The sequence below is a fragment of the Trichosurus vulpecula genome, chromosome 1, assembly GCF_011100635.1.
Source record: "Trichosurus vulpecula isolate mTriVul1 chromosome 1, mTriVul1.pri, whole genome shotgun sequence".
Taxonomy (NCBI): domain Eukaryota; kingdom Metazoa; phylum Chordata; class Mammalia; order Diprotodontia; family Phalangeridae; genus Trichosurus; species Trichosurus vulpecula.
The window spans coordinates 267,528,409-267,816,766 of record NC_050573.1 but is presented as its reverse complement, the minus strand read 5'-3'; the positions used below and the strand labels follow the sequence as shown (position 1 = coordinate 267,816,766).

General features: G+C 37.9%; 5 protein-coding genes across 6 annotated transcripts in view; 2 read left to right on the top strand and 3 right to left on the bottom strand.

Moving 5' to 3' along the window:
• Positions 1–8,178, bottom strand: part of MRPL15 (mitochondrial ribosomal protein L15) — a 12,892-nt gene extending 4,714 nt beyond the window's left edge. Inside the window, exons 1-4 of the mRNA XM_036739524.1 lie at positions 7,942–8,178; positions 6,683–6,837; positions 5,727–5,892; positions 1,184–1,307 (exon numbers count right to left, since the gene is read on the bottom strand). Of these exons, the coding sequence (XP_036595419.1) occupies positions 1,184–1,307; positions 5,727–5,892; positions 6,683–6,837; positions 7,942–8,061 (565 nt within the window). The 5' untranslated portion in view covers positions 8,062–8,178. The remainder of the gene's footprint in view (positions 1–1,183; positions 1,308–5,726; positions 5,893–6,682; positions 6,838–7,941) is intronic.
• A 22,773-nt stretch (positions 8,179–30,951) lies between these two features.
• LYPLA1 (lysophospholipase 1) lies at positions 30,952–76,530 on the top strand. The gene is made up of 9 exons (XM_036765557.1): positions 30,952–31,325; positions 32,344–32,375; positions 49,067–49,132; positions 52,132–52,179; positions 60,620–60,690; positions 66,670–66,743; positions 70,995–71,096; positions 73,739–73,915; positions 74,450–76,530. The coding sequence occupies exons 1-9, from the start codon at positions 31,257–31,259 to the stop codon at positions 74,501–74,503; spliced, it is 693 nt and encodes a 230-aa protein (XP_036621452.1). The 5' UTR covers positions 30,952–31,256; the 3' UTR covers positions 74,504–76,530.
• Positions 76,531–84,019: 7,489 nt separating this feature from the next.
• On the top strand, positions 84,020–118,823 carry TCEA1 (transcription elongation factor A1). The gene is made up of 10 exons (XM_036736420.1): positions 84,020–84,357; positions 92,193–92,255; positions 96,278–96,383; positions 98,656–98,743; positions 102,965–103,110; positions 105,152–105,208; positions 110,173–110,327; positions 111,362–111,508; positions 113,526–113,597; positions 117,343–118,823. The coding sequence occupies exons 1-10, from the start codon at positions 84,295–84,297 to the stop codon at positions 117,349–117,351; spliced, it is 906 nt and encodes a 301-aa protein (XP_036592315.1). The 5' UTR covers positions 84,020–84,294; the 3' UTR covers positions 117,352–118,823.
• A 17,154-nt stretch (positions 118,824–135,977) lies between these two features.
• Positions 135,978–277,271, bottom strand: RGS20 (regulator of G protein signaling 20). Of its 2 annotated transcripts, XM_036738981.1 has the most exons (6): positions 277,152–277,271; positions 223,546–223,905; positions 162,808–162,956; positions 148,940–149,026; positions 141,057–141,291; positions 135,978–136,177 (listed from the first exon to the last, which is right to left on the bottom strand). In XM_036738981.1, the coding sequence occupies exons 1-6, from the start codon at positions 277,269–277,271 to the stop codon at positions 135,989–135,991; spliced, it is 1,140 nt and encodes a 379-aa protein (XP_036594876.1). In that variant the 3' UTR covers positions 135,978–135,988. The 2 variants fall into 2 exon arrangements, with proteins under 2 accessions (XP_036594876.1, XP_036594882.1); XM_036738987.1 differs by lacking the exons at positions 223,546–223,905; positions 277,152–277,271 and adding an exon at positions 221,518–221,622.
• LOC118831603 (glyceraldehyde-3-phosphate dehydrogenase-like) lies at positions 234,272–234,661 on the bottom strand. The gene has a single exon (XM_036738996.1). It carries the CDS (start codon positions 234,587–234,589, stop codon positions 234,272–234,274), a length of 318 nt encoding a protein of 105 aa, XP_036594891.1. The 5' UTR covers positions 234,590–234,661.
• Positions 277,272–288,358: the final 11,087 nt, after the last annotated feature.

Below are 288,358 nucleotides of genomic sequence, written 5' to 3'. Positions count from 1 at the left end.
AGTGCACAGCAAAGAACAAAAGAAAACTTACGGAGAAGTAAAGAAAAGATGGACAGCTCTGAACATAATGTGTCATATTTATTACACAGGCTTTCTTGAAATGTAAATTTATTGTTGTATATTTTGAATCCTTGTGCACATGGCAATGCTTTTTTTCTTATTTTGTAATTAAGTTTATAATTTTTCTTTTCTTATTGTGTATTTAAGTTTTAACATTTAAAATTTTAAAACAAACAAAAAGAGGAGGTCTTATTTTTATATGACTTGAGTCTCATTTACAGTCACCATTAACCTAGGACAAGCCACAGGATTGAAAATGGAAAGGACTTCTAATGTCAACAAGTTCAAACCCTTCACTTTTCAGGTAAGGAAAATGAAGCCAAGAGATGTTAAGTGATTTGCTCAAGATCACCAATAAGAAGAGGTAGAGCTGAAAATGTTATATGACTTCAGTTATACCCTGAAAAGTCTAGGGTAATAAATGCTGCAATAAGGAAATAAGAAGCTGGAAAAGCTGTAGGTTAATTATGAAACAACATACAAAAGCCTTAATTAATCTCCTCAGTAATCTCTAGTTTAGCAGTCTAACTGGAAAAATTGTGGAGACATAAGGATTTTTATAATAATCTAAATAAACTGTTCAACTTAAAACAAGGGGACTGGAAAATGATGGCAAACAACTTGATACCTAGAAAAGAGCTACCTAGGGCAGGTTGGTGGCGCCACAGAGCACTGGGCCTGGAGTCAGGAAGACTCCTGTGTAAAATGATCTGGAGAAGGAAATGGCAAACCAGTCCAATATTTGTGCCAAGAAAACCCCAATGGGCTCACAAAGAGTCAGACACAACTGAAGCAACTGAACAAGCAAGGAGACAACTATAAAAATCAAACACAGGGTTTGGAACATCTAGCTCCCTATTTTAGGCCTTATCTAATTTGCCCAATTGTTAGTGCTCCCTTTTCCCTGAAATTACTTTGTACATATTTTATATTGACTTACCCATGCCCACGTTATTTCCCCACAGAATATAGTAAGCTGTTATTCCCATGTTACAAATGCAAGTAAACCAGCAGCAGCCTCTTATGTTCGGGATTTAAAGAGACATGTGACACATGGCACTGGGCATCTATTACGCCTATCTATTATGAAAGGAAGAGGAGGAAAACAACAGACGAAACTTACCCAGGCTTCTTGGATCATAAAATGCTGTAGTAATAACACCACCATTTCTTTCAATTGCAGCTATGGCTAACTCTGAAGCCATCTGAACTTCAATATTAATTTTAGCCTTAAAGGTATCAGCACCCTGTTGGGAGTTAAAACAACATAAATTATTACAGATAATCATAAAATATTTGGACCTGGGGTGTGGGGGTGGGAATTGACTACAGAACACTTACTTTTTTCTGCTTAAGTGCAATTTATTCCTAAAACCGCTTCAATTTTAAAAAGGAAATTCATACTAGCAATTCCCATTCCAGACAATTTAAACTAATTTTCCTGTAAATCTAGTAATTCAGTATTTATTAAGCACTTGCTTTATACAGAGGTTACAAATCAAGAAAGGCTTTCAGGAAAGAATCTTAGATGAACCTAGAAGGAAGAGAAGTATTTGATCCCAGCATCAATAAGGAGCGCTTGGAGTTTAAATAGGAGAATGGCAGGGTCAAATTCTCCCTTCAGGAAAATCACTTTGGCAGGTATTAGAAAGAGAAGACTTGAGGTAGGAAATCAATTTAGAGGCCACTGCAATAGTCCAGCCCAGAGGAGATAAGGGTCTGAACTAGCGTGGTGAAGAGAAAGAAGCAGACAGATTCAACTGAATGGATATGTGCAGTGAGGGAAAGTGAAGAGTAGAGGATGACACTAAGGTTATGAACTTGGATGACTAGAAGGATGGTTGTTTTACCAAGTGTAATAGAGAAATTTAGAAAAAGAGGGGTTTGGGAACCAGAGGTGGGTATACTGAGGGGAAGAGGATTTTCCCAATGGTACTTTCAAAGCTGCTGCCGTGGGCACCCTGGTTGGGGTTAGATTCTAACTGCACTAAAGGTGTGACTCCTGGCAAAGGGAAGTGGAGGTAAGGAGGAGTCTGGGAGCTCGCACAGAGAAGAAGGAACTAGAAGGATAAGAGGAGGCATGGTTGTTCTGGAGACAAATCCTATGACAGGCTATCAAGGGGAGAATAGATTGCGGTGCATCTTCCTACTTTCCAATTTGTTGATCACACATCTCTAGGGGCCCAACCCTGTGACCACTTTGTAGACCTATTAGTAGAGAGGGTAGTTTGGAAAGGGGAGAAACCGTGATCAAGGAGAACAATTAGAGGACTATTATAATGGACTAGATAAGACGTGATGAGGGACTGAACTATGGTAACGAGAAAGAAAGGTAAAAGATGAGAAATGTGGGATAAACTGTGCGAACAGGAGAGATACTGTGTAAATAGGATAGTTGGTACTTGGCAAACGACTGGATGAGGGAGAAGATGACACCAAGGTTTTCAGCTGGGTGACCAGAAATAAGGTGGTGTCCTTAAGAGAAAAATAAGGTGGAACCAAGGATCACTATCACTTCTCATTCTTTATCTACATCTAGGGCTATACCACCTGCTTTCCGCCAATTTCAATCTGACCTATCCTCTTATCAAGAGGCATTTTATCAGGAGGTGAGTAGTAACCTTTCTTCATTTTGTCAAATGTTGGAGGTACAGAATCAGCAGCTCCGGATGACAGAGAGGTTCCAGTATGAATAGCCAGAAGATAACAGGATTTAATTTAAAGAAAAAGGAGAATATGCCATTCCAAATTCAACAGTAATGTCACTGACCAAAGTCCAGTCTAGGCCCTACATTTTACAGATGAGGAAACTGAGAGCCAGAGGGTAAGTGTCTAGCCCACTAGCATATAAGCAGTAAGTGGCAGATGATTTAAACCTGGGTTGTGTCACCAAATCAAGCTGTCTTTCAACTACAGTATGACTATACTATGAAAGGCCTTAAGTATGGGTAAGAGCATTTAATCGTTCCCAAACTAATACATTAAAATAACTCCTGAGGGGGGAAGTCTTTAAAATTAATAAGATACAGAAAGAGAATTAATCTTATTCCTCTTGAGGAGAGATTTTAAAATTAAGAGGTTTTTTTCTTATTGTCTTTGACACTCTCTAATTCTGGTGTTTATACATCCCTGGAAATCATTTTTCCAAAGGAACCTGAAAATACTTTTACTTTAACATGAATACACAGTTCCCTCTAGTGGACACTATTTGCCATTCATTGGTTAGGTAAACCTGGTAAGTGGGAATGTGAAGGTGGATAAAAGATAAATTACAGGGTGACCATTAGCTTTATGAAGGATTTAACAGTGTACTTTCTTAAGCAGAAAACTTCAGTAGTAAAATTAAAATAGGACGACTTCACTAAAATTGGATCTACATATTTTTCATAAACATTTTTTTCGACCTAGTTACACCTACATGACGTTTGCGTTTGAAAAGAAAATAAATAAGGGTGAATAACCTATATTAGATAAGTGGTCAAAGGATACGAACACAATTTACACTAATAGAAAATGACCATTAGATCACATCAATTTACAATAATAGAAAATGATCACTGGATCACATCTGAGACTTTATAGATAAGTCCCTGGTAGAAATTAGATGGCTTGACTAGATCTTTCTATCAAGTCCCAGAACCTATCTCTAAGCCTCTCAACCTCCTAAAATGCAATTTGCACACAAAGAAATAGCAAATATTGCAAGCCAAAAAAAAAAAAAGTGCAGCTTTTCTGGCAATTAAATGGCATCATTACATATCAAGGACCCTGTGACTAGCAAATATGGGTATGACCTCCCTTCCTTTAGATCATAACCGCTTTTTACCTTAGTTGTTGTGGTATCATCCTCAGCCTTGGACACTCATCATCAGAAGATGAGTTTCTCTGAACTTAGCTGGGCTAGTTTTGAGGGAAGACAAATAGTCCAAAAGCTACAAGGTCAGATACTTAAAGACTTTCCAGTTTAACAGAAGCTACCAGGAGTATAACCTTGGAGGACCCCAAGTCACTTCCACACCACTATCAAGTATCAGAGTAGGATGTTGGTGGAAAAGAATGCCTCCGTTTAATACAACTATTAAAAACCAAAGTTGAAAGAGATGTTAGGAAAATCATACGCTGCTAGTGGCACTGGAAAATGGGGTCATGGCTCTGTTTGGAGTAAAGAGCTAGGTTCAAATCCTACCTTGGATATTTACTAGCCATGTGACACTGGACAAGTCACTTACCCTGTCTGGGCCTCAGTTTCCTCATCTCTAAAATAAAAGGGTTGAACTTGACAACCTCAAAGGGAACTAGCTCCGATTAATCCTATGAACTATAAAATTATCTATACTCTTTGGCCCAGCAATTCCCCCATGAGGAATATACCCGTAAGGAAATAACCCAAAAAGGAAAAAAAATTATAAAAAACATTTAGTTTCACCACTCAGAGCAGAAAAAACTGAAAACTAAAATGCCCACGAAACTGTTTATAGAAAAAGATTACTTAGCTGTTTAAAAAAAAGTCAAGTATGTGGACTACGGTGTCATGTGCAAAGGGGAATTTAAAATAACCACAGACTCTGAGAACTGGAAGGGGCCTCAGAAACCAGTTAATGTTCAGTGAAAAAAGCAGAACATGGACCTTTATGTAAGCACTAACTAAACAAAGTAAAAATACATGTACTTACATAAACAAAGATCCTAGGAGGATTTGGTGACTGATTTAAAGTGATTAGAATTTTAGATTTTTTAAAGAACTGTAACTCAGAAGATACTGCTCATTAGTTCTTTTGGGTACAAAGTTGCTTAAGTTCATGATAAAATTGTGTGTACAGAGATAGATATATACATAAATACATTTCTATATGTATGCACATTTAAAAAATGTAGCAGGGCAGTAGGAAAATGTGGGTTCACATCCTACCTTTGCTTTTCCATAGCTGTCCTCCTGTCTAGAATGTTCTTCTTTCCCCCGCTTTGCTGCCTATATTCCCCTGCATAAGGCTTTTCCCAGTCCTGCCCACTACCCCTCCCACCCTGCCACTAACAATAATAACAACAATAACAGCTAACATTTCTATGGCACCTACTCTGTGCCAGGCACTGTGCTAAGCTTTTTACAATTAGGATCTCATTTGATCTTCACACTAATCCCTTGAGGAATACCTCCCATTTACACTGTATGTATCTTGTGTGTCAATAGAACACGAGCTCCTAGAAGGCAAGTATAGATTTCTGGTTTTCTTTGTTATCCCCAGCACTTGGCACAGTGCCTAGCACATGGGAATTTCTCCATAAATGCTTACTGACCGACTGACATTCTGACCACGTGGTCCTGAAAAATTACTTAATCTCTCAGGGTCCCAGGCAATTCTCTAAGACTAAGTTGCAGAATGTTTTAGATCTGCATTGGTTAAGGAAACTTTCTCACCAGGAACTGAGGATACCAATTAAAGCATTGGTCCTAGTTAAAATATACATACAAAAAGTAGTATATGCAGAATGCTAACCACCAAGGGACACAATAATGCTTTCTCATATATACATATGTACCTTGAGGGTAGGGACTTCCATTTTTTTGTCTCTGCATCCTCAGCTTTAGGTACAGTGCAGGCCCTTAATAAACATGGGTTGAACTGAAGAGAACTTCTATAGCAAGATAAGACACATTTCATACATACCTCTTCCACCAGCTGTACACCATAATCCCTTTTAAGTGGCTGAATTGTCACACCTCTTCCATTGACCAGTTGGGTTAAATCAATAGGTTGGGTAGGATCTACTCGTCCTAAATCGATCAAGTACTGTAGTCTATTGAGACTCAAAGGATGGTACTGACGCCTAAAGCTAAAAAAGCAAGAGGTTGAAAATGGTGAAGTTATATTGGCTATACTGGCAAAAGCAGTACTTTGCTTCCCCTAAGGCAGTACTTTAAAGGTAAACCACTATCTGCCTACTTCTCCCTTGCCATGCCCACTCCTAATCAAACAAATAACTGTCATGCGCTGATACCTTATTTACAGACTGATTTAGGTATTTTAGGGGCAGCTAAGTGGATAGAGTGCTGGACCTGGAGTCAGGAGGACCTGAGTTCAAATCCAGCCATAGAAATTTACTAGCTGTGTGATCCTGTGCAATTCACTTAACTCTGTTTGCCTCAGTTCCTCATTTGTTAAATAAGCTGGAGAAGAAAATGGCAAACCACTCCAGTATCTCTGCCCAAAAAAAACCCAAATGGGGTCACAGAGAGTTGAACACAACTGAACAACAAACAACTTAGATATTTTAACTAAACTTTTAATACTGCATTATAAGTTTCTATAATGTAATAAAATTAGTAGTTTGCTAGAGAAAGATGGCTCATTTCATATGCAAAAATTATCATCTGGAATCTTAACTCTATTAATTTACATTTAAGAAGAAAAGATTTAGGTAAAACTTCCTAGTTGCTTTGGCTGAATAATCAAATCAACGAAGGCCAAAGTAATGAGCTCTCACTGTAGTACAAAAGCTGGCCCATGAAAACAGTAGCACGTTTACCATTCTTTTGTAACACCATGGAAATTTTAAATGACTCTAAATTATATCATGTTGATTCATGAGTCATCTCAATTTAAATAAACTAAGCAAACCTTACCTGTGTCCTTCATTAAATCCATACTTTGGGATGCGAAGATAAAATGGGGTCTGACCTCCCTCAAACCCTAGCCGAGGCCTGGTTCCTCTCTGCCTTTCTCCTTTGTGTCCTCGTCCACATTTTCTGCCCCTTCTCCGGCCTCTTCTTTGTCGATCCTAGAAAGCAAGTGTCAATTTGGTAATAAACATTTTCTAAAAATGTTTATTTTCATCATGTTTACGTTTTTATTTTCTTGGACCATAAGTTGCAGAGGTGCACACCTGCACTAATTTTCTTCCATTTTGTCACTCCCAGTTCCCACTCACAAAAATCCAACACTCAAAATTGACTAAACTTCTACAATCAAGCTATTAAATTTGGACTGTTCAAAAGCAAGGCTCAAGCATGAAAGACAATTGAGAACGTGAACTGAAAACTAAAAATGAAGCAAGCTCTTAGGCTAAACATAAAACCTGTGCTAAAACAGAGCAAAGTAAATACTTCAATATGCTATTAATATAACATGACTACATTTCCTATTATCCTGCTTTATAATAAGTCCCACAGCATTGACGTTTTTGTTTTTAAACTTGTATTTAAGAATATAACTGCTTTAAGTCCTGTTATTTTGGGGTTTTGTAAACTACTTGTCACTGATACTTTGTAAATTACCAGGTAGCATTTTTGTGTCAAACTATAAAGGGTATTTACATGGATGAAACAAGGTTGGTCTCAATGCAATTCTTGGTGACAAGCCGGTTCAACGTAAGAAAAAGCAGAGCGACCAAGAGCCAGTCAGCAAGGTCCACTTCTGTCATCCTAGACACAAGACCTAACCTCTCAGTGCCCCCAGGCAGCTAAGTCTATAAAATGCAGAAGCTGCTGAACCTACCCGCACAGGTAGTTTTTACCCTCAATCTAATTAGAGGTCCGAAACAAAAATAAGTTACTAATTGCACAAGTCTTAGTGAAGCAAGGTAAAGGGAGAGAAGCTTTGATGGCACTGCTTATCTTCGAAACAATTCTGAGCATGAAAGCAAAAGTTTGTGCTAGTCTGCTGCGGGCGGGCCATTTATCTGACCTGTGCAAAAGCATAATGGGGGGCGGGGAGGGGGTGGAGGTACCCTGTCATGCTTAACACAAGAACTTTAGCAGATGCCATGGAAGGGGGGCAGGAGTTGAACCCTAATTCCCTCCCTTCTCCCAGCCACCCCCGGAGATGGGGAGGGGAAGAGAGAGGACGCATGGATTATTTCGGTTTTTCACCTACTGCCATTTACCGGTTTTTTGGAGCCAGGGCTGGGCTTCAGGTTGGCCAGGCTGACACGCGGCAGAGAGCGCAGAAGGTCCAGGGCCTTGGCTCCGCCGCCACCGGCGCCGCTGCACACCGGCCCCGCCATGGCAGCTCACCTGCCGGTGGCCAAGCGCCTCCAAGGGCAAGCTTGAGCAGGAGCGGGCGTCCAGTCCCCACGTGAGGGGAGCACGCCCCGCCGCTTTACGGCCGAGGCCCCGCCTCTGTCGCAAAACGAATCCCGCAGAATCACGAGGCTGCGGCGGCGCCTCTGGCAGCTCAGTACGCAAGCGGTCTAGGACGAGAGTGGTTGCGTTGTCTTACGCGCGGCATCCGGGACTTTAGGAGTCTGAGAGGTGACGAGACCTAGGCTCTTTTGTGCAAGCCCTCTTCACCTCATGCCTGGGCCACTATAATGGCCTGCTGCTGGGTCTGCTTACTTAAGGGCTCTTCCTCCAGTCCATCTTCCATTAAGTGGTTTTGCTAAAGCGCAGGTTATATCATGTTACCCTCATACTCAGTGAAGTCCTGCGCCCTGGCATCCAAAATCCTTCGTAACTTAGCTTCCCCTCACACCTTTACAGACTTCCTACATCTTACTCCCTGACAGGTATTCTTCAGTCCAGTGACACTGGCCTCCAGGCTGTTCCATGAACAAGACACCCCCTCGGCTCCCGCCATTATCTCTGGTTGCCCCCCATACCTGGAACGCTCTCCCACCTCTGTTCCGATTACCACCTCCCTTGCTTCTTCTAAGTCCCAAATAAAATCTCTTCTTTTACTGGCAACCTTCCCAATCCCTCTTGATATCAGGGCTTTGTCTCTCTTAATTATTCAGTTGTTTAAAATTTTTTTTGTCTTGTAGACAGCTTGTTTTGCATGTATTTGTTTGCATGTTACCTTTTCTCATTCGACTGTAAGCTCCTTGAGAGCATGGACTGTCTGGCCTCATTTGTATACCCAGGGCTAAGCACAGTGCCTGAAACATAGTAGAGGCTTAATAAATGTTTATTGAATTGAATTTATTGAACTCGAGCCTTTTGATCTTAATTCATTTCTAGCGACCAAGTAGCCCCGTGATACATGGTCCTCTCATTTCTCTCACGGAGCGGACAGATATCAAGGGCCCTAGGGGGATAAATGAAACTCTCTGTCTCTCAGTCCACAGACCTTTTTCCTCTTTACCTCTGTAAAGACAACCACTCCTCTTATGCAAATACTGCGTTTATTTAATCGCTTCTGAACCTGTTGCAAATTGCCCAGTGTCTTCTTTAGATTTTAAGTCTCCTAATAAGGCAAAGTAACTTTCTGTTTCAATTCTCCAATCATAGGATCTAATGCAGAAAGGGACCTTGGAGATCATCTATCTAGTACAACCCCCCTCCATTTCAGAATGAGGAAATTGAAGCTCTCATTGAAGAGACTGTGATTTGACCTAGGTTGGTCAGGTAGAACTGGAATTTTAACGCTGGTCCTTAGTTTTGTAAAATATTTGAGAGGTGAGCAGTGGGTATGGAGCCAACTTCCAAGCCAAGAAGTCATGGATTTAAGTCTACTTCTGAAACACCTTGGCTTTCAACCCTGTGCTTCACCTTTCACTTAGTTCCTTAACTCCTCAGTTCTCTCATAAGATGATAAATTACAGGGAGGACACCAATCTTAATTGGTCAATGAAAATTTCTCACTTGGGATTTCCCATACCAGTGGAATCACAGCCCAGTTCCTATTCTGTACATTTGGTTTTTGTTGTTCCTCCTTCCTTTCAAAAAGAAACAATGACACCAAAGGGTGATATCTTGACTTGTATGTGAATTGAATGTGAGGCAGAGTTGCACAGACACCTTCATGGCCCTTGGAACAAATTGTTCTCATCTGTCCATTGCACTGGGCATATGCTTGGGGTAGATATCCCCTTAATTCACTGATGGTTTTGAGGTCTGTCCAGGTGTTCACGGAGACTAGTACCTCTGGTTTGAGGGCTTGCTCATCCAACTTTGCTGTCCACCTCTCACCCAACTCTCACCTGTGGCTCCAAGAAGTGTCACCCCGGGTAAAACCATTTCGGCAGAAGGAATAAACCAAGACCCTATAAAATTACTATGAAGTTAGGCACTATATACTATGTGGAAACACAAAAGAGACAGTCTTTACTTCTGTAATTAAGTAGCTCTAAACCGAATAGTGTTCACAGATTTCTTGGGAGCTATTATGCTTTTCTTAAGAGAAAATGGGAGGAACTGACCAGAATGTATGCCCTTGGCTTACAGAGAAAGGTTTGTTTTTTTTTTAATCATAAAAATCTTTTTTTAGAGAAATATTGAACTTTCTGGTGGGCTTCTTAGCGGTGTGGTTTTTGAAGAGGTGGGGTGGATCATGGGCAAGATATACAATGAGCTAACTGGATGTTATAGAAACTTAAATCCAGGTAATATAAAATTGCTTTTTTACTTCAGTCCATCTAATAATGTGGGGTTTTGTTGTTGGAAGTAGAGACTATCTGTTGCACATTCACTCATTCAGTACCTATTATTTAGTGCCTACTAGATGTAAAATATTATGCTAGGCACCAGCAGAGATACTAAGATTATTAAGACATAATCCCTGCCCTTACAGAGTTTAAAATCTAGTGGGAGTAATATGAAATATATGTAAATCGACTGTTAAATTATAATGCTAAAAATAATATAGGTATATAAGAAAAGAACAAAGAGGGAGCATGATATATTGACTAAGAGAGCTGGCCTCTGAATCAGAAATTCCTGGGTTCAAGTCCTGGCCCTGATACATATTGCTTTTACGACCCAGAGCAAATCACAACTTTTCAGTGCCCCCCAGGCAACTCTCAAAGACCTGCATAGAAGGTACTGCCCTACCTTGGTAGGGGATTCCTCATGTCCTTTTTGGGAATTTCTTATAACAATGAAATCACAAGTCTATTCCTATCCCATCCCAAGAAAGTTACAAAGTTGTTTACTAGGAAGAGTTCAAAGAAAGAAAGACCATTTTCAATGGCAGAAGCAGGAAAAGTTTTAGAGTGACAGTATTGGTCTCAAAGGACAGTATTTCTTTTATTATTCTGAATTTAAACACACAAAAAAAGAGAAAAGGGGGCATCTCCATATACACAGCAGAATTTTTTGAAAGATTCTATATGAAATCACGAATCTTCATTTTAAAATTGCTTGCTTTTTTAAAAAAAGCATATAGTGAATTCTTTGTGTTACTTTCAAAACTATCCTGTTTGTCCATGCTTCCTTCTGTACTTCCTTCTGTTCTTTTCTCTGCACTTAAAAAATTTTACAATGCCTGCCCCACCCCCCATTTTTGGAGTCAATATTGCTAACATGCCCTCCTCAGCTTACTCCCCTCCTGCTCAATTTGCCAAGAGAAAAAAGGGGTTGCTTTGGTAACAAACAACCCTAGTCATAGTAGTGGCCATGTCTAAAAAGGTATGTCTCAGTACCTTGTTTCTGACACCTCTCTGTCAAGAAGTGGGTGACATCTTTCATTATAGGTCCTCTGGAGACAAACTAGGGCTATTGCATTTTAAAGTAGCTTTCCTTTACAATGTCATGTATAAATTATTCTCATCATTCTGCACACTTCATTCTGCTCCAATCATGATGATACCAAGGATTCTCAGAAATCTCTTTTGTCATTGCTTACAGTACAATAATATTCCATTACACTCATGTACCACAATTTCTTGAACCATTCCCCAACTAAGAGAGTCTAAGGAATTCCTTTAGATTCTACTTCTTTTATTCCTCACCCCCCTCCCTTTTTAATCCCTCCATCCTGAAAAAAACAGTTTGCTTTCTTGTGATTCCTTGGTATTATCCACCCTCTTAACTGAAGCTCCCCCCCCCATCCACTTAATTTCCTCTTGAGTTTGATGAATTTCGACACCAAACTGTGTATACACCTTCAACCATCTTTTGTCAGTTTCAGCCAAATTGTGTTTATCTGATGCTCTTCCCTCCCTCCATGTTTGTATATTCTTCCCATATATCCCAATTATGAGAAGTAGCAAGTTCAACCTGCGTTACTCCTTTTACCTGTCTTTTCTTTCCCCTCTTCAAATGCTCAGAACAGAACCAATCCCCTCCCACTTTTCTTTTAATTCCCTCAATACCTTTCAAAGAAAAGTTTCCAAAAGGATAGATGTTCTTTTTTCCCTGTTAGAATGTTAGCTCTACATTATCATATACCTCCTTCTGGTTGCTCGGATAAATTTACCTTTTCAGGTTTCTCTAGATTCTTGTTTTTGTATTTCAAAGTTCCTACTCAGCTCTGGAGTTTTCACCAGGAATGCTTGAAAGTCTCCTCTTCGTTAAGCATTTTTTTTCTTCCCCTGTAAGGCTTGCACAACTGTATATTATCTTGGTTGTAAGCCTATATTTTTGCCTTTTAGGAGGTAGTATTCCAAGATCTCCTGTGTTCTATAGTAGAAGTTACCAGGTCTCACGTGATCCTGTCTTGCACTCTCTCATACCTAATCTGTTACCAAAGACTGTCAATTTCACCTTTGCAACATCGTTTGAATATGCCCCCTTGAGAGAAGGGAATAGCTCTGACACTACCACCACTCTGATATAAGTCCTTGTCACCTCACATCTGGATTATTGCAATAGTCTCCTGGTGGGTCTACCTGTCTCTTTCTACTCCAATACTCCATTCAGCCACCAAAATGATTTTCCTAAAACCCAGGTCTGACCATGTCACACTCCCTTCTCATCCTCCTCAAGAAACTCCAGTAGCTCTAGATTGCCTCCAGGATCAAATATAAAACCCTCTGTTTGATATTATTTCATATTCCATCTCCCTCTTAATTTTCTGGTCTTCTTACACCTTATCCTCCACCAAATATGTTTCAATCCAGTGACACTGGCCTCCTGGCTATTACTTGACATGCTCTCAGAAGGCATTTTCTCTGTCCTCCTTGCCTGGAACACTTTCCCTCCTCCCCTCTGATTACTGACCTCCTTGGCTTCCTTTAAGTCCCAATTAAAATCCCATCTTCCACAGGAAGCCTTTCCCAAGCTCTCTTAATTCTAGTGCTTCCCCTCTCTTATTTCCTACTTATCCTGTATATAGCTTGTTTGTACATACGTGTTTGCTTGTTGTCTATTCATTAGATTCTGAAGTCCTTGAAGGCAGGGGCTGTCTTTTGTCTCTTTTTGCATACCCAATGCTCAGCATAGTGCCTGGTATACAGTGTTTTTTACTGTCTAACTATACAAGGTTTTCATTTGGGTAGGGTATAGAGATGAATAAGTAACAGAGAAGCAGAAAAGAAAAAAATCAACAAAATATTGAAAAAATACACAAAAAAAAATAAAAAACAAGTTCGGAAAGGGACAAAAGTGACAATTTTATTACTATCCTACTAAGTTTAATAATGCTTTTAAAATACAAACTGTACCTAACAGAATAAAAAATAGTTAGCTTTTAAAGCCTTATACAACCTAGTACCAACTTACCTTTCCAGCCTCATTAGATACTGTTTCTCCTCACGCACACTGGGATCCAGCAAAGCTGGTATTTTTCTCTTCCTTATAGAGGATGCCCCATTTTCCATCTCCTGTTTTTTTTGCACTGACCATCCCTCATGCCTAGAATGCACTCCCTCCTTACCTCAGTTTGAGGGTCCTTTTATTCCTTTAATCTGTAGCTCAGGCACCATCTTCTGGAAGAAGCCTTTCCTTACCCTTCCCCACCTCCGAGCTGCCAGTGCCCTCAATTCCAACACCTTTATTAACTTTATATTTATTCAGTATGTATCTGTGTGTTGTGTGTATTGTTGTCTCCCCATTTGAATGTAGGCTTCTTGCAAGTAGATATCATTTTAATCTTTGTTCTTGTCCCATCAGTGTGTGGCATGGAGCCTGGAATGTGGTAGGTGCTTAATGAATCCTTGTTGATTGATTGGTTGAAGAAAGATAAAGAATTTGGAAGGTGCAAATGAGAACAAAGTGCATCCTAGGTAAGAGAACAATTTATGTGAATACTGAAAGGTAAGAGAGAACATGCAGAGTTTGGGTAACAGTGTGTCAAGCATTCTAGGCTTGAATGATAGTTTATATGATTCTTGAAAAGTAGGAGATGACTGCAGAATTTAGGAAATAGTGCAGTAAGTTCAGAAAGACCCAATAAACTAATTTGGCTAGAACACAGAGTGAGTGAAGGAGAATAATGTGAAATAAGTTTGGGAAGGAAAATTGGGGTCAGATTGTAGAGGGCCTTAAATGACAAGTTTAGAAGTTTTATTTCATCCTAGGGAGCCATTAAAGGTTTTTGAGCAGAGGAACAAGTGTTTTAGGAAGATTATTTTGGCAGCTGTGTGAAGAATGGATTTGAGAGAAGCAGTGATAATAGATAGGAAAGGACACATGTGAAAGACATACTAGAAATACAATCAAGAGGACTTGGAAAATGAATGGATATAAAGAGGAACGCAGGGTGAAGAATCCAAGATAACACTAAGGTTTGGCATATGGAAGCCTGGATGAATGGTAGTGCTATTGGCAGCATGGTAGAACAAACATCTACTAGAGTCTCAGCCTTGGAGACTACAGTCTAATTTTCCCTAAAAGGTAAAAATAAAACCATCTCAAGACTTAACTAAACCAGGGGAACTAAAGTTTAAACCATTGATGTATCAACAGATACAAAATCCCAGCCCACCAAGAATTGGGTACTCAACATACACTTTTCATGAGGCATGACCCAACATGGAAGATATGAAGAGCTATACCTAATTGAATCAATGCTGTATCCTTGCTGAATATCCTTTCCATGATATTGTTCAGTGAATTTCCTTTTGTTAAATGTTAGATGATCTTTAAGTTGTTCATCCTTCATTTTCTAAGAAGACCAATGACATCATGGGCAATGTCTTGGCTTGTTCGTAAATTGGATTTAAGTGAGGCAGAGTTGTCAGTCTCATTCTCTCTTCCAGAGTCATCAAAGTCCAGTGGCAAGACAAAATTCAAAATAACTGGCAATGGCTTAGGATGAAGTGGATGATCTTGGCATCTTCAATGTCTGACCAAGCTCTAAGTGTTCCACAGTGTCTTCTTCAGCCCCCTTCATGGCTATTGGAACATGGCTGTTCTAATCCGCCCATTCTACTGGGGGATGTCTTAACATTCTTGAGGCAGATATCCCCCTGACTCACTAGATTTGAGGCCCCTCGGTTACCCTCAATCTGGTTTAGCCCATCAGCAGAGCCAGTTTTACGGGGGTGGGGCCACTGTGCATGCTCCAGATTCTTGGAGCCACAGGTGAGAGTTGGGTGATGAATGGACACCAAAGGTGGATGAAAAGGGCTCAGCAAGCCCTCATACCAGAGGTGCTAGTCCTCTCTGAACACTCCATATACATTATCTATAAATATTCCATCAGAGGTAACTGGTGGTACAGTGGATAGAGCACTGGGTCTGGAGTCAGAAAGACCTGAGTTCCAATCTAGCCTCAGACACTTACTAACTATATGACCCTGGGCAAGTCACTTGTTTCAGTTTCTTCAACTATAAAATGGAGATAACAATAGCACTTACCTCCTGGAGTTGCGAGCATCAATTGAGATAATATTGGTAAATGTACCAGGTCAATGTACAAAAAAAGGTAAAAAAGAGAGGAAAGGTATAGATCAGTGGTAGGCTGCATAATCAGGGACCTGGTGAGGAAGGGACCCACCATTGGGTCATACCCTTTCCGCCACCTTCAATAATTGGCATTGTTCTGGAAGTGAAGTGCAATGTAAAAAGGGAATCCATGGGGCAAACTCTGCAAGTCAGTGGCAGAAAGTGCTTAGAATGGATACCTTAGAAGTTTTGATTACATGCATAATACAGAGAAAAGAGAAGTGATCAGAGGATCTAGAGTAAACATCAAGAGAAGACAGAAGGGGCAGCTAGGTGGTGCAACGGATAGGGCACTAGCTCTGGAGTCAGGAGAACCTGAGTTCAAATCTGGCCTCAGACATTTACTAGCTGTGTGACCCTGGGCAAGTCACTTAACACCATTTGCCTTCCTGCCCCCTTCCTCCAAAAAAGAGAAGACGGAGAGTGACAGAAATCCTTTTTGGAAAGGGAAACAACAAAAAATCAATTTAAAAACTAAGGAACAGGACTAGCTGAAGCGGGGGAGAGGAAGAGGGAATCTCTTTGAGAAGAAAAAAGAGGGGAAAAATATATAACCAGATAAAAGCAGGAAAGAAAAATTAAGTAATAAACAAAACCCTAAACAGAAAGGGGTATCAAAGGAGAAGAGGGGATCAGAAGTGAGTGGAAGACAGCCAGTGGAAATAAGGCCACCTTAAAAAACGCTGAAGTAAAGTAACTGAGGAAACCTAACACTGTGTTTACAGGAGAAGAGGGAACTTAAAACTGAAAAGCTTCTGCACAGATAATATTAGTACATCTAAGATAAGAGAAGCAGTCAAATGGGAAAAAAATCTTTGTATCAAGTTTCTCTGATAAAGGTTTGGTATCCAAGATATATAAACAATTAATAAACATACATAAGACTAATAGCAATTTCCCATAGAAAAATGGTCAAAGGATATGAACAGTTCTCAAAAGAACTGCAAAATAATCACTGCCACATGGGAAAAAATGCTCCAAATCATAATGATAAAAAAAATGCAGATCCAAACCCCTCAACTCATACCCTGCAAACTGGCAAAAAAAATGACCCTCAAAATGCCAACAATCAATCTTGCACAGGTTGTGGAAAGATAGGCGAACACACATTATCAGTGGAGCTGTGAAATGATAGGGTCATTTTGGAAAGCAATTTGGAATTATGTAAATAAAGGCACTAAAATGCTCATATGCTTTGAACTAGAGACTCCATTACTGAGCTTATACCTTAAGGAAGCCATTGATAAGAAAAAGTTCCCATATACTCCAAAATATTTATAGCAGCACTTTTTGTGATATCTAAGAATTGGAAACAAATTAGATGCCGGTCAAATGGGGAATGGCTAAACAGACTGTGGTACATGAATGTAATGGAATATTACTGTTCTGTAAGAAATTATGTGTATGATGAATAGATGGAAGAATGGAAAGATCTACATGAACAAAAGCAGAGTGAAGTAAGCAGAGCCAAAAAAAGATATACACAGTAACTGCAACAATGTAAATGGAAAGAACAGTGATATGCCAACAAAAAATCAAAAGTAAATGTAACAAAATTATTACTATTAAATGTAACAAGTGGAACTCAATTGAAAACATATGAGAAGACATCCCCAACCCACCCCTTCAAGGAAGTGGGAAGTATTACACATCGCATAAGTTTTCAAACTTTTTCAATGTATTTAAGTTATATAAACTTATTTTTTTTCCTTTGCAAAAAAATACTATTTATCATATGTAAATCGCTCTCTCGGAGAGAGAGAGAGGGAGAGGAATACATGGGATACAATGCAAGAAACAGAAAATATAAAAACAATTTAAAAAATAAAATAAACATACATCCAAACAAAAAAAAATCAAGTAACAGCTTATTGTGCCTCTAGTCAGAGATCCTCTAAGAGTGGGCTCTCTACCCTAAGCTAGAAAGGAAGCAAATACCCAAAGCCTTCCCTGTTTTCATTCTCTAACTAGAACAATGTATACACTGGGAAATAGACATTTCTGGGTTGATCATAGGTGTTTTATGTGTAGTGAAACAGAATCAGAATAAAAGTATAGTTAGAACATAACTAGGGAACAGTGTAAATAGACTTCTGATGAGAAAAAACAAACAGATTGTGTTTAGAAGAGGATTTAGAGAGATAAGACTTTTGCAGAGCTCTGTCAGTTCTCACAGAATGAGGAGCATGCCCCAGCATACACAGTCAGCAATCCATGTAAAAAGGGGAAGGCTGAGCTGGACTTAGACCAGCCTTTACCCTTAGTCTACAATCCTGGTCAGCCCAATTGTTTTCTTGCTCTTCTGTCACTACCGACTTCAGCAACAGCTTCTCTCTGTTGTCTCTCACCCCAAACTTCTTCAAGCTTCCTATAGGGATATACACAATTCAGTCCCAATTTTCATGACATTAAGTTGTTCCATATATTTCCTGGAATAGGAAAAGAAGCAAATACTGTGAGCCCCAAAATTCCCAGTGAAGGTTTAAAGTGCTTTAGTTTGGCTGGGGCAAGGAATATTATAACTCCACTTCGTATCAAGCCTAGGGAGTGGTTTTCCCAAGGGACGGCCTAGTGAGGCTCTGTGCTCTCCTATAAAGCTGTATTGGAAAGATGTTACTCCTGATTGATCCAAAGGCCTTTTAGCTGACACTGCTGCATGCTAGCACAGGTGGCATACATTTCAGTGAAGGACGTGGAGAGAGGTATTTCAGAGTGGCTAGTGTGAACTTCTGAATGGTGGACTGGAGATTTACCTGGAGCTGCTAACATGTACGGAATACAGCTTCCAAAATGTCCTTTGACTCCTTGGAGCCTACAGCCTAAGAGACTGCAAAGAATGGAATTCCTCCTCCTTTCCTCTCCTTCCCCTCAATAAGATTATTTTTCCCCTGGCTGAGTCCAAGTTTTATATCCTCACAAGTCCAAAAGCTCATTTGCTGCATTCTATTATTTTCCCTAATCTGTACCACTTCTCCAATTTCTGATTACCCTTTACTTTAATGAAGAGGTTTACCAGCTATCAGTGACTGTTTCTTTATGTAACCAGCATTTAGTTCAAGGGAGTCAAACTGGTGAGAACAAGCAACTGTTACCCTCCCACTGAGAGTGATCTGGAAAAGTGGTTTTTAGTCTGAACCCCTATCGTGCCTTTACTCTACAGATATTTGATGTGTGACAGAAATCTGTAATTCCTACCCGGAAAAGCCCTTTTGGAAATAGGAGAGTGATGGAAAGATTCTTCAGCTACAACAGTCCCGAGTCCTGCCTGCTCCTCCCCTGCTAGGCTGCTTGCTTACGATGCCTCCTCAGCCTTCCTCTTGCTCCTCACAAAGGTGAAATCACAATCTTCCTTGGAGATGAGGTGGGCCAGATCAGACATATCTATCAATGCCACACATGGGTCAGCTGTGTATTTGTACTATATGGCCCAACCACATATGTTATAATATAATAAGACCAGAAAGGGACAGGCAGGTTGGAACCATGTTATGAGGGGCTTTAAATGCCAGAGATTTCTAGCAGATCATTGGAACTGCAGGACTGGAAGGTAGGAGAATGGGCAGGGCTGGAAATGTAGATTTAGGAGTCACCTCTGTAGCATGTGACATTGTTGTTAAATAATTCATAATAAGTTATCATAACAATTGTATTTGTCATTAATTACTACCTGGATGTCTATTATATGTTGAGCAAACAAAATTATTTATGTTCGTCTAAATAAGGGTACTATTAGTAGTTACAATGCAAATCCTAAGGGTGTGTGGCATATGACAATGTTTAACTCCAGAGTAATTTGGCACAGTGAATAGAGTACCTGGCCAAAAGCCAGGAAGATACATCTTCTTAAGTTCAAATCTGGTCTCAAACATTTACTAGCTGTGTGACTCTCGGCAAGTCTCTTAACCTTGTTTGCCTCAGCTTCCTCATCTGTAAAATGAACTGGAGAAAGGAATGACAAACTACTCCAGGATCTCTGCCAAGAAAACACCAGATGGGGTTACGAAGAGTCAGACATGACTGAAACAAATGAGCCACAACAACATTATTGTTATTACATAATATCTATTGTGTCCACCATATTTATGCTGCTGTGTCTTAAGCATCATAAAAATCAAATGAAACAGACTTGGATTTACTTTTATTCTTACTCTATGACTTCTGAGAAAAAATAATAACAACAGCAATTCAACCTGTTGACCCTCTTTTGGATGAAAGCATCAATGGAATTATGAAATTAGTACAAAGAAGGGATGATACTCTGGGAGAACTGAGAGATATGGAGGAATTAGGGATTGTAGAGAAGATGAAGGATAGATTTTTTTTTTAGTTTAGGAGTGAAGCAAAAGGAGAGAAAGAAGGCCAGGAAATTGTGATATGAGAGATGAATTTTAGAGTTCAAAATCAGGGAGGTGTCATAATTATGGATGACAATGAGACTTAAGGTGTGATTTCCTGTGGATGACTGAGATAGAATGACTCTGTCATGAGTTTGGAGGAGCTTAGTTAAATGAGTCCAGGGTGTTTGAAAGAACATTAACATGTGTAACGAAGTACCTAAATATGAGTTCAGGCATTGGATTCGACAGAAATATTCTGAGTTGGTTACTAAACTCCTTGATAAACAAGAGAGCCTATGACCTAGAGGCTGGTAGAACAAAGAAAAAGGAATTATGCTGTAATATATAATGAATAATATTATAATAATAATTATTATATAATTATATATGAACCTGAAAAGAGGAGAGGATATTGAGTAATGGTGGTATGGAGGGGTCTAGAGTAGTGGAGTAAAGAGTTTGCCAACTCTTTTTCCTGGTCTCTGGTACATGAGAAAAGGGAAAATTAGCATTGGAGAGAAGGTAGCCAATGACACAATATATTGACATTAAAATTTTTTTCTATTATAGGCTTAACAGAATCATTGAATTTGAAAGCTTTTCCAATAGTCAGTTAATTGGTACAAATTATTAAGAATCTACTTTGTGCCTGGCATGGTGCCAAGTGCAGGGTACACAAAGAAAGGCAAAAGGCAATCCCTGTTCTCAAGCATATCACTGTGTAATGGGGGAGATAACATGTAGACAACTACGTGCAAACAGAATATATACAGGATAAATAGTCAACAGAGGGAAGGCACTAGAATTAAGGGGGATTACAAAAGGCTTCCTATAGAAGGTAGGATTTTAGCTGGAACTTGAAGGAAGCCAGAGAAGTCAGGAAGCAGAAATGGAGAGAATTCCAGGCTTGGGGTGAAATGCTAGTGAAAATGCCTGAAATCTGGAGATGAAATGTCTTATATGAGGAACAGCAAGGAGGCCAGTGTTACTGGGTCACTATGTTGGGGGATGTGGCATGGAGTGGAGGTGGGGAAGGGAGAGGAGAGGCAAAGAACCATAAGGTGTAAGACCCTGAATGGGGGCCAGGTCATGAAGGGCTTTGAATACCAAAAATAAGATTTAATATTTGATCTAGGAGTTCATTGACTGGGGCTTGGGGTGTGTGTGACCTTGTGAGAGCTTTGCTTTAGGAAGATCACTTTAACAACTTTGAGTTGAGGATGGGCTCTAGAGAGACTTGTGATAGGCAAACTAACCAGCAGGCTACTACAAAAGACCAGGAATGAGGTAATGAGGACCTGTACTGGAGTGATGGCAGTGTCAGAGTAGAGAAGAAGCCATTGCAAAAGTGAAATCTACAGGTTTTGGCAACAGGTTGATAAGGGGGACGAGAGGAATGAAGAGTTAAAAATGGCACCTACACTGTGAGCATAGGGAATTGGATAGTGGTACCTTCAACAGGAATAGGGAAATTTGGAAGATTTCTATCTGGGACAAATAGTAGAGATAGGCAATGCTCTGGATCCAGGGTTAAAAAGGAGGATGGTAGCAGGCTGGATAGCTTTCAGGAAAATGCAAAGCTCTTTTACTGACTCCAAGCTTCCCATGAAAGAAAAGGCCCATCATTTTAGTACTAACATTTTACTGGTGTGCTATTTGGTCACAAAATATGGAATACCACACTGCCTTTGAAGAACTAAAGATAAGGCTGACACAGAGGGCAACAGAAGTTCATAGTGGCTGTGAGTAGGTTGTATGTCATACATAACCAACAGGGAACTCTGAAGAACAGGAGTAAATTATATCATCAAAGAATTGTATGACAAGAAAAGAATGAAGAGCTGGTCAAATGATGAGAGCCAGGTAGGACAGGTGCACAGTCAATATGGCAGATTGGTGCTCTCATGAGGTTAGAAGAGATTAAGGAAGGGTGGTACACTGGGTTGGGTGGATGTTTGGGGTGAACTTTTGGGAAAACAGAATAGGAATTTCAAAGGGTGGGTAAGCATGAATGGATTGCTCTATCTAATGTTGGAGGGAGTGCCCCAATAGATCAGATGAATGAATTTAAGAAAACATTTACAAAGTGATTACTATGTGCATAGTACTGCACTAAGCACCTGGGATAAAACATAGGAAAGTAAGACTGTTCCTGCTATCAAGGAGCTCACATTCTAATGGGGGATACAACACATAAAGACAGTTTTAGCTGCAAGTCAGATGAAAAGGTTCTGTGATCCATAGGATGCAAGGACAAGGTAGATGCCAATTCCTTTTCTTTAATGTGATAGCCACCGATAATATTCATATCAGTTTCTACTCTTGAACTATCTGACAATGTCAAGGGCTTTGGTGATAAGAACTTTCTTTTCTCTGTTTTTGGTAGTTGTAGTCCTAGAACCCTCTAAAGCAGTTGCCAGGCCACATTTCCACAGGTGTTGCTTCCTGGGAGAATAGCTGTGGGGGCTACACTGGAATTAGGATCAGTGGTCCTGCCACCGAAGGAGTTGCCAACCCTTGGAGATCTCGGGCTTTATTGACAGTGAGTAGTCTTTGGTCAGCAGTTTGGAATGGTGGTATTAAACAAGTTGGGCCCTTCTTCATAGTGATTGCTCCCTTCAATTAAATCTATGGGGACCAAGCTGGAGACAGCTAGTGGAGAGAGTTGTTACTCCCAGGGCCCTTGGAGTCAGGGTCCCAGGCTATCTCCATCTGGGATCTGAGAATAGGTGGTGGGAAAAGTATTGGTGGTTGGACTTGCTTGGACCATGCTACCTCCTGTGGCTCCCTCAGGATACCTTGCTGTTTCAGTTTATCTGGCTTGCCTCCCTCATAAATGGCAGTTTGCTGGCAGCTGATGGGGGTAATGGGTCCCTTTTCTACACTAGAGTAGTTTCCCTGGATCAGAGATCCATTTGATTAGAAACAAGTCATTAACTCATTTTGTGATTTTTGGGAAAGTTCCCCTCTCCTGGCTCAAACATAAAACCATGTGATATTAATGTAAAATACTAAATGTTCTATTTACAAATCTATAAGGTGGGTCCATATAATATTTTGCAAATTTCCAATTCATCATTTTTTGTTTCTCTTATGAACTTCTCTATTATGAACTTGACAGCAAGTAGGAAATATAAAGTAGAGATAGAATATTTTATATGAAACTGAATCTATTTTATAGTTTTAAAAATAGGACATAGAATTGAATGTTGTAGTACCAACATTGCTTTTGTGTCTCCTTATCAACTTCCTTCTATTATTTTCTGTGTATTTTTAAAGCATCTCACTGACACTCTTAATTCTTTTATTTTTGCATCACTATCACTATCTCTCACCCCCCAAATAAAAAATCTCCCTAATAACAAGTAGAGTCAAGCAAAACAAATTTGTGTTGTACTGTTTATACTGGACAATGTATAATTTATTTTGCACTTTGGCTTTTTATGTCTCTGCCAGTAAGTGAGAAGTGTGGTCCATCACCAGTCTTTTGCTCATTGTCATCTTGTACTTAATGTGTTAATACTTTCTATAGAACTTTGTATTTGTGGCGCACTCTGACTGGAGGACTAGAAGGTGTAGCAAAAAACTTCTCTCAAAGCCCCCCTTTATAGTAAAGGCTCAGAATTTCCAGCCAATTCATTTCTTGGTTTCAACTCCATGGGCCAGGTACCCTTTAGCACCCATCCCTCCTCCCTTTTCAGCTTCCTTTTGTGTATTGTCTTTCTCCCATTAGATTGCAAGCTCCTTGAAGGAAAGACTGTCCTTTTTCTTATTTGTATCCCTAGCACTTAGCATAATGCTTGGCACATAGAAAGTACTTAATATTTATTGAATATTTACTATAACTGTTTATTGAATACCTATAATGTGGCCAAGACTGTGCTAGGTGCTTTATGTGATTTTAAAAAGTATAAACAATAGTTTCCATTCTCAAGAAGCTTATTGTCTAGGTGAAGGACAAGACATAAAATAATGAGAAAAAAGTGTTAAAAATCATGGTACTGGTTATAAATTTTAACAGGTTTAAGAGGAAGAGATTGCTGGAGATAGTGAAATCAGGGAATTCTTAGATGCAGAACTTGAGAAGGTCACTGAAGGTTGGGTAAGAGGACTTGACAAGAGGAGGGAAGAGTGCATTTCAGACAGGGCATATATAATATGAGCAAAGTCAGGGAAGAAAGAATGAACGTAAATGGGGAATTCCAAAGATATTGCTTTCAATGGAGTCAGGGAACACTGATGGAAAACAGTAGTGTAAAGAAGTAAAGGGTGGGTGGGATAGGTGATACACATGTAGCATGACTGTGGGTCAGAGTCCAGGCCTGTCTCAGGCTGGTTCAATGGCTTATGTTTAGGATTACAATGAAATGAGATCTTTGTAGATCATCTAACAGTTAACAAAAGAAAGTTTACTTATCCGTGGAAAGGAAATTCAGCAAAGATTTATTATTGATTTGGGTAGGTGCAGGTAATCTGCCTCTCTATTTGCCATCATGATAAATCGGTATTAAGCGAGGATCTCCTGACTTCTCAGGTGCTGGTTTTTGTACCCAGGACACCAGGAAGTCTTATTGCACTGGACCATTTAAATCCTAGGGATAAGTTCAAACATTTTAAAGCAAAATTAGCCTGGTTCACATGGGGTAGGGCCTTAGGAAAGCCAGCCTATGTGGCAGAGCCTTGGAGAAAACTAGCTCTGCCTGTATAGTAGACACTCCTAGTAGCTACTGTTCCTATCACACTGTGTGCTACAAAGCAGAGAGTGGCCTATTGGAAAAAGGCATGAAGACGGGCAGCTCCAGTTCCACAGAGAACTACTACCATCCAGGAGGCTGGCCTTTCCTGGGGTTGGCTGTCTCTAGGGCTTATGTCTATTAGTCTATGCATATGATATTAGTATGTCTATCTTGAATGTAACACTTCCAAATGGAATAAGAATACGTTCCTCCTCCCCCTTACACCTCAGCCTACTGGAGCAGGGATGAGGCTCTAATCTATTTAAAGGGACCAAAACCTTTCCTCAAATCTCTACCTGAATCAGTATTAATTACATTAGAGACATATTTGGCAGTCGACAGATTTTGTTTATAATTGGACACAGGATAGATATGACAAAGTGAATTGGAGGGGGGAACCTGATTAGAAGGTCAATTGCACAAATATGCTAGGGCCAATTTGGCTACAGCAAGAAATCCGACCTTCATCTCTTCTTCTGTCTCTCTTTCTCCTCTAATCAAGTAGGAAGTAGGATGGGATACAATGGTAAGCACAGTTCCAAGTACCTATTCTCTGGCTACATGCTACTAGAGCCATAGAAGGGGGTAGGAAAACTGGCATCTAGAACTCTGATACAGCTTGACCCTGCCAGATGCACTTCTCCCCACATGGCACAAGATGAAGAATAAACTCTTCCAGCTTTCTCTTCCCTAAAGCTTCCAAAACCAAGTTTTAAAAAAAAAATCAAATCTAAGCTGGTGAACTCTAGGGAAGCACCTATAATCCAGTTCCAGGGTTTGGTATCTTTATAGAAATACTATTGGAGCAAGGAACCTGGAAAGCTAGGGTTAGCATAGGAAATAAGATTAGATAGCCAAGATGAAGCCAGATAGTGGGAAAGCCTTTAAGGCAAAAGAATTTGTTTTTAATGTAGAAGGCAATAATAAGTACTTTTTAGATGATGAGGACCATATTATTACCACGCAGTGTCTTAAATTCAACATGAGCCTAGGGCCATTAATCTGCCAAATAAAGATGGGACTGCTGGACTTCATTTTGTCTACAATGCAGGCACACAGTGGAGCCCTATTTTAGTTCTACTTAGTACCTTTGTGACATTGCACAAATGAATCTTTTTGGGCCTCAGTTTCATTTATAAAATAAGGGAATTGGACCAGATGGACTTCATGGTCTCTTCTAGATTTAAGTCTGCGATATTGTACATGTAAAATATAGCTATCCCAAGGAACTCCCTTCATTCTAACCAGACATATTAGGAGAGATTAGGTAAGCTAAAGAGATGTTGAACACTAGCATCCTTTGAGTCATGCTGCTCCACTCCCCACTAATAGGGGTTAATCATTGCTTGGTTAACTATATGTATCACATAGAAATTCTTACAACAAACTGCATTGTAATTAGCAGGCTTTCAGCAGATGATTTTTGATGAAGATGATGACATGTAACAGATAGAATTACAAAGTAATAGTGATAAAGAAAAATAAATTTCTCATTGTCCATACTGAATCTTTTCAATTCTAAAGATCATAGGAACAAAGATTTAGATCTAGAAGGAATCTTACAGGTTTAATCCGTGTGATCTCAAGGCCCCTAGTTCTCCACCCCTGGCTGTGATCCATTCTCTCATTTTACAGATGAAGAAACACAGAGAGGTAATGTCACTTGTCCAAAACAAAACAATGAGTGGAAGGACAGGGACACAAAACAAGGGCCTCTGTCAATCAACAGGCATTTATTGAGTGCTAACTGTATGTCAAAATTTGCCATAAGCTCTGGGAAAACAAACGCTGAAAATGAAAACAGTCCCTACTCTTGACAAACTTACATTTGATTGCAGGGAGATAATATATATAATACAAGAGAAATGCCAAGTAATTTGGGGGGGCAGGGAAGGGATTCTGTAGCAATTAAAGGTATCAGGAAAGGCTTCACATAGGAGGTAGAGTTTTAAATCAGCTTTAAAGAAAAGTAGAGATTCTATGAGACAGAGATGAGGAGGGAGGACATTCTGGGCAGAAACCCAGGTAATTTGGCTCCAAATATTCTTTAAAAGCCTCTATATTAATTAGCATTTATTGAAAAAGAATCACTAACAGGAGGGAGGAAAAAAGCATTATGTTCTGAAACATTTTGAATGGTTAGATGAATGAAGGTGCAGTTAAATTAACTCCTAAGAATTTATATGGCATTTATATACTTTGTATTTTGTGTCTCTGTGTATGCTTTACCAATCCATTATCAAGGAAATGTTGAGAGAACTTAGAGAACTTAGAAAGGAATGTTGAATTTCAACTTGGATTCTGGTACAACTTTAATAAACTTGTCTTCCTTTCTTCTTGAAGTATCAGCTCCTGGAAGAGGTGTCCAAACCTATTTACTAGGTACACCTGATCTACCCTGCGGAAACTGGATAAATACTTGTTTAATGACCTTCTTCCATTACTTCCTGAGTATTCTTAATTAAGGGCACTTAGATGGTTATCCCATAAGGAGTAGAAAACATCTGGGTTAGTGTCAGTCAATAAACATTTATTAAATGCCTACTATGTGCCAGGCACTGTGTTAAGTGCTGGGATACAAAAAAAAAGACAAAAGACAGGTCTTGCCCACTAAGAGCTCACAATCTAATGGGGAGACAACAAGCAAACAACTATGTACAGAGAGGTAAGACACTAGATTTAAGAGGGATTAGGAAAGGCTTCTTGTAGAAGGTGGGATTTTAGCCCAGACTTGAAGGAAGCCAGGGAAACCAGGAGGTGGAAATGAGCAGCAGGAAAAGCATTCCAGACATGAGGGACAGTCAGTAAAAATCCTTGGGAGTCTGGAGATGGAGTATCTTGAGGCATATGGCAAAGAAGCCATTGTCATCTGGTCACTGGACAGCAGAGTATGTTGGGAGGACGGGATGTAAGATGTACAAAGACTAGATGGGGTGTGTGTGTGTGTGTGTGTGTGTGTGTGTGTGTGTGTGTGTGTTTATGAAGGGCTTTGAAACAGAAGATTTTATTTTTTATCTTGGTGGTGATAGGGAGCCATTGGACTTTATTGAGGGGGCAGAGGTGGTGACATGGTCAGACTGTGATTTAGGAAGATCACTTTGACAGCTCTAAGCTGGGCATGATACCTAGACTGGGAGTGGAAGATGGACTGGAATAGGGAGATTTGTGGCAGGCAGACCATCGGTAGGCTTTTGCAACAGACAAGGCATAAAGTGAGGGCCTGCACCAAGGTGGTGGCATTGTCAGAGGAGAGAAGAAGCATATTTGAAAGATGTTATGAGGGTAAAATTGAGAAGCCTTGGCAATAGATTGGATAAAAAGGGGTGAGAATGAACATGACATCTAGGTTGCGAATCTGGGGGACTGGAAATTGAGTAGCAATAATACAACAGTAATAAGGAAGTTGGGAAGGGGGTAGGTCTTGGGGAGGAAAGATAATGAGTTTAGTTTTTGGAAATGTTGAGTTTAAGATGTCTACAGGACTTCCAGTTTGAGGTGTCAAATAGACAGATAAAGATACAAGACTAGAGGTCAGCAGGGAGGTTATGACTAGATAGGTAGATTTGAGAAATACCAGCATAGAGATGATAATTGAGTCCATGAGAGTCGATGAGATCACCACATGAAATAGAACAGAGGGAGAGGAAAAGAGGGCCCATGACAGAGCTCTGTGGAACACCAATCAATGATTAGTAGACATTACCTGGATGAAGATTTAGCAAAGGAAACTGAGAAGGAACAATCAGATAGTTGGGAAAACCAGGAGAGAATGGTGTCCCAAAAACCTAGAGAGAAGGGAATATGAAGTAGAAGAGTTGATAATGTAAAGTACTGCAGAGAAGTTGAGAAGGATGAGGATTAAGAAAAGGTAATTTGATTTGGCAAGTAAGAAATCATTGGTAACTGTGGAGAGAGTAGTTTCGGTTGAATGGTAAGGTCTGAAGGTCTAATTGTAGAGAGTTAAGAAGAGAGTAAAATGAGAGACAGGGGAGGCACCTATTGTAGATCCTTCTTAAGGAGTTTAGCCACAAAAGGGAGGAAAGAAATGGGATGATAACTAGTAGAAATGGATGGATCAAGTGAGTTTTTTTGTTGTTTTTTGAGGATGGGAGAAACATGGGCATGATTGTAGGCAGTAGGGAAGCAACTAGTAGACAGGAAGAGAATGAAGATTAGTGGGAGTTAGGATGACAGGGAAATCTGCTGGAGGAGATGGGAAGAAATTGCAAGTAGAGAGTTTTGTCCTGGAAAATAGAGGGGCCACCTTATCATGTGAGATGGAGGTGAAGGACAGCATAGTAACAGAGGACATCTGAGTAATGTGAGAAAAGGAGGAGGGGAGAAGACGGACCTCTTGGCAAATGCCTTCAATTTTTTTTTTCAATAAAATATGAGGCAAAATTCCCAGCTAAGAGGGCGGGGGAAAGGAAGCCATGGGCAGGTTTGAGGAAAGATGAAAAGGCTGGGAAGATCTCCTTGGTGCGACAGTGAGTTGATTGTTTTTGTTTTTGTTTTTTTTTCACTTGTGTCCAACTCTTCATGACTCCTTTTTGGGGATTTCTTGGCAAAGATACTAGGATAGTTTAGCCATTTCCTTCTCCAGCTCATTTTACAGATGAAGAAACTGAGGCAAACAGGGTTAAGTGACTTGCCCCAGGGTCACACAGCTAGTTTCTGAAGCTGGATTTGAACTCAGGTCTTCCTGACTCTGGGCACAATGCTCTACTTAACCATCTAGCTGCTTAATTAGGGAGGTGTAAAATGATTGCCTTGCAGCAGGGAGGACTCAGTTGAGGTTATACAAAAAAAATCTGTAGTGTATTCAATCAGAATGTTTGTATGATTCTCTCTACCTTCATTTAGCAGCATGTGTGTAGGAACAATGGCAGATAGTGGGAATAATCCAAGGTTATCTTCTCAAGGCATGAGGTGATATGATAAGAAGGCAAGGGAACCAGAAGAGAATAAAGTAGAGCTGAATTGAATAATGTAGGGCTCAAGCTGGGGAAAGGAGGAGAGTGTAGTTAATGCAGGCATAAAGTCCTGGGAGAGAATTTCCAGGTGAAGGTAAAAGGGGAATGTGAACAGACTGTGATCAGAAAAAAGAATTTCAGAATTCATGAATGAAAGTGGTTTATTTGTGGGTGATGGCAAGATCAAGGGTATGAATTGTGCGTTCTTGAGGTGAAGTGGAGGAGTAGGACATGGGAAATGTTTGAGAGAAGCTCAGTAATACATTGAAATGCCCTAGTATTAGGGCAGGAGTTGAGGAGGAGAGAAAGATTTGAAAGATTGTAGTCTGGTACTGAATTCATTGAGGAAGATGGGGGAATCCTAGAGATAGAAAACAGCTACCAGAATTTTTATTAGGTGGTAGATATGAACTGACTGAATGTCTAAGGAGAAGAGGTACGGACTGATGGCGGTAGGGGAAGAATCTGCAAGTGGCAAGGAGCAGCAAATATTCCAACCGCCCACCTGGACTGTGAGTGTGGGTAGAGAAGAAATGAGTGTAAGTGAGGTCAGGGAGCTTGTGTCATCAGGAGAGGGCCAGAGAGAGCTAGAGGATAGAAGGAGTGAGAAAGGAAAAGATTTAAGATGAAAGGAAGTTTTTAGGTGTGATTTCAGTTGCCAGTTCTTTCTAAAATCATATCTCAAAACTATCATATATCTCAAAACACCAAAACAAAGGATGCAGCTGCTGATCGGGCCTGGCCCTTGAGCATAGGTACATCTCTTGGCCCAGGTTGGAGAATCAACCCAGGCCTATACCTGTCAGACTCTTCTCCTTCCCCTCAAGGATGTCTCCCCTGAAGTTCCGGGGTCCCTGGTCCCAGCAAAGTGAATGGTTGCAAGGTGTTCCTCCCCCCCCCCACCTCCGCGGCATTCAGCTTCCTGGCCTACAGGAGGCCCTCAGCGTCAACTGGTTTCCATGGAGGCAGGGTGGGAGTTAGGAGGGGATACCCTAACACGGCGGGAGGGGGTGAAATAGAGACGTGCCCCCAGCACCCACACGGATGCGTGTTATACCTAGCAAGGGCAACACCTTCCCCGCCAGTCCGGCTTTCGGAATTCGTACCTCCGCTCGGCCAGTCCCCTGTCAATGTGCTCTCCCATGGAGCATGCGCGCGGGTCTTGGGCGCCCTTGTTACTCAGGCCATAGGGGAAGGTGAGGGGCGGGAGGGGGGCCCCGAGGAAATCGCGGCGCGGACAGGGTGCACGCGCGCGCGCAGTCGTCTGCCACTGGACCCCGTCGTCCTCAACCAATCCGAGGACTAGAAGGAAGGGGGAGCTATTGTGACATGAGGGGTGGGGTCGTCCGACAGAGGGGAATGAAGGCGAGGGGCGGGGTGTAGGAGGGGTGGGAAATGGGCGTCCCCTCGCTACCTCGGAGCCCACGCCATGGACCTGCCGGAAGGGGGGCCGCTGCCGCCGCCGCCGGCGCCGCGCGCTCTCGAGCCTGGGCGCGCGCGCCTGGTCGAGGGAGGGTCCGGGAAACGATCCTCGCATGCCCTCTGTAACGAGGCCGCCCTCCCCCGCTCCCTTCCGGTTCCGAAGCTGGTTGTCTGTTGAGCCCGGTGTATGTGCGGTAACAACATGTCGGCGCCGCTCCCTGCCATAGTGCCCGCAGCCAGGAAGGCAAGCGCCGCGGTGAGTGTCTGGGGGCCGGAGGGGAGCGCGGCGGCGAGGGCTTAGGGTACTCCCCGGCCCCTCCTCGGGGTCTCATCCCTTCCTGGTCTGGATGGACCCTTGTCCCCGGGGCGCCCCGGCCGCCGGGCTAGTCCCCCGGGGTGAGGATGCCCCCGGCCCCGGGTGTCTTCTGCATTGCGGAGGCGGGCGGGACTCGGGGACAGCCCCCACCCCGGCTTTGCTGACCCCCACTTCGCTGCTTGTATCGGGCTCTCTGGGGAGAGGGTGGGGGGGGTGCGTTATTCTTATTTAATTGCACTCCCGTGACTTCTTCAAGTGGACTCTGGAGCGCAGTTTATCCCCAGAACGAAGTCGTGTCTCCCCACCCCCCCCACGCCCCGCAGCGATTTCACTGAAGTTCCCCAATAGCGGCCGCCCCCCCCCCCCCAATTGTTCGAGGCCAGGGATAAATCAGCTCTCATTCCAGCTCTTGTCCTCAAAAAATCAAGAGGAATCTGGAAAGGAAATGCTTCTCGTGAGATGGAGTGCTGGTTTGGGGAATGCTCTATTCCTGAGAGTTTAAAACGCAAGTTGAAAGCCCATTAAGGAATGTGTGGAGGAAAATTCTGCAGTTAGATGCGGAGATCTTTATGACCCTGAAAACTGTGCTTAATATTTTATGAATGTACCTAGTTCAACATAAAACCCAGAGATTTTTCTCTGTAGAATAGGTTATTTTGTACTTAAGTGGGTTTTTTTTGTGGGAAAATTTATCGCACTTTACAAACATAAATTAATTAATTCTCAGTACTCCAGGGAGCGAAGTAGAAAGGAAGTATTAGGGCCATTTTAGATGAGGCCCATGGAGCTTAATTAATTTGTTAAAGATCATACAGTAATTTTTCAGGGGAGCTGGGAATAGGATTTGAAAGTCCTAATTTTATGCCATAATCTAAAAACAACAAAACTATGTGTTGTAATGATTTCCTGTGGTTTATTTAGGTGTTGCTTAATTTTAATTTTTGCTGTTTTGTTCTAGGTTATTTTTCTTCATGGATTAGGAGATACGGGGTAGGTACTAAGGAGCAGTAGTAATGAAACTGTAGCTTGCAAACTAGCTTGTTACTTTTTAAATGTATAGAAAACAGTCGTTATTCAGTGATTATGACATTGTATACAGTTTGTTGTTAGATATTTTAAAATAGTAAAATACTATATAAGCCTTTATTTGAGGTAGCTGGTGGTAGAGTGGGGAGAGTGTGGGACCTGAAATCAGGAAGACTTGAGTTTAAATCTGGCCTCAGACTATTCCTCGCTATGTGACCCTAGGCCAGTCACTTAACCTCTGTTTGCCTGAGTTTCCTGACTCCTAAGATGGGGATAATAATGGCACCTATCTGGGTTATTGTGAGGATAACATGGGATAATGCTTGTAAAGCTCTTAGCATGCAGTGCCTGTCACATAGAAGGTACTTAATAAATGCTTTTCCTTCTCTTTGTTAGCCATCATTCAATTCAACAAACATTCATTAAATCCTTGAGTCAAGCACATAGAAGCCATTCAGGCTCTTGTTCAGACTCTGCTCTCCAGAAGTTAATAATTTAGTGACTACAAGGAAAAAGTGCACAAAATAAGCAATGGAGAGGGGCATGGAAGTTCAGGCCAAAAGTTCTATGAGAAATTTGAGTAGGGAGAGATGCCTTGAAAGAAAGCATTGGGAATTGTAGGAAGGGACATTAAAAGAGACTGTGGTGGTGTCATGCCCTTCTCAGGCATGAGAATTGGTGCTTAGGAGAAAAAAAGAATAGAAACTAGTCTGGGTAGGCTGGAATGTAGATTATATAAAGGGGGGATGAGATAAGGCTGGAACCAGATTGAGGAACGTTTTAAATGCCAGAATCAGGAGTTTGTTCAAAGGGCAAATGGGAAGCTACTCAACATTTTTGAATAGAGAAGTGGCATGATGTTGGTACAATTAACAAGGTTACCCAGAATTTGAATGTGGATGTTGGATTAGTGAAAGGATAGACTAGAGGCAAGCAGACCAACTAGGAGGCTGATAAAAATTTAGGAGAAAGTTGAGAGCATTAAGCACAGAGGTTGCATTATGCATGAGAAGGGCTGAATATGAGAATTTGTACAGGTGGAAAGCAATGGATTTGGCAACTAATTGAATTTGTAGAGTGAGAGAGCCAGCGTTACCAGACTAAGCATGGTAGTGCCATTAACAGAAATGGGGGAGAGGAGAAAGTTTAGGGGAGCAGATGTAAGATCAGTTTTAGGTGCCAGTGGGGGAAATCCATGTGGAAATATATAGCAGCTAGTTGGAAATGTGGTATTCAAGCTCAGGGAAGAGATTGGGATTTGAGTCATCTGTCCCAGAGGTGGTGATTAAAGCTAGGGCAGTAGAGTAATTCATGAAGAAGGAAAGAGTAAAGATAGTCAAGTTGAGGCCTAGGATAGAAACTTAGTGGTACATCCACATTTGAAGGGCAGGTTAAGGAGTAGTCTGAAGAAGAGAACTTTCAGATTATAGTGTCGTGGAAGCCAAGGAAAGAGAGAATTAAAAAGGAGAGGGGTGGTTTACTGCAGAAAAATTAAGAGGTTAAGAAGGAAAGGCTCCTGGATTTAATGATAAAAGAGGATATTAATGACTTTGGAGAGAACTGTTTGAGTAGACTGATTGGGGCAAAAGACAGGTTGGATCATTTACTCTTCAACATCATGTTTCTCTTTTTAACTTTTTTTTGTGTGTGATTCTCAGACTTTGAAAACTTCTCCTTATAGGAAAGACATTGGTGTGTTGGAAATCGTGTTTAGAAGTCAGTTCTTATCCTGCCAAGATGAATTTTTGAGCAGATAAGGATGAAGTTAGTTTACAGTAATGGGATGCATTGAGGAAGTTAGGCAGTGGTAGATTTGAAGAGAAGGTAACATTAGAGGCAGCATATAACCTATGAAAGATCCTAGAGATTTTAGAAATAACATTCTGATATCTTGAAACCATGAAAGCTTGTTTTAAAGAGTAAGAGACAAACTCCAAATGTTAGAATGCTTAACAATATTGAAACATATGTAATTTCAGAGGCAGGATGGACCAGAAATCATTTACTTACATATGTAGTACAACCCCTTATTTTACAAATCAGAAAAACAACTATGAGAGATTGTGACTTGAGGCCCACACAACCCTTCAAGAGTCTTGACTAACTCCACTTTTGCTATCTTTTGTTTTGGACTTTCTGTTGTCGCTTAATTTATAATAGTAATACTAGGATTTAGTGTGAATATAGCCCTTCCAGGTCTGCAGAGCACTAGATATGTTATCTTATTAGATCCTCACAACAGCACAACAGCTCTGTGAGGTGTGTGCTCTTATTAGTCCCATTTCCATTTTATAGTTGAGGCAACAGACAGAGAGAGGTTAAGTAATGTGCCCAGGATCACACAGCTAGTAAGTGTTTGGTTGATTAAGTAGCAAAATTGCAGTCACAGAGCAAAACCAAAGAGAAAAAAGATGAATAAATTTAGAAACAAAACAGCTCTTTAATCCTAATATCTAAAATAAAAGGATTGAACTTTGTCACCTTTAAGGACCTTTCCAGGTTGAAAAACTCTGAGGTTCCAAATATTCTGATATGGGTACAAGAGAAAGGATTTACATAACCTTTACATTGTCCTTTGCTTAGCTTTAGTAAAAGGCAGCTGGATTTCTCCCAGTAGCCAGGCAGTGTTGTGAAAGTGACAGGCTGCTTTTGCCAAAGAGGACCTGCATTGAAAAACTAGTCTAACTGAACTTACTTGTGTAGTCAAAACCATGCCAGTTTTAAAGTTGGAGCACATTTGAAATGAAAGGATAGGATTTGGCAACTCATATGATTTGTTGGATAAAAGAGGAATGTCAAAGATGATTCCAAGGTTATAATCCTGGCTGAAGATGGTGGTGCTATTAACAGAACTGGGGGAAGGTAGCTCACAAATTCATAATTAGAATTTCCAGATGTTATGAACTGCTTTGAGCCACTTTAACACCAATTATGGTCAGTGAACTGGAGACGGAAGGGACACGTTTAGTAAGGCAGATTCTGTCTTTGGGTAAAGCCAGTATGTTACAGCATCATGTGTCGGCTAGTGTCCTGCAACTGCCATTCTTTGTTATTACTAGAGCAAAGGCCAGAGCAGAGGAAAGTGGATTTAGCCAAATGCTGAAAGGGAAATACTGACCTGTTAGTTGATTTTTTAACCCTTTCACTAGTTCTGTAGCCTAAGCACAAGTAATTTTGGAAGAGGCATCAGACACTCGGATTAGAAGAGCCTAGGCTAGGCAATTTTGTAAGCTTAAAACAAAATATTCATACTGTCTTTTAATAAATTATGACTTCATTTATTAGGCTAAATGTACTCTTGATTAATATCTAGTATAAGATTTTTGTGGAAGTTTTTGGTTTAAAATTTTAAATATATATAGTATATCTTTTATTATTAATCAGATCTTTAAAATGAGGCATAATTTTACAATAAAATTAACCTCATGTAGGTTTCTATATAGCAGGTTACTTATACATGTAAAATGAGGATAATGATAGCACCTACTATAATATTTGTAAAGTGCTTCGCAAACCTTAAAGTGCTATATAAATGCTATTATTATTATGAGGCCTGGAGACACTTTCAGAAGGTAAAGCTTATCTATTGAATCAGTTATGATTTTCGGTCATGATTTGTGCTAATACTTCTTTCCATTGGAATGCGTTACTGAGAGCTTACTGTAAATCTCACAAAAATCAGCATCATCACAGTCAGTTGCTAATAAAGTCAACTTTGTTTCCAGAAGTCATAGAGACCCGGCTTAGTTGATATAATACTAAATAAAAATAATAAATAATAACTGGTACTCATATAGCTATAGCCTTTTAAGGTTTGCAAATAGCTTTACGAATATCATCTCATATTTTTCTCATAACAATCTTGGGAGATAGGTGCTTTTATCCCCATTTTTTACGGATGAGGAAACTAAGGCAGGTTAAGTGACTTGGCCAGGGTCACACAGTATGTGTCTGAGTTGGTATTTGGACTTGGGTCTTCCTGACTCCAGGTCAATCGTTCTATCCACTATGCTGCCTAATATACACATATAATTAATGCTACACCAGTTCTCATTTTGGTTATTTTGGAAAAAAAATACCCTCTAAGCTAAATCTCAATACTGTGCCAGATGCACAATTTCTATTTTCAGGAGTTATGCAGTATGTTACAAATGGTGAAGTTATTGGTTATGTTGGGTCAAAAGGATAAAGCAAAGTATTCCGAGGGGAAAGAGGCAGCAGATAGTTTAATATTTAAGTACAATACTATCTCAGTTAACTGAGATGTTTGAGAAATAATTACAGCTAATTGAAATTCTGATTCATTTGGGGCAAAGTAGAAAAAAACCTTTTAATTTCAACCCATTTTGTTGCAAATACTTCTACAAAGTATTAGTATAGTTACTTTATTAGTTACTTTAATGCTAGAAAGTATTAGTTACATTGTAGTTAACATAAATGACCCTGTGGTGCTTCAAGCTCATTATTTTGAAGATCAGTACTTGTGTAAAGCTATAGATGAAAAAAGAAACATTAGGAGTTTTTACTAGATCTCTGCTGACACTCCTGAGGGAGGTTGACTAAATACCTAATGTGAACTTGTTTTCTTAATGTTCTTTTCCCTAAAAAGGGAGTAAAATAAAAATTTTAGATGCCAAGAGAATTTGGGGTTTGGATTTTAGTTAGTTGGGGTTTCAGTGCTTTAAACATCCTGCATTTCTATGTTATGCAGTCACTAAGAGACATGGGTGAACTTTGCTTTGCCTGTAGTCACACTGATTTTTTTTTAGACATTCAGAATGAGAAGCTGAGTAGCTTTTCATTAAATCTTTTAGACGGCTCATGCTTAAATTCAGAGCATATAGTTAATATTAACTAGCTGGTACTTCGTACAAGTAGTATAGTACTCTATTGTGGAAGGAGGACTGGATTTGTACTCTTGAGAACCTGGGTTTGAATGCCTGTCTCTTATTATTTCTATGACCTTGGGTAAATTGCTTCATCTCTCTAAGCCTCAGTTTCCTCATCTGCAAAATGAGTTTGGATTTGATGATCTATTAAGACTCCTAACTCTAAATCTTAATATTATAACGTGATTTTTTTTTTAGTGACTAGAGCTTATTTGCTCTAGAGATTTGCTTGTACGTAATATTTGGGCTACTGTTATATAACATTTTTGTGTTATGAGACTGGTGTGCTTCATTTTGATAATAATTTGCATTTATGTCATGCAGAACAATTCTTAAGTTGACTTAAAATTGTTTCCACATTTTATCTATATATATGAGAACAGGGCTATAAAGTTAAAACGCTCATAAAAATTGTTAGAGTTGTTGATCACACATAAAAAAAATTTAACTGTTTATAATTGTTAAATGCTTTTTTATTTTAGATTAATGATTTGGAACCTTTAATTTTTTAAGTAATATTTTACTTTTTCCCAATTACATTTAAAAACCATTTTAACCTTTTTTTAATTTTTTTTTTTTTGGAGGGGGAAGGCAGGGCAAATTGGGGTTAAGTGACTCGCCCAAGGTCACACAGCTACTAAGTGTGTCAAGTGTCTGAGGCTGGATCTGAACTCAGGTCCTCCTGACTCCAGGGCCAGTACTCCACTCGCTTCGCCACCTAGCTGCTCCCCACATTTAAAAAAAAAATTTGACTTCCAAATTCTCTTTTTTCCTCTTTCTCTCTCTCTTCCCCTTCCTTGAGATGGTAATTTGATGTAGGTTATACATGTACAGTCATGCAAAACATTTCCATGAAATATGAAAAATGTGGAATAAAATACAGACCATAAAAATTCACAACAAAATAAAGTGAAAAATAGTATATTTCTATCTGCATTCAGACTCCATCAGTTCTTGCTCTGGAGGGGGAGAGCATTTTTCATCATGAGACCTTCAAGATTGTCTTAGATCATTGTATTGCTGAGAATAACTAAGTCATTCATAGTTGATCATCATACTGTATTGCTGTTATCATGTACAATGTTCTGGTTCTGCTCACTTCACATTGCATTGCTTCTTTATATCTTTCCAGGTTTTTCTAAAAGTATCCTGCCCATCATTCCATATAGCATTGTATTTGTTACACTCATATACCACAACTTCTTCAGCAATTCCCTGATTGATGGGCATCTTCTCAATTTCCAATTCTTTGCCACTACAGAAAGAGCTGCTATGAATATTTTTGTACAAATAGGCCCTTTTCCTTTGTTTTTTAATCTCTTTGGAATACAGACCTAGTAGTGGTATCATTATATCAAAGGGTATGCACAGTTTTATAGCCCTTTCAGCATAATTCAAAATTGCTCTCCAGATTGATTGGATTAGTTCACAACTCCACCAACAGTGCATTAGTGACCCAATTTCCCCATATCACTTCAAACATTTATCATTTTCCTTTTCTATAATATTATATATAATATTATGTAACATATGATATTATATAATATAATATCCTTATCTATAATATTAGTCAATTTGAGGTGTTAACTCAGAGCATGGCAACCCTTCAAAATTAATGGTAATTTTGTTTTAGGCACTTGATTTTGAAATAAGAAGTATTTACTAACTAAAGATATGTAGATGGTTCATTACTGTAAAGTATAAGTCTTGTGAGTTCATTTGAGGTTTTAAGCTAGATTTAAGCTGCCCATGCTTAAAGATAAGATTGGTTTGAGATAGAATGGCAGAGGATGGGAAAGGAATAAGTATTTTTATATAGTACCTACTATGTGCCAGGCACTGTGCTAAGCACTTTTTGCAAATTTTATCTCATTTGATCTTCACAACAACCTTCAAAGTAGTTACTGTTGTTATCCCCATTTTACATTTGAGGAAACTGAGGCAAACAGATTAATTTGCTCAGGATTACGCAGCTAGTAAGTGTCTGTGGACACATTTCAACTCACGTCTTCCTGACTCCAGGCCTGGAATCTATCCAGTGTTACCACCAGCTGCCTCTGCAAGAATATGCTAGTATGCCTTTATTCAGTGCTAGCTGACATTTGGGTAGGTAGAGGTTATTTTCCTTATATTAAAAATTGTACATACAGTGGAAAAGAAAGCTTGAAAAATAAATTGAAAAAAAATATATATATATAGGTTTATTTTCAATTGAAATGCTTAAGCTTGAATAGTATATTCTAATAATAATTGCAGCTAGCATTTGTTTTGCACTTTAAAGATTACAAAGTTCTTTCCATATGGTGGCTGATGTGATCTTCACAACAACACTGTGAGGTGGTCACTGTTATTATCAGCTCCAATTTGTAGATGAGAAAACTGAATCTGAGAGAGGTTAACACTGGTCTGTTTCAACAGTTCGGCTAGCAGCTACTATGGCTGTATAAAACCAACAACAACCAGCACACAGATGGCTACAAGCCCAGGTTCTTTTGATCTGCTTTACTAAGGAAAGCAACATTAAGGGGTTAACAATCTTACTTTATTTAATCCAACATGCAAATGTCATTCAGTCAGCTCAGGGGGAAAAGCCAGCACCCTGAACTTCAGAGCAAATACAAACAAATTACAAACATACATTTATGAACAGACCAAATACAATTCATAGTTACCAAGGAACCATCAACATCTGAGTTCAGCTGGGAGCTTGACAAGGCTGCCTCAAAGTCACTCCTGCTGCGGCTGAGAGCTCCGAGAAAACTGAAAGCCAACCCCTGGTTTTATATATCTTGTTCAGGGTCAAAGGTGAGTCACACATGCGACTCACCCATGTGACCTAAAAATCATCACAAAAATGTGACTTAAACCCACGTGGTCTAAAAGCCTCTGATGTCACAAACATGTCACTCAAACCCATGTAAACTAGACTTTCCCTTGAGGCAAGGAGGTCATCAAAGACCCCTAATTTAATCAAGGAAACAAAGGCCAAACTCTTCAAGGGCGCTTGGTTGAATAAGTGCTAAGAGCCCATCTTGATTCCCAATACACATTCACACAGTAAATGTCTGAGAAAAGTTTTGAACTCATTTCCTGATTCCAAGTCCAGCACTTTCTGCACTGTGGCACGTAGCTGCCTCATAATTTTAGAACATTTAAAAAAAAGCCAAAATTTCTTTCTTCATATCCTTAGAGCAGACAGTTTAGAAGATCATACTGCCTTTCTGGAAAAGCTAGTGTTTCTGGTGGCTCTGCTCATCTGTAAAATAAGTGAATTAGAATCTTAGGAGTTTGAAGGAATTTCAGAGCCTACCTAGCCCTGCCTGAAAAAGTATTTCCTCCAGTGTATTTTGTAAGTGGTTATCTGGTCTTTGAAGACCTCCAGTAAGGGCAAACTTGGGACAACCTATTTTATTTTTGGATAGTTTTGTTAGGACCTCTTTCTTTACCTCAAGTCAAGATTAGTCTCTTTGCAACTTATAAACCATTCTTCCTGGTTCTACCTTCCAGGGTCAAGCAGAATAAGTCTTACCTGTCTTCCATGTGACCATCCATCAAATGCTTGAAGACATCTATTATGTTTCCCTATTTCCTTTTCTCCAGGCTAAACATCCCATTTCTTATGCCTCTTCTCATGTTAAGGCTTTTTGTTTGTGTGTTTTTGTTTTTCAGCCTATCAATTTTTTCCTAAAATGTGGTACCCATATAATGTCATTTCCCTTCTAATGCTCAAATTCTTTAAGTTTATTAATTTCACGTTGGATAAAATTTGGAGCAAGATAAAAATTCTGACTTGAAACTTCTACTACTTTATAATTCTCTTTGGAGTACCAAAGCTGCTACTTTGACTTAAGTTTAAAATCTTTCTGCTGTAGAACTGTGAGCTTATATGAAAAAAAGAACAATGTACTTTTATGGAAGAAAAGCTGTGAAAGGGAAACACATGGTTCATAGTTAAAAATGGCAACAGTGGTTAAAATAAATTGAGCAGGATCAGATAAGGATAGGAGGTCAGAAAGCAGAAGTAAAAGATATAAATGGGTTTTGGTTCTGTTTATATTAGTGATATATTGGATTGTGAAGAAGTCAGCTTCTTAACCATGTCAAATGAGATTAAGTATTTGAATTAACTAGTAATTGCAGGAAAAAAGAACTTTATATTTAGAGATAAAAGGGAAAAAGAGGTATGCTCATCAACCAATTTTTTTTTTACATTGTACCTTTTCTCTCAGTCCGTTTTCTCCTTTGAGAATTAGCACAGTGCTAATAGTTCATTGTAATCTTTGTTGAACTTTTTCTAGTGAAATGATTATCTCAGCTCATGGAGAAATTTAATTTCTGTCATTTCTTACTATTATTAGGTGATTTTTTTCCAAGAAACTTTTTCCTTTATTGAAAGTTAACTGAATTGAAATTATTGAAGAAATTATTGAAAATAACTGAAATGCTTAAAGTAGTGTAAACTTGAAAGTGCTACTATACTGTGAGATATTTTATGACACTAACCTTTTTATGTCACAGAGGTTGTCTTTCAAATAGTACTACTGCAAAAAAATGAAGTTTATAGGTAAAATAGAACATATGATAATTTGTATGTAAACTAAGAGAATTTTTGACATTGGTTCTTCAGTTTACCCCCAAAGACTTTATCGACATTGTAACCACTGTTGGAGAGACAGAGACAGGGAAAGAGAAAGAAGGAAGGAGCTAGGGAGAGAAGGGTGGGGAAGGAAGGCTTCAGTAGCTTCACTTTTTATTTTTCTCTCCCTACCTTGAGGGGAGGGGAGGAAAAAAAAAACCTAAGCCCTTATAACCCAGTAGCCCATTATCTGTGTCAACAGAAAGTCACAACTTCACAAGAAACATATATGAAAAACTGAATTTATTACAAGAAGAGTTCACAATCCAAACAGATGCCAGCATATTTATGAGATTTCAACAAAAAAGGGAGGAGAAAGAGCAATCACCTCCTAGACGGGAGTGGCATGGCTAGAGGAAAAGAGCAGTAGGGTGCGAGAAAAGGATTAGTTCCCTCCCAAAGGGGAGGAGAAATTATGAATAAGTAAAGTGGCAAAAGCAGCATTCTTTTTCCCTTGGAAACTGCTGGACTATGAAGATATGATGGTCTCCTTATCTATAAGGGTCCCAGCTACACAGTTTCTCAGTCTGGTGCAGACTTGATTCCCAAGAACACACAGCTTTGATGCAGACAACAAATTATGTCAACTCAGGGGATTAGTTAGCAATTCAGGGAGCCCCTTAACAGCCATGACTACAAATGTGTCCTCTCCATATTTGGTTTATTAGTTCTTTGTCAGGAGGTGGCATGGCTCCTCTGGAATTAAGGTTGCACATTGTGCATTGATCACAGTTCTTTCAGAATTGTTCAGTTTTATAACGTTGTCTGGTTCTGCCCATTTCATTCACTATGCATCAGTTCATATAAGTTTTTCCAGATACCTCAGAAAACCATCCCTTTTATTGTTTCTCATGGCATAGTTGTATCCTTTATATTCATATGCTATATTCATTTTTTGTTCAGCTGTTCCCCAGTAGTTTGGCACCCTCTTAAATTTCAAGTTCAAATTTCAAGTTCTTTAAATCCTTTTCACTTTTTTTGAAAAATCTGTCAAAGGGGTATTGGTCTAGTAGTGTTATCACTGGGTTAAAGGATCTGCACAAGTTAGCAACTTTTTGGTCAAAGTTTCAAATTGCTTTCCAAGGCTAGTAATACTAATTCATAGCTCCAACAGTGCATTAATATTCCTCTTTTCCACGGTGCCTCCAACATTTTTTATTTTCTTTTTTTTTGTCAACTTTGTCATTCTGGTGGTAAGGTCGAACTTCAGAATTGCTTTAATTTGCATTTCTTTAATTACTAGTAATTTGGAGCACTTTTAAAATTGGCTGTTGATAGGTTAAATTTCTCCCTCTGAAAACTGCTATTAAATGTCCTTGTGACCATTTATTAATTGGGGTCATGTACCATGGATATATTCAACCATTTCCCCATTGATTGGCACCCTCCTGATTTCTAGTTCTTTTATTTTCTTTTTTCTTTTATCTCCCTCTTTGGGATTAGCTAAAAGGTGAATCTAATGAGATTTTATTATCATTAGTGATAACTAAAGATGGTGACAATAAAGCACATATTTACTTTGTGGAAGGTTGCGTATATATATGGGGGATTGAGCAGAGATGAGTATCTACTGAGGTGAAAGATGAGACTGAAGTAAATGTATTAGTGATGTTAAAAGGATAAGGGATGACTTTAGGAAGTCAGTATTTTTTTTAAATGGTGAAGCTCTAAGATAACCTTGAGATCCAGACTGTATAAGCAAAAGAATGAATTTGGGACCATAACCTTACACGGTATGCCAAGAGACATGTCAATTTGTTAGCCTCAGTGACTTGGAGTGTTATATATCCTGGCAGTTAGAAAATATATTAGTGGAGAATGGCTTTTCTTCTTGGAAACAGGAGATCGTTGGGTTTTAGCTTTGCCTAAATATAGCTTCGACTTTTGAGAAAATATGTTTTTGCTGTCTTTTTGTTCATTTAGTCAGCAGGTGTTAATGGAATACCTGCTGTGTACCTTATATGGTGATTTTAATGAGACTTTTAAGGAGCTTTTAAAATGCTATTCAAATTTACTTATAGACCAGAAGTTTGACCATGATATAGTGTATTTGCCACTTTCATTGGTTCCTACAAATTTTTACATAACATATTCAGTAAAATTGATGACTGTATTATATTTCAGAGAACGAAGTCACGTCAACAAACATTTATTAAGTGCCTGGAATGTGTCAGACATTGTGCTAAGGCTGTAGGGGTAGAAAGGCAAAAACTTTGGGGAGTCCTCAGTGTAATAGACAATAGACAAATCACAAAGTTTCAGAGTAAAAACAGCTCAATGTTGTGCAGTTCAACCCATAATTGAAGAAGGATCCTTTGTGTAGCTCACCTGCATAGCACCTATTCACCTTTGCTGGAGAGCGTCCCATGAGGAGAAATTGGTCTCCCAGGACAGCCCATTCAACTTTCTTTTTTTTTTTTTTTTTAATTTAAATTTATTTATTTGACATATTTAGTTTTCAGCATTGATTTTCACAATAGTTTGAATTACAAATTTTCTCCCCATTTCTACCCTCCCCCCCCACTCCAAGATGGTGTATATTCTGGTTGCCCTGTTCCCCAGTCAGCCCTCCCCTCTATTACCCCCCTCCCCTCTCATCCCCTTTTCCCTTCCTTTCTTGTAGGGCAAGATAAATTTCTACGCCCCATTGCCTGTGTATCTTATTTTTTAATTGCATGCAAAAACATTTTTTTGTTTGTTTTTGAACATCTGATTTTAAAACTTTGAGTTCCAAATTCTCTCCCCTCTTCCCTTCCCACCCACCCTCCCTAAGAAGTCGAGCAATTCAACCTAGGCCACATGTGTATCATTATGTATAACCCTTCCATAATACTCATGTTGTGAAAGACTAACTACATTTTGCTCCTTCCCAACCCATCCCGCTTTATTGAATTTTCTCCCTTGACCCTGTCCCCTTTCCAAAGTGTTTGTTTTTGATTACCTTCACCCCCATCTGCCCTCCCCTCCATCATCCCCCCCCCTTTTATTTTTTTTTTCTTCCTCCCTCTTCTTTCCTGTGGGGTAAGATACCCAACTGAGTATGTATGGTATTCCCCCTCAGGCCAAATCTGATGAGAGCAAGGTTCACTCATTCCCCCCTCACCTGCCCTCTCCCCTCCTCCCACAGAACTGCTTCCTCTTGCCACCTTTATGTGAGATAATCCACCCCATTCTATCTCTCCCTATCTCCCTCTCTCAGTATGATGCTCTCTCATCCCTTAATTTCATTTTATTTCTTTTAGATATCTTCCCTTCATCTTCAACTCACCCTGTGTCACACATATATATATACACATAGATATATACATACATACACATTCACTTATATATATATATACATAAACATATATATATATGCATATTCCCTTCAGCTACCCTAATACTGAGGTCTCATGAATCATCCATGTCCTCTTTCCATGTAGGAATGTAAACAAAACAGTTCAACTTTAGTGAGTCCCTTGCAATTTCTGTTTCTTGATTCCCTTTTCATGCTTCTCTTGATTCTTATGTTTGAAAGTCAAATTTTCTATTCAGTTCTGGTCTTTTCACTGAGAAAGCTTGAAAGTCCTCTATTTTATTGAAAGTCCATATTTTGCCTTGGAGCATGATACTCAGTTTTGCTGGGTAGGTGATTCTAGGTTTTAATCCTAGCTCCATTGACCTCCGGAATATCGCATTCCAAGCCCTTCGATCTCTTAATGTAGAAGCTGCCAGATCTTGGGTTATTCTGATTGGGTTTCCACAATACTCAAATTGTTTCTTTCTGGCTGCTTGCAGTATTTTCTCCTTGATCTGGGAGCTCTGGAATTTGGCGACAATATTCCTAGGAGATTTCTTTTTGGGATCTATTTGAGGAGGCGATCGATGGATTCTTTCAATTTCTATTTTGCCCCGTGGCTCTAGAATATCAGGGCCGTTCTCCTTCATAATTTCTTGAAAGATGATATCTAGGCTCTTTTTTTGATCATGGCTTTCAGGTAGTCCAATAATTTTTAAATTATCTCTCCTGGATCTATTTTCCAGGTCAGTGGTTTTTCCAAGGAGATATTTCACATTGTCTTCCATTTTTTTCATTCCTTTGGTTCTGTTTTATAATAACCTGCTTTCTCATAAAGTCACTAGCTTCCACTTGCTCCATTCTAATTTTTAAAGTAGTATTTTCTTCAGTGGTCTTTTGGACCTCCTTTTCCATTTGGCTAATTCTGCCTTTCAAGGCATTCTTCTCCTCATTGGCTTTTTGGAGCTCTTTTGCCATTTGAGTTAGTCTGTTTTTTAAGGTGTTGTTTTCTTCAGTGTATTTTTCAGTATTTTTTTGGGTCTCCTTTAGCAAGTCATTGACTTGTTTTTCATGGTTTTCTCGCATCCTTCTCATTTCTCTTGCCAATTTTTCCTCTACTTCTCTAACTTGCTTTTCCAAATCCTTTTTGAGCTCTTCCATGGCCTGGGACCAGTTCATGTTTTTCTTGGAGGTTTCTGTTGTAGGCTCTTTGACGTTATTAATTTCTTCTGTCTGTATGTTTTGGTCTTCTTTGTCAGCAAAGAAAGAATGCAGAGTCTGAGACTGAATCTCGGTGCGTTTTCGCTGCCTGGCCATAATCCCAGCCAACTAACTTGACCTTTGAGTTTTTCAGTGGGGTATGACTGCTTGTAGACTACAGAGTTCTATGTTCCACGTTTGGGGGGGATGTGCCAGCTCTGCCGCACCAGCACTGCTCCTTCCCCAAGGACCCCCAACCCGAACTGGGCTCAGATCTTCGGCAGGCTGTGCATCCCTGCTCTGATCCGCCACTTAATTCCTCCCACCAGGTGGGCCTGGAGCCGGAAGCAGCAGCAGCCGTAGCTGCCCCACCTCCGCTGCCCCCGGGGCTGGAAGCCAAACCGCGAACTCCTTCCACTCCCGCAGCTTTTCCCACTAACCTTCTCAGCAGTCTTTGGTGTTTGTGGGTTGAGAAGTCTCGTAACTGCCGCAGCTCACTGAATCAGGGCGCTAGGGCCCCCTCCGCCCGGCTTCTGGTCTGGATTGTCCAAGTCGCTCAGGCTGGGCTCTGCTCCACTCCGTTCCCAGCTCCCAGCTCCGTGCGGGATAGACCTCACCCAGAGACCATCCAGGCTGTCCTGGGCTGGAGCCCTGCTTCCCTCTGCTGTTCTGTGGGTTCTGCCATTCTAGAATTGGTTCAGAGCCATTTTTTTATAGGTTTTTGGAGGGGCTCGGCAGGGAGCTCAGGCTGGTCCCTGCTTTCCAGCCGCCATCTTGCCCATTCAACTTTCTGATGACTTTGAATAGTTAGGAACTTTTTCTTGCCATCAAGCTTGAGTGTTTCTCTTTGCAACTTCTCTTTATTCTTCTGGGCACAAATAGAGATCAAGCTTCATTCCTTTTCCACATGATAACTTTCAAATACAATCAGGACAGCCCTCATAGTTTTCCCTAAGTCCTAAGTCTTTTCTCTTTCAGGCTTAGTATCCAAAAATCAAAGACCAGGCTGTGAAAAGGCTTGCAACTATATACGCCATTCAAAAAACTTTTCCTAATATGTTAACCATTCAGAATCATCATGGAGTGACGAGTTCATCTAGATAGCTGAGGGTTTTTTGCCCTTTAAAAAACTAGGGTTTTCTTAACCTTTTTTGTTCTATGGATCCTTTTGGCAGTCTGGTAAAACCTATGGATCTGTAATTGGAATAATTTTTTTTTAAATTTCATAAGTGAAGGAAATACTATCTAAGTTTCAGATAAAAGTTTGTTAGAAGAAAGATTTTTTTTTTCCAATCAAATTCTTGGACACCCCCCCCCCCCGAAATTTATCCATGTATTATTCAGGTTAAGAATCACTACTTAAATATACACAGTTTCTGCAGGAGAGGTAAAGAGTAAAAGATGTTCCTTTAAAAACAAAGGAGGAGGACAGTTTAATTCTTATTTTCTGAATGAGTTATGAAATAGAATTTTAAGTGAATTGTACTCGTTTTCTCTTGATATAGGACATCACGTGAGGGGAAACATTTATAGTGAGAGAATATTGATTTGGGAATCTTGTTTCTGACTTTTGCAAGTTAAGCTCTTTAAGCCTCATTTTTTCTCATTTTTAAAATGAGATTAGTAATATTTTTTTAATCTACCATGCTAGGTGACTGAGAATCAGTTAAGAAAATGTCCCTCTCTTGCAACCTTCAGTTGCCTCCTGCTGCCTCTAGCTTTAAATATTAACCCTTATGCCTGGCTCTCCACAATCTGGTTCCAACCAAATCATCTTTCATATTACTTCTTTTTATGAACTCTACCTCTGAGCCAAACTGTAATAACTATTCTCCAAGACAACATTGACCCACTTATCTCCATGCATTTGCGCAAGATTATCTTCTGTGCTTGGAAATACTTGGTCTTCATTTTGCATTTAATATTCTTCTGTGTCACTAATTTTACGAAGCCTACCCAATCTCTCCTATCACTAATGATATTTTTTCCTAAAGTTACCTTGCATTGTACTTCTCTATGTACTTGTATTTTCTAGTTTAAATGTAAACTCGCCGAAGACAGTTGTCTTGTTTTTCTTTGTATTCCTAATAGAATGTATGTGAATATATTTTAGAAAATAGTAAAGCTGTAAACATGTAATTGGATGCTGTAATCCTCTTACAGTGCTCTATGGAAAAAAAAAACACACACCTGATAGTGTGTAATCCTTATGCTGACAGGCAGTGTGATGAAGGAATTAAGAGATGATCTCAGAGTCAGGAAGACTTTGGTTCAAGTGTCTTCCCTGACTGATGCATTGATCTGTGTGACTGAGCAAGTCATTTAACCTCTCAGTGCCCCAAGCAACTTTATGACTAAAAACAGCACTACAGTTGGTGAACTGTATTGGTAGAGAGAATTTCCTCAATGGGAATGCCACATACCAATACAATTATAGGTCTGGAACAAAAAGATCTTTGTATCTATAATTCTTATGATAGTTAACTTGTCAAAGCTGAAAGTGTTTTTTTTGGTTGTTTTTTGAAAGTTTTTTTAAGAGTAAACACTTGTTCTTAAGACTTTTAAAAAATGTTCTATTACCAACTTGACATTTAACATAAAACATTATTTATCAAATGGCATTATTCACATAATTTTAAATTTCCTTCATCAGGCATGGATGGGCAGAAGCTTTTGCAGGTATCAGAAGTTCACACATCAAATATATTTGTCCACATGCGTAAGTATTTTAAGCTTTTTTTTTTCATAATCCTAGGAAAGGTTGGAATGTTTTGACCAGAAAAAACAAAACAAAACAAAACAAAAACTTAGAGCCTGTTCTTTATCCTTACCCTGAGACTTTAAATGTATCTTGCTGCCAGAAGCATAGGTTGAGCTGTGATAAAAGTGCTACTTTTCCAAAAATGTATTTTGAAGACAATATTTTAATTCTCTTTTAAGGATATTAAACACAACACTATAATACTTTATTTGTATCTTTATATAGTTCTGTTATTATACAAGGGAATGTTTTTTGAAAAGTGAAATGATACTGCTTTTTTTTAACAGAAAATGGAAAAACCATCATTAGATTGGAAAATTATGTTAAAAAAATTAGGATGCAATAACCACTTGAAAGGGTTCATTACAATCTCTTAAATTGTACACTTCCTGATGGCAGGGACCATGTATGAATTATCTTTAGATCTTTAAGGAGTGAATATACGGAAGTCCAAAGATATCCACAATTTGTCTTGTCTTGATTTACAAGTCAGTTTTTTTTTTTTACAACAAAGTATCTCAAAAAAAACTTATGTCAAGCTCACCTACATATTTAAGGTAATACAATCAAAAAGTTTATATAGTCCCTTCGTGTTTCATTGTAATGAGATTTAAACTGTATAGAAAACCTGATTATCTGACTATTTGGAAGAAAGGCAAATTTGAAATTCTAAATTCTAAATTGAGAGAGGGTAGCATGGTGTAGTAGAAAGAGCACCAGGTGTAGGGACAGGACCTGGATTCAAGTTCTGTCTTTGTCATTTATTCCCCTTGTGACCTTGAACAGTCATTTCACCTAAGTTTTGGCTTCTTTTTCTATAGAATGAGGTGAAGGAGTTGGAGTAACTTAAGATTCCTTCCAGCTCTTCTTCTATGCTTCTATTAATTTTTGTAATTTTTATTTCATTGGAGTGTGTATAGTGATTATAAAGATTAACACATTGATGCTTAGTCTTAGTAGAAGTCCTTAGAGAAGACTTATAGAAAACAAAGAAGAATGATTCGCAGCTAGCATATCCTTGTTAGTTGCTTAAAAATTTATTCTCAACCATGTTAAATATGTTCCCTATAATAATTTATATTTTTATTTTATTAAATAAGCTCTGTATAAATTCAGCTCATCTTTCATCTGAATTATCTCAGATTTAGCATTTATGGAGATGGAATTAATCAACTTTTACTATGTTTTGTATATATTTGAAAGATATTTGTTGAGTGAAGGATGCTTTGTTCACTCATTGGTTTCTGTGGTAATCCTAGTTCTTAGAGATATCTAAAAATAAACATTCTCTCACATTTCAGTTTTACTCACAAAAATCCCTTCCCCTTTACAAGACATTTTATTAATAATATTCAGTGATAGTGCTTGTGCAGTTTTGAGTCTTTTTGCTATAAGTGTATTTTAAAACCAAGATTCTTAACTTTGTGTCATGGACCTCATTGACAGTCTGATGAAACTTATGCCTTAAGAATAATATTGTTAGATGCATAAAATAACGTTCTTGAGATCACATATGTGGTAGATCCCCTGAAATCTATCCATGGAACCCTAGGTTAAGAACCCTTGCCACAGAGCAGGCCTGCAAAGCTTTCGGCCCCGCCTGCTTACAGCCCTCACTTGGGGCATACCAGAAGATTTCTGGCGGCTTGAAAAAAAATGTAGAGGAAAACATCCCTTTACTGTAGAGGAAATCCTTTGGCGTGTGCCTGGGCCTCAAGTTGTGCAGGCCTGCCATAGAGCAACACCTGTGAAGACCTGACTTAGATCCATTGAGTGGGTTTGCACAGTGTGGTTAAATGAACAAATGGAAAAAAAAATTTATTAGATACTAAATAAATGTTATGAACTTTGCAGTGGGTAGTGATCTTAGTCTTGTATCCTTAGTATCTTACCTCTTTTGTAATCACATACTCTGCCACGAATGAGGCTAGAATCTTTTTGTTCAGTAATGGCTACAATAAGTTGATGTTCTGTTGTGTTGAAGAACTTTTCTATGCTTTTTTGAATTAATGTTTTCTTATTCCATACTAATAGATATTGATACTGTTCACAAATGAAATTTTTCAGGTTCATTTTTTTTTCATTTTATTTTTCAATTAAATATTTATTTTCTCTCCTACCTTCATTTAAAACAACAAACAAACCCTTGTAAAAAATAAGCCTACTCAAGCAAAAGAAATTTCCACATCCATGCACCAAAATACGTATCTCATTTGTCAGCTTGAATTCATCTCAAAAGGGGGCTAGTTTAGTTTATCATCAGCCCCCTGGGATCATAGCTGTTTTGTTGGAATAATCAGAGTTTATCTTTACACTATTGTCATTATTTAATAAATTGTTTTCCTCATTCTGCTCATTTCACTCTTCATTAGTTCATACACACCTTCCCAGATTTCTACAGAGTTCGTTTTTTTTAAGCTGTGCATTATTGTTACTAGTATACAAATAGGCTTCCCCAAAAAAGTATTATTTGAAAAGAGAGGCTGGGTGTGGTGCTGTATGCCTGCAATCCCAGCCACTGGGAAGGGTGAGGCTGGTTATCTCTGAGCTGTAGTGGCCTTTGATTATTGGGTGTTCACAATTAGTTTCAGCATCAGTGGTGGTGATCATTGGTTAGGGAGGGGACCAGGTTTCCTATGGAGAGGAGAACCACCCCAGGTTGCAAGCTCCTGTGATGATCAATAGTAGGATCAGGCCTGTGAATAGCCCCCTTACATTCCAACCTGGTAGAGCTGAAGAGACCCTGTTTTTAAGAGAAAAAAGAAAAAAGAGCCTCCAAAGTAACAGGAAATGCAAAATGTAAATGAATAATTACAGCTCTTTATTGTATAGAATAGACCTCAAGTAATTCATTGTAGTTGATGAAATTAATAATATTTCATGCTTTGGTACATTGAAATTTTTGTTTTAATGTGTTTTTTTTTCCTTTTTCTTCCCTTTCCTCCCCCCCATTAAAGACCAGTTATGCCTGTTACCCTAAATATGAGCATGGCTATGCCTTCTTGGTAAGTATATTATTTAGTAATAAATTTGGCTTATTAGTTAATTACTATGACATAGTGGATAGAAAACTTGAAGACCTGAGTTCAGATCCCAGCCCTTACAACCTACGTCCTGTGTGACTCTGGGCAAGTACCCTGACCTCTCAGTGCTCCAAGGAACTCTAAGGCTCTAAGTTGCAGAGAAAATGCCAATTTGCCTTGATAGAGGAAGTTCCTCAGGAGGAGTTCCCCCCTGGTTATTGTTGTTTAGTTGTTCAGTCATTTCCAACTCTTTGTGATCCTGTGGACTATACATAGCACTACAAGCCCTTCTATCCTTCACTGTAACCCAAATTTTGTCCAGGTTCATCTTCATTGTTTCCATGACAGTATCCATTTCATTCTCTGCCATCTTCTTCTCCTTTTGCTTTCAGTCTTTCCCAAAATAGGGTCTTTTCCAGTCAGTTCTATCTTCTCATCATGTGGCCAAAGTATTTAAGCTTCAGCTTTAGTATTTCACCTTCCAGTGAACAGCCGGAATTAATTTCTTTAAGTATTGATTGATTTGATCTCCTTGCTGTCCAAGGAACTCTCCGAAGTCTTCTCTAGCACCACAATTCCAAAGAGGTCAATTCTGTTGCTCTTAACTTTCCTTACAGTTCAACCCTCACAGCCATATGTTGCTACTGGGAAAACCATAGCTTTGACTATATGGACCTATACAGCATGTCTCTTTTTAGTATGCTGTCCAGATTGGCCATAGCTTTCCTTCCAAGGAGCAAGCGTCTTTTTTTTTTTATTTTTCTTTTTTTTTTAAATTTCTTTATTTATTTTTAGTTTACCACACACGGTTCTACATAGTTTTGAGCTCCAGATTTTCTCCCCTCCCTCCCCCCTCCCTCCCCCCTCCCTCCCCAAGACGGCATGGAATCTCATATAACTGTCATGTATAACTTCGCATTGAATTAATTTATGCACTAGTCAAGTCGTGGAGAAGAATTTTGACCAATGGAATGAATCATGAGAAACAAGAAACAGAACCAAAAAAAAAAACCCAAAAACAAAAACAAAAAAGAAGCAAAAAAGGTGAGCATGTAGTGCGCCTTGATCTATATTCAAACTTCGCAGTTCTTTCTCTGGATGAAGATAGCATTCTCCATCGTGAGTCCCCTGGAGTTATCCTTGCCCCTTAGGTTGCTGAGAAAAGCGCAGTATGTCAGGGTTGGTCCTCACGGAATCCATATATCTGTGGCTGTGCACAACGTTCTCCTGGCTCTGCTCCGCTCACTCAGCATTATGTCGTGTAGGTTTTTCCAGGTTGTTATGAAGTCTGCATCATCCCCATTTCTTATGGCACAATAGTATTCCATCACCTTCATATACCACAGCTTGTTCAGCCATTCCCCAATTGATGGGCATCCCTTTGATTTCCAATTCTTAGCTACCACAAAAAGAGCTGCTATAAATATTTTTGTACATATGGGTCCTTTTCCCGCTTGTGTGATTTCTTTGGGATACAACCCTAGAAGTGGTATTGCTAGGTCAAAGGGTATGAACATTTCTATAGCCCTTTGGGCATAGTTCCAAACTGCTCTCCAAAATGTCTGGATCAGCTCACAACTCCACCAGCAATGCAACAATGTTCCAATTTCCCCACATCCTTTCCAGCATTTATCATTTTCCTGTTTTGTTATTTTAGCCAATCTGACAGGAGAGATGTGGTATCTAAGAGTTGTTTTGATTTGCATTTCTCTAATCAGTAGTGATCCAGAGCATTTTTTCATATGCCTATAGATAGCTTTAATTTCTTCCTCTGAAAACTGCCTGTTCATATCCTTTGACCATTTCTCAATTGGGGAATGGCTTGTGTTCCTATATATTTGGCTCAGCTCCCTGTATATTTTAGAGATGAGGCCTTTATCAGAGATACTAGTTGCAAAGATTTTCTCCCAATTTTCTGCTTCCCTCCTAATTCTTGTTGCATTGGCTTTTTTTGTACAAAAACATTTCAATTTGACATAATCAAAATTATCCATTTTGCATTTTGTAATGCTCTCTATCTCTTGTTGGGTCATGAATTCTTTACTTTTCCACAAATCTGATAAGTAAACTATTCCTGAGCAAGCGTCTTTTAATTTCATGGCTGCAGTTGCTATCTGCACAGTGATCTTTGATCCCAAGAATATAAAATCTGACACTGCTTCTGTTTCTTCTCCCTCTGTTTGCCAGAAAGTTATGGGACTGGTTGCCAAGATCTTAGTTTTTTGGATGTTAATCTTCAAGCCAGCTTTTACACTCTCATCTTTTTACCCTCATCTAGAGGCTTCTTAATTCCTCTTCACTTTCTGCCATCCAAGAGGTATCAGCTGCATATCTGAGATTCTTAATAGTTCTCCCTACGTTATAGATAAAATTACAAGGCTAGGCAAAAAGAAAGTGTAGGGAGTGTTCTGCCAGAAGAATTGGTGGATAGATTTGTTTTGTGTAGTTATCTATTTTTAATTTTTCAGTTTTTTAATAAAAGTTGCAAAATTTCATGCTTTAGACTTAGGCAGTGTCAAAAAAGCTCCAGAAGTAGTTGAGAATAGGTAAGTTCAGTGTCATGGAAATTGCTTTAATTACAAGTTACTACATAGATTGAATGCTTGTAAGAAATAGTGTTGGAAGTTTGTGTTAAGTGTTGTTCTGTATGAGTGTATTTAAAGAGGAAATTGTTGACCACTTGCTAATAATTAACAAGTTAAGCTTGGAAGAAGGAATGAGGTTGGCGAGGTTTAAAAGTATATTTTCCTGAGATCACACATCTGTGACCTAGAAGAAGAATGAACAGACCTAGGAACGGGTATTTTGTGTAGTGACTTGGGAGAAAAGAGGAAGCTACTCAACCTAGAACCATGGCCACCAAGCACTATTGCAGTGACCATCAGTTTAGTTTATGTTTCTGTTCTGCCTGTGGTAGTCACTGATTTATTTTTCAAATTCAAGTGGATTATCTTGCTGGGGAATGACAATAAAATTGAAAGAGACTTTATGAATTATCTATAAAGGAAGACTATAAAGGGCTTGAGAAATACCTCTGTGTGTTCTGACATATCAAAGAGGAAGCATTCTTTGACAGAATGGAAGAAAAAATTCACAAGAGACCAGAAATGAAAAGTTTCTAAGGGAGTAGGAATACTTCCTTGTCAAGAGGTGGGGTAATCAAAGTGAAACAAGGAGAAAACCTCTTAGACCAGTGGAGCTAGATAGGAGATATCCTTATATCTTTCAGTATTCATGTTTCAATACAGTTAAAATACGAATCCTCCCATGGCCGTATATTACCAAAGAGAATTTGCAGTCATCAGAAGTTGGAAGGAATCATCTTTGTGGATGATCATTCCTTTACCGAAAGGGACAGATCAAATGTAGACTTGATGTACAAATCAAATTTGCTGTCTGTGGAATGTGCATCCAATAGGTAATTGCTTCCTCCTGCCAAGATCACCATCTTATTCTTATTCGTATGGAATGAATTAAGTCAAAAGAATGTATCTCTGGAGAAGTTGTAGGTAGCAAACTGCAGCAGAAGTAACGATTTCATCTTTTCCAGTTGGAGGTTGTGACTTCAGTAAGATAGATGGTAGAAGGACTTTTTGTTCTTCAACAATGACAGGCACTTCCAAACAGAACCTGCTGCAAGTTAACTCCTGCTCCCTCCCCACAATTAGTTTATCGATTGTTAACAGAAATTAGGAAAGTGTACTCTGTGATACTAACATCATTTCATTTGCATAGAGGCCATTTGTTGCTTCTCCATGTTAATTTTTTGTTTTGTTTTGTAGTTGTCCCTGTCTCTATTCTTTTGGTTCTGCTTTTGTTATTGTGTATAATTTCTTTTTTAAAATTTTTTTAAAATTTAAACTTTTTTTGTGTATTATTTTTTATAAGTCTTCTCATGTTTCTCTGAATTGTTTATATTAATAATTTCCTATAGTGTATTAGCATTCTGTTATGTTTGTATGTCATTATTTGTTTAGTCACTCTCCAATCATTGTGTACATATTTTGTTTCCTACTTTTTGTTATAACAAATAATGCTGATTTTTATACGTATGAGTCTTTTCTTGTCAGTAGCCTATATGGGTTCCAGAAGTGGAATTTGTTGGCAAAAGAATAGTGCACTAACTTAACTTTCATACTTCTAAATTGATTTTTAGAGCTATTGAACCAATTCACTGCTTCACCAGAAGTGGATAAGCATGCTTATCTTTGCATAGCCCCATAACAGCGAGTTTGCCCAGCCTTTATAGCTAGCCTCTTTTCTAGCCTTTTGCTTCTGAGGTGAATTTCTCAAGGGCTAATTTCCACTCATCTGATTGATAGTGATTTCGAACATTTTTCAAGTGGTTATCAAGAGTTTGACTTAAAATTGATTTTATCCTTTGACCACTTGCCTAATGGTAAATGGCTTTCATTTATGTGTGTATGTGTGTGCGCGCGCGTGTGTATACACATACATATGTTTGCATGAGTTTTTTGTATATTTAGATGTCAGACATATTTTTTTGTTCTTTAATCTCTCTTTTCTTCCGATTTTAGTTTGATTTGTTGTGTAGAAGCTTTTTAACATTTTACTTATATGCCCTTTTGACCAAGCAGTTGGAGATAGAAGTCTCAAGGTCAGGACAGAAATCCCTAGTACATTTTGACACAAGGGTGAAAGGAGCTGGGTCTGTGTTTGAAAGGTCAGTCTCCTCTTCCCTCATCTTCAAGGAGCGGGGAGAGCTGAAGCATCATGTGCTGTAAGAGTTGAGCAAGGTCACTTTGGGGAGAACATGAAATTCTGCACCATTGTACTGGGATATTTCTGCTGATTACTACAGTGCCACTGAGATAAAGTGTGTATACACAGCTAAAAAAAATGTAGGGAAACTAATAAAATATTGTGGGGAACTGTTGTTTGCCCCATCCACAAGCTCCACATCCAAGTAGTTTCAGTTGCTGTAGAGATTTAGGAGAGAATCATGCTATGATGTTTTATTATGTTATTAGGACTGATAAGGCTGAGTATAAGACAGAATGAGGCAAAATGCTGTACCTATTGAATTGTGCAACTAGAAGACCCCACTGAATTCTACACTCTCATCCCCTGCTGATACTATCTTCTCTCTACCCTCTCATTTTGATTCTAGGGAGAGATGATGAATCTCTCTTACCAGTTCTTATTGGTTAGTTGTCTATTTTTCTATTTCCTTTAATGAAACCAGTTTTTGGTAGGGCTGTTTTGTTATTGGTATGCTCATTCCCAAATACCCATATGTACATGTCCTTTGGAGATTAAATGCTGCTGAGATGATACTGAACAAATGGGAAATAGGGAGAGACAGAGATGGGTGTGTGTGTGTGTGTGTGTGTGTGAATGAATTTTTCATGATAGTTTGGAGCACTCCAAAGCATGAAGACTTGAAACTAGATAGAAAAGAGCTTTTATTGATTCATACCTTATAACTCCCTCAAAGTAGAGAAGGACCAAGTGAATTCAGACCAAAAGAAACTCAGACACAACTGAGTGTTTTAATAGGAATACCTGTGGGGGAAATATTAGAGTTAGCTCTGATGGAGGTCTGTTGTTTAGGCACTGTTGATCTCTTTTCTTCTTCAATTTATTGAGTGTCTACTATGTGCTGGGCACTGGAGATAGGCTAAAACAGCCTCTGCCCTCAAAGAGCTGACTATCTGGAAATGAGAGACAACATATACATACATAAAGATAATTTGGGGGGAAGGGGAAGGGGAAAGTAGATATTAGCAACTAGGAAGATTTCACATAGAAAGTGGTGCTTGCTGACCCTTGAAAGAGAGTTTTAAGAGACAGAGGTGAGGAGGGTGTGCATGCCATGTATGCCAGGCATGGGGATAACCATTGCAAAATCATGGAGATGAAAGAGTAAGAAGGCTAGTTTGGCTACATTCTAGTGTGCATTAAGGAGAATAATATATAAGACTAGAAAGTTAGATTTAGGGCTAGGTTGTGAAATGTCAAAGAGGAGGAGCTACTGGAGTTGGAATTGGGGAGTTGAGATAGTTAGACCTGTTCTTTGGGAAAATTTCTTTGGCAACTGTGAAGAGAGAATTGGGGAACAAAGACCAATACTAAGTCTATTGTACTAGTCCAGGCTATAGATGATTAGGGCCTGCACTGATGCAGTTGTCATCTAAGAGGAAATAAAGGGTGTTGATGTGAGAGATGTAGATTTAGAAACATTAAGATTAAGCAGCTGTTGATTGGATATGTTGGATAAGTGTGGGTTAGAGCATGACGTCATACTTAGAAACCTGTGTAACTGGAAGGATCGTAGTGCTCATTACTTTTCCTCTATACATGATTGTGGAATATGTAACCTTTCGCCTCCTTTACTGACTCCAAGCTTCCCATGAAAGCAAAGGCTCATTTAAAAAAATCATAACATTCTACCACTATTGCTATATCACAGTGGGATGGGATTACAACTGCCTCTAAAGAAGGAGTGTCATACAGAGGGCAGCATAGAGGTACATGGTAGGTATGGGTAGTATGCAACATAGAAGCATTGAGGAACTCTACATAAGAATAAGAGAAACCCATCAAGGAATTGTACCATAGGAAGTGAAGATGGGCTGATCAAATGGCAAGAAAAAGGGATGACCACTGGGCAGCCAGAGGGTGCCCTTACAAATTGAAGAAAGCCTCCAACATATAGGGTATTCCACAGCCCCAAGTTGTGAACTTTTGGGAAGATGTGAACAGGAATCACACAGGTGGACAGGAATGAAAGGATATATCAGTGGAAGGAACTATTTCATAGATGATATCACACATCCATGACAAAGATGAGAGGTATAATTTGGATAGTATAATTTTTTTCCTATATGGTAGGAATCAGCCAGGAGGTTAATTATGCCCAATTATTTAGGTCATACTATATCTCTTTGTGTAGCTTGTTTGGTCTTTTAGGGTTTATTTTGATATTTGATACTTCCTTTATAGCACTTTTGCAATAAAATGTCTCTTACCCATACATTAAAATCATCTCAGATCCCCGAAAGATAGAATAACATAAATAACACTGTTGAACAACTGTCTAATATTAGACATCAAGTGAGGTATAAAACCAGGAGATGCATGCTTGTCAAACCACTTAAACTTACTTTCCTGAGTTTAAGCAACTCTCTAAGACTCTTTAAGTTGCAGAGGTACTTATATTAGTAGTGGGAGTTTTCTCATCTGCATGACCCCTACGCCAGTGAAATCACTTCTATCCCTGTTGTAGTATAGCTGCCTTTCTGTCCTACTGTTAAATAATTGTGGAGCAATGGATATTCTTATTCTTATGGTCTTTTACAAATGATGGTATTTTTAAATTTTAAATAGATTTCTTTTGATGAATTTTTTTGGGCCTACATTTTTTTAATCCTAAATGAAGTGTTAATATTTTGTTGAAGACTTTTGTGTCTAGTGACAGACTTAGTATCCTATACGTACATACTTCCAGGGTATTTTTGTTGAAAATATAAGAGAGGAAACAAGCTTTTACAAATGATATGCTATAGTAGACCATCTTACAGTTCAATGAAATGAACAGGGAATACAAAGTCCTGTTCTGAATATAATTTGGCTTTTTTATAAAAAGCATTTTATCTGCTGACACAGAATTCATGTTTAAAAGCTCTTCTCCAACAGTGTTTCCCATGTTTGTCAGTTATACAAGATTGCTTAAAAGATGTTAAAATAGAAAGAAATTTCGTGATTCTCTTTTATTAATATGAAGTGAGAAGTGTTGCCTGACTAGAAGAGACTGTTACATAATAATAATTTTTCCTCTAAAATTGTTCTTATCAGTTAATTTTACTTTTTCCTTTCAGTTAAAAGTTTCTAGACTTAAAATCCCATTCATGTTAATTTGTTTAGTTTTTTTTAATGATGAAATACTTTATTAAAGGAAATTAAAGGAAATAAAGTAACATCGAATTCCCATATCACTTTTCAGAGTGAGCACACATGGGATTAGATTGTTCAGAAAACTACAGAGGTTGCTAGAGAGTCCCTTTCATTGGGATAGATAGGCAGTCAGCAAAGACTGTGTATTTTGGAGTAGTTTAAAGAACTTTGAATTAGAGAGTTTGAACAGGCCCTGGAGTCTAGCCCTTGCTCTGCCACCAGCTGGCAGTGTTACCTTGAAAAAATTGCTTAATCTATTAAGGACATTTTACTCATCTGCAAAACAAGGTGGTTGAACTAAATGAGGATGTTTTAAAGTCACTTCAGGCTCCAAAGATGTGTATTTTTCTCATTATTACGGGGTATCTTTAGTATCTAAGATGTAGATCATGTCCCTACTTTGTCACTTTCAGTCTGCGCTAAGTTTGGTATAGCATATTCATGAATATAGAATTCCTAAAATTTAATACATCTATAGTTATTAATGTTAAATACTATTTTTTAGGTTTGATATTATTGGACTCTCTCCTGATTCACAGGAGGATGAACATGGAATAAAACAAGCTGCAGAAAATAGTAAGTTCATAAATGTATTATTTAAAATATAAACACATACTAAATGTGCTAGGCTGTGGGAATACAAATATAAAATTGAAATAATCCTGTTTTTAAGGAGGTCACATCCTATTAGATAGATACAATATGTCTACAGAAAAATAAATGCATAAATAAATACAGATGTTTGTGTAGAAAAAAACCCAGTGATTTTTTAGGTGTCTTTAACAATTGAGTGAATCAGGAAAACCCTCTAGAACAAAGTTTCTTAACCTTTTTTGTGTCATGGAATTCTGAGCCCTTTTGGCTATCTGGTAAAGCCTGTGGACTCCTCAGAATACTGGTTTTAAATCAATGAAATAAAATACAAAAGATTACAAAGGGAATATTAAAGTATATAGTTATAGAAATATGCTTTTAAAAAAGTGTACAGGCTCCAGGTTAAGATTCCTTTCCTTTAGAAAGAGTTAGCCCTGGATTTTGAGATAAGTCTTAAATTAAGTAGTTGAGTTCACAGTAACAAAAATTATATGAGTTAATTGGGCTTAAAAAGGGAATGATACTTGTCCCATTTGATGCATGCTTTATGTTCAAATTTACCTGTATTGTATTTCCAACAACACCTCTAATCTTGGAGGGTCTGAATATTAGTACAGCATGCTTTTGTTAAAGGCAAATGATTGTCAGGTTAGGTAGAGTAGAAACAAGCAAAAAACAAGAAGAAATAAACGCTTTTTTAAAGATAAAACAATGGCGCCTCCTGAGATTTTTAAAAATGGCCTAAAGAATCCTTTAAATCAGTGAATCTTGAGAGGATATTGGATATTCTGGCATGTTAACTTGCAACACTATTAAAAAAATTAATCAGAAACTTATCTTGAAGCCAAAAACCTAAAGTTGGAAATATGCCTCTAAAAAATAATAGCATATAATATCATTAAATTGTTGAATAAGGGAATGGAGGCAAGATGGCAGCTGGAAAGCAGGGACTTGCGTGAGCTCCCCACCAGGTCCCTCCAAAAACCTGTAAAAAATGGCTCTGATTCAGTCTCAGACTTTGGGATCTTTCTTTGGTGACAAAGAAGACCAAAACATACAGCCAGAAAAAGTCAACGAGCCTACATCAGAAGTCTCCAAGAAAAACATGAACTGGTCTCAGGCCATGGAAGAACTCAAAAAGGAGTTGGAAAAGCAAGTTGGAGAAGTAGAGGAAAAATTGGGATGAGAAATGTGAATGATGCAAGAAAACCATGAAAAACAAGTCAATGACTTGCTAAAGGAGACCCAAAAAAATACTGAAAAAAATATTGAAGAAAACAACACATTAAAAAATAGACCAACTCAAATGGCAAAAGAGCTCCAAAAAGCCAATGAGGAGAAGAATGTCTTGAAAGGCAGAATTAGCCAAATGGAAAAGGAGGTCCAAAGACCACTGAAGAAAATACTACCTTAAAAATGAGATTGGAGCAAGTGGAAGCTAGTGACTTTATGAGAAATCAAGCTATTATAAAACAGAACCAAAGGAATGAAAAAGTGGAAGACAGTGTGAAATATCTCCTTGGAAAAACCACTGACCTGGAAAATAGATCCAGGAGAGATAATTTAAAAATAATTGGACTACCTGAAAGCCATGATCAAAAAAAGAGCCTAGATATCATCTTTCAAAAAATTATCAAGGAGAACTACCCTGATATTCTAGAGCCAGTGGCTAAAATAGAAATTGAAAGAATCCACAGATTGCCTCCTCAAATAGATCCCCAAAAGAAAACTAGGAACATTGTCGCCAAATTCCAGATCTCCCAGGTCAAGGAGAAAAATTGTTTCCTTCTGGCTGCTTGCAGTGTTGAGTATTGTGGAAAAACAATCAGGATAACACAGGATCTAGCAGCTTCCACATTAAGGGATCAAAGGGCTTGGAATATGATATTCTGGAGGTCAATGGAGCTAGGATTAAAACCAAGAATCACCTACCCAGCAAAACTGAGTATCATGCTCCAAGGCAAAATATGGATTTTCAATAAAATAGATGAATTTCAAGCTTTCTCAGTGAAAAGACCAGAGATGAATAGAAAATTTGACTTTCAAACATAAGAATCAAGAGAAGCATGAAAAGGTAAACCAGAAAGAGAAATCATAAGGGACATACTAAGTTGAACTGTTTTGTTTACATTCCTACGTGGAAAGATGATGTATATGATTCGTGAGACCTCAGTATCATAGTAGCTGAAAGGAGTATGCATATATATATATATATGTATATATGTGTGTATGCATATATATATGTGTATATATGTGTGTATGCATATATATACATATGTGTGTCTATGTATGTATATATGTAGGTGTGTATGTGTGTGTGTATATATATATATATATATATATATATATAGACAGAGGGCACAGGGTGAATTGAATATGAAGGGATATCTAAAAAAATAAAATCAAATTAAGGGATGAGAGAGGAATATATTGAGAAAGGGAGAAAAGGAGAGAGAGAATGGGGTAAATTATCTTGCATAAAAGTGGCAAGAAAAAGCATTTCTGTAGGAAGGAAAGAGGGGGCAGGTGAGGAGGAACGAGTAAATCTTGCTCTCATCGGATTTGACCTGAGGAGGGAGTACCATACACACTCATTTGGGTATCTTACCCCACAGGAAAGAAGGAGGAAGAAGATAAAAAAGGGGGGATGATAGAAGGGAGGGCAGACAGGCGGAGGAGGTAATCAAAAACAAACACTTTTGAAAAGGGACAGGGTCAAGGGAGAAAATTCAATAAACGGGGATGGGTTAGGAAGGAGCAAAACATAGTTAATCTTTCACAACATGAGTATTGTGGAAGGGTTTTACATAATGATACGCATGTAGCCTATGTTGAATTGCTTGCCTTCTTAGGGAGGGTGGGTGGGGACGGGAGAGAATTTGGAACTCAAAGTTTTAAAAACAGACGTTCAAAAACAACAACAAAAAAGTTTTTGCATGCAACTAGGAAATAAGATACACAGGCAGTGGGGCATAGAAATTTATCTTGCCCTACAAGAGAAGAAGGGAAAGGGGGATGGGAGGGGAGTGGGTGCCAGATGGGAGGGCTGACGGGAACGGGGCAACCAGAATATACGCCATCTTGGAGTGGGGGGGAAGGTAGAAATGGGGAGAAAATTTATAATTCAAACTCTTGTGAAAATCAATGCTGAAAACTAAATATATTAAATAAATATGTATATAAAAAATAAATTTTGAATAAGATTACATGCCAAAATTATTCATTTCAAAATATTGATGATATATTTGCTGGGCCTTTGGGGGACATCAAGACTTGATCAAAAGGAGACTCTATAATAGGCTGACCCTGTGAAATCAAAAGGAAAATTTATTTCTCTGAGTGTAAGTTGATTTTCATTTTAAATTTTGCAATTGATATTTATTGCATTGAGAGGCCATAAGATAAGCTTCTGTGATTAAGATGTTTTCTCAGATCTGAGTGTTTTTAGTCAGATCTTCAAAATTAATTGAAATAATAGTACTTGAGAATGTAGAAAGGTCTATCAGATACTAGATATGGATCCACATAGTATAGTGGATGAAGGGGTGGCCTTAGATTCATGAAGACATGGGTTCTAATAGTACCTCATGCACATAGGCTGTGTGATCATAGGTAAGTCATTTAACCTCTCATTGTCTCCAGTTAACTCTCTGAGACCAGAAGTTGTAAAACAATTTTGGTATGATAGAAGTAGTTTCATACACTGATAAAATCACAGATCTGCACCTCCCTTCATCCTGTCAGAAAGATAGGTAGCATATTTCGTAGGACAGATTATCCCATGTTTAATGCTAAAGTGCAGAGACTGGAATTCTTTTCTGAATCTTTTCTAGACCGTATGTTAAACTCATTTTGAACTCTGGCTGTGGCAGTCATCTCGAATCTTTTCACTTAGGTAGTAGGATTGTCAAAATGATATACTCCCATCCAATAATTCATCCCTGATTCTCCTCTCAGAGTATTTTTGATAGAAGGAGGGCAGAAGGGATGTCCTATAGTCCTCTTTCTGATACTGTAGGAAAAACAAATTTAAATCCTTGGCTGGCTGGATGCTGTCCTGTCCTTGACAGCCCACCCAAACCCCAGTCAGAAAGCGAAGCCATCACAAGTTACTTTGAGGATAGGAATTTGTCACAGTGCTTTGCACACACACAAATATTTGTTAAGTTGATTTTACTTGAACCTCCTGCTTGGTGCTTCCCTACCACCAGGGCCTGCTCTCCCCACAGTCAGCTACCTTTTGCCAATCCTGGCCCAGTGATAGAGTGCTACTTGGCCCTAATTATTGTGCTCGTGATTCTTGCTATTATATTACATATAAGAATTAAAATAAGTATCAAAAAATGAAGAAACTTTAGGGTGCATTAGCCTACATACAGGTGTGGGGAACCTGCAGCCTTGAGGCCACATGTGGTGCTATAGGGCCTAAAGTGGGGCCCTTTGACTGAATCCAAACTTCACAAAACAAATCCTTTTATTATGGCTCCTTGAGGGCATGGACTATTAAAAAAAAAAAAAAACAACAGTTTACCTTGACAAAGACCTCAAGTTTGCTTGTAGAAGTGGGAATTAGAAGGGACATCATTACTCAGAATGTTCCTTTATATATCAATCCCATTGGAACAAATTTAATTTTTGAAATACATTACAGCAGAACTGACTGCATACATTTTCCTACTTAATCTTTCTCCCTTTGCCAGCCCCTTACCTCTTCACCCCTACCACCTTCCTCTTCCTTTCTTCCTACCTCCTGACCAGTGGGAGTTGGGTACCATTGTGTCTAAAAGGCAATTGGTGATGGTTCTAGTGGTGTCCAGAAAGTTCAGAGTAATTGAAGAGGTACTGGAAAGGTTGGGATTTAGGGAAATTAAAATAAAGAGGACTATAGGACATCCCTTCTGCCCTCCTTCTATCAAAAATACTCTGAGAGGAGAATCAGGGATGAATTATTGGATGGGAGTATATTCCAGGTTTAGAAAGGGAGACCACAAATTGTGAGGGAAGGGGCTGCTAGGTCATTTGACTGATGCGGGTATTCCAAGGTAACCCTCACAGCAAGGGTTGGCTAGTGTTGAAAACAAACAAACAAAAACTTAACAGAAACAAAAAAGCCCATGCTTGAATTTTATGTAAATCTCTTTATTGCTATAGGAAGACTTATTGCTTTCTTAGTATGTTTAATAAAATAAGTATCAGCATACCATAAAACATAAGAGGTAACTAGCACCTGAGAAGTTATCAGCATGAAAATGACTTTGCAAATATTCCCTGAGGTGAGGGGAGGGAGGAAAATTTAGAACTCAAAGTCTTATAAAAAATGAATGTTAAAAACTATTTTTTCATGTAATTGGAAAAAAAAGAAAATACTTTATAAAAAAGGGGAGGGAGGGAAAGAATCAACGTGTATCAGTCCTAAAGAACTAAGTGAAAATTTTGTTCATTTTTATGTAACTTTAAAATACTAGTAATTTTATCGTTAGGGGTCCTAAGTACAGCTTATTAGTCTTTTTGTTTGTTTTTGCTCTGTTTCAAAAATAAATCACCTTGTAGTTCTATTAGTTAGTCTTTCTAAACAATTAGCATGGCATTTGTATGACAAACATGTACCAGATCTTACCCTCCAAAGTATAAGTTATCTTCAACAATCCTGCTTATCTCCATAACATAAACAGATCTCAGAGTAGGACTTAAGCAGTATAAGATGTTCCCCTATTTTAAATTATATAATATTTGGCAGTTGGCCACAATTTAGATTTTGCCTTTAAAATATTTTGTTTTTAAAAAAATTTGAAATAATTATTAGCTCTCAAATTACTATTTGTAGTGGGCTCTGAAGGCAACAATACAATGTGTATTTGGGGGGGAAAACCCTATTTATATTTTGCCAAAGCCTGTTTATCAGCCTTAAATTATATTAGAACTAAATTTGGAGATTTTGCTAATTAATGCTTTTATTTACAGTTAAGGCTTTAATAGATCAAGAAGTGAAGAATGGAATTCCATCTCATAGGATTGTTTTGGGAGGATTTTCTCAGGTAAGATACAAATTGGGAAGGGCCTTTACCTTCCCATGAGAACCTGTGGTTCCAACTCTTGTTGAGTCCATTTCTTCATCCTTATCAGGGAATGTTACAGTATCTTAGTTGACAGTCTTTGTTTTAATTATCATTTGGACTTTGAATAAACTGGGAAGCATTAATTTTCTATTGATCCCCTTTGTGTTTTTTACACTATAGTTTTTTCCTAATACAAAAATTTAAAAGCTTTGAAATTAATATGCTAGGAATAAAGGGATAAGATTCTTGTTAGTGACTGCTCTGAGGTAGGTCATCTTTGTAACCTTTTCTTAGTTGGCTCCTAGTTGTGTTTCTTTTTTAGGGAATGTGGAAGGGAAAACTAAGCCTGTTACTTAAATTTTTTAAAATGTTGTATAAACTTTGTTTTTCATCCCTATCACTTCTTAACACCTGTGCCTCCCACCATAGAACCCCTCTTTCCATTGAAAATAAAAATAGTTAAAACCAAACAATATTGCTGTCAAATAAATAATTATCAGTACCTATTGTTGACTTTCTTTTTTAAAAAAATTCTCATTAATATCTTTTGTTTTTATATAACCTACATTAATCACTATGTTCCTCTCCTAAAGAGCCAACCTTCCATGTGAAGAATGAAAAAAGAGAAAGGCAAAACAAAGTTCAGGAAAATATACATGTTCTATGATGTTAACTGATGTTATTTGCAGTGTTCATTTTCATGGTCCACCACCTCTACAAAGATGCAGGAGAAAGTGTCTTATAGCTTTCTTTTGGGATGACTGGTGATCATAATTTTATTGCCTTCACTTTTGATTATTTTCCCATTTGTATTGTTAGTGTTGTACATATAATTTTCCTGGTTCTGCTTATTTCATTTTGCATCAATTCATGTAAGCTTTTCTGTGTTTCTCCTTATTCGTTGTCAAATCAGCAAGCATTTATTAAATACTTACCTTGTGCCAGGTGCTGTTCTTAGTGCTAGGGATACAAATATAAGCAGAAAGAATGATAGTCCTTTCCCTCAAGGAGCTTACATTCTGGTGGGGAAAAGACAACAGATTAAAATAAGCTGACAAGCAAGGTGGGGTGGAAAGATACCCATGATGTCCTGAGAGTGACAGTTAGTTGGTTGAGGCTCTTCCTTAAAGTAGAGATTCCTGGAGGAACCCACCAGTAGGAGATAATTGCCAAAGAGCTGCAGTGAGAAGGTACAAACAGTGAAGCATGGATGGTTAGGGTGCTTTAGGTTAGGGTTTTGAGAGGAACTCACCAATGGGAAAAGGGTACTGCAGGGGTGGAGGAAGAAGATAGCAGAATCTGCTATAGGGGATATGGAAAGGAAGGCAGTCTTCAAAGTCTGAAAAATGAAGGATGACTGATTAGGCTCCAATCTCAAAATGGAGGTTTTTGAAAGAACTCCCCAGTAGGATCATTTTCTTTGTATAATTCCAAGTTGGTTTCCATAATTTTTGGTCCAGTTTATAGCTCAACTAACAGTGTATTAGTGTGGCTGTTTTAAGACAATAACTCCCAGCATTCAATATTCCACTCTTTTGTCATCTTTTTTTCCCATTTTTTTTGTAAATAGTATTTTCTTTTTTTCCAATTACATGTAAAGATAGTTTTCAACATTCTTTTTTTATAAGATTTTGAGGTCTAAATTTTCCTTCCTCCCCTCATCTCTCCCCCAGATGGCAAGGAGCCTTTTATAGGTTATACATGTGCAGTCATGTTAAACATTTTTCCACAGTCATGTTGTGAGAGAAGAAACAGATTTTGTTATCTTTTCTAATTTGCTAGGTGTGAAGTAAAACCTCAGAGTAGTTTTGATTTGCATTTCTCTTATTAGTGATTTAGAGTATTCTTTCATGGTTATTAATAGTTTGTAGTTCTTTTGAAAACTATTTATATCTTTTAACTTTCTCTTGGAGAATTGCTTTTGATCTCATATATTTCTTGTAGTTACCTTTATAGTTTAGATATCAGACTCTCATTGGAGATTTGATATAAAGATATTTATCTCGGTTGATAGTGCTTCCTTATTCTAGTTGCTTTAGTCTTGCCTCAAATGCTTGTTTTATGATCCTGGGTAATATATGCATGCATCATAAGTTATATAGGTAGTGTTTTGCTTAAGGGCAGCTAGGTGGCGCAGTGGCTAGAGTGCCTGGCCTGGAGTCAGGAAGACTTATCTTTCTGAGTTCAAATCTGGCCTCAGACACTTAATAGCTGTGTGACCTGAATAAGTCACTAAACCCTGTTTGCCTCTGTTTCCTTATCTATAAAATGAGCTGGATAAGGAAATGTCAAACCACTCCAATATCTTTGCCAAGAAAACCCAAATGGGGTCAGCAAGAGTTGGACATGACTGAAAAACAATGGAGCGGAGAGAATACAGGGGCATCTTCCTCTCAGTATGTTCTAAGATTTCATTAGCCTTTTCACCTCCATTTCACAATGCTGATTTATCCTTCCCATCTTTGTACTTTCTGCAAATTGGGTCAGTATGCATTCCATGCTTTTATTGAAGTTATTGCTAAAAACATCAAACTGCTTAGGGCTAAACATAAATCCCTGTGGCCTTCTGTTAGAATTGACATCAGACTACTATTAATATGCTTTCAGTGTCAATTCAGCTAGTTTCATATCACCTAATTATACTATTTGTCTAGCCTACACGTCTAAAAAGCATGAGAAATTTTGTGAAATGTTTTGCTAAAACATAGGTAAACTATATTAACAGCATTCTCCTGCTCTACCAGAAAGGAAATGGGATTAACCAACCAAGACCTTCTTTGATGATAGCATTTCAGTTCTCTGTGATGACTATTTCCTTTTCTACATTGACTATCCTTAACTATCCTTCTGATAATCTGGAAATTAACCAGGAATAAATGTCAAATTCACTGCATTGTAGATTGTGATTTCTATTCTCTTGTTTTGAGAAAATTTGGGTAACATTTACCCTTCATTCTTGTAATCACTTGTGTATTCTCCATGGTATTTCAGAGATCACAGTGGCTCAGGAATCACATCTATCAGTAGTTTCAGTATATGGCAATATAAGTCATTTTGGTTCTTACTCTTTCTCCACTTTTCTTGCATATCAGCTCCCTATTAGTCATTTTTGTTCTGTCCTTTCCAATCCAAAGAAAACAAAAGGAGTCACATTAAGTCTAGGTCACTTTCCTGTTGATGAACTACAGCTTGTTAGTGTCTCAAAATAGAACTAATTCTCATATTCTAATCCAGTACTACAGGTATGATCTGACTATGACATTCTGCTATCAAACTTTAATCTTATTCATTCCAGATTTTATCATTTTTCATTCTGTTAAAATGGTTTAAGATTACATTAGTTTTTTTTGGATAACTGAATGAAGAAAGTAGTGATTAGTCCTTTTAAAAATGATAGTTTCTTTTTACAGAATTTTCTTTTGTAAAACATAACTTAGAGTTAAAATTTCATTGTGTTTGTATCTGAAGCCAACTTCTAATTTGCAAGAGATTAGCTAAATTTAGTATGAGCATACATGTGTGTATATGTATGTGTGTATATATATGTTGAGACTGTAGCAATTTAATGGTAAGACTAGTATGAATTATTGAATATTTGGAAAGAAATATTTTTCTCTTTCAGTACAGCATATAATATAACCAAGTACAAATGGGTAATGTTTGTTAGAACTTATAGACTTTTATTATGTAATTCCATGTCATAAATATATAAGAATTAATTGTTAGAGCCAGACATTGAAGACAGCCTTGAATGAATCTTTTAATTTCTTGAGTCCTCAGTTTCAAAAATTACACATATCTTTTAAACTACATTCCTTATTCCATGAGTAAGTGGAAATTTTCAGATGAGGAAGTGATTTTCAGCTTTTGTGCAATGAGAATCATATATGCTATTTCTAAATCTATAGGTTCAGAATTAGTAATGTTTGAGTTTGTGAGAGTTTAGTGTATTTGAATTCTTTAATCACAGGTACTTTGCAGGTGAAGAATATCATTATAATATGAAATATTAATTTATTAAATAGTATTTTGTTACTTTATGAAAGAACCATTGCGTTATTTAGAAATATAGTAGTATGTGCACTGCTACACTTGCAGTTTTGATTATGTTGATGAAATCAGTTATTTGGCATTTTATAGGGAGAGACACAGCTAGAAAATTCCTTTTAAGCTCATAGTCAGCAGAACTTCTGTTCAGCTTGCAGTAATTTTACATCTCCTTTTGTATAGGGAGGAGCTTTGTCTTTGTATACTGCTCTTACATCACAGCAGAAATTGGCTGGTGTTATAGCCCTCAGCTGTTGGCTTCCACTTCGATCTTCATTTCCACAGGTAAGATATGTTTAATAAATGTAACTGACAATGTGAAATTATCACATATGTAATGCTAGTAAGACAGTCATTAGTATCCTTAAGGATTTTTCTCTAATTTTGCATGTTATTACTAGTATTTAAGTGTACATTGTGATAGAACACCATATTTGAGTGCTGGGATTATCTATAGTATGTCATCTTACTGGAATAAAAGCACATTCCATGTCCTGAAGAAACTTGGTTTTTTTTTATCTTAAAAATAAAAATTAATAATCATCAACAAAATTAAAATATATAACCAAGAATAAACAATAGCCATACTTGAAAGGTAAACTCAGAATCACAGAATTTGAGAATTACAAGGGACCCTAGTTACCATCTAGTCTAGGAGCTAGCAAACTCTGGTTCATGGGCCAAATCGTTCTACTACTTGTTTTTGTTGGTCAGAGAGCTAAGTGTTATTTACATTTTTTAATAAAATGAAGCTTTACTCAAAATTTTAAATATAATAAAATATAATATAAAAATAATTTATTATAAATATAATAAAAAAATAAATATAATACAAACTTTTAAAGTGTAAAAAACCATTTTTCATTCGCAGTCTATATTAGTGGGCCATAGTTTGCTGATCCCTGATTGAGTCAAACTCATATCTAAAAGAATTTCTACTATAATATGCCTGCCAAATGCTCATCAAGCCACAGCTTGAAGACAAGTCCTCCAATGAGAGGAAATTCACCATCTCTTGAGATATAGACCATTTCACCAAGGTCATGATCTTCCTTCCCTCTAACTTTTATCCATTAAGTGTTTAGAGAGCTATTGAAGAATTTTGAGTAGATGAACAAATTGACCAGATCTCTGTATAAGTAAGATCGATTGGGCAGCGATGTGTGAAAGATAAATTAGATAGAAGTGGGGAAAAATTGGAAGCTGAAAGAGTGATTGGGAAGATAATAGGAGTCCTATGGTGGTCAAGATTATATGGAGAACAAGAGATAACAGAGGCTTATCTTGACTAACTAAAATTCTTAGTGTTTTTCTATTTTTCCTGTATTTTAAAGCCTTAATTACTTGATTCCTGACAGAATAACTTGTGTCATTATTTGCTTTTCTTCCAAATTCAGTTGTTGGTTTTAAAATCATTTTCTGTAAATATTTTATTTAAGCATTTTTGTACTTTGACTCCCACTGACTTTCCCCTTCTTAGCCCTATTACAATTTTCTCATGTTAAAAATCAGTATAGTTAAACAAATCAGCACTTCGGCCATTTAAAAAAATGTATACGTTATTTTTCACGTCTAATGCACCAGTGCTCTGATGAGAGGTGGGAGGTGTGCTTCACCATTAGTCTTTTGAAGTCATGATTGGTCACAACATTGATAAATTTTCTGGTTTTCTTTTTCCTTTTTAAGAAATAAAAATTTGTATTAATATTTTGACTTCAATGATTTTTCATGCATCCCTTCCCTTACCCCCCTCAGACTGCTGTCCTTTAAAGCAGAGACTAAAGAAGAGAATAAAAAAACAGTTCTGCAATACTAGCCAACCCATCGAAATCATTTGACATCTCTATGTGTAAGGAAGGAAAAGAGATACTTTCTCATATATCTTCTTTGGGGCCAAACTTCATTCTTAATTTTGAGATGTTCAGCTCCAGTTGTTTTGTTAATGTTCTTTCCATTTACATTGCTACAGTTATTTATATTTATATACATACACACACATATGTATACATATACACACACATGGCTATACACACACACACATACTTTTTTTCTGGTTCTGTTTACTTTGTATCAGCTCATAGAATTCTTCCCATCCTTCTCTGTGTTCATCATATTCATTGTTTCTTATATTTCAATGTTCCATTATATTTACGTACCACAACTTGTTTAGCCATTCTCTAGCTGATGAGCCTCTACTTTGTTTCCAGTTCTTTGCCTTTACAAAAAATAATGCTATAAATATATTGGTATATAGGGAACCTTTATTTTTTAACCATTGACCTCCTTTATATATGTGACTAGCAATTGCTTCTTTGGGTGAGGGAGTATGGACATTTTAGCATCTTTCTTAGAATAATTCCAAATTGGTTTCTGGAGTGGTTGGATCAGTTTGCAACTCCAGCAGGGCTTAAATGTGTTTACTTTCCATAGCCCTTCCAATATTGACTCTTCCTATCCATTGTCATCCATTGCAAATTGCTACGGTTGAGATAAAACTCTTATACCGGTGATTTGAAACATTCTTTCATATGGTTGTTAAAAATTTATACTACTTTTGAGAACTGTTTGTTCATAGCCTTTGCTCTGTTAGGGTTTTTTTTTTTAAGCACCTTTTAAATTTGTTTAGAGCTCCTAAAGAGGAGAGTAGCCATTGGGATGAGAATATAAGAAAACGGTTTTAAGAACAAAAATAGCACAGATATGATCTATGTGGACATTAGCTGGTTCTTAGACTTTAGGCATGATAAGTGTGTTAAGTAATATACCCATTCCATTTCTTTGGCTTATAGTCCATAAAATGCTTAATACTTTTATTTTTATACACACACACACACACACACACGTACATATATGTCTTAAAGTTATCTGGCATGCCATATACATTTGAACGTTTAATAAATCAAATAACTTTTTTTGTCTTCTTCCAGGGTCCCATCAATGGGGTTAATAAAGATATTTCTATTCTCCAGTGTCACGGAGACTGTGACCCTTTGGTTCCCCATATGTTTGGTTCTCTAACTGTTGAAAAACTAAAAACGTTGGTAAATCCATCTAATGTAAGCTTCCGTACCTATGAAGGCATGATGCATAGTTCGTGTAATCAGGTAAATGTTGGTTTTACTGGTCTATAACCATATTTTTTTTTTCTGAGGTGATCATTTTAAAGAAGACAAGGATAATTGGCTTCCAGCACTTGTTTTTATGTGACTTTTGTAGACTTGGGAAGGCTTTCAATGAATTAAATCAAAAGTTACCATGGGTTTATTCTTCATTAATATATTCTTCTGTATATTATGAAAAACATACATCTTTCACTAATATCCTATTCAGTTGCCTATTGAATATTGATAGCATAAGTTCTGGCAGTTCTTACTAAGCAGGAAGGGGCTTCAGGTATGGTAGAAAAATATAAAATGATGTCCAAATAAATGGAAATAAAAGAATTTGAATAGAGTTTGTGGGGAACCTTCATTTCTATAGTGTGGGACTAAGAAAACTAGAGATTCATTGTAACCACTTATATAGTATGATTTTTTTTTCAAGACTACTAGTGATATTTCATGTGTACTCATTAGTTGGAATTTTTTTTCTGAAATTTAATTACTTGTTTGTTTAAGAAACCATTTTATTCTCAACAGGAAATGTTGGATGTCAAGCACTTCGTTGATAGACTCCTACCTCCAGTTGACTGACATCATGTAAGAGGCCTTCTATAGAAGTACACCAGCATCATTGTAGTCGAATAAACCTTTTCACATGCCCAGTCCTGAAACTTTACTTCTACTGTTGCAGTGTTACTACAATTTGAAAATACATGCCAATGATACAGATGAAATAATGTCTCTTCTTGGAAAAATTATGGTCTTTCAAGTTTCTATACATATATTTGTATGATATATGTTATAAAATATACAAGTATTATAATAAATGAGGCAGCTGGGTTTTCTCCAAATGTAATTCAGCATACTAAGATAAAATACTGCAATCAGACTCTTTTGATTAAATCATTAAAAAAAAGTGTTAGTATGCTTAATGAAAATTTGTTCAGGTATAAATGAGCAGTTAAAATATAATCACTTTACGCGTGCTGTGACTTAGTATAAGGATTTGCTCCAAAATCACTTAGTCACCATGCATCTTCTGTATTTTTATATATGTATTCATATATATGTGTGTAATCCATAATAGGAATGAGGTGGTATTACATTATCCCTGAGAATATGGGATAATGCTTTTAATTGTCAATGTGTAAGTAATATTGTGTTGTTCCATCTTAATGGTCCTTACATTTAGGGACCAGGCTCTGTTACCTTTTTCCAAATTATCATTTCTGTCTCATTATTCTTCTCTGATCATGAAACTCATTCTTCCTTTATTATCCCTCCTAGCAGGCCAAATATTTTCTTCATACCATGGCTATCTGGTGTTAATATTTTGCTTTGAATTGATACCCTGAATCAGACATATGGTATATAAAATACATTTATTCGATAGGAAGAAAGTACATTGTTTTTAACTTTCAAAATTGCTTATTTCTTAAATTGTATATTAATGCAAGCTAAGAATTATTTAGTTCAACAAAATTTACATATTGGTTAATGAGTAATTTCAAGATTTTATTTTGCTGTAATCAGCTGGAAAATATATATTATTGTTCTACATCAAGTAATTTAAATGCTTCCTGATTTTGATCCTAAAGGATTTCCTTTACTCCATAGATTTGAGACTGTAATAGAGTGGAAATAGTTTGTTTTCCTTTGTGAAAGGTAATGGTTTGCCTTGTTAGAGCAAGTTTCTTACATATCTGAGGAGTGCACCTTTAAGATAACTCAATAGAAAAAAATTACTAAGAACCTTTTATTCATACCTACATGTTCTAGAACATTTAATCATCAGGTTTCGATTCTGAAAATTCTTTGATGACCTTCAAGTTGGTGATAACTCTCAAATTTATTATGATCATGAATAGATGTTTAATTTCAGTTATTTTTCTGTCATGAATATAGGAATGCTTGAGTTTCAGTAGATTAATGGATTTGGATTTGAGGTTACTTGTTTTATAGATATATTCTAAACCAAGCACTGTGGAAAATTCATTAGCTATCACCAGAATTTGCTTTTTTTTTTTTTTTGGTCAATTGAGCAATGTGAGATTCTGACTTTTTCAAATGCCTTTTTAGAATTAATTTTTGTGCAAACATAAAAAAGTTGATTTTTATACAGACAAAAGTCTCTGATCACTCGGAAAATTATCGAGAGGCAAATGAACCAATAGGGTTGTGTAACTAGTCAGAACCCTATAACTAAGCATTCTGTTATTAGAATACTTTAAGACATAGAAAAGTATGCTTGGGGTTTTAGAACTGTTAGTAATTGTTCTATTGTATTACTATGTTATCAATGCATCTTTATTAAATAGGTGCTAATTGACACATAATGGAAATAATTTAGTAATGTACTGTATGGAATGTTATGAAACCATAAGTTTAAGGTCTGGGCATAAAAATTTAAAACAATCATTTACTGAATCACTTTTCTTTATTTTGAAGAACATAAACTGTTTTAGTTGATATGAAAATTAACGAGATGTTACTACTTTATTTATGGTAAGAAATCTCTTAAATTCCGTTGAAATGTTTTGCTGTAGATGGGAAGATGTACATCTTTTTCACAGTTTCTATCAATGTGAAATAAAGTTTAAAGCTGACATTTTTGTGAATGCTTTTACAAGTATTTTCCTTTCACTGCCTTTTAACATTTGTGTCCACATTTTGATGGGTCCCTGACAAAGAGAGAGGGAAAATAATGTAACAATCATGAGGGATTATTATTATTATTATTATTGTATTTGGGTTTTTTTCCCTGTTTTTGGCAATGGATGAGAATGGGCCCAGGCAACAGAATTCATATCCCTTACCCATAGTCCTTTGTTTATTGTTTTGTTTGCCCTTTTTCTTTAGGAACAACAGCAAAATAGTTTAATTTTGTTTGCATTCCCTGGAGTTTTTAGATGTTTTTTTAAGTATTAGGAGTTTTTTAGTCCTTGTTTATTCCTTTACAGTCTTTCACTGATAACCCTTACATCATTAACATAGTAGATTTTCCACAAACACCTTCCTTTATCTTCGGTCTTTAGTTTGGTATTATTATTTAATCTTATATTTGGGTACTTAGCTGAATAATTTATAATTGATCAGTTAGCACCTACTGCAGGGACTGCTTCCAGAAAAATCATGATACTTATATAGCCTCTACTTGAGTACTTACAGTAATGGAAACCTTGCTATTTCATTTCTTTGGATAGTTCTGATTGATAGTTTTTTTTGGTGTTGATTTGTAATCTGTCTCCCTCTGCTTTCCATTTATTCATCATTACTATATCCTCTGGAGCAAGCACAGAAGATATATCTTCCCTTCTCCAAATGCTAACCGTTAAAATATTTGAATATCATTCTCCCTTAATTTTTTTCTCTTGTAGGTTTAACATACTTTGTTCCTTCACATTTTCATATCATATAAGGGATATGGTTATAGTTACCAAAGCCCCTCATTAGCTGGACTATTCTCCAGCAGAAGCATTCTAGTTTGTTAAAGGCCCTCTTGAAATCATATACAAAATTGAAGCTGTTCTCCAGATTTATCTGATTCACACTTAGTACAATGGTACCATTATTTTGTGTTATTTGCATATCAGGTTGCTTTTATTGAGAGGCATTGTAATGCAGTGGATAGAATTGGCCTGGAATGAGGAAGGTGTAAATCCAGATTTCACCTCTGCCACATATAGGCTGTGTGGCCTGGGGTAAGTCACTTAATTTCTCAGTGATGTAGGCTATTCTCTATGACTATTGTCTTGCAGAGTTGCAGAGAAGAGTGCCAAAATCTTAATTGGTAGAAGTTTACTTACCTGGGAGTTTGCTATCCCATTGAAATCACAGATCCTCTATCATTCTGCTAACCCCATATAGAACTTGTGATCAGATAAAAATCTCATGTTACCAAGTTTGTTGTAGAATTGATTTTGTGAACTAAAACAAGGTTTTAACAATTATCATTAATATTTCCTTGTTAGTTTGGGCCTATCATTACAGTATAAGAGAATTTTGAATCTTATTTTTTGCTTTCTGTTATATTAGCTATCCTCCCAGATTTGTGCCATCAGATTTGATATCCATGCCTTTTATATCTTCATCCAAGTGTTTGATCAGAATTTTGTGCCAGGAACAGGACTAGGAAAAAAGCCACTAGAGATCTCATTCAGGGGTTGTCATTGATCTACTGACAAAACACTATATAATTGTTTAGTTTTCTGTGAATTCCATTTCATCTAACCCACATTTTATCATCCTATCCATAAGGATTTCTGAAAAAATGTCAAATTCTTTACTTGAAATCAATATATGTGTGTGTGTGTGTGTGTGTGTGTATGTGTGTATATATGTATATATATTGCATTTTATTCTTGTATCTGGTGATATTTTTTAAAAATTTGGTTCATCTGTCATAATTTATTTTTATTTTGGTTCCTAGTAAGTCCTGTATATTTGCTAATATTCACAAGACAAATGTTTAATAATTCAACTTAGAATTTTACCAGGGTCCATGTATTTGTTTTCATACTTTGTCCGTAATGGGGAAACCAAAAATGACACATGATATAGTGGATAGGGCTGGCCTTGGAAATAGGAAGATTTGCATTTTATTTTCACCTCTGATATTAAACTGGCTTACTGGCCACTCTCAGTGCAGGTAACTTTCTAAGAATGTAAGTTGAATAATTGGTAGTGGATATTCCACAGCAGAGTTGCTCCTAAAAGCAAAGAAATCATAGATCCATTCCTTATTCCTATATATGTTTTGTCAGAGCATTAAAATTTTTTTCCATTTGCTAAGTCGTGTGTCTTCTCTCTACAAAAATATTTTATATCTTTTAAGTCCACAATGAAAAATTCTAATGTATTTTCTTTCTTTTTAACATATACTTTGTTCACTATATGTTTCAACAAAGTTGTCTGCGAAGGTAAATTATGTTTTATTAACTTTATAACATTGCAGATAAGATGCTAACTTTTTTTGTTCTCAGAACATATAGTATTGTATTTGTATACTTTTTTCCCGTTTCTATTTCCTTTTTCCAGCATTTTTTAAAAATTTGATTTTTTTTCTTTTCCCCATAATTTCCTGAAAAGTTTTCATGAATGCTAGGAATATTGATAAGAGTAGTTGAAGTACAAACTGGTTCTGTATGTTCAAACTAAAAAGTAAACGTATATATACACATACACTTTTAACACCTTCATTCCTTTTTAGAACTCTTTAGAGTTTCTGTGGCTTTTTTTAAGGTAGGAAAAATGCAAAGGAGGATAAATTATACTTCTGGCTATATATCTGTCTTGGAAGTGTCAAAGATTCAGTCTAGCATATGGAATCATTTCCCCCAAATCAGTCCTTTCCCCATGTTTCTTTTTTTAATTTTGAATAATTTATTTTTTTCCAATTACATGTAAAAATTTTTTAACATTTTTAAATTTTGAGTTCTAAATTCTTTTCCTCCCTCTTCCCAAGACAGCAAGCAATTCGATACAGATTATACATGTGAAATCATGCAGAATATTTCTATAATGGCCATGTTGTGAAAGAAAACAGAGGCCAAAAAAAGTGAAAAATGTTATGCTTCAATAATCTGCATTCAGACTCTGTCAGATCTTTCTCTGGAGGTGAATAGCACTTTTCACCCTAAGACCTTTGGAACTGTCTTGGATCATTGTACTGCTGGGGATAGCTAAGTCATTCACAGTTGATCATTGTACAAAATTGCTGTTATGTACGCTTCTGATTCTGCTCACTTCATTTTACATCAGTTCATATGTCTTCCCAAGTTTTTTTGAAAGCATCCAAACCGTCATTTCTTATAGCACAACAGTATTTCATCACAATCACATATCACAACTTATTCAGCCATTCAGTGATTGATAGACTTCCCCTCGAATTCCAATTCTTTGTCAACACAAAAAGAGCTGCTATTTTTGTACAAATTGGTCATTTTCCCTCCTTTTCCCCAATCTTTTTGGGATACAGACCTAGTAGTGGTATTGCTGGATCAAAGAAAGGGTATGCACAGATTTATAACTCTTTGGGTATAATTGTAAATTGCTCTCCAGAATGGTTTGATCAGTTCACAATTCTACCAACAGGGCATTAATGTCCCAATTTTCCCACATCTACTCCAACACTTACCATTTTTTCTTTTCTGTCATGTTAATCAATCCGATAGGTGTGAGGTGGTATCTTGGTTGTTTTAATTTGCATTTCTCTAATAGTGATTTAGAGTGTTATTTCATATGACTATAGATAGCTTTGATTTCTTTTCTGAAAATTACATGTTAATGTTATTTGACCATTTATCAACTGGAGAATGATTCAGATTCTTATAAATTTGACTCAGTTCTCTATACACCAGAGAAATGAAGCCTTTATCAGAGACACCTGTTGTAAAATTTTCCCCACCAGATTTCTGCTTTCCTTGTAATCTTGGCTGCATTGGTTGTGTTTGTGCAACCCCTTTTTAATTTAGTCAAAATTATCCATTTTACATCTCAATGCTTTCTTCCTCTTGTTTGGTCATAAATTCTTCCCTTACCCATATATCTAACTGATAAAAAGTATTCCATTCCCCCCCCCCCAATTTGCTCATGATATCACTCTATGTCTAAATCATGTATCCATTTTGACCTTATCTTGGTATATGGTGTTAAATGTTGGTCTGTACCTAGTTTCTGCCATACTTTTCTAGTTTTCCCAGCAGTTTTTGTCAATAGTGAATTCTCATCCTAAAACCTTGCATCTTTGGGTTTTATTAAACACTAGATCACTATGGTCATTTACTCTTGTGTACCTAATCAATTCCACGGATCCACTGTATTCCTTAGCCTGTAACAGTTTGTTTTGATGATTGCTGCTATGGGCAGGCTACCTTCCTTCATTTTTTTTTCAATAATTCTTCTCCCCATGTTTTATCATAAAATATTTGTGAGGAGGAAAGAGGGTTGGAGAGTTATGTTAGTGCTACTGAGTTCATAGCCAAACTTTTTTTTTTAAATCAGCCATTTATAGATTCTTGCAGCTTTTTGCAAAGAGATATTTACTGAGATCAGTCAGGAGAGACAAAGGTGATGGTATAAACATGGCTGTGAAGCAGAACACTGGATTTGGAGCCAGAAGACTTGCATTTCCATCTTCACTCCCCTATCTGTATGGACCGATCTTTTCATTTCTCTGGATCCAAGTCTCCTCAACCGTAAAATATGCATCACTATGTGACCAGCCCTTCCAGCTTAAAAATCTTTTCTTCCCAATTCTTGTTTTTAGCAATGTTCTCCTAGGAATCCCAGGCAAACATGATGGGTGGGGGGAGTGGAAGGAGAAGGTGGTGGCAACCAGCTCAGAGATATAATGATGTGAGGCTTGAAGATATGTTGATTCTGATTTGCTAGTTGGGTGCCCCTACCTATTTAAGGCTTAATCAAATATCTTTTGATCAAATGTGTTAAGAAAATTAGGCACAAAATAGAAAAGTGAAAACATCTTTTTGTTAGCCACGATAATGTACAGTTGGAAGAAAAACAGTGCCAGGTTAACAATACAACTCTGGAAAGTCATTTGACTTTTTGAGTAACATACAACTCTAACCCAATTTTTTTTAGCCCTTTATTAAAGGAGTTGAATTTTAGAAATGAAAGCTTGATGTACATTCAACAGAGGAGAAAGAGACATGGGGCCAAATGCTCAAGACAATGAATTGGGAAGCTTATTTTTTGAAACCTAGCAAGCAGAGAAGAAAATGTATTGAAGTTTTTCTTGGTACACATGGGTGAGATTTTGTCAAAATTTGTCAATTGGTTTTTCTACAAATTAGCTATGTTAGTTTTTGGCCCAACCTATTTCCCTGTCAACAAAACAAGAAAATTGGATTAGAAGATCTCTAAGGGCCCTTCCAGCTCTAAAAATAATGTGAAATTGGATCAAGTTAAAATTAAAGGGTAGGTGAAGGCAGTTAAAATTTAATTGATAAAATTAATAACATTTCTAAATACTTCCCTGCGGTTAGGGGTACATATACTTTAATTCCATTAAATTGTGAGGCAACATGATAACACCATTACACACTTTTTAATCTCAACTATGTTTCTGTGCAGAATTAAAGGACCAGATTGATGTTTTGAATCTTTTGTTAATGTATCTTTTATTGATGAAGTCTTTTTATCCAAACTAGCATTAATCCAAGCTAGGTAAGTACTATAGGAGAGGTACAGTGTTGTTATGGGTTTTGAGGATGAATTGAGAATTCACATTTAATTGTGTTGGATCAAGAAAGGTCCATGAAAGAGGTGGTGGTTGAATTGGGCCTTTGAGAATGGGTCACATTTTCATAGATAGAGATGCTGGGGGAGGACTTCAAGACAGGTCAAGTGACATGAAGGAAAGATTTGGACTTTTTTTTAAGAACACCCTAGCAGGATTTGGTCATCTTACACTGGCTGATTGTGGGAGTCTGGGTCCCTTTCTCTACACTCTTGGTGACCTCATCCTCTCCCATGGATTTATCTCTATGTTGATCCATTCTTGGTCTTTTGAAGTTCAATTCTTTATCACTAACTGCTAGCAGGACATTTCAAACAACTGTAGGCATCTCAAATTCAACAAGTCGAAAGTAGAACTGTCTTTTCTCCAAAACAAACCCTTCTTTCAAACTTACTTTTAATGTGATCCTTTCAAGGTTCAAAATTGTGTCATCCTCACCCCACATAATCCAATTAATTGCCTAGACTTCTTGCTTCTACTTCCACAAAATATCCATAAGATGTTTCAAATCTTCCCCTCTACTGGGGGCAAGTGCTGCTAGCCTGCTTCAGTATTTAATCACTTCTTATAAAGTACTATTGCATATTAGCTTCCTTATTGGTTTCCCTGTATCTGGTCTTTCATGACTCCAATTCATCTGAACACAGCTACCAAAGAGGTTTTCCTAAAGCTCAGATCTGACAATATCCTTTCTCTACTCAATAAACTTCAGTGGTCCCCTATTACCTTCAGGATCAAAAATAACTTTTTTTTTTGTTTGGCATCTCAAGCTGTTCACTTGGCTCCAATTTACCTTTCCAATCTTATACGTAACTCTCCTCACACATATCACGACAAAAGGTCCGAGGTATCTATGGTCCAGCCAAATAAACCTTGCTCTTGCTCCCAGTGGATACACCATCCCTTTCTCAGTGCCTTTGAATAGGCTGTCTTGCTATCTGGGATCTTGTCCTCTGATTCTTTCCTAAGGCTAAGCTCAGGTGCCAAGTGCTAAAAAAAAGGCCTTTTTCTGATGCCCCCAGCTTGCTTGTGCCTTCCTCCCCGCCCCCCATTACTTCGTATTTATTTTGTATGTATTTAAAAATTTCTTTCTCTATAGGAGAGGGCAGGGTCTCGTCCTAGATGGGTACCTGTTGGTTGAAAGTAAGCTGTGGATCCCAAGATCGGAGAGAAGGGAGCTTGCATTGCTAACGTGGGAATGTGGCGTGGAGGGGTGGGGGTGGGGATGCATTACTAAGACGGGGCTGGGGTGGGGGCTGCGCACCTTTCACTTCTCGCCTCCAAAAGCTGGCGAAGGCACGTCGACATTGGGGAACAGGTAGACGACCTGTTCAGCTGGGACAGAGGATGAGTAATGTGGAAAGTAATACGTAAAAAGCGCTGGGAAAGTAGGTGGGGGAGCCAGATTGTGGAGAGCTTCCTCTGCCAGCCTTGATGGAATCTAGAGAAAATCAGGAGAATTGGTTTTGGAGAGAGATTAAAAACTTTACTCGGAGGCGCGGGGCCGTGGGCATCAAAAGCACCAAGAGGAAGCGACGAGGGAAGACGTGGAGAAAGATCTTATGTTCAGGCGGGAATTAAAGTCCCGAGCGAGGGTGGCGGGAGACTAGGGTCGCACTGGGATTTCATGTATCCTCCCTCCCTTTTTTCCAAACCTCTCACCTCACCCACGCACTTTAAATTTATGCGCTTCGTCGGCAAAGACTGGGCTTTCTTGTTGGTCTTTGAGGTGAGTTATTTCCAACGTCGTCGGCCCCCAGTCCCCAGCCGGGCCGAGCCGGGGCGGAGGGAGAATCATTTCCGCCTTTTGCTCGCGCCTTAGATCCGCCTTCTCCTCGGCTATCGGAGGTCGATTAGTACTGCCTGCCCAGCGCCGCCAATGGGTTGATTGACGCTGTCTGCGCCTGGGAGGAGCAGCCGCCGACGCCCGGTCTTTATTTGTTGCTGAAGGGGCTTGGGCCTTGGTTCTTCTCGTGTGGCACCTCTTTCCGTGACACGTTCTGGGACTCCAGCTCAACCTCTCCCGCGCCCGCTCTTTTGACGTCGCCTTTTTGCCCCCACTTCTCCCGCGTCCCGTCCCCACGGGGTGTGGGGGGGTGGGGTTGCAAAACCCGCCGGAGCCATGGAGGACGAGATCATTCGCATCGCCAAGAAGATGGATAAGATGGTGCAGAAGAAGAACGCGGTGAGTGAGGCGAGCCGAGAAGGCGCGCAGGGCGCGAGGCTCGAGCTCCGGATGGGGGTGGGGGAAGGGGGGTGCGCGGGCGGGGCCGGCGTGAGGGAATTCGCGCTCCGACGCTCGGGTCTGCTCGCTCTGGGGCGGCCGCGGGGGGAGGGCGAGCTACCCTAGCTGCTCCTGCTCCAGCTTCGCGCGCCCAGCCCTGGATGAGGCCGAGGGTTGGGGGGACGCAATGGGCTCCCACTAGCAGCTTCGGGCCTGTGCCGGGTGGGGGCGGGGCCGGGGGAGCCTGAGCCTGGGGGGGTCTTCATCCGGGCCAGACGAAGGGTGAGTCGTTGGCCGAGCCCCAAGAAGCCAGGGCTACCCCGCGGCGGCACGTGAAGGCCGCGCCCCCCGCCCCCGAGACCTCCCTCCACGGCCCGAGGGACCACGCTGCGTGCGTGGTTCCGGGCCAGCTCCGAAGTTTTATTTAGGAGGGGAAATGCTGGGGAAAGAGGCCCAGGGGAGGACGAGGAACAGGGAGAGACGGATGGAGGGGTGTGGGGGGCCGGGGGGGGGTTCGGGGCCGAGGAAACCGAAGTTGTAAATCCGGAGACAGCGTCTCCCGGCGGCCCGGCTTTGAACCCAAAAGGGCTTTTCTGGTCAGATCTCTGGCGACAACCCGGTGAGGTTTGGAGACTCGTCACACACAGTCTCTCTCTGTCCTCTCCTCCCCTCCTCCTCTTCTCCCCTCTTTTTTCCCCTTCTTTCTCCCCCTTTACCCCCCCTCCCCCTTCTCTCTCTCCCTCTCCCCCTCCCTCCCTCCCTCTTCCCCCTCCCCCTTCTCTCTCCCCCACCTCTCTTTCTCCCCCCCTCCCCCCTATCTTTCCCTCTCTTTTGAGGGTGGCCCTTTCGCATAATGTTTCAATATCAAGTACAGTACTTCAGTATAAAGAATATAATTTTCCTCTGAAGTACATGGGAAAGCCATTTAGATTGAAATATAGTCGTATTTAAAAAAAAAAAGTTCGTGGATCCTACTAACTGCATAACCTGGAACGTCGTAAACAAGATGTAGTTCATGTATTCAGAGGCCTAGTGCCTGATAACAAAGTAGGCACCTAATAAATGATTATTGATTGATTTTATAAATAAAGGCAAGTTACAATCTCATAGATAAATTTACTGACTAAATCCATTTTTTCATAATACAGAGGTAAATAATTTTATCGACTCTTGCCCAAAAGAGATTATGTTAGGTGAAAGCTATATAAACTGCAAGCCTTTTTTGGGGGGGGGGAGGGAAGGCAGTTGGGGTTAAGTGACTTGCCCAAGGTCTCACAGCTAGAGTGTCAGGTGTCTGAGGCCGATTTTGAACTCAGGTCCTCCTGATTCCAGGGCTGGTGCTCTACTCACTGCGCCTGTAGCTGCCCCATGCCATTGTTATAATTGATAACAGTAGTGAACTTTCTGACTTCTCTTGGGCTCAGGATGAGCCGAATAGCTTAGGTAACTACATTTTCCAAATGTTAACAATTAATACTCTAACCTCCCCCCCTCCCCTTAATCTCAATGACCACATCTGGAGGGTGATAATCTCTTCTTTCCAGATCAACATTGGGATTACTGCTGTGGTAGTTACTGAAATGTCACATATGTGTGAGGAAAGGAGTCTAATGGGATCTAGTTATTTTCTTTTTTGCCCGTATTTTACATTTTCTTTGGCTTGAAATTTCAGGAACTTTTCCATAGTTGACACTACCTGTCTTAATTCACTTTCTATGAAGTTCATGTTTACCCTTTTAAGTTTTCCTTCTAATTGTTATTGTCTCTAAGTGGGATGATTTTTTTTTTTCAAATCAAGAATGAAGGAAGAAGAGGAAGAGAGAAATACACAGTGCTATTCAGACTAGTTTTTTTAAAAATGGAATGGGCACTTTAGGTTATAGGAACATAGAGGCCCTCAAATCCAACCACCTTAATTTACAGATGAGTTCATTGACTTGACCAGGGTCATACTGTGGCATGATTTGAAATAAGGTCTTTCTGATTCCAAGTCTCATTTCTTGTACTCCCAAGTAATACTGCTTGACTACTTGTTAGATATGTTGTAGATTCTTATTCAAGTGTGGACTAGACTAGATTGTTTCTGAGGTTCTTTCCATCTGTCTCTCTGATGAAAAGAGCCGAAGGTGAAAATGTTAAGATTTAAAGGATTTGATGATATATTTGACTTAGAAAAGTCCACTTTTGTTTTGCCCTAATCTCTGGCATTTAAAGGACCCTGGGTGCTTTTTTCTTTTCTTTTTTTTTTCTGATTATTTAACACTGCTTAGCAGCTATAATTAAGTTTCTATCTGTTTATTTACATTTGTGATACTATTTTCTTGTGAATACTTTCCTCAAAGCAATTTAAAGTTCCCTCAGATAAACACTTTCTGTCTTATATTTCTTTGTGGTTTTTCATTTTCCTGTAAGTTTTAGTGCTGTATTCTTTACACCTAGACATATACTGATGGCCAACAAAATTCTGCTCTTTTTTCCTCCTTAAAATCATACTATATAGGCAAATGTCAAAAACCACACAAATAGGAAATGAATGAAGCAGGAAGGCACTTCTGAGAGACTAGTCCAAACTAAAGTTCTTTGGTTCTGTGAAATGAAAATATTTTAGAAATAAATTGGATTGGGAATTATAAACTTAAATACTGACGTATAATGTTCTTAAATTAAAAAAAGGGTGACATTAGTTAAAATTTCATCTCCATATTTTTGTTAAACGTGTACACAATTTTTCTTTTGACTTAGGATGAAGCCTTTCTGTTGCTTGCATTTATTTTGTTCTTTTTCTCTAAAGTGGGTCTTGTGATGCTTGATTGCTCAGTCACGGTAGTACATATTGTGAATCCATTCATCTGATAGCAGAATTCAATTATTTTTGTGTAGGGTTATCTCTTATGCAGTTTGTCTTTTGTGCTCCTTAAAATATGAAGACCTCTTTAATACCTCAGTGAATTTGAGATCTTATCATAGTACTCTATCCAATACCCCTGTGCTAATGTTGATGCTGTCTTACCATAAATCCTACCTAAAGGGTCTCTTAAAATTCCTTATAGTGCTTTTGGGGTCTGCAAAACACGTTATTCTGCTCTGGAAAGTTTGCACCAGGAAAAATTTTCACTTTTAAAAATAAAGCGTTTGGGGCAGCTAGGTGGCGCCCTGGAGTCAGAAGTACTTGAGTTCAAATCCTGCCTCAGACACTTGACACATTTACTAGCTGTGTGACCTTGGACAAGTCACTTTATCCCAATTGCCTTGCCTTCCCCCCTGCAAAAATAAACAAATACAAAAATAAAGAGTTTACCGTATGTCTCTCTTTGCTATGCATGTTCTAAATATGTTTAGTTAGAGGTATAAGTTGTGATAATCCCTAATTTTCAGAATAGGAAAGTTATAGGTAAGTTGTTTGTGAAATGAATCTTATTTTGCCTTTGATTTTGATTATAAAATTGGAGCTGTATTTCTGTGGAAAAAAATTCTCCCAGTAAAGCGAATAGAAAACTCTGAAATGCTTATTGGGTGATGTTAGTGAAAGTGCTTTGGGGGCACTTTTCTAACTATGGCTCCTTCCTAATTCTAAGATGTCCTTTTTTCTAGACCATAACAAATTTTCATGTAATCAAAGAATTGAGGAGGGACCTCAGAGGCCATCTAGTTAAACCCATTCCTTAATGAGAATTCTCTTAGAGCAACAGACAACTGGTAGTTTAACTTTGTTTCAAATCCTTGCCAAGACTATTACTATTAACCTCTATGTTCCTCAGTTTCCTCAACTCTGAAATGAGGGGATTGAATTCTGACCTCCAAGGTACTTTCCAGTTCTCCATGTATGATCTTATGACCCTCTAGTAAGCAACATCCTTGCAAGGAAGTCCTTTCCATTTTTGGATAGCTCTAATTTGGGGAAAGTTTTTCCTTAAATAATGCTTACATTTTCCTGTTTTTTAACTTCTGCTGATTATTTCCTGGACCTTACAGAATGAGCTCCCCAAACTTTTTTTTAAAAATTTACTGTGTCTAATATGTTGTCACATTTAATTAGTTATTTCTTAAAATGAGTGATATTTAAATGACTAAGTGTAGGGAAGCCCTGTTTGCCAGTTGTCTGAAGTGAGAAATAGTATAACCAATTTTTATTTATCCATTGGATGCTGGGATAGTTCAGATAAAAATCCTTAATGATCCTGCTATCTCTTTTTATGCAGTAATTTCAGTCTTTGCCCACATCAAGCCATTGAGAACGATTGGAATAAAATGGATTGATTTGGCTTCATCATCTTCTCCTTTGTATCCTCTATAAGTGCTACAGTCAACAACTGCAATGAAGAAAAAGTAAATGGTCTGGCTGATAATAAAAGTGGATTAACCGCCTTTGAATAAAAGTCTCTTGAACACTTGCATATATGATTGAGGTAGAAAAAATTTGTGAATCAATGTTCTAAGAACTGTAACTGGACACTTTTGTATTTTAAAAAGTCCTTAAATTTCACATTGAAGTAAAGACTCTTACCTCTGCTTTGAACCATGTGTGGTTCAATTCAAGTGTGGCTTCTAATTTATGCTAGCTATGTAATCCTGGGTAAATTACCCAGGGCCACAGGCAACTATCTAAAACTAATAATGGGCAAGTTCCCTAGACAGATGAAATCATAGGACCAGACCAAAAAGTATTTTAATAAGCATGTAGAAGAGAAGCACCGTAGTGGCTAAAGAACTAGGAAGATCTGAATTTCACCTCTTGACACACATTGACTGTGTGACTTTGAGGTAAATCATATAGCATCTCAGTACTCTAGGCCAGTGGTATCACACTCAAACAGGACCACTGAACAGTACTTTGTAGGCTGTTTATTGACGTAGAAAACCACACATTAACACTATGTTCTACATATTTTAATTTTGTTTAAATATTTCCTAATTGCATTTTAATCTAGTTCTGCCTACACTCAGGACACCTCTACTTTAGGCATCTCTAAAATTATGAATTACAGCTGTTTTTCTCATCCAGGAGTTTCTCATACAAATGAAATCACAGGTTCAGTTCCTATCCTTATGTTGATTTCAGCATTTATTAAAGTAATAGGAAAAACAGGTGGAATATTTGCTGTTCTGCTAATTGTATTTATTAAGTTTTAAGGTAGGTAGACTTTCCTTGACCAGGTTAAAAAAAGCTTAAGACACCCACAACTCTTAGCCAGCTTGCTCCCTTATATTAATGGTTCTTTTTGAGTGCTTGTAGGTACTAGTGACAAAAAGTCATTAGTCATCTTAATAATTCAGGAGCTGATTCCATATCATTTGATGATGGTTTTATTTTGCCAGTAAATGGAATCTCTTAATTTTGGAGACCCTGAAGAAGGTTTATATTAAGTTTTATTTGGAGGAAATGTGTTTTGACTGACTATAGAAAGATGGAAAGGATGAGTAAAGAGAATTTAATTATAGTTTTGAAGGTAGTCTATGTGGGTAATGATGAACAGGTTTCTTAGGTTTTCTTTTGAGAGACTTGAGGCTGAATGGTATTGAATTGCATCAGGAGTAATTGAGGTTTGGTGTTAGAATTCCCTGGGTTGAGTCATAAATATCTTATAAAGTAGACTATGATGATTTTCTAAATATAGACTATTCATAGACTATAGCTAGTGTATTTATCAAGAAAGTTTTTCAGCCTTTGGTGAAAGTGGGTAAAAAAAAAGACATCCCTTCCTCTTTCCAGTTGTAGTTAGGACAATCATCCTATATAAAAATTTAAGCAATTGGATTATGTGAAGCAAAGTAATTACAAATCATAGTATCTATTCTAAGAATAGTTGATTTTTTTTTAGCTTTATTACAAAGTAAATTTTCTAATAGGTAAAATAGTCCTGTTAACAATTATTTCAATTAAAATTGTAATGATGGTTATTGTATCTTTTTTTTTCTTTTAACTTTTTATGACTGGGGAATGGGGCAGCCAGAATATATGGTTATTGTATCTTAGTTGGTGATTTCTTTATGACTCTTAACCATTTTGTCTTAGCATTGAGTTAATCTTTATTGCTATATTATAGATATACTGCACTGAGCTGTTTCTGCATTATTCATTTGAACTAAGTAATGTAAGAAATTATCTTGTTCCCTAATAAAGTGTTAATGTTCCATATTAAAGTATTAATGAATCTCTACTATACCCCATATATCCAGCTTTCAGTTAGTATTGTGAACAAATTTTAGCTTTGAAATTAAACTGATTCTTTCTTCCTCTTGCATCATTATCAGTAGTAGGTGCTGTAATATTAAGAGTTGATGTTAAATCTGGCTTGTTTGATTTTAGCTTTTCATTGCAAGCTACATGCAGAATATGGTTTGAATCCAGATAAACATGACAAATAGGCATGTATTTTGAGGGGTTTCCTTTTTAGTCTCAATTCAAAAAGATGAAAAGATTAAATATTGAAGCGATTAAGACACTAACTTTTCCAGCTAATTCAGGAATATATGCAAATTATGGTATTTTAAATTCTTTTTTTATCTTTGATAACTGCCAAAAATGGGGAGGGGTGCTTTATTAGTCTCTCCTGAAATTTTAGGAGGTACAAGGTTTTTTTTTTTTCTTTTTTTCTTTGACCTCAATATTCCTGGTAAAGCACATAGCTTAAGTTTTTAGTTGTAGATCATATGTGGCTATTTTGTTTAGTGAATCCATGGAAATAATATAGCCAAAAAAGTCACACCCTCTGAAAATGTATGGATGAGTACTGGTTGAGGAAGTAGCCACAGTGATGAGAATGTTTATGATATGTTTAGTGTGAGTTTTAAGTTATAGATCTTATGAAAGAATTTCTCATATATACATATATAAGAATAATATATAATCCGATATCATAAAATCATATATAGGAATAATAAAAATATATCATAAAATTACATATAAAAGAATCAGAGATTGATAAAACTATTTCTTAATGCAGTAATTCTTCTGAAGAGGGGAAAAATACATATTTAACTTTTTGTACAATAAAATCCTATGCTTTATAAAATGGGCCAGGACTAAGGCTCTTCCATTAAAATAAATTTTGGGGGAGGTGAGGAGATAGTAATTGATAATATACATACATATTGGATTGTCTTTAAGCATTAGACTATTCCTTAGAAGAAACTTGGTGTATAGACTACCTAGTGTGAAAAGAACTGCCTGGTATTTCTTTGTGTTCTTGGTGTATATGGTAGCCAGTTAGGATTTGGGCTCATATTGTATACTGTTGTATGTAATTAGAGGCAGCTAGGTGGGACAGTGGATAGAATGCCAGGCTTGGAGTCAGGATGACCTTAGACACTAGCTATGTGACAAGTTACTTAACTTCTGCTTCAGTTTGCTCAGCTGAAAAATGGGGATGATGATAACACCCTCACTCTAGGGTTGTTGTGAGGATCAAATGAGATAATATTTGTGAAGTGCTTAGCATAGTTCCTGACACATATATAAATGCTTCTTTTATTCTCCTTTTCCTTTGTGGTGGTTTGGCTTTTTACAAGCCTTATTCCTTATCTCATCCATACTGTCTCCTCATTGGGTCCTCTACCTCAACTTCTTTTCTTGGTTCACCCTGCCTCCCTCCCCCTACTTAGTTCCCCCAACCTCCCTGTCTCTCCCCACCTGTGAAATCATAAGCAGTGCATAGGACTATCTTTTTTGACCTTTGGATGGGTAAATGGAGTAAAGGGGTCATGGTTAGGAAAACATGCTAAAAAGTTCATTTTTACTTTCTTTACGATATTAAAATGTGACTAAATTAAATATTTTGATTAATTTTGTTTTATAGGCTGGGGCACTGGATTTACTAAAGGAACTTAAAAATATTCCCATGACTCTGGAATTATTACAGGTACGTTCTTATTAGTGAGAATAGGGAACTTTCATAAAATATTAAAGCATATTATAATGCTTAAGCAAATGAACCATAGTACTATAAATGCTTACCACTGGTTGAAGTTTTGGTTTTTTTCCCCATGTTATATAGTAGTACAATTTGCTATTTAGTGACTTTTTAAAATTTAAGATAACCTAAAATAGTCATAAATTTGCTCTGGATCTAAGAACTAGTTTTGAAATTTTTTGCATCAAGTTGTTCATTTTCAAGAAATTAAAATCATAAGGGGATGGGAGGAGAATAAGATAGCATGTTATTGGCCTTGATTGCTAACTTTATGTTCAGACACATCATTTGGGGGTTATGGGAGGGATTTTGGTGGATTCTCTTGAAAGTATTCAAAGAGGGAGTTGAACACATATAGTGAGGTTTTTTCTGGGACGTATTTCTTAGCCAGGAGTCCCTCTTAATCATCCTCTTCCTAACTTAAGTCGTGGTTAGATGAAGGTTAGTGACTAAAAGGCAGTTTCAGGTGGTTGAAAGAATGTTGGGTTTGAAGTCTCAGGTTGCTGTTACTTATACCCTGTGTTAACTCTCTGGGCCTCAGTTGTCTAAATTCATGTCTTATCTCCCCAATTAGGCTGGCTTCTCCTTGAAGGCAGTGATCATATCTTAGTAACTTTTATATCCTCTATAACACTTGGCACAATGCCTTGTCCGTGTGTGTATTGTGTATATCAGTGGTGGTAGACTCAAACAGAAGTGGAGCCACTGAACCCTGTAGGCTGCATATTGACTCAGAAAACTAAACAGTAACATTATCTGTATTTTATTGTGTTTTTATTTTGTTGAATATTTTGCAGTTATATTTTAATCGGGTTTGGTTGGCACTCAAAATATTGTGGACACCTGTGGCTAGCACATTTTTTGACACCTTGGATGTTGTATTTCAGTGTTGAGTTTTGTTATTGTTGTTGTTCAGTAGTATTTCACTTGTGTCTGACTTTTTGTGACCCCATTTGGGGTTTCCCCAGCAAAAATACTGGAGTGGCTTGCCATTTCCTTCTCTGATTCATTTTGTACATGAGGAAATTGAGGCAAACAGGGTAAGTGACTTGCTCTGGGTCACGTAAATGTCCGAGGCTAGGTGTGAACTTGGGAAGGTGAGTTTTCCTGACTCCAAGCCCATTATTCTATCCACTGAACCACTTACTTAGCTGCCCTACATTATTGCGTATACAAATGCAAAGAGTGAAACAATCTCTACTGAAAGAGTTTATATTCTAACAGAGGCAGCAAGTACATATGAAAGTATATGCAAAATAAATAAAGATTGGGAGAGAGGACAAGCAGTTGAGAGAGAATTAAGAAGGGCTTCATATAGAAGGTGGTGCTTGAGCTTTGTCTTGAAGGTAGAAAGGGATCCTGTGGATGTCGGGAAGGTGTGATTTCCCTGAAGAACAGCAAATAGAAATGCATGGAGATGAGAGGTGAAGTGCTATGTGTGAGGACCAGAAAACAAGTTTGATCATATCAAAGAATGAAGGAAGTGGAGATATACAGTGGGGCTAAGAAAACTATAAAAAGCTTTTAAAAGCAAAAACAGGATCCTAGAAGTACTAGGGAGTCATTAGCTTGAGTAGGGGCATAATGTGATCAGATCTTGCTTACAGAAGAATCACTTTGGAAACTATATGGAGGATGGATCAGAACAGAGAGCAACTTGAGGAAGGGAAATTAGATAGGAATCCATCCCAGTGTCTGTACATGAGGTGATGAGGCCCTGAACTTAGGTTAATGTTTGTCTGAATAGAGAGAAGGGGTCAAATGTGAGAAATGTAAAGTTAGAAACAGTAAGATTTGGCAATTGATTAGGTATGTGAAGTAAGTGAAAGTGAGGAGTCAAGGAGTCAAATCAACAAGCGTTTATTAAATGTCTTCTGTGTTTTAGGAACTGATATATTCCTGAATAATAAAAGCATTACTGCATGTCCAAATGTAAAAGTTTTGGGGTTTAACCATGCTACTTTCCATTTGTATAATCAAGTATGAACAATTTGTTGGGGCCTGTGAAGTTCTTTAGGAGCCAATCTCTTCAATTTTGAATTCCTATACAGTTTTTATCTTTCTATCATCTCCATCTTCTATAGTTATCTGGGTTAGTACATATAGGTATATATATATTATACTTGGGAGACTAGAAGTTACAGAAAGAGAACAAAACAATCTGAACTTTTTTCAGGTTTGAAAAAATGGCAGATGGAAGCATCTTAATATTTTACTTTTAAGTACAGAAATTGAAATCTCTTGCTTGTATTGATTGACCATTAAGACTCTGATAGGTTAATTATAAAACTTGATTCTTCAAAGCACCTTTAGGTTTTGCCATTAAATTTGAGATTCAAGTAACTTTACAGAAATATGATGCCATAATTATACAATAAGTAATTAGGAAAAGACAAAACTGATGAGCATTGTGAATGATTAGATATATTTCTTTGCCATCCATTACTTTTTTTATAAGACCGTTTAGTTAAATCAACAACCACATCATCTGAGTCTGACAATAGTTCTACTATCTACACCCAAAGCATATCCCTCCTTTCTTTGTGGAAGTGAGGGTCATTTATTCAACTCTTTTGTGGAGCCAGGCTTATCATTATAATTATACAGCATGCAGTTTAAAAACAACAAAACCAAATTTACATTATTGTAGTTATACCTTAGGACAGGCAAACTAGCCTGGCTGAATCAGCAAGGCACCCTGAGGGAGACACAGGTGGCAGCATGTGCTAGGCAAGTCAAAACAATGCTACCCATTGCTACCTTGACCACCATCTTCCCCTGGTAGGAATTCTTCAAAGTCAGGGACTTTCATTCATTTATTCATTTATTTGTGTTCCTAGTGCCTAACACGATGCTTAATAAGTGCTTGCTAATTTATTTGATACGCTTGTTAATAATTCATGTAATTTTTGAGTACTTTGTTCATGTCCTTTGACTAACCATTGGGGAATGGCTCTTGATCCTGTTTATTTTCATATAAAGGCAGCAAGGTAGTACAATAAATAGAATGCTGGACCTGGAGTCAGGAAAATCGGAGTTCCTATACAGCCTCAGACACTTAACTAGCTGTGTGATCCTGGGCAAGTCACTTAACTTCTCTCTGCCTCAGTTTCATCATCTGTAAGATGGAGATTACCAGATTGTTTTGAGGTTCAGTGAATTAACATGTAAAGCACTTTACAGACCTTAAAGTGCTATATAAATGCTGCTATAATTAACCATATACTATAATACATATAGTGATCCCTATAAATCTTGGCTATTTGACTTGTATCAAAGATACTTGATGCAAAGATTTTTTCCTGAATCTCCTGCTTTCTCCCCTATGCTAGCGACGTTGATTTTGTTAGTTCAAAAGCTTTTCAGTAGTCTTTAAAGCAAAATATTCTCAATCATTTTGATAGCTTCTGTTCCTTTTTTTAAAGATCTCTACCCTTAGTCATATCTATGAAAATTTGGTTCTCTTTTTTTATGGCATAACTTTTTAATTTCAATTTGTATATCCATTTTAAGCTTATTATGGCATGTGGTATAGAATATTGATCTAAATATAATTCCTGCGAAACTTGATTTCCAGTTTTTCCAGCAATTCTTGTCAAATACAGAGTTCTCTCTCAAATAACTTAGGTTCATCAATACTCGGTTATTGAGTTTGCCTATGCTTGTTTTCAAGGGAGCTTTACAGTTAAAAATACACAATCTGTATATATAATGATGTACTTAGTAACCAACATTTGATATAATAAAATATTAGACTTGTAATTAAATTGCGTGTGTGTGTGTCTGTGGGTATGTAAAGTTTCCTCTGAAGAACTTGAATTGGTCAATAGAATCTCTTAAAATAACATTTTACAGGATGAAATTGAAAATTGGATGCACAGCAAGGAATTATTTTTGAGTGAAATTTGAAACTTTATTTGTAATAAGCAATAGTTTGCACAAATAGGTTTACTTTTGTGGTTACCTTGCAGTCCACAAGAATTGGAATGTCAGTAAATGCCATACGCAAGCAGAGCACAGATGAAGAAGTTACGTCTTTAGCGAAGTCTCTCATCAAATCCTGGAAGAAGTTGCTAGGTATTATAATAATCTGTATTCCTCTCTTTTGTCAATGTTAATTATGTCCTTTTCCTCTTTTTGGATGGCAATTTTTTTCTTCCTCTAAACTTAGAGAATACTGTTGTTTTACATCTATAATAATGGTAGTCTTGGATTCCTAAATTTGTAAGTTAAAAATTAAATAACACTTCATTTTTGGTTTTTCCTGTGTATATAGCCAGAAAAGCCCTTGGTCAGAAGAAAGTTAGTTTTTAAAAATATCACTTATTCTAAGCTGTTGGAAGAGTAAAAATATAAGCTAACTTTAGTGGTATTCTTAAAACAAGTTTGAAATTGCGTGTTAGACTAATATAGAAATATGTTTTACATGATTGCACATACATCAAATTGCCTACTGTTGTAGTGAGGGAGAAAGGAAGCGAGAAAACTTGGAACTCATGTAATTGGAAAAAATAAAATTATTTTAAAAGAAATTCTTAAGATGACCTTAATAAGTAATTTAAAAATTGTGTTAATCTTTCTATATAAAGACTTGAATTTATTCATTTCACAATTGTAAGTGAAAATTAGTTGAAGTTTTGATACATACTGTAGTGTATCTGCATATCTAAAAGACCAAGTTTATATCCCCTGGAAAGCAACATGGAGGATATAACAGATTTTTTTTGTGTGTGCTTTGCTGCTGAGTTTTACTGTAATAATCTTTTGATTATGATTCTTCATACATCTGCCATTCAGAAGGAGGAAAAATTAATGTAAACATATGCCATAACACTTAAGTTTCTCAAGTTAGTGGTACTACCAGATTATTTGAGTAAGGTCTTTTTTTCTTTTTTAAATGTGACTATAAAGTAGCAAGTCCTTGATGGATTTAAAACCTATTTGCCTTTAAACTCAGTTCCAAAATTTGAATTATTCCTCCACCCCTCATTCTATCCTGAGTTTCCATTCCCACATTACCAGTTGTCTGTTGGAGACCTCAAAGTCACTTTGTCCAAAGCAAAACTCACTATCTTTCCTTGTAAATCTACCCCTCTTCTAGACTTACCTGAGTTTTTAAGTACACCATAGTTATTCTAGTTACCCAGGTTTACAACCTCAGAGTCATCTTTGGCTCTTCATTCTCCCTTCCTCCCCTTTGTAGAGTGTAGAGTGCTAGCCTTGGAGTCAGGAATACCTGGATTTAGAATTTCTAACCCCCAATTTCCTCTTCTATAAAATGGATATAATATCTGTGGTACCTACCTTAGGATTGTTGTGAAGCTCACTGAAAATAGTATGTGTAAAATACTTTGCAAATGATAAAGTGCATTGTAAATGTTAGTTATTATGTTGGTGATTATTCAGTTTGTCGTATCAGAACTACCTCTGTATTGTCTTTTCCACCATAGGTGCCTCTCTAGTAAGGCCTCATCTTTCACCCAAACTATTAAAATGGACTCCTGTTTCAAGGCTTCTTTGGAGAAAAGCATTTGCTCTTTCTGCTTTCCAACCCATCCTCTACCCAAGATTCTTTCATGGCTCTCTTTTGTTTATGAGATAAAATAAAAAGCATAGCTTATCTTTCCATACTTATCATTCCTTTTCACATATTATATTCTAGCCAATCTATCCCAAAAGAATACAGATAGCTTGTGGTTTCTTGAACTTAATATTCTCTTGCTTTTCACACTCATCACCTTTGTTTTTTAAAATCTTTAAAGAATTTTTTATTCAAGGCTCAACTCAGGTGCCATCTCCTACAAAAAGACTTTTCTGATTCCCTTAGTCATTAATACTTTTCCTCAAATGATCTTACTCTTATCTGTGTAGGTTATGTTCTCTAGTAGAATTTAGGATCCTTGAGTGTAGGAAGGGATTAATTTTCTATTGCAGTGCCTAGCACATAGTAGGTACCTAATAAATACTTGTAGAGTAGATACATTTATTTCAAGACCACTGCTGCATTTTATTTAAATTTATCTTCAATTGTCGTATTCTACAACCACAGTCTTATTTTATGCAAAAGACATACAAATAATCATTCTAATTCAGGGTAGCATTTTTTAGTAAGAGACAACCAAGTAAAAAAAATTTTTGGCCAGTGGAGAAATGACAGACAGTTCTTAGTGTTATGCTAATCGAATGACTTGATCTGAACAAAGATGCGATAAACCTCATCTGTTTATGGAGTTATGCTTTAATGCTTGAGATTTAAACTTTCCTTCTTCAGCAAATAACACTAATGCAAGATTATATTTCAGTCTTTAAAATAAGTGACTAAAAGTCATTGATTTTGTGCATTTTTTAGATGGACCCTCTACTGATAAAGACTCTGATGAAAAGAAAAAAGAACCTGCTATCTCCTCCCAAAACAGCCCTGAAGCAAAAGAAGAGAGGTATTTTAAATGTGCTTACGTGATTGTGTGGAAATAATATTGCCTATGAATAGTTTTACTGGACTATCAATGCTTTAATTTGGTGTGTACTGATATGGCTTCACTTTTAAAGCCATACCATTCTTTTCTACTGAGTCTCTTGTGGACCTGGAGTATTATTGCCTATCCCAAAACTCGTGTTTACTTGAATAGATGATCTGGTGTAGGCATTTATGACAGTGTAATAATCAAGCAGAAAGAGATCCCATGGTCACCTCTGACTCATCCACTTCTGGATTTGGATATGTACCTGCTCATATATACTGTTATTATCTTTTGTGTTTTCCTCTATGTTCTCAAAATATTTAAAACTTTAAAGTTCAGGAGATAGACATAAAGGAATTATACTATAGCTCATTTCCTATCCTGAAGTAAGTCAGCTTTACAGTTGTTTCCTGTTTGGTTCCTTGTTTTCTTCCTCTCCTTGGAAAGGATATTAGAACAGAATCTATCACTTTATTTTTTTAAAGTATTATAGATGATGTTTGTGGCTTTTGTTTTTTTTTTTTTAACCATAGTCACTTCCCACCAATCACTTTCCTACTCTTCTACCCCCGTAGACCTCTCTTATAGCCAAGAAAAGCAGTTAAGCAAAGTCAGCTGATAGTATTTGTATTCAGCAAGTAACTATATCGTTCTGTATCTGGTGGTAAATTCTTATGATCAGTTTCCTGGCATCAAGATTGATCATTTAATCTGAGTCCTAACTGCTTTTTTCTGATAGTGTTCTCATTTATGTTATTGTAGCTTTGGAAATTGTTCTCTTTTTTCCTCTTTATCACAGTACATAAAAGTTTTCCCATTTTTCTCTGAAGTTCTCATTTGCCATTTCTTATTGTGAGTAATAGGCCCAGTTCCATGCACATTACCATAATTTGGGTTGAAGTAAGGGTACTGTTCATCCGTTTCTTCATCAGCAATTAGAATCAGGACCAAATTGAGTAAGATGAAATTTGGTGGGAATAAGTATAGAGGCCTACACTTGGATTAAAAATTAAACTTGACAAGTAGAATGTGGGAAGGTTTGGGTAGATAGCAGTTATTCTAAAAAAGATTTGGGGGTTTTGTGGACTGCTAGTTCATTATGAGTCAACATTGTGACATACTAGCCAAAAAGTTAATACTGTCCTCTATTGCTTTGGGACAAGCATAATGTTTTGACAGAAAAAAGTTTGTGTTTTCCATATAATCTGCTCGGGTTTGACCCATAGCTTGAGTATTGTGGTTAGTCCTGGTTAACTTCATTTTAGGTAAGATGTAGACAAGATGGAACATATCCTTAAAAAGCTAAATAAATAGGGTAGTGAGAGAAATGGAGAATACGCTCTATGTGAATTGGTAAAGGAACCGGTACTGGACTCTTTAGTCTGGAGGAAAGAAGAATGAGAAGGGACATGATAGCTGTATTTAAGTATTTGAGAGGCTATGAGTGGAAGAGGGATTAAGTTTGTTTTGCTTATACCAGAGGGTAGAACTAGGAGCAGAGGGGCAGATTTGTTTGACGTAAAGAAAAAAGTCTCTTAAAAATTAGAGCTATCCCAGAGCCAGAAAGGCTGTCCTGGGAGATCTTTAAGCAAAAGCTCAGAGGCCATTTAGTCTAGTTTGTTCTAGTTGGTGTTGTGGATAGAGCAGGAGACTTGGAATCAGGAAGGCCTGAATTCAAATTTGGCTTCAGTTATTTACAAACAATGTGATCCTGAGCCAGATAGTTACCTGTTTCCTCATCTGTAAAATGTGGATGATAATAGCACCTATCTCCCAGTGTTCTTGTAAGGATCAAGAGATATTTGTCAAGTATTTATCAGAGTGCGTGACACACAGTAGGTGTTATGTAAATATTAGCTATTATTCTTGTTTGTTCTTATTAGACTAGATGGCATCTGAGGTTCCTTCCAACTTTTAGGTTTTCCAAAATATTAGTCATGTAGAATCCAGCAAGTTGTTCTAAGTTAAACATACAGGCCTCCATTTTCTGGAAGCTTGCATTCTAAATCATGACATTGATTTACTACTGTATGTAGACAATTTTAGTATTGTGGAAAGAGTGCTTTATTTCTTGCCAGAAGACCTTCCTCTGCCACTTATTAGCTGTTGGTTTGGAGATACGCTTCTTGGAACTGCTAGGATCAGATGCTAAACTGATGTTTATGAAATGCTGTGTAATTTTTAAAGGGCTATATAAATAATAACAGATGTTCCATAAAGCTGCAAAACTATTCTATGTTACAGATTTTTTTAAAATGAAAAGATTGAACTGTCGTGCCCAGGATCTAGATTTAGAGTTGGAAGGGGCTTTAGAGAGATTGTCTTATCCAACCCCTTCATTTTGTAGATGAGAAAATTTGGGCTTTTCTACATGTATTCTTAGTTGATCTCAATAGCTCTGTGAGTAGGTATTATAGTTATTTTTATTCCCATCTTCTAGATAAGAAAATTGAAACACATAGGTTTTGACTGCCCATGTTCACACAGCTAGGAAGTATCAGAGATGGGATTTGAGCCTAAGTCTTCTTGACTCCAAATACAGCACTCTATCCATTATGCTGCACTTCTAGTCTTGGCAGTGTCAGCTGTTAATTAAATATACAATGTATAAAAGATTAAGGCTAAAAAAAATACATTTCTTTCCTAATATAGTAAGTACATCACACTTAATAGGAGCTTAATAAATTTTTGTTGAATAAAGGAATGAAAGCAACTTTTTATAAAAAACAAATTACAAGGTGTTGTGATTTCATAGTTTTATAATGTTCATGATCTCTGCTTGAAGAAAATGAAGGCATATGGTAAATGCCTAGTGAAATGTTTGTGGCAGGTATCTGGGGAAGAAAAATTTATTGTTGTATTGTACCAGCTGGGCAGTAGTCAAAGGAGTGTTAGAGAGATTCAGTGAAGGAAACTATTTGTAGGTAGTGTTGAACTATAAAAGGAGTGACTAGTAGGTTACCTATAGTTTGGTGGTAGTAGAAATGATGAGGGAAGGTAACTTGAGAGAGTTCTTTTGGTGGATGTGGAGTATATATAAACAGCTTGAATTATACAGGAAAGATGATGTACATCTATCCAGCCAATTGAGGGCTAGGAGGAAATGCTTGGCCTAAAGGTTGGATTCTTGAAGTAGAGAAGAAAAAAGCAGAAGCATAAATCTTTATGAAGTAAAGAGTAGAATTTGGTAGGTTAAAGGAAAAAGTGAAAAGGACTTATCTGACTTCCAAAGAGGGTAAACTTATTCCATCCATGGTGATCAGGAAGTTTGGCTGTGGGTTGTTTCAGGAATCAGCAAGGAACTCTTTACGATGTAGAACTAGCAGTTTTAAATGCTATAAATAGTGACTTGTAAAGGGAGACTGGATGGGTAAAAATGGACACTGTCTGTTTTGAAGTTGTAACTGAAACTGGAAAATAGATTATCTTCACTCACTTGGAAAGAACTTTGCGGAGTACCTATTTTTGGTGAGAATCTAGTAGAAAAAGTTCATCTGAAGTAGTTAGGGTTAAATTGGGTGAGAAATACTCTTTTAAATGCCTCACTAAAATAATAGTTTTGAGTAGATTTTTCTGAAGAGAAAAATGCAGTAGATTTTTCTCCTCCGTCACTATCTTGTTCTTTTTCTCCTTCTTTACTACCTACTTCTAAGTACTTATGACTTTTTGTCCGAAGGGGTTGATTTAATTGTATTCTCTCATCTGCTACCTAGATGGAACAGTATCTCCTCTACACTGTTCTCTTAAAAGTACATCTAGTACTGATTTAGAACTAAGATGTTCTCATTTCTCTTCTGATTATTTTTTCATTAAAATACTTCCTTTTCTAGAGGACCAAACTTCTTTAGTGTGACATTATAATGAATTGTAATTTTTATTTTAGTATACTTAAGAGATCTATTACTTATAGTCTGATTAGGGTTGGCATAAAATATTTTGATCTCATATATACAGTTGCAATAGTAATGCATTCACTATGATTTTAACCTTTGTACTTTTACGGTAGGAAGAAAAGGTTGTAAGATCCCCTAATTCTACTACTTCTAGGATTTTGTTCCTTTATATCATAAAAGGCTCTATTGCAGATACTCTTAAGTTTCTACTTCATTTAAGCCAAAAGCATTGTTTTTACTGAAAATGATAGCAAGGAAACAAATTGCTTTAAGACAACTTTTTCCTGATTTTTGTCTATTTTAGTAGCTCCAGTAGCAATGCAAGCAACAGAAAGGAAGAGACAAATGCTTCTGATTCCTTCATTCCATCTTTTCCCCGGGCACCAAGCACCTCAGATTCAGTTCGAATGAAGTGCCGAGAGATGCTTGCTGCAGCCCTCAGAACAGGAGGTAAGATCTGCCCAGCTCTTGCAGTGTGCTTTCTGCACCACTGGCTCCAGAACACATTTACTTTTTCAGAAATCTTAGATGTCTTCCTTTCTTACTCCGGCCATCTTTTGGCATTGATGAAGATCTGGCTCCTTCTGGATGTCATTGCTTCCCTAGCCACCTTTTCTAGTGCTGGCCATACTTTCCTTCATATTCTTTCATTCATAGTGGCAGAGTCAGAGCACTTCTTACTCTACATTGTTACCTCCAGACTCACCCTCTGCTAATATCACAGAATCATCTCTTCTCCTTTGAGATTCACACTATCCAAATTTATCACCCTATCTAGATGCTGGTAGCTGGTATCTGTCAATCCCTAAAGCGTCTCCTATTATGCCTTGACTACTCTGGCAAAACAAGCTCTGAGAGTTGAAGTGATGCATATACCCAAGGCTACACAGCCAATAATTGTCAAGCCAGGATCTGAACTAAAGTTTTCCTGACTCCAAGTCCAATGATCTTTCCACTGAACCACAATACTGATGCCTTTTTGGCATTTATCTGTTGTTGACAAATAGGTAGAATATAAGATAGGATTTTTACTATTTTAATTTTTGCTGTTTTTGAAAATCTTATTTACATAATTTCTATTTGTCTTACAGTTTAAAAAATAGTGGACAGCTTTACCTTGTCAACATCGACTTTTACAAAAATATCTTTTTGTTGTTGTTCACTTGTTTCAGTCACGTCCTACTCTTCATGACCCTGTTTGGGGTTTTCTTGGCAAAGGTACTGGAGTGGCTTACCATTTCCTTCTCCAGCTCATTTTACAGATGAGGAAACTGAGGCAAACAGGATAAAGTGACTTGCCCAGGGTCACCCAGCTAGTAAGTGTCTGAGGTCAGATTTGAATTCAGGAAAATGAATCTTCCTGCCTCCAGGCCCAGTACTCTATCCACTGTACCACCTAGCTGCCCAAATGTTAATTCCTAGTTATGTTACTAAAGAATACAGATACTAAAATTGTCTTTGCCAAGAAAAGAAATATGCTCTTAGGGTGAATTTCTTAGGGAGAAAAGTGTAGTTGTCCAAGACTAGAGGTGATAGTTCCACTATACTCAGTTTTAGTCAGACTGCATTTGGAGCATTGTGTTCAGTTCTAGATGTCACATTTAAATTTTAGAATATCCAGAACAAATTTACCAGGATGATTAAAGACCTTCATATCATGTCATAAGAGGGAAATGGGGATGTTTAGCCTGGAGAAGAAAAGCCTTCAGGGAGATATAACAACTCTCTTTAAGTATTTGAGGGGTTCTCACTTGAAAGGAGGATTAGATTTTTTTTTTCCTCCTTGGGCCCAGAGTGCAAAATTAGAAGCAATAAGCAGAAGTTGCAGAATTAAATATAGGTTTGATCTTAGAAAAACATTGCTAACAATTGAAGCTATCTAAGTGTAATGGGCTGCCTTGGGGGAGGGGGTAGGTATCCTTCGCTGGAGGTCTTCAAGCAAAGCCTGGATGTGACCTCTTGTTAGATATGTTGTACAGAAGATTTTTGTTCATACCTAGGTTAGGCTAGATGGCCTCTAAGGCCCTTCTAACCCCGAGGTGTTTTTGGGCAGAGATTAATGGAAGTTATTAATTACAGAATCATAAGCAATGTTGTAAAATTATTTGTTGTACATTATTTAATAATAGTCAAGCTTTTAGGCTAGTCTGCTGTTTTTGCCCTCTTAGCATTTCATTTAAACACTTTCATATTGAAAGAAGCACGTGTGAAAATACTGCTTAAAGATCAAAACGTTAAGTATTGATAGGTAGGGGTAGAGATAACAAAAACTATTTTTACGGTTAATTATAAAATTCTCGTGGACAAGCATCATTATCATCTTTGTATCCTTCACAACGCTTAACACAGTGCTTTCTAAATTAGTAAGAGCTTGATAAATGCTTATTGTGAAATTGAATTATTTCACTCTTAAGATTTCCCTTTCTTAGGAATTCTTTTCAAATACTTTAAGAAAACTATGGACTTACACACTTTTAAAAATTATTTTCAGATGACTACATTGCTATTGGGGCTGATGAAGAAGAGCTGGGATCTCAGATTGAGGAAGATATCCTTTGAGAATGTAATTAGAGTAGTTTTAGCCTAAGTTGAATACTTGTACCATTCATCCTCTTAATTTTTAGATCTTTTTATATAGGGTTTCCCAAATGTCAAATGGAAATCTCACAACTTAACACCTAATTTCAGACTGTTTGAGAGTGAATGAAAATGGGAGTTGGATATTAGGGCTAACACCAACATTCTTTCCTCCCTTTTTTTATTTTTAAGTGCGTTGTCACTTAGAAGTAAGATACGTAGTAGTGATGCAGTGTGATATTTTTTTTTCATCCTTTCTTAAGTCAATACTAGGGTTCACTGTAATTTTTATGTTCACTCTAAATGTACTGTCAAGAAATCTTTTATATGTGGCTAGGTAAAGCAAGTTTAAATACCTTTAAAAATGACTTATTTTCTGAAACTTTGGTTATGTGTTTTCATGTCTTTTGAGGAGGAAATTAGTACTCATTTTATTCAGTAAAAACATCTCAGCTTCACCAGTATTTGTCTCACTACTTCAGACCTGCCTGTTTTTTCCAGTGTGTCCTCTGGCCTCTTGCTCCATAATAAACAAACTGCCTTTCATCTTAAGTGTCTTCCTTTCTCTAACCATTTTCTGGCACTGACTGAGACCTGATGCTCAGAATGTCACTATTTCCCTTACCACCCTCTCCAGTACTGGCTGTATTTTATCTTTTACCCTTCAACTCACTGTTGATGGTGATGGGAGTCAGAATATTCTTTCCCTCCCCAACCCCTCTTACTATTTCCAGACCTTTGCTGCCTCTTCCTTTGAGCTCCACATTCATGACACTGTCTGGATTCTAGTGGCCGTTATCTATTGACTCCCAAAATACTCTCTTTTTTCTTTAAGGAGGTGAGTGCCAATCTCAGTTTTTCCACCCTAAGTCCTAACGTTACACTAAGGGACTCCAACATATTGATGTTCTTTCAAATACCTTAACTTCCCCATTGCTTAATCCACTCAAGACCTCCTTTATTTCAACTACTCATGTAGACAGTTATACCTTCGGTGTAACCGTAACCCACCAAATCTTTTCCTTCCATGTTTTGACTCTGAAATTCCTTTATCTGATTATAGTCAAGTCAGTAAACGTTTATTAAGTACCTATTATGTGCCAGGCACTTTGCTGTGTGCTCAGGATACAAAAAGAGACAAAAGACAGTACCTTCTCTCAAAGAGCTCTCGATTTAATCTTTCTTTCACTATGTCTTACAATCTCTAGCCCTTTTTTTTTCTTTACCAGGACTTCCATTCCTTCCATCTGTTTTTTTTCCCCAATCCATCACCCTTGTATCGGCCACACTCTCCTCTCTTCCATATTTTGACCCCTTTATGAACCTGTTCAACACTATAATGTCCTCTCTTCTCACGTCCTTTGACTCATTGTACTATCACTACCAATCATGCCTTAACAAAATCTAAGCCATGATTACTTCCATCAACCACTTCCTTTATTCCTATTCATGGGCTGCTGCACAGAGCTGCAAGAAATCAAAAAACTATACTTACTGGGTCCATCCCAAATTTATGTTCTCTAATCTCAATTAGGCCCTCACTGCAGCAAGACAATCTACTAGTCCTCCTTACTCACTTTTCATATCAGTTTCATCGGCAGTTGTTTCAAACCTTCTCGTCTCTCCTTAAGCTTCCCATGACACTTCCCCCATTATTTTAGTTGAAGACTTTGTCTTATACTTCATTGAAAAAACTGAGGCCATTAAATGAGAACTCTTTTTCCATCTTTTTATTTCATGTCACCCAGATATAACTTCTCTCATGATCTTCTGTACTCCAGTCTGATCAGGAAGTAAGCCTTTGCCATGATATCACCCCTTGGTTCCATTCCATTTTCTCTATTTTCTTGCCCCTACTCTTATTCCTACCCTCTCTAGTTTTCCCCCTCTATGGGTTTTTGCTGTCTACAAATGGGACCCTATCTCCTTCCCAATCCTTAAACATTCTCTTGATCTATATCATTTGCTAGACTTCTGTCTCTCCTCGCCTTCTTGGATAACCTCCTTGAGAAAGCTTTATACGTTAAGTTCCTTCACTTTCTTTGGCTTCCAACCTCATCATTTAAATAAAATTTCGCTTTCCAAAATTTCCAGTGGTCCCTTTAAAAAGAACATAGATTTGGGAATCCATCTACATAGAGATGATAATTGAACCTATGAAAGGTGATTTTTTTTTTAAATTAATTTTATTTTTTATTAGGAATGCAAACATTCTCCCCCCTACCCCCAAAAGAGATTCCCATGTACACAGCAGAGTTGCACACTAAACTGCAAATTTCCATCTTAAATTTCCTGCTTCTTTCAAAAAGTATACACTACTCTTGAAACAGCCCTGCTTGTCTGTGCTTCCTTCTGAATGAACTTCCATTCTGTTCTTTGCTATGCATTTAAAAATATTTCAGTGCTTCTTTTTTTTTTTTTGGCGTCATTACTCCCTGCCTTTCCTCCAAACAGATTAAAAACCAAGAGAAGGTTAAAAAAAAAAACACCATGTAATAATAGTACATTTAAGTCAAACAAAAGGAATCCATTTAGTGGCCATATTCACAGTCACTAATGTGTACCTTTTTCTAGCACCTCAAATCCATTAGCTTTTCTCTTAAGAAGTAGGTAACATACTTCATCGTAAACACTCTGAAGATGTAGTTATTCATTACATTGGTTAGAGTTCTCAATCTTTCAAAGTTGTTTTTCTTTAGTGTTCTTCTGGTTCTGTTCACTTCACTCTCCATCAGTTCATATTGTTCAGGATTCTCTGAAGTGTCTTTTGTGATTTTTTTTTACAGTGAACTAATACTCCATTACATTCATATACCATAAATGTGTTCAGCTATGTCCCAATTGAAGAGAACTCCCTTAGATTCTAGTTCTTTTTTGCCCTGCCCCCTTGATTTTTATCCTCCTTCATAATGTCCCCAGCTTATCCTTCTTTCTCTGTTGAATTTTATGTATTTTTGCACCAAACTGTATGTGTTCATGTGTGTGTTCAACCTCCTTTGTCTGTTTCAGATAAGAGTAAAGTTCATCTAATGCCTGCTCCCTCTACCCCTTTGTATATTCTTCCCTCACACTTCAGTTATGAGAAAAAACAAGTTTCACCTTTTTCTTCCTTTCTACACTGGTGTAATCCTTTTACTCTCCCTTCCCCCTCTCTTCAGATCTTCAGAACAGAACCAGTCCACTTTTGTTTTTCTTATTTCACTCCCTCATGACCCTTTGAAGACATCTAGGTTCTCAGGCGACACTTGTTTCTTCTTTATCACCCATTAGAATGTCAGCACTAGATCATCATGCATTTTTTGTATTCAACAGTTCCTATTTTTTGTATACAGCAGTTCCTGCTTAGCTTTTGTCTTTTCATTAGAAATTCTTGAAAAGCCTCTGTTCTGCTAAAGGCCCATTTTTCCCTCTAAGATTATATTTGGCCTTTCAAGATAAATTATTGTTTGATTGTTAAGTTAGTCTTCTTTACAGGGTCTTTATCCATGTCGTGCCCACTAATGGGGAGTGTCCCCCAAGCCTGTCCTGGACCCTCTTGTCTTTTTCCTCTTTACGATGGGTTTTAAACCTTTTTTTGAATCATTGACTAGCAGTTGAATAAAGCCTAAGGGCCCTTTTTCAGAGTAATAACTTGTTACCTACCTTCATAATTGAAGGAAATGCTAAGTTTCAGTTAGAAGAGAAAAATTACATCTTTATTTTCTAAGTTCATAGGCTGCTTGAAATCTATCCCTGCTCTATGTGTCCCTAAATAGATAGAGATACATAAGCACAGAACCCATAGGCACAGATGAAATGACATCCGTGCCTATGGGTTCATTTGTCTCTATCTGATGATTAATTCCCAGATATATACATCCCTACTTAGTCCTTTCCAGTCTTGGATTTCCAGCAGTCTTTTGGGCACCTTGAACTAAATTCCTTATAGACAATTCAAAATGCCATCCTTAGTGCCTCTTAACTCTTCTCTATCACATCCACCACATAAAATATCTTTTTTTCCAATCTTGTCATTTTTGCCTTCCTAAGATTTTCTGTCCGTTCATAAAACCCCACCACCCTGGTTCAGGGTTTTATCATTTTTAACTTGAACTGCTGGAATACATTACAATTTATTTCCCTGCCTTCATTCCCCACTCCAATCCCTCCTTCACTCAGTTCCCAAAGTCATTTATTAAAGTGTTGGTCTCTGTCACTCCCTCACACTTAAGACCTATGTGTATGTCATACACACCCCCTCCTCTCCCCCCCCCATAACTAATAAACTGTCGTGGCTTCCTACTACTTTTGGCATCCAATATAAAGGACTTCTTTTTGCATTTAAAGCTCTTATTACCTGACCTTCCTTACCTCTTTAGTACACTAAATTTGCCTCTTTGGCCCTCTGTGGTCCATCTGCACTTTACTGTTCTTTCTGCACAGGACACTTTGTATCTCTTCTCTGTGCCTTTGCTCTAGCTCTCCCTTATACCTTTAATACTTTATCTCCAGGCCTGCTTCAAGAGTTAGCTCAAGTCCTGCCTTCCTTGTGCAGGAGGCCTTTCTTAGTCCCCCCGATGTTAGTATTTTTCCTCTATGATCCATTCTATATATCTTTTGTGTACCTAGTTATTTCTCAGTTGTGTTCCACATTAGAATGTGAGATCCCTGGGGGTAGGAATTTTTTTTCCCAGTGTACAGTATGCACAGTATCTGGCACATAGGAAGTACCTACTAAGTGCTTGTTGACTGACCGTTGTTATTAACCATGTTATGATAGTGATTATTTCCTGAATATACATAAATATGAAAAGACTATAGTATTTAACATTCCCTATCTTAATCTGAATTATGACTTGTTTTGTGGAACAATTAGAAACATAATTGGCCATATTTTAATAATAGTATAGTTCAATAACATCCTGGCTAATATCCTATTCCTTAACTACATAATACCTATATATCAGGAGTTACGGAACACGGACATGAAATATAAAAATAGGGTACGAAGTAGAATAGCAAATCTCAAGGATGCAAAGAATCCAAATTTAAGGAAAAATGTACTGTGTGGAAACATACCTCCAGATTTGTTTGCTAGAATGACGGCAGAGGTAAGTAAATTTGAATTTGCTAACCTGCATTTATTTCCTTTGACTTCACATATCTTTATACATGATTAAATGTTAACAATTAAATATAAACAGTTTCTAAAATAATCTCTGATATTTTCAGAAGCTAAGTTTTAAAAAGTCAAAAAGTTTTTCTGGAAATGTTGTTTGTATGATCCCTGAGACTTCATAAGATTCAGAATTTACTAACATTTGGGCCTTCAAAACCTTCCTAAACCATGTCTTACATCTGGCTACTATATGTTAAACTAAAATAAAGGGAGAGTGTGGTTCAATGAAAAGATTTGGAATTAGAGGTCCTTGGTTTCAAATCCTGGATCTGACATTAATATTGTGGGATCGAAGGCAAAATCATTTTAACCTCTTTGTCTGTTCTTAATCAGTAAAATGAAGCGGACTAGATGACCTCTATGGTTTCTTTTAGCAGTAAATCTTGGCTTCTAAGTATTTCTATTAGATTTCTATGGTATCCTCTTTTGAAAAATCCATTCGTTGCATTACACTTGGCTTCTACCACCAATTTTTAAGTGATTTGTTAACTTACATAATACAGTTGCCAACTGTTCCATTCATTGTGAAGCCATATAGAGTTGGAAAGTTGAATCCATAAGCCATATTTATTCTTGGATAAGCTGTGGTTGCCTTTTTTCCCTGCTAAAACTAAAATTTCTCAAAATACGAATTTATTAAAAGATTTTTCAAAAATAAATGATAGCTGAAATGATGTTAAAATAATGCTTTTGAAGTTGGAGCTGTTGTATAATTTCGTACAAACTTTGTGCACTATTATGAGTTGATATTTTCCACTTTTTAAGAACTTATCATGATTATAGATTAAGTTAGTCATTGGTATAAACACTTTAACAATGATTGAAGGAATTGGTTAAAATTAGTATCGTTTCTAAAATTCAAAATTGAATGATCTGTTTTGTGTTATTTTTACATTAATAGCTAAAACTATCTGACAAATTGAAAATGCTGTACCTGAGGAATTTGTGCTACTATATCCCTCCTAGGAAATGGCTAGTGATGAACTTAAGGAGATGCGCAAAAACCTGACCAAAGAAGCAATTAGAGAACATCAAATGGCTAAAACAGGTGGGACCCAGACTGACCTGTTTACATGTGGCAAATGTAAAAAGAAGAATTGTACCTATACCCAGGTATGTGACTATTCCTTTATATTTTTCTATTTCATTTTTAGAAAGCCTAAAAATTCACCATTTAGTAGAATTGACTTAGTTCAATTAAGCTTTTAAAAATTTTTTTTCTCTTAAGAAGATGTAACTTTTATAAGATACTGAGAATTCTTTTATGACATTGATGAGTTCCAACCTAATCTGGAACTGAATTGAAAGAGAGGCAGAATTCCTATTAGATAGAAATTTCAAATTAATAACAAAACTGAAAACTACTGTGTTCCTGCTTTCTCTGGCTTGGAGAACTTGAGTACTTGTTGAATTTATAAAATGGCTAATTTGCATAAGTGGCATATATAATGTCATTTATATAGGGAGGCTTATTGAGGCTCTGTGTCAGTGGATAGAGAACTGGTCCTAGAGTGAGAAAAATTCTATTTTCATATTCTGCCTCTGTTTACTTGTGTGACTGGACAAGTCACTTAACCTCTTTGTGCTCTAGGCAATGATCTCAAACTATAAGCTGTAAACTGCAGAGAAGGCATTAATCTACATTGGTAGAGAGAATTTCCTCATCTGGGAGTTCTCTATATCAATGAAATCACAGATCTAGTGGTTGTCCACTGATCTTAGTAATTTTTATTCGTTCTTTTGCCTTAAATTGGAGGTTTTTTTAGACAATATATCCCAATACTTGTATGTTTATTTTTTAAATTTAGACGGATCAGTGGGTTGGTAAACTTTTTGATCACAGTAACCCACAAAGCAAAAGGAAACAAATAACAAGACTTTTGTGACCCTCTTTTATTTATGATAAAATTTATGGAAAAATTATGCATATGAGGTAAAGAGGGGTTAGATTACACATCGGTGGGGAGAACTACTCACACTCTTGAAATCACAGTCGTTCAAAATAAAGCCCTAATAACGTATTGGTGTGCTTGGTGTTTTTCAAGAAGATACTGACTCCTTTGTTCTCTGAACCTATGCATTTGAGTATATGTAAAAATTGTTTTATAACTGGCAATTTACATGTGCTTCCTCTTTTTACATCTTTTTCATGTGACAACTTGAGTTTTTTGTATAGAAAACAAACAATACTAAAAAAGCAATTATAGTTAATAGTTTAGTTCAATGATTCGCTTGGGTAGCAGAATTTTCCAGTTAATTTGAGTATTTAATCGTTTGTTTAGTGTGATAATCTATGATTAGAACTCCTTATGTCTTAACACATAGTTTAACTTTTTCAGGTGTATGATTTATCTCAAAATTATATATTTTTAGCTTGGTCTTTAAAACTACACAGTGTTCAGTTTCAAGTTTTTTGTTCTTTACATAAATGTCTTTTTTGTTTATTGTTTACCTGGTTCTGTTTACATCATCTGTGTCATTTCGTTTAAGACTTTCCATATTTTTCTGTAGCTTTCATATTGTTTCTTACAAATTGTGATGTCTTATTACCATCACAATTTATTTAACTAGTCCCTCATTTGTTTACTAATTCTAGTTCTTTGCTACTATAAACATGCTGCTATGAATATTTTGGTATTGTGGAATTTTTCTTTCTATAGTTGACTTCCTTGAGATATATACTTGTACTAATTTCTCTGGGTCAACGTGTATGGGCATTTTAGTCACTTTTTTAAAAACATAATTCCAAACATTAGTTTTTTTATCATCTTTGCCATCTTACTAGGTATGAGGTGAAAATTCCAGAGTTTTTTTGATTTGTATTTCTCTTAGTATCGGCAGTCTTTCATATAGTTATTAATAGTTTGCAGTTCTTCTTTTGAGCATTGTGTATATTCTTTGATCATTTAAGCTCTTAGAGAATGACTCTTAGTCTTAAAATATTTGTATTAATATGTTTTTATGTCTTGGATATCAGAACTATTTGATGCAAAGATTTTTTTCCTAGTCTGTGATTTACTTTATCCTCATGATATTGATTTTGGTGCCGTAAAAGCTTTTCAATGAAGTCAAATGTATTGATCACTTAAAAGGTGCTAATATTTCATTCTTGATCTTTTTTTTCCTTCAGGTTCAAACCCGCAGTGCTGATGAACCTATGACAACATTTGTTGTCTGTAACGAATGTGGAAATAGGTGGAAGGTATGCTTTAGTTTTTCTTTTTAATATCTACTATACTACTATATGAATAACCGGCTCTTTTTTTAAGCTAGAGGTATGTCTGCTTTAGAAATCACTTAGTTAATCTTTTTACCTTCGACATAGAAGTTCTTCCCTAAATAAAATGTTGGGTTTTTTCCCAAAAACTATTCCATTTATTTGATTATCAATGGAGGATTAGCATAAATAAAGTAATTGGCAAGTTCTTGTATTTAGCTATTATGTTCTCTCTTACTGGCAGAAGGAATTCTAGAATCACAGAATTTGAGTTGAGGAGGACCTTGGCTCCATCTCATCCAAATGAGAATGCCTATTTCAATACATCTGACAGTCATAAGTGTCTTGCTCCATTATAAACATCCCTGATTTTTTCAGTAGGTCTTTATAATTGCAAGACACCATGCTGGTTTCTTCCTTCTTGGAACTCTCTAGTTTATCGGTATCTTTCCTAAAATATTGTGAGCTTCAGTGAAAACAATATTCCAGGTGACCAGAGCAGAATGCATTTGAACTCATTCCTGGGAGATATTCATCTTAGAACATACACAATCATGCCACCTGTTTTGGCAGCTGTATCACATCATTGACTCATATCAAGCTTGCAGCTCACTAAATTTTACCCTGATCTTTTTTTGACCAAACTAATGTTTAACCATATTTCCTTCATTTTATATTTATTTGATTTCTTAATCCCAAGTGTATGATTTTACTTTTTACACCTATTCAATTTTGTGTTAGTCATCTCAGTTCTCCAGCCTATCATTCTTTTTGGATCCTGATACAGTCATCCACTTTGTTAGCTATCCCTCCTCAGATTTGATAAGGATGCCCTTTGTTTTGTTGTTGTTTCAGTTGTGTCCATGTTTTGTGCCTCCATTTGGAGTTTTCTTGGCAAAGATGCTTACTAGTGGTTTGCCATTTTTAGCTCATTTTATAGATGAGGAATACCTTTGTCCAATCATTGATTTAAAAATGTTAAGCACAAAACAAAGTGCAGATCCCTAGCAAAGTCCACTGGAGACCTTATAAGTTGACATGGAACCTTTAATGACTATCTGGGTCCCATCATTCAACTAGTTGAAAATTCATCTACTTATACTATTTTTTCTGGCTCATATCTCTCCATCTTTGCCACAATAACCACATGAGATGCTCTAGTAAACATCTTGTTTAAAATCTGTTTTCCTAACATTGTTTTAGCAATGGCATAACACTTTTTTTTCAACACTCTGGGATGTAGTTTTGAGGGGTTGGGTGTCATCCACTCAGGGGCAGCTAGGGGATCCTGTTCTAATTACCTCCTTTATCTTGGGGATAAATTTCCTATTAACCACTATTCTGTCCTTTATAAAGGGCTTTTCAGGGCAAACAGATGCCAGATTAAGAATCGAGCAGCTTGGCCATCTTTCTATGGTCAATGGTCATTGATTCTTTCACTCTGAGCAGTGGAGTACTTCTGTCCCCTTCTTAGACACCATTTCTCTCAGTTTAGTTTAAAACAAAGTCAAAGAACACCTTTTTTGTTGTCCTTAAGGTTTTCTTTCCAGTCTCTGTGTATTATGAGCTTTAGCATTCCTGATATTCATTCTTCGTGTATCGTTCTACTTTTATTTCTTGACTCTTCTTTTCCATCTGCTGTATTTTTTTTAAATCTAGGTTAGTTGGTGAATTTTCTGTATTCATGTTGATTTCTTCAAATAATCATTTTTTATCCTTATTAGAATTTTTTCCCCTTTGTGGCTTAATAATTTTATTCTTTAGAGCCTGCCTTGTTGGTGGGAATTAGATCCAGAATAGAATTCTCCATCATTGGATTCTTCCCCTTTTGATGTATGAAATTATCAAGTTTGCATCCCTATTTTCTCAAGAGGGAGAGACCCAGCAGATGACTGGCTTAATAATTGAATTCCCCCATCAGTACTGCACCAGGCTTACATTCCTTTTCAAACTGTGCATCTGTTTCTTCTTTCTGTCTAAGTGGTCTGTAAACATTCTTCGATACACAGTATCACTTCCATTTGTTCCTTCATCAGTCTTCACCCAAAATTTCTCTAGGCATGAATACATTATATTACTATGTAATGCTTCTTCCCCCTTCCCTCCCCCAGCCCTTTCTTTACCTTCTTACTTCCTTTTAAATTCATTTATACCACATTCCTGTCTCAGTGATACCTGTGAGGTCAGTTCACCTCCTTGAATTAGGATTTCTAGTTAATCTTGATTTTTTTTTCTTCTAAACTTTGTGTTGAGAGCTGTGTCTGTAGTATATGCAGGCAGCTGAAGCCATGGGTTTTAGAACTTTAGGGTTTGTTTTTTTTTTAGTTTCTCAGTATTTCAACAGTAATTCTTCCTCCTACTTTGTTAACATCATCTCACTGTGATTTCTTAGTGGTCAGTTATACTTAGGCAGTTTCTTCCCCTCTCACATCGTTTTTAGTTTAAAGCCATAACTTAATGGCCGTACTCATATGTTTCATAGCCTATATTTACTATCTCCTGCTTTAAGAGCAAGCTGCTGTGCCGCTGTGCCCCCCCCCCCACCCCCCATTGGTGCTTTTTGGCGATTCAGCAACTAAATTATTGTTTAAAGTTGTGAGTATTTAAAAATTCCTTAGCACAAATTTGCCTTCTTTTTTTGGTATGGTTGAGGAAAAATTATTTAAATCATGTATTTAAACTCTTTAATTATGAGTATTCAAGTTGTTCATTTAAAGATGTATCTATAACTATTTGGGCTAGGGAAATCTCAAAAATAGGCATCTTTTAGTAAATAAATATTTATTAAGCCCTTACTATGGGCCAAGAACTATTCTAAACATGTAGGATACAGAAAGATGTAAAAGGTAGTCCTGCTGTCAAGGAGCTCACAGCCTAATGAAAAGGAGGTTGAGTTGTGAGGTGCTGTCCTAAAACCCTATGGGGCAGCTAGGTGGCACAGTGGATAGAGTGCTGCACCTGAAGACTCATCTTCCTGAGTTCAAATGTGACCTCAGATACTTAGGAGCTGTGTGACCCTAGGCAAGTTATTTAACCCTGTTTGCCTCAGTTCCTTGTTTGTAACTGCGGTATCTTTGCCAAGAAAACACCAAATGGGGTCATGAAGAGTTGGACATGACTGAAACGACTGAACAATGATCTTTAAACCCTATTCTCTATGGTACAGAGATTTTTGTCATCTCTGCTTATAAAACTAGTTATCTTTAGCCTTACATTAAGGCTGGGGATGGAATCCCCATGCTACATTTCTGTCAAGAGACTTTAGGAGATACCCAAAATGTGTTATATCTGACCACATGTCTAGATTGTCTGATTATATGTAGTCTTTTGAAGATAATATAGTGATTATTCAAAAATTTTAGTGATTGCTCTAGCTATACCTACATGAACGACATTTAAGATTTTGAAGATAAAATTTTTAACAAAATGACAATTACATATTGACTTTTGATTTTGTTTTTAACTAAAACTGTTGAGTATTTAAAGTTTTGCTATGTTAAATACCAATTTAAAATATTTTAAGAATTAATCATACATTCTTAATTGTACTTCTAAATTAGGTGAGGCAAGCATCCACAACTACTATTTGTCATACATGTTCGAAGAGTACAATATTTCTTCCCAAAGTAGTGTGCCTTTGAAAGCCTTTTTTCTTTCATATAAAAAGAAATTAAGTTTTTGTTACTTCCACAAAGTTCTCACAATTTTTTTCTTTCTTTTCTTTTTACAGTTTTGTTAAAAGAAGGAATTGGGAAGATACCTGGACACTTATGAAACAGGATTTTGTAATTAGCTTTAAAAACTAGGCCAAGAATCTAGTTTCCCTGCAAATGAGATTTTTAAAACAGCATACATCCTTTGGGTTAGTTTTTTGTTTTTGACACAACCATCCCTTTCTTAAAAGCCTTCTTATAGCTAGTGGTAAGATCAGATTAGTCAATTGTATGGTGTATGTTTAAAACTATTTTTTCATTTTTATAAGTAAGTCAACATTAAACTTTTATCAATTTAAACTTTTGGTAACTTGTTTGTTTTTCGTAACAAATGGAAAATGTACTTTAACTTTTTTACAATCTGAGACCTACAACAAAAAATTTTTTACTTCTCTTCTCTATTAATGTGAAAGGGAATTTGCATTTTTTCCATATTGGCATGTTCCTACTTATATTAAGGGAGAAGAAAGATTAGTGTAATTTTAGGTTAACCAAGTGTAGTGTGGTAATGAAATAATATTTGGACAGCTTATATAGTTTGTAAATACCGTATTTGAATTAGCATCTCACTTGGATCATAATGATTGTCAATAAGCTTTAGTGATTAGACATCATTTTGCATCTGTGGCTAGCTGTGACCTGTATCATTTGTTGTACTTCTTAAGTCTGTAAATTACTTGCTCTTACTAGATCTTACTTATGGAAAATTTACTTTAATAGTAGTTTGTTAAAACTGATCAGTTGTTCTTTGCTTTTTATTTACTTGTTTGACATCAGATTTTTAGATTTTGCTGATGAACAAGCTCATTGTTTGGTAAACTGTAGTTTAGACCAGTTCTTCACAGGAAGATATATTGAGGAATATGGTGTTAAACCTCGCCAGTTACTGTAGTTTTCCTAAACTGTTGATGAACTTTATTTTGATGTGTAGAACAATATAATAATAATGATGATGCTAATCAGTGACCAAGCTTGAGAAGCCAGTTTACAACATTAAAGCTTTGTTCTTTCCATATGTAGGTTGAAAAAAAATTTTTTTCTTCTGAAGTCTATTTTCTGATTATACCTTTTAAAACCACTAAATGCTGTTCAGTAAAACTGAGATACTCTTGTTCAAACTTTTCCTTAATGGCAGTGCTTTTTCCCCCATCTTCAAATGCTAAACAGATAACATTAAATAATTTTGGAACGGCCTTGTCAGATTCTTTGTGCCATTTCATATCCACTCTGTCCCCCACAGAATGTGTATATATTACAGATAATTTGCTATAATGTGGAAAACTATCTAAAATAACATACTGGTTAACATCTCTATTTCAAAAATTGACCTGTACATCCCCAATGATAGAGTTTATTGAAGTGAAGAGAAATGTTTGACTTATGATTTTAGAAAATTAAATTTGAAAAAGCAGTTAAAAACATTAAGTTAATAGAAATCTCATGTAACCCAAAGTGTTGAATTTTTAAACAATTCAATAAAGGTCTTTTTAAGAACTTATTTGATAGTCTATCTTATTTTATATTTTATTTACATATTGATCCTTTAAATATATTTTAATTATAGGAATTGATGCTTTTTTTCTACCCTTCAAATTTTTGGGTTTTGGAAGTGTCAATTTGAAGTGTAGCCTAGTATTATTTGAGGACTGCTAGTAACTAAAATTTAAATCCTTGGAAATGTTGGAAATGTTGATGATTGTATATGAGGTGATGGAACAAAGCAAGTTTCTCACTCTCTGGTTACTCTTGGAGAAAGGCAGAAACAGAGGGAGTGTTTCAAAATAGTACCATAGGAGGGTATATTTATGTGTGTGTGTCTTCCAGTAAAGTCCTCATCCAGTGCTTCATTGTGTGTGGAGGTAACTGAAGCCTGTGCCAACAGAGCATAAGCTTAGGCAAGTCCTACCAAGCTGGAAAGTTTTAGTATATGAATCCAGTGATAGACTTTGCCGCTAAGGATCAGCCTAGATAAAATTGGATAAGCGAATCACCAGGTTGGCTACAGTGTGATGAAATTTTTGCCCATCACAACTCCCAAAGACCATCTGCTAAAGCACAAAAGAATTGCCTATGCTGGTAGAGTAAATACCTACACTGGCAAAATCACAGATCCTTGAAATGAGTGTACTTTGTATGTGCATGGGCTGTATGTTTCAGTTGTGTGTGCATGTGTATACAAACATTCACAAAAGGTAGTATCTATCTTGTGGGTAGAGAGCTGGTCTTGGAAATCAGAAAACCAGTAGTTCAAATTCTGCCTTTGGCCATTTTGGCTGTGTGATCATAGACAAGTCACTTAACCTCATGTTGTCCCAGGCAACTTTGTAAGATCTGCAATGAACACACACTCCTGCTCCCTAAGGCTGGAGAATGTTGTGTATGCTACTGAAAGAAATATTTAATGTTGAAAGAAATTGGCTTGAAAAGTTGTTAAGAAAACTTGGTTCTTGCATCTTGCGTTGATATGTAGGTGAATTAGATTAGGCACATTAATGGTTAATAAAAAAACAAAGGCAGAGCTCAAAATTAGGTCTTCAGATGCATTGTTTTATTGGGGAAAAATCATCTTTGTGATGTATAACAGTTTAAACTAGTATATGTCACTACTCTTGTAAACATGTTCATAATGTGGCTGAGTCTTAGATAAGTATAATCTAGAAAAGATAATGTGTTTTGTAAATCACCAGTAGAGGGTAGTCAAAGATGTAGTAAAAATTCCAAATTCAGTAGCTGTATTCATAATAGTGTTTTTTTTCTTTTAAGAGGCCCAGTGTATTCTAATTTGAATATTTAAATAGAAATTGCTTCTAAAAATAGACTAAAAATGTTATGATCTCAAGAAAGGTATTTTTAAGCAGCAACTTAAGTTTTACTCATATTTAGCCCCAGAAAGCTATCCATTCAAGAAAAGTTACACCTCTCATTGAGAAATAATGCTTGTCAAGCATGTCATTGGCTTGGAATTGCTAGTGAAAGCTGTGATTGAGTCAGAGCCCCAAAACAAAAGTATAAGCAAAGGACTGATCCTAAAGGTACTGCTTACACAGTAAGTTAAAAAATTACTGACTTCATAGCTAGAACTGTTATAATGAAAACTGAATAAAGTGACAAAGTAAGAAGGAAAGAGATGTGTTTGGAGAAAGCTATTCAGTGTAGACTAATTTAGCATAGGAAAATACTCGGCTCTACTTCCACAGTCAGGTATTTTGTGCAAGTTTTAGTGACCCTTGGGCGTATTTAGCTACCTATGGCTACAGGTGTCCTTTTTCAGGACATAAACACGTGTTTTAAGAAAACTTTAATGTGCTATAGCAGTACAAAGTGGCAAAACTACTGTGACCTAGGTGCTTAATGACAATAGACCTCTGAGTTATGAAATTGTTTCCTGGATTGGACCATAGCTCTATCCTAAGGACTCTCTACAGTATCCTTTCAATGTTCTCTTATGTAAGAAAGCTGGAGTAACCCTAACACATACTCTTTTGAGAATCTTTGACTCTTCTCTAAGGTAGAAAGGCAAGTAGCAAGTTCAAAAGGTCAGGGAATCCAATAAAAGGGCACTCTCCTATAGCGTAGCCAGTATGGGGAGCAAGCAGCAAAATGGGTTTTGATACATTAATGCAAATGATTTTATTTGAATTTTTTTTATCTTAATAGCAGAGAAGCTAAAAAATTACTCCAAATGATTTTTAACCTACATTTCTTTTTGTCTAGAGACAAAATGTGAAATCTTTCTCACCTTCTATTCTAAGAACTCAAAAACAAGAGCTACAAAGTTTCTCACCTTGTAGCCTATTTAGGAATACTAACGACAAATTTAAAAGGAGAAAGCTTAAGGAATCTTAGGAACCTGTAGGTTAGGTAGGTATAAACTTTTCTTTATCTTATCCAGAACTAATTACCGATGAATTACTTGCAAATTAGAGTATGAACTCAGTACCAACCTTCAGGTATCTGATTCTTTAGTATGATCTGTAAGTGCTTGTTTATGTAGAGATTTATATATGTCATACTAGACAAGGTCTCTAACCTAGGAACTATGCAACGTAAAGCAGCTCCCGTGTAGCCAGACAAAAGAAATACACATGAAATACACGTAGGCCAGATACACAAATAAAATAAAAAGGGTTGTTTATGGCAGAGTGATTAATGAAAGGACTATTAGACAAATAATTCATGGAAGATCTGTCTAGGCTCTTGGATTTCTTCTGTCTATGCTCTTCTCTCCCCTCAACAACTCTCTGAAAACATAGATGTACAGAATTGGGAAGCACCTTGGAATTACGTGTACCTGAACAGATTCCCCACTACAAAATAATTGATGAGTGATTATCCAATTCTTGTTTGAAGGCCTCCTATAGTAAGAGTATCCTCTCAAATAGCTTTTGCCACTTTTGAACAGTTTCAATTTGGCTTCTTAATTCTACCGTTCTGCACTTTATCGTTCATTACTTCTAGTTACACCTCTGGAGCCAAGTAGTACACATAATCCCTCTTCCACATGACAAGGCTTTAAATACTTGAACTTAATCGTGTCTGTTCTAAGTCTTCTCAGGACTCTGGTTGCTCTTCTCAAGCATTCCAGTTTGTTTCTGTTCTTTCTAAAATATGGTGCCCAGAATTGAATAGAATTCCAGATGTAGGATTATCACCTCCTTCATTCTGAGCACGAACCTTCTGTTAGTGAAGCCTATGATACACTTTAGTGTTTTTTTTTTCTGTTGCATTGTGCTATTGACACACATTGAGCCTGCAGTCCACTAAATCCTCTGGATCTTTTAAAAAAACAAATTTATCTGCTTATGCCTTTCAGTATTTGTGCAGATAATCTTTAGAACATAAGTAAAGGATGTTATCTTGTTAGGTTCAATGCATTCTGGGTTCTTGAAATCTTTTTGGAGCTGTCATAGCATTATATCATCTTCAATTTTGATAAGCATTCTATCATCTATGCCTTTATCTGTTCCCTTTTTGGTATTATCTCCACTATTAGAATATAAGCTCCCCCACTGAGGATCAGGGTCTGTTTTCTTACTTCTGTTTCTATCTCCAGTGAGAGACATTAATTTACATGTAAATACTGAATAGATTGAGAAATTTTTAAATTTTGAATTTATTGATGGGGCTTATGGTTTTTAACCTTTCTGAAGCATCTACACTTGGTTTAAGTAATCTGAGTTGATATTTTTTCTACAGATATCAAGGCAGTCTAGATTTAATTAGCTTGAAAGTTTTTTTCATTATTCAAATGTTTTGTACTGTGATTAGAGCATTCAAAAGGACTTTTATACTACTAGGTGCCTGATCTGTTAGGTCTTTGACAGAACATTTTGTATCAATTTTTGAAGTTTTAGCAAATGCTCCCATTAGATTTGAGACCTGCTGTTACTCTCAGAACGATATTCTTTAATTTGTAAATCTGCTTCTGTATTTCTGTTTTAGTCATGACTATAGGGAAAGGAAAGGAAGAAGCATTTGTTAAGTGCCTTCTATCATTCATCATCATAGTAACCCAGTGAGGTGGGTGCTACATCTATTTTGCAGTTAAGGAAACTGAGACAGAAAGTTAAAGGACTTGCCCAAAGTCACACAGTTAAATGTCTGAAGCTAGATTTGGACTCAGGTCTTCTGACTCCATGCCTGATGCACTGTCCACTGTGTCACCTAGTGCTTAATGAGTGCTTAATCTGTAGAGTTTACTGTTGGTAGATTTTTATTCTCTGGTATAAATTTTATGTCATCCCTCAAGGTTTTCAACATTGGGGTTGTCTTGGCAGGAAAAAACATGTGGCTTGCCAATTCATTATTTACTTTGCTTTTGCTTTCTATTGAAACAGTCTTAATCCTCACAACTTAGTTTTCTTTTGTGTTAGCTGAAACCTTTCTGTATGGCAGGATTTGCCCTCTTGAGTGTGTGAAATAAAGAATTTCTGCAAACCAGTAATAATAGCTAATGTTTATATAGTGCTTACTATGCACTAGGCACTGTGCTAAGCTCTTTACAAATATCTTATTTGATCCTCATAACAACCCTTAGGAGGTTAGTACTATTATTATCCCTGTTTTTTTTTGAGAGGGGAAGGCAGGGCAATTGGGGTTAAGTGACTTGCTCAAGCTCACAGCTAGTAAGTGTGTCAAGTGTCTGCAGGTCCTCCTGACACCAGGGCTGGTGCTCTACTCACTGTGCCACCTAGCTGCCCTGTATTATCCCTATTTTAAAGATGAAACTGAGGCAAACTGATGAAAATGGGCCTAATGTCATGCAGCTAATATCTGAGGCTGGATTTGAATTCAGGTCTTCCTGACTCCATGCTTGCTTCCTGTTGTTTCACCTGGCTCACCCTAGATACAATATGGGATACTTGTGAAGGCTCCTAGAAAAATCTCTCAATGCTGCCTCTAACCAAGAAAATTCATACAATTTCTTTAGTTTCCTTACTATTGGTTTAACTTCACCCGAACTTATTAGTTGGATACTGTATTACATCTTGTGTTTTATGGCCAGCTCCTCTATGATCAGAACCATACAGGATACCATCTTCATCTTTTAATCCTAAATTCACTTGATTGTAAATTTCCTTGTCAAAATTTTTTAGGCTGTAAATTTTGAAAAATAAAGGAAAAGGTTTGGCTGCTGCTCGAGGTCTGTGTGTGTCAAAACTTTAAGAACATTCCCCACATTGAAGTACTTTCAAAGTGCAAGAAAAAATGTCCTATATTGTGGTGTCTCCCTGGTTTAGCACTTCAATGAGATTGCCCATACTAGCTAACCCTTTAAATCTGGAATTTGGTATTTTTTGTTTCTTGACCAACTAAGAGAGAACAGGAATCTGTACTGTCTTGGATGTTGAAGTCTTCAAATCTTACTGGGGAAACTACTCTAAAATTGTGACTACACATGTCATTTTTTAAAAATTTAATTTTTATTTCCTGTTTCAAAATCTCTTCTACTTCCCCCTCCCCAACTGTTGAGAAAGCAAGAAAAACAAAACCCACTATAAATATGCTTAGTCATGTAACACAAATTCCCACATTAACCATATATCCCTTTCCCCACAAAAAGAGAGAAAAAAAGGAGGAAAGAAGGAAAATATGCCTCAATATTTTCTAAGTTCAACAGCTGTCTATCTGTAAATCAGTTTTTGGTGAAAGCAAATCACTGAATTTTTTTTAATTTTACTAATTTATAAAACTCATTACTACTATAATATTCAAAATACCATAACATCTTAGAGGTCAATACCTGATGTATGCATATTAATACAGCGTCATGAACAAATGACTATACAGTTTTTGCAAGGAATTTGTCCAGTTATGATCACAGAACTGTAGAATCTAATATTTGAAAGGAACCTCAGTAATTCTAGTCCCACCCAAACATGAATGAGAGTTCAACCTGTAATGTACCTGACAAGTGATCACCCAGCCTTTGCTAGAAGATCTTCATTCAGGAGGAAACCCTGCCTCACAGAACACTCTGTATTTATTCTGGAGAATGCTCACTGGGAGGCAGGTTTTCTGTACATCGAGGCTTAACTTGTCTCTCTCCAACTTTTAACCCTTGCTTTCAGTTCTGCTCTCTGGGACTGAACAAAACAAATGCAATCCTATTTCTTGTGACAGTTCTTCAAATACTTGAAGACAACTATTACAATCCACCCTTCCTACACCTCAGTTTTCTCTAGGCTAAATGTCCCTCCCTGACCTTTTCATGACATAGTTTCTTTATAATTCTAGTTGTCCTCATCTAGGAACACTATAGTGTGTCAGGCCTTGAAAAAAATATTTTTGATGGTGATGGTTCCACATTCATGGTATTCCAACCCTAAGGTTTTTATGAAAGTGAATCATGAATTGTCCTTGGAGCAGCTCTTACGTGAAGAGTTGTAAAAGAAAAGAAAGATTTAAACTTGGAGTTTGTGGGACTACTTATTGCCTACTACTCACGTCAGTTAACCCTTACCAAAAAAAAAAATCTATGTGGGGATTTATTGGCAATTAAGACATTCTTAGAGAAGAGGTAGAGGTAGCATTATTGGGAGGAGAGTGGCTACCCACTAATGGTCTTCACAGCTACCTGGCTTCTCACCTGGACTTCATCATTGTCTTCAGAAACTCATGCTCCTGCCATATCACATCACCTCTGAAACTCAAACTTCCTTAGTACTTCATGCGCCTTGGGTGGACATTGGAGAGCTCCTCCCACATCTTTTATTTAAGGAGGAGGCCTAAGGTGGTAAACACCTCATCTTCATTTCCCACTTGGCTACCTGGCTTCTTCATGTACCAGGTACCAAACTTCTCCCCTCCCCTCACTTGCTTTTCAGATTCTTTTTCTGTGTTATCTTCCCCATTTAGATTGTGAGCTTCCTGGGGGCAGGGACTGTCTTTTGCCTTTCTTTGTATTTCTACCTCTTAGTACAGTACCTGGTACATAGCAGGTGTTTAAAAAGTGTTTATTGTCTACTGACAATAAAAATTTGATATGTCCTATTCAGGCATTGTCAATGACAATCTCTTCTATTTTCCATTTTTTTAAAAATTCTAATTCATGTACAAGAAATTAAGAATACCCTGGCAGATGCAATGTCCTCAAGCATGGACTTACGTGATTCTGTGGAGGGTTAAATGACAACAATGATCTTTTCTTTAGGAGTTTGTACAGCCATATTGAAAGACTGCTGCAAAATGAGGTTGTGATATTTCAATAGGCAGTGGTGACCCCATAATGCTAGGAGTAAATCATTTGGGTTTATCATAATACCTTAAGGTGAAAGTAGCACCTCCCCACTTTAAACTGTTGACCAGTTTGGGCATGTGATATTTGATACATGTCGGGCTGTGAGAAATGTCCATGTACGTAGTATGTCGACCACCCTGCTAAAAGCCATGGGACCAGCTCTTGCTTGCCTCATAATCCTAGTTGTCCTCTGCATCCCAGACAATTTGATACTTCCTAAAAATGTAGCCATTTCATGTTTTTCCAGTGCATATCATATCAGATACAAACCAAAGTTTGTGGAAAAATTCTGGAAGGGATTGTTCTCCTGTAAGTAGACCAAATGGATCGATATAAAGGTCCAATTTAAAAAAAAAGTTTGTATGCTACTGTACTGCATATCTAAAGTAGGACTTAGCACAATACTTGTCTATCAAGAAATTTATTCTGTCTAGAAGTCGTTCCAGATTTGTAGCAAATATGTGTTCTGAAAGTATGACAATTGCATTTCCTGATAGGATACCATGCAACTCAACAGACAAAGTCTAGCTAAGGAGTAGGTAATGGAGTCCACTCTCAGGCTCATTTCTTACCCAGCCTTAGTCACTGAATGGGAGACAAACTGAGACCTGGGAAAGATATTAGCTTAAAAAGGCCAGGGTCTCCCACTGCACCCAGGGCCATATTCAGTCATCTTGATCTGTATCTTGCCACTGGACCTAGATGGCTTTAGAGGAGAAAGTGAGGCTGGTGACCACTTAAATTCAGTTCAAGACATCACCCTCCTGATGTAATTGGTCCTCTTTGAAAATGAAGGACAAAGAACAAAAAGGATCTTGGGTGTGCTAGTCTAGAATTTTCTCCTTTAGTCTCCCCTAGAATTTTTTCATTTGCTTTTGCTTTTATACCTTTGGGAGAATAATCAGCACCTCATGTACCTGCCTCATAACCATTTCACCAGTGTACATGTAAGTTTTGTGTAACTTGGGGACCAAAATACAGGATACACACAAAAGGGGATTTGAACATTGATATGTCCTACAGATTTTGGTCTTTGAATCTTAGCCTTCATGAATCCTTCATGAATCCTTCACAGATCCTATACGTGAATTGTACAGATTGTGATTTGCATTGGTGGAGGGAATGCCCACGTAGATGAAATCCCAAATCCACCAAAGTATCTAAAATACAGTGCCAATAAATGGGGTATGTTTATGTACACTCTACCTCCACTTTACATAGGGCTGGCATTGGGGTGGGAGGCTATGAACATCAGCCCCACCCCTCCTCCCCCGTCACCCTTCATGGCAGCAGTAATTATTTATATGGTTAAGATGTTTGTCTCTTGGGAACTACCTTATTGGAATAGGGAAAATATGGGTGACTCAGTACTGCAAATTATATGTTAAGGCATTGTGAAGATTGAAGATATATTTTCTGTTTCTTTGAGGATGTTGGCCCCTCCTGACTCCAGGGCTAGTGCTCCATCTGCTGCACTACCTAGCTGCCCCTTGTTTGGTCCTTTTTGACAAAGGAAACACATTGAGTGATTTAGACTGTGTAGTTTGTTGTCACATGGTTCTTTGATTTGTATGGGAAGTAAGATTCGAAATGTGATGTCTGAAGCAGATAATTCAGATTACGAAGGAAAATTAAGGAACCTCCTTCTCTGAAGACCTTGAAGCATAGAAAAGATCCTTTCCTGTTTGTTGATTGTGGTTAACAAGGAGCGGGGTAATGAACTAGATGATCTCTGGAGATTTCTCCCAGTGTTGCAAAGGGATGTAACAGTGTTATTATTTTTTATTTAATCATTTTTAAAAACCATCTGTGTACTCTTACACGTTAGCTTGTTTATGGCTCTTGTGGATGGAAAATTAAAGCACAGGTGACTGTGTCACAGATGACTTAGCATGTTCCATATCCTCTCCCTTGACAGTAGTGAGGGCTTATTATTTTTTTTCTTAATAGCATCAACTATAAAGATAGGAACACAAATTTCATATATATTATGCTAGATGGCTTAAATATGTTCCCTTGTTGGGCAAGGTCTAAATTCCTTTGAACTCTTCAGGAGAAAAAAAAAGATGGCATATTGTTAACAATAGTCCAATCTTTTCAAATTCCATATTAGCATTCTCTACCACCCATTATGGATACTACCTCTTGTATTGGCAACCAAAAATGGCCTCCTTAGCACTTAGTCAACAAGTGCCCTTGACTAGTTTGGCTTTTTCCCCTGAGCTGAATGCTGTTTGTATCTTGGACTGGAGTAAGCTTGTCGGCCCCTTCACCTTGCTTCCCTTGCTTAAGCTGATGGAAAGAACCTGTGCTTTCCTGGTCAACCCCTTCACCTTGCTTAAGCAGATTGAAAGAACCTGTGCTTTCCCCGGCGTACCTTACACCCCCGCAGAAGCTGGATGGTTAAAAGCAGCTCCCGTTGGAGCCAGAGGCTGCTATAGCTATAGCCACAGCCGAAGCAGGAGCTGCCAGTAGCAGAGCTGACCTACGGGAGGAAGCTGAACAAAGACTTCAGGCCAGTGGGTAATCTTTTTACCATAGAGGGGGAAGCATGATTTTGCTTTACGCAATCATGCTTCTCTGTAGCCTCCTGGTTACTCTTTCAAGGCGTACTTATTGGGCCTGGAAGCTTTTGATCAATATATCAAAATGGGGTTGCTGGTTCATGGGTTGGTTACTGTGGAGCCTAAATATATGTTTTGATTCTTCTGCCTTCTACTTTGAGAGTTTCTTATATCTGGCGGTTCCGAACCCTTCAGACATGTTTATGATCCTCTTTGAGATTATAAACTCTGCCCTCCTAATACACCTCTAGAAATGATTTAGAAGTTTAATTGACTTTCCTTACCAGCAAATTAGTTGACTATATTTTTGCCTAAACATATTTTTAATATATAATATATTCTACCCTAGTTCTCATTTAGCCTCTTGAAGAAAGCCAGGGAAACTAAGGGGCAGAGGTAAAGAGGGAGAGCATTTCAGGCATTGGGGACAGCCACTGGAAAGGCCTGGAGATGGAGAGAGAGAACCTTGTGAGAGGATCAGTAAGTAGGACAAGAGGGATGGGCCATAAGGTACATGGAGAGGAGTAACATAGAAGAAGACTGGAAAGACAGGAAGAGGCCAGTTGTGAAGTGTTTAAATGCTAAAAGGACTTTGTATTTGATCCCAGTGACTGTAGGAAGGCACTGGAGTTTATTCAGTAGGGGAGTGTTATGGTGAGACCCGTGCTCTAGGAAAATTACTTATGAAAGGACTGAATAGAGGATGTAGTTGAGTGGGGAGAGACTTGAGGCAGGAAAACCAATTAGGAGGCTGTTAGAATAGTCCATATGAGCGATGATAAGGGCCTGAACTAAGTGGTGGTTATGTGAGTGGAGAGAAGGGAACAATATATAAAAAATTATGTAGAGAAAAATAATACTTGGCAACTAATTGGATATATAAGGTGGAATGAAGAGTTGAAGATACCAATGCTGTTTGGAATCTGGGCAACTAGTAGGATGGTGGTACCCTTGACAGTAATAGGAAAGTTTGGTAGAGGGGGGATGGTTTCAGAAAAATCTGGGAAGGCTTATATCAACTAATACAAAACGAAGTGAGCAGAATTAGGACAAAATTATTCATAGTAAGGGCAATATTGTAATGAGGGGAAAGACGATGACTTCTGTTTTGGACATACTGAGTTTGATATACCTATGGAGCACTCCATTTGAAATGTCCTATTAATAAGTAATTGTTGATGCAATACTTGGGCTTACATATGTAGAGCTAGGAGTCATCTGCATAGGTGATAATGGAACCAAGCATGGGAGGTGATGAGAGATCACCAACTAAGAAAGTGTAGAGAGAAGAGGACCCAGGACAAAGCCTTAGGCAATACCCACAGTTAGTGGGTGTGACATGGATAAAGATCTGGCAAAGGATACTGAGGAGAAGCAGTCAAACATAGGAGGAGGAGAACGAAGCGAGAGAGCAATTTCATAAAAGCTCAGAAAAGAGTGTAGCCAGGAGGAGGAAGTAGTTGACAGTTCCAAATGCTGCAGAGATGTCAAGAAAGATGAGGATTAAGAAAATCCATTAGATTTGGCAATTAAGAAGTTATTGGTAAATGCCGAGAATAATTCAATTGAGGATGAAGTTACGCTATGTGGAAGTACTGATGACATGATTTTTAAAAATCCAAAGGGGGTTCTAAATAAGCACGCCTACCTTCAAAAAAAGCTCTAGTCTTTTTGACTCTATCCCTTTGGAAACTATTCAGCTGTTTTCTGACCAAACATTCATAATGATTTATGCTTTTCTTATACCTCATTTTTGAACAGTTCTTATATTTTCTTCTGTGGCCATGGTGACCAGGTAGTTATTTTCACTCCACTAACAGTAATAGCTGACATTTACAAAGCACTTTAGGGCTTGCAAAGCATTTTGCATAGATTATTTCATTTGAGCTTTACAAGAGTCTTGTGAGGTTGGTACTACAGCTATTTTACAGATGAGGAAACTGAGGCTTAGAGTTTATGTGATTTGTCTGTAGTCACAAAGCTAGCTAGTGTCAAAAGTAGAATTCAAACCCACATCTACTTGATTCCACATTGAACACTACCCATAATGCCAAAGTACCTCTTTAAAACATCTATTTAGATATCAGAAGCTAAAGAATTTAAACTTTTAGGCTTCTTATGGTTCATCTTTTATTTTGATCAGTAACTTTAGTTTGGCTCCACCCCTCTTATCTGTTTATGAACAATTTAAACCTGTTGGTTAGAAAGATCAGCCCTGGGGGGTGCAGCCAAGATGGTGTCTGGAAAGCAGGGACTTGCTTAACCTCTCCCCCAGGTCCCTCCAAACACCTGTAAAAAATGGCTCTGAACAAATTCTAGAGCTGCAGAACCCACGAAGTAGCAGAGGGAAGCAGGGCTCCAGCACAGGAAAGCCTGGAGGGTCACTGGGAAGGATCTGTCACATGGACCTGGGAGCAGAGCGGAGCACAGCCCAGCAAGGGCTGCACCAGGACCAACCAGAGCGGGAGCTGGGCGGAACAGGTGGTAGGGCCCTGAATCATTGAGCTGTGGCAGTTACCAGACTTCTCAACCCACAAACGCCAAAGACAACAGAGAAGGTTAGTGGAAAAATTGCTGCATATGAGTGAAAGGAGTGCGCAGTTGGCCCTAGCCCCAGGGGCGCGGAAGTGGTGTGGCTCTGGGACTGCTTCCAGAGCTCCAGCTGCGGTTGCTTCCAGCCCCAGGCCCACCCTGTGGGAGAAATTAAGTAGTGGTTCAGGGAAGGAGTGCAGAGCCTGCTTGGATCTGGGTCATAGTCTGGGTTGGCGGTTATTGGGGGAGGAGGAGCAGTGGTGTGGCAGAGCTTGCTGTGTAGAAATAGTTCTGAAAACAGCAGCATAGCCCCTAAAGCTTGGGATAAAGTACTCTCTACAAGCAGTCATACCATGACAAAAAACTCAAGGGTCAAGTAGTTGGATGGGAACACGAACAGGCAGCGAAAATGAACTCAGACTCAGACTTTGGAATCTTTTCTTGGTGACAAAGAAGATCAAAATATACAGCCAGAAGATGTCAACAAAGTCAAAGAGCCTACATCAAAAGCCTCCAAGAAAAATATGAATTGGTCTTAGGCCATGGAAGAGCTCAAAAAGGATTTGGAAAAGCAAGTAACAGAAGTAGAGGAAAAATTGGGAAGAGAAATGAGAGTGATTCAAGAAAATCATGAAAAACAAGTCAATGACTTGCTAAAGGAGACCCCAAAAAATACTGAAGAAAATAACACCTTAAAAAATAGACTAACTCAAATGGCAAAAGAGCTCCAAAAAGCCAATGAGGAGAAGAATGCCTTGAAAGGCAGAATTAGCCAAATGGAAAAGGAGGTCCAAAAGACCGCTGAAGAAAATACTACCTTAAAAATTAGATTGGAGCAAGCAGAAGCTAGTGACTATATGAGAAATCAAGATATTATAAAACAGAACCAAAGGAATGAAAAAAATGGAAGACAATGTGAACTATCTCATTGGAAAAACCACTGACCTGGAAAATAGATCCAGAAGAGATAATTTAAAAATTATTGGACTACCTGAAAGCCATGATCAAAAAAAAGGGCCTAGACATCATCTTTCAAGAAATTATCAAGGAGAACTGCCCTGATATTCTAGAGCCACAGGGAAAAATAGAAATTGAAAGAATCCACCAATTGCCCCTTGAAAAAGATCCCCAAAAGAAAACTCCTAGGAATATTGTCACCAAATTCCAGAGCTCCCAGATCAAGGAGAAAATACTGCAGGTAGCCAGAAAGAAACAATTTGAGTATTGTGGAAATACAATCAGGATAACACAAGATCTAGCAGCTTCCACATTAAGGGATCAAAGGGCTTGGAATATGATCAATCACCTACTCCGCAAAACTGAGTATCATGCTCCAAGGCAAAATCTGGATTTTCAATAAAACAGAGGACTTTCAAGCTTTCTCAGTGAAAAGACCAGAGCTGAATAGAAAATTTGACTTTCAAACACAAGAATCAAGAGAAGCATGAAAAGGTAAACAAGAAAGAGAAATCATAAGGGACTTTCTAAAGTGGAACTGTTTTGCTTACATTCCTACATGGAAAGATGATGTGTGTAATACATGAGACCTTTCTCAGTATTAGGGTAGTTGAGGGGAATACATTCTAGAGGGCACAGGGTGAGTTGAACATGAAGGGATGATATCTTAAAAAATTAAATTAAATTAAGGGATGAGAGAGGGATATATTAAGAGAGAGAGAAAGGGAGAGATAGAATGGGGTAAATTATCTCACATAAAAGTGGCTAGAAAAAGCAGTTCTGTAGGAAGCGAAGCAGGGCAGGTGAGGGGGAATGAGTGAATCTTGCTCTCATCAGATTTGACTTGAGGAGGGAATAATATACACACTCAATTGGGTATCTTACCCCACATGAAAGTAGAGGGAAGGGGATAAAAAAGGGGGAACAATAGAAGGGAGGGCAGATAGGGGAAAGAAGTAATCAAAAGCATACACTTTTGAAAAGGGACAGGGTCAAGGGAGAAAATTGAATAAAGGGGGACACAATAGGAGGGAGGGAAATAGTCTTTCACAACATGACTATTTATGGGAATGTTTTGCATAATGATACATGTGTGGCCTATGTTGAATCGCTTGCCTTCTTAGGAAGAGTGGGTGGGGAGGGAGGAGGGGAAGAATTTGGAACTCAAAGTTTTCAAAGCAGATGCTCAAAAAAAAAAGTTGTTTTTGAATGCAACTAGGAAATAAGATATAGAGGCAACTGGGCATAGAAATCTATCTTGCCCTACAAGAAAGTACGGGGAAAAGGGACGGGGGGGGGGGGGGGCAGGGGGAAGGGAATAAAGTATGGAATTAAAAAAAATAAATATGCCAGAATTTACATATAAAAAAAAGAAAGATCAGCCCTTAACTAGCGAGTTAGCATAACTAAAGATCTCATATTACCTGGCGTAGAAGGCAAAAGATTATAGATGGCTCTAATGCGCTGACATCACCATTAGTGGGGGAAAAGTTTTTACTAATGGCCAACCAGTAAAATAATTATTATATATGAAGTATCATATATATATATAATATATGAAGTGTGTTCATATAAATTAATGTTCATCCAACTTTTTTTTCCTAGTATGATATCTAAAACAAGATGCAGAATTCTTATTGATTACTGGTTTGTATGTCTCTTGAACAAAAAACATTGCCTAACCTGAAGTGACCCTGAAAGGTATCTAAAAGTATCTTTTGTTGCACATATAATTGAATTATTATAAGTGATAATTAAGCTGATTTGGGGTATCAAGCAGACATACCCAGCATAAAGTTGTAATAACACAGTAATAATATTGGTAAATATTTGTTTTATAAAGTATAACAAATACAAAGTTATGAAACTTCACTGTAACATTATTTAATTATAACAACTTTATGAACTACTCATAACATTGTTTCACTTAGCATGTTTTTATATTATATATCATTATTTACATTATATAAATGTTATATTATCATTTATTCCTCTTTTGCATTTTCATGTCATTACCTTCTAACTTACTATGTTATAACCAAGTACTTCTGAAAAAAACAATTTTCCCCCATTAATCAGGTTTGATTTCTTTCAGAGAGTGTTTAAATAGGCTGTTCTTCATATATAAAGATACTACTAATATGCCAGCTTTGCTGCATTTCCCATATTGGCGAAGGTCATGTTAGTCAAAGTACCTTTGTTACCAATGGCATATGCAGACCATGTCTTTGGAAAAATTTCTTTTCTGTGTGAAACTAAGCCACCTATTAATGAAGGCTAGTTCCATAACATTTGCTCCTCAAATACCATTCCTGGCCAGCTAATTCAACAATTTCAAATGATAATTTTCTTTTTTTGTCTAGATCTGTTTTTTCATCTGTATAGAGAAGTTTCTGTGTGCAAAAGTTGTTCACTGAAGCATATTTGTAGCTCTCCTTAAAGAGTCATTGAGGGGTACTAAAGATATTACTTGACTTGCCCATGACCGTACAACCAATGTGAGGCTGAGGCAGAAGTTGTTCACAGGTCTTCCTGACTCTAATCTTCCCACCCCCACTACACAACACTGTTTCTGTAGCATTTCATGTAAAAGAAAAGATAACTGAATACCTTTCAGATTCCCTGCAAATTAGACAAGATTTTTCTTCAGTAGTATTTTAGGTATATAAATGTTTTCCATGCAAATCAACATTTTTGGTTGGTAGAGTAAATTTCTTTTGTTTTCTTTATTTGGTTGACTTTTTTGGAGGCAATCAGGGTTAAGTGACTTGCCCAAGGTGACACTGCTAATAAGTGTTTGAGGCCAGATTTGAACTCAGGTCCTTTTGACTCCAGGGCCAAGGCTCTGGAGGGTAAATTTCTAGACTTGGAAATAAGGAGACTGAAACAGACTCCTAATTTCATTTCAGACTCATTCAGCCAAATTCTCTCCCTTATGCAAGCTTATATACGTAAGAAAAAAGAAAGAAACGATGAGATAAAACCCTTGTGCTTTATTTTTTTAGCGTGTAAATGCCCATACTTTGTCTTCACTTTCCAAAATAAAAAGGGAAGCAACCTCAGTTGATACCATTTTTATAAACATGAATACACCATTAACTTAATTCACTCTTCAGCCAAAACTTGATTTAAAAATAACAGTAACTCTTCAACAAAATAATTTTCTAAGCAGTGTGTCTCCAATCAGTTTTTGCCCATACATTTGAGATTGATCCATGTTAAGGGAACACTGCTAACATATATTGTATATACATATACATGTATATCCATACCTACATCCTAAGGTGAAAGGAAATATCTTTTTAATTAGGGTCCACATCTACTAAAAGACGACTATAAAATGTGAATTTCAACCTATCATGGGCCAAGTGGTAATGGCACAAATGTATGCTGCATTCAAAAGTGAGAGTGCCCATGGAAGGCAGGAGTTAGCAGATTGCTACTGAAGAGCTTTGCTTTTTAGGGTGAGAGTAGCCATTCATATAACTCATACACAAAATCTGAATGTTGACCTTTCTTTTTTTCAGTGATTGTACCAAGTAAGTTAGAATGGAAACCTTCTACAAGGGTAGCCTTTGCCTTTGAGAACATGCTGCTATAATTATAAGAATAAAAATATTATTTTTGTAAAAGGACAAGCCATGTTTCTCGTAGTCTCTCCAAAACATCACTAAAAGTGATTGGTGACTACATTTTGGCTTGTGGTTTTAAAGCCCTCTGTAAAATGAAACAATGTCCATTATTAAAATATGCCTGAGTATTAAGTCAGATGAAGATACTGTCATCTCTAAATTTCTTGTCCTTAGATGTGGCCCACAAGTTTATTGTTGTTGGTTTTGTTAATGTTAATAATAAATACATTTGAAAATCCTATGCTTCAATGGATTTTTCAGATAAGGACTGAAGTAAGTCCTTATAAAGAGCAGAGTTCATAAATCGAGGATACGAGTCTCTGTGCATTAAGGTATAAATTTGAAGTTGTGCGTCATCAAATGTATGTTGTGATGGCTCTAGCATGTTCCTGTTGATAACTTCTCTTACTCGGGAGTCCAGGCTGACCTGTGAATAGAAACAAATTATGTCAGCATTTGGCTCTGAATTGTTCCATTTCTTATCCTGTCTCCATCTCACCAACTTTCTTTTTCTATTCTCAAGTCCCTTTGGGGATAAAAATAAAGACCTCTTCCCCAATATCTGACATAACAAAAATTGAAAGCATGTTATTTTCTTAAAAAAACACACACAGAGAAAAGGAAAAGGTATAGTCAGCATGACATGGTGGTTAAAGTACTGCATTTGGAATTGGAAAGACTTGGTCCTGTTAGAGGTCTTGACTTCTAGCTTAGTGACCGTGGATTTAATCACATTATTTAACCTGTCTGAGACTCAGGAATCTCTTCAATTCATACTTATGAAGTAACAGATAAGTTACCATATGTTGGTAGAGGGAGTTTCCACGCAGACGAAATTACAGATCCTTGCCATAGTTAAGAAGACAAAATCTTCCTTCTTTTGAAGGCTCTGAACATTTTTCTGGAGCACTGATAATTAGGTTGCTCTCCCTCCAGATTGCTGTAGCAAGACAGCTGTATGCATAGACTTAACCTACTACTTTCTGAAGTAGTGGGCTGAATATTCATATGCCAAAGCTCATAGGCATAGTTATTCTGAAGGGTAATAGTGCCCTGGGAAATGCTGATGTAGGATCAATGAGGCTGACTATGAAACTGCCTTCTGTGTTTCCCTGTGCTCATCTATTAGCTGACAGACTAGAGCATATCACGGTGGATAGAGTGCTGGACTTGGAGTCAGGAAGCCCAGGGTTCAAATCCTATTTTGGATACTTACTAGCTGTGTAACCCTGGACAACTCACTTAACCTCTCCGGGCTTCCATTTCATTTCTCTAAAATGAGGGAGTTGGACTTGGCTTCTAAGGACCTTTCCAGCTCTAAATCTATGATCCTCTCATCCATATTCCACTATACAGGCAAACCAAAGCTACCAAAAGCATATGAAAGCAGAAGCCAAAACTAAAAAAATAAAGAGTACTTTTGCCGCTTCTAGTGGATCTGCTCTCAAACACTAGAAGAAATTTATAATAGCAAGTGGTGATCTGTAAAGTAGTATTATAGATATACACTGTATTTCATATGCAGTATGTACAAATATAATGAGCTTTCAAGTTATTCAGTGATTTTCCTATTATTAAAGAAGATCTCTTTCACAGAGATAGTCACCACAGAACACATTTGGCTATACTTCTGTCCAGTAAGTAGCTAGGGACACATTAGCATTTAAGTAGGACAGTGAAAGGCTCAAAAGCAACGAGAGTGTTGAAGGCACTTCAAAGCCATACAAGAATCCTTTGTAGGAACTGAGCATATTGAGCTTGTATAAGAAAAATTTGGTTGGTAGAGAGGGGGACGTAATAGCTCTCTTCATATATCTGAAGGGTCATGTAGAGAACAAGGAATTATATTTGTTTTACAAAATCCTAGAAAACAGAGTGGGTGAAAATTGCAGGGAAGTAGATTTTGGCACAATATATCAACAAGTATTTATTAAGTGCCCATTGTGTGCTAGATGCTGGCAATAAAAACATGAGAGTGAAAGTCTCTTCCCTCAAGGAAATACATTTTAGTAGAAGGGATGCAATATATTATTAGTTAAATATATGTATGTGTGTATGTGTGTGTGTGTATACACATAATATATATATGTATGTGTAGGTGTGTATGTGTGTGTGTAAGTGTGTATGTGTGTGTGTATAAAAAGTAGGTGGGGCAGCTAAGTGGAGCAATAGAGAGGACTGGGCCTGGAGTCAGGAAGACCTGAGTTCAAACCCAACCACAGATACTTACTAGCTGTGTGACTCTGGGCAAGTCACTTAATCCTATTTGTCTCATCTGTAAAATGAGCTAGAGAAGGAAAGAGCAAACCGCTCTAGTATCTTTGACAAGAAAGTCCCAAATGGGGGCACAAAGAGTCAGACATGACTGAACAACAACAGTAACTATATGCGTGTGTGTATATACAGCATATGCTACATTGACAAATACAAATATGTGATGTATATATATAATATATTTAAAAAAACAAATATATTTATACAAATGCGTTATATTTGTGCATCTGCATAATGAGTTGAGAGGGACACTAAGATCAAGTGAAATTAGGAAAAGCTTTTTAAAAAAAGTAGCATGTGAAATGAGCCTTCAAGGGAGATAAGAGTTTCCAGAGGAGGAAGAGGTAAGGAGTGAGAGCATTCCAGGCATGGGAGATAAGCCTATCCAAAGGCAGGGAGGTGGGAGATGGAGATTATCATGGGATGGAATATCCTGTCCTGGGAACAAGCCAGTTTGGCTGCAGCGTGGATGAAAGTCGTGTGTGATGAATGAGCTTAGAAAAAGACACCGGAGCCATATTGTGAAGGGGTCAGTGTATGGGGGAATTTTATGATACTAAGATTCATTAGAGAAAGCACTTGTAATCACAAAACATGGACTTGGATCCTGGCTCACATACTTGCTGGTTGCGTGACAATGAGCAAATTAGGTAACCTCTCCGAGCTTTAGTTTCTTTATTTGTAAAAATGAAGATAATAAAAGATAAACAAATGAAAGGTAATAAAAATACCTATGCCACAGGCTTGTAAGAAAAGGGCTTTATAAAACTTAAATGCTATGTATACATGAATTGTCCTTATTATAATGAAGTGGATATCCTGGAAATCAAAGCCCTTGTTTGAGATCTCCTGGGCAAGGTGGCCTCCTCATTCATACAATTAATAAAGATAATGAGGAGAAGACCATTGATTTAGCATTGATGAAATCTTCTTAATTAAATATGAAATTGTCTTGCCCTAGTTATTAATTGACCCACTGACACTGTATTAAGGACAACTGAGTATATGTAGCTAATTATGCCCCTAAGCTACACAGTTAAACTTGGCCTTTAAAAGGAAAGCGGGCAGTGATAGAAACAGAACCAGAGCTCAGATGGCTGAGAAGGAGCTACCTCCCTCCAGTTCCTTGGGCCCCAGAGGTGGCAGTGGAGGGAGGCAGTAATAGTGCAGGAGGCAGCTCAATGGCTAGTGGCAAGGGTAGACCCCTGAATCTTTGAAGTGAAGGGAAACCCAGTGTTCCAGTCCTGGGAAGCTAGTTAGCACAGTAGATAGAGGGTTGGACGTGGAGTTAGAACTAAGAGAGGCAACATGGTACAGTGAGAAAGAATACTACTAGGATCAGAAGACTTGGGTCCTTGTCCTGGCCCAGACACTTACCTGTGTGGTCTTGGGTGAGTAGTTTAACCTTTCTGGGCCTGAGTGTTCTCATCTGTAAAGTGAGGGTTTTGTACAATATGGCCTCCATGACTCCTTCTTCCTCTAAATCTATGATCTTCTGAGGGCCTGAGATTGAATCTTGCCTCAGACACCAACTGTCTGACCTTGGGCAAGTCCCTTAATCACTGTTTGCCTCAGTTTCCTCATCTGTAAAGTGGGGATAATGATAGCACTTACCTCCCAGGGTTGTTGTGAGGATCAAATGAAAAGAAAAATTGTAAAGTGCTTTGCAAACTTTGAAGTATTACACAGGCAGTGTGATATAGTGGATGCGGTGATGGACCTCAAGTCAGGAAGACCTGAGTTCAAATTCTGCCTCAGACACTTATTAGCTGTGTCATCCTGGGCTCCTTAAGGGCAGGGAGTATTTTTCTTTCTTTTTTTGCTTGTATTTGTATTCCCAAGAAACAGCGCAGTGTAGTGAGCACTTAATAAAGGCTTGTGGTCCTTGCCTCAGTTTTCCCATCTGGAAAATGGACATGAGAGGTTGCATTTGATGATTTCTGAAGTCTTTTCTAAATCTAATTCTGTGATCCTGTATGAGCCTTTCTAGCCCAATCCATGTGTTAACAGTAATTTCTTCTAAAACACATCTGACAAACTGTGGTCTGTCTGACCTTTGAAAAGTTAAGGAGAGAACCTCTACTTCCCAATGTAGATCATTGAACTTCTGGAGTATTCTAGTTATTAGGAATTTTTTCCTTATATAGCACCTAAATTTGCTGATTTGCAACTTTTTTCGATTTCTCCCAGTTCTGCCTTCTGGCTCCAAGCAGAAGTCTGATTCTTCCTCCACATTTATCCATGTGGAATTTTTGTGGTATATTGTGTCTTACCTTTCTAGAGTTTTTGGCCAAGTGGAGAAATTTTGAGACTTGGAACCCTAGACACAGAGAAAGAGTTCTTGGACAAATGTTAAGTTTTTGGACCCAACAGAAGCAGTAGCTGAGGACCCACAAGGAACAAAGCCTTCTGATGCTATGATTCAATGTGGACTATGCTATTATGGCAGAAAGGGGTTGACTGTAGTGAACTCAACTGCTTTGCCCTTTGGGGGAAACTCTCAGTCCTAGGCTTATACTAGAAATCTGGAAGGCTATACAGGTCCCTGAGGAAAGGTGAAGTACACTGGGAGATGTAAATTTTTTAAAAATCTCTTTAGCAAGCCCCAAAGTTTTTCCCTTGAAATGGGCCTTTGAATGGGCCCCAACCTTAAGGTAGCACTGCAAGTCTGAAGGGCCATATAGTTCCCTTGGCAAGGTCAAGGACCACTGGAAAGGGAAGAAGAAAAAAAAGGAAGAAAGAAAGAAGGAAAGGAAGGAAAGGTGGAAAAAATGAAATAAAGGAACAAAGGAAGGAAGGAAGGAAGGAAGGAAGGGTAGTAGGAAGAGAAAATGAGTTTACGAGTTTACTCAGGTCCAAAGATAGAGGTGGGACATATCCTCCAGAGTGCTGTACTGAGGTATAGGATTGGACTTCTAATGTCAGAACAAGAAAAGTGTACATGCCTAAACAGTTGGAGAGAGTGATATTATTAAACTGACACCTTTGAGAGAATTAAATTAATAGAAATAGTCTAGGGAATTGTCTCCTACCTCTTTAGGAGAAAGAATGGAAATATAATCTTCATATATCAGCCTTGCCTTCTCTTCTATAACACTTTTGTTGGCCTCCTGTTTCAGTTCCTCACAGGCCATCCAAAAGAGCATATTTTCTTCACTGAATTCTGTTCGGAGAAACTCCCGGAAAATATTTCTTCCCGCTGGAGTGACCATTAACTTGTCAAATGACTGAGCCCAGGCATTCACTTCTTCCAGAGTAGGTGTAGGGCTTAAGAGAGAACCCCCACCCCAAAAAAAGAGAGGAAAAGAAATTAATCATTGTTCATCTTAATTCTACTGTTAGAAACAATCTCCCCCTCCCCCCTAACAGAAAGAAAATATGTGTACATAAGAAGGAAAAGACCTATTTAGTATGAATTTTTCTCATCCTTGGACAATCAATCTACTTCAATATGTTATTTCCATTGCATCTGAATGAGCTGTTTGGATAGGGCTAAAATGTCTGTAATCCAAAGTTGCTGGGTTATTGCTCAGAAATGGATATTTTGACCATTAACTACTGCCTTCAAAAATGGGGAAATTAATTTGGTGGTTTTGTATTTTATAAATTTCTAGTTACTTCTACTTTTTCTCATTCATTCTATTTTTCATGTTTGTGAGTACAAAGGCTAATAGTATCTTAGTCTCATATTTGAAACAAAATTTACTTTTGTTTACATATGAAACCATAATTGTCAACAAACGCCATTCTATTAGCTTTCTTGAAACTTTTTTTTCAAGATACCTGCATTTTAGACTGAATATAGTTGGAATTTGGCAGCTAAGTGGTTCAGTGGATAGCATGTTAGAAAAGCCCTGCTTTCGAATCCTGTCTCAGAAACTTACTAATTGTGTTATCCCAGGTTATCCTCAACTTCTGACCTAGCCTTACTTTCCTCATCTGTAATACCACCCTACCTAAGGTTGTTGTGAGGATAAATGCAAAGCACTACATAAATTAGCTATTACATTTGATAACACAATATAAATTTGCTGCTAAGAGAAAAATATTTTCTACATTGGGACATAAAAGTCATTTGTTTGGAAAGCAAATCAGCCCAGGGCTGCTTAGGAAGACAGACAGAGAGATCTGTAGATGTTGGGGACAGAGTCTGGCCAAGAACACACTTTGTGGAGCAGTCAGCACCTGGGGCTAAAAGAGAGTGAGACTACGTACCAGGGCAGGGAAGAGATCCCAAGGGATCCCTGAATTAGTGTGGGGTGCAGGAATAGGTGTCATCTGGTAGTTCTGTGGCTCACTACCCAGATCTGGGTCATAGATCCAGGGCAAAGAAGATGAGAGTGGTCCCAGGGGAGTGGTTGCTAGTATACTATTTTCTTCTTGTGGGCTTTTTCCTTTTATTCTGATTCTTCTTTCACAACATGACTAATGTGGAAATATGTTTAATATGACTGTACATGTATAGCCTATATCAGATTGCTTTCCATCTTGGGGAGGGAAGAGAGGAAGGAGGGAGGGAGAAAAAAATTTGGAACTCAGAGTCTTGTAAAAATGAATGTTGAAAACTACCTTTACATGTAATTGTAAAACATAAAATACTATTAAGTGGGAAAAATAAAAATAGAAAAGTGCTCACAAAAAGAATAATTCTGTTATGTTTAGATGATTTGAAAAGAAGAATGGAAAGAGTGAGGAAGAGGAATACACTGGGGGAGTGGGGCAGAGAGAGGAAGAACAGGGAAATTTATCTCATATAAATGAGGTGAGAAAGTAGAAGTCTATACAACAAGGAGGAGAGGGTGGAGGAGAATGGGAAACATTTGAACCTCACTTTCATCTGAACTGGTAATAGGAGGGAAGAATATGCATATGTGTATGCACACGTGCACACACACACACACATACACACACAGATGGAACAGAAACACATTTCACCCACAGGTAAAGGGGAAGATGGTGAGTAAAGGGAGAAGGGAGAATTAGAAGGAAAGTATAATAACAGTGGTATTAGGCAGAAGCAAAGCTCTGAAAGAGGGTCAGGAAAGACAAGATAAGAAAAAGTAGAAGATGAAGAGAAATCCAGTTAGCAATTGTAACTGTAAATGTGAATGGGATGAACTCACACATAAAACAAAAGAGGATTAGAAACCAGAATCCAACAATACTTTGTTTAGAGGAAATCCATTTGAAATAGAAGGATACACACAGAATTAAAATAAGAGGCTGGAGCAGAATCTCTTATGTTTCAGCTGAATTTTTAAAAGGCAGGCATAGAAATCATGATCTCAGACAAAAGCAAAAATAGACCTAATTAAAAGCAATAAACAGAGTAATCACATTTTGCTAAAATGCCATAAAATTACATCAAATAAAGGGCCTTTGAAACAAAATAATTAGAAACAAAGTAACAATCCTAAAGAATTCACAGGTCAAATAACAAATCACAGTAATAATAAATAATTTCAAATTACAATAAATATGAAAACAATTAGACAATAAATAAAAATTTGTGAGATGCAGCTAAAGCAATAGTTAGGGGAAATTTTATATTTCTAAATTCTTTTATCAATAAAAGAACAGATCAATGAAATGGACATGCAATTAAAAAACAAAACAAGACCTAGAAACCCAACAATTATTGAAACCCTCCACTTAAGCATCAAAATAGAAATCCCTGAAATCAAAGATGAGATTAGCAAAATTGAAAGCAAAAGGATTGACTTAGTAAATGAAACCAGGAGTGTGAAATATCTCCTTGGAAAAACCACTGACCTGGAAAATAGATCCAGGAGAGATAATTTAAAAATTATTGGACTATCTGAAAGCCATGATCAAAAAAAGAGCCTAGATACCATCTTTCAGGAAATTATCAAGGAGAACTGCCCTGATATTCTAGAGCCACAGGGCAAAATAGAAATTGAAAGAATCCATCGATCACCTCCGCAAATAGATCCCAAAAAGAAATCTCCTAGGAATATTGTTGCCAAATTCCAGAGCTCCCAGATCAAGGAGAAAATACTGCAAGCAGCCAGAAAGAAACAATTTGAGTATTGTGGAAACCCAATCAGAATAACCCAAGATCTGGCAGCTTCTACATTAAGAGATCGAAGGGCTTGGAATGCGATATTCCGGAGGTCAATGGAGCTAGGATTAAAACCTAGAATCACCTACCCAGCAAAACTGAGTATCATGTTCCAAGGCAAAATATGGATTTTCAATAAAATAGAGGACTTTCAAGCTTTCTCAGTGAAAAGACCAGAACTGAATAGAAAATTTGACTTTCAAACACAAGAATCAAGAGAAGCATGAAAAGGTAATCAAGAAACGGAAATTGCAAGGGACTTACTAAAGTTGAACTGTTTTGTTTACATTCCTACATGGAAAGATGATGAGTATGATTCATGAGACCTCAGTATTAGGGTAGTTGAAGGGAATATGCATATATGTATATATATATGCATATATATATATGTTTATGTATATATATAAGTGAATGTGTATGTATGTATGTATCTATGTGTATATGTATGTATGTGTATGTATGTGTGTATATATATATATGTAAAAGAGAGAGAGCAGACACAGGGTGAGTTGAGGATGAAGGGAAGATAGCTAAAAGAAATAAAATCAAATGAAGGGATGAGAGAGGAATATATTGAGAGAGGGAGATAGGGAGAGATAGAATGGGGTGGATTATCTCGCATAAAGGTGGCAAGAGGAAGCAGTTCTATGGGAGGAGGGGAGAGGGCAGGTGAGGGGGGAATGAGTGAACCTTGCTCTCATCAGATTTGGCCTGAGGGGGAATACCATACATACTCAGTTGGGTATCTTACCCCACAGGAAAGAAGAGGGAGGAAGATAAAAAAAAAATAATAATAAATAAAAGGCGGGGGGATGATGGAGTGGAGGGCAGATGGGGGTGGAGGTAATCAAAACAAACACTTTGGAAAGGGGACAGGGTCAAGGGAGAAAATTCAATAAAGCGGGATGGGTTGGGAAGGAGCAAAATGTAGTTAGCCTTTCACAACATGAGTATTGTGGAAGGGTTATACATAATAATACATGTGTGGCCTAGGTTGAATTGCTCAACTTCTTAGGGAGGGTGGGTGGGAAGGGAAGAGGGAAGGGAATTTGGAACTCAAAGTTTTAAAATCAGATGTTCAAAAACAAAAAAAGTTTTTGTATGCAACTAAAAAATAAGATACACAGGCAATGGGGCGTAGAAATTTATCTTGCCCTACAAGAAAGGAAGGGAAAAGGGGATGAGAGGGGAGGGGGGTGACAGAGGGGAGGGCTGACTGGGGAACAGGGCAACCAGAATATAAGCCATCTTGGAGTGGGGGGGGGAGGGCAGAAATGGGGAGAAAATTTGTAATTCAAACTGTTGTGAAAATCAATGCTAAAAACCAAATATGTTAAATAAATAAATTGCATTTAAAAAAAAAAAAGAAAGACAAGTAACTGTGAAGGGTTAAAGACCTCTGATCAATGTAATGAGCAACCATAATTCCAGAAGACTGATGATGAATGTTACCCGTATCCTGAGAGAAGTCATGGATTCAAGATATAGAATAAGGCAAGCATTTTGGATGTGGATAATATGTCAATTTGTTTTGCTTGACTGCATAGTTGTTACAAGGGTTTTATTTTTCTTTTTTCTTTCCTTTAAATTGGGGGTAGGTGTTAGGGAGGAAAAAAACCAAGAGAAAATCTTTGTTAATTGAAAAATAAAATGAAAAGAGAAGCAAAAAAAAAAAAAATTAAAAAAAAATGAAACCAGGAGGTATTTAAAAAAACAACAACCCCCCCCCCAACAACAATAAAACAGATAAACCAATCACTAAATTTATTTCAAGAAGCAAAAGAAGAAAACTAAATTGCCAGCATCAAAAATGAAAAGGTTGAATTCAAAACCAATGAAAGAGAGGTAAAAGAAATTATTAGAAACTATTTCACTCAAGTAAATGCCATTAAAACTGGATAATCTGAATGAAATAGATGAGTGTTTACTAAAAATTATTAATTGCCCATATCAACAAAACAAGAAGTAGAGAGCTTAAGGAACCCTAGGGGAAAAAAATTTGAACATGCCAAAAATGAACTTTCAAAGACAAAAATTCCAGAACCAAATGGATTTACAAATGAATTTAAAGACAATTAATTCTAATACTACATTAAGTATTTAAAAATAGTAAAAGAGGGGGTCCTACAAAATTCCTTCTATAATACAAATATGGTCTTTATTCCAAAACCAGAGAGATTCAAAACAGAGAAAGAAAACTACAGGCTAATATTCCTAACAAATATTGATGCAAAAAAATTAAATAAAATCTTAGCAAGGACACTACAACATGTCACAAAGACTGAACACACTATCACCAGGCTGGATTTATACCAAGATTGCAGGATTAGTTCAATATCAGGAAAACTATGAACACAAAAGGCTAAATTAATAATAGAAACAACAAAAATTATATTATTATATCAACTGATGCAAAAAAGCTTTTGAAAAGATACAATACCCATTCCTGTTAAAACTCTAAAAATTATAGGAATAAATAGAACTTCCCTTAAATTGATAAGTATTATCTACCTATAACTAAGAGCTAGCATTTTTTGTAGATAGCGTTTCTAGTAGTAATAGTGGTAATGGACATCCTTTCCATTTGAGATTACGGTAAAGCAAGGATGTCCAATACCACTATTACTACTAGAAATTCTGTCTACAGCACTAAGAGAAGAAAACTAAATTAAAGGAATAAGCATAAGCAAAGAGGAACCAAAATTATTCCTTTTGTAGATGATATGATGATTTATTTAGTGAATACCAGAGAATCAACTAAAACACTAATTAAAACAATAAACAACAGTATCAAAGTTTCAGGATATAAAATAAACCCACAAAAATCATCAGCATTTCTGATATTACCAAAAAACCTAGCAAGAAGATATAGAAAGTGAAATTCCATTTAAAATAACTACAGATAGTGTAAAATATTTTAGAGTCTACCTGACAAGACACACTCAGGAACTATATGAACAAAACTACAAAAGATAGTTCTAAATAATTTGAGAAATAGAACTGCTTATGGTAGGGCAGAAACAATGTAACAAAAAAAAATACTACCTAAAGTAATTTGCTTATTCAGTGTCATACCATATCAACCAAACTACTAGAAAGCATTACTTTATAGAGCTAGAAAAAAAATAATAACAAAATTTATCTGGAGGGACAAAGGTCAAGAATATTAAGGGAATTAATAAAAAAAAGTGGAGGGGGATATTGGAGCCTGGCAGTATCAAAACTCAGACCATAATACAAAACCATAATCATCAAAACAATTCGGTACTGGGGTGAGAAACAGAGAGATTGATCTGTGGTACTAACAATATATAAAAGCAAATGAGGACAGTAGCCTAATGTTTGATAAACCCAAAGGTCCCAGCTTTGGGACAAGAACTCATTATTTCACAAAGACATTTGGAAAAACTGGAGAGCAGTTTGGCAAAATTTAGTTATTAATATTTCACACTGTTTATCAAGACAAGCTCCAAATGGGTAACACAATTTAGAAATAAAGGATGACATCGTAAACAAATTAGAGGAGCATGGAAGAAATTAGCTGGCAGATTTATGGATAGAGGAAGGATTCATGACCAACCAAAAGATAGAGGGACTCACATGAGATAAAATGGACAATTTTGATTATATAAAATTAAAGTGTCTTTGCACAAACCAAACAATTAGAAGAGAAGTTGGAAATTGGAGAGGGGGTAGAGATCTTTGCAAAAAGTTTCCCTGATAAAGATTTAATTTCTAAGATATATAAGGAATTAATCCGAATTTGTAAAAATAAAATCCATTCCCTAATTGTTAAATGGTCAAAGCATATGAATAAGCAGCTTTCAGAGGAGGTAATCCAAGCTATCAGTAGTCATATGAAAAAATTTTCTAACTCACTAATAATGAGAGAAATGCACATTTAAACCATTCTTGAGGTACCGCCTCACATCCTTCAGATTGGTGAAGTTGAAAAAAGGAAAATGACAAATGCTGGGGGTGCTATGGGACAGTAGATACATTAATGTACTCTTGGTGGAACCATGAAGTTGTCCAGCCATTCTGGAAAGCAATTTGGAACAATGCCCAAAAAGCTATTAAACTGTGCAAACCCTTTGACCCATCAATACCAACTATGTCTATACTTGTCTAATGGTATATCTTTACATCAAAGAAATCAAAGGAAGAAGAGGGAAAGGACTAATATGTACAAAAATATTTGTAACAACTCTTTTCATAGTGAATTGGAAACTGAAGGTCAATCAATTGTTGAATGGCTGAACAAGTGATGGTATAAGTATGTGATAAAGTACCCTTGTGCTGTAACAAATAATGAAGTGGATGGTTTCGAAAAACCTGAGAAGACTTTTATGAACTGATGTAAAGTGAAATGAGCAGAACCAAAAGAACAATTTACACAATAACAACAATATTATAAAGAAAAGCAGCTTTTAAAAAACTTGGGAATTTTGACCAACACAATGGAACCAACCATAGTTCTAGAAGGCTCATGATAAAATGTGCTGTATACCTGCAGATAGAGAGGCGATGGACTCAGAGTACAGACTGAAGTATTTTTTCTTTTGTTTTGGGCATGGCTAATGCAGGAATTTGTTTTGTTGGAGTATAAATACTTGTAACAGGTTTTGTTTTTCTTGCTTTCTGAGTTGGTTAGGGAGACTGTGATGGGGTGGGGGGAAGGGAAAATTTGTAACTGAAAATAAACTAAAGTTGAATTTAAAAAATTCAAGTGAAAAAGGAATAATGTAATTTCTCATTTTTGAATGCCATAACCAGACCCTTGTGAGTATTTCTGGTACTATAATACATCCTATCTAAATGTTAGATTTTTACCTTTCTTCACAGGTTGGAGGTCCTTCTGTTCTGAGTTCATAGGAAGCCCTCCTTGCTCTTTCATCTTCTTGGTTCCTAACAGTAAGACTGTAAGGAACAACATGTTCACAAGTCAACTTCAGATACACCTATAACCATACAATTATCTTTAATACTAACTGTAAAAGAATTTCAAGTGTCTAAGCAGAATTCCTCTCCATCTTCAAAAAAAAAGACCTATATTTTTCTTTCTCCATGAAGACTAGATTAAAATGGCAACTCAGCATTAACAAAGTGTACAACTTTAATAATACTGTAGGATAAATTGGGTTATTATAACTTCACATTCACATTGTTGTAGTCATTGTGTATATTGTTTTTTATAGACAGCTAGGTGGAATGGATGGTGCCCTGGACCTGGAATCCAGAAGACTTGAGTTCAAAATCCAGCTGTTTTTTTATCGGGAGCTAGGTAGCTCAGGGATATAATCCTGGGCCCGGAGTCAGGAAGATCTGAGTTCAAATCAGGCTTCAGATACTATTGTGAGGATTAAATGAGGTATTTGTTTCATTTTTTCGTATGGTTACTGATAGCTTGGATTTCTTCCTCTGAAAACTGCCTATTCACATCCATTGACCATTTAACAATCAAGGAATGGATTTTATTCTTACAAATTTGGCTCACCTGGCCCACAAATTTGTTCCTAGCCCACAGTAGGTGCCATTTAAATGTTAGCTATTATTACAACAATAAAACAATAGTTTTCCTGGTTCTACTTATTTCACTTTTCATCAGTTCATATACTGTTTGTCTTCTTATGCTTTTCTATTCATCATATTCATCACGTCTAACATATAGGAATATTCCATTACATTCACAGACCAAATTCTTTAGCTATTCCTCAGTTAATGGACATATACTTTGTTTCTAGTTCTTAGCTACTGCAAAAACTTCTCATAAATATTTTGGAGAATATGGGGATCTTTGTTTTCATTGTCCTCTTTGTGGAATATGCTTAGAAGAAAGATTTCTGCATCAAAGGTATGGACAATTTAGTCACTCTCTTAACATAATTCCAAATTGCTTTCCAGAATGGTTGAAAAGCCACCACAAAAAGCCACATTAACATGTCTGTCTTTCTAGAACCATTCCAACATAGTCATTCTTGCCAATTTGCTATACATAAGGAGATAACTTCAGAGTTGAGTAATTATAAATTATAGAAGGTACTTAATTTTTTTCCAACATAAAAACAAGTGGCTAGCATAGTATCTGGCAAATGGTAAGTGCTTAAAAAATGCTTGTTGACTGACTGGCTAAAATATGTTGGCCAGAAAGTGAAAACTAAAGGATTATCAGTTGCATTAAGTTTTCACTCTATGTCCTGAACCCAGAAGCAGAAATATATGATTTTCACAAGCTTAGGTTAGCTTCCAGTTTCTTTAGCATCTCTTTCACAGATGGTTTTCTGAAGTATAGTTTGTTAAATCAACAAGAATTAGTTTTTGATTATGCCTACCACTGTGCTAGGCACTCTAGGTTTAAGAAAAAATTGAAGATATTCCTTATCCTTGAGGAATTTCCAATCTAAGCTAAAGAAAAAAAAACCCTTCAGACAAAAAAAAACAACTAAAGAATAAAACAGTATTATTATTCAGTGCTAGATTGTATAGTATGGTCTATAAGTACTGAAACTATTAATGTATCCTTTTATGCCTGTGTTCTACTTTCATTTTTACAGGGTCACATTGCTAATATCTTTAAGGAAGCAGCCTGGTATATGGCTGTTTCAGCTTTCCGTTTTTGTGATTAGTAGAGTGTTCCTTGAAACACACGGACAGAAAGTGACCTGCCCATGGTTACACAGCTAATATGTTGCAGAGGCAGGATTTGAATCCAGATCTCCCTAACTCCAAGTTCAGAATACTATCCCACTTCTTAGTATTGCCTCCAATTAAGTCAGTATGTTGTTGCTTACTTATACATATGAACCTTGTTAACTAATTATATTTTTATTTCACCTTGCTATTATTAATCTTATAGAATACTGAAAATAATTCAAACTTATTTTTCCCATATTTAATTGATAAATATTGCACTTGTTACAGAACTGATCTAGAAGCTCTTTGTGTCATTTTGATGAAGTTGTTTCATGTGTATACTACAGTATTGCCAATTCTGTTCTTATTAAAATGCAAGAATTCTTGACTTTTTTTCTTGCGTAACCAGAGCAAGGAGATTTTCTGAGATGGTGGCAGATAAAAGGAAAGATATAAAGGCACCTGGCTGACTGGTATTGTGCTTTCTTTAGCATCAATATTTCATGAGTTCTTCCTAGCCTTCTTTTGCACAGTAGGATATAAAACTGCTCAGCGGGTTAAAACAAAAAGAAAAAGTAGAGGGAAAAATGGTAGGGAGTGATACAGGATTCCAGAAGGTCTGAATTGGAACTATGTAATAACCTATAATAAATGTAGCACTTAAGCATTGGAATTACCTTTCCATTCAGTCATTTGTAACAACACCCTATATTAAGCAAGGTTCATTTAATGCAGTGTGTCTGCATGACGAAACAGAGATTGTACTTTGTTCTTGATCTTTACTTGTATGTCTCTTCAGTGTTTATATAGGAAAAAGAAACTGCAGAGTAGGGAGGGAAAACACAACGACATGAGCATATGGTTTCGGAGTTGTGACTGGTCTAGTGACACATTCTCCAATGTGACAAATTTTACTTCAGTAAATTTCAAGTCCTAGACTGAGGGGATGAGAATTAGTAAAGACAAGGAAGATGGGAAAAGGGGAGTTTAGGAACAATAGGATAAAAATTGAAATCACCAGAGCCTCAAGAAGTCTCAGACTCTTGTTGGTGACATATGCTAACACTTCTTGCCTTCCTTTCCCCTCCTTCCTTATACTTACCCAAATGTTGCCAGGTTCAATCCCGGAGATTCCCTTCCCTCTAGCCATCTCCTCCCACTTAAATCACTGTTTCCTTTCTTCTAAAGATGATGAAATTCCTTTAGAGGATAACTTTTGGAAACAGACATACCCAATAAATAAGAAAGTTTTCATTGGAACGAGATGCTAAAATTCCCATTATGTCAGAACAATACCTTTCCTTGCAAAGTAGTTCTGCTGTTACCAAGATAATGTCTTTTCACAGCTTAGTTCTAAAGAACATGTTGAAAAATCATATGGCTTTCACCATTAAGATAGTTTAACATGTAACTATATTACTATTCTGCTGTTCTTTATATTGAGATGTAGTTAAACTTGTTAATCAGACTCGTTCCTGATGTCAATTTAGTAGCTTGAACCAAAAAAAACTTGGCCCAGGGGAAGGGTACACCTGGATTATGGGGAGAAAAATAATTTGAGATTAGCATAGAGTTACTAGAGAATAGTTTATTGGTGACCGTGTATGCATCTGTGTGTATACACTCTCAGGTGCATATATACATGCCCTCTTAGGGTTTTTACAAGCAATGATGTATGTACATGGGACTATGTACATGGATAAATTGTTGTCTGTTTCTCTGAGGCCTAAGGAGAAATGTCTCAGAAAGAGGTTGCTGTGTTAGGGTGAATGAATTCTTCATTTATTAGAATATGAGTATATATCACCCCAGTACCTACTTTGAGCTAGGCAACAGAGATGAGCTAAGAATGGGTCTACACCAGAGAATAAAATGGTAGATTTAATAATCATCTGCCAGGGTAACTGGGCCGTCCAGTGCAAAAAACATTAATTAAGTTGCCCACTATGTATAGGGCACTCTGCTAAATGCTGAAGTATAACAGAAAGCCATTTCAAAGTTCCTGGGGCATGATAGGAAGATTAGTGGGATTCCTGGCAATATTGATTGTAGAGAACAATAGTACTTCAAACTTGTTACTCTCTTTGGCTATGGGGAAGATACTAGTACTTCCTGAGAGAACTTCCTATAGCAAAAGCAGTCTCTCGTAGTAGACAGGCCCTCTGACTGAATGCACCCGTTACAAAGGAGGACTTTATTTCCTTTCTGGCAATGAACAAGATAGCAGTAGTATTCTCCATGGGTGGCACAACCCACCACCTGGCAAATAGATAATCTTTTAATATAGGACTTTTTAAAACGAGTCTCATCATATTTCTCATTTTATATGAAAATTTTGGATTGTATATCTTGGTTGGAAACCTATTTTTGTTCACAATTTTTCCTTGCTGAGAACTTTGTTATACTTAAAAAAAGGTTACTCCCTAAATCAAGACCATCATGGGACATTTAATTTCAGTCATTTTGTTTTGTTTCATATTTTATGGTATCCCAAGACAGGTATTCTTAGAAAATGAGTGAGCTTGAAAATTAAAGAACTGTCCTTTTTTACAGCCTAGGCTGAATTTCCAGACCTTGAAATTGTCATAGATAGGGAATTAGGGTTAAATCAAATCATATTTTTAACTTTTTAAGCTTTATTATTTTGAAATTCAGGTGAGTAAACCAAACAGTTTACTGTTTTCAATATCTACATGTGTGTGAAAGGTTAAATTGAGCTGCATAACTGGTAAAATATGGTTTTTGTTTATTTAGACTCTGTAAAGAATTAGTATCATTTTGTTGGAAGATCAGTTGATGGAACTGGGTGTGTTTGAGCTGGAGAAGCAAAGGCTTAAGGGTAACATTATAACTCTCTTCAAGTTTTTGAAGGGTTGTCATGGGGAAGGATCAGATGTGTTCTGCTTAGCCAGAGTCCAGAACTAGGAGAGAAATTTTAAGGAGCAAATTTAGGCTTGATATAAGGAAAACGTTCCTAGCTGTCCAGAATTAAAGCTGTCCAGAAGTAGAATTGACTGTCTTGAGAAGTAATGGGCTCCCCTCAGTGAAGATCTTCAAAGAGAGGCATGGCAGGTATGTTATAGGATGGATGCCTTTTCAGGTATGTGACAGCCATTCTTTATGACCTAAATGGCGCTTAGTATCAGCATTTCCAACTATGAGATTCAGTGATTCTAAACAATGAAGTTTTTATTGACTTAACAATGAGAAAGAGTCTTGGTTTCTATTCCTGAGCAATGAGTACCTATCTGTCATCAGATCTTTGATTGCTCAACAGTCGGATTGGTCAAACAAACAAGAAATCCATCTTGTGTTCCCAATACGTTTGTTTAAGAGACTGTTGAAGAGTTGCAAATTTGACTTAAAACTGGTATAAATTATTAAAGTATTTCCACCACACAAATGTATGTGTGCACGCATGCATGTGTGTATATATGTATACACACAAATGTGTGTGCATGTACATATATGTATACACACATGTGGGAATATAAACGTGTGTATGTATGTATACACACACAATGTGGTGATAATGCCATTAAAGATCTTTCCCCCTCCCATTAAATAGGCCACAGGTGGAGCCAGTTAAGGGAAACTTAATTAGGAGAGGCTTGATTGTAGGGAGGCCTGCACCCTTTACTTGCCATTACACTGTTTGTTCCAGGATCCATGGCCATTTAGATTGTGGGGCCAAGGATCAAACACACAGAGATGTGTATGTATATGTGTGTGTGTGTGTGTATATAAATATACACAGACATATATGTATGCATGTATGTGTGTATATGTATATAGCTTCCTGATAATCCAACTTCCTCTGTACCTTGTGCTTGTCAGTGGTAATTAATAAAAGAAAAGAATAATGACTATGGCCAAGAAATCGTATTGGTATGAGGGAATGTACGGCAATCTTTCTCAGCCTTGCCATTTCTCCTTAAATACCAACTACATATTCATGCTTCACATTTAAAGCAGGTGACAATCTGTGTCATTGAGATAATTAAGACTGTCCACCAAGTGCTCCCTCAACTCTTCTATTCCTCAGAACTTCCCAGCATCATTGCCTCTGTTCATAGAAGAAAAGGATAAGAAGAGATATCCCTACTACTTGCTAAAGCTAATTCCTCTAACTATACCCTTGATTCCAATTCCCACTGGCTCCTCCAGGACCTTGATCCAACAATCATCTCTGCTTATGCATGTTTAATCATGTCTTCTATGGGCTTTCCACCAATTTCATAAAATAAGCTTAGATCTCTTTTAAAAAATCATCTTTAAAAACAAAACAAAACACTAGAAATGAAACTTCCCTTGATCCTTCTGTTCCCATCTAGCTATTACATCATTTTTTTTCTCTTCACTACTACGTTTCTTACAAAAAGTAACCTGATCTCCATAGCCCCTTGTCCTCACCACCCACTCTCTTCTTTCTGACTCTTCTGTGTAGGATAGTGGGGAAAGAGGCTAGAGGCAGTAGAACAAGTTAAAAGGTTTTCAACTGGATTGTGTCTGTGGCAATTAAATGGAAGGGGTGAATTTCAGAAATACTGCTGAGAAGGAAACAGAACTGGGTGACAGATATGTAGGTGGCAAAGGAGAGAAGAGGGAACAATGATTGGTTTGGGTCTCATTAAAAGACAGTGAGGGTGTGTACAAAGATGAAGGCTACATTTGAAGTATAGGGAAAAGAAAATCACTAAATTATTCAACTCAACAAATATTTATTAAACACCCATTACATACAGAGCATTGTACTAGGTAGTGGGGCAAGGGCTGGTGGTCAGAATATATGAATATAAATAAGACAAGGTCCCCATAAGGTCTTCTGTATTATAAGGAGTGTTACAAAGAGTGAAATGCCAAAATTAAATATTTTATACACTTAAATAGTATTTATTGTGTCTCTAATGTCTTCTGGTTTGCATGGCTCATGTGGTTATTAAAAATTCAGTCATTCTCCCTTTGCATCGACAGTATTCCACTTGGCATGCCCTAATGCCTCAATGGATCTGTGATCTCATTAGCACAACTCTCTCTTCTGTCGGGGCATATCACGGTCCATCCTTGCTTTCTCAACTTGTGTGGTTATTGTCTATGTTCTCCCATAGATTATTCTCTCATAGATCTTCTGCAGACAAAAAACTAAATGTGTTTGAATATTCCTCTAGGTCTTTATATGTTTTATAGATATCAGTGCAGCACTTGGGCCATCCCAACTGTTATCATTTCTTCCCACCACATGCTGGCCTGCCTTTTCCATTCATACATTACCCCAGTGCTCTCTGTCTCTCTAGCTCTCTCTATTTTCCTCTCTATCTGTCTCTATCTCTCTCTTTCCATCTATCTATATGTATACATTTATATCTTATGCCATTTCTTACTTGTGCCCACTATATGTATGTATTCTCCTTTAGTAGGCTGTCTCTTATTTTTGAAGATTATTATATTCTGAGATTTGCAACCATACAAATACCACTGGGAAAACAAATATTAAAAATATGCATTTTTGCACTGAGAGTCTGCTTTGGCTCATTACGAGCATTGGGCAATTTCTCATCCTTTAGTTCCTTCTCTCTCTACTTTCTGTCCAGTTCTGGGCCCCATTCAATTCGGTTAAACAAACATTTATTAAGTACCAGTATTAGGCAGTCGGGGTACAAAGGCAAAAATGAAAAACTGACCCCAGAACTTATATTCATGGGAGGGATACAACGCCTAAAAAGTGTAAGATAATTTGAGGCAGAAGAAAGCACTTAGAGATGGTGGTAGTGGTGAGATAGGCAAGTTAGGGAAGTTTGAGGAGGAGGTTGCATCTGAGTTTAGCTATGAAGAAAAGTAGTGGTTCTCACTGTGAGAAAGAAGTACGTGGGGAACAACTCACTTGGACAATGGCCAAGAGGTGGGATATGAAACACTGAATTCAGGGAAGTGCAAATAAGTCAGTTTAGCTGGAAGGTACAATGTGTAACAGGAAATAATGTGAAATAAGGGTGGAAAGGTAGGCTAGAGTCAGATTAAGAAAAGCTTAGATGACAAGCTGAGGGATTTGTATTTTATCCTAGGGACAGTAGGGAATCAATGAGTATCCTTCAGTAAGGAGTGACATGATCAGACGTGCATCTGTCCCAGATATATATTCTGATGGACCAACTCTTTACTATGGCTATCCAGCTGCCATAATATGGACAATAAGCATTTTTCATCCCTTAGTTTTTCACGTATGGATTTTCCAATAGATCTCCTTTGAGTAATCATGAATCTCATTGAAGAGGCCCGGTAATCTTCTGCTGCATAGTAGAATTGGCATGGTATAGGCCACGAACATGAGAATTGGGAGGGCCTTACCTTTAAGGAATTCCTCTTTTATTTGGACACCACCTATGTTATATTTGGTGAGCATATAGCTCCTTGTTTTATGCCTTGTTTGAAATTAATAATCAGAAAATTATTATCTGTTGTTCCATTTATCAGAGACTATAATCTTAACATTGAGTAGAATGCTGAAATAGTGAAGCCCCCTCAGTATGGTATTGAATAGAATTCTGAGATAGTGAAGCCCCGCACCCCCTCCTATATTTTTAGAAACTGCTTTGTTGAGAAAGTAGAGATAAGAAATTACATCAGTAGACAGACACCTGCAAGGTCCTGTTTATCTAGCTTTACTCCCTTTTCTCTGGTCTTAAGCCTGTCTTTTTGTTCTTTGTTCTCTGTTGCTGGGAAAAGATTCTACGGTTAGAATGTGAGCTCCAAACACAGTCAATGGGAAGAGGAGCCAGTAGGGGGTGGGGGAACTCTGAGTTAGGGTCTGTATAACTTGCTTTGAGCTGTATGCAAGACACACACACACACACACACACACACACACACACACACACACACACACACGGGTTGGCATCATCTTGAGCCCAGCTGGGGTGTGTCCTTTTCTCATGAGAAAGTAATCAACTCCCTTTTGCCTTTTCTCAAGAACGGTCTCTGCCTATTTTTAATGTAAGTAGTGGTCTCTGACCCACACAACATATTCAAGGTTGGAAGAGAACCTTTAAAGTTACATTATGTGCATTCCTGTGTGTATCTTGTTTGTATGTCTATACTTGCTCATATATTTTCTCCCCCACTAGGATGTGTGCTCCTTGAGGGAAGGGACTGTTTTTGCCTTTCTTTGTATCCCCACTGGTTAGCACAGTACCTGGCCTATAGCAGGTGTTTGTTAACTGTCTAACTAGCAAATAATAAACACAAGGGGTATCTTGTATTTTCTGCACTTTTCAGTCATTTGTGTAATTGTAAGGATGCGGTTTATGGAGAATCACTTGCAAATGGCTTCCCTTCTCATATTTTTATCAAAAGCACCTCAGAATCTCATGAAGAGATTCTAAAAATAAGAGAAATAGTCATAAGGGTTGGTAGTGACAGGTGCCTTGTCGATGTTCTATCATACTTTCTTTTTACCCATTCTTTTGATATTTTTGATATTTTGATACTTTTCCTGCCTAGAAATATCATGCAAAATGATCCCAAATTGTGTTTTCCACAGCATGGGTTACCTTGGTGGTAGTTTATCTGGCCAAGCCTTTTTCTTCTTGATCTTGTTTTTTAAATCCTAATTTGACTTTTTTGTATAATTCATCAGGGATTAGGATGTTAGGGTCCAAATGTTGTACTTCCTCAGACTGTATCTTGTGAAAAGACACATAGAATCACAAATTTCAGAGCTGAAAGGGAACTCAATAGCCATCTGGTTCAGCTCATACCTCCAAATTCCCAATTCAGCATCTGACAAGTGGCCATTTGCCTCTGTCAGTGAGGATGAAAAAAAGTTATAAAAATATTGATAATTTTTTTCTAATTTCGATTATCTTCCTGCCAGTTTAATCTATTAATGCTTTTTTTGGGAAGACACAAAAGATTATTGAATCATAAACTTAAAACTGGAAGGGACCTAAGAGACTACTCCCCCTCCTTCTTCCTTCCCCTTCCCCGATTTTATAGGTGAGGAAATGGGCTGAGATAGATTAAGTGACTTGCCCAGGATAACACAGCTAGTAGACATCTGAGGCAAGATTGGGATTCAGGTTTTCTTGTCTCCAAACCTCCCTTACCGTGCCACCTAGCTTGCTGGAAAGCAAGCCCTGAAGATGCCAGGGGTTGAACTCTGAGGCCTTATACATGCAAAGCATGTAATCTACTACTGAACGGTGTCTCCATGTCCTAGCTTTGTGTCATGTCAAGCTTTCTGAAGACTTGTTTACGTTCTGCTGCCTTGCATAATTTTATGGGAACACACTGCTTATAATCTTCTGCTATCCTCCACTGTAGTATCTTACTCTAGTAAATAAATATCAATATTGTGCTGTGTGTTTGTCCTTCATTTTTGAAGAGGACCATGACATCTGGGAGATGATGGCATGACTTGCAGTTGACTTTGATTTGAGTGAGGGACGGCTGTGCAAGGTCACCAGTCTCACTTTCTCCTCCAGAGCCATCTGGGTGCAGTGGCCACATATTTACTAGGATGCATTGGCTTTTTTTAAGCTAAGGTCTTTTCAGGTTCTCACTTTGAGTGAAGTAACGCCCATTCAGTGAATAAGCCTCTTTAAGAGGGTTCAAGGGATGGCCCCTTTAATCAAAACTCAAAAAAAAAAAAAAAAAGAAAGAAATCCAACTGGGAGGGGAAGACCCTCAGGGTTCCTGGCCAAAAGAGAAACAGTTACTATTTGGTGTTTATATTCACTCTGTGTTAGAAGGGCAGGGATCTATTGTCCAGTCTATGAGCTCCAGGGTGAATTGGGTTGCATCCTGGGCCATCTCCAGTCATCCTGGTGAATATCAGGCCACTGGAGGAGAAAGTGAGCCTGGTAACCTTGCACAGGCCTCCCTTATTCAAAACAAAGTCAATTGCAAGTCATGTCGTCATTTCCTTGATGTCACGGTCCTCTTTGAAAACGAAGGACAAACACAACCTGTGAGTAGCCTCTCCCTCTCCCTCTCCATCTCCCTCTCTCTCTCCCTAAAGGAAGGTATATTTCGATAGCTGAAGGTTCCTCTCTAACTTGAGGTTTACTGGCTAGATTTCTTTCTCAAAAACCAAACATCAATATATAATATCAATAAATATCCAATAGTGGATTAAATTACTATTATATCTGTTGATGACATAAGGATAATATAAATGAGATTCTGTGCTCTGTGATTTACTCAGCCCCTTCATGGAATCCCATTAGGATGGAGATGTTAAGACACAGATTAGTATCCACTTTGTAGTCTGTCAGATCAAGTTTTTGCTGTATAGAATGAAGATGTGGTTTATATGAATTGGCTCCTAGAAATTCTGAATCTATAAAAATGAGCCACATTATACCATGTGCCTCAACAGATATCCAGCCCATTTTCCAAGTATAGCAATACTGGATAAGTAAATCTGCAATAAGAATCCTTAATTATGTTTGACACTTGGAGTCATTTTAATTTTGTTTAAGAATAAAGAGGGTTTAATATAGCAAAAAGTCTTTTTAAAAGCTAATTTGTCTTCACACAGGATGGACTTCAATGGTCTTTAAGTTTTATGCAATATTACTGAATTATAAATGTAATTGAGGCTTGAATCAATGATATCTAAGATCTCTCCAAATTCTAAATCAATACTTATAATCCTAATAATATGGCTATAGACACAAATTTTTTGTTTGTTTGTTTAGACTTGTGATTTCATCAGTGTAGAGATTTCACAGTGAGAAAACACCTTCTTTCTATCAACAGATCAATAACTGTATTGTAACTCATAATTTTAGAGAGTTGTCTGGGGCATGAAAGTACATACATGACTTGCCCAGGGTCACATAGCCAAGTATTTCAGAGGGGCCTTGAGCCCAGGTTGTCCTGACTGAGGCTGACCCTCTATTCATTTTGCCATATTCTGAAAATATAAGCACATTGCACCATCCAGTCCAGTGACAACCTGGCACCTTGAACTAGTGCTTTGAGACTATATTTAAAAATATGGCATCCTCTTCCACTATAAATAAAACCTCTTCCAAGTTATTTCTTTCCAATTCCACCAAAAATAATTACTATGGCTCCACTCAACTTTAATCCGAAACTGAATAATTCTGTATTTAAAAGAAGGAAGCTTAGGTAATTCCTTTAACTCAGTTACCAAAATTTTCAATCTCAACATTTTGATTAAAAGAATACTTTTGAGTTCTCCTGGTTTGTTTTTCAAATAAATGCTAACATTTTATAAGAAAGAAATCAGACTGTGAAGTAGCATCTATTATGTTGATATGCTACTGACATTTTAAAGAAAATGGCTTCTCTCCATTAGATGTATCATAAATATTAATGTTTTTCCTATGAAGTGGTGCATAAGAAAAACACAATAGAATATGATTTTCTCAGATTTCCATTATTCTATAAGAACACTCTGTTAGACTTATTTCATTTATAAATGAATGCATTTCTACACTTCTGCTCAGCCTATCTTTTGGTTTGACACGCATTCAACCTTATTCTTTGAAGTTTTGGAGTTATTATAAGGAATTTGCAAATGCAATATTAAGTAATGTGATATCTGATGACATTGTGTATCTGAACTAATTGAAGAGCATCATATCCTCTAGACATTTTTAAATTTTGGATTCACTCATATTTCAAATTTGCCTCAGATTACACACCACCAGAATATTCACACAGTAATATTAGTCAGGTCAACTGTACTCACACACACACACACACACAAGTATACATATATACACAATATGTGTACATACACACATAGATATGTGTACATATATACAGTATATACACATATTTTTCTATACAATACGCACATAGATATTTTTATATATCTATATACATGTATGTCTGTTATGGCCAAACAGTACATCTGACCTTTGTTGTTGAATATACAGAACTTTTTATTAAACTGGCTAAATTGGCCACTCTTCTATCATACAAAAACAGCCAAAACAAGCCTTAGTAGGAACATGTCAGTGTGGGATATTGGAAAGATCACTGGATTTGGAGCCTGGAGGATCTGGATTCCAATGTATGGCCTTGGTAAAGTCACTTTATCTCTTTGGGCCTGTTTCTTCCTCTATAAAATGAGAATTAGTCAGGGGTGGGGAACTTGCTACCTCGAGTCTATAGGTGGCCCTCTAGATCCTCATGTGTAGCCCTTTGACTGAATCCAAACTTGTTTTGTGAAGTTTGGATTCAGCTAAAGGGCCACACTTGAGAACCTAGAGGGCCACATGTAGCCTTGAGGCAGCAGGTTCCCCAGCCCTGGTAGATTATGTCTAAGATCCTACAGGATAGTGTTATAAATTGGACCCTAGTACATTGAATGAGATGAGGAATACTCAGCAATTATATGTGACTGCTTTGTATCTACTTAATACCTAAAAGCTTGGCAAGTTTTTATTAGCATAGCACTACATTCAGGATTTCAAAGTTCAACTTAATTTTCCTATAATTCTGGCATATGGGTCTGTAATTTCTCTAGACCTTTAATGGTAATAAAAAAGATTCTGCATAACTCTATCCAATATTCCAACTAAGACTATGTATCAATGACACAGCATCCATCCACATAAAGGCCTTTATTAAAATCTTGTGTGCTTTTCTCTCTCCATTTTAAATAATTTACTTCTGAATTCATTTTAATGAGAGGAAAAAAAGAGACACATAGCCTTTGGCATTCTCTTTCCCCCATGAATCTTCTTTGCCAGCTCCAGGCCACACTGATCTGTTTCTTTCCTTCCTGTCCGCACCTAGCACTTCATGTTTGTAACAAGATTTTGCATTTAATTGGATATGATCTCACATTGTTCTTCAGTTGTTTCACACATGTAAATTTTATCTCCCTACATGTCAAGTTAGAATGTAAGCACCTTGATGGTAGGAATCTTTTAATCTATTTCTTTGGTATTCATCATACCTAGTACCAGTTAGGCATGTACCAGGTGTTTATAAAGACTACTTATTCAATTAAATTAAGCCATATGAATCTGTTCTCTTCTTGGGTGCTACAACCTAAGTGGTGTGAGTGTAGAAGCTGAAAAACATACCATGAGCAGCTACAACAACAGCACCAACAGAAGCAACAGGCATTAGATGCTCTATTCCCCACTTCGTGTTGGCCTGCAGTACAGTCTGTTGTCTCCTGGGGCACTGACATCTGCCGTTTTCGCATCTCCATCCGCTCTGATCCCATGGGCTGTTAAAGTGATAACAAAAATGGGAAGTTTAATATAGAACAGTACTAGGAATGAATATGGTTTGCTTATCACATAGATAAAATCCTTTGCTTGGGAGACAGAAGTTTGAGATGACTTGTTGCTAACAAGTGGACCACATAGGTGATCTTGGAGTGGAAGAGAGTAGATCAGCTGGCTTTTCACTTTCCCAGAATTATAGGCTACTCAGAATCCTAAAGTGAGAAGAGGAGAACAGTAATAAGTGTCTTCAAGGGTAGCTGTTGGGGGTTATAACACCAGCTCTTTCCATACTGGCAGGTATGGAAGCTGAGGAAATCTCAGTGACCCAAAGGGATTATTCCATAGCTGTCTTTGAGTCAGAGAAAATCACAAATTATGTTCCAAATATAAGCTGGACTTTCTTGAGTAAAAATGAGCTGGAAGGGAACTTAGAAGTCATAAAATCTAAATCCATAATTATTATAATAAGTAAGCTGAGACCCAATAGTTAAATGACTTCCTCAAGGTTATGTGGCTCTTTAGCTGCAGTGCCAAGTCTAGAATCCAAGGCTAATAGTCTTACCAACACTGCAGAGAAAGTGAAAGAACCTCAGTGAACTAAAAGAAACTCTAAACTCTTCGTTCATATGAACTTGGGATTGCCAAATATATGAACAGAGAGAAATTAGTTAATAATGGCGGGAAATTTCATCCATGTAGGGAACTTCTGGTACATAAATTCCTTGTACTAATGCAGATTGACAAACCATTTGTAACTTACAGTTTTCGAGATTTGACTGAGGTGTTAAGAGACTTGCCTCTGATCACACAGCTAACATGTCAGAGGTGGGGCTGGAACCCAGATATTCTTGATTGTAAGGCATGCCTACTACCACCTATATCACTGTTTTTCAATGTCTCCATTTACCTAGATGCAATTAGCTTAAAGAATGATTTATGTTTATAGCACTTTAACATTTATGATTATTGATCTAGGGAAATACTACTTTTTAAAATTACCACCCATTCCTCACAGAATACCTCCTTTCTTTCACAATACACAATTTCCTCAGAAAGGTGATTGTGAGTTACTGAACGCTAAAGTTACCAACAATCTGTTAATGGCCAAATATGATGGCCTGTTTGCATTCTGCATCTGACTTATCTGCTGCATTTGATGCTTTTAACAACCTTTCTCTTCCTAGATACTCTCTTCTCTGAGTTTTCATAACACTACTTTCTCCTGGTTCTCCTATCTGTCTTCTTCTCAGTCTTTTTTGTCTGCTTGTAATCCCTATCACATCTCCTAAAGGTATATGTACCCCAAGATTCTGTCCTAGACCCTCAACACTCTCTTTTGGTGACCTCTTCAGCTCTCATTTATTTAATTATTATTTCTATCCGTAACTCACAGATCCAGTCAAGTCTCTCCCTTGAACTTCAATTCATCACCTATTGGACATTTCAAATTGTCCACAGGACATCTGGGTATACAGCCAGGGAGCTCATTAGAAGGGCTGGCCCAGAATCACACTAACCTCTGTGCTTATATATCCTATTCAGGGCCCTCTGGGCCCTGACCTCACCCAGGCTGGGAGTGGAGAAGTTCCCCAGCCCCAATATCACATTATTCCCCCTCCTTCACTCTGTGATACAGACAGATTGGCTTCTCTCTGTTCTTCACTGATGCCCCATCTTTCCCATACCCTAAGCCTGCAAAAGCACTTTCTCCTTCCCTCCACCTCCTAAAATCCCTTTTTCCTTCAAGATAGAGCTCTAGCACTACCTTCAAACAGAAAGCTTTCCCTATCCTGACAATTGCTAGTTCCCTCCCTCCCAAACTATTTTTATTTAACTAGTTTATATTTACTTGTATTTTAAAAAGTATTCTGCATATACTGATATTTGTACTGTCTCCCCTATTAGAATGTAAGCTCCTTGTGAGTATGGATTATTTAATTTTTTGAATTTGTATCTGTTTCAACAATCCAGCTAGCAGCTTCTGTGGGGGTGTAAGATCTACCAACAACCAGCACCCAGAAAGCTGCCAACACAGGTCCTTTTGATCTGCTTTACTTAAGGAAAGCAACATTAAAGGGTTAACAATCTTACTTTGATCCAGCATACAAATAACATCCACCTAGTTCAGGAGAAAAAGCCAGCATCCTGAATAACAGACCAAATACAATTCGTAGTTATCAACATCTGGGTATACAGCCAGGGAGCTCATTAGAAGGGCTGGCCCAGAGTCACACTAACCTCTGTGCTTATATATTCTGTTCAGGGCCCTCTGGGCCCTGACCTCACCCAGGCTGGGAGTGGAGAAGTTCCCCACCCCCAATATCACATCAGGTACAAATCAATGGCTCCCAATTGTCTCAGTGCTGAGAAATACAAAAACATCCAACATTAACATTCAAACAAAGGCCAGAATCATTAAAGGTCAACAACAAAAAGTCCCACCTTAATTACTATTACAGTATCCCCAGGTACAGTACAGTACCTGACACATAGTAGGTGCTAAATAAATGTTTGCTAATTTATTGTTGATTAATTGATGAGAATTTTGTATCAAAACTGAGAAAGATGAAGGAAAACAGTCAACTCCTCAATAACCAAAACAGGAAGATTTTATAAAATAGGCAGAAATTCATAAACCATTTAAACAGTAGAAGAGATGTGCCTTAGCAGACACATACAATACATTTATTGAATGTTTACCATGGGCAAGGCACCATATTTTTATATCACCCTACTTTGGAAAAGGTTGAATGGCCTTACTTTGGAGAAGGTGGGTGTGGTTCTTCATGATACATTCAGGAGAATTTTAGAAGCTATTTAAACAGGGAAAAAGAGGTGGCTTAGCAGACAGATGGAAGTGGTAGTTGTGGTCATAGGGAGGGATCAACCAACATATTTATTGAATGTTTACTTTAGGAAAGGTTCTGTATTTTGTTTGTGGTCCTATTTTGATGAAGGATGTTTGTTGAAATAAATTGTTAAAATGAAGGAACAAAGGTGAGTGTGGTATGAACAATGAGAGGAGACATTGAGTTGGTGTTCCTAGAGGAATCATTTAAAACACTTAATTCGCTTCAACAGAAATTTATTGTTGAGTCTGGTAAGACTTTGAAGCATATCATAAAAATTTCAGACTTGATCTATATGGCAAAGGGAAATTATTGCAGAACTTTATGAAAAATACCTAAATTATGGGTGAATGTAGAAGCTTTGGCATCAGCTTCCTTGTGAATGCCTCCAGTATTTTTTCTTTCCCATGTGAGCTCTGGATTTTAGCTTTGACACTCCTGGAACTTTTTATTTTGGGGTTCCTTGCAGGAAATCATCAGTGGATTCTTTCTATCTTTTCTTCTGGCCTGTGGTGCTAATAGATCGGAGCATTTTTCTTTTATAATTTCTTGGAATACAGTGTCCTGGCTTTTTGTTGTTGTTGTTATAGTTTTTGAGGAATACAATGATCTTTAAATTATCTCTCCTTTTCTTGTTTTACAGATCAGTTGTTTTTAATGTCAGAAGTCTTAAGTTTTCTTTTATTTTATCAAATGTTAAAGTTTTTCTAATGTTTTTAGCTCTCAAAGTCATTTATTTCTGTTTGAGTTATTCAAGTTTTCAAGAATCCATTCACTCAGCAAGGTTTGCCACTTTCAGTTCTAATCTATTTATTCTCCTTCCAATTCTTTCCTTTAAATATTTTATTTAATTTTTTATCTCTTGCTTCATTTCTTCTAAGTATTCACGTAGTCTTTGTGGAGAATCCATTTTTCCCCTTGAGTCTTTGCTTATAGTTGTTATGGAGTTTCTTTCTCCTTTTGGGGGTTTTCTAGATCTCTAATAATTTTTGATACCTATTGGTGTTTTCTTTTATTCACTCATTTCTTGAGCTGTAGCTCCTGAAATGGGGCTTTGGGTAAGGACCAGGCTCCATCCCCTGCTGCTGTAGTCAGCCTTATGTGTTCTCCATCTGGGGCCCCAGATGCTGACCTTTATGTCCTAGAGGTAGGCTTTGCTGGATCTTTGAGGTTGAATGCTAGATTTTCAGGGCCATCACTGGCTCCTCAGGGCAGAATGTAAGAAACCATAGAGTCCCTGGGTCTAGGGTGCGCTAGTCTGAGCATTGATAGCAGATCTTTGCCTGCTGTACTATAGCTCCCTGGAGGTTCCAAAATTTCTGACCATCCTTGGCTTATTTGGCTCAAATCTTGATGCCTCTGGACAGAGAACCTTGAAAGCTACAAGTTTCTCTGTCCTGTCTCAGTCATACTGGGAAGCTAGCCTTCACTGGCATTGACTATACTGGTAGTGTCCTTTTCTGTTGCCTTTGCGGAAAAGTAGTTAACTGCAGTTTTTCATTGGATTTCTTGATATTTATTTGGTCTTGGTTTTGCTAGAGTTGATATTTGGGAGCTGTACAGTCTGCCTCCCCTACAGGCAATCATCTTGGCAATAAGTCTCAAAGATTTTTTTTAAGAACAAAAAGAGGAAGAGAAAAAAATTACCAAATCAATCAACACATTGAAGAAAAAAACCAACCTGATTATATGTAATGTTCTACATTCATGAATCATCCACTTCAAAAGAGTAGAGACAATTATCTTCTCATATGTCTTCTTTGTGGACGAACTTGGTCTTTCTCATTTGCAATATTCATTTTTGGTTACTTTGTGGTTGTGGTCTTCCCACTTTCATTGTGTAGTCATTGTGTGTATTGTATTGTTACCTCTGCTTACTTCTTTTTATATTAGTTCACGTCTTTCTATGTTTCTCTGCATTCATCATATTTGTTAGTTTTACAGTACAGTAATTTTCCATTACATTTATGTATCACAATTGACTTAGAACTTTCAATGTTAGTCATGCCCTAATATTCACTGTACTACTGACAAACTAATCATGCATAGAACTACATTTAACATGTTACACTCATATATAATAAACACTTTTGTGTTATAGCAAACTATCAAATTTAATTATATGAATCAAAGGACTGTGACTTATAAACCCTAATCTGTCCAGTTTTCATTTAGGAAATCATGCACAGAAGCAAAACATACTAATATTTCTACTCTATTTAAATATTGGTATACAAGCAATATAAATTTATGCATTAATATTTAGGCTACAAATAACTGGACAACTTTCTTTTTGTTTGTGTTTTCCTAAGGGGGGAAAAAAAACCCAAAATTTGCACTTTAACAGTACTGCTCCATATTGTGTGTGTGTGTGTGTGTGTGTGTGTGTGCGCAATGTATAATTCTTTGGCAGAGTGCCATGATTCATTTCAGTGTATGATAGAACAAACTAATAAGTATTGTAATTGTAATTCCCCTTCTAACATACTGTCCAAACTTGTGAATGTTTTGATGTTGTAGAGATAAATGAATATAAAGTCAATGTAAATGATCTGAGGTGCTCTGTTCTATAATTTATGGCATGTCAAAGCAGACTGAGGAAATGAGGAGCAGCACGATTAACAGACTTCAAATCTTCACCAAGAGAGAATCCCAGTTAAAAACTGAGCTTCCTTTTTTTGTTTTTGGAGTTCCTAGGAAACTTACATTTAAAAATGATCAATTTTACATACTATCTTTATGTGATTTAGGATCACCAAATATATAAACAAATAGAAATTAGTTAATAATGTATCATTTACAGGGGGAATGGCATCCAGTCTTGCAATTTTATCAGTTTAGGAAACTCCTGGCATGGAAACTTCCTGTTCCAGTGCAGATCACCAACCATTCTGTAATTTCTAATCTTAGAGATTTGCCTGTGATGATGAGGAGTTACGTGAGTTGCCTATGGTTGCTCATCTAGTTTATGTCAAACTTATAGTCTCCCTGACGATAAGTAATATCTGATAAAAATTGGTTTGACTTGGTATGACCCCAGTCTCTAGCATGCATGTATGTTGAGGTTCAGCTCTCCCTCAAACCAGACTTTGACCCCTTCCCTAGCCACTTGCTTGCTATGGCACTGTTAGAGGTGAGTCCCTGCCCCCCATTACTCATTCTTTATTAGGCAACTCAGAAAATTCTCTGATTTCAGTGGTCCAGACTACCCTATTGCCTTGCCTCATGGCAGTGACATGTCAGCTTTGTCTAAAACTCTCTATAAGTTTGAGTCCTGAGTAGCTCTGGGGCCCGCGATTGGAATGTGCAGCTTGTTGCATGTCTAAGTCACTAGGTTGCCTTTAGCAATGGGAACAATGAGGAGAGGGGCACTTATGCTGTTCCTTGTTGGTATTTGTCTCTCTCCTATGGTTGCCATCCCTGTGTGGCAGTGTCACTCTTTGGGAACAGTCCCCTCTTCTTTTGCCCTGCACTAAGCCTGGCCTGCTATCTGCTGTGTCAGGCTGCTTTTCAATATATCTATTTATCTAACAGCAATTAACTTAAAGAAATATTTTTTACCTTTTGAAAAACATTAACATAAATGATAGATCCAGAGATATATCGCTTCTTTGAATTGTCACCCATTTCTCACAGAATACCCTTTATTTTCCATCTCTCCAGAAAGCAGATTGTGAGTGAAGGTCCAACAGGCATCTAGAATTGTCTGAGTTAAAATACAAATGTGGAGCCTCAAGTACTATTTAAAGTACAGAAGTTAGCCCAGCCCAAGCTGCACCTGGACCAACCAGACAGGGAGCTGGGCGGAACAAGCCCTAGCGCCCTGAATCAGTGAGCTGTGGCAGTTACCAGACTTCTCAACCCACAAACACCAAAGGCAACAGAGAAGGTTAGTGGGAAAAGCTGCTGGGACAGAGTGAAAGGAGTTCCCTGTTTGGCCACCTCCCCAGGGGAGCGGAAGTGATGCAGCTCTGAGGCTGCTTACAGAGCTCTGAGGCTGCTTACAGAGCTATAACTGCATTTGCTTCCAGCCCCAGGCCCACCTGATGGGAGGAATTAAGTGGCAGATCAGAGCAGGAGTACAGAGCCAGCTTAGATCTGAGTCCTGTCTGGGTTGGTGGTTCTTGGGGGAGGAGTAGCACTGGTGTGACAGAGCTTGCTGTGTAGAAATAGCTCCGAAAACAACAGCCCAGCCCCTCAAGCTTGGGACAAAGTACTCTATACTCTACAAGCAGTCATACCCTGACAAAAAAACTCAAGGGTCAAGTAAGTTGGCTGGGAACATGGCCAGGCAGCGAAAACGGACTCAGATTCAGACTCAGATTTTGGAATCTTTCTTTGGTGACAAAGAAGACCAAAACATACAGCCAGAAGAAGTCAACAAAGTCAAAGAGCCTACATCAAAAGCCTCCAAGAAAAGCATGAACTGGTCTCAGGCCATGGAAGAGCTCAAAAAGGATTTGGAAAAGCAAGTTAGAGAAGTAGAGGAAAAATTGGGAAGGGAAATGAGAGGGATGTGAGAAAAGCATGAAAAACAAGTTAATGACTTGCTAAAGGACACCCAAAAAATAATGAAGAAAATAACACCTTAAAAATAGACTAACTCAAATGGCAAAAGAGCTCCAAAAAGCCAATGAGGAGAAGAATGCCTTGAAAGGCAGAATTAGCCAAATGGAGAAGGAGGTTCAAAAGACCGCTGAAGAAAATACTACCTTAAAAATTAGATTGGAGCAAGTAGAAGCTAGTGACTTTATGAGAAATCAAGATATTATCAAACAGAACCAAAGGAATGAAAAAATGGAAGACAATGTGAAATACCTCATTGAAAAAACCACTGAACTGGAAAATAGATCCAGGAGAGATAATTTAAAAATTATTGGACTATCTGAAAGCCATGATAAAAAAAAAGAACCTAGATATCACCTTTCAAGAAATTATCAAGGAGAACTGCCCTGATATTCTAGAGCCAGAGCGTAAAATAGAAATTGAAAGAATCCACCAATTGCCTCCTGAAAAAGATCCCCAAAAGAAAACTCCTAGGAATATTGTCACCAAATTCCAGAAGTCCCAGGTCAAAATAATGCAAGCAGCCAGAAAGAAACAATTTGAGTATTGTGGAAACACAATCAGGATAACACAAGATCTAGCAGCTTCTACATTAAGGGATTGAAGGGCTTGGAATATGATATTCTGGAGGTCAATGGAACTAGGATTAAAACCAAGAATCACCTACCCACCTTGGAGTATAATACTCCAAGGCGAAATATGGATTTTCAATAAAATAGAGGACTTTCAAGTTTTCTCAGTGAAAAGACCAGAGCTGAATATAAAATTTGACTTTCAAACACAAGAATCAAGAGAAGCATGAAAAGGTAAACAAGAAAGAGAAATCATAAGGGACTTACTAAAGTTGAACTGTTTTGTTAACATTCCTACAAGGAAAGGTGATGTGTGTAATTCATGAGACCTCAGTTTTAGGGTAGCTGAAGGGAATATATATATATATACACACACACACAGAGGGCACAGTGTGAGTTGAATATGAAGGGATGATATCTAAAAAAATAAAATCAAATTAAGGGATGAGAGAGGAATATATTGAGAGAGGGAGAAAGGGAGAGATAGAATGGGGTAAATCATCTCACATAAAAGTGGCAAGAAAAAACAGTTCTGTAGGAAGGGAAGAGGGGGCAGGTGAGGGGGAATGAGTGAATCTTGCTCTCATCGGATTTGACCTGAGGAGGGAATAACATACACCCTCAATTGGGTATCTTACCCCACAGGAAAGAAGGAGGAAGGAGATAAAAAGGGGGGCATGTTAGAAGGGAGGGCAGATGGGGGAGGAGGTAATCAAAAACAAACACTTTCAAAAAGAGACAGGGTGAAGGGAGAAAATTGAATAAAGGGGGATAGGATAGGAAGGAGCAAAACATAGTTAGTCTTTCACAACATGAGTATTGTGGAAGGGTTTTTACATAATGATACACATGTGGCTTATGTTGAATTGCTTGCCTTCTTAGGGAGGGTGGGTGGGGAGGGAAGAGAGGAGAGAATTTGGAACTCAAACTTTTAAAAAACAGATGTTCAAAAAAAAAGTTTTTGCATGCAACTAGGAAGTAAGATATACAGGAAATGGGGCATAGAAATTTATCTTTCCCTACAAGAAAGTAAGGGAAAAGGGAATGGGAGGGGAGTGGGGTGACAGAAGTGAGGGCTAACTGGGGAATGGGGCAACCAGAATATATGCCATCTTGGAGTGGGGGGGAGGGTAGAAATGGGGAGAAAATTTGTAATTCAAACTCTTGTGAAAATCAATGCTGAAAACTAAAAATATTAAGTAAATTTAAAATACAGAAGTTGCATGGTCAAGATGTGCTACTCTGTGGAAGAACATTCCATCTATCGACATCTGAATAGTAAAGCCTACTGTATAGTAAAGTTCAATCACACTCTTCTCTAAGAGCCCTGAACCTAGGGCTATAGGGATGCATGATTTCAGTGAAATGGAACCTGAAGCCTCTCTCTTCATCAACCCTTTTAGACATATTTCCAATTACATGTAAAAACAATTTTAACAGTTTTTTTTAAATTTTGAGTTCCAAATTTGCTCTCTCCCTCTTCTCACCCCTCACTTGGAAGGCAAGCAATTTGACATAGGTTATATATGTGCAATCATGCAAAACATATTTCAATATAAGTCATGTTATGAAAGAAAGCACAAACCAAAAAGAAACAAAAAAAAAAAACAAAAAAATACCCACACAAAAAATAAAGTGAAAAATAGTATGCTTCAATCTGCATTCAGACTACATCAGGTCTTTCTCTGAAGGTGGATAGCATACAGAATTATCTCTTTAACCAGCTTATGTCTGCTATCACTATTGGAGATTGTGCTTTTAACTCAGAAAAATAACGATATTAATATACACGCAAACAAGTCACCTTTAAAATGCACTAGAGAACAACAGGGAAAAAATATCACTAGAAAAAACAGTCAAGCAGGACACTTGAAAATAACATGCTTAATTTATTACACACTTTAAAAGAAAACCAAGCTGTTCATAATACATATTCATAGCTTCATGTACAATCTTCTTTTTTGTATATGAAAAGCTCATCTTATTTAGTGTTGGTTAAGTTGAAAATAAAATGAAAAATAAAATAAAAGCAAAAGCCAGGGATTATTCCATGGGGGGTGGTGGTAAGGGTAGTCATTTGAAGTGACAATGCTGTGCATCAAAAGAGCAACAACAAAAGTTTTTTTTCTTCTTTAAAAAATTATTATTTATTTATAACATTCTTTTTAAATTTGGCGATCCAAATTCTCTCTCTCCCTTCCCTTCTCTATCCATTGATAAGAAAATCAAAATGATATCAATTATACATGTGAAATAATGCAAAATATATTTCTATATTAGCCATCTCACAAAAAAGAAAAAGTATAGAAAGTGAGAAAATTGTGCTTCAATTTGCACTGAGTGCATCAGTTCTCTCTCTGAAGGTGGGTAGTATTTTTCATCATTGCCTTAGATCATGGTATTGAATAAAGTAGCCCAGTCTTTCATAGCTGATCATCATTTAAAAATTGCCGTTACTGTGTGCAATGATTCACTAGTTCTTACTTCACACTGCATCAGTTCATAAAGGTTTTTGCCATGTTGTTGTTTTTCTGAAACCACCTCCTTCATCGTTTCATATATCACAATAGTACTCCATCACAATCATATGCTACAACTTGTTCAGCCATTCCTAAATTTATGTGTATCCCCTCAATTTCCAATTCTTTGCACCACAAAAGAGCTGTTATTAATATTTTTGTATGCATAGATTTTTCCTTTTTCTCTCATCTCTTTGGAGTACAGACCTAGTAGTGGTATTACTGGGTCAAAGGGTATACATAGTTTTATAGCCCTTTGGGCATAGTTCCAAATTGTCCTTCAGAATAGTTGGACCTGTTCACTACTCTGCTAACAGTTTATTATTGTACTTATTTTTCCTCATCCCTTTGAACATTTGTCATTTCTAATAGGTATGAAGTGGTACCTCAGAGTTGTTTTAATTTACATTTCTCTAATTAATAGTGACTTGGAACATATGTTCCCATAACTATAGAAGGTTTGATTTCTTCTTCTGAAAACTTCCTGTTCATATCCCATAGCCATTTATCAATTGGGGAATGGCTCTTATTTTTATAGATTTGACTCAGTTCTAAACTCAATATATATTTGAGAAATGAGATCTTTATCAGAAAAAATTGTGGCAAGAATTTTTTGATATCACTTCATTGTCAGTAGTACCTTTTAGCAAAATGTAGTTTCCCTAATTTTCTCTTTTAACGTCTGTTTTTGCTTTTGCATTGACTGAGATCATGATTGCCACTAGTGCCCTATTTAATTCAGCTGCAGCATAATGGATTATGCTCCAGCCCTTTATTTCAACTCTATATGTGTCTTTTTGTTTCAAGGGTGTCTTTTGTAAATAACAGATTGTTGGGTTCTGGTTTCTAATCCATTCTGCTATCACTTCATTTTATGGGTGACCTCATCCAATTCACATTTATGAGTACTAATTGTATTTCCCTTTATCCTATTTTCTTCTGTTTATGCTTCTCACCCTCTCTTTTTATCCTGTTCCTCCTCAAAAGTCTGTTTTTCTTCTGACTACTACCTCCCTTAATCTGCCCTCTCTTTTGTCACCCACACCCCCATATCTCTTATCCCCTCCTATTTCCATAATAGGTAGCGCGTTCTTCTCCTCATTGGCTTTTTGGATCTCTTTTGCCATTTGAGTTAGTCTATTTTTAAGGTGTTATTTTCTTCATTATTTTTTGGGTTCTCCTTTAGCAAGTCATTGACTTGTTTTTCATAGTTTTCCTTCATCACTCTCATTTCTCTTCCCAATTTTTCCTCTACTTATCTTACTTGCTTTTTCAAGTCCTTTTTGAGTTCTTCCATGGCCTGAGACCAATTCATGTTTTTCTTGGAGGCTTTTGATGTAGGCTCTTTGACTTTGTTGACTTCTTCTGGCTATATGTTTTGGTCTTTTTTGTCACCGAAAAAAGATTCCAAAGTCTGAGTCTGAATCTGGGACCGTTTTCGCTGCCCCAGTAAATTTCTTTTGGGCCACTTGTCTGACCTCCTTACCATCTCTGGGCTGAGAGCTCCTGAAGCTGCTGCTTATAAATTTTTTTTTTAAATTAAGAAATGCATACTAGTTTAGCAATGTACTTTGATAGAATTTGGATATCTGAAGGTTATTAAAAAAATTAGGAAATCATTCAGAAAACTGATCAGTCTTTAAATAATCCAGTGATTTGAAGGCTTGCTAAATCCCATAACGATTCATGATATTACTTAGGAATAGCAAACTGATGAACTGAATTGAGGCAGTTTGGGGTAATGGAAAGAGCATATGACCTGAAGTTAGAAGATCTGGGTTCCAATCCTTGTTTGGTCACTTACTAGCTGTATGAGTTTGTTGGTTGTTGGTCAGTCATTTTTCAGTCATGTTCAACTCTTCATGACCCTATTTGGAGTTTTCTTGGCAAAAATACTAGAGTGGTCTGTCATTTCCTTTTTTACCTCCTTTTACAGATGAGGATGAGGCAAACAGGGTTAAGTGTGCCCAAGGTCAAACAGCTAGTAAGTGAGTCTTTTTGACTTCAGGCCTGGCACTTTATCCACTGTACTACCTACCTGCCCTATATGAGTTTAGGCAAATCATTTAGGCTTTCTAAGCCTCAGTTTCATCATCTGTAAATTGGAAATAGTCATACCTACATTATCTACCTCACAATATTGTTGTAGGAAAAGTACTTTGTAAAAAGAAATAATAATAATTATTGACCGCATAAGCTAATAATACATGCATTGTTAACTGTGCTGAGCACCTATTTACTTTTTATGTATACTTCAATACTTTAAGGAACCACAATCCCTTCACTATCAAAACTCCTTTCAGTGATATAGATTGCAATTCACTCATACTTCCTCATCCTATACAACTCTTGTGGATGTCCTCTCCTAAATCTTCAAAAAATGATTCATTTAATACACTGGAGGCTTTTCTTCAAGTCTTTTAATATTAAATGAATAGTAGAGCAGCACAGGGGTTGCCTATATGTTATTCCCCATTTATTTTTCTGATCCTGTATTTCCTGGATGATAATATTGGCTGATATTTATATAATATTTTAAGGTTTGCAAATACTTTATAGACAATATTTCATTTTATCATTATGACAACTCAGAGATATATTATTATTATAATTCCTATTTTACAAATAAGGAAACTGAGGCTGAGAGAATAAGCAGTTTGCTTAGGGTCAGTTAGTGGCTGAAGCATGATTCAAGCCCAGCTCTTTTTGACTATTTCCACTAAAACATGCTGCCTTTCATTTATTCATTTCTTTTATGTCAACTCTTGCTCTTAACACACAGTGTAACTGTTGAAGCCTATGTATACCCATCATCTCTCTCCACTGACTTTGGGTTACCATCCTTCATTCTTTAGATATTGTACTGCTCCATTTTTTTTTTTGCAGCTGTATAGCATTTTTGCATGCCTAGTTTTCTTTCAGAGAACAGTTTAGAATTGTTGAAGATGCTATTCAATTTCCCAGATGTAACCCAACTGGTTTTTTTCCTCTCAGTCAATTCTGGACCCTGTTCATTGTCCATTTATCTGTCCAAATAGATGTACTGGTGGACTAACTCAATAAATGCCCTATCCAATGCCGTATCTTAGTCTGGACAAAAGGCATTCTTTATGCATTTCCTGCCCCACCCCTCCCCACCGTGTGTATTGTTAAACTGAACTTTTGAGTGGCTGGGGAATATTATCAAGCAGGCTTTGTAGTATTCTGAGGCTCAATGCAATCAGAACAATTGCATCCACTAACAGGAGAATCATCTGGAGAACTTCACTGTCCACAGAACAAAGAAATCCCTTTTCCATTTAGAACTTTCACTGGACAGCCCCCATCACAAGAGCAGACACTCATCAAAATCTATCCCATCAAACTATTTCTTCATCCACCTTTTCCTCATTTAAAATGTCAACTAGAATGTGCCATTCCTAACCAAAATGTTTAAGAGATTAATTTTTATTATATTTTCAAGTGTCAAGTTTCCACTCACTAATACTGCAGCACACCAATGAATAATATAATAATAAATAAGGCCGCTTATAAGAGGGTTGCTTCAGAATAATAAATGTTACTACTTCATATTTTTTTGTAGTCCACACACATGTAAATAAGTGAATTTTAAAATGGAAATGGCTGAACAGGGTCCTTTGTTCCTAATCTCACAAATATCCCCAATTTTTGCCCTGGGCTCCATTGAAGCAACGTGATATTGTGGGAGGAACATGTGACTAGGACTTAGGAGACCTGAAGTCTAGTCCCAGTTCTACCAGTAACAAGCTCTGGGGCACTGTGCCAAAGGCAACATTGCCTAATGGTTAGAGTGCTAGACTCTTAGCAAGGAAGACCTGAGTTTGAATTCCACCTCAGACACTTAGCGTCTGTGTGATCATGGACAAGTCACTGAACTTGAGTTTCATTTTCCTCATTTACAAAATGAAACTATAACATAAATGAGGTAAGCTGTGCATAATGTGCTTTGTAAGCTTGAAATCACTACATAAATGTCCCTTGTTATTATTTAACCTTTCTGAGACTTAGTTCCTTATCTGTACAATATAGAGATTAGACTAGATAATCTGTGAGGTACTTCTCAGCTCTAACATTCTAAGATTCTAGGAGCCAGGTAGATCTTGACTCTGCCCTCAACATAGTTTCTTTATATCCCTTTTGTAAATAGATTTAAAGTTTCCATGTGAGCTGATAAAGTTTAATTGTTAATAGCCTTTCTGGAGTTTTCTTTCTTACAATCATGCCTTTAATGATTCCATAATAATTTAGGAACTTTAATATACTCTAATTTATGTTCCAGAGCATGGAATTCTCTAAATTTTTACTGGAGGATATATTCTTGTCATTCAAATAGAAAAGACTTTGCCATTTGACCAAAAACAAGACTGTCTAATAAGCTAGGCAAATACAATAAAAATTTCAGACTGGATAAACTCTCTAAGTCTCTTCCAGCTCTAAAATTCTATTAAATAAATTCTATACAGTAATTTAAAATATTAAAGAGGTACACAGAAGAGTTCTGACAAGTATTGTCCATTTTGTTTTTAATTTGTGGCTTTCATGGTTCTTCAATATGCTCCATTGAGGAGCGTTTTCCTTCCCTTGCCTTGGTTCTATGGTCTCTGAAAACTTGTAGTATGCTCACCTTGTTTCCTGGTTTGGCCTGATGTCCATGTGAGGATTATGAGAATTATACTACCTAACAATCCTAGAGGTAATTAGAGGAAACCAAACTTCCCTTGTTTTTGACATCTGCTTTCCCCCATCTCTCCGTGGTCAGGTCTTTCACCTTTCATTGGATATTCGGATATGTATGAGTCATGAACAGAAAGAATGAGGTTGTCATTCTATGCTTGAAGCCATTTTAGGGATTGGCCCTCCTTCTCCTCAGCCATCCGCAAGGTGGAAGCAAGGCGAGGCTCTAAAACAGGATTGTAGTTGTCTCCCTCCTTGACCCAGTAAAGTTATGACATGGTGCAAAAGAAGCACAGAAATTCTTAGGAACAGGGAGTGGTCACATACAGCTTGCAATTACTCAACCACTCAGGCACATGCAGGATGCCAGCAAGCAGGATAGACCTTATAGTTGCCACTCCTTCTCCCTCCGAGGTACCCTGGGAGATGGACATGACAGTCTCCTCCCTTATACTACTTAGTATTTTAGAGCCCATTTCTCCTTTCCACTTTTTGCAAGGATGTCTTCAGCATGACACCATCATGGTTTCTGTCTTTACAGTTGGGTAGAGAGTTAGCTTCAATCTGTTCCATTCCTGGGATAAATCTCTTAACTTTTCTTTGAAAGACAGAATTTCTACTTTGGTTTCCACAGCTGGCATACACATAAACCTATGAATATACTAAAATATGCACAGCTTTGAAACAATGAATATTCACATTCGAACTCATACACAGAATCACACAATTTTAGACCTGGAAAAGACCTTACAGAGCATTTGTTCCAACCTTGTCAGTTTGCAGATGAGGAAACAGATCCACAGAGATTGAAATCATAGAATTACAGAGTTTCAAGCTGAAAGAAATGACAGTGGCCATCTGGTCCAACCCATACCTAACAAAAGATTCTCACGAGAGCCCACCTGATAAGTGATCATCTAACCTCTGACTGAAGACCTGTAGTCAGGAGGAGCTCACTACCTCCTAAGGAGGTCAAGTCCACTTTTGAATAGTTCTGAATGTTAGGAAGTTTTTCCTTATGTCAAGACTAAATTTGCTTCTTTGTAACTTCTGCCCTAGATGGCAGAGTGAACAGAGTGCCAGGCCTGGAGTTAGGAGGACTCATTCTCCTGAGTTCAAATATGGCCTCAGACACTTACTAGCTATGTAACCTTGGGCAAGTCACTTAACACTGTTTTGCCTCAGTTTCTTTATCTGTAAAATGAGCTGGAGAAGGAAATGGCAAACCACTCCAGTATCTTTGCCAAGAAAACCCCAAATGGGGTCATAGAGAGTCAGACATGACTGACAATGACTGAACAACAACAAAAACTCCTATGCACTGTCCCCTGCTATGCCCAAGGTCACATAGGGACAAATCTGGGACTCTAATTTAGGTTTCCTGACACCCAGTCTAATTTTTTTTCAATTATACCACATTGCCTTATTTTACATGTATATTAATGTATATGTGTATATAATATATATATATCTCATGTATATTAATAAGCATTTGTTATGATTTTTTTACTGGACCTATAATTTTCCTGCCTTAGGGAGCTCCTCACCTAGAGCTTCTTCATTTTAGATCTAAACTTGTTGTGTACCTTAAAGGTTTGTTGTTGTTGTTGTAAATAATATTTTATTTTCCCCAATTACATATAAAGATAGTTTTCAGCATTCATTTTTCATAAGATTTTGAGTTTCAAGTTTTTCTTCCTTCCTCTTTTTCTTCCCTCCTCCCCAAGATGGCAAGCAATCTGATATAGGCTGTACATGAAAAATCATATTAAACATATATCCATATTAGTCATGTTGTGAAGGAAGAAACAGAACAAAAGGGAAAAACCATGAAAAAAAGTGAAAATAGTGTGCTTTGATCTGCATTCAAACTCCATAGTTCTTTCTCTGGATGTGGATAGCATTTTCCATCATGAGGCTTTTGGAATTATCTAGATCATTGTATGGCTGAGAAGAACTAAGTCTGTCATAGTTGATCATTGCACAATGTTGCTGTTACTATGTACAATGTTCTCCTGGTTCTGCTCACTTCACTCAGCATCAGTTCATGTAAGTCTTTCCAGGTTTTTCTGAATTCCATCAGCTCATCATTTCTTATAGCACAATAGTATTCGGCCATTCTCCAGTTGATGGGCATCCCCTCAATTTCCAATTCTTTGCCACCACAAAAAGAGCTGCTATAAACATTTTTGTACATGTGCATCCTTTTCCCTTTCTTATGATCTCTTTGGGATACAGACCTAGTAGCTGCACAAGAGAAATGCCCAGGGTACCTTAAAAGATGAAATGACTTGTACAGCCACTGTTTGTTATGGGCTAGACTTGAACCAGTCTTGCTGAATTGTTTATTCACTAGATCGTTGCAAGATATCTTAATGGGCATCTAGTCCAGTCTCTTCCTTTTACAGATGAGGAAACTGAGGCAAACAGAGGTCAAGTGATTTGCTCAGACTCACACAGCTAGTAAGTGTCAGAAACAGAACTTGAACCCAGGTCTTCAAGACTTCAAATCTAGCACTCTATCCATTATGCTCCTCTATGTACTGCCCCATGCTGCCTTTCTCTGCACTCATATATGCACACACAAACCTACACATTTCAGGCAGCCCTTATGTGCCCCATCTTTATTTTTTTTATTTATCTGGGGTTTTTTTTGGAGGAGAAAAAAATAAATCTTCATTTCAATGTAATTGGTTTCCTTGACAATTCTATGTATTTTATGCATTTTAAAACATTATTCTGAGAAGGAGTCTATGACACAAAAAAGGTTTTAGAAGCTCTAGAAACCAGAGTAGAAGATCAGGAAAAAAGTTTTTCCTGTCAATGACAGGCTTCCAGTATAGTTATGCCATGGATTAACCTGCTTTTCCTTTTTGATAAGAATACATAACAATAAAGTCATGGACAGCCTGTTTTTAAGTCTTTTTTCCTTCCCTTATCCTTTTGTATCCTCCAGAGAAATATTTTTGAAAAGGTCAGTGAACATCTAAGAGTTTGTTACAGGTGAGATTATCATTTTTGGTGTTTGTACAAATCAGAGAAAAAGATATTACATATTGAGATTGACCGGTAGAGTGAAGAAGGCATGTCCCTGCACTATGGTGGGATCCTGTGGGCCTCAGCTTTAAATGGGTGGCTAACATCTGTACAAAAAGTAGAGGAAAGTTTTAGGACTGATTCAAGGGTTAAAAACAGTAAAGTCAAATTTTATAAAGTTTTATTGAGCTTAAAATAATGAATAAAAATTTTTAATCTAGTGAAATTTTAAAATTAATACTAATGTTAATGTTTCCTACAATTCACTGGATTGTTTTTAGTCTAGTTTTAGTTCTTCAGGAAAGCAGTGCTGCTTAATAGAAAGAACACTGTAATGAACATTTGATGAGACCTGAGCTTGAGGCCTGGAGCCCACACTTAAGAGCTCTGTGAGAAGGAAATGGATAGGGATATAAAGTCAGAAGTGCCTGGTTCTCCATGTTCAGAGCATGTCTTTCCATTGGTTGTTTCACTAAAAATTTAGGCTTATGTCTAGGAATTTGATTTCTAGGAATGTTATCATGACATAATTTTGACACATAGGTGCTTGTAAACTTGACTTGACAATTCTACAGCAACAAGTGTAAATGTCCTGGCAAGTCATTCCAGCTCTCCAAGCATCAGTTTCTTCATCTGAAAAATGGAGATAATCATGCTTGGACTCCCTCTTCCATCTTGGCATTGTGAGCAATGTATTTTACAACCTTTAATGTATTATAGAAATGTACACTAGTGTTGTTTTAAAATGTTTTTAGAAGTCCAGATTCTTATTTTTCTCTTTGCTTGAGAATATCTTGTCTATACCAATTTAGAGGTGAGCTGGTCTATTTGCAAATAAGTCCGTTTCTGCCTATAGACCATAAATCATTTTGTATACTTAAATATTATTTTTCAGAAGGGCTAAATTTTAAATCTCATTAAAATGAATGAAGCATCCAAATTTTTTGTTTTGAAGTTCATTTTCACATTCCTAGAGATCAGATTCTTAGACGTAAGCCTAAATTTTCCAGTAAATGAAAAAATGTGCCCTGAATCTAGAGAATCATGCATATGTGGCTTTAACATCCCTTTTCTTTTTAGAGCTCTGGCATCTTTTTTATCATTTGTTTTATGGCCAGTTTGGGAATTTAATGTACTAGAAGGGGTAGCTAAGATGTTTGAGGTGAGAAAGAGGGTCAGAAAAGTTTAAAAGTTTGCCTGATAAAGACAAAGTGTTTCGAAAAGCTCATCTTTTTTACCCATAGAATCGGTACGTGGCAGGAAGAATGAGATAGGGTCCCCTAGCCCAGGGATCCTTAACATGGGTTCTGTAGATCCCCAAGGGGTCTATGGAGAGATCGCAAAGGGTCTGTGAAGTTGTTTTTATCTTTGGATAACTATATTTCAATATTATTGGTTTTCCTCTGTAATCATACACATTTTATTTTCTGTATTTAAAAACCTTAATCCAAGAAAGGTATACATACTTCACCAGTCTGCCGGAGGGACCCATGCCACAATTAAGGTTGAAACCCCCTGTTCCATTCTAGACTCACCTCCACCTGAAACCTCATCTGTTCTACAGTATCCTAGACATGTGTCTCTGAAAATCCACCTTAAGGTGTTTAGTGATGGGAAACTTACTTCTCTACTTCTCCTTTCTCTTAGTACAAACAACAAATTATCAGATTCTCTCCTTATAGAGAGTAATTGTTATATGGACAAGAACCACAGAAAGCATTTTCTGTGGGATTTTTTAGTTGTGGGGAATTCTTTATAACTTAACCAACAAAGTGATGTGCTAAGACACTGGAAACTGCTTCATTATTCAGAATGCTTTATTATAATAGAATTCTGTAATGGGATTTTGCCTGGGTTCCCACATCCCCTCCGCACACCCCTGGCAGAGCATTTTCTGTTTTCTCTTCTGTCAACATGTAGCCTGAAGCAAAAATGACACTTCAAAAGGCAGCTTTTGCTATTGCCAGAGCCACCTTCCCCAGGGGTGACAGATAAAGCATTTTCATTCTGGCAGCAGTTGGAGAGAAAACGGAGCAGAAGGTTCTGCTCCTCCTCTTCTTCTGCCAGTGGCAGTGACAACTAGCCTACTTAGAAGGAAGAGGAAGTGGAAGAATAGCAGCCCAGCAGAGGTGTGCTGTGTGTCCCCAGCAAGGAAGAGAAATCTGGCCTTTTGTGTTTGCTTTATCTTCCCAACTAGACTGTAACTTGCTAGATAGAAGGGAACCATGTTCTGGATTTCTTTGTATTCCACACAATGACTTGCTTAATGTTATGCACAGAATAGTTGCTCCATAAATATTTGTTGATTGAGACATCCTCTTATATGTGTAGACATACCTACTTTCCTCAATAGAAATGTAGCTAGAATGGTGGCAGCATGAAGTAGTTTTTATAGATAGCCTAGAAGATTATTAGTCTCCTCTCCTGGATCGTGATCCACTTCCTGCTCCTAAATATTCTGTGCACTAAAGCTCTGTCCTGAACCCTCTTCTCTTCTCATACTTTCTCATTTGGTGACCTTATCAGCTCTTGTGAATTTAATTAGATAGCATATAGTGGGTGTTTAATAAATTCTTGTTAATTAGTTTATTGATTGTCTGATATTCACCACAGATTTTGGGAGAAAAAATTTCAAAGGCTTGAGGGAAAGGCTAGGCAGCATTCCATGAAATAACATTCTTTAAAAAGAATGGTAAATTTCCAAGAATGAAATTCTGAAGACACAAAAGTTCTTTGTTGTTTAGTCATGTCTGACTCTTCATGAACCCATTTGGGGTTTTCTTGGCAAAGATACTGGAGTGGCTTACCATTTCCTTCTCCAGCTCATTATACAGAAGAGGAAACTGAGGCAAACAGGGTTAAGTGACTTGCCTAGGGTCACACAGCTAGTAAGTGTCTGAGGTCAGATTTGAACTCAGGAAGATGAGTCTTCCTGACTCCAGGCCCAGCATGCTATTCACTATGCCAACTAGCTTTCTGAAGACACAAAAATTCTTTTGAGGAGAAAAAAAGGAGTTGACTAAAGAGACCAAAAGATGTTGTATTAGTAGGGCCTATTCTAGCTCCAGGCAGTTATCTGCTGGTTCACAGAGCTAAAGACACCCCAATATATGAGGAACTGAACAAAAAACCCTGAATGAATATGTGTCTATTTATAGCACCTATGTAACATTTAGAGTCTGGAGAATGGCTCAGGAGAGTTAACAGTTAAATCAGAAATTCAGGTCGTGAACAAATTTAATGAAATGGTTTGTTGTTTTGTATGAGACCTGTCAGGAGGGCAAAGTATGAGCTCATGGTCTCTAGGAATGTCTCCAGCATCTAGCCAATGCCATGAACTACAAGCTCCTATTTTTATGAGAACAGGCCCGAAATTATCCCATATAAGTAAGTCAGACTCTCTTTCTGCTTTCTTTTTCCCTTCTTCGCCCAAACAACCTATTACAATACTCCACAATCCCAAAGTTTAAACCCGGCAGCAAAGGTAAGAGCTAACTCCTTGTTTACCCACCAATTGCTGTCCCCAAGCCCTTGAGAAGTGAGGAAGACTGATCATCATGTATCAAAAATGGAACCTTTCCTGTACAAAAGAGAGAAGTGAGAAAGCCATTTTTCATTCACTAACATGTCTATTGGTCTACAGATTTGGAGACTTGAGACATCTATTCTCAGACCTCTCCAGGAGTTAGTCAGCTATTAAGACCATCTTTCAATAAATTTTATTTGGATATGTAAGGTCTGTGTCTGGGTTCTCTGGTTTTTTCTCTCTCACCTAGAATAGACACCAATTTACTAAAAAAATTATTCATTTGGAGAAGCGTTTGTTGTCAAATGTAGGAATTACTATGGCTAGGAGAATGTGTTCAATTCCCTTTAATTGAGGAAAAAAGCCTGTGGACCTTGAGAAGTCACATTAACATAACTTTACAGTGAGCTCCCTAAACCATTTAGCTATACAAAAGATATGCAAGGTGAACAGGTGGGAAGTGACTGTAATATCAAGAAAAAAGGCATCAATAAAAATGTATTTTTAAAAGGATATCTCTAACTGTTGATGGAAATATGACTTTGTCTAGATATTCTATGTAATAATTTGCATTAATGATAGAAAAATGACTAAACTTTTTATACCCTGGGGCCTAGTGATACCACTACTAGGCATATACTCCAAGGAGGTAAAAGAAAGACAAAAAGCCCTTTTATATATTAAAATAACCACAGAAGCACTTTTTTTTTACTGAACGACTAGAAACAAAGTGATTGATTGAGGAATGGCTGAAAACCGTGGTACATAATGTAATTACATAGAATAGAATAGAATATTATTATGCAATCAGAAATGAGGAATATTAGGAATGCAGAGAATCATTGGAAAACTTGTGAGAGATGATGCGAAGCATGTAGTAATTTGAACCAGAATATCTTATATATCTATCATGACTGTAATAATGGAAATGGAAAGAATACTAAACGGAAGCCAAACTCTGAGTAGCTACAATGGCCAATCTTGATCCTGGAGAACAGATGACACATATGGAGCTGGGAATCATCTGCATAACTGAACCCACGGGAGCTGAATAGACCACAAGAGAGTATAGAGGGAAGAGAGAAGAGGACCCAGGACAGTGCCTTGGGGGACACCCACAGTTATTGGGTTTAACATGGAGGAAGAATCAGCAAAAGAATCTGAGGACTAGTCAGATAAGGAGGAGAACTGAGAGAAATGAGTCAAAAAAACCTAGAGAGCAGAAAATATCCAGGATGAAAAGGTGTTCGGTAGTGTCAAAGGCTACAGAGAAGTCAAGAAGAATGAGGATTGAGAAAAAGCCATTAGATTTGGTAATTAGGAAATCATTGGTAACTTTGGAGAGAGTAGCTTCAGTTAAATGATGAGGTCAAAAACCGTATTTCTGAAAGTTTAGAAGGAAAGTGCCTTTCCTCAGCTATAATTTTTTTCTGGTAATATACCTAGCCACCATAATTCTATTTTTTCCTAATTATATTCCTATATATAATTTTTTCAGTTACTTTTAGACCTTTAAAATATTCTGATACAAATCATACCCACTTTTAAATCATTCTTTAGTTTCTTTTCTCATGAACCAATTTTCCTAGTTTCTTTTTTTTTTACCTGAGTTCCCACTGACTTGACTGCACTTTTTGGCATTTTATTGCATGAAAAGGAAGGTAATATTCTAGGAATACTTTTGCCACTACAGCCTCAGGAAGAACTGCTATTTTTTTGCTCTCTGATGCAATGTTTCTGTGCGTGTATATAGCTCAGAATAGCTTTGAAAATGTAGTCCAATTTGCTTTATGATTTTATCTTCTTGGAATTGCTGCCTTCCAGGTTTTCCTGCCTGTGAAATCTTTTTTTTTTTTGCTTATTTTTTATATGGAGAAGTCAGAGTTTTATAGGTGAAACTTGGAAAGATACATATTATGCTAAGACAGTAGACCAGCAGCATCCTAGGAAACTGACTTTTTGGACATGGTAAGAAGTGACCTTTAAAAAAAAGCCAAATATGTCATACATTACCCTATTGATAAATCAAAGGATGTGGTTGCTAGGATATTTAGGAAAATGACAATTATTAAAAAACTTTAGTCACTCATATACCCCCTTTAGCCTTGATAAATGCATAGTCAAAATAAAGAAATGAATAAATATCTCATTATTACAGCTACCCCAATAGAATGTTTTTATGTAATATCTTTGTCAAATATTATACCACTGTGTTTAATCATTCCCAAATGTACCAGTTAATACTAGGAAAATAATAGCAAATGTGGTGTTGTCATTCAGTCATGTCTAACACTTTGTGACCCATTTCAGGTTTTCTTGGCAACGATACTGGAGTGGTTTGCCATTTCCTTCTTCAGCTCGTTTTATAGATGAGGAAACTGAGGCAAGCATGGTTAAGTGACTTGCCTAGGGTCACCCAGTTTGTAAGTATCTGAGTCCAGATTTAAACTCAGGAAGATAAGTCTTTCTGACTCCAGGCCAGGCACTCTATCCACCATGACAACTAATTGCCCAGGTAGCAAATGTATCAGATAGTAATTTAATACTCTTTGATGATTCACTGTCCCATGATTTAGATAAATGATTCACTTTGCCATTCTTTAAGGTGTGACCATAAAGCAGTGAGACTGAATTATAAGCAAACATGTTAGATCACATCTATCCAAATAAGGGCTGTCCTCTGTCACCTCGATAAGCTATATACTCATTCCGATGATTATACCACTTCTCAAAACATTTTGGAAATTCCTCTTTTGCAATTGCTCTCAGAATCAGTTTGTGAGCCTTATAAGAAAATGTTTTTCTCCCTCTAAAACCATGTTGCTCTGCTCTTCTACTAATTTTTGCATCACACTTGGTTCTAAATGATTTTGGGCTATTAAGTCAACCTTTGAGGATATTCAAAAAAGCTTCCCCGGACCTTGAAGAAAATTCTAAAATTATTTTGAGCAATGGTACCCTCACTGGAATAAATTCCAGAGTTTTCCATGATGACTACTTTTAACCACTATGTTTCTCTCCATTACTTTTTGGTTTGGCTAACCACAATTTGGATTCTTCAGAAATCACAGTGTTCTATGAATCACAATAATGTAGCATCATCTGAAGAATACTTATTTTGAAAATGTAAGTTTTTGTATCAGGGAACACCATAGGCTTGTTGAAAGTGTACAGTTTCATAAATTCTGTCTATCCTTTCTCCTATTCAATTTGGGGCACAGTTCATTGTCCATCTATTGCTATCTACATATACACATATTCAGCTGGCTATTGATAACTGGGGCAATATTCATACTTTATCCACTTGTTTGTTTGTTTTTTAACTATGTAGATTGTTGTAGTAATCTCTTCTGCACAGTGGCCATGGTTTCATTAAGGAGGCTGCCTAGTATTCTGGGGCTTTGTGCTATCAGTACAACATCACCCATAAAAAGGAGTACTATATACAGGGAACGCCTCCTTCATTTGAATTTTGCATAGGAATTCACCACAAAAGTGACAAATACCTTTGTCAAAATACACATCTCTGTTTTATGTCTCTTGTGATACTAATGTAATACTAATAATTAAGTATTATAAACATTATTACAGAATACCATAATAAATCTGTGAGGCCAGGGAGAAATGTCTTTAATTTACAAAGCTTGCATTACACAATCAATATTTGCTGAATGGATGAGCTCATGCATATAGAGAAATAAAATATGTGTTTGGTAAAGGCAGAGGATTATTAAGGAAAGCATTCATTTTAAAGTTGTCTTACTTCTTTACATCTTGCTTTTTTAAATAACTGATTTTCTCTCCAAGTATGTGTTCATTTATTCAACATGTACTTATGAAGCATCTGCTTCATTCTTCAAAATTTTTATGTATTTCTATTTTTGTTATGCAGTTGTTGTTCAGTCTTTTTTCAGCCATGTCTGACTCTTCATGACCCCATTTGGGGTTTTCTTGGCAAAGATACTGAAGTGGTTTGCCATTTCCTTCTCCAGCTCATTTTACAGATGAGGAAACTGAAGCAAATGGGATTCAGTGACTTGCCCAGGGTCACACAACTAGTAAGTGTCCAGATCGGGCACTCTATCCGCTGAGCCGCCAACTGTCCTTTTGTTAAGCAGGCCAGCTACAAAAAAGAAACTGCTTTCAACATGTAAATGGGTTGTGAGTCCCTGAGGATCCGAATTTAAGAAGCCTGATGACAATAGGCAGTGGACTTGCAGAGAATCAGAGAGTACTTTAAAAAAAAATTGGGGAAACAGAAAAGGGGAAAAAAGGTTAAGGGTTTTTTGTCTGTTTTAAACTTTTAGCATGTAATGATAGTATAACTTTAGTTTGTAATATGGGTAGGGGCAGTACTATCATCAGCCACTAAGGGACAGCAGAGAGCCAGCCACAAACAGGTGTAGAGCACTTAATGACATATACAAGCTTGCAGTCATAGCAAAATGTACCAGAATTGGAGAAGAAATTCAGGTGTAATTAGAGTTCTAAGCCATACAGCAATGCAGTCATGGAATGATGGAAGAGTCTATGCCTTATTTATCTTTCTATATCCTTTCCTGTGTTTTGCACACTGCTGTCTGCATAGTAGGCTGGGCACTGGATAAATATTTGTAGAAGAACGCAGTCAAATCAACAAACCATGAGACATAACAAAGAGATAGGGGGTAGAGAGAGCAACAGAGGAGCTGGCAACAGAAGCCAAAGAGAAAGAAGGAAAACAGCTCAGTTGGTGAGAGTGGTTCCTTTTGGGACAGTGGTCTAAATTAGAAACCCCAAAGGAGTGTACCAAGGAAACCAAGCAGGAAGGTACTTTATGCCATCAAAGACTTAAAGGAAGCAAAAGTAAGTAGCTCACCTTGAGACTAGAGAGGGGACCTCCAAATGGGAGGACCATCCAGAGGAACTTTATCATCATAGGTCAGAACTAGGGGATTAAAAGGGGAAAGACCACTGGAAGATTGAATAATGTGACTACGTTAGTGATTCACCTATATCATAGGTTTCCATGGGATTACCTCACACTGTAACCAAGTTTAGTTGTCCACCTGTCCCAATAGTATGTGCTAGCCTGTAAAGGATGGTGTGGGAGGAAAGCATACTGCAAAAGAAGAGAGCGAAATTGGAGGGAGCCAGGACACAGGGGCTTGGTCTTGGAAGAAATATCCTGCATCTTAGAAGATATGGGAAGTAATGAGACTCAATCATTAGCAAATTTATCAGAACCTATGTATTTAAATAAGTACCATCCTTCAGTCATCTTGAATTTAGTTTTGTTTTTAGTAAGGGTAGAATCATTAGAATGACTGTATGGTCTTCCGGTCACGGCATTAAAGAAAATTCAAGCATTCCCTAGGGAATAATGATGGGCAAAGGATAAAGCAAAGATCTAGCAGCAGAGGAGAGAGGAATCATGACTGGAGTTGTATGTTCTTCAATTGCATAATATATACCAAAGCAGTCCTTAGCAGAATCTTGTGTTTATAAACACCTCCTTTTTAGTGGCTTTAGTTGCCCACAAAGATTACAGTATAGTCCTTACCATGTGTCACATTTGCCCATATTAATACTTGCTAATAATGAGATATTTTTAAAAATTCCAGCTTGTATATTCACTAGGGAATAGAAATGCATCAGTCTAAAATTTCAGCTTGAACATATATTTTCCAGTGATAATCTGGTAAGGACAATTTAAGTCTACTTTATTTTTCAATTCTTCTACACATAACTTGGATATCCTGAGATAGTGTTACTAAGATTATAGGCTATATTAGAGGAAGTTTTTTTAAATTCTTTTTGCTTCTTTTATTTTGCAGTTCTATCCAATCCTATAAGGTATTCTGAGATATTGTCATATAGTTTATTTGTAAGATTCTTACCAGAAACATAAAGCCACATCTATGAAATCTGAAGTGAAAAAGTCTAAAAAATGGACACATTTTATTTACTAAAAAACCTACTAATACCTACTAAAGTAGTCTTTGAGACCATTGAGGGATAATGAAAAAAGTCTTGTGTTTTATTTCTTCTTCTTCTATATTGATGATCTTCATTATAAAAGATAATTAATAAAATGGGAACCACAAACTTGACCTAAGAAATAGAGGTGGCTTTGTTCTCCAGAGGGCAGCATTAATATGAAGAATAAAGCTAACGTCATAGATGACTTCAAGGACTTTGGGATTACATGCCACTCTTAGAAAGCAAATTCTCTTCAAAAATTCAGCCTTAAGAGTTTAGATAACCCTTAGCATAAAGTTTTGTAGAATTCACCAAGATAAATCTGTTGAGCTGGCATTGTAAGTTAAGGTATTGGCTGTTGAAAGCAATTAAAGTTAATGGAAAAGGATTTGTTCGAAAGGAAGTAAATTAATAGAATATTTAAGCAAATGCATGTCACTTAGCATCTCTAATTTCATTGTGTTCTCATTTGTAAAGTAAGGACATTGAACTAGATGGCTTCTGAGATTCCTTTTGCCTCTAAATCTATGATACATTCTACAGCTTTGTCCTAATATTTGTTAGAAAATAAGTCATGACTATATCTCCTCCCCACCATTATTCAACATTTTGAATCTGGTTCCCTCCACCTCCAGAAGCACCAAAACACAGAAATAACCTAGACAGTTTCTAAGCACAATGACAACGAAAATCTGATAAAAGCCAGAAATGTAAAGTTTGTAGAACATGGGATTTAAATGTTCATCAGCTAAAGGAAAGGAGCCCATTTATTGGCAGGTAATGGCTATCAAGAGGTAGCATGGATCAATGAAAAGAGTACTGGGAATCAGAATGTTTTGGCCCTGCTACTGTCTAGTATTAACTTGGGTAAATAATTTACCTTCTCTAGGCTTCAGTTTTTTTATTTGCACAATATGAGGATTGGATTTGATGATTTCTTCTTTAATATTTTTAATATTAAATATTTAATATTTTTATTCTGTGGTGTTATGGCTATTATTAAAATCTGAGAAGCATCAGGGAAAGTAGAAAGAAACAAAGAGAAAAGTATCCAGCAATGAAGAGAGTGGCACATGGCACAAGCGCTGGCAGAAATGAGAAATGGCAATTGACATAGCAAACAGACTCAACCAGCCAGTGATAAAAAGTGATAGCAGGGAGGTGACAGTGATAAAAAAAAAAGTGACAGGCAGGTGGCTAGGAGGAGGAGAGCAAAAGCACCAGCTAAAATAAAGCAACAATCTGGGGGTACTCTGTGTAGAGGGATGTAGCCCGACAATCTTCTCCGGATGAGGGTTAACATAGAAACGTCACATCTGTAAATGAACTGGAGAAGGAAATGGCAAACCACTCCAGTACCTTTGCCAAGGAAACACCAAATGGCATCATGAAGAGTTGGACCCGCCTGAAACAACTGAACAATAGATCCTATGGGTAATAGAGAACCACTGGAATTTATTTAATGGGGAAGGAGTATGTGAGTGACATACTTAGATCTATGCTTTAGAAAAAGCATTTCGGCATCTGAGTAGAAGATGGATTGGAATGGGAAAAGACTTGAGGCAGAGCAACCAAGTAGGATACTATTGCAATAGTCCACGTAAGAAGTAATGAGGACCTGAATTAGGGTGGTGGCTGTGTTAGCAGAGAGGAGACATATCTGAGAGATGCTATAGAGGAAGAAAAAATTGATTTTTGACAACTGATTGTATTTGTGAAATAAGAGCAAGAGTTGAGGATGACACAAGACTTTGAACCAGGGTGATTGGAAGGATAGCAGTACCCTTGACAATAACAGAGAAGCCTGGAAGATAGGTGGGATTGGGGGTGGGGGAGTGTTTCAACAATTAGGCTAGCAGCTGTGTGGGGGTGAAAAACCAACACGAGCCCAACAACAAGAATCCTGCAAGCCCAGGTTCTTTTGATCTGCTTTACTAAAGAAAGCAATGTTAAGCGGCTAACAATCTTACTTTAATCCAGCATACAAATATCATTCACTTAGTTCAGGGGAAAGAGCCAGCACACTGAACTCCAGAGCAAATACAAACAAATTACAAACATCAACAGACAGACCTTGTCTGATTCAAATCTCAATTCCTAGTTACCAGAGAAGCATCAACATCAAAGCTGGGGAGCTAATAACAACGGCTGGCCTAGAGTCATGCACCACTCCTGCTGCAGCTCAGAGCTCCGAAAGAGAAAGCCAACCTCTGCATTTATATATCTTGTTCAGGGTCTAAGGTGAGTCACACATGCCACCCACCCATGTGACCTAAAATTGTCACAAAAATGCGACTTAAACCCACGTGGTCTAAAAGCCTCTGATGTCACAAACATGTCACTCAAACCAATGTAAACTAGGCTTTCCCTTGAGGCAAGGAGGTCGTCAAGGACTCCTAATTTAATCAAGGAAACAAAGGCCAAACTCTTCAAGGGCATTTGGTTGAATAAGTGCTAAGAGCCCATCTTGATTCCCAATACAGGGAGAAAATTGGTTCTGTTTTAGATATGTTATATTGAATTTGAGGTATCAATAGGACATCCAGTTTGCAGTGCACAGTGCTTGGCACAGGGTAGATGCTTAATAAATGTTTATTGAACTTGAATTTGAATTGAATCTGAAATGACCAATAAGCAGTTGGAGATGTGCTGGAGACGGAGCTCAAGAGAGAGAGCAGAGCTGGATATGTTGATCTAGTAATCTTCTGCATAGAGACGATAATTGAGCCCATGGTGAAAGAATATAGAGGGGAAAGAGAAGAGGACCCCAAAGCTTGGCAAAAGATTTGGGGTACAATCACAGTTAATGGGCATGACCTAGATGAAGATCATATCAATGAGACTGAGAAGGGGGTAATCAGGTATGTAGGAAGAGAATGGATAGAGAACAAAGACAGAAAAGAACAGAAAAAAAAATTTCAGAAGGAGAAAATGTTCAATGATGTCAAATGCTACAGAGGTAAAAAGGTATAAAGACCAAGAAAAGGCCATTAGATTTGGCAATTAAGAGAACATTGCAAGGGGGAGAAAGAGAACATTGGTAACTTTGGAGGGCAGATCTCAGTTCACTAATGAAGTTGGAAGCTAGATTGTAGAGGACCGTAGACTGGAAGAGGGTGAGAGGAGAGGAGGTGGAAGCACCACATAAAGATAACTTTTTCAGAGCTGAGCTGAAAAGTATGATAACAAGAATGGGAGAACATAGATTTCTTTTTGAGGATGGGAGATATATGGCTATATTTATAGCAAGTAAGGAAGGAACCAGCAGACAAGGAAAGATTTTAAGATTGGGAGGGGGGTGGATAGTAGAGGGAGCAATCTGCTGGTGAAGACAGGTGGGACTGGGATCAAGGATAAATGTAGAAAGATTGACCTTGAGAAGAAATAGGGGGGCAGCTAGGTGGCACAGTGGGTAGAGCACCAGCCCTAGAGTCAGGAGGACCTGAGTTCAAATCCAGCCTCAGACACTTGACACACTTACTAGCTGTGTGACCTTGGGAAAGTCACTTAACCCAAATTGCCCTGCCTTCCTCCCTCCAAAAAAGAAAAAAAGAAACAATCTGCTAAAAGAGCCACCTCTTCACTGGAAGGAGGAGATAGTGAGGGATGATGTCAGAGAGATATAAGAAAAGGACAAGAGGAGAAGAGGGAACTCTCAATGATTTCAATTTTTTGAGAGAAGTATGAGGCAAGATGTTCAGGCAACCAAGCAGGCAGTCAGTAAGCATTTATTAAGCACTTACTTTGTGCTGGGCACTGGACCAAGCACTGGGGATACAAATACAAGCAAAAACAAAGACAGTCATTGCCTTCAAGGAACTTATATTCTAATGAGGGAAGACAATACATAAAAGGGAGCTGAAAAGTGGGGCAGGAAGAAGAGAGTATGATGCTAAAATCTGGAGAGTCAGAAGCAGAGCCAGGAGGGGCATGAAAGATGGCTCCTTCCCAAAATGAAGACCCTGGGAGGAACTCAGCAATGAGAGAAATGGGCCAGAGATGCAAGAGAGATGTTCCGGGTGTTCAGACCAATGGATGGGTGAAGGATTGCCCCAGAACTCTTGAGAAGAGGATAAAGGGTTTGGATCAGCCACTGTGGTGAATGGGCTAAAGAATCATGGAGGGGGAGGAGGAGGATTGTCATAGTGCAGTGAAGGGTTTAGTGGAGAGTCGATAACAAATTTGTCCTGGAATGTTAATCACTGCAGTTTCATTACTTCCATTCAGCAGTGTATGAAAAGTTAAGGAGGCAAATGGGGGGAGTTTTCTAGGGGGTTTGGCAAGATATGATTAGAGATAGGACAAGGGAGCAAGAGATTTAACAGTATAGAATATTGTAGAGTTGAGTTGGTTTACCATTGGGATGCAATTGAGAAGGGAGGAGATGTGACCAGAGCAGGGATGATGGTCTGGGAAAGTACTGAAGGGTGGAAGGTTAATGAGGAAGAGGTATAGGGTTAAGAGGAGGAAGGAACAGAGAGTGGTGGTATGATATAAGATTATGACTGGGTAAAAGAATTTTAGAGTTCCTGAACATAGAAGTATAACCCTTGTGGACGATATCAGTACCAAGAACATGACTCTAAGTGTAGCTGAGGTAGAGTAAAGGAGTAGGTCATTTAAGCTGATTACAATGAGAAATTGAGAAGCTATGGTATTTGAGGGAACATCAACATGTACATTGAATTCCTTAGCATGAAGGCAGCATTAGATTGGAGAGGGAAATGGAACCAGGCACTGACGCACTGAGGAAGGAAAGAGAGTTTTGGGGGATTGGTAGATAAATTTGAATAGCATGAATCTCAAAGAAGTTTCTGAGAAATATTGGTAGAGAAAGAGTCTGGAAGTATCAATGGGAGTAAAGAAGATTCTGGCTTATCCACAAAGACCAGTGAATTTGAGAGACCAGTGATTAGGGCTATAAGAGAAAGTACATTGAGTTTTGGATGACTAGGGATTCATTGTCATGCTACAGGTACCAGGTCTTACTGAGTGCCAAAAGATGGAAGGAGAAGGAAAGTAAGGAATCTAAAATAAGAGGATGTTTGTTCATTTTGGAGCAGTAGTTTCAGAGGGCACAATGGAAGGGGCAAGTAGATTTGGAGTGAAACACTGTAGGTAGACAGACAGGGTTGAGATAAATGGGAGCTAGGGATTGGGGAAGAGCTTCAGTAGCACTGGGATGGGGAAAGTAAGAGGTGGTTGGGAGCATGCTAACCTTCTGGACAATTAGAGGCCTGCTGAAAACCACAAGTCATTAAAAGATTCTAGGTGCCCCCCCGGCCCAGAGAGCATGGCATAATCCTAAATTGCTGCCATGGCAGACAGTGTTGCTTTGCTCAGGAGAAGTCTACCCCATGGCAGGCAAGTAAGTAAGTAGGAGGTGATATGTCTCAGAGCCATCTCAGTGAAAGCATGAACAGGAGCTGGAGGTGCTGGGGTTGAGAAGAATACTCTGGGAGCTTATTAAGGAGGAAGGAGGTGCTGTGTGGGAGGAAACAATGGTTCAGGTAGAAAGAGTGAGGGAGGCCAAAAACATGTAGAATGGACAGAAATCTCATGCTTTTCTATCAAAAACACTTTCTTGGATAAAAGAATTGGTAAGTACTAGCTGGTGAGCACCAAATAACATCATAGAAAATGAAATTGATTCTATTTTAACTGGCAGGAAAAGACTCTTTATTGATATGAGAATGATCCATTGATCACCTGTCCATGTGGTCAAATCACTGACTTGTCAAAGCAAAGAATCACAATTCTTAAAAAGTTAAAAGACTAATAATGAGAGAAAGATACAATACACAATTTTTAAAATCTAACCTTGAATTATTTAAGTGAGGAATAATGAAAAATGCGAAATGAACAACAGAAATGATTGACATCAGTTATAATTTTATATAGAAGTTTAGGTAATGTAAACCACTTGCCACAAAAGACCATTTATATTTCCTTTTTTTCCCCATCCTGAATTCTCTTTCTTATTTTTTAACCCACTGAGTTTACAGAATCAAAGATTCAGAGCTCAAAGAACCTTAGAGATTATCTAGTCCAACTCCCTCGTTTTATAGTTAAGAAAATTGGGGATGTGAGAGAGAGAGAGAGAGAGAGAGAGAGAGAGAGAGAGAGAGAGAGAGAGAGAGAGAGAATGTCTCATCCGAGATCATATAAATGGCAGAGAAAAAATTTGAGTCTGGGCCCTATGACTCTAAATCCATCATTCTTTCCACTGTACCACAAGTCAACTCATCCTAATTCCATTTATCATATGAAAAATATCTATTGCCTGATTCATTGCTATTTTCAACAGAGATGGCCTCAGCTTAGAGTTATATGTGTAAGCTACAATTTGTGTATTTATATATGTATTATATATGTTATATATGTTTATTTGTGTGTCCTCCCAGGTTCAGGCAACCTACATCTTCACCTCAGGGTTATAGGGTATCCAGAAGAATTTGAGGGTATCTCTTCATTATTGTTATCAATTCAAGCTCCTAATGACTGTTTCCCTCAATTGTTACATGGTAATACTCTGTGCATAAATATGCAAAAAAAATAGCTATCTTCCTTAGAATTCTGTCCATGACAGTATATCCACCTTTGGTTCTTTTTTTCCCACTAAAAATTCTTATTTTATTGTTGGGTAATAGCATACATTTTCCAATGCCCTGTTCTTGTTTCTTTCTTATTGAGAACCTTCCACTCCATGGTAAAATCTGTTGGTAATGACCATGTTATAGAAGGCATGACATAGGGATTTCTCATCCTATTTTATTGTCTTGTCATTTGGAGTGTCTGAACTGATCTAGCCTTTTATTTTTCCTGCAGATTAAGCTTTTGTCCAAATACAAGTTCTTCCACAACGCTTTCTGTTCATTAGTCCTTGCTTATCTCATTTTCCAGCCCCCAATGGAAATAATCCCTTATCCCTTTGATAGCCATAGAAGTTAGAGCCTAAAAGGAGTTTTAAATTAGGTCCTTTGATTTTAATTTGAGGAGATTTCCTTATAGTGTCTTTAATCACGTTTTCATATTTAGTTTTTGGTGATTATAGTAAGCTTCAACCATCCCAGCAAGGGCCCCTTTTGTAAATATTATTAGCAGTTAAACTGCATATAGTATCTATTTACTTCCCAAACTGTTTCCTACCAAGAGCTAATAAATCCCTCCTTTTTATTTACATTGTAGATATATTTGATAAATCTCTGACTTCTCCCAGTAAAATATTTACAGATACCTGAGATGATATGTTAGCTCTAGAGAAGAATTATTTTATCGATTACTCAAAAGAATTTTCTACAATAATACCCCCAATAATTTTAATAAACTATAACACTAAGTTTCTGAGTAAAATGTTTCTATTAACGATTTGGCATGAGTATCATCCAACTTATGTTCTTACGTACACCAAAATCTGACCTCCTACCCCTAAAAAAAAACTGAACTTGTAACTTCACACATATCAGAAACTCCCAGTGTGTAAAATCCCTTCACCAGTACAGATCAGCAGACTTTCTGTGACTTAGAAATTTGCCTCAGGCAATGACTTTTCCAGGGGTAGGGAACCTGTGTGGCCTCAAGGCCTCATGTGACCTTCTAGGTCCTTCCATGCAGCCTTTTGACTGAGTCCAGGTTTTACAAAACAAATGCTTTTATTAAGGGAACTTGTTCTGTAAAGTTTGGATTTAGTCAAAGGGCCACACTTGAGGACCTAGAGGGCCACATGTGGCCTTGAGGCTTCAGGTTCCCCATCCCTGGACTTGTCCATTGTTGTACAACTATTTGGTGTCAAAATAGAAATTGACCGGAAGTCTTCTTGACCACGAGGTCAGCCGTCTTTACCCACTATGTCACAATTTCCAAACGATATCCAAATCTTTTCTATTTGTTCCCCTATCAGTCTCATCACAGGATACAAACATGGGAAGAAAAGAATTGCCATGATAGAAGCCCAATAATCAGGAGACGAGCATCACATTCCAGAGCAACTTTCCTCTTCTGTGCCTTTCCCCAACAATATGCCTTTAGGATATATAATCAAATTCATTAATATATGAAGCTTTGTAATTCTTTCAGCTGTTAATGAATGGATGGATGATCCACATTTATATTACAGTCATCGTAATAATTTATGTTTAAGGTTTTTGACATGTTTTTCTTACAATAACCCCGTGAGACAGGTAGTGCCTGCCTCACAGAGTTATTGTGAGATTCAAATGAGATAATGGATGTAAAGTGCATTGCAAACTTTAAAGAACTACACACACATCACTTATTATTATTACTACTACTGTTATTATTATTTTACTATTATTTTATACTTTTATTTATTTATTATTTATTTATACTATTATTTTTTTGAGGGGGGAAGGCAGGGCAATTGGGGTTGAGTGACTTGCCCAAGGTCACACAGCTAGTAAGTGTATCAAGTGCCTGAGGTTGGATTTGAACTCAGGTCCTCCTGACTCCAGGGCCAGTGCTCTACTCACTGCGCCACCTAGCTGCTCCTATTTATACTATTATTAAACTTTTTGTTTAATGGAGTTTGGAAACAGTCTGGGGGACAAGTTGTTACCCTGCTATTATTCTTTTTATGTTTAATGTCCCGTTAACTACTGTGCAGCTAGATAAAAAGGCTGCTCTTTGTAACTGAATCAAAGTCTTAGAATGTAAAAGTACCCACTTTAGACTCACTGACGGCATCTTTGAGACAACTCCAGAAGGATAGAAGACAACAGAGATGATGGATACTTCATTCTGTTCCCAATATGATTTTGATTTCTTCTGCTTAGTCTCTAGATTCTGACAGCTTTCCATTCCACTTAGTGTGACGATTATGTGAATTTAGTGTGGTGGCATCTAGCAATATATTGTTCTTAAATTTCATGGATCGCAAATTTAACCCCTACATTTTATAGCTGGGAAGGTTAAGTAACTTGTCCAGACTCACATAGTGATAGAGGTAGGATTTCAACCGGGAATTACTGAGTTTAAGTCTTGAGCTCTAACCATTGTGCAACCTTTCTGTCCAATATTATATCTTTGTAACAGTGAACAATAACTTTGTTCATGATGATGTTCTGGTTCCAGTACTATTTATCTGATGATGAAGATGATGATACCCGTTCTACAGATTAGGAAATCATGGCTTGGAGATGTCTCAATTATTCAAGTTTTATCTCCCCAGATAGATCGTTAGCTCTTTGATGGAGGGTACGATGATGTCTTAAATTTCTTGTTTCCTCCTTTACTTCTCTCTTTATTCTCATTCTTTTCTTTTTTCTAAATTTTTTTTATTTAGTATTTTATTTTTCCCCCATTAAATGTAAAAACACTCATTCTTTTCTCCCAGTGTCATACGTGCTGGAGCATAGCAGTGCATGCTAAGCAGGAACTCAGTAAATCTTGGTTGAACGATGGCATGAATGCTTACACTGATCATCAAGGATTCCTCAGGCAATTTTGCTCAGATAACTGGTTTTTAAAAAGTGTAAAAATACAACAATGAGGTAAAAACAAGTAGATATCAGCGGTTGAATTTGGGGGTATAGCACCCTAGATCTCCTTTTCCTATAAAACTTCTTGATAAAAAAGGGACTAACTGTTGCAGGTTAATCTCCTAAGGATGGCAAACATATATAAACATATATGTGTACATATAAATACATATACATACACACATACCATGTAAATACACACACATCTTTGCATGTCTTCATACACATACATGTGTATGTATGTATTTTAAACATCATTAAGATCAGAATTCTCATAGAAACAGCCACTATCCCAATTTGGGAAGTCTAGCATGATGATAATGGTAGGATACAGCATTATGTTGTTAGGATTCTGGGATTCAAAGTTGTGGCTCCTTTTATATGACAGGATAAATATGACTGCCATACTCATGGAAGGTCCCTACTATGTGCCAGTCAGGCACTATGCTAAACACTTTACAAAGATTATGTCATTTGGTCCTCACAACAAACCCTGGTGGTATGTACTATTATTATTCTTATTTACAGTTGAGGAAACTGAGGCAGACAGCGGTTAAGTTCCTCAACTAGAGTCACACAGCTAGTAAGTGTTTGAGGCCAAATTTAAACTCAGGTCTTCCTAATTCCAGGCCCAGAGCTATAGTCACTATACCATCTAGCTGCCTCTGAAAGGGAAAATAATAACAGCTCTACCTTGTTGCTTGTCATCTTCTTCCTACAGGGACCTGGCTTAACTGTCAACCATCTCACTTCTTTTATTCTAATTCAGGGTCATTCAGGTCTGACTTACTCTTTTTGTCTCTCTTACTTGACTCAGGACCCATTAACTTGCCTCTGCTAATGACTTTTCCCTTGACTCTGATGCTTTAGCTCTTTGAGAAACCCTGTTATTCAATCTAACCTCCTGGTGGGCATAATTATGGTGATTCCCAAACATTTCAGCTATGATGGATGGCTATTTATCCCCTTTCTTCTCCCCAGTTTCCTGGCTAAGATCCAACCTGTAGCATTACTAACACACACTTCATTTTTCCATAGGGCAACATAACATTTTTTACTCTCTTGATCACAACCTGTCTTACCCACTGAGAAGTGCATTCCTGTCATCTCTTCCCTCTCCACTCTCTTCTTCAGCTCTTTACTTCCTGTCTTTAAACATTCTTGCAGTCTTTCCTATCTTAAATTTCTTTCACATGACCTTTCCATTTATAATCCCATAAAACCTGTTGCCTCTTTTTCCTAATCATTAATGCCTTCCTAAACCCATGACAGCCTGGCTTTGGCATTCCTCTAATTTATTGCAACTCCTTTTTCCCAAATCAACAACATCCTCCCACTCAGACCCAGTGGGATTTTCCCAGCCATCACGCTCCTTTATCTCTCTGCTGCATTTGACATTGTTAATCACCCCCCACCACCGCCCTAAAAAGTTTCCCCAGATTTAGCTATGATCACATGCTTTCTTGTTTCTCAGTTTATACAATCGCCAGCCTAAACATCATTAGCTAATACCAAAACCTACTCATCTTTCTGACTTTCCTACTTAAAATCCAGTTAGGATCATAAGTTTTATGGATTTTAAAAATATTTTTATCTCTTGTTTTTTACACTATCTTCATTTTTTAAATATATCTCTAACCCCTCTGCTACCTAGAGAATCTATCCTTTGAAACAAAGTATTAAAAAAAAGTAAAAAGGTGGTTCAGGAAAACCAATGAATTTATCAACTATCTCTGATATACATGCAATTATTTCACACTCATACTCCCCTACCTCGAATGGGAAGGGAGGTAGGTTCACTTTCTCACCTCTTTTCCAGGGACAGACTTGGTCACTACAATTGCCCAGTGTTCAGTTTTGTTGTTATTGCTATGGTTCCTTTCACTTACACTGTTATGGGAAATATTATTTTCCTACTTCCACTTACTTCATTATATGGAAGTTAGGATCATAAGCCTCAGAACTAGAAATGGCCATAGGGGTCGTTCCATCATCTTAGTCCCAACCCATCATCTTATTGATGTTGAGACTGAGAGACCCAGAGAAGGAAATTGTGTATAGACATATATGTTTTGGCTTCAAACTCAGGCCCTTTGACTCTAAACCCAATGTTTTTTTAAAATTTCGTCAGTCACACCACCTTTTACCCATTCTCCCATGCTTGAAACCTATTGCTATCTGTGACTTTTCTCTCTTCGACCTCTTATTTTCAGTGTTATCAAGTCCTGTTGAGTATGGCTCCGCCATATCTCTCACATCTATCTTTTCCTTTTTATTTCTGTTGTCACTCTCTGTTATTCTTATTTTCACTCTACTGTCTTCATTACCTGGATTGTTCCACTGATCATGTAATTACCCTTCTTACAACAGTTTCCATCTGTCTACCATATAAAGTTCAAGGTACTTAACCTGGCATTTAATGCCTTTCACCCCTCCAACATACTCATGGAATCATACACATGGAATCATAGGGATAGAAGGGATTTTATGGGGTCATACGGGATCAAATGAGATATTTGTAAAGCTTTTAGTACAGTGGCTGTCACATAATAGGTACTTAATAAATTTGTGGTCCCTTCTCTCCTCCTCCCAACTTTCACTTTTCAGACCATGAAACTATGGTCCTTAAGCTTTAAGTGACTTGACTAAGATCATATATTCAAATAAATTCAAGCTGAGACTTGAATCTAGGTCTTCTGACTCTGAATTTTTCTACCACTCCCCACTGCCTCTATCTAGAATGTCTGCTCCCTTTTTTCTGTCAATCTAAATCCTGTACTTCAAGGTCCACCTCAAGATTCAATTCTCCAACTGAAACTTTTCCTAACCCTGAACCAAGAAAAAAAATATGTGCATCCTCCCACCCCCCAGCAGCTCTGATCTCTTATTTCCTATTTCCTCAGTAAATAGACATAAAGTCTATTTATAGACTATATATAGACTATAAAATAGACATACAGTCATGCATGGACTTAATTATGCATAGTTTTAGAATTGTTCTCTGTTTCATTGATACAGTGTCTGTTTTAATTGAATTGCTTACTATTTTATATTCACTTGCTATTCATTCTATATAACTTTTAGGGGGAGTTAGCTGATTTTAATGAAATTTGGTATGATGAAAAAGGGCATCAAGATACCTCTTAAATTCAACATGTGATTCAGCCTGCCATATGTTTCCACAATCCGGCTAGCAGCTTCTGTGGGGGTATAAGATCCACCCATAGCCAGCACCCAGAAAGCTGCCGGCACGCTAGGAAAGCACAACTTCTTTTGATCTGCTTTAATAAGGAAAGCAAGGTTAAAGGGGTTGACAAGTTTACTTTAATCCAGCATACAGACAGCATTCACTTAGTTCAGGGAAAAAGGCCAGCACACTGAACTTCAGAACAAAATACAAACAAATTACAAATATCAACAGACAGACCCAATACAACTCATAGTTACCAACATCTAGGTTCAGCCCGGGAGCTCAGAACAAGGGCTGGCCCAGAGTCACGCACCACCACTGCTGCAGCAAAGAGCTCCAAGGAACAGACAGCCAACCCCTGGTTTTTATATCTTTTTCAGTGTCAGGGGTGAGTCACACATGCGACTCACCCACGTGACCTAGAATCGTCACAAAGAGGCGGACTTAAACCCACGTGGTCTAAATGCCTCTGCTCTCCCAGACATGTAAACTAGGCCCTCCCTGGAGTTAGCCCCACCTTGGGCCCCACCTTAGTTGCCAATCCACACCCACTAAGGTTTTACACCTAATAGGGGTTTGGACCTGGGGCTTAGCACCTAGTAAGGCTCAATGAATTACTCAAAAGGGAACAAAAGCCAAACTATTCAAGGGCACTTGTTGAACTAAGTGCTAAGGAGTCCATTTTTGGTTACCAACACACCATATTAAGACAAAGTTATCACTGATAAAAATGTTCAAATGGATATGGTCTGCTATTTTTTAGTGATTTCCAATGAAATTTAGCACTTGGATGAAAATTAAAGATTGAGGTTTACAATTCACAGTTGCCTCTATGGTAACGAATAAAGTATTATAATACCTCTATCAGTAGGTCAAAGACCTATGGTTTCATCAATGTGGGAATTCCCTCTACCACACTGTATCACAGCCTGTCTACCTTATTCCTAAGTTCATTGATTTAGAGCCACATTTAGAGAATGAGCCACAGAAAACATTTAGTCTGACCCCCTCATTTTATAGCCAATGAATTAAAGCTCGTAGAAGCTAAAGCCCTTGCTCAAGGTCACACAGGCTGTAAGGATCAGATGGTAAGGCTTGGAGAGTTTCCAGAAGCTCAGAGGTCACATAGCTAATAAGTCTTGGAGGTGAGATTTTTTTTTGGAGGTGAGATTTGAACCCAGTTTTTCCTGACTCCAAGTCTAGCACTCTATGCACTACTTTTGGAGGCCTTTCTTCCTCAGATACATAATCCTTAAGAAATCTCCCCAGAACGATAACTTGTCTAGAGGCAATAATGAACTTTTACTATAGACAATTACCAAATGATACGCAGCCTTCCCAATCTCCCAGCTAACATGGGTATTGACCATGATTAGAGAAATACTGGCATTTGCTTGTTCTCATTAGCAAGTGCCTCTGGACTCCTTTTTCCAACAGGCCTGCTGTTGATTAAAATAGGCTAATAGGAAACCCTGGAGTACTACTGTGTCTCAACTGCCATTAGTGCTCCCAGGGTAGATCTTCACAGGTCTGGCTAACATCGTACTTTCTCCTGCTGGTTCCAGTTTTTGCTGTTGTTGTTTGTATTATATTTGTGACTCTAAGGTCTTCATGGTTTTGGTCTTCTCCAGTATGTTTAAGGTGCTTGACTGAACAGAGGCCTTTTTGATGTTTTCTTTTTTAATTCTTTTCTATAGTTATTAAAAGTTATATATGCAGTTCTAAAAATGGAGAACCAAAGAACCTTAGTGGTGATTCTTATTTTAAACTTGGGTGGGGAGGGGTTGGTGTTGTTCAGTCGTGTCTGACTCTTTGCGATCCCATTTAGGATTTTCTTGGCAAAGATCCTGGGGTGGTTTACCATTTCCTTCTCCAGCTCATTTTACAGATGAAGAACTGAGATGAATAGGGTTAAGTGACTTGCCCCGGGTCACACAGCTAATAAGAATCTGAGGCCAGATTTGAACTCAGGGAGGTGAGTCTTCCTGACTCTAGGCCCAGTGCTCTAACCGCTGTACCATCTAACTGTCTTGAACTATGTATAAGACTTTGGATACTCAATAAGATGTCATTCTATGATGGACACTGGACATGTTAATTGTGGAAATAGGGGGAAAACTCACCAGGCTAAGACATGGGATTACACATTTAGGGCTGAGAGGGCCTCTAAAGGTCATCTAGTCTAACACCCTTGTTTTAGAGCTGAAGAACCTGAGGCACATAGACTTAAGTGACTTGACCAAGGTTACAGAGGCAATAACGGACAGACAGGATTTCTGACTCCAATGCCAGTGCCCTTTCCATTGTACCGCAATGCTTTCTTGCATATTGGAGCTCAATTTTTATGATATTTGGTACAATGCAAAAGGGCATCAAGATATCTCTTAAATTCAGTTTGTTTGGATTTGAAGGATTGTTTTTGACCTCTAATAAATGAACCAAATAGTCACATTTAGTTCTGGGGGTTCTCAGAACAGATATGATATTCACTAACCAACTGGACTTTCCAAGTCATGAATATTTAAGGTCTTTTTTTTTAAATGACTCTGTGATTTTGATAATTTGGTAATAAGACAGGGCCTTGATAATAAATTCTATTTGTATAGGCAAATAAATAATTTTATTGAGATTAATAATATTTGTATGCTCTATACCAGTTCTTTATTTTAATCTAGTCTTTAAGGAGTTAATTATCCATCCTTCAAACCCATACCTTCCCCCCAAACCTAATTTATTTAAGATAGTCTCTTCATAGAGTTCTAATACATATATTTTTTGGGCAGGGCAATTGGGGTTAAGTGACTTGCCCAAGGTCGCACAGCTAGTAAGTGTGTCAGGTGTCTGAGGCCAGATTTGAACTTAGGTCCTCCTGACTCCAGGACTGGTGCTCTAATCACTGTGCCACTTAGCTACCGTGAGTTCTAATATAGTTTACGTTTACTAGCAAAGAAAGGCCAGACAAGTAAATAATTTAAAAGAGCTCAAAGAGAGTTATTTTCTTTATTGTAAATTTAACCCTCATGAAAATGTGACATATTCTAGGCTGTTACATAACTGCCTCCTCTCGACAAATTGCCACACATTTGTCAAAGGAGCTGGGGGAAGTTGTCTTTTCAAGAATATTCAGCTCAAACTAGTGCTGCCGAACGGTGATTTATACTTAAGCTTTCAATCTGAGCTAATGTCTCAGCAAATGCCTACTTGGCACAAATGTTGCAGGAGGAATTGTACTGTGCACATGAGCCAGGAGAGCCCATACTTGAGAACAAAGGAAAAAAACATTGAGGCTCCATGTCCACGATCTTCAGGGACTTCACAAGTTAAAGCTAGTCATCCATATGGATTAAAACACGATTTTGTTAAAGGAAACATATGGAAAATTTTTAAAGTATCTGGGATAACAAGAGGCAAATATTTTATACCATAATCACAATTAATTATATTTAAATTAATCATGTAAGTCATGTTAAAAAAAATCCAAATTCTGCTATGTGGTTGACTTGCTAAAGGGTAGTAAATCTGTAGTTAGAGGACCTGGATCTGAATCTGTCCACTTACTACGACACTTACTACTGACTTTATTCTGTGATCTTGGGAAGTCACTTCATTATTACCATCCACCTCAACCAACCTCCTTATGTCTCAATCCAAAGCTGTAATACTTGCTTGGCAGGCAACACCATCTGCTGCCTTTGATCCTTGCTTTTATCTTAAATCTCCTCCTTTCCTATTCTTTCCATCTTTTGGCTCTCACTGAGACCTGCCTCCTGACTTTAGACTCCTTGGCCAACCTTTCCAGCACTGGTTGACTTTCCCTCCTTCTCTATCTCCACCCCACCTCCATTGGTAGGAGTGGGGGAGTTTGAATATTTCTTGCTCCTCATTACCACATCCAGGCTCTCTATCACCATCACTCAGTAATCCTCTGATGTTGACTTAACCATGTCTACCACCCAATTAAAATTCTGGTAACTGTTGACTACTGACTTCTGGAAAACTTTCCTTCTTTCCTTAATGAGTTCGTTAACTGGCTCACAGTCTTTCTCTCCTGTTCTCTCCAATTTCTGCTTTCATACTAGGGAACTTCAATATATATATTGATATTCCCTCAAATATCCTTGGGGCAGCTAGGTGGTACAGTGGGTAAGGTACTAGGCCTGGAATCAAAAAGACTCATTGAGTTCAAATCTGGGTTCAAATACTTACAAGCTGTGACCTTGGGCAAGTCACTTAACCCTATTTGCCTCAGTTTCCTCATCTATAAAATGAGCTGGAGAAGGAAATGGCAAATCGCTTCAGTATCTTTGCCAAGAAAACACCAAACGGGGTCACGACTGAACAACTGAACAACAAACACTCTTACCCCACCCCAGTTTCTCAACTTGTTCATTTCCTGTGACCTACTCCTCCAGCCCACCTCAGCTATACACAGAGATGGTTGTACCCTTGATCTTGCCATCACCCACAAATGTTCCATTTCCATGTTCATGAATTCTGAAATTCCTTATCTAATTACCATGTGTTGTTATTCTACATCTCCCTCTATTTTGTAACCTCCAATCTGTCCTTCATTCTTACTGTGACCTCCAATCCTTTGACCCCTCAGTTCTTTTCCAAACCACCTCTTTGCTTTTGCTACATTTTTCTCCTTTTCTTATCTTGACTCCTTAGTAAATGGGTTCCAATGAGTTTCTTCCCTCACATCATGTTGCTGATTGTAGCCTGCCAAGCCTCACACCTGGATTACTTCTATCATTTACTACCTTTTCTCCTGCTCACATGCTGCTGAACAAAGCTGGAGAAAAATCATAAAACCTTGCTAACCAGATCCACTACAAATTTATGCTATGAAATCTCAACTGGGCCCTCACTACAGCAAAGCAATCTTTTTATACTCCTAATCGACTTACTATCTTACTCACTACAATATCTTTCCCAAACCTTTTTATGTCTCCTCAAATTTCCCATAGCTTTCCCTTTTCCCTCCTCTCAGCTGAGGACCTTGACTCACATTTGACAGAAAAAAATGACTCCATTTGCCAAATTTCCTCTTCTTCCCCACTCTTTAATTTATATCTCCCAGAAGCCTTCTGTCACTATCACTGTCTTCACCATCTCACAGCCTGAGGCAGTGTGACAACAATGTTGCTAGCAGCTACTGTGGCAGTGTAAGACCAACAACAAGAGCACACAGAAAGCTGCCAGTACAAGTTCTTTGATCTGTTTTTCTAAGGAAAGCAACTTTAAGGGGTTAACAATCTCAGCTTAATTAAACATACATATATCATTCACTTAGTTCCGGGGGAAAAGATCAGCCCCCTGAACTTCAGGGCAAATACAAACAGAAATTACAAACATCAACAGAAGACCTTGTCTGATTCAAATCACAATTCTTAGTTACCAGAGAAGCACCAACATCTGGGTTACAAAGCTGGAGGTAGGGCTATTTCAATGGCTTGCCCATAGTCTTGTCACCTTTTCAATGAGTGTACCCCCAAAAGTGAAACGCTAACCTTTCAACACCTATACCCTGTTCAGGACCCTGGGTGCTCAAGGCCCACCATTTAGGGTATGGGAAAGTTACTTAATCACTAGTACCACATCATATGCATTGTTTCTAATCAATGACTCTTGATTGTCTTAGTGCTGAGAAACACTCCAAGACAAAAAAAGATCCCACTTTACCTGCCCCATTCAAACAAAGGCCAGACTCATCAAAAGCACTTAAGAGAAAAACAACAAAAAATCCTGCCCTGATTACCATTGCAGGTAGCTCTTTTCCTTGCCAAGGCAAACCCCTCTACATGCACAAATGAGCCCATTCCATCCCATCCCATCATGTCCAGAAGATTGCCCCTTCTATCATTCCCAGTCTTTCCTTTATTTTCAATCTCTCTTATGTCTACTGGCCACCTCCCTACTACCTACAAACATGTCCGTGTCTCCCCTACCCTCAGAAAACACTCACTTGATCCATCTATCTTCACTATTATCCCTTGTCTCTCCTGCCTTTTGTGGCTAAGCCCCTCAAGAAGGCCACCTGCAATAGATGCCTCTTCTCATTCTCTTCTTAACTCTCTAATGTTTGGTTTCTGACCACATCATTTTTACCAAAGCTACTCTCAATCTCTTAATTGTCCACTTTAATGGCCTTTTCTTAATCCTTATCTTTCTTGACCTCTCTGCACCCTTTGTCACTATTGATCATCCTCTTCTCCTTGATACTCTCTTCTCTATGGGTTTTCAGGACATGACTCTATCCTGGTTCTCCTCCTACCTATCTGACTGCTTCTTCTTAGTCTCTTTTGCTGGATCTCCAACCAGGTCACATCTTCTAATCATGGATATCCCATATAACTTTGTCTAGGGCCCTCTTTTCTCTTTCTACATTATTTCACTTGGTAATTTCAATAGCTCCCATGGATTCAACTATCATCTCTATGCTGATGATTCTCAAATTTACTTATTCAGCCCTAACCTTTTTTCTGACCTCCAATCTCAAATTTCCAACTGTCTATTAGATAACTTGAACTGGATATATGGTAGAAAAATTAAATACATGTCCAAATTGAAGGTTAAGTGATTTCTCCATGGTAATACAGCCATTATGTGTTAGAGGCAGGACCAGAATCCAGGTCTTCTAGGCTTCAAGGCTAGCTCTATCATTACGACATGCTACACCTCTATTTTCAATTTTAAAATTTTTCAAATTTTAAATTAGGAATTACATTAAGCCTTGGAATAACCTGATTCCTTGGGTGCAATATAATTCATTCCATATGGAGAATCATCTGTCCCTTCACATAAAGTGAATAAATGGAATTGGTAAAGCAAGGAAGGAAGGAAGAAGGAAAGTAAGAAAGAGTTGTTTACAATGGAAGAAATATGTGTCCACAGTTCTGGGACTTGATATCATCAGTGAGGAAAGAAGAGAACAATGTACATGTATCTTAAGAGCAAACCCTGTAGAGTATCCAGAGTAATAACTTCTTTATTCCATGGATTACCTCATGTGCTTTTGTATAAGCTAGGAATCTGTTTCCTTAAGCTCTTAAACTACTGATTCACTAATTTTGCCCAACCTGAGGATATGTCAGCAATGGTAAGCTATGGAAGAATTTTCTTGAATGCATCCCTAGATAGATTTACACAAACAAAGAAACGATCGCTTGCCCCTCCTGTTCTATGAATGAATAGATTGGTTCTGCATGGGTCTATTAAAGTTTGCGTAATCCGAAAGGGTGGATGACAAGGGCGATGAAGACAAAACTTCCTTGCAAACACTGCTGCCTTCTCTTAGAAATGTTTGGTTTTACCAACTTCAGAGCAAGAAAATAAAACACATTCCTGGCTGTTTAAAAACCAAAATGCAGCTTCAAGGAGTGGTTAGGACAGTTTTTCATTTCAATTAGTCACAAGCCCAGATGAAACAGGCAACAGAAAAAAGAGGAGCAGGAAAGAAGGAATTCTCCCTTCCTCCCTTCCCTCCCTCCCCTCTCCCAGCACCACAGTTGAGATGATATTTAGGTTGGATCCTCCTCAAGCCCACTATAACTTTGAGCAAGTCTTATCTAGATTGGAGTTTCTTACTCTACAATCAATGGAATCCCAAGTTGGGACTCCCATTAGATGAGAAAACAAACTACGTCTTTATTTTCACTAACCTCTCCAATTATTTACAAACCATTATTCCAAGAAGGGGTCCCTAGGTTTCACCAGACTGCTAAAAGGAGTTTATGACACACACAAAAAAGGCTAAGAACTCCTAGTCTACGTGATTACAACAGGTATTGGAAAGTATTTTCAAATCCTAAGTGAAATTAATTGTTAATTAAAATCAAGCACTTCGGATCAGAAAAGATGTTCAATTGTCTTTAATGATCATTGAGAACAGTCATACGAAATATCATTTTTGGACAAATGATCATACTAATTTTATTTTAAAAATTCATCTCTGTGTAAATTGCTAAGAAAATGATTGAGTATATTGGAGATAAGTTAATTTATTCTATACATTCCTAATCATACTTATAGCTTATTGAGCATTCAGTCACATCCCACTTTATTGTGAATGGCCTCCAAAATCCCATTCAACTGTACTATGAACTGACTCACAACATACAGTGTTGTCTATACTGTCTAACAGCACAATGTAGCTTACTGGGTACAGACTTGCATGGTGCCAGATTAGTCAATGACTCACACACATATTGTACTGAATGTTAAGCTCTGACTCATACTAAACTGTATTAGGAGCTGATTGACATTGTACTTGTTTGAATACTAGCTCACATTATGACTCACCTGGTGGTGCGTTGGGTACCAATTCACAACATTTCCCTTTGGACAATGATTCACACTGATCATATTGGGATCTGACTTTTTTCATAATCCTTTAAGAGCCTCATATACTGGACTGCATTGGGGAGTGAAATAGTAAGCTATGTTCCTTGATATGGTCTGTGAATCTATCTGAGGATATGTGGTAGATGTCCTTGAAATTCAAACTGAAGGGTAATACCCATTTCATCCATTGGAAGAATAACCTTGGTTTTTCTTCCTGAAGGGTTCAGCCATAATTCTTTGAAAATACTTTTCCTGGAAGGCATGATTTCCTTAAATAGCTTTGCAATGCCAGACACTCATTTGAAAAATTCTGCAATGTTATTCCTAAAATATTCACATTAGAGATGATTTTTGAAATCTGTTATTGGACCAACTTGCCATAGAAGTTGATATTCCCTATGTGGACATAGTAGAAGATGATTTTTTTCATGCTTTTTATTAAATATCAGGGAGTAAGATCAATGACTTATGGATAGACTATTGGTTAATAATAGGACTATGTTCTTGTCACCTTCTCTAGCCCACAAAGGTCCAGGATAATGGCATTCCCCTCCAAGGGGTTACAAAGCTTCTTTCTACAGGAGCTTATATGTATTCTACAGTTTAAGAAAGAATCAAAACATATTCCAATTGGAAATTACTATATCAAGGGACTACCATCATTGCATAGAATAGGAAACAAATTAGATAGTTGGAGCAGTGGGGAATGGACTTCAAATTTTAATCCTGGTTTGTCTCTAGTTTGCTCTATAACATTAGGCAAGTCTTTGAATTTTGCCTTTTAAGTAGTGCAATGGACCATATTAAACCCAAGTAATACAGAAGTCCAAACTGGTTTAACGTGTAGTCTTTTTTCGTGGTGGAAAAAAGCATCCGTGTACCGTTTCTATTTTTAAAAAACCCAGATGATTGTGTTTTGTTCTTATATAATACCATTAACTCTCCAAGTTGCTTTAAAGAATTCAGGACTTGTAAATAAGAGATCATCAATGTGATGCAGCGGAAAAAACCCTGAAGTGGGGAGAGATAAAATTTCTAATTTTGGTATTGCCTCTACCACTGTGTGATATTGTGCAGTGACTTGTGCTATCTTAGCCTCAGTTTCCTAATGTGTTAAAATTAGAGGAGTCTGAATAGATGTTTTCTGAGGCTCTCTCCAGCTCTAAGATGCTGGGATTTTGACATTAGGGACATTTTAGTTAATGCGAGACTAAAGTGGTATTAACCATCCATCCAACCAACCAATCAGTCGATCAAAAAACATTAAGTACTTACTATGTGCCCGGCACTGTGGTAGGCTCTGGGGATACAAAAACATTTTAGCTTATAGCTTTCAAAGTTTCTTTAAATGAAACAGATAATGCAGTAACTAGACAGTGCAACTGGGAGTAGCCTAAAGACCTCCTTGTGCTAGACATGGAGACTCCGTAGAGAAGATTGATGATATCTCCTTGACGGGGTAAGGTTAAAGAATGAGTGCCTTGTTCTGTCTTTTAAAAAAAACACCTGTCTATGGAATGTATGTACATCACCATTAGTACCACATGCAAGTAGATTTATTGAGTCAAGGATATTGAAGGTCTGAACCTCACCCTTGGACTAAGGCCGATAAAGGGCCTGACCAGGTCTGTCAGTAGTAACTAGATTAGAAGTGAGATGAACTGAGAGGTGCACAGACCAGGGATGAGTCCCTTGTGGGGAAAGAGGGAAACATAAGGAACTCAGCCCCACAGATGACAAGGGTGCTAAATGGCTCCTGAGGAGAAGAGAGAACCACATATCCCAAGCAACAGCAGCAGTTGGGAGCACTGGGTGGAGTGGCAAGAGTTTCTGGACCCAGACACTGGAGAGAGAATGGGGGGATTCCTGTACAATACTGAGTTCTTGTTCATTGATGAATTCTTGTACTCGAGAAGAGCAAAGAAGGGAGAAGGGAAGTTAGGAAGGAAGGGAGTGAGGGAGAGAGTGAGGAAGGGAGGGAGGAAGAAAAGAAGAAAGGAAGGGAGAGAGGGAGAAAGGAAGGAGGAAGGAAAAGAGAGAGGGAGGGTGGGAGGGAAAGAGGGAGGGAGGAAGAGAGGAAGGAAAGGAAAGAAAGAGACAGGGAGAGAGAGAGATAGAGGGAGGCAGGGAGAGAGGGAGGAAGGAAGGAAGGAGGGAAAGAGGGCTAGAGGGAAGGAGGACGGCCCGAAGGACGGACGGAAGGCAGGCAGGAACGACGGACGCAAGGACGGACGCAACGAAGGAAGGAAACAAGTATTTATTAAGTGTTTATTATATGCCAGGCACTATGCTAAGTGCTAGAGATACAAAGACAAGTAAAAGAAAGGCAGTCCCCGTGACAAAACAGGAAAATGATAAATGTTGGAGAAGATGTGGAAAATTGGAATGCTAATTCGTTGTCGGTGGAATTGTGGACTGATCAACCATTCTGGAGAGCAATTTGGAACTATGTCCAAAGGGCTATAAAAATGTGCATACCCCTTGTCCCAGCAATACCACTTTTAGGGCTATATCCCAAAGAGATCATAGAGATGGGAAAAGGACCCACATATACAAAAATAGTTATAGCAGCTCTTTTGGTGGTGGCCAAGATCTGGAAATTGAGGGGATGCCCATCAATTGGGAAATGGCTGAACAAGTTGTAGTATATGAATGTAATGGAATACTATTGTGCTATAAGAAATGATGAACAGGTAGATTTCAGAAAAATCTGGAAAGACTTATATGAACTGATGCTGAGTGAAATGAGTAGAATCAGGAGAACATTGTACACAGTAACAGCCACATTGTGTGATGACTGACTTTGATAGACTTAGCCCTTCTCAGAAATGCAAGGACCTAAAACAATTCCAAAAGACCCATGATGGAAAATGCCATCCACATCCAGAGACAGAACTGTGGAGTCTGAATGCAGAGCAAAGCAGACTATTTTCTTTTTTGTTTTATTTTGTTTTTCTTTCTCATGGTTCCTCCCATTAGTTCTAATTCTTCTATACCACATGACTAATGTGAAAATATGTTTAATAGGAATGTATATGTAAAGCCTATGTCAGATTGCAGGCCATCTTGAGGAAGGAGGGAGGGGGGGAGGGAGGGGAAGAAAATTTAAATCTTATGGAAGTGAATGTTGAAAACTAAAAATTAATAAACTTATTTAAAAAAAAAAGGCAGTCCCTGCCCTCAAGGAGCTTACATTCTACTGGGGGAAGACAATACACAAAAGGAATCTAAAAAAGGGAGAGTTGGGTGAATTAAAGTTACTCAGCATGGGGGCATGGTTTTGAAGCAAGCACATGGTTTCCAAACTGGAGAAGCAACAAGGGACTAAGTCACAAGGAAAAGGAGTAAAGCTAGACCACTTTGATGTGTGCACACTATGCAAGTCTAATAGGAAAAGGGGTTGACTTTCTAGCAACCACAAATGCAAAATTTCCTTTGGGGGGAACCCAAAACTTTAGGATAGCACTATAAGTCTAGAGGACTGAAAAGATGCCTGAGGGAAAGAAGGGCTCACTAAGGAGATTGGCTTCAAGTGTTTTTCCTTCCTTGTTTTTTCCTTCCTTTTCTTCTCATTCACAGGGTGTAGCTATGAGTCTGAAGTACTACATAGGTTCCTGAGTGGAAGATAAGACTTATTAGACAGAGAAAGAGTTGTCCTTAATTATCATGAGCTTGTGTATATGTGTGTATGTGTTTTAATTCTTTCTGGGGAGTGAAATAGAAGCTGTTCATACACAGATACACATATACAAGCACACATATTACCAGGTTAGTAATGTAATTACCATAAGCAGTTACCAGCAAGGAACTTTCTTTGCCACATGTATGTGTATGTATGTGTGTACATATATATGTATGTGTGTGTGCATGCATATATATATGTGTGTGTGTATATATATATATATGTGTATGTGTATATATATATGAATGATTAGAAAGCCTGCTTGTGCAAAGGCTGAGAGGCTCTTTTGCCCACATTTGTAGAGACCTAGGATTGAACAATAGTCCGATTTTTATAAAGGAAATTCTTAGATGGGATCAAAATGATCTAAATTCTAAAGAACCCTGAGACACAGGTTATGGCAGTATCTAAATGAAGATAATTTATAGCCAATATGTCAAAAGTCAGAATGCATTTTCTATGCATATATTTCCGATGATATAGCATATTTCTATCAATGACCTATTTGAAAGACATGGTATAAAGGATATCGTTAAGGAAATGTATGCTTAGAAAAAGAGGTTGGTCAGAAATGTGGTAAGAGCAACAGGTAGTAGAAAGACAACTAGAGTGATCCACTGATACCCATAAAAAGGGTAAAGTAAGAACATCTAGAGGAAGGCCTCCAGCACACTGAGTGGATCCTCTTCAGATGAGAAGATGGGTTACTTTCTACATCAGTGGAGAGACTACCTAATTTGTTTTTGAAAGTTACATGAATAAGATAAACCAATACTATTTGACACAACTTCAAGGCATTTGAAATAAGATTTCAAATTCTGAAGAAATGCCTTCTATTTGGAATGATTTAGAAGGAGAAATTGACATGGAAGAAATACAACTCTTTCTCTAAGTTTTCTACTTTATGGAAGACAATTTGTTAAGAATACCCTGAGATTGATTGAAAAAATTTCAGGAATGCACAATACTTAATAAACTGTACAATGTATTAAAATGTGCATTTGGATCCTGACCCTCCCATATTTTGAAGTGTATATAAATTCAGCTTTGAGGTAATGGTATGGTCAAATATGTTTGTCCAGGGCTATTTCTTATACTTCTTTAAATCCTACATTGCTCAGTATAAGTATTCACTACAAGTTTGTTGATTTTTAGAAAAAAGACACATATGAAAATTTCTACTATATTTAATGTGTTAATTTAATAATTTAATTTAATTGTTTTCTACAATTAGAACTGATTCAAATTTAAAATGCTAAGAGCTATTCTGTATTAGATAAATTGTCAAAGGATGTGAACAGTTTTGAAAGGAAAAAATCCAAGGTATCAACAACCATATGAAAAAATGCTCTAAATCACAGAAAATTTGAGAAATGTAAATTAAAGCACCTTAGTTCCATCAGATTTGCCAACATGACAAAAGAGATAAATTATAAATGTTAGAAGCGCTGTGGGAAGACAGGCACAATAGTGCACTGTTGGTGGAGCTGTGAATTGATGAAAGTCATTCTGGAAAGCAATTTGGAACTTTGCCCCCTCAAGCTACTAAATTATACATACCCTTTGACCCAGCTTTTGATTTCCCATCTCACACCTCCAACTACTTATTAGATATCTTGTACTGTATGTCCTGTAGACATCTTAAACTTGGTATGTCCCAAACTGGACTCACTATGTTCTCCCAAAAACTTCCCCCCTTTCTAACTTCCCTCTTACTATTGAGGGTACTACCATTCTCCCAGTCACTAGTCTCACAACCTAGGTGACATTCTCAATTCCTCATTCTTACTCACTTCCCCATATCCAGTCTGTTGTCAAAACCTGTCATTTTTTATCTTTGAAACAGCTTTTGTATATGTGCCCACTAGTCTTTGATGAAGTTGTCACCACCGCCATGCAGGCTGTAAACACCTCACACCTGGATTACTACAATAGTCTGCTGATTAGGCTCCCTGCCTCCAGTCTCTCCCCACTCCAATCCATCCTCCACTCAGCTGTGAAATTTATCTTTCTAAAGTGCATATTTGACCATACCACACCCACCCATACCCACCTCCATTCAATAAATTCCAAGGGCTTCTTATTGCCTTCAGGATCAAATGTAAAATCCTCTGTTTGGCTTCTAAAATTCTTCATTACTTGGCCCCTTCCTACCTTTCCAGCCTTCTTATACCCTACACTGCAATGCACTAACACTGGCCTTTTTGCTGTTCCTCAAACAAGACACTCCATCTCCCAGCTCCAAGGGTTTTCACTGGCTGTCTCCAGTCCTTGGAATTTTCTCTCCCTCATCTCTTTCTTCTACTTTCCTGGATCCCTTCAAATTTCAGTTAAAGTCCCACCTTCTGCAAGAAGTCTTCTCCAGTCTTCCTGAATATTAATTACTGCCTTTTCTCTGAGACTATCTCCAACTTATCCTGTATATATAATTTGCATGTAGTTGTTTGTATGTTGTCTCCCCCATTAGACTATGAGCTTCTTGAAAACCTTTCTTTTCTGTAACCCCATCACTTGGCACAATGCCTGGCATATAGTAGCAGGTGCCCAATAAATGCTAGTTGACTGACTATACCACTACTAGGGCTATATCCCAAAGAGATCCAAGAAAAAAGAAAAAAAACCTATCTGTACGAACAGTTATAATAGTTCTTTTCATATTCGCCCCAAACTAGAAACTAAGGGAGGGTATTCTTGTTGGGAAATGGCTAAACAAATTACGGTATATGAATGTAATAGGATTTATTGTACCATAAAAAATGATGAATGGACAATTTCAAAGGAAACTGGGAAGACCTCTATGAACTAATGCAGAGTGAGGTGAGCAGAATTAGAACAATTATTATACAATGACAATGAAATTGTAGAGAAAAATAACTTTGAAAGACTTTGGAACTCTAATCAATATAATGATAAACCATGAATACAGATGACTATAGATGAAGCATGATATTCACCTCCTGCCAGAGAGGTGACAGACTTAAAATGAAGGCTAAGAAAGATATTTCTGGATAAGGAATTTGTTTTGCTGGACTACTCAATTTATTATGATGGTTTTATTTGTCATTTTAAAAATCATTCAATGTGGAAGTGGGAAGGACATATAATAAATGCATAAATAAATTTTTTAGAAGATACAATAGTTTCACCCCCCCATTCCATCCATTTTAATTCCAAAATGAGGAGTAGACACTATGTATAAATGCAATGCCCATGGGTTAAGAAACATCTTTTAAAATACATTTCAGTAGTATATTTATTATGTCTGTCTTCACGCACTCCCTCCCTTCCTCTCTCTCTCTCTCTCTCTCTCTCTCTCTCTCTCTCTCTCTCTCATTGTGGATATGGGGTAAAGAAGTATTGGAATGAGGTACTGGAATCAAGAAGACTTATGTTTAGGTTCTGTCTCTGATATATACTTTCTGTGTAACCATCTGAATGCTCCTACACTGAGGAAATTGTAGAACTCTTCTTCTATTTCAGAGAAAAGTATTTTCATGATTTTGGCTTGTTTCAATAGCATGGTTTCAAACCCGTTGTGCCAGTCAACAGATTAGCAGAAGTGCAGAGATATAATAATTTTAATAAAAATAATAATTTGCCACTCATAGCTCTGGTACCTTTCAGCTGATAGGCACAGCCATCAGATATGTTATCCCAATCAACACTGCCAAGCCGTCAAAGGATGGCAGTCTTGCAGGACTAAATGGTGTAGTGGGTAAAGTTCTGGGCCTGGAGTAATGGAGATCTGGGTTTGAATTATGCCTCAGATAATTGATAGTTGGGTGTCCTTGGTCAAGTCACTTAACCTCTCTGGGCTTCATCTATAATGCAATGGATCAAACACAATGACTTCCAAAGTTCATTCCAGTTCTGGTGTTGTTTAGTCCATGTTTTCCAGTAGTGTCCACTCTTCCTGACCCCTTTTTGGGGTTTTTCTTGGGCAAAGATATTGGAGTGTCCTTCTCCAGCTCATGTTACAGATGAGGAAACTGAGGCAAACAGGTTTAAGTGATTTGCCCAGGGTCACTCAGTGCCTGAGGCAAGATTTGAAATCAGGTCTCCTGACTCCAGGCCTGGTGCTCTATGCACTGCGCCACCTAGGGATGCACAGTTAAAAGTGTATGAGCCTGTAAAATCTTCAGCCTTTAACTGAAAAAGCTGATGTACAGCATGGAAATGGGACACTTGGATAATAGAACACAAAGCCCCTGAAAATGCTGCTGTGAACTCTGGAAGGAGCTCTCCACTTCTGACATTTCAAGTGCCAGGGATGCTAAGGTAAATGTTTTGGAAAAAACATACTTTATAACTGCTTATATAAATCCTCTGCGCACTAATCAGTGAGGGGTGAGAGTGTAAGCATATGAGTTGAAGAGAGAAATCCTCACGATACCCAGTAATTGAGGCTGCCTGGAAGTAGGCGGGGAAGGCAGCTGCAATTAGTAAGCCCCACGAAGTGACCTCTGCAGGGGAAGAATGAGTATTGGACTCTGCCCTTTGCTGAGTAGGGAAAGTAATGAGGAAGGGTTTTCCCATTGACTCTTCCAAAGGGAAAGCTGTTTCTGTGGCAACTTCTCCATCTCTTCCACTTGCGAGGCACCGCTAGTTGCCTCAAGCCTAGCTAACTCTTTCGCTAGGAGATCGCTCTCTTCAACAACCGTCCCCCGCCACCCCCTTCCATAATCTTCCCCGCTGCCTGTCTTTCAGCTAAAGGGTTCATATTAGAACGCTAGCCGCCCCCTCTTTTTCACTTTTGTCTCTGCTTTCCTGGTGGAAGACTCTCTCCTACCGGACGTCTCTGGATCAGCCTTCTTTCTCTTCTGAATTCCGAAAACCCACTCATCATCTGTCTCCCCCTCCTCCCACTCCCCAACCCTAAAGCTTTTGGGGATGGCGTCCCTGGGGCTCTCTTGTCTGTTTCACACAGTTGTGGGGGTGGGGTGGCACTCTTCCCAGGGGAGAATGTGGTCACAGGCTCCTGCATTGTAGACTCCACTTCTGCCCCTTGGGGGTGGGAGCCCCCATTCCCGCTCCCCTCATGCCAGTGGCTGCCATCTCTCCGCAGCTCCTACACCTGACAGTTACAAACTTCCTCCAGCTCCGCTGGTAGCTCTTTTCCAGCTCCTGGATCTTCCAGCTGAGGGGTGTGGAAGGCTAATAACTCATGGGTTTGTTCAAGGAGGAGTTGCCGGAACTCCCCAGTCCCACACGTCTGGGAGGGCTCAGTTTATTAACGTTCTTAGATTTTCACTCCTTAGAGACCTGAAGTAGAGCTCTCTGAAAATGCAACAGCTGACTCCCGTCCTCCTTAGAATACCTGAAACCAGAGGCATCTAACTTCTTCCATCACTTTTCCGATCTGCTTCCTACTCCTCCACCACCCCCACTCCAGGGTACAATCTTCTCCAGAAGAGACAAAATTTATTCTTCCGGGGGTTGTTGTTGTTTTGGTTTTTCTTACTAACAGTTGCACCTAAGCTCTCCCACCCCCATTGACTGTCAGGCTCGAGAATCGTTTTCATCCCTTCTGGGCTCCTGGAATGTCCTTTAGTTTATTAAAACGCAGTTTGCAGTTTAAATGTAAAGCTATTCGGGTCCCCTCACCATTCCATCTCCTTCCTAGTCATCCACTTAGGCTAGAGTCACTTTAATTCTGCAATCGCTAGCTAGACCCACACAAATAATCGATGTGATGACACTCCTCCCTCCCCCCGCCATCCCACAGACTTTCAATTCATAAAAAAAAAAAAAAAAAAAAAAACTCAAACCCGAGCACTTAAAAATGAATGGTGGAAAGTAAAGGACGGAAAGAATGACCCCTTGACGCCGCACACCTCTTTTACCGGAAAAAAAGTGCCTTCCTTGTGGGGAAAAAAAGGGAGGATGTATTCTACAAAGAAAAGCGGCAAGATGCTTCTCCCCTTTTGCCCCCAACAGAGAAAATAAAGCCGAAAACCCCTACCCCCCTACCACCGCCTCCGCCAGTCTCAGCTCTGAGAACTTCCCCACCCCGCAGCTAGTCCACTTTGTTCTGCAACTTTAGGGAGGGGAAGGTAAGGCAGGTAAGGGGCTTGGCGGTGGCGGAGCAAGAGAGCAGGGGTTAGAGGCGTTCCGTACTTACAATTTCACCATCAGTACCGGGAGACAGATGGAAATCTTTGCCTTGCTCAGATCGGTTAGCTGCGGGCTCCTCACCCAGGGACGGCGGCTCGCCAGCCATGCGCATGCGTCCCCCAGCTTTTTTATTTTTTATTTTTTTAATATTGATGATTGTTATTCTTACTACAGCGGCTATCCCACTCACTCCATTGCCTCCTCCCGGTCCCACCTTTTTACTCCTACTCTCTACTCCCTTCCTTTCTGACTACAAACAAAAATAAATAAAGGTCCTCGCTGAAGTTAATCCTACTCCCTGACAGTTAACTATCTGGGCTTCCCAGGCTCTGCTTCCAGCGTCTCCTGCTGCTGCTGCTGCTGCTGCTGGGGTTGCTGCTGCTAGGGTGGGGAGCCGGAGGCAAACACAGAGGCAGCGGCAACGGGCGGCTGCATAAAACAGGGAGGAGGCGTGGGTTAGATTGGAGTAAATGAGAAGTGAACCGTGAACACCAGGGAGACTGAATAAAAGTATCCCCTCGGAAAGGACAGCGGGTAACAACAGCTCCCTTCCTCACCCAGTCCCTGGACAGCAGCCTCATTTCCCCCGCGGAAGCTGAGCACAGCTGTAATTTGACAAGCCAAAGGAAAAAGAGCGGAGGTGCTTAGTGTTGTCTTGTGTTGTTCCTTCTCTCCTCCCCCACTCATGCTTCACCCAAAGCTCTTTGGATTATGAAATACTGGAAGTGTTTACTCCAACGATAGGCGATGTACAGATGGAGTTCGCAGAGCCACATCTGTGAGGGAGGAATGGGGTGGGTGGGTGGGACAAAGCATTCTGTGTGCGTGTGTGTATGCAAGAATATATGGGACCGTGCTTATGTACTGTTAAGTGTGGTAAGTGAACTACTGGGGTGTGGAGTGTGGGTCGGAAGGGAGTCGGGGCGAAGGCTCTGCATGTTTAGAATTAAAAAAAAAAACTACATTAAAAAAAAATTTCCAGAATGCACTTCTGTGTAAAGGGTTACATCCTACGTCTTCCTTAGTTCAGGGACACATTGCCCTGTTCTGACGCCCCCCACTTCTGCCCTTTAATCACTGCCATCTCTTTTCTTATAGAATCGAGCTGAGCCTGCTCTTCTCTTGAATCCAACCCAAGGTCAGAAAGAAAGGCTAACATTTATCTTTCTTTTGTGTCTAACCCTAGAAACCAGACCCCAGACAGATCCTATCGAGAGAGGGTTCTTTCATCATCTCCTGAGACACATGAGAGACGAACCAGAGTACCGTTTTGGGAGAAACATTGTCGTCCTGAGGTTATAAGGAAAACTCTTTTCCCCACCCACACCTGCAAAAACAGCATTGGTCCTGGAAAGGAAACAGTAAAGAAGCTGGAAAGGAAATGAGGCATCTTCCAATTGAGAGAGTTCACATTTGGAGATCAGTAGCTGTGTACGCTTGGGGGCTTTGTGCTGGACCTAGAAGTACTAAATAATATTTTTCTGAATCTGTAAACTGACCTGACATATGAATAACATCACGTCATTTCCTCCCATTTCTCAGGAGCCCTGGTGACAGAAAGACAGATAGGGAAACTAGGGGTGTGGAAAGAGGGAGACAGAAGAGATGAGAGAAGAAAAAGAAGGAGGAGGAGGAGGAAGAGAAGGAAGAGGAGGAAGAACTTTTTTAAAAGCAGATCATAGGAATAGCAATGCTAACTGTCAGCTTTTGAGGGGAACTAAAGACAGGAAATGCATCAGGGAAAATAACTTCGAATCTGTCCATGGAAAAATAGAGATGTTGGAGACGTTTCTATCCATCAATTACTAAATTACTTGGGCTATAGTTAGTCCTAGTTTCCCCAAATGTTCCCGCTGTTGCTTCTGTTGGTTCCCTTCTCTTACTGTACAGGTGGGAACTAGCCAAGTTTTTGAAAAATTGAGATTGGGTTGGGCAATTGTAGGCTGGCGTCGGTGCAGTCTGGGAGTGAGATTAGGCTAAGATCATTTGGTAATAGTAAAGGAACGTGGTTGAGAAGAGCGGTACTCACAGGGACGGACGAGGATTGCCAAGTAGTCCCATCCTCTTTCCCCAGCCGTGCGTCTTTCCATGTGGAGCTTGGCGGACTTTCCCAAGATTTGCGGATGGGCAGAGCCAGGGCTGTCCAGAGCAAGACTCTGAAACGACCTGGAGCTGCTGCCTCCCCCCAAGAGAGAAGGGGCCCTGCAGAAACTGGGCAGCAGCGAGTGAGGGCGGCAGCTGGCAGAGCAGGAAGCAGAGGGGGAAAGTCAGGACTACGCCTGTGAGCCTGAAGTGAGGGTTGCTGAAGAAGATGAGAAAAGAAGCGAGCGAAGCCAGAGAGCAGGCTAAAAAGGAGTCTGGCAGCTTTCGGGGCAGCAGAGGGGTCTGGAGGTTGCTGTGCAGGGCGAGGGCAGTGGGAGTGGGGGTGGGAATGAGGAAAGAAAACACAAAACAAACACACCATTACTATGGGTTCCAGCCACAGTCAAGCCAGCTTGCAACCAGAGATTTCCTTTCCCTATAGCACTGTAGTTCTTTTTTTCTGAGGAGGGAAAAAGGGTAAAGCTAACATTAGGTTGTTTTGTTTTGTTTTGTTTTTTATCCTTTCTATCCTCTTTTAGTTTTCCAGTGTTTCTACAAGTCTGTTCACAACTCAGTTCTTGAAGATCGAAGAACATACTGTTGTTTGTTCAACCTTTTCTCTATGCTGAATGTATGACCCTTAGGGTGTCTTGGCAATGGTCAACCTGGCTCCATAGGAATAGACATGTAGGAAACACTTCCATGATAATAGCCCTGCTAGAGTAATAAAGACCAACCTCACAGACTAGTCTTGGCAACCAAAGGGTTTCCTGGCTCTGCTTTTGTGGTAGTATACAGAAAAGAGACCTGATTATCGAGGTCTGAACTTGCCTCACAGCTGGGGCTGTCGCTAAAAATCCTGCACAAACAAAATAGGCCTCTCCTCACCATGGCATGCTCTGAACATATTGAATCATTGGCCTTTCTGATCACTGTTTGCTGCTTTCTTAGGTGGTCTGGGGGAGGGCCTCAGCATTGGCAAGTATTTTATTTAGAAGATTCCTGAGAGGAAGGCTTATCAGGCTACCCATGTCTGTAGAAATTCAAAAGAAGCCATCCACACATATAAACAGATACAGCGCCCCCCCCCCCCAAAAAAAAACCCAAACCAAAAAAAAAACTGCATTTGTTTTCCTGTGGTTAATAAACTGTGTGAACTGTTGGTGAAAATATAGATGTAGATCAGGAAATCCAGCCCAGCCTTACTCTGTCTAGCAAAATGAAGGTGAAAGGTGAAAAAAAAGAGCTGAAAGGAACCTAGTCTATTTAGAAAGTAAATGAAGGAACCAGGAATTAAACTAAGGTCATCTGTGTCCAAAGCCATTGGTAAACAAACGTGAAATGGAGGGGATATGGAGCAGAAAGAAAAGAATGGCTCGTGTGCCCATGCTTTACTCTCTGACTGTAAGATAGCAGGGTGCCAAGCGCCCTGGGGCTACGTAGGTCAAACATTAAGGGGGCATTGCCGCTCTCCAGGGTCCTGAAACCTTCCACGGTACAGGGCTCATACTAGGACTGTGTATGTATATCCTTGTTTGCAAATTCGGCAAAGCTAGGGGTCTTTGGGCTATTTCTTTTGGTTTAAAAAGTCTTGAAGAGAATTGGGAGGGAGGAGAAAATGGTGAAGGGAGGAAGGAAACCTAGCAACGGCTTCTCATTCATGAGGCCCTTTTCTGAGAACCCGTGGAGCACTCACTGTTGGTGAATTAGTCTGACTTAGTTTGTATGCGGGGCCTGTGCTAAGTGACCTGCTGGCAGAGGCTTAGTTGATCACAGTTTTAGTACTGAGAAAGTTTCTACTGTTTAACTTTCCTTCGTCAGCTTTTCCTAGAGAATGCTGATGTTTTCTAATATTTTCATCTTCAGATTCTTCTCTCCTTTTCACTTCCCACTTCTCCCGATTCCATACCATGTTTTGGTTTGTTTGGAATTGAGGTGGGCTGGTGCCAGATTAGCTAGGTGCCCAGAGTCCACTAGAGGAGGTCTGAAGTTTGTAGTAGGTTTTTTTTAAAAGTCTGCACATATAGCAGTATTTCCAAATAAGAAAGCAAAACCAAAATAAAACCTATAGTTATATTGAAGAAGAGGAAGGAGAACTGCATTTTGGAGACATCAGGTGTTCCTGAAGTCGTTTACAGTAGTGAGTTACTGACACAGCTGAGCAGGTGGACTTAGCCCTATCAAGGGCTAATTATAGAGCAGATCTGAATGTTTGAGTGTCAGATCCGTGAACCATAGGGAAAGCTTCTATTCCTCGAGCTCCTGGGAGTCGTGCGGTTGCTTAGCAGCAAAGCTTTCCCCTCTCAGTTTGGGTGATGGGAAAATGCTGAGAAACCTCTAATCAGACCAGAATTGGCAAGCCTGGATTTAGCCTTGATGTGAAGGGCTCCTTTCAAGCTGGGGGTGTGAGAGGCTTGGAGTGCTCTTAAGCTAAGGAAGTAGAGTAAAGGACTGGAACAATCCCCAGGCAACCTCTGCTTTTTAGATAAGAGCAGAAGCTTCTTTAGCAGCTCATTTATTCCTTTCTTAATGAGCCTTATTAGAACTTCTACATGTGTCTGACTCTCTCCATATTGATAGGAGTCAAACAGAGTAGAAAAGGGTTTTTATTGATATTGAAAATCTACTACAATACCCTTTCCAACACATTAGCAGGTTTGTGAACATGTGAATCTGAAAAGCCAACACGCTTCCCCCCTACCCCACCCTGCCTTCACACTTCCTAGTCTTCCCTCCTCCCCTTCATGCTTCATTAGGCTTTTTGCTTCATTCTCTTGCTTCCATATAGTCTCTTGTTGTGGAAGAAGTGATAGAAAAAAGTTAGAGGGAGATTTTAAATATATTTCCAGAAAAAATTCCAAAAAAGTGATAACTCCAACAACAAGAAACCCAAAGGAATTTTGAAAAAATTCTTGCCTTCACTTTCCCTTCCAGATGTCACTTCTACACTACTCCTATACAAAGACAACTCCCCCACCCCCAACCCAACCCCAGGTTTGGGTTCTGTTCTCCGATCAATAGCTTCTTGGCTGTTGTGACTTGCTTCATTCTAGTCTACAAAGTCAAGAGAAACTTGGCTGGGATTGGCTCCATGCATTAGTGGTGGTATGTAGGATTATAAGTTTGGGCTTCTGAAATCCATTGATTTTCTTCTCTTTTACTTACAAAGGCATCATCACCTACTATCTTCAGTGCCACGACATCTGATCTGAGAAAAGCCATCAACTGGGCCTGACTGTGATCAGTCCAGGACCCCATTTTCTTGAATATTGGTTTTATTTGGGGACCTTCAACAAGATTAACTACATAAAGTAGCCACAATTGATTTCTGACAGTACTAACCCCACAGGACACTAGAAAAATGGTCAATCACTTGCTCTGATCTAAATAACCATCATTCTAATGAAATACATTGTTTTTTTTTACAATAGTATACTCAATCCCTTTATGCAGGCTAGGTATTTCTTTACATCCATTGTCTATGCAAATACTGAAAAGTCAATACTAGCAGCTTCAAAATTATTACCTTCTAAAAAGCAAATATCAAATTATGATTTAGGTCATAAACATTACCCAGACATGAAGGACTACAGCATAATTAAGGTATCTCTTTGCTAAATATTTCTGTGTACTTTCAGAAATGTAATACATATCACATGCTTAAAGGTAGAAGGGAACTTGAGATTCAATTTCCTTTCAGAAAATAGTCTCTTATTTTTTTGAACTATGAGCTTAATAAATATTAGGAGACATTTTACTTCCTCACTTTTATAACTATCTTATTCATTTAAATCCTCCCACCCCATCGTTTGTATTTTGAACTACAATCCTGAATTTATTTTCTGAAACTGAAGAATCTAGATAATAATGGTCCCTTGCAAAGCAAATCATTTTTCTTTTATTTACTTTTAAGACTTTATTGATACCCTTATTCCTTACCCCACTGATATTTTCCAATAAACTTTCCTCACACAGAACTCTCCCTGGTAACAAAGAAAACAGTTGAGCAAAGCCAAACCAACACCAGTGATTGCCTCTTACAGGTCTGATGAATCTGTGGCATTGTATCTGTAGTCTCCTCCCACACCCTAGCTATATTTGTCTTCTGGAATATTGGTCATTGCTTTTAAACTAAGTCCAGCTGCCTTTTATTATTCCAGCTACACAGGTCTTCACTAGGATGGGATGTGGGGACTTTTTGCCAGGTCATTTAAATTTAGAGTGTACAGTCTTTCAGCAGCCAAGAAATAACTGAGGTTAGCACCTAGTCAGCAATTAAAATTGAAAACTACCAGATGGTGGGCTTCTACCTGTTCTCGCCTACAATGTGATCTGTCCTTCTCCCCGCCCCCCCCAATTGCCCTACCCTATTCCCTTCTGCTAGATGTAGCTTCCCCCAAAATATCCTCAAGGTGTCTTGGACTTTATTTCCTCTCTATGGGGTAATTTCCTAGGTTCTCTTTCCACTTCTAATTGAATATGTATTAAAAAGTTGACTTGAAGGATCAGTTCCTGCTGCTTGCCTCTCCTGATTTTGGTGATGTTCTGGGAGCCAGGATTGCTAATTATAACTCTTCATTTATATCATTGAAGTTACTGCACATATTCTCCTGTTTCTGCTTTCTTCACTCTGCATCCATTCATACAAATCTTTGCATCATTCTCTAAATTCACCATATTCACAAATTCTTATGGTATAATAAGTATACCATTAAATTCATATATCATGATTTGTTCAGCCATCCACCAATAATTAGACAACATTTTGTTTTCAGTTATTTGCTGCTAGAAAAATAAACAGCTTTGAATATTCCTTAATATCTGGGACCTTGCTTCCTTCTTATCTTTCACCTCCTTTGAGTATATGCCCTCCAGCAAGACCCCTAGGTCACAGCGTATAGATAGTCTTTTTTTTTTAATTAATTTATTTTTAAAGTTTTTTTTTTTGGTTCATTGGTCCTATTTGGACTATGCCAATATAGCTTTTTTTTCTATTTTTTTATTTATTTAACGTATTAGTTTTCAGCATTGATTTTCACAAGACTTTGAATTACAAATTTTCTCCCCATTTCTACCCTTCCCCAACTCCAAGATGGCATATATTCTGGTTGCCCTGTTCCCCAGTCAGCCCTCCCCTCTGTCACCCCACTCCCCTCCCATCCCCCTTTCCTTTCCTTTCCTTTCTTGTAGGGCAAGATGAATTTCTACGCCCCATTGCCTGTGTATTTTATTTTCTAGTTGCATGTAAAAACATTTTTTTTTGTTTTTGAACATCTGTTTTTAAAACTTTGAGTTCCAAATTCTCTCCCCTCTTCCCTTCCCACCCACCCTCCCTAAGAAGTCAAGCAATTCAACATAGGCCACATGTGTATCACTATGTATAACCCTTCCACAATACTCATGTTGTGAAAGACTTACTATATTTAGCTCCTTCCCAACCCATCCCCCTTTATTCAATTTTCTCCCTTGACCCTGTCCCCTTTCAAAAGTGTTTGTTTTTGACTACCTCCACCCCCATCAGCCGTCCCCTCCATCATCCCCCCCCATTTTTTTTTTATCTTCTTCCCTCTTCTTTCCTGTGGGGTAAGATTCCCAATTGGGTATGTATGGTATTCCCTCCTTAGGCCAAATCTGAAGAGAGCAAGGTTCACTCATTCCCCCCTCACCTTCCCTCTCCCCTCCTCCCACAGAACTGCTTCCTCTTACCACCTTTATGCTAGATAATCCACCCCATTCTATCTCTCCTTATCTCCCTCTCTAAGTATGTTCCTCTCTCATCCCTTAATTTGATTTTATTTCTTTTAGATATCTTCCCTTCATCTTCAACTCACCCTCAACTCTCTCTCATAGATATATACATACATACACGTTCACCCATACATGTACATAGACATATATGTATGCATATTCCCTTCAGCTACCCTAATACTGAGGTCTCATGAATCATACTTGTCATCTTTCCATGTAGGAGTGTCAACAAAACAGTTCAACTTTAGTAAGTCCCTTGCAATTTCTTTTTCTTGTTCTTTTTTTTGATTACCTTTTCATGCTTCTCTTGATTCTTGTGTTTGAAAGTCAAATTTTCTATTCAGTTCTCGTCTTTTCACTGAGAAAGCTTGAAAGTCCTCTATTTTATTGAAAATCCATATTTTGCCTTGGAGCATGATACTCAGTTTTGCTGGGTAGGTGATTCTAAGTTTTAATCCTAGCTCCATTGACCTCCAGAATATCATATTCCAAGCCCTTTGATCTCTTAATGTAGAGGCTGCCAGATCTTGGGTTATTCTGATTGGGTTTCCACAATACTCAAATTGTTTCTTTCTTGCTTGCAGTATTTTCTCCTTGATCTGGGAGCTCTGGAATTTGGCGACAATATTCCTGGGAGATTTCTTTTTGGGATCTATTTGAGGAGGCGATCGATGGATTCTTTCAATTTCTATTTTGCCCTGTGGCTCTAGAATATCAGGGCAGTTCTCCTTGATAATTTCTTGAAAGATGATATCTAGGCTCTTTTTTTGATCATGGCTTTCAGGTAGTCCAATAATTTTTCAATTATCTCTCCTGGATCTATTTTCCAGGTCAGTGGTTTTTCCAATGAGATATTTCACATTGTCTTCCATTTTTTCATTCCTTTGGTTCTGTTTTATAATATCTTGATTTCTCATAAAGTCACTAGCTTCCACTTGCTCCAATCTAATTTTTGAAGTAGTATTTTCTTCAGTGGTCTTTTGGACCTCCTTTTCCATTTGGCTAATTCTGCCTTTCAAGGCATTCTTCTCCTCATTGGCTTTTTGGAGCTCTTTTGCCATTTGAGTTAGTCTGTTTTTTAAGGTGTTGTTTTCTTCAGTGTATTTTTCATTATTTTTTTGGGTCTCCTTTAGCAAGTCATTGACTTGTTTTTCATGGTTTTCTCGCATCCTTCTCATTTCTCTTGCCAATTTTTCCTCTACTTCTCTAACTTGCTTTTCCAAATCCTTTTTGAGCTCTTCCATGGCCTGGGACCAGTTCATGTTTTTCTTGGAGGCTTTTGGTGTAGGCTCTTGCACTTTATTGACTTCTTCTGTCTGTATGTTTTGGTCTTCTTTGTCAGCAAAGAAAGAATCCAAAGTCTGAGACTGAATCTTGGTGCGTTTTCGCTGCCTGGCCATATTCCCAGCCAACTAAATTGACCTTTGAGTTTTTCAGTGGGGTATGACTGCTTGTAGACTAGAGAGTTCTATGTTCCACGTTTGGGGGGGATGTGCCAGCTCTGCCACACCAGCACTGCTCCTTCCCCAAGAACCCCCAACCCGGACTGGGCTCAGATCTTCAGCAGGCTGTGCACTCCTGCTCTAATCCGCCACTTAATTCCTCCCACCAGCTGGGCCTGGGACTGGAAGCAACAACAGCCTTGGCTGCCCCACCTCCGCTGCCCCCGGGGCTGGAAGCCGAACCTCGAACTCCTTTCACTCCCGTAGCTTTTCCCACTAACCTTCTCAGCAGTCTTTGGTGTTTGTGGGTTGAGAAGTCTCATAACTGCCGCAGCTCACTGATTCAGGGCACTAGGGCATGCTCTGCCCGGTTGCTGGTCTGGTTGGTCCACACCGCTCAGGCTGGGCTCTGCTCCACTCCGTTCCCAGCTCCCAGCTCCCAGCTCCCAGCTCCGTGTGGGATAGACCTCACCCAGAGACCATCCAGGCTGTCCTGGGCTGGAGCCCTGCTTCCCTCTGCTGTTTTGTGGGTTCTGCTATTCTAGGATTGGTTCAGAGCCATTTTTTATAGGTTTTTGGAGGGACTCGGTATGGAGCTCATGCCAGTCCCTGCTTACCAGCCACCATCTTGGCTCCGCCCCTCGCGTATGGATAGTTTATTCACTTATCTGACATAATTCTATTTTTTCCTTAGAATTGTTACACCAATTCATAGCCCTACTAACTTTGTAATAGTGTGCCTGTCTTTCTACCACCCCTCTCTTGCCATTTCTATCTTTGATCATTGCCAGCTAATGTAAGGTAAAATTTCTCAACGCATATTTTCAGACACATTGGTTGCTGTGTGATCAAGAGCTTCAGTTTCCTCATTTACAAAATGAGAGTGTTAGGTTAGAGGATATCTAAAGTCCCTTCATATTTAACTGTCTGTGAGTTTATAGGAAATGGGAAATGATAACAAATAAGCTAAACAGAATACATAATTTCAATTATAAATTGAGGTTATTTTTGAAGTCAAACAATTAATGAAATATGTACATTAAAGTTATTTTATTTTCTCAGTCATCTCAGTGAAGGTGCAAATATTTTTTAAAAAATTATCTTACTTTTATTTATGCCTTTTGTAGTTGTATCACTTTCATTTTAGAATAAATATTTCCTCCTTTCCCTACTCAATGAGACATCTCTTGCAACAAAGATTTTATAATCAAAAAGGGAAAAAAATCAGTTTAGGAAAACTAACCTACATATCAACTATGTCTATGCTATACTAAACTATATCTATGGTATAGGTAATATTCAACATCCTACCTCTGCATTACAGGGAAGGAGGCATATTTTCTCAACTTCTCTCCAAGATCAACCTTGGTCATATAATTACATGTTATTTAGAAGTGTTTTTGTTCTTTGTATTTATATTATTATGTAATTATGTATATTGTTTTAATGGTTTTGTTTTGGATTTTGTTTTGGATTCCCATGCTTCTCTGAATTCTTCATATTAATTTTTTTCTTATAGGGCAATAATATTCCATTAGATTCATGCATTACAATTTGTTTATCCATTCCCAAGTTGATGGGCACTTACTTCATTTCCCATTCTTTGCTACCCCTAAAAAATGCTGGTATGAATATTTTCATGCATATAGAAACTTTCTTTAGATCCTTGACCTCTGTGGGGTATATACTCTAGGTCAAAAGGTATGGACATTTTGATCATTTTTTTAAAAAGCATCATTGCAAATTGCTTTTCAGGATGGTTGGATTAGTTCACAGCTCCACCAACAATGGCCTATCTGAATATGACTATTTTAAATGATCTTTCTTACTGTACTGTGAAAGTATACAGGTAGCACTTCCTAAACCTCTTCCTTCAAATATTATTTATTTATATTTTTAATGTCTAGAGAATAGACCATAAAGATTTTATAGAGGTGACAAGTAACATAAATTATCAAGTCAGTAGTTGCTCTTAAAAATAAAAGTAGCCTTTAAAAATAAAAGTTTGGGATCTTTAACATTCTTTTGAATCCTTCCCTTCTTTGATATATCTTTAAAATCTGTCTCAAAACCCCTTTAAAACTATGTCACCACCAGTTTATATTTCTTCTGAATGTTTTTGGTCAAATGCAGACATTTCTCCCAACTTCTTTTCTGAGTACCCTTGTCATTTATTAACACAGCACATTGGATAGCAGTTGTAATCACTCCCTTGTGAATACTGAGGAAGCTAACTCACCAAATAAATAATGGTAAATCAGCTTCATTTTACGTCCATTTGTTGCCCTTCCAGTTTCAAGATTTCATCTAAGAATAATCTGACTTATGGATCTCATGCCAAATTGTATCTATGTTTTGTCCTCAACTACTTTTCATTTATTGTTAGACAGTACAGCAACATCTCTCATTCTCCTCTGCAGCATTTTGCAAGACATTGTATGATAAACCCTTGACTGCCATATCTATCTGCTTGGCAAGGAAATAAAAATATGTTTGAAGACTATGTTTGTTGGCTAAAGCATTTTCTGATCTCTTTCAACTTCCTAATCATGGTAACCACTTTGCATGAACTAAAGATCTCTAAGAAACAGCAATAACTCCATGTCTTTTGTCTACTTCCTATTTTTTTCATAATTCAAATAAGTTTTGATAGAACTGCTATAATAATTACACACAATGTCTTTTCATCTTTAGTTTTTCTCCTTAATATGATGCTTATTTTTTATTTGTGCTCCAACCAGTAAATGATCTACATACAGACAACTGATTTTGAAATGACTCCTGTATCAGTGACCAGTCATTAACCCTTTGTTCAATTTCATCATTGTGATGTTCAGTGCTCAGCAAGTCCTAAGGCTTTATTCTGTTTTTGGAGGCGATGGTCATAGTACAGGTGTGAAGATTTTAAAATATTTTTCAGGATCCTTTATTATGTCCACCTTTACAATGCAAAGTGTATGTTAACTAAGACTAGCTTTTTTTAGGATTTTTCTGCTTCTTCATTCTATGCAAAAGATCCTATGCATGAGCTGCAATTATCTTTATGGTGATCTATTTGCTTGTGTTCATTATGAGTACTGTAAGGGAATCATAATTATTGTCTTTGGTTGTGAGATTTAAAAAAAAAAACCAGCACTCTGCCAACTCGACCATTCAACAACATAGATAAGTGATCATCCAACCTCCACTTGAACGTTTCTAATACCAGAACTCATCAGCTTATGCAGCAGTCCATCCAATTTTGAGACAGCTCTACTTGGGTTTTTTGGTTTTTTTTTTTGTTTTTTTCTTCTTTTGCACTGAATGTGGTGACTTTATTAATGGTACACAATACAGGACTCTAGGCTTCTCCCCCCTACTATAGCGGGGCTTTGGGACAAACATGTGAATGGGATATAGATCCCCAGTATAGGAATGTAGGTTAGGAATGTAGGCTCCCCAGTGATAGATCTTTTTTTGGCTGGGGATGAAGGTTCATGGATTTCCACTTTACTCCTTGGAGGCCATGTTGACCATGAAGTCTACTACATAGTTGCTATAACCATACTTATTGTCATACCAAGAAATGAGCTTGAAAAATTGGTCATTGAGGGCAATATCAGTACCAGCATCAAAGGTAGAAGAGTGGGTGTTGCTGTTAAAGTCACAGGATACAACCTGGTCCTCTGTGTAGCCCAAGATACCCTTCAAAGGTCCCTCTGATGTTTGCTTCACCACTTTCTTGATATCATCATATTTGGCAGGCTTCTCCAGCTGGCAGCTCAGATCCACAACAGATACATTGGGAGTAGGGACATGGAAAGCCATGTCTGTGAGCTTCCCATTCAGCTCAGATATGACCTTGCCTACAGTCTTAGCAGCACCAGTGGAAGCAGGGATGATGGAAGGTTTATCTCCAAGTTGGCTACAGGGTGATAAATTTTACTGGACACAATATTCTCAAAAACTACCCCCTAAGTTATCTGTATCAGTGGAGGGGTTACCCATACTAATGAAAATATGGATCTTAGAAGTATTTAAAAAGTGGTACAGCTGACTCAACTAAATTTTCTATCCATTAAAACCCCTTAAAATATTGTTCTCTTTCCATATTTGAACAGCTGATTTTTTTTACCCTATGTACAGGACTTTACATTTAACTATGTGTGGGACGAGTGAAGACCTCTCATAAAAAGGAATAAATTAGATAAATGGAAATAAGTAGGATAGTGAGTCCCATTTCTCTACTTAGATATTTTCCTTTCTGTAAAGCCATTTCTCTACTTAGATGTTTTCCCCTCCATAAACTAAACTAGTGACCGTAAGGCCCCTGAGGTTAAGAACAGGACACAGGATGCTCTCATCCTGTGTATTTACCTAATGGTGAGAGGACTGAAAGAAGGAAGGGTTGAGGTGAATAAGTCAGCAACCATAAAATCCTCTGAAAGTAAGGAGAGGACACAGGATGCTCACCCCCTGTGCATTGACCCCAGGATAAGGGACCCTCAGCTCAGCAGAAAAATGGATGAAAAGCCAGAAATCCAGGTGCAATGTAGACGTGCAAGACCAGTTAGGTATGAATGATGGGAGACAAGGTGTAAGGGTGCTGGGGATATCCGTCACAGATGTATTGGTGATGGGAAAGGCTAGTTTGCCGCAGATGTGAAGATGAGGTAACCAACAACTGGCTTCTGCCTATCACAGATAACCAAACCATTTGTTCATTGTTATTGTCATTAAGATAGATTTATCACTTCAGATTGATTGGAGAATGGGATAAGAATGGTGGGAAGGTGAGGTTGGGAGGGGGAATTGTGGTTAGGGACCTATATTAACACCCCAATTTTCTGTGTCCAGTGTGCTCTGACACTGAGAGGACCCCCAGTCCTTTTGATGTCTGGGTTGCCCTTTCCCGCGGGATCGTAATAAATTTTCCTTTCTACTTTCACCTTGAGATGCCTCTGTTTTTAATTCTTGGATTCGTAAAATCCATCCCACACAACTATATTACATTTCATTTTATTAAGTCTCTATCAGTAGATATAGTAGTCCAAAGGTAGCCCAAGGAGCCCTGGGAGTTGCTGAGATTCTTTTAAGGGATCTACAAGGTCAAAACTATTTTCATAATAATACTAATGTGTTATTTGCCCATTCAAATACTTCTGTCTTTTCCAAATACATATCTGTGTAAGGCTAGATTTTCTTAATATACTTCCATAAAAACAATATATTGCAACAAATTGAATGGAGAAACAGATATGAGAATACAGCCAGTCGTTAAAGAGATTGCAAAAGTATATGAAATAATACCATTCTCCTCACTGATTTTTGTTTTGCTTTGGAAATATAGTTATTTTTAATAAAATATGTTATTTACATTAATATGTAATGTATTTATCATTGTTTTAATAATTAAATACATATTTTTAAATTATCAATTTTATTTTAATACCATTTGATATGGTAAATATTGACAGATATAACCTACACACAGCCTCGTTAGGGTCCTCAATCATTTTTAAGAGTTATAAAGGGGTCCTGAAACCCCCAAGGGTAAGATCTGCTGGTCTAATCTGTTGAGAGCTTCTTAAATTACAAGTCTATCAACCAACACATCAGTCATCATTCCCAGCTTTGTGTCATCTGAAAAACTGTCAAAAGCATGCTATTTATGCTTTTTTTGGGGGAGGGGGCAGGGAAATTGGGGCTAAGTGACTTGCCCAAGGTCATACAGCTAGTAAGTGTGTCAAATGTCTGAAGCTGGATTTGAACTCAGGTCCTCCTGACTCCAGGGCCAGTGCTCTACTCACTGCACCACCTAGCTGCCCCTACCCAATTCTCTCTTAACCATTTTTGTTTTCTCTTTTCCAGGCTGTAGATCTTTCTCCTTGAAAGAAAAAAAAATAGAAGCAAAATAGAAATTAAGTAGTTCTACTTTTCCTCTGTCATCCACTAAAATCATCCACTTTTAACAGCATCCCTATCCCTTCTTTGTTCTTTTTACTTCCTACTTAGCTTTACATATGAAGAAAACTTTGGTTCCTTTTGTGTACATAATACATATACATGTGATATACATATGTATATATATGTATATATATACACACACACATATTTATTACACACATAAAATGTATATTAGTTAAAGAGAAAGAAAAAGGAAGGAAGGTGGGAAGGAAGGAAGCAATTATTAGGCTCTGTCTTTCTAGCTCTGATAAAACATTACCTTTGTACTTTTTTCACGCAGATCATAGCTACTTTAGCAATAAGCCCACTTAGTCACTCTGAGCTTTGACCTGCCTATTCTTCTAGCAGAATTAGGAAAATTGAGAGCAGGCCAGCACTGGAGCCTTGCATGATTTAGGAGCTGATAAGAATATAGCTTCCCCAAGGATTCAAAGTGGGAGGGCTAGGAGGATGGTGGTTGATACTCACTAAGAGACTTGGGTGAGCTAGCTAATCTTATCTAGTGGTTAATGCCCCAGGGTCTCAGACCCAAGGGTCAATTATAAATTCCAGAGGGTAGGGATTGTGTCTTATTTTCCTAGTGTCTTCCCTAATTGGTATCACAATGTTCCTTTATGTTATGGGTGCTTAAATGCTCAATAACATAAGAGAAAGTTTTTGACTCTTGATGGGAAAGCATCCCTCTCCTCCCAGTCCCTATACATACATACATACTCCTTCAGGGTTGTAATATGTTTTTTCTAGTTACTTTAACAGAGTTTTACATTCTTGCTAATTGCACTGATACCTATCCATGAAATTCATCAGCCCTTAATTTGGATATTAGCATGTAGAGACCAAGTTCCCTATATACTGTCTTTTTAAAAAATTTTATTGTTTTATTATTTAATATTTTTAAGTTTTCAGCATTGATCTCTACAAGATTTTGAGTTACAAATTTTATCCCCATTTCTACCCTCCCTCCACCCCAAGATGGCATATATTCTGATTGCCCCTTTCCCCAGTCTGTCCTCCCTTCTGTCACTCCACTCCCCCTCATCCCTTTTCCCCTTACTTTCTTGTAGGGCAAGATAGAATTCTATACCCCATTGCTTTTATATCTTATTTCCCAGTTATATGTAAAAACAACTTTTTTTTTTAGCATTTGTTTTTAGAACTTTGAGTTCCAAATTCTTTCCTTTCTTCCTTCCCCACCCACCCTCCTTGAGAAGGCAAGCAATTCAACATAAGCCACATATGTATCATTATGCAAAACACTTCCATAACAGTCATGTTGTGAAATACTTACTATATTTCCCTCCAACCTATACTGTCCCCCTTTATTCAGCTTTCTCCCTTGACCCTGTCCCTTTTCAAAAGCATTTGCTTTTGACTACCTCCTCCCCCTATCTGCCCTCCCTCCTTTCATCTCTCCTCTCATATCCCCTTCCCCTCTACTTTCCTGTAGGGTAAGATACCCCATTGAGTGTGTATGTCATTCCCTCCTTAAGTCAAATCCAATGAGAGCAAGATTTACTCATTCCCTGTCACCTGCCCCCTCTTCTCTTCCAATAGAACTGCTTTTTCTTGCCACTTTTATGTGACATAATTTACCCCATTCTATCTCTCCCTTTCTTCTTTTCCCAATATATTCTTTTCTCACCCATTAATTGTATTCATTCATTTGTTTGTTTGTTTTTTAGATCTCATCCCTTCATATTTAACTCACCCTGAGCCCCCTGTCTCTCTCTCTCTCTCTCTCTCTCTCTCTCTCTCTATATATATATATATATATATATATATATATACACACACACACACACACACACACACACATATATGTATGTATGTATGCATACATATTCCCTTCAACTACTCTAATACTGAGAGAGGTCTCATGAGTTACAAATATCATCTTTCCATGTAAGAATATAAACAAAACAGTTCGACTTTAGTAAATCCCTTGTGATTACCTTTTCATTCTTCTTTTGATTCTTGTATTTGAAAGTCAAATTTTCTATTCAGCTCTGGTCTTTTCACTGAGAAAGCTTGAAAGTCCTCTATTTTATTGAAAATCCATATTTTGCCTTGGAGCATGATACTCAATCTTGCTGGGTATTCTTAGTTTTAATCCTGCCTCAATTGACCTCCAGAATATCATATTGCAAGGCCTTCGATCCCTTAATGTAGAAGTTGCTAGATCTTGTGTTATCCTGATTGTGTTTCCACAATACTCAAATTGTTTCTTTCTGGCTGCTTGCAATATTTTCTCCTTGACCTCGGAACTCTGGAATTTGGCAACAACATTCCTAGGAGTTTTCTTTTGGGGATCTTTTTCAAGAGGCAATGGGTAGATTCTTTCAATTTCTATTTTACCCTCTGGTTCTAGAATATCAGGGCAGTTTTCCTTGATAATTTCTTGAAAGATGATGTCTAGGCTCTTGTTTTGATCGTGGCTTTTAGGTAGCCCAATAATTTTAAAATTACCTCTCCTGAATCGATTCTCCAGGTCAGTGGTTTTTCCAATGAGATATTTCACATTGTTTTCTATTTTTTCATTCTTTTGGTTCTGTTTTATAATTTCTTGATTTCTCATAAAGTCACTAGCTTCCACTTGCTCCATTCTAATTTTTAAGGTAGTATTTTCTTCAGTGGTCTTTTGGACCTCCTTTTCCATTTGGCTAATTCTGCCTTTTAAGGCATTCTTCTCCTCATTGGCTTTTTGGAGCTCTTTTGTCATTCGGGTTAGTCTATTTTTTAAGCTGTTATTTTCTTCGTTATTTTTTGGGATCTCCTTTAGCAAGTCATTGACTTGTTTTTCATGATTTTCTTGTATCACTCTCATTACTCTTCCCAATTTTTCCTCTACTTCTGTTACTTGCTTTTCCAAATCTTTTTTTGAGCTCTTCTGTGGACTGAGACCAATTCATAGTTTTCTTGGAGGCTTTTGATGTAGGTTCTTTGACTTTGTTGACTTCTCCTGGCTGTATGTTTTGATCTTCTTTGTCACCAAAAAAAGATTTTATAGTCTGAGTCCTTTTCTACTGGTTGCTCATGTTCCCAGCCAACTACTTGATCCTTCAGCTTTTTGTCAGGGTATGACTGCCTTCAGAGTGAAGAGTGCTTTGTCTAAAGCTTCAGGGGTCTTGCACCGTTGTTTTCAAAGCTATTTCTACACAGCAAGCTCTGCCACACCAGTGCTCCTCCTCGCCCAAGAACCGCCAACCAGGACCGTGACCCAGATCCAAGCAGGGCAAAGCAAGAGAACCCTGCTTCTGTGCAGCAAAGCAATCCCTGCACTCCCACTCTGATCTGCCACTTGATTGCTCCCACTGGGTGGGCCTGGGGCTGGAAGCAGCCTCTGCTGGAGCTCTGGAAGCAACTGCAGGAACTTCCTGCCACCTCTGCCACCCCAGGGCTGGGGCTGGACCATGCACTTCTCTCACCTAGATTTAGCAGTTTTCCCACTGACCTGCTAAGTTGTCTTTGGCATTTGTGGGTTGAGAAGTCTGGCAACAGCTATAGTTCAGTGATTCATGGCCCCAAGACCTGCTCCACCCAATCCATTCCTAGCCTGGTTGTTCCCCGGTGTGGTCCATGCTGGGCTGCATTCTGCTCCCAGTACAATGCGATAGACCCTTCCCAGTGACCATCAATGAAGTCCTAGGCTGGAGATCTGCTTCACTCTGTTATTTCGTGGGTTCTGTAGCTCTAGAATTTGTTCAGAGCCATTTTTTATAGGTGTTTGGGGTAGAGCTTAAGCGAGTCCCTGTTTTCTAGCCTCCATCTTAGCTCTGCCCCACCCATATACTGTCTTAATAAAATAATCTCTATATAAAGTAAAGAATAAATATCTGGTTAATTTGTACACACACACACACATACATATATATGTATATGTATATGTATATGTATATGTGTATGTATATGTATGTGTGTGTGTGTGTGTGTGTGTGCATATATATATATATATATATATATATATATATATATATATATATATTACCCCACTTATGACCACAAATCATTTTGTAAAGCTTTTTTGAAAAAAATTTAGGTCATGTTTTTTTCTTACAAAGAATGAACAATTCCAGGAATTTAAATTTTATTATGGCTCATTTCATAACAATATTGTTCTGAGAAATATGATTTTAGTTCCCTGACATCATTGGATAGTACATGATACAGATTTTTACCACTCCTAGGCTACTCTGTTTCTCATCTGTAAAATGAAGGGGATGAACCAGCAGGTCCCTAAGGACCCTTCAAAGTCTTAACTATTGTACCATTTTGTGATGGCAAAATATCAACAACTCTTGTGTGTTTTTTGGGGGGGGTTGGTTTTTTTTTGTGGGCTAAGGGTGCCTCTATTGTCCTTTAAGGTTTGTGTGCAATGGGCTATCTTTGGTATAAACATATTTCATCCTCTTGTGGCACTCCTAAGCCTACTCCTTTTGGGGGGAGCATTCCATATCTTGAATCTTCAATGCTAGAAATCTCCAGCCCCGTGCTGTTTTCAGCTTAGTCTAAGTAGAGAACCCAAACCATGGCAGCAAATTCCCTTTAACATCAGAGACAGATAACCAACTAGATATGCCTGCTAGAGACCTTACCTCTTCTTCAAAAACACGTAGTTCCTACCTGCTTCTTTATTGCTCTAAGGCCGGGGTTCTTTTAACTTCTGTGTTATGGATCCCTTTGTCCGACTTGTGAAGCCTGTGAAACCCTTGTTGAAATAATGTTTTTAAATGCATAAATTTTTTTTTAAAAGCCCATAGGATTACAATGGAAAACAATTATATTGAAATACAGTTATCAAAATATTTTTAAAGCAACTTCATAGACCCCAAGTTAATCATTTGTTTAATTTGTGGGCTGCTCTTGGCTGACTTCTTTAGTGTGTAGGTTATTCTAGTATTTTGAACTATTCTGGTCTAGAGGACAGAATCCAGACATCCCCATTCTGAAGTAGGAGGACTGCTGAGAGCTTAGCATCATCTATGTGTATCAAATTATAGGGTTAAAGAATCATAGATATGGAGTTGGAAGGACCCCTTAAGATCAGACAAGCTAACCACTTCATTTTAAAAATAAGGAGAGCAAAGCACAAAGAGATTCTGAGAATGACCTTTTGCTGTCTTCAGCTGCCTTCCTTCTCCTTCCTTGTCTGGTGATTACTATACAGGAGGTGCTCCTCTGGTGACTGAGGTCTGAATGTACACTCCCCCATTTGGTGATTGACAGGTAACTGAGGGATTCAAGCGAAGGTCACATTGTTTGCCCAGAACCCTCTTCCCTTGGTCCTTGCTTCCCCATGTCCCTGAGTATCTCAAATTGGGCCTTACGCCTTTCTCTGTGTACATTAAAACATATTAGTAACCCAGCCCTATTGTTTTTAGCACCACTGGCCATTGTCTCTCTTTTGTGAAAGTCTCTTAAGTTCCAAACAGCTACAAGTAGGTAATGGATACATGCTATGCCGTGTGGAGCATCTTCCAATTTTAGAAAAAGGCAGGTACCTGAGGAATTGCATTACTCTTTTTGACTACTAGGAGAATTCCAATTTATTGAATGAAATGAGGATTTGGCAATTATTAAATTAATTTAACTGAAATCAATAACCAAATTGATCATTTAAACCCTTAATTTGATTTAGGGACCTTTGTAGTGCTAGGAAGCAATCACCTGACCAGAATTTTCAGAAGAATCTGAAGGTAGGAAACTGGATTTCTTTGGTCTTCTTTTGGTTTAAAAGGACTAATAAAGGACACTTGAAAAGTGTCTCATTTACAACTGGAAAGTAATTTAAGCACTAGGAGAGCCAGACTCTAGGAACATCCTTTTTTCCCTCCATCTAACCACCTAAGGTATTTACTCAGTGTATACTGTAAATATCATCATCATTAGTAGTAGGAACAACAGCATAAGAGTGTGCTTGGTTCAGCTCATACTGGCTGGGGAGAGCCAGTTGTTAAACATTCAATGTGAGTATTCACACTTTGGAAATTAGCAAACAGTGTGCAAATCAGGCTTCGGTTTCTTTGTTCTGTCGATTGTTAAGGCTTTAGGAAATGATGGTGAAAAATGTTAATAATGCTTTGTTGTTGCTGTTCAGTTCTGTTAGACTCATCTGAGGTTTTCTTTTTCTTGGTGTTCCTACAATGGTTTGTCTTTTCCTTCTCCAGCTCATTTTGCAGATGAGGAAGTGAAGCAAATAGGGTTAAGTGACTTGCCCAGGATCACACAGCTGTTAAGTGTTTACAGCCAGATCTGAACTCAGGAAGATGAGTCTTCCTGACTCTAGGTCTGGAGCTGTATCCACTGTGCCACCTAGCTGCCCATTAATAATGCAGATTAAACTTTAAAGTATGTCCTGCATACACTTGCCCCCAGAGAACCTGTCAAGCATTTACCAGCACATTCGTGTATTTAAATGGTGCTTTATATATAGTTTTTATTTGATTTTTCAGATGAGCATTTGATGGAGGTAGTATAAGTATTATCATCTCCATTTTGCAAACGAGGAGTCTGGGACACAGAGAGATAAAAGACTTGCCCAGGGACCCACTGCTCTCCATTAATGGAGATTGGACTTGAACCCAGGACTTACTATCTAGTGTGCTTCCTTTTATTCCACAGATGGCTCTTAGTACATATAATTACAATGTGTATAAATATACAAAATGCAGTAAGAAGTCTATTAGGACATTGCTTATGCTAGTCTACATAAAAAGCATATACTTCACTTTCAAATACAAGTACTGGACAGTCTATATGTAAACTACATTTACGGTTAAGAAAATACAATGTTTTTAAGACAAATATTCTTTTACTAGAGCTGGTATCTTAGATTTACTGTCATTTCCAAAGAGATGAGGTCCTTTTAGATAATCACAATTGCACTTCTGCTATTTGGAGATTTCATTGTTTATCCTCATTATGATTGTTACCACCATCACCATTACTTATGTCATCATCACCACCATCATCATCAGTCATTATTGTTAGTTAAAGATGAAAGAGTAGAAAATGTTTTATGCTGGGAATTTCTAAAACAGGGACAACATTGTCTCCTTAGTCATTTAATGGACACTTAAATTAGGATCATTGATTTTCCCGCAGTATGTCCAACCACTCCTCAGATTTAAATGGGTATAAAGCAGCTTATGGTTGACCCTTTCACTGCTCTATGTGCAAGGCTTCCATCAAAGTCAGTGAACATTTGTGAGAGTCGATGGCAGAATCAGATCCTATGTAGAGGGGAAACTTGCCCGGTCTTCCTGGTGGAAACTGTACATGAGCTGTCCCTAATGATCTTAGGCAGCTAGATAGTGCAGTGGATAGAGTGCTGGGCCTGGAGTCAGGAAGACCTGAGTTCAAATTCAGCCTCAGACCCTTACTAGCTGTGTGACCCTGGACAAATCACTTAACCTGTTTACCTCAGTTTCCTCATCTGTACAATGGAGATAATAATAATAATAGCACCTACTTCCCAGGGCTGTTGTGAGGATCAAATGAGATAATACTTGTAAAGCACTTAGCACAGTGCCTGGCACATAGTAAGTGCTATATAAATGCTAGCCATCATCGTTGTTATCACTAATATTGTCAGTTACCACCTGGGATCAGTGAGAGGATAGAATAAGATAATATTTGTAAAGCATTTTCCAAACCTTTGAGGGCAATATAAATGCTATGATTGTTGTTGCTTGTTCACTGTTGTTAGTTTCCCATCTACAGAAAATAAGATCAATATACAAGCTATGAGGAATGGACAAGACATTGCTCAAAATAAAGTCTATTTACCTTTCTAAGAGAGACATTTTGTGCCTGATCTTTGGTGGTCTTTAGACTCTGCAGCCTTTGCAGTGGTTCAGAACGGACTGGGCTTCGTGTTTGCAGCAGGCTAGCATTACTGAGATTTGACTCTGTACGGATGTTTGTTGGTGGCCAATGATGAGGAAAGCACCTTAAGGTCTTTCAGTATTAGGGCTTGGTTAAAAAGAACTGCCCATCAACCAGTCAGATGGGCAGCAGGTTTTACAGTTGGTGGTCTGTTTCTTTGAGAGCTGTAGGACTGTCTTGTTTTTTATTTAAAGTTACCGTTGAAGGACTTTTTATATTTTATTTTTAGAGTTTGGGTAGAGGTGTGTTTTGATCTTGGCATGAATGTATACCTATTTAGGGCCCAGTCCAGATTGAAATTTTTTTTCTAAAATCACCATGGTATAGTGGAAAGGCCAGATAATCGACAGTCAAAAGATCGAGGTGCTAGCCTTGGCTCTGCCACGAATTTACAATGTAACCCTGTACAATTCAACCTCTTTTGGTTTCAGTTCCATCATCTACAAAATGGTGGTGGAGTGTCAGACTACATGACTCCTCTGATCCTTCTCAACACTAAGATTATAGTAACTGTTGCTTTCAGGATGTATCCTGCAGATCACCAGAGATTTTGAATTTATAGGAAAAGTTTAACAAAAAACTGGAATTAAGACATACACCAAAGTATTTGTAGCAGCATCTCTTATAGTAATAGATAAATAGAACAAAGCAGATGCTCATTGATTGCAGAATGGCTGCATACAGTATGATTCATCAATGTAATGAATTATAACTGTTCTGTAAGAAATTATGACTATAACGCATATAGGAAAGCATTAAAAGACTTATATGAACTGATGCAAAGTGAAGTAAGTAGAACCAGGAAAACAATATACACAAAGACTACAAGAAAGTGAATGAAAAGAAACAACAAATTAATCAAAACTGCATGCAGTGAAAAATTATGGCTAACTTTGGCACCAAAGAAGAGAAATAAAAAAGCATCTACCCCTCTTTGCAGAGGTGGGAGACTATGGTTGTAGAACATTTAATATAATGCCATGTACAATTAATATATTAGTTAGTTTTGCTGAATTTTTTTCTTCTATAAATTCACCGTTATAAGGAATGTACAAGGAATCCCTCTCTGGGAGAGACATGTTTGGAAATGTAGGTAACATAAAACCAAAAGATATAAATAAAATTAATTTTTTAAAAAGAATCTCAAAATATTTGGAAACCACTTTCATGACCCCCAGTTCCCTCTTTTAGTACAGGTCATATATCTCCAGTTTCTTAAGCCATACTCCATATGATGCGGTGTCCAGACTTGTCCCTATTTTGTTCACTCTTCCCTCTAGTTTGTTAACATCTCTTAAAATATGGTACCCAAAATGGAGGTCAGTGCTTCACATACAAATTGATTGGTGCAAAGTAAGTGGGACTAATATTTTCAGCCAGCTAAATCAGTGGTTCCCAACCTTTTCAAGTTGAAGATCAAAGAACTCTATTTGATACTACTTGAACTATTAGTATTCATTGATTTAAAACATTATGACAGAACTACTATGAATTAAATGTGCTTAAAATTAATTTTTATTTTATTAGTTACATTGACATATGTTTGAAAAATAGTAATACATATAGGAATAAGATATTATTTATTCAGGTTACACAGGGATGTGCTGGTTAATGTTTAACAATAGCTCTTGGGGAGAAAATTGTTCCCATGACTCACTTTTATGTTTAATCTGTGTTATTAGTATTTTCTCCATCACTTTCTTAAGTCTAGACAAGCAACAAAACAGTAAATGAAGCCCCGATTTGTAGTGCTTGCCAATTTCTGTTGTGTAAATACTAACACTGAAAATTTAACAATAGGCTCTCTCTCCGGAGCTGGTATGAGCTGGCTCCAGCATATCTCTGAGCTTATAGAACTTGTTTGTTTATTTATGATACTCAGTAACCTTGCACATTTTGTTGGAGCCCCAGATGAATAAAATGAGAATTTTTAGTGATAAGCTCCTTATAACAGTTCTATAGCTCTCCCTTGGTCTTAGTTTCCTCATCTACAAAATGAGGGACCTGGAATAGAGAGCCTCTTAGTTCTCTTTTGATGCTATGAGCCTATGACTTCTGCCGACAGGTTGGAAACCAATGATGTAAGTTCAGCCCAAGGCACTAATGAATATTTTCATGGCTTTTAAAGCAACGTCATTATGCTATTGACTTACTGATTCATAATAATCTACTTTTAAATCAGTTCTCACCCATATTATACATGTGGGATGGGTATATTGAATTAAATGCAAGGCTTTTCATTTTTTGCCTTGTTAAAATTCATCTTGTTTATTTTAGTCCATCATTCTAGCCCTTTTGAGGTTCAGTTCAATTCAACAAATATTTACTAAGTGGGTGCTACATATAAAGTATACAGTAGGCAAAGAAGAATATGATAGGGTCACTGAAGTCAGTGACCTTGAGCTTACAGGATATTGGGAGAGATGACATATGAGCAATTAACTCTAAGACAAGGTAGATTTTGATAGTGCGAGGAGAGGTACAAAGTGCTATGTCACCACATCAGAGAACAGGGGAGTCACTTCTGGCTTGGTATTACATAAGCCTTCATAAAGGCAATGGCCTTTAAGAAGGACAGATTGGAGGTAAGGATGGGAGATGGAGGTAAGGAGGTAAAGATGGAGGGAACAAAGTGAGCAAAAAAAAAAAAAAGAGATGGACAACCAAGGAGTGCCCAAGGATTATGTTTGATGTACTGTATACAGTCTAGTTTTTCTGGGATATATTGTGTATGGAGATGATTAATGAGGCATGCAGTTGAAAAGATAGGTTGGGACCAAATTATGAAGGATTTTGACAAGTGAAGGAATCTAGACTTTTTGTAACTTCTGAAATTTGTTATTTAATTTATCAATCATTCTTGAGCAGATGCTATGCTTCCAGTACTTTGATAGATTAACCACAAATATGAATGAATGGATGAGTAATTCCTCTGAGAGCTGTTTGTTAGCAAGCAAATAAGAAAGAGCTCTGGTTATGGACAATTCTAGTTTAACTAGTGACATACACAAGGAGGCAAACGTTTTTGCTGCATTTCAAATATTTTAATAATTTTAGTATTTTTATACCACAAAGTGTAAATATGACTGAAGTTCTCTGATTGGATAATTAAAAAAAGCATGTGTCTAAATAACCTAAGTAACTATTAACATATACTCGGCCCGGGGTAGTGTGGCTGAATCCTAAAGTTTACAGAGCTTGACTCATGCAATGTTTAATTATTCCAGCAGGTGTCACCATTTGCCAATACTTTAACCCCAATATGCGTTCCTTTAATAATGAAATCTAAAAATTTTCAAAAATCAGTACCTGATGAATAAGTAGAATGAATAAACAGTTCTCAAAAGAAGCAAAAGCTCTAAATAACCATAGAAAAGAATTCCCTAAATTACTAATAGTAAGAGAAATATAAATCGAAATGACTGTGAACTTTTACCTCAGACACAGCAAACTGGCAAAGATGACAACATATGGGAATAATTAATGTTGGAGAGGTTGTGGGAAAACAGGCACATGAATATAATACTGACAGGGCTGTGAATTGGTCTAGCAATTCTAGAAAGCTGTTTAGAATAATGATAAGAAAATGATTTCAGGGGTGAGGAACCTGTAGCCTTGAGGCCATATGTGGCCCTCTAGGTCTTCAAGTAGGGCCCTTTGACTGAATCCAAATTTGGTTAAACTTGGCCTCGAGGCTGCAGGTTCCCCATCCCTGGATACCCTTGACCTAATGATCCCACTGCTAGGCATATACACCACGGAGATCAAAGACAGAAAGGAGAGTCCCATTTACATAAAAATGTTTATAACAGCATTTTTTTTTATAGAAGTGAAAACTGGAACAAAGCATATGCCTGTCAGTTGGGGAATGGGTAAAGAAATTTTGACACATGAATAATAAAATAGTACTGTGCTGTGAGAAATAATTAATATGAAGAATATAAAGAAACACAGGAAGACTTTTATGAATTAATGCAAAGTGAAGTAAGCAAAACCAGAAGAAAATATGTAAAATAGCTACAAGAATATGTGTGGAAAGAAAAAACAACTGAAAATGAATACTGTAATTATAGTGACCAAACTCGGCTCTGAAGAAGAGATGAGAAAAATGTCTTTCCCTTCTCTGTAAAGGTGAGGTACCATGGGTATAGAACATTCCATATATTGCCAAACTCAGTGGACATGTTGTTTAGTTTTGCTGACCTGCTTATTTTCTCCTCTCTCTCATTCTTCCTTATTCTTTGGTGGGAGTTAGGAGAGACATATTTGAAAATGAAGATGATGAAATGGGGAGAAAATTTGTAATTCAAACTCTTGTGAAAATCAATGCTGAAAACTAAATATATTAAATAAAAAAAAAGTTAAAAAAAAAGGAAAATGAAGGTGATGTAAAAACAAAAGAATCAAAACAAATTTTAAATAAAAAATTAATCACAGTCTAATTCCCTCCTTTATATTTTTGAATGCCTTGTCTTATATGTAGGGGAAAGATCTGTGTAGTGTACCTGTGGAAAAAAGAACTTACTGTGCTTGGTGTAATTCAGCGAACATGAATATGTGACAACGTCATTGTTTTTTGCTTTGCTAAAATGCCAAGATATGCACTTTCCTTTCATTTGTAACCCAATGCCTCTTCTGACACAGAATGTCACTCTGAGGACATTCTTCCATCATAGTGCAATTGTTTTAAATGTTAGGACACATAGACTGAAAAAGGATTATGTATTAAAGAGACAATCTTCTCATCCTGGAAGAAATTGAGATGCTCTCAAGAAAGACAATATGTGGCCAGGTCATAAGGGTGGGAGCAAGACACTGGCTCTAGATTCAAGTAAGAAGAGGGACAGCAGGACCGCTTACTACTGTTGCCACAATCTAAGGGTAAGCCATGAGCATGCCATAAAAGAGACTATGGCTTGCTTGGGTCAGCCAAGACAGATGGTTGTGATGCTTTTATATTTCCCCTTCCATTTCAGGAACAGTGTATTCCTTTCCAAATCTTATTCCTATTCTTCACTGTTACCTTTATATTTTCTGTCTAATTGGTTTTGAATAGGCAACCACCTCCACAAGGTTACTGAACACAGTTGATCTCTGTGTTCTATTATTTGTGAATAGGGAATTGCAAAGAGGAACAATGAATGGTTCTGGTATACAGACAAAAGTGAAAGTACACTCCATATTGTCAGGACTCTGTCTTGACTGGGGGCACCTAAAATATAAAGGAGAGGCTATTATTTATATTCAATATTTTTATAAACACAGCCAAGAAGGATGAGGGACCATGTGAACTCAGAGACCTCACTATTGTCCTTAGGCATGATTCAGTATAGAACAGTGTCATTAGGGGACAGAGGCTTATCAAGTTGGAAGGATGTTTTGGCAAGTTGACCCCCGTCATTATTCACATCATTGTTCTCCGAAGTGAGAGGCTGATTAGAAGAATTTGGCTGAAGAACTTATTCTTGCCCCCCAGCCAGCTGAAGAGAAGAACTGGGAATGGGTAGCTCTGGGCCTCATCTAAGAAGTAGGTGGTTTTCTGCTAACTTGAACCTCTCTAGCTCTAGATCTGCTATATACTTATGACTGTCTATCTGAACAAGCCACCATTTCTGAAGACGAGGGGAAACAACTATAAATTTCCAAGAGAAACTGAATTTCCCAGACTGGGCAACTTTCCTAAAATTGGTGGTAGTGGTCAAGGGGGATAGAAAAGGCTTGGCCTTGAAAGAGTGGTGCCAGAGTCAATTGTGTTACATGAAGTTATACAAAGTAGTTCAATGGAAGGTAGTTTGAGAAGGAAAGTACTAGCAGTTGGAAAGAATCTGGAAAGACTTTGTGCAAAAAAAAAAAATCATGCCTAACAGCATCTTAAAAGAAGAAAGGGATTCTATGACACAGGAAGGAGGAGGTAAGGAGAGAGTATGAACTCCCCAGTACTCTTAGGGACTATATACTCTAGGCATGGAAAATGGCTGGGGCAATGGCCTGTAGAAATGGAAGGAAGGAAGGTCGGTCAGTCAGGACATTTGTCTTGGACAGAGACAGCAATTCTGTGGGGGAAAATAAATTATTATATTTGACTCTATTTCATCTTAATGAACCTAAAAAAACCCACAAACCCAACAGCCCCCATACAAAGACTATAAAGAGAGTAACATTTATTTTTATGAAGATGAAGGGCTTTTGTGCATGTGAAAGTATGACCTAGGTATTCTAACATCCGAACTCACAAAAATGAGTCTTCCTGATTCCAGGCCCAGCATACTGTGCACTGCACCACCTAGCTGCCCTCTAGTATCCCCTCCCCAGTTCTAGCAAAGCATTGAACACACCAAGGACTTGATAAATATTAATTGAATGAATTAGAACCATCAATCCTTTCTTGATATTTGGTAGAACTCAAATTAGGGTCTTATGGTATTGCCCCTCTGCCTGCTTTTAATTTGTTACTGTATAGCTAGGTGGTGCAATGGACAGGCTTGGAGTCAGGAAGACTTTCGATCAAATCTAGTCTCAGATAACTACTAGCTCTGTGATCCTGGGCAAGTCATTTAATTCTGTTTACCTCAATTGCCTCATCTGTAAAATCAGCTGGAGAAGGAAATGGCAAACCTCTCTAGTATCTTTGCCAAATGGGATCACGAAGTCAGACATGACTGAAAGAACTCAACAACAGTAACAACGTATAGTATTTAGGGGTACTAGACAGCATCTTAGTTTCCTAAAAAAGTTAAGGCTCATCCAAGTGCTCTATCCTGCTAGGGAAGAACTTGCTCACTCCTAAATAAGCCTGTATAATCGTGTCCCCTTTCTTGTTACCTGGCTTATTTTCCAAGAAGATTTAAGGTTACTGGATGAGACTGAGCCGATGGAGGTGATGGTGGTGGAAATGACAGTGCTAATGAGCTGGAGGACATCGTTCAGGTAGTGTGGTCACCGCTGAGATTCCCTCAGTTGGATTGCTAAGATTCACAGGAAAGTGTTTGTAGTAGTTTTAGAAACAAAAGCTCTTGTATTATGCTTGATGAATGTATGAAAAGTTCCTAGGCATGTTTTACAAATGATATCCTATAGCAGACCGCATCTTAGTTACATAATTAACTGAAAGATTCAGGGATACATTGTGATGATAGCAGTGCCCTTTTTGGTTTGACTTAAACACAATTTACCTTCCCAACTCCCTAATCCCTCCCCCTCCCCTGCCCCTATACTGCAGATTACATATGGGTTGATTTAATTTTCAGTGATCTGGCAGCTAAATTCTACAGTGCACGACATCTAGGAATAGCACCTAGTGCCAAATGGAACTGCGCAACTGCATGCTACACATAGGGCAGCTTAGTGATCTACATTGGAATTCATCAAAAGGCATTAATCAAGTGCTTACCATGTTCCAGGAACTGGTCTGGGCCCCAGTTGATGTGAGTGCAAACAGTGCCCTAGGGACTAAATTGCCTTTTTCCTGGGGTCACCCTAATGTATCTTAATACAAAGGTACCCTAAGGGATGAGTTTCTCTCCCTGGCACCCCAAAGTCTCCTTCCCTTATCTTGTGTCCAGTCTGGATTCCCTTATTCTGTGTCCTTTATCTTGTCCTTACCCTGTAAGACTTATCCTATCCCTAAATCTCCAACCCCCATAAGAAACCCTAAAACCATCCTACAGACTGTATAGCTTTTTGTCTATATAAGTTTGTTTCCTTCACTATGTCAGTGCCTTTGTTTAGCTCCTTGCTAAATGTCAGACCTGCTGCTTTCGGGTCAATAAAGCTCCCAATGGCTACAGAGAAGGTCTAAGTGAATTCTTTCACATTTGATGAACCAGGTTTCCCAATCCTGACCTCATCACCAGTGATACAAAGACAAAAGTGAAGCAATCACCGCCCACTAGCAGCTAAGGGGATGTGGAAACGTGTTTGTAGAGAAGGTGGTGCTTGTACTGAGTCTTAAAAGAAACCAGGGATTCTGGAGACAGGTGAGGACAGAGTGTATTTTAGGCATGGAGCACAGCCAAAAGAAAGACACAGAGGTAATAGGTGGAATGCCAATAGTAAGAAATCCAATTTGGGTAATAATGCATAATAAAACTGCAAAGGTAGGTTGGGGCCATGTTGAGAAGAGCTTTAAAGGTGAAAAAGAAGGATTTATATTTTATTCCAGAGGCAATAGGGATCGATTGGCATTTACTAAGGAAGGAAGTAATGACAAGACATCTGAGTTTCCAGCCTAGTAAGCCAAGCTGTCTCCCAGATGGGAACATTCTAAAAAATATTTCCCTAATCTGTGATCACTCTCCAATAGATTTCTAAGCATTGTCAACTATGAGAAATTACTTGATTGTTTGGTTCAATTTGTCCATTCATTAACTACAAAGCTATTTGTTATGAAATTACATCTTCCATCATCATCAACAACAACAAACATTTATTAAACACCTACTATGTTCCTGGTACTTGCTAAACTCTAGAAATTAAGATAAAGTGGGGTGGGGTGGGGGGAAACAATTTCTGCCCTGAAGGAGTTCATATTCAAATGGAGGAAAAAGGGCTTTCCTTCAAGAAAAAAAAATCACCACACTGTATCCAATGAAGTATGTCCTTCATAAAAGGAGACACTGCAGAACATTCTGGCCATACAGTTATGTTAATGTATTGGGCAAGAAAAAAATGTCTTTTTATTATATTCTATAACTTGTCCCCCTTCCCTCTCCTTATTTTACAACAAAATAACACTTTGATGGAGAAAATGACCATCTCTTAGGCACCTATGTAACTACTCTAAGCCTTGAAATATATTTTTCTCATCTTAATGTATGAAGTCTCAGAACATGTCCTTGGATCAATTGCCGCAAGGAGGTCAATGTCCTTAACCACAGAGGAAATAAAAGGTGATGTTTTTATAGTAGGAGCAAAACTGAGATGATCTGAATGAGTTTCCCTGAACTGTGGAACAATCATTACTGACCTTCTGCACAAAAATGAAATGGTTCTTTCTTTCCTTCCATAAGAGGTTTTATACATTGAAAGTCTCAATTTGTTGAATAAATGAAATTTCAATCCAACTGGGCATATACCCTACCTTGCTCAATCACCCATAAGCATTTACTGAGTGCCTACTGATGGGCTGCTTGGACCCCAGCCCTAGGACTATATCTCTCCCTAGTCCAAAGATCTTATCTCTAGTAATAACTCACGAATGGGCCCCAGTGAGGCAAACTATCTTTCCCTGTTACAAGAACAAGCCGACCTCTATAGAATTTCTCTTATATAAACAAGACTGTCTTGTACCAGCAGAACTGTCATGTACTGGTTTCCCACAGTTACCCTACAATCCAAAGGTCAAGCTATAGACACTCAACTCCTGAGGCTGTTTTGTAACCAACCAAAAACACAACCCTTAGAAGCCCCAATCCACTCCCACCCTCTCACCCACAGGGTTGCCACTAGTGAATGACATCTTCACTCAAGGTACAGAAACTGTATGTTACCACTTAATTAGTATACTTGGCACACCATACAATGAACTTTTACTATATAAGTTTTAGCATCAACCCCATTAAGTTGCAAGTTCTCTAAGGAGCTTTGCCTGCTTCATTAGCATTGTAATAAACTTTTTGCCACTTGACTGGAAGACTACTTGAGTATGAGAATTCTTTCCAGATGGCTACACCCCATACCTTGATAGTTTTGTGGTCTCTGTACCCCTAAAACTGCCTCACTTACTCTGCAACAGACATTGTGCTTAGGATACAACAACAAAACATTTAACATATGACCAGGGTAAATTCCTCACTATTCAGGTCCTATTCTGATTAAAAGAATGGGGGAGAAACAACACAGGGATTTATTGATGAAACATTTATTTGAGTAACCCTATGTCCCTTCTTTCAAGCAATTTAGGAGTATGAAGTTAGGGTCCCTTGAAGGACAAAGCTTATTAGGCTGTAAAAGATTGTTTCTGAATTGTATTTCCCCCCTGCACCTAAACACAATACTTTGCATATGATAGGCAATTAGTAAGTTTTTGTTAAACTGAATTGAATGAATGAAACAAAAAAAAATCTTCAAGATGAAAACCAAATTTATCTTCACTGACTTAGAGCTCAGTCTAATACTATTCAGTCTGATAAACATTTATTAGGGGCCTACTATGTGCTCGCCACTGCACTAAGTGCTGTGGATACGATTAATAAAAACATAGTCCCTACAAGGAGCTTACAATCTAGAAGAGTACAGCGTGTACTCCCTGAAAGAGTAGAGTGTGTAGCCATTAAACCCTCTTCCCTTTTTTCTTTCATTAAAAAAAAAACAAATGATTATTAAAAATCTACTATTGTTAAGTGCTACACCAGGGGTGGGGTAAACAATGGTAGCAATGCCACACACTGTTTCTGAAAGAGATTAGAACCCAAGAAGCAGGCAAAGGAAAAGAGAGTACACAAATAATTATGATATAAAGGAGTGGGATAAGTACAAAAGAGAGGTCCATGGGAGAGATCTCTCCAACCTTGGTGAGGAGAGGTCTGAAAGATATGGAAAGTTTTCATGGGACAGAGGGCACTTGAGTTGGACCCGGAAGGATGGAACTTCAAAAGACAGAGATGGGTGTGGGGGGAGAACAGTCCATTCTAGGCATGGTGATCTGAGTTAGGCATGTAGATGTGAGAGGGCAAAATGAGACGGGGGAAAGGGGTAAGGAATACTTTACTTCAAATGGAATATAGAATAAGTGTAGGAGAGTGATATGTGATAAAGCTAGAAATTCATGTTGGAGCCAGATTCTGGAAGGCCTTAATTACCATTCTAAGGGTGAGCCCAGAGCCAGTTTAGACTTTGGTGGGCCACATATCTATATACAATGCCAGGAATGTGGATAGGCAGGCAATTGTCTTGCCTCCTGGACTAAGTTTTGTATCTGTGCCTTTTTCTTGCCCACTCATACATACAGAAAAGCTGAAAAAGTTTGGTGTTGAGAAAAGGGAGAGAAGTTGAGAAACTCAAGCCCTAGAGTTTTCTTGGCAGTTGTTGGGTAAGTAACCCTTATATGGATAATGGTTAGGGGTAGTCTAATCTTTGAAAATGAAAATACGGAGGCATACAGGATACCAGCCCTGAGCTAGAGAGGTTAAGGTCACCCCAAAGACACAAATCCAAGGACCAACAAATTCAGTCAAAAGCATATTTTATGCCTGAAAGAACCTAACTAGATGGGAGGAATTTGCTTTGTGTCTTTTTGAGTTTGGTACTTGGGCCAAAGAATTTCTTGTTGGAGATGGGAAGTCTTTTAGTCAAGAATCTGGAAAGGAATAAATAGATCACTTCCCTAAAGGGAAGGGGAAAAGAGGCTAAGGTTTTTAGGGAGGGTTTTTTCTAGTCCAGTGATTCAAGTAAAGGTGGTTGCTTTTCAAAAAAAAGAGTTATCAAAAAGCCATGGAGCTTTGAACAGAGAGAACATGTTGGAATCTACCCTTTTTATAACAAGAGATAGCATTCTAGCCAAGGACTCCAGCTGAAGCTGGAAGCAGAGAGTAGCTCCAGAGTTATATACATGCCCAGTGGGGCCATGTCTGGCAGGACTCGGTAAAGAACACATAGCTGGTGGAGATTATGAATCTGGCAGAGGCTACATAATGAGCAGGGCAATGTCTGTGGAAAAAACATGGCCATCGGGGATCACTAGAGAATAAGCCTAATTAGAGCAGTAAAATAGCATCACCAGGAGCCACAGGAGACATCAGTGACCCTCAGTGCCAAAGGCATGAAGTGCCCCTCCATCAATATAATCTGGCCAAATGTCTTCCCTATTTGTGTGACCTTCCAGATTTGGGCCCTTGCTCTGTGTGTTCCCAGAAGTGTGCCTGTCTGCTCCTTCCACTAATATTTATTGTAGAGAGTACCCCAGCCTTGTGGGGAAAACATTTTTAGCACTAATTATCTTTCTATGCTATTTTATTAAGCCCCTTTGTTTTCAATAAGGTGTGTTCTCTGGCTGATTATTAAAGGTAAACACACTGGTGGAACCCCATGAGTATGGTTTTAGTGTATGTAGAAACACAGAGTATTTGACCCCAGGGCTTGTCTTATCTGGGAAATCTGCCCTGAAACCACTGCAAGTTTTGCAGTGAAGGAATAAAATGGTGAGATTGGTCTGTGAGGGTATTAGTAGGGACTGGATTTGTGAGTTCGGTATAGGGTGAGTATAGGTGAGTACAAATCCTCTGCCAATGCAGGTTATCACCTGCTCTGCAACCCAAAGAGGATCCTAGAGTGCTGAGGGGTTTGCCCAGGATCACCCAGCCAGGACAGGTCAGAGGTAGGGCTGGAATCCAGGTTTTCTTGTCTTTTCTTGTCATGTTGCCACTCCCTAAGGAGGATTATTTTGGTAGCAGTCTTCTCCAGTTCAATCTTCACATAGGTGCCAAATTAATATGGATGTGACATTGTTGGCCCCTGTTCAAGATGCTCTATCACCATATCACCTATCAATTAAAATACTAACTCTCCCGCTTTGTATTTAAAGCTCTTCACAATTTGGCCCCAGCCTACTTTTCTGGGTTTATTGCATGTTATCCTCCTCCATGTAGCCAAATTAGCCTAGTTACTGTTTTTTGGTAGTTTTTTTTTTCCAATGCATCCATCTCCCCTCTTCATGTTTCTGCCCTCCCCTTTCCATGTCTTTTTCCCCGTGCATGGACTACATTCCTCCCTCACCTCCACCTCTCAGAATCGCCAGTGTCCCTTAAGTCTCTGATTGTGTCACCACCAATTGGAGACCTATTCTAATGTTTCCAGTTTTTAGTGCCCTCTTCATCCTGAAATTGTTTTGTATTTACTTATTTGTTTATGTTGTTTCTCCTCAATATAAGATCCTCAATGTGGGGGAAATTTTTATTTTTAAAATTTGCATCCCCAGTGCTTAGCACCTAGTATGTGGTTAGCAAATATTTGTAACTGAATCAATGAAGGGTAGTTGGGGAGAGGATGCTGGGGAAGCTGATTTATTGAAGACCCTACTTTATTCCAAACAGTATCTATCAATTTGATATGACTATAATTTCTGTGAGCTGTGAGCTGCAGATCATAGGAATCTGGCTGGAGGTCCTCCACCCTTGTTTTTCCTTGTCATGGTGACCAAGCTCAGCTTGGTGGAGGTAACTCAACTACATGCAAAGTCCCCCAGAATTATTTTTGTACCTCTGGACCATTCTCTCTTGTTCAGTATGAGCAGGTGTCCATCTTATGACCATCTAGTCAGTGGAAATTCCCTATGCTTCACCCATCTTATGACTACTTTATGACCACCTAGTCAGTAGAGATATTCCTTGCTTTGCCCAACTCATGACTCTGCTGATATATTGTTGTTAATTTTAGTTAATGTGTCATATGTCAATCAATGAAATTATTCTGTATCTGGTATAGCTGTTCTTGAATGTTTGGATATTGAACCCAATAAAAATAGGGCCCTGGAAGGAAGCAGCATCTCAGATCATGAGGAAGATCTGAGGTTCACTTTATTAAAGGGGACCATGGACCCTTTAATAAAGTACCATTGGCTCAGAGCTCTGCCTCAGTCTCTCTTATTGTAGGTTGGCTAATTTTTATACCAACAATGCAATGGAGGTTTGGGGAGACCAGTTAGGAGGCTATTCGGATAGGACAAGTAAGAGAAAATGGAAGCCTAAGCTTGAATAGTTGTCTGATATTGCTCCTCTTTCACTGCCAAACTCCTGGAAAAAAATGAACTCTAGCACAAGCTCTGGAACTAACTCTTCCAACTCCTACATGCCCTAGCTGGTTAAGTCCCCAGGGCTCAGCTGTTTTGCCTCTGCTGAGAATTCTAGTGTAGTCCTAAAGGGTTGGAGAGTGTCTTTCTAACGTTATAGTTCACAAGTCCCTTCCAGTGTGCTTCATCCCATGATTATTGATTGATATCAAATAGTAATGCAGATTGAATTAGCTGAGTTTCCAAAAGGAACAATGGAAGAGAGCACAGGGGACTTGATAGGTAAGACTGAGAGGGATAGAAAAGAGGGTGTATTACCAAACTTCCATTTTTTTTTTAATTGAAAACCTTTATCTGCCCCCATCCCTACCCCAAATGGAAGAACAAGCAAATTTCTTCTTCCTCTCACTTCTGTTTTTAATGGGAATATCCCACTTTTATACAGACAAATAAGCAGGTTGGTATCTTCGGTCTAGGCCTAATTAGATATGGGTAATAATCCAAATATCTTTCTCTGCTTTAACGCAGAATCTAATTAAGTTTATATGTTTCTGTTGCGTGTCTCTTGGTCTTGCCTTAGGACTCTATCCAAATTGTTGGAATTATGACCAAAATGGCCTGGGGAGGATTTTCTTTTCACATTTTACCCCACTGATTATACTAATCCCATCATACTCATTCAGTCATGCATACAGCTGCTGCTAACCAACAAATTTACCATTGATAAATGCTGACAGAGTAGCCGTACATTGCTTCATGATGGGAGTCAATGTTTTATTTTTGACTTCTCCACCATATCCATAGGAACCTCATCATTCGGAAATCTCATCATCCTGCAACATTCAATTAATCTTGGTTCTCATACAATTTTAGTACCCTCAGGCCCTCTGATTGGAGGGCAGAGTCATGAACTCTTCAACCTCCATTTTAGGAGAGGGACACAGGACATCCCATTTCTCATCTGGCTGCAGGCATGTTGGACTTCTTTTTTTTTTATTTCTCTACCCTGTCAGTGAATTGGATGCTTTCTCCACCTTCTTCTCCTCCCCACCTCCTTTTCAACTTTTGTGTGCTATCTTTCCTCTTTAAATTGTAAGTACCTTGAGAGCAAATACAATCTTTCTTTTGTATTAATCCCCAGCTCTTAACAAGATAGTTCCTGGCAGTAGTAGGCTTAACAAATGTTCACTGACCATTGATTTTATCCATATTGGATAACTTAAGACATTTTGATAATGGTAAAGCACTCAGGAGATTGATAAGAGATGAATCCAACTACAGCTCAGATCCAAAGATAATTATTCAAATTGTGTTTTTCTTTCTTCATACATTCTGGTACCTCTGCTCCCAAACTTCATATTTCTTTTAGTCTTCACTGACTCTCAAATGTTGCACGTCACTTATTTTAGTTGATCTGTCCAGCTGTGTCCACAGTCCTTAATTTTCATGCATTTCTATTTTCCAGCTGGGCACAAAGCCAGGTATCCTTGTGTGTATTATGTTAGGTTAGCCCTTGGAGACAATATAATTAGATCTAAAAAGGGGCATCTGTTGTCTTCTGAATAACCACAAAAAATGTTTTGTTATTCAACCATCTCTCTGAACTGCAGAGATTTCATCCTCAATAGATGGGCCTAATCTTTAAGAAAGCCCTCATTATTTATTTAAAGAGGTCCAATATGGGGAGATAATTGTCCTTTCTTTGGCACTTTTTGAAAAAAAACCAGACCTATGATTTCATTGTTGTAGGGAATTCTCAGTGAGGAAATACCCTCTACCCAGGCAGATCTGTACCTGTTCTGCGATGGACTGCAGTGAGAAAGAGATGCCTTGGTCATTGGAGGTAGTGACTTACTTGGGGTCATCCAGGTTGTTGTTGTTGTGTTTGTCCTTCATTCTCCAAGAAGACCATGACATCAGCAAAATGATGCCATGACTTGCAGTTGACTTTGATTTGAGTGAGGGAGTGCTGTTCAAGGTCACCAGCCTCACTTTCTCCTCCAGAAGCATCTGGATCCAGTGATCTGATATTCATCAGGATAACTGGAGATGACTCAGGATGCAGTGGAAGACCCTGGGTCTTTTAGGCTAAGGCCTTTTCATGTACTCACTTAGAGTGAGATAAAGCCTATTCAATGAATAGCCCTCTTTAAGAATTGAGTCAAGGGATGGCCCCTTTAATTAGGAAAAAAGAAAAAAATTAAGCTGGGAGGAGAAGACCCTCAGGGCTGCTGTTCCAAAGAGAAATAGTTACCATTGACATTCTAAGTCAGGAGGGCCCAAAATGCAGCCATTAAGTAGAGTTTGGGCAATGCAATTTATGTGCCTGACTACAAGGATATAAATTTACATAAATGCTTTAGTAAACAAAGCCCAGCTACTGCAGAGCTCTCACTAAAATGGCAAATCAAAACATATTGTCTACTGTTTCAATAAAAACCTAAGGTTGGACGGCCCTGGTTTAGAGAAAGAAAAAGAGAGAGAGAGAGAGAAAGGAAGAAAGGAAGGAAAAAGACAGAGGGAGAGGAAGAGGGATAGGGAGAAGAAGAGGGAGAGGGAGAGGGAGAGGGAGAGGGAGAGGGAGAGGGAGAGGGAGAGGGAGAGGGAGAGGGAGAGGGAAGGGAGAGGGAGAGGGAGAGGGAGAGGGAGAGGGAGAGGGAAAGAAAGAAAGAAAGCAGAAAAAGAAAGAAAGAAATCTAGCCAGTAAACCCTGTGTGAGGCAGTGAGAAAATAAAATGTGAAGACATCGCAGGGAATATATATATGTATAAATATATATCTATGTCTATTCATATCTATACTTAGAAATGTTTAAAAATCAAGAAATAGGGAAGGGGAAAATTCTGAGGCTGTGAGAATCTGATTGCTCAGCCTCTGGGAAAGTTTCTTTTTTTACCCTGAAACTTTTTGTTCTTTCTTCTGGTTCTGGTTTAAAAATTCACTAAGAAGAATAGGGTCACTGTGACCTGCTTTCCTTTACTGTAAAAGTACTGTAGCAGAATGGAGAGGGTCTCCCCCTCCCCTTATCCTATTCTCCTTCTTCAGATTTATAGATGTCACCTCAGTTGTAATCATTAACTAAGGGAATGGGAATTGGCATTTCTGTGCCTTTATTTCCCAGTTCTTTGTCTAGTTTTTGGCCCTCAGATTGTAAACCCGCCTCCCAGCCAATGGTGAGAAGGGTCAGAGGTGGGCGGGAATTCTCTTGCATTAGGTATAATTATTGGTGCTTTGCCCCTTGTATGGGGCCTCCTTTGCTAGATTTGTTCTGGCAGAGGAAGCTCTATTCTCATGAGAATTGAATAAAATTTTATTTCTGTTCCCACTCTGAGATGGTTCCTTATTAAAAATTATTTTTTTTAGTTGGTGAGGGTCTTTCATCCCACACAACCCCAAGTTAAGTGGGCAGCTTCTGGCCATCAAAATTTACCTTCCTTTGGAGAGGAGAAGGAGAAGGAGAGGGAGAGGGAGAGAGAGAGGGAGAGGGAAAAGACAGGCTGAGTTATGCAACTAGCTGGGTCCTCTTTTAGGAAGCTTGGTGTACTCACAGGTTGTGTTTGTCCTTTGTTTTCAAAGAGGACCGTGATGTCATCCAGTCAGTATATATCAGAGATGAGATTCAAACTCAGGTCTTCCTGACTCAGGCCATTCGTTATACTGGAATTATCTCTCATTTCACTGGTCTTCATGTTTATAATCATTTTCAACCCTCCATCTCCCCATTCTCTTTCCATCCTGACAAAAAACTTACATAGAGACTGCCACTAATTGGATGTATATGACCTACTCCTTTCACCTGCAAAATGAGGGGGGTCAGTTATTGATCTCTCAGATCTATTCCAGCTCCACCATTTTTATAATTTATGATTCTTATCATTCTTATCAAGACTAAGAACACCTACATTTAAGGCAGTGTCAAATTTGAAAACAAATGACCAAAAAGTCACAGAAGTTATACAACTGCTGTTAACTCCAAAATTATTAAAGAGCTCACACAGGTTGTCACAACCATAGTTAACTCTAAGAAATAAAATTAAAAATAAAATAAAACCAAAGAACTCACAGTGGCCATAAGCAAAAAGCTTTCTTTATTCCTTTGGAGGAGGCAGACTAGACACATGTGCTGGGGCCTCCTCTAGAAGGAGACCCACTTTAGTGAGGCTAAATTTTTATACATATAGCAACAGCTATGCAGTGAGCTATAGCCCTGACAATGAGGGGTAACAGCAACAGCGAAACAAGTTTGATTCATAGCAGGGCTTCATTACCAGAACATGGGTCCTACAGGTGCTCGTCTGAGCTCAGGGACCACCTAGGGCTGGCTTGAAACAATTCTGCGATTTTGCTGCAGCTGAGTTCCTCCAGAGGGTGAGCTCAAAGGATTGTTGCTATGCCAAGCTCAGAGCACAAGTTGCTTGCCAGGCCTTAGCTCTGGAAAACAGGGCGTCTCCTAATGATGGGGTGCTTGGGTGCCTGAGCTTGGACCCTAATTCCAAATCACATCTCTCCCTAGCTTCAAAACACTATCCCTGGCAGCTTCTTCCCAGCCCAAGGATACTATGCCTAGGAAGTACTCATGAGTAGGCCCCAGCAAAACACTTATCTCTCTCCCTGGTATAGTAACAAACTGCACCAGTAAGAATTATTAGCCTGAACTGGCTTTGTACTAGCTCATAAAGATATCCCGGACTATCTTTCCCAACTCCCTACTTCATTATATGCATCCTGGACTCCTCATTATGTGTATCCTAGACTTTAGACATATGTATGCTCCCTACATCTGTCTTGTCAGACAAGACATTGATCGTGGCAGACTTGGCAATCCTCAGTTGGCCCTGACCACTAGTTGACTTAGTGATATAGCAGGCCTAAAACCACACCTCTCTGTGGTCCCCCTCCCCCCTCATTGGGCTTTTCCCTGTGAACTCTGGATAAAAAGCTTTCGAAGTAGATACAAAAAGTGCATGTTCCTTTAAGAACTGACCACTCCTTAACCACTCCCTAATCCTGCCCCACATCACCTGGTTAGCATATTTGGCACATGTTTTACTACAGTTTATCCCATATAAACTTTAACTGTATCCTTCTAAGGTTGCAGGTTCCTTAAGAACTTTTGCCCACCAAAAAGTATAAAAATAAATCTTTGACACCTTGACTTAAAGAATGCTTGAGTCTGTGAATTCATTCCTGATGAACCTGTCCTGCTTTCTGGTCCTTGAGGGGTCTCTGAAACCCCCTCAAACTGTATCACTAATAGTAAAAAGAGAGGGGTTGTCTTGGCATGGGGATCCTGACCGCAGTATCCATGTAGTCCGTTCTTTAAAGGGGTTGCTATCAGACCAATGGGAAGTTACATGGTAGAAAAGGCCTGTGAACAACTCACTGATCATCTTTTGTCCAATTCCAACTGAAAAGTGAGTTGTGTTAGACCTAGATCCTGATATATAGTTCTGTAATTTCACATCTACTCTGTAGAAATAGGCAAATACTATAAATTACAGCTTGATTTATTGTTCTTTTGATTGTCTATACTTAAGAAAATGATGGAGAAATTGTTAATAATAAAAATGTAAATAATAATAATAAACTTAAAAGTATGTCCTGCATATATTCTTTTGAAGAGCCAATTTTTAAACATGTACCAATACACTCTACTCACGTTAACATATAGCACTTTCTTCACCAGTGCTTTTGACATTTGTGTTCCTGCCAGCAGTCAGTGACTATTGCATGAGTTCCAAGTATGAGCTAAATATCTCCACTCCAAAGTTTTAGGGAGAATGAAGTGTTCCTAAAGGAAACAGACTTCAGGGAGAGGAAAAAAGTGATATGAGGTAGTGAAGAAGATCTGTAGAATGATGATTGCTTTTGATAAATCTGCAGAGAGGGAGGGGAATTATATAAAATAACTTAATGCTGGGTTGGTATAATACTTTTGGCCATTTCTAACAACCTAATTGGAAAGAAGTAATCAAAATAACCTAGATTATTGAAGAAGACATTGCATTGCTGGAAGACCATTTAGCTCACACCTAACCTTTTTTTTCTGCAATAATTGAAAATTTTTGCCCAATCGATGTCCCTAGTTTGTTTTTTACCCTGAAAGTGTACCATCATTAGGCCTTAACAGATTTATAGGAAATCCCAGAGTTAGAGAAATAAGTAAAGGGAGAATTTAAATAAAACAATGTTCTTAATTCTGGCACGTAGGAACAGTAATTTTTTAAAAGCCAAGTTTGATATAGATATAGTAGAATGAGTATTTGACCTGGAATCAAGAGAGATGAGTTTGAATTCTGACATTTGCCAATTTTACTGTGTCACCTGGGAAAACCCTCACTAAACCTTAATTTCCTCATTTGTAAAATGGTGATGACAATACTTATATTATCTACCAAGCAATCATTGTGAGGAAAGAACTTTATATTAATGTGAGTTCTTGCCAGAGGCATGCTGGTAAATGTTTAAAAATTGGCTCTCCAAAAGAGTGCATACAGGACATACTTTTAAGTTCAGTGTGCAATTATGAATATTTTCTCCATCACTTTCTCAAGCAAAGAAGCTCCCCTTCCTTTGACAATCCTTTTTCTTTTAATAGATGTGTGTTTTGTTTTTGCTTTTTTAAAAATTTCCTTTTGGTTGTCCTTAGCCTCCTTTACTAACCTCAGCTCACTCTGAGCTTTCATGCTCCTGACATTGACATGTTCTTATATCAATCCTCTGTTACGTGGCCTTCTGTCCATCTTCTATCCATGTCTTTTTAGAAACCTAAGTCGGTTTGTGGTTTCCCAGTACAAAACATTGGATCCTTCAGACAAGTCCATTTTCCCTCACATTGGAATTGTTTCCCGTTGTTTCTTCGGAATTTTATTCTTTAGACTCTCTCTCATCTTTTCCGGGCTATCTTCCTTTGTAGCATTTATTGTGTACACACACACACACACATACACACACACACACACACACACAATTTTTTGATTGTCTAGAGTAGTTGTGAAATTATTGAACTGCACCTAAGAATGGGACAATTGACAACAGAATAAAGGTAGAGCTGCTGAATTCTCAGTTTCCTTATGTTTTCTCTGCCAAAGAGAATGGCTTTTGTACTAGAAATAATAATGATAGCTAACATTTATATAGTGTAAACTACGCATCAGGCACAGTGCTAAGCACTGTACAATTATTATCTCATTTGATCTTCACAAAAACCCTGTGAGGGAGGTGCTGTTATTATCCCCATTTTACAGGTGAGGAAACTGAGGCAAATGGGTTAAGTGACATACTTAGGGTTAGTGTTTGAGGCTAAATTTGAACTCAGGTCTTCCTGATTCTACCCAGCACTCTATCCACTCTGCTGTCTTGCTGCCTCTGAGCAGTTGTCAATGGTTCAATATTAGCATGAAAAGAGGTCTTCAGTGGAATATTCCAGGGATCCGCAGTTGGATGGGCTGGCAATGTTGCTTGAATGCAAGATGTATGCTTGCCTAAAAGACCATTTTACAGAGAACTCAAGCAAGGCAAGTACTCACATGGAGGTCAGGAAAAGAGATACAAGGACACTCTCAAAGTCTCTCTTAAGAACTTTGGAATTGATTGCATGACACGGGAGATACTGGCACAGGACCACATAGCATGGTGTGCCCTCATCAGAGCAGAGGCTGTGCTCTGTGAGCAAAGCAGAGCTGAAGTAGCTCAAAAGAAATACAAAATGAGCAAATTTATTTTGAAATGTGCCAACTTAGAGAAGCCACCCCATATGTTCACATGCACTATTTGTGCCTGACCTGCGGTAGAGCATCCTGAGCTCATATTGGTCTGATTAGCCACAGACAGATATTTGACTCTAACAGAGTAACTTGGCTCTAACAGTGTTGTTATTTTCCTCATGATAACTCTTCAAATAAACCATTTACTTTGCCCTTCTAAGTTTTCTCTTCTATGCTCTGTTCCTTTAGCTCCGTTCCTTGTAGGACATGGACTTAAAGGCCAGCACTATCCTGGTTGCTCTTCCCTGGATGCTCTTCGGTTGATCAATAGCTTCCTAAACCATAGTCCTCAGAACTAAATTCAATACTGCAAATACAATCTGACTATGGCAGAGTACAGGGGGACCATAAGACCTGTATACTGAGATTATAGTCCACTAATCCCCCCTGGAACTTTAACAAACTGTTATCTAACCATGCCTCCCCCATCCTTGCTTGTGAAGTTGAATGTTTTATACCCAAGTATGAGACTTTACATTTGTCCCTACTAAATTTTGTCTTTTTTAAATCTAGCCTAATGCTTTAGCCTTTCAAGAATTTTTTGGATCCTAACTCTTTCATCCAGTATGGTCTATGTCATTTCCAAATTTCCATGCCTTTATCCAGCTCATTAATAAAAACATTAAACTGTTGTTGTTGTTCTTCATTCTCTCCTGGTTCCAAAACTTCCTAGTCATGTGACCCTGGGAAGATCTCTTAATCCCTATGACTTTCATTCTCCTCATCTGCTAAATGGGAATAATGTTATAAGAACACTGTTTTGTAAACCTTAAAGTGTTAAATGAATATGATAAAAATAATAAACAATAGCTAGCTTTTATACAGCTCTTTAAGGTTTGCAAAGTGCTTTACAAATATTATCTGAGACAGACACATGTTAGGTGACTTGCCCAGGTTCATATAGTTAGTAAGTGTTTTAGGTCAAATCTGAGGTCAAGTCTTCCTGATTCCATGTCCAATAAAATACTCTATCCACTGGCAACATATGAAATAGGACTAAGACCTGGAAAATTTGCCCTGCATTCCATTATTCTTACCTAAAATATGCATATCTTCATGAATACTCACAAAACAGCAGAACTGACCATTTTACATCCAGTCACCAAATAATAGGAAGTATGGGAGATTTTGTATCATACACGATAAGGCAAAGGTTTTGCCTACTATTTGAGGACCAGGTTTAAGTATGTACATGTACTGGTACTAGTGAGGTACTTTCACCAGGAGTAAGGTTAGAATCTTCTTTGCTGAGCTATGGGGTGATGGAGGGACTTTAACAGGGCAGATAAATAGTGGCACCAGGTGGTGAGGGGTGGAGTGCCTGTCATAAAGAGTCATAAAGAACCAATCATGGATTTCAAACATATCTGATAGGGAAGGAATAGGTTTCTGAGCCACCTTTGTATCACCTTGACGGTTGTTGTACCTTGGTCAGGTCAGTCCATCCTTTGCTGGAATAGAAGTGTAACATGTGAGGGAGTGGGGATGAGCAGTTGGCAGATGGGGCTCTGAAAGGTTTGCTATGGCTGGGCTATGGCAGTCTGGAGTTTTTCTTCCCATTTTCCTTGGTGGTATGGTGTTGTGGCTCTAACTAATAAAATGCTTCCAGAAAAGAGTATCTCAGTCACTGAATATCTTGGGTAGTCATAGTTGGGCCCAATGCGGCCTGGGAGCCAAGACATAGAGAACATCTGAAGAGGGGATCTGAGTGGTCATGGACTCATTTGTTAAATTCAGCCATTTCAAACACATCTTATCCTCATGTCTGAGCTCGATAGCCTACCACTGCCCAGCATTGAACAGCCTCGTGACATACCATGACAGATGTATCACCTTTCAAGGCTATGAAAAGCTAACTTAATCTTTTGCTGTTCCTTCTTTCTAGTTATGAGTAGAGCCTCTGACCTCATCATTAAACCCATCATTAACACTATCCCTCTCTCTCAAAATTCTTCTTCTACTTATTCTGCCAGGGAACAGATAGTGGTGGTGATGGAGGTGTTGCCTTCCAGGTCAGTGCATCAATCAACAAACATTTATTAAATGTTAACTACGTGCCGAGCTTCCTGCTAGGCTGGGGATACAAATATAAACAAAAAGAGACATAATGGCTGTCCTCAGAGAGTTTATATTCTAATGGAGGAAGACAAATAAAAAGGAGATTGAAAAGGGGAGAGAGATGTATCCATGTGGGATTATGATGGCAAAATCTGGAGAATGAAGAGTGGTTGGTCCAGGTCCTTCCTTAAAATGGAGGCTTCAAGAGGAGCCCACCAATGGGAGAAAGAGGCGAAAGAGTGGAGGAAGAAGTCAGTGGAAGCATGGTAGTGAAGTTCAAGGTGCTCTTGATGAAAGCAACTAATTAATAGCAGAGCATGTACCCTCACAACTTGTTTTCCAAAACTGGTCCTTAGGACCATATCCATTCCATGCTGTCACATAATACTAATGTTTTTACTGTTATTCATCTGTAGTTTAAAATTGTCTTTATTCTTGTCTCCCTTCTATGACCCAAATATATATGAGCTAAGACCCGGAAAATGCATCTGAGGCAAATAACTCCTCCCATTTCAATTTCCTCATTTTTGATGATGATAATATCAGTCTCACAGAGTGAGGTGAGGAATATTTTGTAAACTTTAAAGCATTACATAAATTGGTGCCTTTATTATTAATGTACAAGGAAGCTATAACTTACTCCATAGAGAGGACATAATTACTTTTCCCAAAGCCTAGAACTGTCTGGCAGTGGGGGTAGAGAGTAGAGGGAGAATATTAAAGGATGAAGTTGGGAACTGTCTCTGAGAGAAGGACAAGAGAGAGGCCACTGTCGTGGTAGCCCTTGCACTTTGAAAAGCTGCTCAGCCTAGAAGAGAGGCTGTGACATCAACTGCAGCCCCAAGGACAACCAGTGGAGGGGGCCCTTTCTCTTCTAGTGAGTTTCAAAGTCACCTGAGGGCCACTGCTCTGCTGAGCTGGGCGCTGATTGTCAAATCTTCTAGACTTTTTTCTTTACAATCCTCTGGCATAAACCTTTTGTGGGTGTGAATGAAGGAGTACTAGAGATCAGACTATAGCGAAATCAAGGGAAGCAGTGGGGAAAGAGTCATTTTCCTGAGTTTCTGGTTGTTGTCTCTCCCACTTTACCTTCAGGGCTTCTCCACCCTACTTATAGGCTTGTTGTTGTTCAGCCACTTTTAGTTGTGTTCCACCCTTCATGACCCCATTTGGGGTTTTCTTGGTAAAGATAATTTGGCTTGCCATTCCCTTCTCCAGCTCATTTTACAGATGAGGAAACTGAGGCAAATGGGAATAAGTGACTTGCTCAGGGTCACACAGCTAGTAAGTGTCTGAGACTAGATTTGAACTCATGAAGATGAGTCTTCCTGATTTCCAAGCCCAGCACTCCATTCACTGTGCCAACAAGCTGCTCAACCTATAAGCTTATCTCTTGGTAAATGTTGGGTTGTTTCCTGAGCATTAAAGGCAAATCACTTGGGTCCCCTAATGTTTTCTTGGAGAAACCACATTCATCTTCCCTACCTCTCAACATCCTCCCACCCACCCAGTCTTATTATTTCTATAGTTTCAAAGAAGGGATAATCAGATTCTTGGACTGATTAATAAGGTTTTATCTCCTAAAAAAAAAGCAAGTCATGCCTTTATTCTAGATTTTCCTTGGTTCTGGACCATTTGTCTAACAATATGGAACTGATGGCACATTCCCTAGATACATCCCCACTCTCCAAATTATTGGCACAACCTGGTTCTAGTCAGGGGTCCCAGACCTTAAAAGCCAGCAGGGAGATGCATCAGGCAAGTTGTAGTAGAGTTGCTATAGAAGAAACCAAAGAAAGAGCAATAGCAGAACTGTAGGAAGGAGATCAGCTGACTTGGAGGGGTTTATGTGAGTGTGAATCCCAGGAGATGTGTACAAGGGCAGAATTACACATGCTGTGGAATCCTACAGCTCAGATGCCTTGTCTTCGGTGTATGAGCCCAGGTGAATGAACAACTTTACAACTCTCCCTCAAAGTATCTGGTCTTCTAGGTAGTTGTACACAGAGAGGATAACAGATATCTAGGCAGAATTTCAAGAAAATCTAGTTAATATGTAAGAATTTACTTTAAAGAGTAGCAGATAGTAAGACAAGGAGGAAAATCACAGTAGTTAGATGTGTACAGTAGGAGTTGATATTCACAGTAACCTCAGAGAAGACATCTGCTCTTACTAATGTAAGAACCTGTCTTACAAGGCCTGTCTGGAGAAATTACTGCAAAAGGAGAGGTGGGTTCTAGGTCACATTATCAGCTCTGCTTCTGATTCCTTATGGGACTCTGGACTGATTGCTATTCCTGGATTCTGAAATCTACTCTTCTATGAAATGGAAGGAGCACTGCTATATCTTTTTATTCCTTCTAGATAGATAAAGCCCTCAAGTGCCAGGCAATATGCTAAACTCTAGGGACACAAATACAAGAAAAGAAGATCTCTATCTTCTAGGAGCTTATAACTCTAATAGGCAAAAACAGAACATTAAAAGGGGACCTGGAGTTAGGAGTGAGAAGTGGAGGAAGCATGTTAAAGGGTAGGATTGGGCACTGTCCATGAAGTGTCTATTTTATTCTATAATAATAACTTTTATCTATATATCACTTTAAGGTTTGCAAAGCAAACATATATTACTCATGAAGTCTTCACAACAACCTTGTGAGAGAAGTGCTAACATGTTTTCTATTTTATAGATGAGGAAACGTAGATTAAGTGACTTTCCCAGGGTCATAGCTAGTAAGTATTGTATCCAGGTGGGATTTGAACCCAGGTCTTCCAGACTATCAGTCTAACAGGTATGACATATAAATGTTGTTGACTAAGGCTGCTTTCAGGAATAAGAAAACCTAATATTTTAAATATTGCTTTGCATACTTGGCATAATTGTAGAACCTCATTTATTAAGTACTTTAAAAACCTATTTGCTAGATTGAAAGATAGAAACAATATGATTCAGAACTCAGGCCCAAAATGGGACAATGTGGGATTTCTAGTTTTGCTTTCTGCAGGTATGAGTTTGGTAGGCTCATAGGCATGGATCAATAAGGAAGGTTTCAAATGGCCTGCTCTTTATTTTTCTGTCCTATTACCAGGAGCAACCCCTCCTAGATCACTGCCTTGTCGTGGCAGAGCAGTTTGTGCAGCTCAATGAAAATGTGAGCTATGCTGTGCAGGGTTACCCAAGATGGACAGGTCATAGTGAAAAGTTCAGACAAAGGGTGATCCACCGGAGAAGGAAATGGCAAACCACTCCAGTATCTTTGTCAAGAAACCCCATCAACAGTATTAAAATGATAAAAGATATGACATTAGAAGATGAGCCCTTCAGGTCAGAAGGTGTCCAACACATCACTAGGGAAGACCAGAGAACAATTACAAAGTAGCTCCAGAAAGAATGATGCAGCTGGGCCAAAGATGAAAGGAAGCTCAGCTGCAGATGGGTATGGTGATGAAAGGAAAGTCTGATGCCACAAAGATCAATACTGCATAGGAACCTGGAATGTAAGACCTATGAATTAAGGTAAGCTGGATGTGGTCAAACAGGAGATGGAAAGATTAAACATCAACATCTTGAGTGTCAGTGAACTTAAACGGATGGGAAAAGGTAAATTTAATTCAGGTGATCATTACATATACTAATGTGGGCAAGAATCCATTAGAAAAAATGGAGTAGCCCTCATAATAAAATGGTGAGAAAAGCAGTATTGGGGTATAATCTCAAAAGTGACAGAATGATACCTGTTCAAATCCAAGGCAGAGCATTCAATATCACAGTAATACAAGTTTATACTCTGATTACTAATGCTGAATAGATTGAATTCTCTCAATTCTACAAAAACCTACAATATCTTCTAGAAATAACACCCCCAAAAGATGTCACATTCATAATAGGAGATTGGAATGCTAAAATGGGAATCGAAAGATAATTGTAATAATAGGTAAGTTTGGCCTTGGAGTACAAAATGAAACAGCAGAGACTAATAGAGTTTTGTCAAGATAACTCATTGGTCATAGCAAATACTCTTTTTCAACAACCCCAAAAGTGATTCTATACATGGGCATTACCAGACAGTCAATATTGAGATCAGATTGATTATATATTTTGCAGCCAAAGGTGGAGAAGCTCTATACTGTCAGTTAAAACAAGATCTGGAGCTGACTGTGTTTCTTATTGCAAAATTTAGACTTAAATTGAAGAAAGTAGAGAAAATCATCAGACTGCATAGGTATGACCTAAATAACATCCCTTATGAATATGAAGTAGAGGTTTGAATAGGTTTAAGTGATTAGATACAGTAGAGAGAGTGCCCGAAGAACTATGGACAGAGGTTCACGACATTGTACAGGAAGCAGCATCAAAAAACATTCCAAAGAAAAAGAAGAACAAGAAAGCAAAACGGCTGTCTGATGAGGCTTTACAAATAGCCAGGAAAGTGAAAAGGAAAGGAAAAAGGGAAAGCTATACCCAATTGAATTCAGGATTCTAGTGAAAATCAAGGAGAGAGAAATTTTTCTTAAATGAGCAATGCAAAGAAATAGAAGAAAACAATAGAATGGGAAAGACAAAAGATCTCTTAAGAAAATTAGAGATATCAATCTTATTTATTTAACTTGTATGTGGAGTACATTATGCAAAATGCCAGGCTGGATGAATCAAAAGCCAGAATTAAGGTTGCTGGGAGAAATATCAACAGTCTTAGATATGTGGATGATATCACTCTTAAGAAAGAAAGTGAAGAAGAATTAAGAAGCTTCTTGATAAGGGTGAAAGAAGAGAGTGTAAAAGCTGGCTTGAAGCTTTATACACACACACACACACACACACACACACACACACACACACACATATATATAAAACTAAGATCATGACAACTGGTTCCATCATTTCCTAACAAATAGAGAGAGAAGAAGTGGAAGCAGTGTCAGATTTTATATTCTTGGGCTCAAAGATCATTGCAGATGATGACAGCAGCCATGGTTTTTCCACTAGTCATATATGATTGTGAGAACTGGTCTATAAGGAAAGCTGAGTGCCACAGAATAGATGCTTTTAAATTGTCATCTGGAGAAAAAATTTTTTTTACTAATATTACCCTTTATTACTATTGCTTTTCTCCCCCCACTTAATTGTATTTTATTTTTTCTGATTACATGTAGAATAGGTTTTTCAACATTCACTTTTATTAGATTTTGAGTTCCAATTTTTTTTCTCCCTCCCTCCCTCCTTCCCCTCCCCCTTCCCCAAGATGGCAAGCAATCTGATATAGGCTATACATGTACAGTTGTATTAAACATATGCCACATTAGTTATATTGTGAAAGAAGAATCAGAACAAAAGGGAAAAACCACAAGAAATAAGAAACAAAAAACAACAAAAAAAGTGAAAATAATATGCTTTGATCTTCATTCAGACACCATAGCTCTTTGTCCGGATGTGGTTAGCATTTTCCATCAGGAGTCTTTTGGACTTGTCTTGGATCATTGTATTGCCGAGAAGAGCTAAGTCTATCATTGTTAATCATTGCACAATGTGGCTGTTGCTTATACAATGTTTGGAGAAAACTTTTCAAAGTCTTTTGGACATTAAAGAGATCAAATCAGCCGATAGTTAAAGAAATTAACTCACATTATTCATTAGAAAGTTAAACAATGAAGCTGAAGCTTAAATACCTTGGCCTTATAATGAGAAGACAAAATTCATTGGAAAAGACCTTGATGTTGGGAAAGATTGAAGACAAAAAGAGAAGGGGACAGCAGAGGACGAGAGGGATAGATAGTATCATGGAAACAACGTATGTGAGCTTGACAGTCTTGGGCAGATAGTGCAGGGCCTAGAATGCTATTATCCATTTCATGGCTGAAAAGTCAGCCATGACTGAACAACAGCAACAATGATTAGGAGCAGATATAAATTTTTCCATCTGGCAATTCAGAACTCTTTACAACCTGGTTCAAATCTAACTTTTCAGGCTTATTATACATTATCCCCCTTTATGCACTTTGTAGAGCAGTCAAACTGGCCTTCCTCATATTCTTCACACATGACGGTCCATCTCTCATCTCTGAAGCTCTATGTAGGCTTTCCCTCAGGCCTGGAACCTACTCTTTGATCATCTCCACTTTTTAGAATCTGAACTTCTTTCAAATTTCAATTCAAACACTATCTCCTATACTAATCAAATGATGGATCAGCAAGCATTTATTAAGCACCTACTGTGTGCCGGGCATTTTGTAAGGCACTGGAGATGCAAAACAAAAAATGAAATAGTCCCTCCCCTCAAAGAGTTTACATTGTCTAGGTGGAGAAATCAGTGAGGAAGCAAGCATTATTAAACACTGACTATGTTCCAGGCACCATGCCAAATGTTGGAGAGACAAATAAAAGCAGAATCACCATTCTTGCTATCTAATAGAGGAGACAACGTATTAATTACTAGGTACATAAAAATGTATATACAAAATATATGTAAAAAAACTAAGCAATTTTTTGAGGCTAGGAGCTGAAGACCTCAGGAAAGGCCTAATTATAGACAGAGCTCCCCAGTCGCTAGTATCCTTCATTCACTCCAGAAATTACATTGTATTTATTTTGTATATATTTCTTATGAAAGGCAATCTTGCTTAGTAGATAGAGAGCCAGCCTCAGAGCAAGGAAGACTGGGTTCTAATTCAGCCTCTGCACAAATTTTGGCTATGTGACCTCCAGGTCTGTCCCTGTCAGTGTCCTGAGTAATGGTCTACCACTTCAAGTTGCAGAAGAGTTGTTGATCTATATTGGGAGAAGAGGTTTTTCACTTGTTTTCTACACCAATGAAATCATACATTTGGACAAACAAACAAAGAAACAAACGCAATCAAAACAAACCAAAAGCGCAAGTATATAGTTATGTGGAATCTGTCCATGTTGTTTCCCCGACAGAATATAAGCTCCTTAAGGTTAAGGATTATTTCAATTTTGTCTTGGTATCTCCGACACCTAGTACAATGCCTGGCAAACGGTAGGCACTTAAAAATTTCTTATTGATTCTTTTGCTTTTCACGACTCAATTTAAAATATGATCAGGTGAGAAAGCAGAAAACCAAATTAGCAGGTCTGTGGGTAAGGATCATTATTACAACACTATATGCAACACTAACAAAAAGTATGTATGCAGTTATATTCTGGATGAGATCATTGCATTTTGAAAAAAAATGACAAAAACTTCTCTTTCTTAATTCTAACAAATTTTATTGCTAATTAACTCAAGACCCTGAAATTCAATCCAATTCATCACTTTTAAAGTATGTGAAAAGTGCTATGCTAATGAACTGAAGATACACCAGCAAAAGTAAAACAAATTTTCCATTAAATGATTCTATTATTAGGTAATATTATGTATAGACAAACACAAGTGAATGTATTTTCTGCGAAAGTATTCACCCATCTCCATCAGTAATATTATAACACCCTGGACCAATAATTATGCTGATAATTAGAAAACTCACACCTCTTAGGAGTTACTCTAACTAAAAAAGATAAAAGAAAAAGAAAAGAAAATCCCATTCTTGGTTTTCTAGTATTCAATACTGAACAGATCAGTTTCACTATTTAGCAATCTTTGACAATATCTAGAGTCTAAAAGTTATCCTTTCTTTTATATATAATGATATTAGGGGAGCTATTTAAGGATACTGCCTACAGCCATAAGATCTATTCATCTTGTACTTCATCATTAAATATACTTAATTATTTTTCCCATTTTAATTATTTCCAGAGAGCAGACATAATGAATATGCGCTGATTTCACTGATAAAGGCCTTTGAGATTGAGGAAAAAGCAGGGCAGACAAGCTCCATAATCATTATAGGAGGAATTGTGTTTGTCCTTTGTTTTTGAAGAGGACCATGGTATCAGGGAAATGATGACATGACTTGCAGTTAACTTTGATTTGAGTGAGGGAGGGCTGTTCAAGGTCACCAGCCTCACTTTCTCCTCCAGAGCCATCAGGATCCAGTGACCAGATATTCATGAGGATGACTGGAGATGACCCAGGATGCAATGGAAGACCCTGGCCCTTTTAGGCTAAGGCCTTTTCATGTATTCACTTAGAGTGAGGTAACGGCCTATTCAGTGAATAGGCCTCTTTAAGAATTGAGTCAAGGGATGGCCCCTTTAATTAGAAAAAAAGGAAAAAAAATCAAGCTGGAGGGCAAGACCTCAGGGTTGCTGTTCCATAAAAAACAGTTACCATTGACATTCACTCTAAGCCAGGAGGGCCCAAAATACAGCCTCATTACTGAGAATCAAACTTTTATTTCAGCAAGTGCTTTAATTTCTTGTGCAATCATGATCAGAAGGCCAAATCATTCCCACATGTCCCATGCAAAGATCAACTCTAAAAATGATAGAAAGAACAGTTCATTTCTCTTTCTTTTTTTTTTTTAGTTTATATGGACACTTAAAATCACCAATGGAGATATTTCTTTTTGCTTCTCCCAATACCCTTTTTAGTCTTTTTTTTCTTTTCTTTACCTAACTTTTTTTTTAAAGGAAATTGAAGTAGGAACTAAATTTTATCTCTATGATACTCTTGCCTGATACAACCTCATCTAAAACATCATCTCATTTCTAAAAGAAAATCTAAAAATAATTCTAAAAAGAGCCTGGGATCAGGGAGGAGAAAATATTAAAACATATATCTCCCACTTCAGGATAGAAATAAAATGTACCCGTAATTCTCATTTCACCTTTCATAATGACGTCAAATATATAAAAGAACTATCTTTAGATAATCTTCTAAAACAATTAGCTTTCTGAAACTTGAATGAAGACAGCACAATTTTTCATATATAGTTTTTTAGATTTCTGTAGTCCCTATAGGAGCAATGTTTAACTCAGAATAGAAGAAATTCCCATTTTAGGACTCCTACCACACACATAGCTCAATAAAAAAGGAGAATTTGGATTCTCCAGACCAACCCTTCTACCTGGATTAGTGATTGTAGTAATGTTCTTACCTTGACATAGTGAGGCACTTTTCTGTCCTCTTCATGTTCATCCTCGATGTTTTCCTTAGTTTGGTAAATATTTGCATTTTGTCTCTCAATCCTAAATTGGAGCAGAATTTGTCTCCACATAGATGGTTTGGGGAATTATTTCTGGAGCCACACTTGATTGTCTTGGGAAAACTTGAATATTCTTTATGTTAAAGAAACAGAATGAATCCTATAGCTTGGGTTGAGTGATACCAGTAGAGAAGCAACTCTATTTCTTCATCTTTGAAAAATGCTGGTAAGTCTTGCCAGGACCTAAACAGAGAGTTTACAGTGATCAAGGCAGAAAGGATTATCTATGCTTTGTGAACCAGTACCTTATCCACAAAGCTTTAGTATGCTATTCCGGCTTAGCGTTGAGACCTATTATTCGTTGTGTCTTTGTATTTGAAAACTGCATTCTAAAAGCAAAAGTACACGCCAGATTCACATCCATGGTGAGAAACCTTACAAGTGTTACAAGTCATCTTTGCAAGATTTGCAGCACAGTTTACTATTTTAAAATTAATAGTTTTCTCTTGTAGCTTCTTGAAGAAAGAATTAGACATGGGAGGCGGGGTGTGGGATGTGACACAATGCTGTTTTAGTGATGTGTGCAAAATGGCCAAGTTTAGCTTAAGTCAATAGTATTTGTCAATCACCTGCTGCCCAATAGACAGAACAGATGGTCTATTGTTAATCCTTTTAGGCTTCTTGAAAAGACCATTTTAGTAACAGCTATGTTTGCATATAGAGACTTATAATAAATTTAAAGCTAAAACTTAAGTTCAACTATTAATAGGCTGCTATACTTAGTTTATAAAAGTGTTATTAGAGGTTACTTCTTGGGAGGAAAGGGATGAGGAAGGCAATAAGCCTTTATATAACCCCATGTGCTAAATGCTTTACAAAGATTATGTCAATTGACTTTGGCACCAGATCACTATTCACTGAGTATGTTAAGAATGGCCATTCCAATGCCACAATTTAGTGAAAATGATTTAAAAACTATAAAGTGTGATGAAATATAAGATATTAATAATAATAATCAGAAAGAGAAATTTGAAAAATATTTCTTATAAGCCAAGTTGTATCTATTCTCAATCACCCTCTACCACAGAGGTATCAAACTCAAATAGAAACAAGGAGCCACTAACCCATACATAAGGATACCTTTGAGCTGCACATTGACTTAGAAAACCACATATGTTTTCATATTTCTTTTTTTCAAGTAATATATCAACACATTAAAATCAGATGGAAATTACATTTTAATCTAGTTTGGGCTGTATTTGGGAGTGTTGTGGGCTGCATGCTACCCTTGAACCACAGATGTTTGTGACATCTCTGTTCTACATTGTTTGAAAGGGAATGGTAGGATCATGCAATGGAAAGAGAGTGGTGAATCGGGAGTCCCAGAATATGGATTCAGATGTTGCCTCTACTACTTTATATCTGGGTGACCTTAGGCAAATTGCTGAGGCCTTCTGCAAAATGAGAGGACTGGGGCCATAACACCTCTAAGATCCTTTCCTCCTGTATATCTATGAACCTTTTTTAGGAAAGCAATCTATCTAACTAAAAAGGATATTAGACCTATAGTCAGGAGAAATGAATTCAAATTCTGTCTCAGTTACTGACTGTGCAAATATGAAACCAATTTTAACCTTAGAGACTCACTACTCTCATTTGAATATAACAGTGATTTAAGCAGGCTTGTTTTTATCTTAGTATTCCTTTGTGTTTTCCCATTGTAAAGGGACAGGAAATATAGGGTGCTGGGAATGAATTGTCCAAAATTGTTAAAAGATTTCCTTTTTTTTTTGAAGGGAGGAAGGCAGGGCAATTTGGGGTTAAGTGACTTGCCCAAGGTCACACAGCTAGTACGTGTGTCAAGTGTCTGAGGTCACATTTGAACTCAGGTCCTCCTGACTCCAGGGCTGGTGCTCTACTCACTGCGCCACCTAGCTGCCCCTAATGAAAAGATTTCCTAAAAGGCTTGTGTTGAATTGGGCATTTAAAGTGAAGACAATAGACTGCTTTATTATAGATCCATCAGGAAACCAAGAAAATCACACCAGAGAGAAGCAACATTGACAGGAGTTTGCAATAGATGAGGTGGGGATTACTCTGCTTGTTAAGGAAATGTTTCCTCCCCTCCAGTTTCTGCTCTATCTTCCTGCATGCTCAGTACTTAACAGTTTTGGGGAGTGGAAGTGGATATTCCTCTTCCTTCTCTCATTGACTTTGACTTTGAAAGTGGAATGTGCTCTCTTAAACCATCACTCTGTTAACCTGGGGATACCCAGCTGAAGACAAGCAAGAGTGAAGTGGAAGTTTTTTAGGTTTTTACTGGAGCAAGAGTGGCAAAGAGTTTTAATACTATTATACTTTCAATTCTGGTTTTCTCCAGTGAATGTATTCTAATCTACAAAGCCAGGGTGTTTTTCTTTGGGTCATATAAAGTTAGAAGAAGGATAAGAATATCAATAGAAAATGTAGGCACAGTCACCTTGGATAAATTTATGAAATATTTTACACTAATGAAGTTTACATTGTAAATCTTAGATTGAACTCAGAGGAACTCAGGTAGGCAGGGAGTTTGTCAGGGCTTCCTAGAGCATGCACAGTGATCCAGGCAAGCAGTCTACAATTACACTTACATAAGAGGACTTAGACTGGTAGCTAGAGCTTGGAGTGCCATCTTCTGACTTATGCTGATATTGGACAATGAGTAACTATTAAAAACTATGACTCTGGGAAGCAGATGGGCATGGATGCTCAGTCACCTGTCTCTCCTCATGTGCCCCATCAATATAGAGGAAAACTACCAGTACCATGCACTCCTTTATGTGTAAAATGAAAACAATACTTATACTATTGTTATGAGGAAAGCATATGAATTAATGTTATTCATCATTTTGTATGGGGACATGAAATTTACATTTGTGGTTCACTTGGATCAATAGCATGAAATTGTAGAATGAGCAATAGTCTGGGCATAAGGAGATGTTGTGGATTCCAGTTTTATCTCTTTACTTATTTGAAGGATCTAGGATTTCATTGCTGTGAATATTCCCTCCACCCCTACAGAATGAAACATGTTATATGCCAGTGTGTATACCCACATGTATATGTACGTGTGTATACATACATATACATACACACACACACACTCACATAAACTCTTCATGAGCTGCTATGGTGGAAAAAAAATCATCACCTGGTGGTGAGTCTCTCCATATTTAGCAAGGATGATCCTCAGATAATAGCCTATTGCTGGGCCCACACCAGCTTTATCTCCTTAAAATAAAAAAGGAATAGGAATTGAAATTTGGCCCTTATTTATTTATTTATTATGAGAATCAAAGAACTTGTAGGATTGTTATGGAAAAGGGTCTTGTGAAACTTAAATGCAATAATAGATTTAGGCCCTTTGTAAACCTTAAAGCTATATATAAATGCCAGTTATTATTAATTATTATAATTATTGGTTAGCCTTACCAGGAAATGTTTAACAACTTGGCTCTCTTCCTCCCAATATGTATGCAATGCATTTTTAAGTTTAATCTGCATTAGTAACACTTTTTTTTTTTGCTTTTTTGGCAGGGCAATTGGGGTTAACTTGCCATGTTCATGCAGTACAATGAATTTTAAAAAATTTTTGGGATAATAGGGTCTTGTACTTAGTTAATCTTACTGGGTATATTTCCAGCAACTTCAACATCTCTGAGTTTGAAAGAATCAACGTAGACAACAATAAATGTGATAAAACGATAATCTAAAACAGAGGTTCCCAAACTTATTTGGCCTACTGCCCCCTTTAAAAAAAATTACTCCAGTACTCCCCCTGGAAATCTACTTTCATTAACCCTTTAACATTTTTTTTTTTGAAATTTGCATCATTTCAAAAAAAATAAAAACTTTTAAAAAAATGATACATCTTAAATTTAATAATTTATTGTAAATTTGTGGGGTTTTTCCTTCATTGAAATTTTGATGATGCAATATTGCATCATGTAACCATATAGTATTATATTGTAAACAAATCATGTATGCACATATTCCTGACTATGAATGCTGGACTTCCTGACAATGTGCAACACACTCGCTTGCCGACACTTGCTTGTTGAGACCTCTTGGTGGACTTGACCACTGATAGGTTATAACTTGCATTATGTGTGTTTATTTGGAAAATAAAGTAATCATTACAACTTTAACTCTGTTACACAACAGATGAAATATGTATGAACAATTTTTCAAAATTTTGTTTTCTTCTTTCCTTATGCTTCCACTGCCTCCTTATTTTTATTCAACATCCCTCCCCTCAATTGTACCTGAGGCTACTACCACCCCCCTGGATTGGTCCAATGCCACCTGTATTGCCCACCTTGGCAACTTATGTAAAGAAAAGACAAATTGCTATGATAATGCCTTAAAAATTATGGTCATTAAATAACTACTTTGGACTATTTTTATAGACCATAAAATTATATGAGTCTTAGTCCTATACTTTTCTACAAATTGCTAGATTGAGGATTCTTGGCTACCAAGGAGCACTAAATGGCCAGCAACTTTCACTACAGACCACCATTTTCAGAAAGAAAAAGTCTGTCCATGCAATTGAAAACAGGTGTTACCTAGAAATACCTGATTAATTTCAAAATCTTCAGATGAAAGTGAATCCAGTATCACACCTTGAATGTTGTAACTTATAGCAGACAGGAAGTGAAAAGGGCCAGGGATTAACTGCCCAGAAATTTTAATATAAAAGGAGTTGCTGGGTCATTTATACTGTTTCCAATGATATCTTCCTTGCCATAATATGCTTTAGTGGTATGAGTAGTGCTTCATTCTAGCTTGTTCAGTAAAGCCACAAAAGTGATGCACATAGAAGAAATTAGTTTTATGAATGGACACACTGGAAAATCTGTGTTTATTGGGATGGCCTCTGTGGCCTTTCCCCCCCACCCCAATAGTCAGCACTTTGCTTTGCTTGCTGTGACCTGTGTCATCCTCCTAAGTGCTAAAGAATTATGAATTTATACCTGTAAAAGTGAGGCTAAGTGAAGGATCAAGTCAGTCTGATTATAATTGTTGTTATTGTTATGATGATTATTGTAATATGGTTATTATTATTATAATTAGGTCAACTATGATTTTTATAATTATTGTTATTATTGTGGCATATTGCCTACTGAAACTTCAAGTGTATCTCTCATTTTCTAGAGCTATGTATTGATTATGGTTTACTACTATAATCCTTTTTGCTTGCATGTTAAGAATTAATAGGTTTTTTTGAAGCATAACCTCTTATAGCCTCATAAATTTGCTTGTCAAAAGTTCAACCATTTTTATTTTCTTCCTTTCTAATTTCTGCAGAAGGCATTGCCCTCTTGTTATACCAGTAACTTCTGTCCAGGACTAGGTCATTCTAAGGATACAGGATATCTGTTAGTATCCAAGTTGAGCAGACTGTCCATCCTGAAATAAACATCAGCTCTCAATGTCACTGACTATATATAGTTTAGGGTAATTATGAAAACTAAACCAATATAGATTTTACCCCAGCCTAAATTGGCCGTGTTGAAGACTAATCGGGAACTTGAATAAATGCCTAATCTGAGTTTTATCAAAGATTAATCTGAATAAGAAAAAGATGGCTCAGAAGCTCAACCAGAGGTATTCAGGACAATTAGCAATGCTAAATCTTCAAGGAGACCTGAAGAATGGAGAGTCTTTATGATAAGGACTTTTGTCCTTATTCTACTGACTCCTTGGACTTCCCTCCAATAGATTCTTCTCCTGAAGATGCCTCCAACCCTACTACACTTCCTTAATTGGTGAGTTGATACCTATCACCATAATTTCATGAAAAGCCTCTGTTCACTTCTCCTGTGTCTGCTCTTGACTCTCCAGACTCGTGAAGAGTCTTCTACTCCATTCTCCTGCTTTGTAACTCCCTTTTATGTGTTGTCTTCCCTCATTAGAATGTAATCTCCTTGAGGATAGGCACTGACATTTTTCTCCCCTTGTATTTATATCCCCAGTATTTAGATAGGCTTCTCTACACAGTAAGTGATCAATAAGTGCTCCATGTATCTTTGTTGTCTTTGTTCAATCATGTCCAACTCTTTGGGACCCTGTGGACCATACTGTCCATGGGTTTTCTTGGGAAAGATACTGAAGTGGTTTGCCATTTCCTTTTCCAGTGGATTGAGGCAAACAGAGGTTAAATGACTTGCCCAGGGTCACATAGCTACTAAGTATCTGAGGCCAGACTCAAACCAGGTCTTCCTGACTGGAGGCTGGACATTCTATCCACTGTGCCATTTAATTGCCCTTATTCTGGAAGGCAACATGGAGTTAGGGATTGAGTCCGATCACTAGTAATGAAACTAAATAAATGACCCTGTCCTGTTTGTAATTCATTCATTTATGCAAGCTTTCATGCACAAATATTTGTTAAAGACCTATGAAGCACATAGTATTATTTTGGCACTGTGGGAAGTCAAAGAAGTATAATAAATGATCTCTGATCTCAATGAATTTATAATCTAGTTGGCAAGATGATCTATATTCATTGTATGTCTATAAAAACTCAAGTGATGCTACAAGGCAATGCTACAAAGGATGTCACAAGGCATTATGTGCAAAATGAGTTATTCAGTGAGAAGGTTTCATGGAAGATGTTAAAGTTCATTGAAGTAGTTTTGAGACTTAAAGACTTAAAAAAGTCAGATGGATCAGTAATTCTTTAAAGCTCTAGGTGATTATAAAACATTTTATTTTTTAAAACTTTAAAAAAATTGGACCTGGGTTTCATTAGCATGGGGAACTATAACTCTCTGTACCAAGACAGATTCCCATGTGTTCTGCAGCTTACATCCTTATAGTGGTGTCTGAGGTACTGAAAGGTTTAATGACTTATCCAGGGTCACATGGCTCTCAAAGGTAGAACTAGAATGTCTATCTTCCTGACCTTGATCCAGCTCTGGATACACTATGGCATGCTGTCTCTTATCACCTCATGTTTTAACTCTCATGAGGGAAGCCTTAAGGACACATTGGAGGCAATTGCCAAAGGGCATGATACAGCTGAGGTATTAGAGACTCTACTGCCACCTTAGCATCAGCACCAGGGAGGGAATACTACCAAACTTCAAACAAGGAAACTCCAATGATTCAGGTGAGGGCTCCTAAGGGTTGTATAGAGAGATGTGGAATTTTGTTTAGGCTCTTCTGATTGGCTTCCCAACTCTGATGTCATAGGCAGAGATCCTCTGGAGATTGGTTAAGAAGACCCTGACTTATAAACATTGCTTATTGAATGTTCTAGATAGATGGTGTGGGATGTAAGTCTAGATGGCAAAGGTAGCCTCTTACAAATTAGCTTAATGGATCCCAGAGAGGTCATCCAAAGCAGAATGGTTTTCTGGATTTCTAAAAAGGAGAAAGAACTTCAACTGAGACTTGAAGCATTGGCAAGATTTGGATAGACAAAAAAAAGGCAGGAAAGTATTTTGGGCAGGGGTGACAACATTACCAAAGTCAGGGAGATGGAAAAGAGAAGTTGGTTTAAGGACTAGTGAGTATTCAGACACATTTTAAGTAGAAGATTCATGTAAGAAAACAGTTAGAAATGCCATTGGAAAGTTTGGTTGGGGGCAGATTATGGAGACCTTTAAATATCAGGCTAAGTTTTTCCTGTAGCCATGTATGACTGTAAGACTTGGAATAAAAGGAAAGCTGAGAGCACATGGGATCAACATTTTTGAATTGTGGTGCTGAAGAAGACTTTTGAGAATCTGCTGGACAGCAATGAGATCAAATCAATAAATACTTAAAGAAAGTAATTCAGGCTATTCACTAGAATGTCAAATACTGAAACTCAACTGGCTACATAATGAGAAGACAGGACTCACTGGAAAAGACCCTATTGTTGGAAAGGATTGAAGGCAAAAGGAAAAGGAGACAGCAGAGGATGAGATGAATAGATAGTGTCATGGAAGCAACACAGATGAACTTGATGGACTTTGAGAGATAGTAGGGAAGAAAGGGCCTGGTTTGCTATGGTCCATGGGGTCATGAAGAGTTGGACATGACTCAGTGACTGAACAACAGCAACAAGGATTTCAGATTTTATATTATAGATAGGAATAATTACAGGCTTTTGAGGAGGCAAGTAAGGCAATGAAGGGCATATGTTTCTTAGGAAGATTAATCCTAAGTCGTGTAAAATAATAAGATATGATATGAGAGGATAAAGTACACAGGGTATCCATAAAATCCGTGTGCAATTTAAAACAGTTGTAACTTTATAACTATATGTGATAGAAAGAATCTGTAACAAGGATTAGAAGACTTGATGTATCAAGTTTATTTTTGTCTTTAGAAATTTTACGTTTATTTTATTTTTATTTTTAGAAATTTAGAAATTGCTGGCATTACTGAAAATCATCTTGAAAATGTTTTTGACGAACTACAGAATCATATTACCCTTTGTATTAGTAATGATGGTGGATATGTTGAAAATTAACAAGAACAATAAAATTATTTTCTGACCTCAGACACTTACTGCTGGGCAAGCCACTAAACCCTGTTTGCCTCAGTTTTCTCATCTGTAAAATGAGCTGGAGAAGGAAAAGGCAAGCCACTCCAGCATCTTTGCCAAGAAAACCCCAAATGGGATCACAAAGAACCAGACACGACTGAAAATGACTGAACAATGTCAACTGGACTGAATTGGCCTCTAACCTGTGGATGGTAGGAGCTGAACAAAGTAGGCTAGAGACAAGAGAGTCAGGAATCAAACAGAGGTTTAATTTCAAAGTGAGGGAAATGGCTTGCAGGCAAGGAGGGATCTAGATACACGTACTGGGGCCCTGCCCCATTGGTGGGACCTGGGGTAGTATGGGGAGATCTCAATACTTATACCAGTGGCTATGCACTGAACTGTAGCCCTGACAATGAGGAGTAACAGCAACAATTCGACAAGTTTGATTCATAGCAGGACTTCATGACTGGAACATGGATACTACAGGTTCTTGTCCAAGCTCAGAGAACATCTGGTACTGGTCAAAGAAATACAATAATTATATGAAACAATTCAGGGATTTTGCTGTGGCTAAGATCATCCAGAGGGTGAGTGCAAAGGATTGTTGTTATGCTAAGCTCAGGGCACAGTTTGTTTGCTGGGTCTTAATTCTGGAAAACAGGGTGTCTTCTAATAGTACCTTGACAACAACAGCAACAAATATAAGAGAATGCCTAAGATAAACAGAATTGATAATTCTTTTATAACCTGTTTTTAAAAAGTATCTGTGAATCTAAGGTAATTTTTGTGTCTGAGATTCCCATAACATTAAGGAACTGTCTATATTTTGGAAGGTTTTCTGACTTTACTTGGTTCATGTGCCCCTATACAGGAAAGATGGGACAACTAATGCATATAGCAGGACCAGCTAACCCCTTTGCAAAACCCTTAGCTCACCATAAATAGTATAGGTCACTGTGAAATTTAGATTCAAAGGGCCACATTTGAGGATGTAGAGGGCCACATGTGGCCTCAAGGCCGAAGGTACCCCACCCCTGGTATAGGAAGAAGCAAGTTTTATTGAAAGAATAAAGAAAACAAATAGAACCCTTGGAAAAGAAAACAAATCCTCCCAACATCTTCCCAAAGTGAAGGATCTCCCTGTTTTTTTGAGCAAGGAAAGCAATCTCTCTGCTTCTGCCAAGTCATTAAGGCAAAACTCCTTTAGTCACTGGAATGGGCTTTGCTACCAAGGGAAAAACTTCAGGAGTTTTTTGCCTGGCAAGAAATACTATTCTTGCAGGTATTATGGCTCTACTAATGTCTTACTAGAAGGTCAGAGCTTTCTGTCTTTGTCCTGATTAGCTTCTGGACACCAAACTTGGTTAGAAACAGGTTTCCTGTTGTATTCGAGTTTTGTGGGGTTTCTATAAACTTCAGGTTTTGAAATAGTGACCCCAAATCTTTCCCTCTAACACCTCAGAGGATTGTTCTTTATCTTAGGGAGCACTCTGCTCTTTTTTTTTCTTGTTGCTTAATAGTTTCAGTTATATCTGACTCATTTAGGGACCGGCAAAACATCTCCATTGGTTCTTGAGGGCTTTGGGTGCTCACTGAGGACAACTAAGGTGTTTAACACTCTCAACCTATTATTCTTGCTCCTTAAGGTAAGACTAATTTTGTCTTGCTGCATCTAAATGAGCACCTTAGCACCAGTTACTACTTTTTTTTTTTTAGCTTTGAAGGTATTTATTTCCCTGGGTAAAAACATAGGTATATCACAACCCCAGACATATTGATTCTGTGATGACTGACTTTGATAGACTTGGCTCTCCTCAGCAATACAAGTCTCAAAGACAGCTCCAAAGGACTCATGATGGAAAAAGTGAGGTACATCCAGAGAAAGAACTGTGGAGTCTGAATGCAAATTGAAGCAAACTATTAGCTCTTTTTTCCCTGGTTTTTTTTTTTTGGTTTTATTTCTTTTCTCTCATGATTCATTCCATTGGTTATAATTCTTCTTTGCAACTTGACTATTGTGTAAATAAGTTTAATGTGAAGGTCTATGTAGAATCTACATGGGACTGCATGCCGTCTTAGGGGGAGGGGGGAGGGGAGAGAAGGGAGGAAAATTTGAAACTCAAGAACATGTAAAACTAAGTGTTGTAAACTAAAAATAAAAAATCTAATTAAAAATTAAAAAAAACATAAGTATATAATTTTTCCCCATTGCATTTATTTATTTATTTTTGCTCATCTGTATCAGAGAATCAAGTGGTAAGGCAAATATAAAGGATGTTTGGAAATCACTGGGCAACGACAGACCAGGTAAATAATAATCTAATTAAATAATTGGCTTTCTATTTTTCCCAGGGCTTATGTTTGCATTAGAGTTTATCAGGAATGTTGTAATTACCAGTTATAGGCAACTGAGTAGATAGGATAGCCCTATCTTAGCAAAATGCAAGGCTTATCATAAATTAAGCTTAGCTCAGAAATCCCCAGTGAGGGAGCCTCCAGCAGAGTCAACAGATGTAACAAAATAGACAGCTGAAGGAATTACCCAGGAGGGTTAGGAAAAAAAAAGAAAGAAAAAAGCAAGCCTAAGGACTAAGGACCTATCTTCTAGCAAGGGAACTCAAGGGAAATTTTAAAT

What these genes read in the sequence shown, in the direction of transcription:
- TCEA1 (XM_036736420.1), top strand. Translation starts at nt 84,295, where the DNA reads ATGGAGGACGAGATCATTCGCATCGCCAAGAAGATGGATAAGATGGTG. An exon ending in GGGATCTCAGATTGAGGAAG is followed by an intron (nt 105,209 to 110,172) that starts ATATCCTTTGAG and finishes ACTACATAATAC; the next exon opens with CTATATATCAGGAGTTACGG. An exon ending in TTGCTAGAATGACGGCAGAG is followed by an intron (nt 110,328 to 111,361) that starts GTAAGTAAATTT and finishes TATCCCTCCTAG; the next exon opens with GAAATGGCTAGTGATGAACT.
- LOC118831603 (XM_036738996.1), bottom strand. Translation starts at nt 234,589, where the DNA reads ATGGCTTTCCATGTCCCTACTCCCAATGTATCTGTTGTGGATCTGAGC.
- LYPLA1 (XM_036765557.1), top strand. Translation starts at nt 31,257, where the DNA reads ATGTGCGGTAACAACATGTCGGCGCCGCTCCCTGCCATAGTGCCCGCA. An exon ending in CCAGGAAGGCAAGCGCCGCG is followed by an intron (nt 31,326 to 32,343) that starts GTGAGTGTCTGG and finishes GTTTTGTTCTAG; the next exon opens with GTTATTTTTCTTCATGGATT. An exon ending in AAAACAAGCTGCAGAAAATA is followed by an intron (nt 60,691 to 66,669) that starts GTAAGTTCATAA and finishes TTTTATTTACAG; the next exon opens with TTAAGGCTTTAATAGATCAA.
- RGS20 (XM_036738981.1), bottom strand. Translation starts at nt 277,271, where the DNA reads ATGTGGAGACAAATTCTGCTCCAATTTAGGATTGAGAGACAAAATGCA. An exon ending in AAGTGCCTCACTATGTCAAG is followed by an intron (nt 223,906 to 277,151) that starts GTAAGAACATTA and finishes CGCCCTGCACAG; the next exon opens with CAACCTCCAGACCCCTCTGC. An exon ending in CCATTCTTTCTCCTAAAGAG is followed by an intron (nt 136,178 to 141,056) that starts GTAGGAGACAAT and finishes TTCTATTCACAG; the next exon opens with GTCAGCCTGGACTCCCGAGT.